The 288358-nt window shown below is 37.5% G+C and overlaps 5 protein-coding genes across 9 annotated transcripts; 3 read left to right on the top strand and 2 right to left on the bottom strand.

Annotated features, from left to right (window-relative positions):
• Positions 1-80861: 80861 nt before the first annotated feature.
• On the bottom strand, positions 80862-84918 carry MZT1 (mitotic spindle organizing protein 1). Its single transcript, XM_036393856.2, has 3 exons — positions 84806-84918; positions 82817-82962; positions 80862-81413 (listed from the first exon to the last, which is right to left on the bottom strand). The coding sequence occupies exons 1-3, from the start codon at positions 84852-84854 to the stop codon at positions 81390-81392; spliced, it is 219 nt and encodes a 72-aa protein (XP_036249749.1). The 5' UTR covers positions 84855-84918; the 3' UTR covers positions 80862-81389.
• Positions 84919-85390: 472 nt separating this feature from the next.
• BORA (BORA aurora kinase A activator) lies at positions 85391-102925 on the top strand. The gene is given in 12 exon segments (XM_036392884.2): positions 85391-85993; positions 87091-87197; positions 89493-89538; positions 90954-91035; positions 92257-92322; positions 93076-93132; positions 94684-94901; positions 96186-96293; positions 96295-96337; positions 97410-98008; positions 98384-98515; positions 99970-102925. Coding segments are annotated over 12 exon segments (1800 nt in total). The 5' UTR covers positions 85391-85837; the 3' UTR covers positions 100156-102925.
• Positions 102926-103045: 120 nt separating this feature from the next.
• DIS3 (DIS3 homolog, exosome endoribonuclease and 3'-5' exoribonuclease) lies at positions 103046-122680 on the bottom strand. Its single transcript, XM_036392399.2, has 21 exons — positions 122412-122680; positions 120144-120301; positions 119228-119421; positions 119042-119115; positions 117832-117999; positions 116742-116906; positions 115699-115812; positions 115472-115609; positions 114279-114425; positions 113409-113525; positions 112460-112561; positions 111816-111880; positions 111631-111715; positions 110818-110945; positions 110252-110338; positions 109440-109596; positions 107644-107858; positions 106425-106593; positions 105867-106025; positions 105324-105446; positions 103046-103372 (listed from the first exon to the last, which is right to left on the bottom strand). Exons 1-21 carry the CDS (start codon positions 122655-122657, stop codon positions 103283-103285), a joined length of 2901 nt encoding a protein of 966 aa, XP_036248292.1. The 5' UTR covers positions 122658-122680; the 3' UTR covers positions 103046-103282.
• On the top strand, positions 122311-234903 carry PIBF1 (progesterone immunomodulatory binding factor 1). 4 transcript variants are annotated; one of them, XM_036392688.1, is made up of 18 exons: positions 122311-122426; positions 123904-124219; positions 125047-125147; positions 126885-127083; positions 132213-132332; positions 140401-140534; positions 142545-142653; positions 145916-146097; positions 147900-148025; positions 151957-152055; positions 185547-185712; positions 188993-189143; positions 193136-193226; positions 196490-196592; positions 198358-198488; positions 207463-207547; positions 225520-225696; positions 227966-234903. In XM_036392688.1, the coding sequence occupies exons 2-18, from the start codon at positions 123968-123970 to the stop codon at positions 228020-228022; spliced, it is 2283 nt and encodes a 760-aa protein (XP_036248581.1). In that variant the 5' UTR covers positions 122311-122426; positions 123904-123967; the 3' UTR covers positions 228023-234903. The 4 variants fall into 4 exon arrangements, with proteins under 4 accessions (XP_036248581.1, XP_036248665.1, XP_036248413.1 ...); XM_036392520.1 differs by lacking the exon at positions 122311-122426 and adding an exon at positions 122819-123095; XM_036392600.1 differs by lacking the exon at positions 122311-122426 and adding an exon at positions 123116-123525.
• Positions 234904-246882: 11979 nt separating this feature from the next.
• Positions 246883-266607, top strand: KLF5 (KLF transcription factor 5). Of its 2 annotated transcripts, none has more exons than XM_036392140.2 (4): positions 246883-247204; positions 250223-251099; positions 252231-252290; positions 264668-266607. In XM_036392140.2, the coding sequence occupies exons 2-4, from the start codon at positions 250235-250237 to the stop codon at positions 264844-264846; spliced, it is 1104 nt and encodes a 367-aa protein (XP_036248033.1). In that variant the 5' UTR covers positions 246883-247204; positions 250223-250234; the 3' UTR covers positions 264847-266607. The 2 variants fall into 2 exon arrangements, with proteins under 2 accessions (XP_036248033.1, XP_036248025.1); XM_036392132.1 differs by lacking the exon at positions 246883-247204 and adding an exon at positions 247968-248364.
• Positions 266608-288358: the final 21751 nt, after the last annotated feature.

Raw genomic sequence — 288358 nt, 5'->3', positions numbered from 1 at the left:
GTCCTCTATATTCATGGATTCAGTTTCTGCTTTGAGAATCCGAAAAGTAAGTGTACCTTTGATGTTGTGCTTCTTCCATGGCACTGTGGACAGTAAAAACTGTCTGGATGGCCAGGCTCAGGGTGCTGTGAATGCAGTCACATCCAGCTGGCAATTGGTCACTGGTGGTGCTTCCCAAGGCTCAGTATTGGGGCCTGTTTAACAACTTTATCCACCATCTGGAGGAGGGGATAGAGTGCAAATTCAGTCAGTTTGCAGGCAACACCAGGTTGGGTGGGAGTGCTAATCTTCTGTGGATAGGAACCACGGTCTTCCATTGGGAAAAGCACACAAGGCAAACCACAGAGCAGACTGGTATCGACTCCCAAATGCTCTGCAAGTGTTTGATAGGAAGCCCTGATCACAAGGTGTGTGCAGTCCTCCTCAGTCTGCTGTGCTCAGCATCTCCAGACTAACTCTGGTGCCACCCTTGACTCTGTGAATCAGAAATAAGTGCATGTTGAAAATTAATGATGTGGCAGAACAGAAGTTAAAGCAATGAGATACCAGCTCCAGAATATATTTTTTTAGATTGAATTCTTTAGCATGGATGTTTATAAATCCAACATACCAACTTGCATATAAAAGCAAATATTTCAAACAATTTCATACTTAATTTATTGCCATCTATCATCCCTTGATTTCCTTGCATAATATTTGCCAAGGGCTAAGTATCAGCTGAGTTGATTAAACGGCTGAAGCTCCCACAGAATTCAGCATTCTTAGAATTTTATCTGAACTGTCTTCTTATCCGTGCATTCTAGACTATTTCTTTTTATATTACAGAATATTTTGTTTAAGATTAATTTAATTTTAGTTCCTGGTGATACTTGAACCACTATAACATTCTTTATCATCTGTATCATTCTGATTTTCACATGCCATCTCAATTCAGAATTATCTGTGAAATCTGTGCGTTTCCATGCCTTTAGAAGCATCAGAATTCAAAGGCAAAAAAAATACATTGTTGTAATAATATAATATTTGAATCTATCATATCAATAGTAAATTACAAAGGAACAACTAGACTTGTTAAAAAGTAGACTTCTAGAATGAAGCCCATTCTAGTCCACAGTGAAGTAATTTTAATTTTCAGCTGGATGTGATAGCAGGCTGAGCCTGTCACTGGAACAAGCAGGCAAATAGAATTTTGTAAGTTGAAAAATTGCTGTATGAAGAAGTTTAATACATACATCTGCTGCTGAAGCAAATGGCAGCAGCTTCTCTGAGGGCCAAGTCTAGAAAAGCTAATGTTAGCAAGATGTGCAAGACTAAATAACAGGCATCAGGGTCACGCATCTTATTAAAATCAGTATTTTAAAAACTGCTTGCTTTAAACATTTACCTTGACATTGTAGATTATGTTTAATACCAAGCCAGCTCTTCTTCAGTTGACCTCTGTTTGAAGCAGCTAAATCCCAGATATATGATTGATTTTTGGTCTTCTCTATTCAAAGAAAAATATGAAGCAAAAATAAAGCTTCAATATATTTAAAATTTATGCTTGCAGAGACAGACTCTGGTGAAATTCATCCACCTTCATTTTGTGATGAACAAGATGAGAAGATTGGACAAGATCCATTTTGAGAAGAGCTTTACCAACTGATAACCTAGTTGGTTATTTAGCCACTTCAAATATTTTTTACAATATGTTTAGTACAATTCACAGTTTCATGGCTTTTTTTTTTTTTATTTGGTGGTGCTATTTAAACTGCTGATGTTCTCTGCAATACCCACCTTTGAGATAATGCTATCTTTGTAATTGTTGTCAAAGATGACATGAAAAGGGAAACAAGATTCATGCAGAAATCTTTTGATTTAGTAATAAGAATTACATAAAGATACTTCAGTTACAGCTGATTAATTGTCCAGTACTGTAACATTTTCTTGCACGCAGAATTTGGACACAATGGGAAATGAAAGGAAAAGTGCAAACATTATATAACTCTTATAAAAGGGTGGTTGTCCAAAACATGAAGTTTCTCTAGGTATCAGGTAGCAGTACAAAAAAATTTTTACTCAAGAGATAAGCCACAATAAAAGAAAAATGGTCATCCATGAGTATATTGTCTTCCCTTTCCAGTCAGTTCAAATGATTCAAGCAGAAAAACTGCCATGAGAGCAAAAGAAAAGTGAGCAACCTAAAAATTTCTGCATAATATTTAAACAAAGTTTACTTTTTTGTCTTTTGGTTACTATTGAGCTCTTGATGCTTACTAATAAAACTTCAGTAATATCAGCACTAAAGTTTCGTTTTACCTGTCAGCAGATAAGTAATAGTTTAGTAATGCCTCAGGGTGATTGATGGCAAAGTAGCAAAAAAATAGCTAGTACTATAAACCCTATTTACAACATGTGAGAAGAACCTTGAAAAGTTAATACAATGGATTACCTTTGTGTTATTTTCTATACTTGTTATAAAATTTGTCACGGGTTCTTTAATTGTCTCATTTTCCATTTTTTATGGTCTTTGTCATGACAATAAGTTTTCACATAACTCACTGTCTGCTAGATTGCTTCAAACTATGCAGCAGAAGTCTGAATGCATTGGAGATGCTGTAGCATGATCATCCAGCTCCTCAACCCTTGTTCACCTAGTTATAAAATTTGTGAATGAAGAATGATAGAAAATTTTATGCCCTCCAAATGAGAAGCCATTGCCTACCTGTTAATGTTTTAACCTGTTAATGTTTTCACATTTTTATTCCTTCTCTTTCCCTGGACTGTCCACTCAAGGACTAGCTAATTTGACCACAGAGGAGTCAGGCATGTGCAGGCCCCTTTGTAGTGCCAGTAAAACCCACATTTTTCACTACAGCCTCCAGAACTCTGGGATTTTCTCATAAACCCATATTATCATAAGATAATACAATTCTTCACATTCTTTTGATGAAATCCAGCACCCTTTAAAAAAGCTAATGGGAGGGGACTCATGAAACAAGCTAGAAGTTCAGTAAGATCCATAAACCCCATTTCCCCCACCATGTATTATAAATTTTAAGTCCATTCCAAGTTATTTTGGGGTATGATTAATGATTTTTTAAATGCCCATGGTTGGCAGTGTAGATGATTATTGAAAAGGGTTGATGGAAGATACTAAAAGTCTTATATTCTAACAAATACCCTGATGGCTCCTAGTGCAGCCTGAGGAAAACTTCCTTAGAGCCTATCTGGCAAAGCTTATGGAAAATGCTTTCTTCCCTCTCCAGCTGGCTAAATGACTCCATTTTATCCTAGAAAATTGTAGCTTGGCCTCTATTATTCACATTGCTCGCATTTTGCCATCATGTTGCATTAAAGCAACAGGATACTTGTGCATAAAGACTTGAAAACCTAAGTCCAAAAGGTGGGTAACCACGTTACATGTTACTTACATTACACAGATAACTGCGAACACAATTTATTTTTCTGATGCTCCCTACTTTATTGTTCAGATTTAGGTATATTAAAATACCAAGCAAAGCAAAAGGATGATGATAGCTTTCTTCTTTGGCAAAACTGAACTTTCAAACTTCCTTAAACATAAGTAAAGCGCCATTTCTCAGAGGATTTTGGGCAGTTCCAGAATCATACAACTGCATCCACAGAAAGGAGAACAAGCAGAATTTCACATTCTTAAGTTGAATGTGAGGTCAGAAATCTTACACAGAAGTCAGCCTGCGCAGAAATGGCAATGGGGCAATGTAGTTATTGTTTTGGGAAATGGAGAAGATGCTGACCAAAAACATAGGCTGCCCCAGCAGGACAAAAAGCTTTACTGTCTGTGGCCAATGCAGTTATTAGCTCTTAAGAGAATTAGAGCTCCAGAACTTCCACTTGTGAGAAAAAACTGCAAAATAATACAGAAGCAGCACTTGTACCTCCAGGAAGCAAGTCCTTTTAATGGTCAGTGCACAAACATCAGCTTAAGTAGAAAATAATATAAATAATAATAAAAATAATATTATATAGAAATTGAAACCTGACCCTTGCAGCACGTTTACGCAGGAAAGCAAGGAACCAATGTCATCCCTTCCTCTCCTGTGCTGGCTATTATGATAAGTATTTAGGTCAGTAATGAGAAAGGAGGTGAGATGCAGTTGGAGTGGACGGAAATTAGACATTTAATAGCAAGTTTAACATCTCGTTGCCATTATTTTTATCAATGTAGAGCCCCATTTTAAGGGACTTACAAAAGAGCAGAATGATACTTAAACAAAAAGATCTTATGTTCTAAGTTACAATAAAAAGTGAGCTTTCCAAAGGTTCATGGATACATGAGGAAAGAGGTCCGAGAAAATGGGATTCATGTGTCATGAGTACAGGTGTACCATGGCTATCGCCTTGTGCCCACTGCCCAACACCTGGAGAGGGGCCTGTGCCAAATGGAGTGATCAAGCTGCATAGCCTGTGGCTCTGCCCAGCCCTGGAGGCAGATCCTTCTGGGGACACAATGCAGAAGAAGGTTAAGCAGCAATTTTAAAGCAGGGAAATGCTCTACCTGGGAACATCTGCAGTTGGGTTCTTTTGGCCGAATAAAGCAGAAATGTCAAGATCTTAAATCAGCTGTGCTAAAATGTAACTCTGTGAAGGAACTTAAGGGGTGGAATGGCAAATGAAAGAAAATAAATAATATTTGGGTGCCAAGAGAAGATCAGGGAATTCTTTCAAAAGGAGGAAGGAAAAGACGCTCCTTAGCTTTTACCCTTACCCTACAACTCCCAAGATTTGCACATTGAACTTGGATGTTACAAAGGAGACAGAAATCCTCAACATGACAAGCAGTAATTTACATAAATTTGATCTCCCAAGAGCTGACTTTGAGAAAATACTGCTTCATCTATTTCTCATCTATGTTCACTGTAGAAACTGCACTCAATGTTCCCAGATAAAAAGTAGCAATCCAGGACTATAATAAAGGGGTGGGGAGAAGAAAACAAAGGCCCTTAGATAATAAAGTATGCACTGATATATTTCATTCTTGAATATTCAAAAGCACATTGGGAAAAAAATATATACAGCTTTTGTTTTAATTTATATTTAGCACTGTTAGTTTTATTTGGCAGTGTATATTTGGCAAAAGTTTATCAAGGCAGTTACTCAACAAGCAAATTCCTTATCTTGAACAGAGCCTCAACTTCTTACTTCACTATTTTGTTCCCAGCAAGAAGATGGGAGTTTGGGTTTGTTGTACATTTCACATTGACCATATCCTAATAGGTCTGCTTAACAGAGGGGAAAATCCACAAGGAAAATATATTTAAAATGACACAATGAAGCATTGTTCCCTCAGTGTCATTGAACAGGGCCCAACTATACCATTCAGGGGTAAATAGAGAGCTCTGACATTTAACTCTGATATTTCAGACCAATGTTTTCCAAGAGTCACATGCTCAGTAACTGCACCACATTTGCAATTGTCTTTGAAGTTTTAATCTCAGTTCATGCTAATAAAGCACCATGAAGGTTTATTTTTAACTTGTTATATAAAATGTCTTTAAAAAAAATAATTCAAGGAAACATCACCAAGTATGAAATATGTCAAACTGAAAGCTGCTAATTGTGTAATTTCAGTATAGTGGGGGTTTTTTCAGCTGTTTTTTTTTTTAATTTTTTTTATGCAAGAGAAAATGTGCTTCTTGGTTTATAGCAGTTTTCAGATTTTATTTTAAGTTGTTGTAAGGGAAGTAGGAATTTTGAGCATATCTATAGTGAAATATAAATAAGACTAGAACAGATGATCCCACTAAGCCTAATTTTCTCAATAAAATCCTGAAAAAAAATTATAGTGAAACTATAAAGAGAAAGGATAATGTACTATTACTGAATTGCTAGCACATTCCAGTATTTCAGTATTTTGTTTCGAAAACCCATTTCGCGTAACATCATATACACATCAGACAAATGGATTTCATGTGGGTTTGCTGTGGGGTCAGGGTCTGAACAGAGCAAAGCCAGTTGCAGCCTGCTGTGACAAGAATTACTGTGTGTTGCCACCCAAACATGACCACATCTAAGGCTCCCACTAAACCTGTGTAAAGCAAAATCACCACTGCTGAAATTTCTCACACCCACTGCCTCCCACTCATCCCTGCTTGGCATTGCTCTTCCCCTTCATTTCTAACTTCACCAAACAGTGTGTTTACAGTCAGTATTGAGAATTTTCTTTCAAATCCGTGTTCAATCTCTAAAACTGCCCTCTGCTGAAACTCCTTCCCCTGTTGCCTCAATTTCCTCACTAGCAAAGTTCATATTCAATCTTTGTTTACGCCTCAAACATCTTCAAATCAAGTCTTCCCTTGATCATACAGTTTGCTGTCCAGTCCTCGTACTTTCTTGGTTGTCTTTCTGTTTCTTTATTTGTTTGGTTGGTTTTTATTGTTTGTTTGGGGAGAGTTGTGGGAGGCTTTTCGTTTGTTTTTGAGTCTCTTAACTTTTTTTTAGAGTCTCTCAATTTTTTTTAGAGTCTCTCATTCAGCCTCTAGCTTTGGGAGTGGAGAATTGTTGTAAAGGCAGATGGGTCCCTGCTACCCTAACTGTAAGGAAATCTCGCAAACACAACTGCAAGTTCAGTGATGAGGTTTATGCAGTTAAGTCCTAGCCATTGCATCTGGCAAGTAAGTCTGATGAATAAAACTGATTTTCTTCTTTTCAACATCACTCTCTAAGTTTCTAGTCAGCAGGGCTAAGACTTCTTTGTTCTTTCTTTGCTATTCCTTTTCGGATTGTCTGGACAGTACTTTAGTATATATGCCAAATATCATGCTTATCAGTCGATGGAATTTATAATTAAATTTTACACATAGATTTTCCATGTGTATCTTCTTAAAGACACAACCTTTTTTACATATTCAAACAATTGGGAATTTTTGTCCAGTGTTTCATCCTCTCAGTCTTTGATTATGGCGACATTTCATGACAAAGGCAAGCCTTCCATTTTCCTAGACTGTTGTTTAGACAATATAACTTTTTTTTAGAAATCTTTCCCCTAACTACATTGTTTACCATCCAGGCCCTTTATGGTCTAGCCCCCACACTATTTTTTTCCCTCTGTATTTCAGAGTGTCAGGTCCCAACACCAGCCAGTGAACAATGCTCATGCCCATGACTCATTGATTGCATCCTCCAACACTTTCTTTCATGCTACCCTTCATGCTTGGGAGCTCTCCATAAACATCCACCTTCAAACCCATTTGCTGCAAGGCCTCTGAAAGGCCTGGCAGCAGATAGGTTGGTACTGTTGGCAACACTTCTCATCACACTGACTTACAGTTTCCTGCTACTCCCTCATCTATCTATATCAATCTGCTCTGGTTTCATAGTTTGAAATTCAAAAGTTTATGTATCCATCACCAACTTTTTGTTCTGATTTTTTCCAGCACCTAGGACAACTGGGACATGATTCACAGCATTGGTTTATAGCAACTCAAATAATTGGGACAGAACACAGATTTTTCTCATCAGTGAGAAAAAGTTTTATTTCTTACACTGACTATGAGATTATAAGCATACTATTTTCAGGTTACAGAACACACATGCTAACATCTCCAGGCATGGAAAACAGACTAAAGCTTCTGGCTCTCAATCCAGCTTTGTATCTTGGTAAACCATCCTACTTCTTAAATTTGTTGGACTGTTTCAGAAAGTTGCAAGGTATCAAAAGGTGCTGATTGAGATGAATGAGTGTATCAGTCTTTGAGGGATGGTCTCAAAGGTGTCCATCTCTGCAGGGTTATCAAGTAACCTTGTGTGCTATGTCTATGATAAAAACTGTTGAGCAGCAGTTTGGAGGCAAAACACCTGCTACAGAAGTAAGATTTCTCTGAGATAAGCTTTGTTCAAGAGAACCACTTCAAGTGGAATCATCAGATTTTGTTTTAGAGTGGATTAGACCACATTCTCTCAATGGATATGATCATTTGCAGGTCAAGACAAAAGTTAAAGTCTTGACCTTTTCTTTCTTTTCACTATTTTGAAACACAAAAGTTCATGAAGAGGTGGGCAGCCTTCAGTACTACACAAGAGACAGAAGAGAGAGCAGCAACTAGAGTATACCAGTTATTTCTAACAAGTGCATCAGCCTACTTCCTTGTTACAAAGAGATTCAGCAAGATTAAAGTTAACTGCAGTTTCCTAAACACTTTGATCCAAGCTTCAGCATTAACTTACTTTTTTCGTCCTTTTTTCCTAAAAACTAAGAGCATTTTGCTACTTAACTATGTACATGAACAAAGTTTATTGCATTATAAAGTCTTATTAACTTGCAATTTACTCTGAAATTTGAGAATATGAAGGTTTAGCTTTACTTTTCATACTCTACAAATATGAAATAAAATGGAACATTTGTGAGGACAGGCAATTTCCATTTGTGTTTTGTATACAAGAAATACAATCAGGTAAGGAAATGGGTTAAAAAAATACTCATAGCACAGTATTTTCATTCAGGAGTTTGTATCCCTTAGAAAGGTAGACCTGAATAACCTAAATCTGATGAAAGAGTTAATTATGAGGGAAAAGGTCCAAAAAGTTAGGAGGAAAAGAAGAAATATCATAGATTTGACAACGATGGCTGCCAGAAACAGCTTGCAAATCATGGAACTAAGCAGGGATGAAAAGTTGACTCTAAATTATGGCAAGACTGGGTCTCTCTAAATCACTGGGGAGCAAAATTATTTCAGTGGACCCTTAATTTTCAGTTATTGAAAGTCAACATCGTGGCAAATAGCTACAATGTTTTACAGCAGACCATCATGAAAGTATTTTATTTTTCACTTCCCAAAAATGTATGAAATTTTCAAACACAGGTGAAAATCAATCATCTCACCAATAATACAAAAAGCAGCTCCCTTCCCAAGTGAGGTATGGATTCACAGAATAATGAAGGAGATGCTCAAAGTCAACTGCTCAGAATATCTTGCACTCATAGTGCCTTTATCCAAGGACTCCCAAGTGCTCTACCAGTCATAAAGATATTTTACTTTAGCAAAGCCAGCAGCAAAACAATAAGGAAGGAATATTCATTAAAAAGAGCAACCCCTTTCAAGCCTTACCTCCCCGTCTCCACCCCTTCCCCCCCATCCCACTCCAGTTACACTTTCTGAATAAAGAATTTTCTTCTTGGTCAGGTAACTGTGGGGTCAGGCTCCAAAATAATCGATAGGAACCTGATAAAAATTTTGCAGTACCACATGGAACAAAATTCCTGCTGCTTTTCACCTTCTCTCTCCAGCTATACAGAATCCCACCTAGAACTATGTCTCTAGACCCCAAAACAGAAATAAGAAGTGAGCATGAAGGTGAGAATAAAGTTTTGCTTTTTCCCACAGTATAGAAAAATATCTCAGGTCTGTGAGCACTGGCTGTTTGGATCCCAAAATCTTCCCTGAAAACAGAGCCCTATCTTTTGCAAAATTTCCCTTGTGTATCCAACCAGTGAAAAAGCTGAAGACAGCAATGCTGTCCACCTTCAAGATTCAGCTTTGACCCAGAGATAGGAGATTTACTCTGCTAGTGAATAAAATGGGGCCAACACAAAAGCTCAAACATTTTCCCATGATTTTGCAGATTTTCTGTTGCCATATACTCTGGTTCCTTCCAGACTCTAACTGGATTGGTCTCAAGGATAACACACAGGAATAGCATTTACAAGGAAGCATTTCCAGTATTATTTTGGCTGCGGCCACCCTTTTTTAGAGACAGAGTAGAAAGAGTATTCCAAATTACTTTAGTCTTTTGGGATGCTTGAAATGCTACTAGCAGTAAATGACAGTATTAGGAGCTGAATCTTGCATGTCTTAGTCATGTTAACCTGCCAAAATGTCCCTGGCTTTCTCTAGAACAACCTCTCAAGCCAAGCCAAAAGCTAAGCCTTTGTATTTGCTTAGTCCTTGACCAGATTGGTGGGCCAGATTGGAATGACAATGCCAACAGTGTTTTGGAGACATATACACTGTCCAGATTGAGAAAAAGTGACCTTGAGATATCTTTGACCAACTTCAATGTGGAAACAATTCCTAGTTGCTATGAGATAGGACTCAGTTTTGACTTGTAACTAGAGCTATGGAAATGATTTTAGCTCAATTGGTTCAAGCTCTAACTTTTTATCCTCTTAACACTCTTTTTTAAAATCTTCTTTCATTTTTCTTTTTTTCATAGAAACAATTCTTATCCTAAAGGTTTGATGTAAAAATGAGACATATAAAAATATCAATTTTTAAAACCTTTTTTTGGTTGTTGTTTCAGTTTCATTCACCAAATTAGGAAATAGTCGTTGTCTTTTCTCAGAGGATTTATTATTGTCCAAAATTATTCTGTTTGAATTTTGCATACTTCCAAAGATAATGTCCCCTTATTTTCCAATTCTACATTTTTTCAGAAGAGGACATGTGTTGTATTACAAAAGAAGATACAGCAAAAACAAAAGGTCTGCTGGTAATTATCAGGCACTGTCAATGCCCATGAGCATGATTTCTTTATGTTACTACACTCAGTGACACCATCTTTACATATTTATACATATATACAACCCACAAATAATCAGATACTACAGACTATTTAGACAGCAAAACAGAGAAGGAAAAGTTAAATATCTGTTTTTCAGAAAAGCAAGACTGTGTGCAAAAACTTAAGAGAGGCTCAGAAATATGCGAAAAAATTAGTATCTGAACGTAGAAATGATCATTCTTCTTCAAAATATATACTGGAACCTCAAGGCAGAACTTGTTTTCACCATCCATAATATATTTCCAGGATGGTAATGCACATTAAAGAGTACAGGAGGATCTTTTGTCCTGTTTTAACTCCAAGTTCAGTCATTATAAAGCTACTGATTTTGTGTTGGACTTTGTTTGTTTGTTTGTTGATTGATTGATTGATTGATTAATTTTTGGCATCTGGGTCTTTTTTAATGTAAGCCCAAAAAAGTGCACAAAAGAAATTTGTGAGCAGAAAGAAGACAAAAAATTACTAGGATGTCCAAAAGCAAAATAATAGGCTAATGATGGCAAAACTTATTGCCATTTACCAATATGTGTCCCTTAACTGAATCTTTACAGTGCTTTAGTTCCCTCCATACTTTATGTAAAAATAGGAAGAAGGAATAGCCCTAACTAGATCACACTCTTTGTGACTAAATCCCTCTATTGGATATAAGGACTGTTCAAAGAGGATAACCATAATGCAAAATGAGGTTATTCTGGATCCTGTTCAAGGGAATGAGCCAAGCATGATCAGCACCATAAGGCTGCATCTACAGAACATCTTGTACAAACAGTATTAGAAATATTAAGTCAGGAGGACACAATGTGTACATGAAAATACAAGCACAGTGATTTAGGGAAGCTGACATTGATGGGAATTAAGTACTACAGAACATATTGATTCAAATTTCATAACAGTGTAAAAGATATGCATAATAAAATTCCATAGGTGAAATCTACTTCCTCGGATATGGGAACACCTACAAAAGCAACAGCAACAACAACAACAAAGCCATGAGAGGAGAATTAGTGACCAATAATGCTGAAAGGACAGACGTTCTCAAACTATTTCTTCACCTCTATCTTTACCAGCCCTGTTGGGCCCTCAGCCCTCAGAACAAAAACTCAGATTGATGCAAACACAAATCCTACCTCAGTGAAGGAAGAGTTGGTTTGTGAACTGTCACAGGAGCTTGACCCCTAAAAAAAAAAGATGGAGACTCCCTATTTGCAAGGAGACACATGGAAAAGATGAGGCTTAATGGATGCCTGGGGAGATTACTTCTGGGGAGTTACTTCTGGGGAGATCCTGATTAGATATAAGGGAAAAATTTTTCACAATCTAAACAATAATTCATTGGAATAATTTCTCCAGGGAAGTGGTGGATTCACCAACATTGGACACTTAAGAGTCAGCTGAACAGGATGTGGGGTCAGCACGTCTGTGGTTTTGCCAAGAAAGTTTGGACCAGATGATCCTTGAGGTTCCTCCCAGCCTGGTGTTCTCTGAATCTATTAAAAAAAAATTAAAAGTAAAAACCCCAGAAAATATTAGATAGCATTTAACAGAAATATTGCCATTTGCCAAAAGCCATAGCTGAAGAGCTTGCCATTTGTTTTAGTACACTGTGAAGTTCCCTGTGTTTGAAGTCAGAGAACATTGCAAATCTTATCTAGTAGGAAACAGATCTTTTAACTAAAATTATTTTTAAATACTTGAGAATTAAAAACAATTCCATATAACTGGCAATAAAAACAACAATGTGGAGTTACGGACAAAAAGCAAAACTTCAAGGGAAGTCAAAGTATTATGTGCTGCATGCCAGTTACAGAAGAAGCTTGGTGTGACTTAGATATAAAAAAATAACCATCAGTGACTTGTTGATAGAGCTGACCTCCCAGGAATTGGCGGTTGGACATCCCCCTCAAAAGCAAGTGAGTAGGAATGAAGTTCTGCATCAGCATAAGACACCTACACCAATGTGTCTTTTGGGAAGGATACTTCTCACCTAGCTTCAGAAATTGGACATGTAGTGTCATCCAGTCATCAGTGTATGGAGAGAAAAATCTCCAGAGAAAAATTCATCTTCTACTCAAACACCCACAGCATATGGACAGACATTCCTCCAGAATTTCTCTCCAAGGACTGTGGAGGGAGTCAACATGACCTGCTCAGGCTGGGTAGGTCAGTCTCAGACTCTGCCAACTCTGCTTTATGGCATTTATGCCCTTCCCTTTCTGCCTTCTGGCCAGAAAGGCCACCCACACACAGCTTCCAGCCAAGCTTACCTTCCTTACCTTCCACCAGTTCTGGCCTCTACCAGTAACTGCTGTAACACAGAAGCTACCAGAGCCTCCACTTCTATGTGTCTTGCTCCATTTTGCACAAAACTATGCTATGTCAACAAATATACTTGAGTGAAGCAAACCTATTAAAAATCAACATTGTTTTATCTATTGAATGAAAATATTTCTTACATTAAATGTTTAAATAGCCAGTGAAATTAAGTTCAGCATTTATACCAAAATATTTTTAAAGCTTCAAACACAAACAATCATAATAAAAAATGTTCTTGTTTAATCTACAAAATAAGTACATTTGATTTTAATTATCTGGCTAATGACCAAGCAAGTACATCAAGCACATCTCTTCCAAGATATAATGAAAAGAACAGAGGAGAAAACAATATCCCTGAGAATAGACCAACAAACCTGACTCTAAAGATGACTCCAGTAATGAAAATCTGTTGGCTGCAAATGACTCATCTTCTGAGGACTGCACTGAAGATGTTGAAAATCAGGATGATGCATGTGAAAATAAAATTATCAATATGAAGATGAGGAACAGCAGTGCATCACTGAAGAGCTATTTGATAATAATGAAATTGAGGAAACAGCTAGAGGTACAGAAACAAATGAAAGCAGAGGAAATGTCAGTGATTATAGTGAATCGGTAACTATTTCTTTAAATGCAAGAGGAAGAGATAGAAGACTGTGAGGAAATACACTAGACAATGATGTTCCTAACTGAGTAATGAACTGGAAGGACTAAAAATGTTAAATTATAAATAAATAAATAAAAAATAAATAAAAATCCAACAAAAAAAAACTTTCTGATGAGCAAAAACTGTTAGCATACTGCATTAAGGTCTACAGGGCAATGTAGTGGCATTATTACTAAACCCAGATCCTGAGAGGGTCTGAAAAGAATGAATCAATGGGAAGTGTAGGTGCTTAGGCCCTCTTGGGATTTGACTCTTCATTTTCACTGAAATCAAGACTCATATTGACTATACAAGGAAATCATTTTCTTCTCATCTTAATTTTCACATTAGCTGATGGTACCAGCAGCAGTACTGATGAAAATGTACCTGATGTAACACCACCACAGGAAACTAATGATCATAATGAATCCCCTTCTGCTGCTGAAGTACAAAGATGCTAGAACATAAATCTATTTAAAAATAAAACCAAGCAAACAACCAAAACCTAAAAAGCAAATTTTTAAAATACAAACCAGTATTTTTATTACCAGTGTCTTCCTGCTTTATACATTTACTTCTGGTCCTTCTTTTTTCCTCTTTAAATATATTCTCCATAAATAACCTTTAAAAATATTAATCTGTTTCTATCTCTTATTTTCATACCTCCATAGAGATTTCTGAAGAATTTCTCTTTCTACTATCTCTGTCTAATTGTCATTGTGTGATGGTTGATTAATCTCTTTCTTTTTCATCTAAAGATAATCAGTGGTTAACTGGTATAAAATATCAGTTCCTGAAGCAGTTAATGCTCTGTCAAACCTATTTTTAGAAGTTTTTAACTTGACCATAGATGATCACCTTCACCTGAATTTTAGCTAGAGTCATTATTTACAACATTCTGTTAGAGAATTTTAAGAAGTAAAATTGCACAAATTATTCACTGAACTTTTAACCAAATGTGTCCTTCATCATTTCATAGCAAGTGTTATTTTTTCTTCTAGGCTTAATCACTGTTGAAGTGTTGGGCCTTATTTTATTTTTTGGACAACAGGACAAAAACAATCATGAAAGGAAGACTTCTTTCACACAACACACAACTAAATTATGCAACTCAGATGTGGCAGAAGCCACATCAAAACAAAGCCACATTAAACCGTAATTTGTTTTAAAGCAATTACATTGAAAATGGGGAAAAAAATGTTTTAGAACTTTTGAACATTAATGTTGCAGACAAAACCAGCAACCAAAGACCCAACACATTCATAGAACTCTGTGCTAATGGTATTTAACGAGATGGATTCAAAGTATGTAAATACCAAAGAGAATTTGTTCTTGTAAAGCAAGAATTTTATCTCCAGATGGAGAGAAGTAGGTTGGCTCTTTCTTTTTTTTTGATAGGAAAGAGGAGAGCTTTAGACTTTAACATGTTTTAGATATGAAAGTCGAGAAAGTTGAAGTTGTAAGTGAGGATGTAGCAGAGACTGAAGCAGCAAGGACAACTAGGAGTTGCAGACCAAGTAGACCCAACTTAGAAGCCAAACCTATGGAGACAGTCAAAAAAAAGTGGAGATGAACAAAAGTTACTGTTGTAGGTGTAAACAATGTCACTGGACATAAATGAGAGGCAGTGTGAGTAGAGGAATGGAGAGTCACAGCAACCATATAAGTGGCATTCAGCACATGGGTTTATATGGGGAGAAGGGAGATAACCTAAGAGATGGGTACAGGTAGTTGATTTCAGAAAATGTTACTTCTCCCTAGGATGAGGATATTAGAAAATAATACAAAATAATATAAAATAATACAAATGGATAGTAGAAACCACATGGAGATTTCAAGAAGATGCTGAGAATCTATGGATGATGAAAAATCCATGAGGCCAAGACTGAAGACCTTATAAACTTTATAAACTGGGAATTTTAACAGACCATAAAATGAGACAGCAAAGAGACAAGAAATGTCACCAGGAAAAAACAAGGAAAACTAACAGGAAAGGAGAGCCTGGCATGCACCTTTTTGGGTTTTTTTTGGTAGACTACTGCAGAGACAGATAGATGTGGTACCAAAAGTTCAAGGAGGAAATATCAAGCCTATGATTAACAAAACTGGTTGCTTTAATACATTTTCCCTTCCCAAATAATGAAACTATTTATAAGGTACTGCCAGCTTCTTTACACTGAGGGAGAAAACAAGTATGAATTTTGCTCTTTTCCTTAAAAATATCAAGAAGCAAAAAGATCCAGGATGAAGCTCTCATTTTCCAAAATTACATGAGAATGCAAAAATAACAGATTCTCTGGTTCTCGACAAGTCAAAAATTAGAGGGGAAAAAAAAAGGATAGAGACTTGCACATTCATGTACAGCAAAAGCATGATGCGAACTGATGCTACCTGGTTACTGTGTGGGGAAGCATATTGTATTTCAGAGTATTATCTGTATCGTAATTCAGGTCAAAGAATACATTTAAGGTATCTCTTATGATTCTTGGGCAAACTTAGATGAATAAAGAATGAGCTGAGTAGTTTTTGATACTACAGATGTGTAAAAATCAAAGGAAAAAAGCTTCCATTCACTCCTTTGAGCTTTCAGAATGCCTTTAGGTCCTTCCATTAGAAGACAGAAGTCCCTTAGAAAGATCAGAAAACAATATTCCATTGGGAGCAATTTGATATCTGTAATACAGTTGGCCTTTAAAAAAAAAACCCAAACTTTACTGATGAACAAATTTAATGCAAAAATGCTTAAGATAAAAAAGCATTTTAGATCTCTTAGCTTTGCAAAGTCAAGCATACAAGTATGTTTTATTTGAAATAATGCAAATTATCTTATATTAGCTAACCATCTTGGCTATGTAACCAAGCACTCCAAGGGCTTGTCTGACTATTACAGGCATATGAGTAGAACAGAAAAATTGCCAATGCTACCCCACAGTTTTACAGAATGCAAGCAGACAAAAAATATTCATGACACTGTTGAACACTGTATTTAAACTAAGTCCTCTTTAATATACAGAGGACTCATGCAAAGATTGCAAATCAATGCACGCTTAGTATGTGTTTAAGCATAACCAATATGTGATTCAGGAAAGAGGCATCAGTTCAGTAGTGTTGAGGCTGCTACCTGGTTTTGGGAACACAGGACTAGAAGGGACCAGGTAGATCCTAGTCCCAGGTGCTGACAGTTGTGAGCAGCAGAGGCTGGGTTCAGGGAGGTCTGCTGAACATCCACTCCAAAACCAACACACCCAAGGGGGCACAGAGCAAGTACAAAATAACCTATCTCTCCCTGGAATGTTGTTCATGGGAGGAAAAAAAAGATAAAAAACATTTTTCTTAAATCCAGCAGTAGATTTGGCCCTAAATATTTTAAAGATACACAGAATCCAAACACAGAAGATATTTTAAACACCTTATAAGAACAAGAAGACTCTGCTATACAGCTGTGATAGTTTTTAGATTGCATAAAAATTTAAATTTTAAAGTTTAAAATTTTAAAATACCCTTCTCGTAGTAAGACACTGTTATTGTTTAGCACCTGCTTTACAGGCATTAAAGAAGATTCCTGTCTTCAGGAAAAAGAAGATCCTGCTGAGGTTTCTCAGCAGGCACATCACACTGTTACTACTGTCTAAATTTTGTCTTTACTTTCCTTTGTTTCCTCCACAACAGTGGGATAGTTTTCTGTCCTGAAATGTAAAAAGGAACCTTCTGAAAGTACTCTGCTGAGAACAGCTGATTCGACATTGCAGTTTTGCCTCTTCAGGCTGGTACTGGTGAAAGGATTTATCTCAACTAACTTCAGCTATTTAAAAAATTAAACCTTTCACTGAGGTGGCTATCCAGCACCTTCTCATTAAATTTAAGGAAGAACAGCACATTCATAGGGTGAGCTACCCTAAGTAAATGCATAGGGTAGCTAAAAAAGGAAATTCTTTGAGAAAAATCTTTAGGAGGACAACATTTTTGGCCATCTGCTGAGTAGTGCTGGATGTCAGGGTCTTGCAGAGCATTTCCAAATTTGAACGGGTGGTGGGGAAGGGGAGTAATGCAGTGTCTCCCTCTGTCATATTGTTTTATTCAGACACATACACACACACACACACACACACACACACACACACGTAGATGCAAGCACAGGGTAGCTAATTGCACTCATCAAACACAAGACTGCAAATGACTTTGACCATAATTGTTCAACAATACATTACTGGTGGGAGATAAGGAGAACTGCTGTAACTGAATTTAAATGGACTTAACAGCTGACTTTTGAACACCAGTGAAACACTGAGCAGCCCTCTGAATATCGATGAGGCACCATTTACCATGAGGTGTCGCCTTCCTCTTCCCCTGCTCCTCACAGATAAAGCCCTGCTTTGTCTCCTCTCATAGCCTAAGACCAGTTGTCAGAAAAACAGGTAACCTTAGAATTTCCAGCTCCAGTAGTGAGTGTTGGAAGGGAACCAGAGTGATGGTGAGTGATGTTCTGGGATCGGTGCCTGTACAAAGCAGTTACAAACATCTTGCTCTTCCCTTTTTTTTCCCCTTTTATTTTCCTTTCTTTCCCTTTCTTTCCTGTTCTTTCTTTCTCTCTCTCTCCCCCAGTACCCTCTGGAAGTTTGGCGTCAAATGGCTGAGAAGCCAAGTCTGGAAACCTTAGGGCTGCTCCCTATTTAACTGCTGCCGTCAAGACCACTGAAGTAGAATAGGAAGGGAAACAGGAATTTCCCCTTCGAAGCCTTGCTTTAGTGATCCTGCCACGACAGAACTTCAAAGAGATGCTGTTCCTTCCCCTCCCAGGCCAGCTTCCACCCTCAGCAACTCTACAGAGCAGCTGGGCTCATTAAAGCCCTAACAGCACAGGAAACGGCACAAAGAACGAAATGAAGTTAAGCACTTAATTTATTTATTTTGATGTATGAATTAAACAACATTGCCATAAATCTCATAGCAAATCCTGGCCACATCAGAAAAAGAAGCCAGCAAACATTTCCGAGGGAAAATTGAAAGTCCCTTTAGTTCTCCAGATAAGAGTTTTTATTTGTCAGACTCCATCCCAAAATCTGCTTTACAACAGGCTGATTTAGATCAAGGCAAAACTACAAAGAGGAAAATCCCTATGGAAAAGAGCCCAGATCCTTTTTAAAACAACTGGGTTCCAAAGCCTGACAATAGGCTAACAGAAGGATGCTACCTCTTTAAATAGGAGTTTTAACTCATCCCTTTCTAATTATTCATGTAAATTAAATTCTACAAGTGAAGAAAAATTAATAAAAGTCGTACTTATTCATCTCAGAGGGAGATCTGGCATATGAATAGTGCCCATAACCTCGGAAGGTGAAATGTAGAAAATATCACAGGCAACTCCCACCTCAAGTTAACTGAACCAAAAAAAGGGAGAATCTTGATGTGAAGGAGACCTGAAGGAGATCCTCCCTAATCGCTTCTTAATAGACTCACAGTCCTGACACAGGAAACAAATCAGAAATTCTGAGGACATGTAATTGTTAATCACTAGCATTCACTATCAAATTCAGTCAGAACTTAGAAGCACAGACAATGAACATTATCAGACTGAAAAATAAGACTTACTGCTAAGTCTTATTCACAGACTTCTATAGTGTACTAAACCAAAAGCTCAAGCCATGACAATGCCATTGTACTTCCATAGTTATTTATTTGCCTCCAGTGAAGAGAGGGTGGAAAAATCATTATCAGTTGTAATCAATATATTTCATAAGCAATTTTTTCTGTAGGATTTAGCAATACTAGATTTATAGTTCTAACCTGTTCAAAATACTTATTAGACTTTCAAAAGATGAAACGGACTGAGCTTCCTTGGGAAACAAAAAAAAAATACCAGGAGAAAGAAATTGAATTAATAGCTCTTACCACACCACCACACTCTGTATTAATGAACATTGTGTCAGAGTGACATTGCAACTTGAAAAGTGAAATTCAATTTTTTTTTTTCATATTTCATCTCCCAGAAAAAGAACAGTGGGGTTTGCAAACAGGGCTTTAGAAATCAGCTAGAGTGTCCATGGAATAAGCCACATAATTTGACACAAAAATGGTTAAAAGTATGAGGGGAAAATATATTAAGGATAATTAGACGCATGTTTATTCAGCACCAAACCAACAGACCCATACATGCCTCCTTTTCATTAAACCTTCCTGTCCAGAGGCATGAAAGAATCCCAGACTGGGGTTTTCTCTGCCCAGAAAAGCTACACTAGCAGAAATGGTGTAACCCCTGCTGAGGTTTCCAGATCATGTATGGTTTGTTGTTTAATTCCATTAAGCTTTTCCAGTATAAATAGAGCTTACCCTTACAAAAGAGTACTTTACTTGCTAAAACTTCCTAAGCCAGGTCTTCAAAAAGGAACTCTATTAGTGAGTGCAGGTTTTTTTCCTTTGGTGTTGTCACTGCCTCTACTCTTCACCTTCTGTGAAAATTGAAATAACTGTGAAAAGTGAAATTCCATTCTGGACAGCAGAAAATACAAGCCAAAATTGCTAGAATAGCCCTCACCCTGGTGTGAATACAAGCAGATTATATATCCATGTGTACATGTGCACCAGCAGAGCTTCACTCTTACAGAATACAGAGATTACTCTTGTACTGAACTTTCATATCCATATCAGTATCTGTCTATCTAACTATTCCATACACATTTACATGTAGCACACACACTTATATTTGGTGGATGTGTAACTGTATCCATAGCTAAACTGAATCAGTGTAAGTATACTAACACAAAATACAGATTACCCTTCCACCAGATAACAGAACAAGACATTCTGAGTGCAAGCAGAGCCTAACACTACACCAGAATTACAACGTTAGTCAGAGATGAAAGTTCCCATAAACATCTTTCCCTTTAATTGGGCCAGTTACTGGTTCCCCTTCAGTGAGTTTCCTGACAGGAGCCCCTATCCTCAGAAGGTTTGCTGCTTAAAATTGCCTGTTTCAGCCTCTCCTTGCATCTAATTGCCAGCTTTCTTCTGTTGCAGATAGAAAGACTGATTGCCAAGTATGAGGGATGGGATGGATTTTTCCCATACCAACAAACTTCTCTGTGTATTTTGGTTTGGTTTTGTTATTGGTTTTTTGTTTTGTTTGTTTTTTTTTTCTGTTTGTTTTATTTTGTTTTGTTGGTTTTTTTTTTTTTTTTTATGTTCTAGCAGTCTGATTTTTTTGGTATTTAAACAAGCATTCCTGCAACATTGGGTAGCTCTGCTGTGTGAGGGGGCTGGAAGGGTCCAAAGGGCTCTGCATCCCGGTAAGACACTGACAGGATAATGTGAGTGCGTGTGTATCAGGACAAGCAATATGTTTCTGCACCTTGGCTGGTTCATGTCTCACTGTGTCTTCTGTCCCTGCAGAGTCCCTTGTGATGGATCAGAAGAAGTATGGCTGTTCCTAGATACCACTTTAGAAGGTATTATTCCCAAGTGAGATCCAACTTTGCCAGCAACATTGGCTGGTTTTACTCCAGGGAGATGAGCAGCTGTTAAATACAGCTACAGCATCCTCATTTAGCCAAGAGTAAGGTCTCTTACCAGGTACAGGCTCGGGCCTGGCTCTGCCCACACAAATACAGCTTCATAACACATTTCTTTTGGAATTTCAGAGGATATTGAAGTTTTTTCTGTGACACTGCTGTTCTGAACTCATTTTTGAAAGGTTTCTTTAGCACTTCTGTTCCACAGAGCAGTGAAGTATAACTCTGTACAAAGACAGGTAGGTTGTGCAGGAGAATAACCCACCCTCTGGAGTCTGGGTGCTTACTATTCTTGGAGTCTTGCAGAAACTTGTACAAAATCCTCTAAAGATTGCTAGTGAAATGTTGAAATTCCCTCCCTATGATTGATGGATTTAATAGGCTCTCCAAAAATCATTCAGAACTGGCTAAACCTATCCAACAGTAACAACATTAATGTGACATACTTTCCCAGCACAGAGATAAGCAACATTTCTGAGAGGTCAAAAAGGTAGAAAATAATTTCTAACCCTAAAATAATAGATGTTGCAACAGCCACAAAACTTCACAAATTTTTTTCCAACCATACCATATAACTTAAGTTTCTATTGCAGGGATTTATTCCAGTATAGTTAGACGAGAGATCAAAACTGGCCTTACAGCTCAAAGCTAGCTACAAACTTAACTACAACGACTCCAGTGTGCTTCCATAATTAGCCCATCAAACAGGGAATGTACTTGTCAGCCTGTGAATGCATATACAATTATTCAGCAATGTTTAAAGGAGCAGAGGAATAAACATGATCAAAGAGCATCCAAGAATTAGGGATATATCATTTTAATCTCTGAAAATTGCGCTACACATCAAATGCATGACAAATAGAATAAATAACAGGCAAATCTGATTTATGAAGTTTGAATACCACCTAGGGGTTATGGTGACATCATGCAACAAAAAAAACCCCTGAATTTAAGATTAAATTTCACCTTCAAAATTCACCAATTTTTATTTTCTATACATTGAAATGGATCTTAAAACTATGTCTTTCACACCCTCCTGGCTCCTTTGTATGTTTTCATGAACTGTTCATATCCCTCTCCCTGGGTTTCCAAGCTGTTGAAGGAAGCCATAATGCATTGTGGTAAACATAAATATTTGTTTGCCTCCACACTCTTTGATGCAAATTTTCAGTTGATCACAAAACTATAGTCACTCTTCCTTATCACTGAAACTTGCAATTTAGCAGAATTCCTTCCAGACGTTTTAGGAACATGTAAAACACGGTAAATATATGAGTGATTTCTATTCTGTTTGATCATACGGGGTAAGCAGTTCTCAAACCTCACAACACTCCTCTGCTCCAAGAGCTCATACTTCTGCACAGGTGAGATAAGCTGGCGCAGTCTCTGTGGGTCCCTTTCCTTGCAGCTACACTGGCTCCTGGCTCCTGCTACATGGTATCAGCCTCTAGTATCTACACAGATATGAAAGACTCACACAACAATTCTCCTTGTTATCGGGTGTTTGGATCTTGAGCTGTTCGATTGAATTACATCAGCCATGGTGTATTTACACCAGTCAGATACCAAGGCATTTGGGCATTTTTTTGAGTCACAGAAATGCAGAAAAAACAAAGAGGGCAATCCTCAACGCAGCCCAGTTCAAAAGTATAAACACTGGCACGCTCTTTATGTTTGTTGTTATGCATGTCAAAGTAAAACAACCAGCAGGCAAAAAGCATGTCTAGACTCTGCCTCAATTCTCTATTTCATGCTGATTAAGATGTGGCTGTCACTTGTCCCTCCTACTCTTGCTTTATGTGGGATGAACCAGCTCAAAACCTGGTCTGTACTATACATCTCCAGGTGGCAGGTGGGAAAGGAGATCCATGCAACCAGAAAGGACAGTCTAGATGAAACAAGAGGATAGGAGAGTGCAGCTTCTGTACAGTACCATTAACAGAGTTTTACACATAATGCTATTCATGGACCCAAAGTCCTGCACTTGTGAAGCTTCTGTGCAGAAAAACTGCACATAACCATTCACATAAATAAAAGTCTACAATTAAAGAAGAAAAATGCTGACATATCATTGTGTAGTGGATGTCTGCCCCTCCTAACTAATACAGCCCTGATACAGGACCCCAACTCACCCAGAGTCTTTCAGCTGAATCTTCATAAGCCCTTCACTTCCACCTAAAAAACAAAAATTAAAAATAAATTAATAAAAAATACTTCAAACTCTCTGGTTTTTTGAAATAAAACCACTGAAAATGACAGAGAATAGAAATGAAATAGTTAATAAACCACCATCCTCCTTGTCCACTGGCAAGGTGTGTTATTTTCTTCAGGCTTGTACTTTGGCCAACAGCTTTTCTATTGCAGCAAGTTCGGTGTGTCTTCCCAGATCCTTGGGAGAAGCTGGGAGGGTTTCCCCACTTCAGTGCTTGGGCTGCTTGTCAGCTTCTTGCTTTCCATGGGCAGCCCAAGCACCCCACAAGTTCCACCCCCATGGTCCTCTCACTCCCTCCCTGCCAACAGCAACACCTGGGAAAATCCTCCCAGAACTTGCTCCCAGGGATGAGCAAAGGTCTCCCTGTTCTTTAAACTGTACCCATAACTCCCGTGCACCCACCAAAATTAAGGAAAGAAATGCCTTCTTTCAGGCTGCCTTTCTTGGCTACCTCTTTAAAAGAAAGATGACATACATTGATGAAAAACTAGCCAGAAAACACATCAACCAGGTGCCATCTATCACAGGTCTCCCTATCCTCAAGTAACTGACAATTCAGCTTTATTCCCTCTCCTGCCCTGTAGCTCACTGTGTGCCTCAAAGCTCTCTGAAAACAGGTATTGATCCAAGATGCTGCAAGGATAGAGCCTTTTGAGCAGCTCTGTGCCATCATTTTTCCTGAGGATCTGAAAATACAGAAAGGCTGGGTCAGCTCAGACTGAGCCTGGACTTAACCTGGGCAGGTGCAGGAGTGGCAGTGTCTGCCCCAGATGAATACACCCAGGACTGTTTCTCTGAAGACTTACTGGCATGAAACATTTGCTCTCTGCAAAGGTGTATTTTCTATTGCTCAGCCACTCTCAACTAGATTAAGGTTTTTTTATTACCTTCATCAGCTTAGTATCTGTCACTTTCAATTTTACTGACTCATATTTAAGAATAATGTTAATTATTTTAATGTGTTTGCTGTAAATCTAGCCTATGCTGAGAGCTATAATGCAAATAATTTGCAACCTGAATCTTGAATTATAATTTTTAAAAAATGCTTTGTATTGTTTGTATTTCCATAGTGTTCACAAACCACTGAGGGTTGGGATGTGACTGCAGAAGAATTACATCAAACACATAAGAATACTGGCTTCCTATCTCTAACTAAAACAAACAAACAAAAAAAAATTAACAAATGGATTGAAACTATGGCAGGTCCTAAATTGTTGTTTCAGACATGTCTTCTATCAGACATGCAACATTAAACAAAGAAAAGGAAAAAAACATCAACATAAACCAGTTAATACAGATAATTTTCCTGGTGGTTTGGGGTTTTTTTTTTCTGAATAAATATATATAATATAAAACTAACAAGTCTTAGCATCTACTCACTTTTGGGTGCCAGGGCACAGGCAGCAGATATTTAATAAACATTTCCGAAAACAAAAAGCTCTTGAATTTAGGAAAAAAATAATTCAATTCTCCTCAGATTTTCCAGAAGTATTTAATCTAGGTTTACATTTTTCACTTTCAAAGTTTCAAATATAAAATATTACTCCTTGGGTTAAAAAGAGATAAAGTGACTAAAACATGCCTTTTAAAGAAAAAGATATTGCAGCCAATTTGTAGAGAGATTAATAGTGAGTACAGTTACACCAGATTGTCAGAATAAGGCAAACTAAGAACTAAACATATATCACTTACTTATAAGCTGGAAAGTACCAGCTTAAAAATACCAGGTTAGAATGAGACATCAGTGACCCCAAGTCACAAGACAGCCATAAGACAAAATATTTCCATGATGTTTTAGGGGCTGGGTTGTAGAAACAAGCAGTTGGAAAAACATTCTATAAAATGTTAAGCCAGCAAGAAAGAGTAGTCAAGAATACCCACAAGCAGGTAGCTGTGGGTATGATTTTGCCATCTGCTGAGGAATTCAATACAAGGAACTGATAGCATAGAAGTCCTGCTTTCCCTCCTGGTGGTGTCATCCAGAGCTCTGGTGCTTGCTGTTATCACTTTTTTCACAAATTTTGATTTAAAGACTTATTTTCAGAGATGCACAGGGAATCACAACTGGGCCCTTCTCTTTCACAGCTGTTTGTAATGTGTCAGCCTCTACCTCAAGATTATAGAGAAGTGACCTGACTTACTGTCTTGCAGTAAGTTTATGTGATAAAATAAATCAAAACAAAGACCCTGATCCTCAACATTTCTACCAGGAAAACAGGAAGTAAGTAGCACTTTGATATGTACAGCAATAAAATAGTGTTTTTCTATTTGGCACATTTACCAAGGGACATATTTTTGGGTTGGACATGCATCTGAACCACTGTATTATCATTCCCAAGCCTGTGTGATCTGTTGAGTTGGGAACCATATAACAGGGAATTTCAGGTTTTGCTGTTCTTAGAAAAGTTTTTAAAATGTTCCTCTGTACAGAGACAGTCATGTGTGTGACACCATGTTCAGATGTGCATTTCAAGAAGTTCTAATCTCTAGACTTTTATTGTCTGAAAAATACAACTAGTCTAGAAACAATCTTCTTTTGAAACTAGTGTATAGCTTAATTTTCCATCCTGTACTTACAGCCCTAAATCTGGAAGACAATTCCTACCTCAATTTTATATATCTTGGAGAAAGAAATATCAAGAAAATGTCTGTGACAGTGTTCCCAAACTGAGAGGTTCTGGGAGCTACTCACCTGATCCAGAATTTCAGACAATGGGACCTCAGAGACAAGTCCACTGCCTGAAGAGTGAAGGGGAAGCATTGGCAGGATATCCTCTTGAAATAATTTTGTGGGTTTGGTGCCAGATTTATTATATTGGTGTGGTCTAAAGTGTTTTTCCATGCCAGACTGGTAACAATGCCCATGTTCACTTTCACAAATACAGAAGTTTCAGGTGGATAGTTAGTAGAGGCTACTGCCGGTAAATCTCATTTGAATTGGGTATTGACATCAAATACTTTCTTGTAAGTCTGTTAAAGATGGGGGACACCTGAGGTACAAGCCTAAGTCTCCCCAAATGCAGGCCAACCAGCACATTACCTTGCCCTATACAGCCCTACCACACAGAAGAAGTGTTCTTGATAAGGTATCCCTAGCAAGTCTTCTATTTCTTGTGGCTAAAAACTGCAGTGACCTCAACAAATCTGCTGTCTTTTCTGACCAATCTCACACTGCAGAACAGTCAAGGTCAGTCACAGTGTCCTTGATGAAGCCTTATGAGAGAAGAAGCAATAACCTCTCTTTCCTCATTCCTTTCTCCTCTATTCCCTTTTCTGTTTTCACTCCTCAGGAGTACTGGGGTATACATGATTTGTTACTTTCACTGTACAGCAGAGTCTTCTTTTGTTTCTTTATCCCACAATCAATCAGCCAGTGAAAATAATTCTGCTTCTAGACCAACATAAAATTACTAGAGTAATTAATCTTGTTTCAAATTCTGGCCATCTGTATAAAATCTCAAAAGACAGGTGCTTAAAATTATCTTTGAGAATACCTGTGGAAAAAATACTGATCATCCAGCTATTTGCATACCTACCACATTAAACACAGAGAGGGGGAGCTTTGAAAATTCTGGCATAGATTTCAATGCTCTCTGCAATAATCTTAGATAAATTGCATTCTGCCTGTGCTTCAAAACCCCACTTCAAACACTTGTGCCAGCAAAATGCTGCCATTTTAATTCTGAGCAAACAGTGGATCACCTGCTGAGTCCAATGTTAGGTCTAAAGTTTTCTGTCATTTAAAAGCAGTCTTCTGACTTAAATATAAAATCAGTGGCTTACACAGTGAATCATTAAAAATCTCTTGCAAGCTTTTAAATCAATCAGTCAAGCTTAGAAAGCAGTGATTTGGAGAATCATAGCTCTGAGGCTTTGAGGTCTTTTTGTACAAGAGTAATAAAAGTAAACCATTTTGCAGCTTTTACAGATAGTGGTTAGTTTGTTTTTTACTTCCCAAGGACTACTCAGGTTTGACTAAGTAGGTTTCCCACAGTATTTGGGGGGAAAAATCCATTATTTAATATTTTTAAACCATAAAAGAGAGACTAACACTCAGAAAAAAATCATTTTTGTTCTCCTTAAATATAAAACATGATCTAAAATTATCTTTTATGCAGAAGATGTGTTATTTTCTGGCTGATCATTAAGATTGAGAATCCTAAATGCTTTTCAGTGCAAGGCTAGACAAATAATTGCTACATTGGTGGCAAAAGTACTGTCACCTAGAATTAAGGATGCTTAGCACTTTCCATAAATACAACACTGTTTCCAGCTGCTCTAAATTTTGGAAAAGCTGAATTGGGAAGTTGTAATTTTCTATGCCTCTGCCCCGCTATAGCATGTTTGTCAGAGAGAAGCAGAAATTCAGCAAAGGGATTTGGGAATATTTCAGAATCAGGGTAGAGAAAAATTTTTATTCATTAAAACTGTATTTGACTTCATACAGATTCCACAAATTTTCTCATTTGCCTAAGGACCATAGGACACTAATTGTGCTTTTTAGTTGCCATCATAACTCCTAAGTACTGGATGAAAAATGTATCTTTGGGATTAGAGGTACAATGTTTGATTTGCTCCGTTTATTCTTGATTTTGTGTGTGCTTAAACATATATATTTATGTGTGTCTACATTATTTAAATATATGTGTATGTATATGTATAGGCAAATATATATATAAATAATATCTATGCATGTGTGTGTATTTATTTTTCTTTCATACTGTTACAAAAGTTGTGTCTAAGCATTAGAAAGGAAGGCTGCCTGTTCATTTTTTTCTGTCATCTCCACTCTGGCAGAGGTGAACCTTCTGAAAAGAGAGGGCTATATCTTTCCTGAGAATGAGATCTCTTTCCAGGGGTAGTTTTGGAAGCAGTTAAAGGTGGGAAGACAGAGATATATGCAAGCTGGGCTGGAAGGCTAAGGAGCAAAGGAGCTGGCTGCAGTGGGGAGGGTGAGGAAAGCTATATCCAAAGTTTAGAGCTGACAGAAAGCAAGACATTTTTCATGACCAGAGGGGTGGCATGGAATCTGTGTGGCTTTATGAGTAAAACAATCTTGCCACTCTGGAAAGCCATGATGGAGAAAACTAAGAATCAACCCAGAAAGACATAACATGGAGAGTGATATTTATTTCTTTTACTTTAAATGGTGCCACTGAACATACTTACTAAGGACAGATTTATTTTGGGGGCTGTTGTTATCTATTTTAACTAAACCAAGCTTTACTGACTGGAAGCCCAAAGGAGCATCCTGGCACACTTGCTGTGCTGTGGCCTCACCACAAGGATCCAGCGGATCCAGGTCTTGTTGGCCTTCATATCCAAAGGCTGGAGATTTTGCTGGAATCTAGGACCTGCATCTGTGCTTCAGCTGCTGGCAGAGCTATAGGTTTCTCAATTTAGGTGCCCAGCTGGCTCTCTGTAATACAAAAGAAGGAAAAGAGAGACTTTAAGGATCTGTGAGTCATTTTCCTCTGCTCAGCAACACAAAGCGGCTTTGGCTGTGGACCTGGAGTTTCTGCTCTGTGCCATATCCCTCACGGATGTGTCTCAGGAGGGAAAGAGGCACCAAGAACAGAAAATCACAGATCATTGTTTGATATTTGCTGTGATTTTTCCTGATGTGGTGTTTGTGATGATGTGAGGAAGCCACTACAGTGCAGGAGAAGCCACAAACAATCAGCTCAGTATTCCATCCATTTGAGTCATCTTCCTTTGATAACATCTACCACTGGTTAAATCAAGGCATAAACTCAATAAAAGAAAGCAACAGAATTTCTTCTGGAAAAGATGGTTTTCTGCCATCTCTGAGGACTGTATGTGTTTAAACAATAAAATGGATTGGGACAGACACTCTAAAATTATTTTATCTAACTCAACAGTGCATGTAGTCATTTTGTGTAGCTATGCTTTTAAGGTATATTCTTTCAACAAATACCAGGTGTTTGGCTCCCACCTATCCTTAAGATGATGTGTTTCACATATTGATTATGCCTTGTATAAAAGAAAATTTCCTTTGATCCATTTTGCTCTTCAGCTGCACAGAGAGCTGCTTCTTCCTTGTGCAGTGCAAGGTAGAGGAGTAGCCAGCCCCTCACCTGAACTTCTGCTGGCTTCAGTGAGACTGAGAGGTGCTCAGCCCCCTTAAAAAAAGGCTAATTATGGGACTTCTTGTGATTTAGGAGCCCAAACTTACACATTCTATGTTAAAACAATTCTGCAATTAAGCATAACCCATGATTTTCTTTTGCAATGACTCAGCCCCTCCTGCTTTCACATCACAGCCAGAAGCTATTCTTGCTGTTCTTACAATATTGCTGAAGTTATGAATTAAATTTATCATGCAAGCAATAAAAAACTTTTCTTTTTTAGATAATGGCCCATAATGTGTATAAGTGATGGAAAGAATATGTCTACATTTGGTCATCTTCAGATCAGGCCTAACATGCATTTTGTTCCTAACATACACTTTGTTCAAATTTGCTTGTAATTCCCTGAGCTTTGTGCCTTTCTGCCTATGGTACTGCATTAACATACTTTTATTGAATTATATTTCTCATTCATGTTAACCGAAAAAAATTAAGAGCTTGCAGCAAAGTAAATTCAGGTAGCTATAACATCATAGGAGCAGTGTTTGAATAGAAACATGAATCAGGTAATAAATAGCTCTCTTTGATCATTGTTTTTAAAATCTCTTGAACCATACTTTGATTAGTTCTATTTAATATTTAACATCTGGTTAGTCAATTTCAATCTGCAACGAGCGCTGCTGGAAAAATTCTATGCTGACTAAATACATTTATAATACTACAAAGCTGACATGTAATTGATTTTAGTTCCCATAAAAGGATTATGTTAACATTTCTTAATCCATATATTAGGGTTTCGTGAAGTCCAGTGAATTCACACTAGGGATACTAAGTGTTTATTCCTTATCAATATTTTATGTAAAAATGATAGGACTATATTTTAGCCTAAGTACTGCTTGCTAGCTTTTCCTCTGGAAAAAAAAAAAGCTAAAATATAGAAAATTGCTGTTGTAACATTGGGGCAGTGAAGGACTATTTGGTGTTTTGTGGTTTTATATTAGCCCACACAAATCCTACTGCACAGAAATTTAGCATAGCAATAAACTACCCAAGCTTGTTTTTCTTTCTGCTAAAGGAGTATGTTGGATGTTTGGATTTTTTTAAATTTTCATAATTGAACAAAAATTATGAAATTTTACCCAGGCTTTTGACTCAGCAAACATACCATTTCAGGTCAACATGAGTTGAGGAAGCCATGAAAATTGCCAGTAGCTGCTGCTGACTGTACCCAGTTGCCCAAGTTAACTCAGGCAATTTGGTCATTGTGTTTATCTCCAGTCTAACAGAATAAGTACTATATTAATAGCAAATTTAAAGTCCTTATGTGTCTCCAAAAATGCAGAATTCTTAAATACAAAACTGAAGAGTGTTGCCTGTCTGAGGAGAGTTTATTTTATAGAAATTTCCCTCTTTATCTGATCAGGCTTATGTGCATTGGTGTTCAAAACCATAACTAGAAATATGAGATCAGGCAGTGCGAGTTGCTGACTACATCTCCTCTTTTGCCACAATAAACCCATCCCTAATCTAGAATAGTAAATAAAAAAGGCCTTAATCTGAACATTTGTTCTAAAGTGAGGACCACTTTAGGACCATCCCACTATATCCACCCCACTACATAATATTGGGTGAGGAACCAATTTTTTGCTCCAAGGCCAAGCGCCAAGGACCATGTAATGTTCACTCCTTCACAAGAAATTATCTTAAAGAAAGGTAGTTGATATGGTCTAATTTAGAGTGGGGGGCAACAGCCTGTTAATCACAGTAGCATCCACACAATTTTCAAGACTGATGGTCATTTATCATTCTCTTACATGAAATTCACATTTGCTTCCCCTGCAATACTAAATAAATCACAGCAGCTTAAAATCACTGATAAAAATTAAGAACATTTTTGCCATTTCCAAAAAAAATCAGAATTGCACACAGTGCAAAAAGTGGTTTTTGTCCTTACACCAGCTGCACTGCAATGAACCTGGATTTCCATTTCTCATAAAGTGTTCTGTTATATTTTCCTAGCTATTCCTTTAGATTAAGAGCTAGCTTACACAAAGTGTTATAAATTGTGAGGGATTTGGTGATGAGAAACTTGAAAATGTTAATTGTGAATGCCTAAGTTATGAACTGAGATCTCAGTTCAGGCAAGGAGGTAGCTTTGGCCCTCAGAAGCAAGAGTGCCTAGGTGACTTTAGTAGCATGTACACATAAACTTTCAAGCACTAGATAGTGGTCTTGTGCCCCCTTCTCTAGGATGTAAACACCTACTTTCCACCAGAGCCCTTCAAAAGGCAATAGATTTTTTTTTAATCCTGCACCTTGCCCTGTGTCTTCCTCACAGGGAAAAAACAGGCATCTGTTTGCAATCAAGAAATGAATTTCTGAGGCAGAAAATTACTAAGCAATGAGGACAATCCAGAAATTAGTGCTTTCTACAATCATAGATCCTATTTTATGTTTCCATAAATTATTTTCCTCTGTTCTTTTATCTTCGCAAGAATACAGATTTACAGCTTAATAGTAATTTTTACATGAACTAGTAGACAACTGCACTTTAAACCACTTGTTAATGTAAGTCTTCACCTCATACTAATAAAAAAGGCAATCCTTTCTCTTTGGTTTGTCCAGGGCATCCAGAAATTTCCTCTGATTAACACAAAAGCAGCAATTTGGACCATACATATAAATGAGTGCTGCACAGGAAAAAAAGACCAAAAATGTCCATTCCACAATGCCATCTGTTGGCTGTAACCCAACACAAAAGCTATTATGTATGATACACAAAATTTACATTATTTGCACTATTAAGAACTCTTGAGCAACACTGAGGCATTTGTTTTGGAACTAGGACCCTTCAGCCCTGAAAAAGGTAGTTAATAATGGAAAGAGTTTATTCCTTAGCAGCAACACCACATTGATAGCTCTGAACACTCCTTTTTTGAAGTCAGCATATGGCATATAAATGATATATGACTTCAGGGTGTATTTCCATGAAAAAAAAACCTATTCCAGCCTCTCTTCTACCTTGAAACACCATCCCATTATAAATTTAGAGAATTGAAATATAAATATATGATTAAATGTCTCTGTACATTGTTCTCTTACTAGTGTTACCCTTTCAAGTCCTTAGTATAAGGTATGGACAAATTTCTGTTGTTTTTACTGAACTTTTTCAAATAGTCAGTCTGAACAGATCCCATGTGGTTGCTGTGTAAGGTACCCAAGCCCAGTGCAGAAAGTCCTTTACCCACTTGGGCAGAAAAAGAGCCCCTGAACTGAAAGAAAACCCCTAGGAGGGATATTTAAATCCTAAGTAAGTGGTCAGGTAAGTGCCTGCAGAAGTGAGAGGACAGATAGCATATTTGGTATGCTAATAGAAACCTATTTACTGGAGGAAGTGACAAAAACATCAATCAAATCAGAAAGGGCTATTAAGAACCGTTAACTCCCTTTCATATGAGCAATGATTTCCATTGGGAAGTAAATAAATATTCATGACAGGGAGCAGTGACAGAAATTTCACCAAAATTACACTCTGGCAAGGTTTCCACACTAGACAAATCTTTAGGAGAGACAGTTGGCCTGCATGTTGGAAGGGGATTGAGTATTTAAAGAACCCCACATGTCCCAGGAAATCTATTTCTGTATTCTCTTTTCCTTCCTTGGAAATCTGCTGTAGATATTGTATTTCAATATTGCCCAGTTAAGTCATCCAAATCTGAGATTTTTTAAGGAATTAAAGTCTACTTTAAAATCATTAGAAGCCCCCACTTCCTCATACACAAGTACCTTCTCAAAAACATATTCTTCTGGTACCTTCTCCAAAATATATTTTTATTTTTCCCAATATAAAAAATCTTGCAGAAACTGATAGCAGATCCTGTTATCTCATACCATTTGAAAACAACATTTGTTCCAAAATCCATTTGAAAACAACATTTCCATCATTTCAGGAGCTTTTTATGCAGATAGTTCTGTCTACAGAGCTCTAAATTTATCAACAATACAAAGTAATAAAAGGTTATTATACATTTACAATACCCCATAACCAGACTGGAAAAAAAGCACCTGCTGGCTTTTCCTATATTTCTGTAAGAAATAAATAAATCTTTGACACTTATTTCCTCCTTTTTAAGCTGGCACATGGGAAGGCATATTCTAGCTTGGTATATCCCTTTTCCACCTGTTCAGAATAGGAATACTTTTGTCCTTTTATTTAAAAAAAAAAATCAATGCAAGTTAATAAATATAACAGCTCACATTGCATTAGTGCATTAGTAATGTAGCCTGAAATGAAATAACCTACTTACAAATATGGCAGCCTTCCATGCCAAGTTTCAGCCTGGAGCAAATTTTTATGGTTAAGTTATGAACCTCTAAAATGATGACATGTCCTTAATACACAATCTTAAATGTCTCCATCTTTACTCTTTTTTTTGGTATCAATTAAGGTACTTTTTGCAGATCTCTTTACAGATTGGTTTCTTACAGGGAGTTGGCTGGTAAGAATAAATGCTTATGCCTTGTCTCAGTGAATGGAAGAGATTTTTGCATAGAAAAGCAGAATATTTTGCCTGAGATCTTAAGTGGAAAAAAGAAAAGGATAGCCTGGCTCATTTCCTTAAAAGCCACCTCCCTTTTTATCAAGATTGCATGTCAAAGTCACAGGAGCAAAAGATTTCTTCACTTCTTTCTGCTGAGAAATATAGCAATTTGAGGAATAAAGATTTTCTTTTTTCCTGTGAAGATTCTCTGATCTTGTGAAAGGGTCTGGGGGATGTTTAATTTTGTACTTTTTTTTCCTTTTTAGATGCATTGTAGGGGTTTACATGTAAATGTCTAAGACTGGTGCCTAAAAGGTGAAAATATTTGTAAAACTCACCTGTAGAATTTCATTCCAGCTTGTTGCTGGTATATAACAAAGGTCAGGGACTCAAGGCAAAAAGAGGATTAAGGAAAAAGGTTGTGATTTTTTATAAACTAAAGGAAAAAAGGTTTAACACCAAGGGTCCAACACCATTTAGTCATTCAAGGTAGCCTTCAAAAGTCACCTGAGATGCTACTTAGAAAACTTACAGACGTAATAGGTATGACAAAAAAAAAAGGAAAGCCCAAGATGGATTTACAGTTGGAGACTAAGCAGGAAACCCAGGCTACCTCATGTGACAGCAGCCTCATGCTCAAGCAGCTAAAGTTTTGCTTACAAGGCAGGATTCAGTTGGAGATCAGATCTTCCATATGTCAGTGTCTATGTTTAGGTTCTCCTCCTAAGTGAGGACCTTGATTCAACTCAATCTAAATGTCAATATTCAGTACCTTTTGAACTGTCTCTATGCTGGAAGAACCAGAATGCTCTTCCAGAGGTGCTCATGTCTCCCTCGGGTCCCATGTCACATTTGCCAGCTCTGTGTGCATACCAAGGATGTCTTAAATGGCATGAGATGAGCTTTCTGTAGAGTCAGTATAGGTCACCCCATAGAAACTGAAGAGCTACTTGATTTACTCTAAAATAGACACGCTTGGTTTACTCTAAAATAGGTGAAATTCAGTCACTTAAGGAAAGACATGGCCATTTCAGAATTCTAATGGAACAGAGATACCTCACAGGGCTGCTAGATATGACACACAATTTTGGGAGACCTGTAGCCTCCCAGGGCAGCAACCAGAATTTGATTAAATACCTCACAGTATCTGATACAACAGTATAAACCTACTTTTAGGCATGAATCTCATCACAGGCCTTTGAGTCAGTGGCAGCCTAGAGACCATGTCCTATGGACACCACAGGCACAGCCTAGCTGCTCAACCATAGGCCCCCTTTTGAGGTGTCCTTGGCATGCTGAACATCGACATAGGGTGTCAGAAATTATACAGCACCTACAGGAAACCCATATCCTTCACAGCTGCTTGAGTCCAAGTACTCAGGTAAATGCTGGGATATCTCATGTAAATGCACACCCAGGTTTGGGCATCTGATCCTGGTCCTAAATCTCTGCAGGCTGTTAAGGGCTTCTGGAGGAGAGCTCTGGGGGTTTTGTCTGCTTGTTTCTTTATTGGTATTAGTTATTTTTTTTTTACTATCTATAAGAATAAAATCAAGGCAAGAGAAGGGGAACCAAATCTTAGTAACAAGAAACACCTGAATACTGATTCTATGCTAGGGAGTAGGCAGGCTATGTAAAGGGAGTTCAAGAAAACCTCAGCCATTCAGATATGGAGGTGAAGAGACATTAACTGCTGCACATTCAGTGAATTTGAAATTTACTATAAGTGCATCTACCCATTTTAAAACTTCAGCCTCAAGCAACTGCTTTATTTTTTGTGTTCATCCTAGGCAGCAGTTGATACTCGCATGGTGTGTATTGTCCAGCTCAACTGTGGCAGCTGCACAAAACACTGATTTGGATAACAGTCTAACACAAATCTGATTTGGATAACAGTCTAACACAGATGTGCTGTGGTTCCAACACAGCATCATCACACCTCAGTGAAAAACTGCACCATGCATGCAAGTACTTAAAGTACAAACCAAAGCACGCGAATTTGCTTTGGTATCTTCACTGGTAATCATGCAAATCATGAATTTGCAGTGGTATCATCAGTTCTGTCCCTAAATCTGGCATTATTTTTAACTTGACTCTCGATTTGCTGGTCATTAGCAGCATTACAGTCACAGTATGGTCACCAAATATATAATGTACCTGTATGTAATTACATTACTGCAGCCTATCTTACCCTAACAGGCAGATTCAAGTGCTGCCACCTGATCTCTTTTGCATCCCTTTCTGTTTTGTAAAAGGATGTTGTCTCAAACACTGTGTAACTGATAAATCATTACTTGGAGGAAGGCACCTAGTCTCATGTCTGTTTATTGTCCTTATCAATATGCACTTTTGGGCAAGGGATAGAATTTCTTGATGCCAGCTAAACATCAATACCATGTCACAAAACAGCACTTCTAATTGTGGTGCTGCATTAAACTAATATTGAAAGTTCCATGCATTTCTTTGAATAACATATTGTAAAAGATCTCAAAAATAAAGTGGTATTTTATGGGATCACCAGTCATTTCAAATTTCTTCATTCTAAACCCAGTAATATGTGGGCTTCAGGGAATGACAGCCAATGCTAATGTGTGACTCTGAAGCCTGTGCCTAATGATTGTGGTTGCCAAGTATCCCTGTTCTTTCCACAATGACAGTCTATATCAAGACAAGAGCTGATTCACTAGTCAAAGTCAGTCACATCTGCCTTTTGACCACTCTACAGCTCAGCCTTTTTTGTTATGGAAGCTGTGAGATGAGATTAGATTGTTGCTACTCATAACATAAATAAATAATGTACAGCTATCACATGTATCAGCTTCATCTTCATTCAAAGGTCTGAAAAATATTATAGTTACTGTAAGGTTTTAATAATGTAGATTTTTGGACCCTTTCTTTACAAATGCCTACCTTTGAAAATATAAATAAATGTAGACCAGCATATCAGGGTTGAAGTTTATCTCAGTTTTTACAGACATGACAATAGACATATGAATTGTAGGTACTTTTAAAGATTAGTATTCTCAGGACCTTTGGAAAGAAAGGACCTTTGAAAGAAAAGGGAGTGCCTGGAGTGAAACCATAAAAGCAGCTGCCAGAACTAAAGAGATATAATTAAATCTATAATTTTGTAACAAGATCAAAAGGGACCAATCTGGTCAGAAAATAAAACAACAAAAATTCAGTAATACTTACCTATCTGATCATATTCAAATATATTTAAAAACCAGTTTAGAAGATTCAGTTGCATAGATAAGTCAATCAATAACTAGTTCTTGCATCCCTGAGTGCTACTTGAGAATGTTATCCATGTAAAAACCATTAAGGTACACACCATATCACATGGCTGGAATCTATTTGGTTTTACAACCAAAGAGATTATTCCCTGACTGGATTTAGCCAAACCCAGGACAAGTCTAATCTTTTTAATGGTTTGGTTATCAGAAATGATGTTTCCAATATAACTTCAAACACCATTTCATGATCTTATTGTTGGCTTAGGGGAACATTTTCTATGCGAGTGTTTACTCACCAATTTTATATCTGAAAAATTAACCATGCTTTAGTCAAAACACAGGGTGAAGACAGTTTCTGCAAATTTGGAATACCTAACTGTCCAAACTGTAATGACTGCAGCCCCTTTATGAGCTTCTTAAGGATCCCAGTAGAACACTCATTGTTTAGGACACTTGGCATAGCTGTAGACTTTTGCATTCTTGTCCCCTCTGAGTTGTAGAGCCAAGACTCAGGCTCATGTTACTGAGAAGGAATGTGTGGGCACCACTGGAGCTCAGCTTTCCCACAGGTTCAACATATCTGCTCTTGCCATAAGATAAAATCAGGCTGATTTTTATTAGATTGAAATATCCTACAGGAGGGACTGGGTGACCTTCACTGCTGGAATACAAGAAATGAGCTGAAATGGATTACTCTAAAAAATGGAAGGTCACAAAACTAAGAAGTATTAACAAGAACTTGGATTCTGAGCTGGGAGCTTACAAATTAGAAATGACAAAGGAGAAAGGCTGTGTCAGTCAGTCACAGAATATTTATGTGTGCCTGTGTGTTTTATCTGCAAAAAGCCAGCTCCTAGAGTACATCACAGAATCACAGAATTTATGAAGATGTTGAAGAGCACAGGGCTGAGGGTGGAGCCCTGTGGAACCCCAGCAGTGACAGGTCCTCAGTCTGATGTCACCCCATTCACTGTAACCCTTTGTGCCCAACCTGTGAGCCAATTGCTCAAGCACCACATAATGTGTTTATCCAGCTACGTGCTGAACATTTTGTCCAGGAGGGTCCTGTGAGAGACAGTATTGAAAGTTTTACTGAAATCCAGAAAGATTACATCAGCTGGCTTCCCTTGACCAAGGAGGGTTACCCTGAAAGGGAACCAGTTTTGATAAGCAGGACTTTCCCCTCATGAAGCCATGGTGGTTGTTACCAATGATTCTGTTGCCTTTCAGGTGTTTTTCAGTATCTCCCAGAATAACCTTCTCCATAACTTTACCAGGCAATGAAGTGAGACTGAAAGGTCTGTAGTTTCTGGGGTCCTCCTTCTTGCCCTTCTTGAAAACTGGGATGTTCTCCAGATTTCAGCAGGGACCTCTCCAGATTCTCAAGACTGCTCAAAAATCATTGAGAGAAGTTTTGTGACGACATCAGTCAGTCTTTGAAGATTCCTGGATTAATCCCATCAGGCCCCACAGATATGTAGGAATCCAGCTGGAGCAGCAGATCCAGCACAATTTCATGGTTGACTGCGAGTTGATCCTTATCCTAGTCACAGTCCTGCAGCTCAGGGCACTGGGACCCCCTTGGTCTGTCATCCATGTTGAAGACACAGGAAAGGAGGCAAGGAATGTCTTAAAATCCTCTGCCTTGTGTCTCTCCCAGTTTGTGAGGTGGCCATCCTCATCCTGTAATGGGTTGATGTTATTTTTACACTGACTTTTGCAATCAATATGTCCTGGCAGCTTCAGCTCCAGTTGAGCTTTGGCAGCACCAATTTTCTGCCTACAGTGGCAAGCAGCATCTCTGTATTTTCCTCTTAACTTTGTTTCTACTGGGCATACACCTTCCTTTTTTTGCCTTAATTCCAAGAGAAGATTCCTGTTCAGCCAAGCCTGCCTTCTGCCTCACATGCTTCACTTCCAAAACTTGGGAATTGGATAAATACCAGGGAAGTTATATCCATCAAATACAGGAAAATATTAATGTCATCACACACAATTTGCATTTCACCTGGAATACAGTGTGAGGCTCTGCTTATTCAGGAAAGATGAAATCATATGGCGGGAAAAAAGTCCAGAAAAAGGCTAACAGAATATTCAGGGGAATGAGAAGGAGAGAGCAGAAAGGAGACAAAAGCTGGGGTTCCATGTCACTTCTGCCAGCAGCAACCCAGCCATGTGCTGTTCCTGATTGCACATCTCTGCCAGGGAACCTGGACCCCCAGGCCTGCCAGCTTATCTTCTTGGAATTCAGCCAGGGAAAAGAACAGTGTAAGGAACTCTAAATCTGTACATGATTTAATTTGGTGGAAGTTGAAAGATTTCTCCTGTCCCTCAGAGTACTGAGCTTTTGGAGTTGCATTCTTATAGGAGTGAGGACAAAATTTTTACTAGTTTTCAAGGCAGCCATGGTAGGATAACAATTAATATTACATGGCACAGTGCCCTTAAAAGCAAGGAGATGGACAGAGGACTGCTGCTGTGCCCTTCAGTCCCATGTTCTTTTACCAGTCCCATACTTGTTTCTATGTATATGAAAGACTTCAGAGATGTATGTCATTTTTTATCTTTACTGCATTAAAAAAATAAAAAAAGTAATAGCACAGATCTAGAAGAGAAATATTCCTCCAAAGGAAGAAGAATGGATTCATAAAGCTTGGCAAATTACAGTCATTGACAAATTAACTCTCTCACTGAGAGATCAATATCAAGATTGTGCTGTGACTTGGGCTCCATTCCATGTGTCCCACAAAAGGGTGAAACCCCTGCTAAACCATTCCTTTTTATTGTCACTTTAAATAAATGAATGACAATTTTATCATTCAGAGGACCTAGGAGAAGGTAATTGATATTTAGGTCTCTTCTTTTGTATCTCACACTGAACACATAAATGTGTGTACAAGTGGGTGTTTGGGTGTGAATAAACATGTATGAAATTGAACTAGTATTTATTGTTCCATGAGAATAATTCCCCATGGTGCACAATTACTATTCTACCAAAAAGTCAACTGCTGTGTACTAGTTTATTTAAGAAATTTCCGTGACCATATTTATGAAACCGATGTAGAAAACCCTCAACGTTTAAAGGAAAAAGTAGAAAGAGATTGAGTAATGGTGTATTGAATGTACCAGGTTTGGCCCAGTACATCCCCACTGTTTTTTCAGGTCAACCTCAATTTGCCAGATGTCACATTCTTGTCCACATCAGAGTTTCCTAGCATATATGCCTATCTATTTTTGCACCAATGTCATTCCTATCTTTCATTTTGCCAAATCTATGATTGGAATAATACCTATCATTAAACATGCAAATTTCACAGAGATCCCGCCCTCTGAAGAGAAAAATCAGTAGTCATCCTTTCAGCAAAAGGATAGAAAAGGAACAGCCATATTTGATAGCAGCCTTCAGATGATTTGGATGGTTGGTATTTTAAGTCAGTCATAAACTCAGCCTCACTGGCCTGTTAAAGAGGAATATGGCTGCTTTGCAACACCAAAGCAGTGTAAAATGGATAGAGCACATCAGTGGAAATGGTCCCAGATGTCTTAAATAATAAAATAATATACTAAATGCTTTGCAGTGCTAATGTGCCTTGTGCACACAGATCTCAAGGCACCTTACAGACATTAATGAATTAAGCCCTGTAAAGTGGGTAGGTATTATCCATATTATGCCCAAGGAAAACTGAGAAACAAAGATGTAAGATGATGGTCCAGGAATCCTGTGACAGACGTGGGAATAGAACCCAGGTCTCCTGGTCCCCACTCCAGGGCTGGAGCAACAAAATGCTCTCTAAATTCATCTGTCAGTTATTTTTTAAGTAAATTTAGTCCTTATGAAATTGACAGCCTCAAAGACCAAAGTGCTCAGTTAAACCACAGGGCAGGTACATCACCAGCACTGGCTGAGCACATCTTTCCCACACTGTCTCAATAATAAGCATTAACTGCACTTGTTTGGAGGCTGTGACTGCTCCTTTTGCATCCTGACCATCCAGCTCTCAGGTTTCTCAGTAGAGTCTATTGAACTACACACAAGGTGAAGCTTGTTCTGTGAGAGCTGGTAGTAATAACTGGTGACAAATACTATTTCTTATTCAAACTAAGGACTGAGAGTGATTCATCACCACTTTTGTACACTGTCCAGCCCATCTTTAGCAGGCTGGAATTTTGCTCAGAACTACAAAAATCATATGTCCATTGCATCAAACCTCAGTAATATTATTAAGAAACTGGACTGTGGGGTTTGCTTCTCTCATCACAGCTTTGAACTCTTGCAACCGGAATATAAATTAATGCCAGTTTTATGAGCACTTTCACAGGATCATTCACACATGAAGGCACTTCAGGGTGTCTCTAGTCCAAGCACCTGCTCAGAGCAGAGGTAGCCTCTGACCAAGTTTCTCAGGACTTTATGCAATCAAGTCTCAAAAATTTCCAAGGTTGGAGACTGGATGGCCTCTCAGAGCAACCTGATCAAATGCTTGGCTCTCCTCAGAGTGCAACTTCTTTCCTCACACCTAGATGGAATTTCCACTGCTTCAGTTTATGCCCTTTTCCCACCATATTCCTCTGTGAAGGGTCTGGCTCCATCCCTTCCAAAACCACCCATAGGCACTGATGTGCTGTTAGGTGCCCCAGCAACTGCCTCTTTCCCAGGCTGAATAAATCCTGGTCCACTAAGCTCACCTTTGCAAGGCCAAACAACCTCAGTGGCCCTCCAGGAATTCACCTCAGCTTATCAATGTCTTTCTTGTACTGGGCAGCCAAACCTGGTTGCATCATTCTGGATACAGGTTAATGATTACCAAGAAGTCAGAGATGAATAATTTCCCATCATCAGCTGTCTCCACTCCTGCTGCTACTGCTCAGGATGCTGTCAGCCTCCATCACTGCCAGGGTACAACACTAGCTCAAATTTAGCCCCCTTGCTCAGCAGAAACCTCAGCAATGTGGTAGGAGGAGATAGAAGCTCTGATCTATGGCCTTTGCCAGTTCCAAATCCATAGTGTTTCTGCACAATGTTTTTGTGTTCTCATTTGCACACTGTTCTCACAAACCTTGCCTTTATACTGCCTTTTGCACTGGAATTCAGATATGAGTTTCAAGTTCAGCCAAGCCAGTCTCCTGATACATCCACCTTCTTACCTTACCTTCTTACCAGCCATTCTTGAGCTTGAAGATGGTTTGCTTCAAAGACCTGCCAGCTGTCCTAATCTCTTTTTTCCTTAAATGCTGCTTCCCACAAGATCTCACCCATCACTTTCCTGAGGAGTCTGGCCACTCTGAGCCTGTGGGCTCTGCTCTGCTCCTTGCCTTCCTCGCTCTCTTTAGGATGTTGTAGAGCATTGTTTAACAGTAGCTACACCCAGACAGCTGCCATTGACTGGCACACCCCCAACCAGTTTGTCCAGCAGGGCAGTACCTCACTTAGCATTTGTGTTGTCTCCAAAAATGTTCTGGGTGGCTTCTTTCCTACTTGTAAGCTTCCACAAGTGAAGCGATAAGGGTTTCTGATACAGGATTTTCCAGTATGCATTTTATAGATACACTGGAGTGTCCCAGACCAGACCAACAGCACAGACCAAAGGAGGTGAGTTTGTGATTTGGGACTTGCACTTATAACCCTCCTTCTCAAAACCAATTTTAATTAGAAATATGGTATTTTTCAAAATGAGATTAATTAACAGAACCATTTCTTCAGAGATGCTGCTGACACAATATCATTTGAAAGTTTTACATTTAAATTAGCTACTTTCTGAAAAAATTATTAGCTAGCAAAAACTTGTAAGTTTGATGTAAAAGCCACTTGGAAAAAAAGAACAAACATCTATTGTGTCAGACAAACATGCTTCAAATTAGAAGTTTATGCTTATGTCTCACTGTCTGGAAAACTCACTCAACTTACACATAAACCAATGGCACTCCTAAGAAAAATTACTCTTTGCTGAGCTGGTTTGGATTAAAATCAGTGACCTATAGGCAGAAAGCTTTGTACATCATTAGTGATTCCCCAGGGCAGCCTGGTAAACACTAATGTTATGCCTTCTAGAATGAAGCTTGTTTTCTGGAAAGATAAGCTTATTAATTCCTTTTTTGACCTTTATTGAGCACTCAGGCAAGGTTGTCCACCGCTGGACACTAAGGTAATATCTGTTGCATACTTTGCTCTCAATGCCATACACATTCTGCAATTAAATATTCCAACTTCTTCCTAAAGAACCCATGCCCATTAAGTAGCAAAGAGCATTGCAGAACAATATTATCCTAGATTGCTTCCTGAATGTGTATTTCAAGTTAAGAATTCAATCAATTTTGCAAGGAACTTGTATGAATTTCTGGGGAGGTTGTACACAGGCACACCAAAACATTTTGTCAGTCATAGAAGATTTGACTTTTTTGATCTTGAGACACACTGCAACTGCATGGAGACCTAGGAAGGACAGCAGCAGTCTGCTCCGCTTTCTCAGGAGCCCTTGCTTCCTAGAAATATTCCCTGACTCTGGATCTTGGTTCTTCATGTTGCTGAACCATCAGAACAGATTTTACTGTGGTTTTGGCCCAGGCCAAACAACCTTTTTCCAGACATTCCCAGGCATTATTTAGGAGCCAGCAAAGACCAAGGACCATGATTAAGTGGTACCAATTTACATGTGGCTACCCCGGAGGGTAAGGATTTTAACAACATTGATGTCAGTCATTCCATGCCAATTAGTCTTGGTGCCGGAGAGAAGTCCTAAAAGTATTCAAAGTTTACCATTTTAGATCTGGTCTTGTGGAGACATAACACAGACCTCTCTTTTAAGGTTGCTAGAGTATTTAAAAGGCAGCAGAATGAATTTAAAAGGCAAAGACATTTCTGTTTTATTTGGGAAGCAAATTGAGGACTAGGGATTGCAGACTTAACAGGCAAGCTTGATCATCTGTAAAAATAAAACCTGAAGATTTGGATTTATAACTATAAGCATTCATGGTGTTTTTTTGCTGTACACAATGGTCTACTCTATTAATGAAAGGCTATGCAAACAGCTAGTTTCTCAGCTTGTCTAAATCCACACGTTGTTTCAAGGTCAAGGATGGAATAGGGTGAAGATCTGAAGATCTGTGGGCTGCAAAAGCACATTATTTGGTTTATTCCATTTTATAAAAATTGCAACACAGTCAATAGCATTGGGGTCTTCTATACTACAAAGCATATTCTGTTTATAGATTTAATTCAGTGACATTGTCAAACTCTTATTTTTCTTAGTTTTCAAATGTGTGAGCGAGTTACCTAGAAAGATAGCTAACAATAAAGATTATTGAGGACATAGAATTGGGTAAAATGCTCTTGGCCTGGAGCTCAGTGCAAGTTAAGGGATGAGAAAGAGGCATTTTCATCCAGAATCAATTATCACAAATGATCCCACAGTCATGGCCAAAATCACATTACTCACAATAAATTAAAAATATCTGGGGATTAGTTTTAAGTGCTTATAGTTTTAGATATAGAAAAAAAAAAGAGTTCATGTTCAATACAAGCAAGGAAGATTCCATCTTATTAAGGCCTCTATAGTGCCCTACTTTCTTTCAGTCAGAGCCTCAGCCTGCTGTGTCCACATCCCATAGCACCCTCCATGCCCATTTTGATGCCTCTGCTCCTTAAATGTTTCTTTCCTTCACTCTTCAGCACTCCTGTTTTCCCTTGCCATTTCTCTACATGCTCTTTTCTGTCAACCCTCCTCACATTTAAGTTGAAGATTCAACAACAGATCTTCATCCTATTCATTCTTTTACCTTGAAACAATGTGCATTGATTTATACAAGGCAAGAAACTAGGCTAAGAACTTTTTAAATTGCTCCTGTATTTTTTTCTCTGAAATTACATATAACACACAGCATGTAAAATTCCAGAAGTCTGGCAGGTACTGGTCAACATGAGTTGAAGCAGGCACTGCTTCAGTAGTTTCATTAGGCACTGAAACTGGTCTCAGACAGAAGGATAATTCCTGACATAGTTACCCATACTGATTGCAGTTTCATAATACATAGCTGAGTCCAGAAGCAAATGTCAGAAAAATAATTCTGTGACCATTTGCAAAATTATATATAGCATAAATAGACCTAGTAGGCACATTTACTTCTTAAATGTTCCTGGAAAGTAAACATGAGTTAAGAAGACTAATGCTGGTTTGCTTGTTCTAATGCTAGAGGAGGAAGAGGTTTAAGCCTATATTAAGGATGCAAACATCTAAAGCACACAGATTGTTCTCTACAGTTACTGTGTCAGGAGCTGTCGGCTGGGAAATGCAAAATTAGTAAACTGGTAAATGGAATACATTGATTGCTTTTATATAACATAATACAAGTTAAAATAAATGGTCAGTGTCCTCATAAATCTTTGCTAGTGCTTTTCCACAAAGACAATTAAATAATATAACAGCACCCTTCACTGCTACAGGCATGCAGTCACGAGCAATGCCTTTGTGATGAAAGAACATCACATTTTAATTCTTCACACAGACACTAATTTTTAGTGGTCTACTTTCCTGTAAAAATGACACTTTGAACAAGATAGTAGCAAGACCAAAAATGGAAAGTTTCTGAAGTTTTTAGTCCTGCATACTCGATGACAGCTTCAAAATCCTAGTGTTATTTTCAAGTCATTCTTTTGTATCTAGGACACAGGAACCAACAGAGGGAAATATTGCCACATGAGCTACATGATCAGTCTGTGCCATAAAACATCATTTGATTTTAGGCATGAACTTGCCAAAAATCTTTCCTGCTTAATTCAATAAGACCTTTCAAGCCACAAAGAATATTAAACAAGTTGAAAAATGATTCTTTGAAGAAACTGCAATGTAAATATTCCAGAAGAAAATTAAGAAATGTCCACAAATAAAATGAGTTGCTGAAAAATCGTTTGATTCATTCTAATTAACACTCTTTCTTCTAGCTCATATACAGCTGGGTGAGGAGCGAATAATATTGATGCAGACAGGAGTCCTGCTTTCAGTAAGAAAGTACTCCTGTACCATCTTGCTTAGCTAAAAATAAAAAGAGAACCTTCTTTTGTTTAGTTATTGTTATTTCTCCATAAGAAATACACTGGAGAAAGGAAAGTTGTTTTTAGAACATCACTGAGGCAGAAAGAATGGGAAAATGTAAGGCAACTGTTGTCTGATCTTCATGTACATCAATTGCATGCAATAAATTCCCTGCTGTTTGAGCACAGACAGAATCTCAAATGCACATATACTTTTGCTATTAGAAAGTATAAACCAAATAGTGATAAACAGCGACTATTTGTTGTTTAGATTTATATTCTGAGTAATATAACTGGGTGAAAAAAAAAAAGAAAAAACAACCTAGTATTGAAGGATGTATCATTTTTAATCTCAGTGCTTTGGCTACTGCCAACATCAGATAGAGTGTCGTATTGCAATAATTCAAGGATCTCTCTATTAGTTTCTCTAAGCCTTTAAAGTAAGGGAAGATGTTACAGCAGGAAATGTTAGGCACATTATCTAATTCTCCTCAGGTCTGGGACTTAAATTTATTTTAAGGAGAAATTCAAGGTAAGCTGTATTTTACTTAAATGCATTAATCATTTTAACTGTTATTGTTTGATACAATATCCAGTTGTGGGGTTGTATTTTTTTTTTCTTTTCAAAGCCTGCAATAAAAATTGCTGTTGCTCCCTTCTGCAGTTCAGCTGTATTAGCAGCAGCATATTACAGCTCTGAGCTCCTGCCTAACATCGCCAACTTTGGGAAGTGATATTCTCTAATTGCTCACACCCAGCACTTACATGTACGTGGCACTCAAAAAGGGTTAAGCAGCTGAATCCTCCGGAACAGTGTCACCTAAGGAACAATAGAAAAATCATTAGTGTGTTAACTGAAACAATGCCATACTTTTCTCTCTATTGTTTAACCTTTCGTCCACATTACAAATATCTCAGTGTAGTTCTTATCTTTGACCTTGAGGGACTGTAGCTTTATCAGTGCTTCCGTTTAGATCACAGATGACCTTCAGCTGATATCATTGAGCCCTGACCTGCCTCAGTGATCTGCTCGCACAGAATACATATGCTGAACAGTGCTGGTGTGTGCAGTAGGGGTAAGTGAATTATTTACAAAAATTTGAGTTGACACCTTTTATCAAATGTGGAAAGATGAAGACAAAACAGCTGCTATTGCTGTCGTAAGCAATCTGCTGGTGATTGAATAAAAGTGTCAAGAAAATGGCTGCTTGATGGCCTTTTGTTCTCTCTCATCCAGCTTGATGTTAGTTTGAGCTGTCAGTTAGGAATCACGGCACAGTGATTTATCAATAGGCTGAGTGACCTTCCCGTGCAGCCGGCGCTACCGCGGGCAGACAGCACCCTCTGCTGCGGGCCGGCTCCGCTTCCCGGCGGGAACAACGGGCAGCCCAAAGAGCCGCATTTTCTTCTCTTTTCCTTTTTTTCCCCTTTCCTTTCTTCTTTTTTTTTTTTTCTCCTTAATTTTCTGCCTTTGTTTTGTTTTTTATCAAATCTCGAAAGCTTAGTTGTGAATGTTAAAAAAATATACATACAAAAAGGAACGCTGTAAACTGCACTACGTATTTCCAGGCTTTCTTCCAACAAAAGGGAAAGTACCAAGTGAATCAGTCGCTGCTGCTGGGGCAAAACAAACTTGCTGCAATGATACAATGGGCCGGGAAAGGCAGCGCTGTCAGACGAGGCCCCTTTGTGACGCGGGTTTCAAACGCGCTGCTTTTCCCCTTATTCTCGCGTTTGTTCCAAAGCTCCCAGTTTTGCAGCTCGCAAATATTGCCACGCAATGAGGCACTGACTCCACGCAGTCACACTGCTTTGCTGAACTTCTGCGGCCAAAGGAGCGCCCGGGGTGTTCCACGCCGTGCGCCCCTCTGCAATAACCTGGTTCTCTTCCCTCCCAGCGCACCAGCTCAGAGCAGCTCGCTCCTCTCTCTCATCGGCTTCCCGGCGGCAGCTGATCCCGGCGGGGCTCCTGAGCTGTTCCCACGTCAGCCTGTCCCGGGGTTCCCCCTGCCTGTCCCCGCAGCCCCAGCAGGGCAGCAGAGCTTTCAGGGCAGCAGAGCTTTCAGGGCAGCCCCAGCCGCGCCGCTGCTGCTGCCCACAGAGCCCACGGCACCTGCAGCGGGCAGGCGATGCACCGCACCGGTGACTATCGGTACCTAATAGTGATTGTTAGAGGCTTTCAAAGACATTCGCATAACAAATTGCTTTCTGCACCGGTTTTCCCTTTTCGAGGTTCTTTTCACGTGTTTTTGTTAAGATTAAATTTTGCTCTTTTTTCTTTCACAGATTTACAGGCTTCCAGAATATTCTGACTTGGAAGAGATGCTCTAAATGACCTTTTTATCCCAGAGTTTATGGGACCGATATTCCTGTACAGAATAATATAATCTAAGGTCCATCTTCTGTTTGTGGAGATGTGATTTTTGCTGCAATTTTCAGGTGAAACAGCAATTGTTGATACTTTACTTTTTTTTTTTTTTTAATTAAGGCTAAAGTAATGAGTGATTTTCTTTTTGGAGGGCCCTGCTTTTCATATACACATGCCTGCATACACAACACCCAGATTGCCTTTGCTTTTTCCAAGAAGTGGATTAAAAAGGGAACTAGTGACTTGAAAGGACTAATTCATTTTCTGTATACATGCTGAGTTGAAAAGTAATTCCATGAAAAAAGTTTTCCTTAAAAACTGCTATGATAAAACAACAATTAACTATCCCAGGAGCTGTCACTTCTCAGAAACAAGTTTTTAATTTTTCTCTTTTTTGTTAGTTTTTCACAGTAGCTTCTTCTTTTATTTATTTATTTATTTATTTGCTTCCTTTTAGGACCCACTAGTTAAGCCTGCTTATAGCCAAGGTGTCAGGTTCAGCTGAAGTTTTGTGAAGCTTTGTGAGTTTTGTGCATATTCGTCCAGGCCAGTTCCTGTGGTTAAGTCCACAGCAGCAAGAAACTTCCACTGACACTAGGACCCAGATTCCAGGGCAGGCACCAAAGAAATTTGACTTGATCAAGGAGAGAAATCCTCTTGGTGGCACACAGGTGATCAGGTGGCTGGTGAGAAGAATACAATTCAGAGGATATCCTTGGAAATCCATTTAGTATCCTAAACTGATGGAGTGCGAAGAAGATAAGAAATATTTTACTTACAAAAGGACATGAATTTCCACATCTCTGTCCAAGGCAAGCGTAGTCAGTGGCTGAATTAGGTGTACACGGTCATATAATTTCTTCAATCCTCTTCTGAAAAAGAAAAAAAAAAAACAAGTCTTTTTCCCATTTATTTTTCATTGCAGTCTCACTTGTTTTCCCTGCCTTGGTTTCATGGGCATGATTTCCTTTCTGTCACTATCAAGTTAGAGCCAATGCTGTGGAATAGTACAGTTATGCCGGGGCTAATCTGACAGAGGTGAAATCAGAATAATGGCCAGCATTTTCTAGCAACAGAGTTGAAGCAGTCTTTGTGCTCACAACATGGCCACCGTGCTGAGAAGCACCTTGCTGGCTTGGATGAAGGTTACTGAACTGCAAGTTGTGCATGGGTCTTAAAAGCAAAGTTCTTTGGATCATGAGAGCCTGTAATAGGACATAAATGGACATTTCATCTATAAAATGCCTGCTCATACACTGTCCTCACACCATAGCTAATGCATCAAAATCTGAAATGGGTTCTATGTGACAATTTATTCCCCTGGTTACAGAAAATAATGTCTTGTAATATCAGTAGATTTTCTGTAGTACTTATGTGTTCTATTAAGATGTCTAGCCAGCTTGTAGTGTGAGCTTTATTATCAGTTTATATTATTTCAATAAAACCTGTTATTTTTGATTGTATTTTCCTGGGTTCAAATGTTTATTCATTTAATTTTCTTGTTGCTTAGGTGCTCACTTTATTTCTCTCAAACTTAATAGCTGAGGAAAAAAGATGTGTTGAATGCTCCTGTAGCAAAGATCAGAAAAAGTATAGAGGGCATGTCTTTGGTGTTTGGGGTCATTTTCATAGGGATAGCATTCATATTTTTAATGAAGATATTGATTATTTGCTTAAAGCATATGCGGCATCTTTCATTGAAGGATCTGAAACAATTTTGAAACCATTCAATGAGCATAACTTCCAGAGGAGATGAGGACGTTGTAGATGGCACAGTAGTACAATCTGTGAAGAAGGCTACTCAGAACTTCTCCAATCAAGACACTGTTTTGCTTGCAAGAATTTTTAGAGTGAAAATTTTGGTGCCAAGCATCTTCTCCTTACCCTTGCTGTGTTTCATCTCTCGCCTTTCAGCTCACATCTTCCACATTACAGCAGCACAGCTCTGGAGACTGTAAGGAAACTCTCCCATGTCTTTGGGACATGACATAGATGTTCTCAAAGATGTCAGAAATGCCTTTCTGCTCTGAATAGGGGAACTATGTGAAATTTATCTCTTGCAGACTGAGGCTGTTTGGGACTGTAAGACACAGCCCGGGACATGGTACAGCAGTCTTGAGGTGGGGTGAAGGGGAGGACTTTCATGCACACTCCGAACCAGACATTTCTGGGAGAATTTACAGAGCAATTAAAGTCCAATTTACCATTGGAGTGTGGATTTTCACCCTCAATAAGCCTACCTCAAATTTGAGTGTATTCCAAATCTCTGAAATGATGTAAAGTGTGCTAGTAAGTGACTAAGACACACCAGATTAATTCCTAAGAGATTCTATCCATGTCAGGCATGCCCCATCACAACTGCAAATGGCTTTTCTTGCAACTGGAACTTAAATTCAGGTTATCTAAATGTAGGTATCTACACTGCAGCTATGCCTGCATAAGTAAGTGTGTTGGAAAAGGAAACGTGGAGATATAGACTATGTGGAAAAGTATTTGGAGGGGGACTGAGTAAATCTCAGGATAGGGATGCTGGGCAGTCATTTGGGAAAAGAGTTTGGACAAGAAGCAGAAAGGTGGAAACATGGGGTTTATGCATCTGTTATTGAAAACCCTGAGGAAAGAGACTGAGCATGATTTGTGGAGAAAATGGAGAGCTGGTGTTAAAATTTTGTAGAAAAGGACAGCTTGGAGGAAATGGGTGACCTAAGTCCAAAGTGTGAAGCCATGCATGGTTTGTGCCCAGAAGGGCTGATCTCCCAGAGAATGGCAGGAAACCCAAAACTCCTAGGTCTGATAAGAGCCAATGTCTATGAAAACCCCCACATTGTCCACACACGGCATCTGCACGGTGAAACTCTCTTTATTTGTATGCCCTGCATAACTCACGATGTATTCAGTGAAAAGGATGAACCTGCTGCGCTAACAAGACAAACACAGTAATCTGGTATTCCTAGCCATTAACTCAAGTGGCTAATGTTTTTGTGATTGATGTCCACCATCCAGAAAGCGCTACCGATGGCTGTTCATGTGACATAAAGTGACAGTTCTGGGTGGGATTTTTTTCCATTTATTGTCTTAGACAGAAACCAAAATGTGGTAAAAGAGCTTCATGGGATTCTGTCAGTCAAAAACTGTGAAACATCAAAATTAAGGTGACCTCAGAGAACTTTAATTTGCTCCTGCACTGGCATTTTAAGAACTCTTAAACTGACATAATCACATTCTATCTTTTTCCCTTGCTCCATTTAATTCATCTTGAGGCAAATACTTAGTTAACAAACAGGTTTTCAGTATTGTTGCCTCCTCACTGTTCAACATATGAACCAGGTCTTGCTGCACACAATTCAAATCCTGCTCTGAACACAGAATTATTTGTTTCCCCAAGGAATTCTTTGCAAAACTTTCCTAACACCTCTGGGAGATGAGTGTCATTATTCCCATTCTACAGTTGGGAATAAGGGTACAAAAATTTGGGTCCCAAAGTATTCACCAGTTTGCAATGTTCAGTTTAAGAACAACAAAACCAAGTATTTATGAGCATGTAGCATTCTACAATAAAATTACAATTTACTTCAATTTCAGTTTCGAATGCTTATTGCTTCTGTAAATCAGACTCCAGACACCCATAACACAGGAAACACACAATTATTGACCACCTGTTCAGTGACTTGCCAAGCATCCCACAGGAATTCCCTGACAGATGCACAGATAGAGTAAAATTCCCTATGGTTGCATTCAGCTCCCTTAGCCATGACACCTTCTCTCCCTTTTTTGCAATCTCTTATGTTGCCCACTACACATGGGATTATTTCATCAAATCTGAGCTACCTAGAAGTTAGCCCCAAACTGGCCATCATGCCTCTCTCTTGACAAAAGGGAGATTGGCTGAACCACTAAACCTCTGTAAGCATAAATTGGACAGGAGAGTAGGTGCCCATCCTTACCCACTGGCTACAGAAAGATTCCAGACTAACTTAATAATTAGCACCCAACATCTAGAAGGCTAACTTATGGTAAAGTAAATCCTTCCCAGTATTACTTTATTATCTGTAAGAAAATAATAAGAAGAAAATAAGTAGACAGCATAATTTTTCACAAAAATCTGATAAACCCAGTGTTCAGGTTCACTTTTTAAAATAAATACAGCAAAATTTATGCAGGCGGAGCATATAAATAAAAATAGTCTTATAATGCATATGTCTAGTCTGGTAAATTAAACCATAATTATTACCAGCCCTAATTACTCAAACTTACATCAGTCTATGCAGCTTCTGAAGGTAGCTTAGTCACATTCTTGCAAAATTGGCTTTGCAAGTAAAACCCTGCTTAACTCAGGCAGGACATGTCCTTGTCTCAGTCCTCTTTTTCATCTCTTATGCACATTACTGCCTGTATTATCACATTTTGTGATAACAATAAAGAGCCCATGTTCCGTATCCTAACAGAGGGTGGAATTTTCAATCCATAGAGAATCAGTTCAAATTCAGAGCCTTTGCTGAAGGCTGTGTGATCAGCAACCCTTAGATAAAACAGGGTAACTGAGCTTGAAACCAAATTTTTGGGGTTCTAGCAAATCAATTCTGTCATAAGTGACTTTGTTCTCTGTCTAACTAATGGAGAGAAATAGATGGTTTTAAAGACCCTAAGAAAGTAACTTTCCCTACCTAAATCTAGGCATCTGGATCTTACCCCTGGAATCTGACTCCTGGAACAACAAAAAGCAAAGTGATCCAGTCTTGATCCACTCTTCTCCAAGTGAAAATAATGTTAAGCCTATGATCTGGACATAACACTGAAATCTGTGAATAAATTCTGATGTTTTGGAAAAGGCTGCTTTGAGATTCCATAGAATGCCAACAAAGTCAAGCAAATCAGCAGAGAAGGTAGCACAGCCTTTGTAAGAGGTTACAGCTAATGTTTGGAATGAAGGAGCTATCCAGCTTCCAACAAAAGTCAATGTATACTGCTTATTTGTCATTACCACACCTCTACGCAGACTTTGAAGCTTGGACAATTTATAGACGATTTTGTTGTATCAAGTGTCTTAGCCAACCCCATGTATTGCCTTTGTACTTTTACTGGTACAAAATGATAGGGTGCTCTCCAGCAGCAAGGTCTTGGAGCAGTGGCACAAATGCGGCAGAACAGCTGCTGGTATGAACACCTGGTGCTTCTCCAGATATCCACAAGTGACTGCACAACAGCCAGGTGCACAGTATCAGCTGTACACCTGAGGTGTATCAGTCATAGAAAGTGGTAGACTGCAGCTGCTGCTCTCTGCTGTGGCAAAGAATACATTTTCATACCCCCAAAACAAGAATAATTAAGCAGAGAGAAAAAAAAAAGGTAGGATTGCTGGTAGAGTGTTCAGAGTGGGTTCCAAGTGAGTATGTACAAACACAATGCACAGAAAAACTCATCAATTTCTCATTGATGAAATCCCCAGCCTGAGTCTTCATATATCATATCAGTGCAAAACTTCATCAAACACAGGAACAGAGACAGGTAGGTCTTGTCAGGATTTACAAAAGACACAGGAATACAGCTAATATCCAATACAGCATTGTCTCTGTGTGCTCCATTTATTTTTTCTAAGACATTGTTCAAAAAGATGCAGCCAGAGTCATCCATTTCATGGATTAAAAAAGTGAATCTTTTCCAAACTGCAATATTTTTTATTTCACATTGTCTTCAATCTCTACTCTTCAATGTGCAGGGATAGTTGTCTGCCCTAAATCTCATGTACGTATGCATCATGACTTCTTCATAAAAGGACAGTAGAATGTTGAATAATATGTAAATTTTATGTTGTAATGAATTGGGTCCTAACATCTTTAAAGGTCAGACACCTGATATAATACATCATGTTCTTTAATATCAACTACAAAATAACTGTAATAAATTTTGCCAGTACCATATCCTCACACGCTGTTACCCACAAAGAAGCACCAAAGGAAATGTGTCATTTGTCAAAACATGTAGGGAAGGTGATGTGTGTACAAGTAATTTTAAAAATATTGCTAAGGTTAGGCATAGTTATACAAGTTACAAGGTTGACTTTTCAGGGAAGTAGCACATTGTCAACAAGCCTGTTGCTTAAATTCCCTAGAAGATTCATAAAGCCACAAGGCTATTTCTTTTACAGTGAACTCACATCTAATGAAATGCCTGTGAATTAAAATTAGCTAGCAAAAGCCAGATAGATTGCAAATCGAAATTAATGCTGTTGATGTAGAGGTAACAAAACACCAGTTTTGTTTTTAACTTAAAAACCAGTTTATTTTGTCACAAATTCGATAAAGCCTATAGTACTCTTTAGGCCCAAAAGTTAAAATGTTTAAATACTTCGTTGAACAGGAAAATCATGGACATATGTTTCAATTTAAGCACATTCTTGAATGTTTAATATAAGAGGTAGTGAGCAGTTAAGTTCAATAGGCATTTCCTTAGCAGAATATCTACTGGCAATACTGATGCTAATGGGAGGAGAGATAGACAAAAATGTGAAATATACACAGATTTTGCATACTGTGATGACTGTACCCAAGATTCCTTGGGCACACCAGAGTGTAAAAAGGATAGGGCAAGCACACAAGAAAGTATGTAGCTCTCTGATAAACTTTGACAAAGATAATATGTGAGCCAATTTACTGCTTCTTCACAGTCTGCACAGGTAGGCAGCAAAGCCAAGGACAAGCAGTACACATACTCACTGCTTCCTTCTCTGGCTCAGTTTGTGCCTACTGTTCCTGTCTTTGAAATGTGAGGACAGTGAACCAGTTACAACCTATATGAGTGGCCAAATCACCAAACTGTCCTTACAGAAATAATAAAAAATATGACGTGTTCCTGACCTTCTCAAAGATAGCAAAAGGAAACTCAGGATCGCATCAGCACACAAAAAAATGCTTCCAACCATAGGTAATGCTACTGATAAAATTTTGACACTTAATTAAAAGCAGCTTCTGTCCAAGTCAATAAATGGTTTGCCATTGTACTACGTTCCCCATCATGCAGGTCTAACAATATTGCACTCAATCCTCGTCTTCCAGTATGCTCCTCCTTGTACGGCTGCTCTTTCTCCTACAGACACAGGGTAGGATTTAGATTCTGCTTCACATTCACTCACCTAGATTTAGCCACATCCCACACAGTAGCTACTTGAGAGTTAGATGTCCAAGTTCCAGTTACAGCCAATAGGAGGATCTGGGCCTTGATTCCTTAGTGTATGTGAGGCAGCTTCTGGTCCCACCTGAGTCACTCTGAAGTGTCCCAGTGAACCTCATGCTGCTGCCCCCAAAGGTCCCAGCTGACACGCAGCTGGCCATGTCTGCACAGAGCATGACTGGTGGTGCAGCTGACTGCCCTGTGAGCTTAACCACCCAGCTTCGAACAGATGTCTGCAATGCAGGCCCAGACATTTAGATAAGAGAGCTTTGAGGTGCTCCCACACTTGCTGTTCTTCTTTGATAAGACCAGCTTAGCCAAAATCAAACTGTATATATAAATAATGGCTGTAACTATAAATAATGGCCTAAAGAGAGATTGTCTGTTGCTGGGATCATCTAGAACTCTGAAGGCCAGGCAGGAGTGGTGAATGAACAGGTTTCATTTCAGCCCTAATGAACAACAGCTTTCTCATTAACTATAAAATGTAGCCCCGACAAGAAGCTCTTTAACAACTAAACCTAGGAGGAATGAATGTGGTGCTATTTTTATGCATTTCTTTGTTGCCACTCATAATGTATTGTTATAGTTCATGTTAGTTCTCTGGTTCTATGGAGTTATAGGCATGGTCAATGGCAGAAAAATAGTCCCAGAAGAGAAAGCCCCTCTGAACAGCAAGTGTAGAGGGGAGGTTCCTTTTGGCCCTCTTGCAGCAGGAACAGACCTGAACAGAAAAAGCATGAGAAACAGGGAATAATCAATGAGATTTCAGTCTGCATACTTATCAGATTATACTTACCTACCTTGCAAAAGTCTTTGGAAAATTACTGCTTAAGCCTGTGCAGCATTTTACAGGGGATAAAATGTGCAAATTGTTACTTTTATACATATTTCCTAAGATACATTCTTCCTTTGATACCAGGACATAACCATCATGTATTAAAGAAGTAAGATATTTCCTCATTAGTGTAAAACAGATGTATATTATAGGATTAGCACCTGAAGAATATAATTTTAATTTTGCCATTTCATAAAGAAGCCTTAATTCATAAATGTTAATGACACTGGGGAGTAACAGTCCTTTCCCTGGAGAAAGATTAGACCTTATATCATACTGTATATTATTGGACAGAGTTTAAACTAGAATTTTATTGTTGTGTGCATTTGATGATTTTTTCAGAGTTTATTCCATTATGTAAAATATTTTCATTTACATGAAAATTTTAGATTTGGATATACATGACATAAACATAATTTTTTAACCACTTAAACCATTTCTGTTAAGGCATCACAGTTCACTCTCAAAGAGTGTGTCTATACGAATGCATTTTTACTTACTAGTGTTGTTTACCACAATGTGTGATGCACAATCTTCTAAAACTGTTTCCTACATTTTAAATTAATTCTAATACAGGTTTATCAGTTCCTTGTTATGGTGCAGAACTTTTATTAAATTCTGTGATCCATAAAACCTTTTTTTGAATGACACATAGTTTAGTTTTTCATTTAGAGGCTATAAAAGTGTTCACAAAAGTTATGTTGGAAAAAAAATGATTGAAAGTGCTAAAACACTGTACAGAATATAAAATCCTTTCATAGACTTTTTATGACACATGAAACATGAGTCTTAAAGGTTTAATGTTACTGACTTTTATACAAGGCTTTTTAATTCTTGATTCCAGTTATGGTTCTGCAAATGAACTGTGACATTAAAAAGAATCAGGCTGGAACTGCCTTAGCTTACTCTCTAGATGAGTTTCTCCTGGCCATGAAGGGTTCACATAATCTGCCCCACCCTGCCCACGTCTGGTTAGCACTAACTCGCTATAGCAGCAGCCAAGTGTAAATCCTGCACTGCATTAAATCTGCCTAACACAACACATCCTACTCAAATTTGTCATTTAGGTTAGGTGGGCTTATAAATTGTTAAGAAGGGTGAAGTGTTACTTAATTTCCCTTTCTCTTAATATTTAATAGTGTGCTACAACAATTGGGCGCATGATTTAATTGACTGAATACAGAACCAGCACTGATATAGACTCAAATAAAGAGAGACAAAGCTAGTTAGTGCATTATTTGCATAGGGGTGAAGAAGCTCTTGCTATTGGGAGCAGTGGAGGAACAGGTTCTTACACCTTCCAACAGCTAAAGGAAGCCAAATATTCACACGTGGACCACTCTCCCAGCTCAGCAGATTTCAAGGGCTCCCCAAAGCAGTAGTGTCACACATTCTCTGGGCCCTTCTCTGGGGGGATCTATCTCTAGAAGACAACTGTACATTAAATGTTCTCAGCCAAACATAGCCATGGTGCAGCTGGAGGGCTTCCCCAGCCCCCCAAGTGACCTGCAGCACATACACCACATCAGGGACCACTCATGGGGGAAGGAACTGCGGTCTTCTTGCTCTCCTAGAAACCCAGCTGTGCACCTTGGATAATGCCATTTTCCTGAAAAGCAGATCAGCTCCATTGCCCCAAAGATTTAGGGAGACCTAAGAATGATTGAATCTGGGTTTTCTTTGACCTGGACATTTGCAGCTGCCTTCTTCAACAGGTTATCTGGAGTATTGGTATGTTTCTATACAATCAACAGAAAGGAAAAGGATGTGACTAACCCCATCTTGAAATAAATATCTTACACCATTGGAAATGCCTATTTCTCTCCACAAAAGCAGCCAGGATGACTAAGTCAGGTGTAGGTTTATATATTGGATCTTGGCCTTTGAGTCACTGACAGCAGCCAGTCAAGAGAACACTGCAGCAGCCAACTGTGCCATGCAAGGACGGTGTCTTGCAATTATTCCCTACTGTTTGCATCTATACAAGTAAAATTCCTTTATCTCCAAACACAACAGCCCTGTCTCTGCTTCTTACTGAGAAGAGCCCTCAGCTCATGCAGAATTCTGCCCTGCTGTCATTAAAGATACACATAAGAGCCCAAGTTGTTGTGGCTCCTTATTTGCCATAACTTATTTGGACAAGATGGGTGATTCTCGACCGTGCTTAAGGCCAGGCCACAAACCTGTTTAGTTAACTTGTACAGGTACAGTCAAAAGCTGCAGGTGAAGAGGGTCTTTAGCTTGCTAGCTGGTGCAAATGTAATATCAGTAGATTAAATGATTGGCTGGGACTAAGTACCAATTGACTTTGGGGCTTGATGGAATCAAAATATTTGCTATAGATTCTTGTTCATGCTTGCTTTATATTTCATTACAAAATTATTATAGCTGTAGTATGCACACTTAACGAATTTCAGAGTATGCCATATCATAAATTATTGAAGGGGAACCTCACTATTCTCTACAGGGTTCAAAAACCTCAATAAAAGTTTTCTGGCTTTCTTTTTTCTTTTTAAATCCAATTACCAAGTGGCAAAAACATTTACAGCAAAAGTTAATAGTGCATGATTGTGAAGCAACAATCTAGTTCATGTGCACTCTGTCCAGCAAATGTTATGAGCAGTGTGATTCAGCTGCTGATGAAGAAAAATTAAATGCTGTTACCACAGTACATTGATCTATTCTGAACTAATTTCAAAATTCCAGGGTTTGCTTTGGCTGCTCTTGAAGATTTGACAAGCATATTAAGAGCAGACAGAAAAAAAATTGCATATTGTACATCAACCTTAGCATCCAAACTTTTTTTTCATTTTAATTTTTAAGGTTTTTTATTTAGTTTTCATCTAGAGAACATCTTTGAGTTGCATTTGTTGGAAGACACATTACCTTTACAGTGTGAAGGAGAAGAAAAGAAAAATAAAGCTGTATAGTGCCATGAAAAGCTGTCTGCTACAAGAGCAGTATTTCTCTCCTGACAGAAAAGCTCCATTTTCTTTTTCCAAAACCCCTCACTAAACTCAGAAACATTGATCCAGACATTTCTATTGCTTCCTTGCTCCACAGGTTGATTACATACCTCACAAAAACTCAGAGCTATTGTAAATTTTCGAACAAGAGAAAGCATACCACTTATCCACCCTGCAGTAGGACGGCATTTTCACTTTCCTTACAGCTTCCCCACCCACCATTTCCATTCAATCTCAGGACAGAATAAAGTATTAAGTTATGTTAAGCTGCAATGTAATGCAAATACAAATTAGAAGTAAGGTCTTGCTCTCAAATATCTGTAAAAGCAATCCAGTAATTAGAAGAGTCCTTTTTCATGATATATCACAAAAAGTGACAAAATTGAGCTGAAAGAACCAAGGTCAAAATCTGGATTTTTTTGTTTTGTTTTGTGATGGGGTTTTTTTTGTTTGTTTTTGGGGTTTGGGGTGGTTTTTTTGGTTTTGGGTTTTTTTTTTTTCAGCAAGTGCTTGGGTAGAAGTTCCAGTGCCCAATTTCAAGTGGAGGTGTACTGGGGAAGGGGGTCATTTTCTTACAGTGAGTCATCTTACAGTCTCAGGTCTCCCTTTTCCCCTGGCTCTCTCTTCAGGGCTTCTCCACTTCTCATACAGCCTTTTGGAGCTTCTCTCTGCAAACCATACATTTAGTCAGAACAAACCCATACTCAAAGCTTCCCTTTTCCTTATTCTCAGTGTTGTCTAATGCATGACTTCTGAGGTTAGAAAATATATTTTCTCGAGTATTTTGAGGAACGGTAGCTTAGAAATGAAATAGCACTTATACAAGCATAATCTCTTGGACAAATGTTTTTACTAAAGTGACAAGGCATATTTTTTTCCTCAAAAAATCCAAAATATCAGAATCAAAACAATTTTTATCTACAGTTTAAAATGTTGAAGACATTTTCTTAAGCTATTGAATTAAGGTAGTGATAAGGGATAGGAGGAAGAGTGAAAAGATGAAGAATTACAAGATAGGAAAGAAATTTTTCTTCTAGGAAAAAGTGAATCAACGCCTTGTCAAAATTCAGTAAAGGTACCTAACCTGGATGCTGAAAATAAACACAAAAGAGTGCCACATGGATGTAAAGCAGAGCAAGAGAGAAACAACATTAAGGTAGGAATAACAGCACTAGAAAGGAAAGCAGAGCTAGCAGGAATAATACGAGTTGTTGAGTACAGTTTTCTGCTGTACCCGGCGTAGGTATTTGCTACTGGCTGCCATGGTTTCAGAATTCACTTTCATTCTGTGTTTCTTTCCTTGAAAATTTCTTTTACCTCTCATTTACATTTTCTGCTTGTCCCTAAAATTCTTTTCAATATATAACATCTTTTCTGTTACATTGGGTTGTTTTTGTAGATGTCTCCTCACTTTCTTTGCATAGAAACTCTAGTTTATGTATTTTTAACTGAAGGAAATGTCAAGTCTCCTGTAGACTTGACTAGATAAATCCACATGTAGGTACCTTACTTGAAATTATTTATTCATATTTTTTATTATTATTAAGATACCCAGCTACAGATATACTTCAGCTTTTCTTTCCATTAAATTCAGTTTGAAGCAAGTTGTGATTGCTTGATCCAAGACCAGCTCTTCTACTTTTTTTTTTTTTGAAATAAGTCCAAACTAGCCCTGTCCCTTTGTTCAGGAGGAGTTGGGGAAAGGTGTGTTGGGCATGTATCATTGCATGTACATTTCTAGGCACTTGCTGTTGTCTCTGTTGGGACTGGGCTAATGGAAATTCTGTTTGAGTGTGATAAAGTCATTCTTATATTGCTATTAGCACCACTTAATCCAGTAGAGCCTGGCTTTCCTCTACAATGAGAAAAAGACTGACTCATACTGACTGCACTTCTAAGAGTTTTCTTCTCTCTTACTGCAACAGAGGATTGCACACAACTTAAAACAGAAGAAAAACATTTATAGCTGACTCCTAGCACTAGACCAGGACATCTTTTATCTTTGTTTTTTTATGATTCTGGGACAGATTCTTTCTTTTCCCTGGAAGCAGTCTCTCCTGGGATCTGCAAAGACATATGGTTCATGTGAGAAGCTGGACCAGGAGGGTCACAGCTGTGGGAGCAGCTAACAGAGACCAATAATTTCTTTGCCTGGACTGTGTAACATTCACTCTGCCTCCTCAATATGGATATTTTTCTAGATGGTATTTTAACTTACACCTATAATTTTAAATGCTTTAAAGAACCCTGCAAATATATTATTAAATATGGAGCCTGTGAAAAGCTGCCCTTGGCTGGTAGGGCAGCTTTTCAAGCCTGAATCTTGTCCATGGTGTTGATCTATTCTGCCTGCAGAGGGAATTAAATTAATGTCAAAGTCTCCTGGCCAATACATATCTACATCCACAAAATGGAAAGCATCTTGATTCTTGCAATAGTGGCACTGAGCTGACTAAAATAATATCCTTTTCACTGCCATTATACTAACACAATATAATTGGGGAATTGCTAGTGTCCCTATATTTAATTTTAGTGCCTCAGCAAATGATCCTAATAGCCTAATGGCTAGATGCTGCTGTTTCTAATGCTGTTCAATTGACTAGGTTTCAAAGTGCATCAATGAGTCTTTTAAGTATCCACTAGAGCTGTAAGGTTTCAGATTACAGCTCTTAAACTATATGTGATCTCTAATGAAAAAAGGGGAAAAAAAGGAATTGATAAAGCAAGCTAAGGCAGCAAAGTCAGCAAAAATTGTGCAGGCGATCTAACTTCACTCTATAACCGGGTGAGCACAGAAATTACATTTGGTCACTAAATAATGCACCTGGGAAAGTAAGAAACAATGCAAATAATAATCCATTTTTTAGTAATTAAATCTTAGCAAGGTCACAATGATGATTTTTTTCATACACTATAAGTATAATCAGGGGATTTGTAAACAAAAAATATTGCCTTGTAACTTTTTATGAAAATTAACGCATATCTAGTATTGATCCTGATTTGTGCATGTTAAAACAAGTCTCCTTGGGTAAAATATTCTTGAAGTCAATAATATGCTGTAATCTCATGTGACACTAATAAAATAGCACAAATGACAATTCACTTTTGTTTACTTGTCTCCTCTTTAATGGATTGATAAATGTTGTTAAAAAAACAAACAAACTAGATCTTGCTGCATAGTAGGCATATTTCTAAAATAGTTCTGATTGATTTTTTGAGTCATTTTTGAAGAAACAATCAATCTCAAGAATTATTTCCTGAAACATATTTTAATGGCTGTTGATGTATGTTGTGCATATCACAAACACCAAAAATGCTGCACTGAAGGTCTTAATCCAGCAAACACTTCACACTTGCCTCCTCCAAACATTTGATTTCTCCAAACACACAAGCAGCTCCAGTGAGGCACAGCTGATTTCACAGATTTCAAGCTAAGCATATGTGTTTGCAGATTCTAGCCTAAAAGAAGCTGAGATGTCACAGAAAACAATTCTGTCATAATCAGAGTTTATCTGTCTGCAATGCCAGCTGTATTTATTTCAAATTACCCAAATTAAAATTGCAGCTATTACCATTCCTCAAGAAGCTGTACTTTGCAGCTTCTGGGAAAGAGAATAGGAAATGGTGAAAGTGCTGTCACAGTACTGCTAAGAACTACATGTATTCACTGAGACAAAATGAGCAAACATGAAACTATTCTTCTGCCAAAAACAATATTCCATCTCCTCGGTTACAGGAGAGAAAGAGACAAAAATTAGCTCATTTACTCCACCTGTACAAACTGCTAAAAGGAAGCAGGGCTTCGCTGCTGCGATGCTTTTAAATTTTGTAGGTATGAACAAATATTTTCACAGGAGTAATCTTAGTAGTCTCAGCTGATATTTTGATGTTCACATAACAGAGCTAAGAGCTCACTAAATGGCAGAAAAATAAAGCCTGAATGGGGAAATGCCACCAACCTATCTTTTCAGAGCGGAGGTGGATTTGGAAGAGTGTGTTCACTGGACCAGAATGCAAAGTGCTGTTGGGTCCAGTAGAAACATTCACAGATCCAATCTATGGATTAACTTGCTGCCCTTTTGCACTGACCACTCCAGATCTTTACTTTCCTATGACTGGGTATTTGGGCTGTCCTTACTCCCCATTTACACAGATTCAGGTGTGACTCAACAGTACTGAAATGAGAATGAGCTAAACAAAGCCAAACTGTTTCCTCTCTTACACAGAGCCACAGAGCCTGCTGGAATTTTTTTCTTCTCTTTTTCTTTTTTTTTTCTTTAATTCTAAGAAAAATCTCTGCCTCATAGGTTTTCTGGACCAGAAAGGATATTGTCAATGCCTGGCAACTTTTTAATAAAAAGCAGGAATTGCTGCAAATAAACAATACATTTATTACAAAATCAGAGTACTGTCATTTGTTTTAGTTTATTGCTTATGAAGTAATCTAAGAAATTATTCCTTGTCAACAAAACCAAAGAAAAAGTTTTTATATGTAAACCATATCTATTAAAAAAAATACATATCCTAAAAATTCCAGTTTAAACCAGTTGAATTCTCTGGCTAAAGAAGTTTTTCAGTGTTGCTACTCTGTTGTGTAAAGATCTGCTCCAGAGACAGGTTAACCTTTATGCTTTCTGCTATCTGTAGGTATGCACTGGCTGAAATACCTTTCTACCTCTTCCTGATTCAATTTAAGGAAACAGATTAATTGAATTACGTTACCTATTAAGTCCTTTGCTTTGTTGCTTAGGACTTCTAGTCCTAAGCTCCTAGAAATTCCATCCGGCCCCCCAGTGTTCCTTAAAACAAACACTGCCTATTTTATTATTTGCAGTCCTGCCATCTCCCTGCTGAAACAAAAGGGTAGATTGTCTGCTACAGGAGACACCTGGAAAGTGCACAAAGTACAAAGGCCAGAATTCAAAGGAGTTCCCAGTGTATTCAACAAGCAATTACTTCTGCTTCTGATGGGAGACTGTCATCTTCAAACGCGAGGCATTCTTTGGAAAGATTAGTCCAAATTACATTTTATTACATTGGCCTTCTTGGACAGCCTAAACTTCATCTCGTTCTTATTCTAATGGAATTCAATCAAGGGTATTAATATATTGTTTATGACATGTTTGGAGTTCTTGTGTTATCAGCACACATTCATGAGAGGAGCTTCAAACAGTATCAGATAACAGTGAGCTGGATGTTGGATGTTGTACAGCACAGGGGATTTTATCATCTTGTTGAACCAGTGGCAGTGATTAAATTAAACTGTCTGAACAAAGCTTTTGCATGTCAGACTGTTGAATGGCAAAATGAAAGAGTGACACACTTCAAAGATCAAGGAGAGAGAGAGCTGAAAAATCATACTTACGTAACTTCTTATTTAATATACTGATTAACTGAACCATTGGCTGCCTGAGCTTTTACTAAACAATAACCAGAGCAAAATATTTTATGCATCCAAGCATCAATACACTACATGTGAATGCCAAGGTGCACACAAAGTCTTTGTGTTTTTCTCTCATCTCTGTGAGCACCACACTGAATCTTACTGGTTTTTCCCTGCCATACCTCCAAAAAATTTCCAGAAAATATGATTTCCACTAGTTTCCATTACGGTTTACATTTCATATTTGTGAAGTCTAAAGGCAAAATTCTTACATCGTCTCTAAATGTGCAATACCAATATGCATCATTTCATGGACACAAGTAGGACTGTTTGTGGGAATAAAACTGTTCATTAAAGTAAGGGCTAAAATACCCAGACCCCAGGATCTTGAAATGCAACAAATACAACGTGGTAAATAACTTTTGTTCTCTTTTAATATCATTTAGAAGAAAAAGAAAACAAACAAACAAACAAAAAGTGCTAATATGGGAAGACTGGTGAAAGAGAAGTAAAAACAAATTAAGGACCTACTATTGTCCCAGACTAATTTCTGAAAGTAATGACTTTAGACAAATTTCATTTCTATATGTGAGAGCTTTTAATGTGTGCAGCATGATTTACAGTTTAGCATAAAGATTGCAGATATTTTTGGTATAAGCTCAGATATCTTCCTTCTGCCAAATCTTATGTAAAAAATATCCGGCTACCATTTCATCTATTACACTGCAATCTCCATAAAAAATGGCTTTCTTCTGAAATCCCAAATAAGAGAGTCCTAGATTTAAAATAAATAGGCTGAACCAAAAGGCAATTTCTGTTGCAAGGTTTAGCTGAATCTTCACCGAGGATGGATTATTGGTCAGGTATTCATTTTTTTAAATATTCATTGCTACCATAAGTCAAATTTTAAGAAACATCAGAACGATTTTCTTTCAATTATCTGAGAACCCAGAATAGGTCTTGACCTTGTGCACAGTGCTAACATAATAGGATTATCATTTCTTATCAATATTAATTTCATCTGATTACTTTACTTTGCACACTTAAAGAAGCTTTAGTATGTTTTCTGCATAAATAAATAAATTTCTTTTATTTATACAGCAAGATTAATTTGTTTTCATGGGCAAAAATGAAAGAATCCTTATTTTTGTCAGAGCTGTGGATTAAAAAACATCTTCTTCAAAACTTCCAATGTCTTTATTTGATGGTAATATTCTTCCTTCTTATAGAGCCATAGTGCAATGACATCCATTAACAATCAAAACTAGAGAACACTTTCAAATTCAAATACATTTGAGATGGTACAGTAACAGAAATGGAGCCTAAGGGAAAAAATTTTGAGAATAAACAGAGGACCAACCCATTAGAATATTCCACTGTGTATATCAGTTTTTATAACTGGTGGTACATATGTGTGCGTACATGTTTGTATTTCATTGCAGCTCTATGAATAAATCAAGATTTAATATTTATGGCAAACTAGCTAAATATTAGATGTTTCAGTGCACTACAGTGTTTATGCAATAGTACAAAGACACTTAAAAGTAAATATTACATATTAGCAACTTTTGAGGCATGGACAAACTAAAATAATTGAAATTATTTTACTAAATAGCAAGTTTATTTTACTATTTTCCCAATATTTTGGGGTTTTTTTTACAAATAATTATACTTGAAGTGCCTGTATATTTAAAAAGCCTATTAAAATGCTGGCTTTAGTATCATGCAAGTTCCTAACTTTGCTGAGATGAGCAGCATTATAGTAGAAGGAATCAAGGAAGCTCTTTTGTTTAATTTCAGTACTGCTACCAGAGAAGGCCAAAAAAATGGGTCTCATTATTCATGTGCATATTCATGTAAGACAAGGAGAGTGTGACCCAGGTTGTACACCAAGCTACTGCATCCCTGTATGCTGCAGGTTTTTTCAATCTATAGACTGGAATAAAAAATGCATAGTAGTATGTACACAGGTAACAATATGTCTTTCACTGTGTCTAAGCACCTGTACATATATATATAGTGCTTTGAGGTTTTATTCTTTTGCTTGCCTGATACAGGTGTAAATCACTAATAAGGAGGGGGAAAGCACTGAATAGCCATCAGATTATAACAATAGTTTCTCGAATAACTATTTCCTTTGATGTCTTTTAGTTATTATGTGATTTACTGAGACTTCAACTAGGACAATTTCCAGATAGTTGTAGTATAAGGCCCTCAGCATGTAGACATTTATTCATACAACCAGTTGCACTGCACTCAGCTAAAATACTATATGACTAATGGTAGTTGTGTCTCCAAGAATGAAATTCATCTGATCAATAATAAAAAGCTGTGTCTAATTTAATCTAGATAATTAGCAAATTAATATAATTTGATTTATCCACAAAACAAGTCAGACTGTGCCCCAAAATTGCATCTCTCCATCAACAAACAACGTGCCTAAGGCAAGCAGCTCAGCAGTAGACCTCATTATGGCATATGTGAAGTTAGACAAGGTGAATCTTCATGCTAAATATCTGCAAAGTCATTCCTACAGCATGTGGGAAGCAGGTCTCCATCACAAACTGTTCAAGTGCATAGGAATTCTATTGTCGATTGTAAAGGAAAAATAAATATATTCTATACAGAATTGCAACCCAAAGCAGAAACAAGATGAGTGCTTTCATGGGCTATATAGGTATGAAAGAGTACAGTAACACTCTGAGATATTTGTTCTTTGTCCTCATCTTTTCTTAAATAGGTGCACTTCAAATAACTGTAGTTTTTTAAATTATGTTCTCAGCAGCAAAATTCATACTGTGTTCTTAGATCTAAAATAGAACAGTGTTGTGCTTTGGTGGTATTATTCCCCATGGAAATGTGTCGGGAAAAATGGCATCTAATCTTCATTTCCTGTATTGCTAAAGACTTGCAAACCCTGGACAGAGTCTGGGGAAAGCTGCTTGTGAATTCCTTTCCTTACCATGCTATTCCCTACAAAGTCATACAGACACAGGCTTGAACAGTTCCATATTCCATATTGAAAATAAAACCAGGAAAGAGTGAAGTCCTGTTTGTCCAGTAAAAGCCTCATTTAGAAAAGAACTTTACAACATGACTTTCTGCAGCTGGAGAACACATTATTTCAACTAGAATGCCTGAGGAGTCCATTCCCATTCCTAATACCTAGGAATATATTAATTACTCTTAAGCATGGCTATTAGAAGCGTTAGCACATCAACATAAAGCAAAGAAAAAGGTGGTTTATAGTGTGAAAAAGGAGTAAGACAATATTTTACTGCCTAAACTGTATGGTTGCATTAATACTTGTGGTCAGAATCCATCATCACACATCAATGCATTCCAGGTCATGTAGGAAGGGAGCACTGCTCTGAGTGGCAGCCATAGCATGGATCAAAAGACCAGAGTGATATGCTAATTTGCTCTAAGACAAATAAGCATGTCAGCCACAGCACTTTATGTAAAACAGAACTTGTGAAGTTTTGTAATCAGGTAGACACCAGGGAGGAATTACAATAATCCACGTGGAGGTGACAGAAGTCCTGCATGGATTAACATAGCAAGCACATAAGTGAGTAGAAGGTGTTGTGAGGATGGCATGTAGATGGTCACGGAAGAACACAAAGAGTAAAGTGACTATGATTGTCTTTGGCAAGGTATACAGGGAAAAAATGTAAAAAATGTATCTAGAGGCAACTCAAGGAATCCATTGAAGTACTTAGATGTGTCTTTTATCCCCATAGTATGTGAAACACTTTTGTACCTTTATCTGAAGGCTCAGATAAATGCATCATCAATGTACTTAAACTGCTAATTTGAGATACATCCAGGAGAGCTGGAAAACTCCAGCCAGTGCTTAGCAAGAGAGAGGGCAACCCCTACTACATGCAGCACAGAGCTGCAAAAGGTGTTAGCTCCTGAAATACCCCTGAGAGGAGTTATCTTTTTCATTTATGGTTTAATACAGTGTTCTAATAACAGTTCTTACTTCTTTGCAGAAAGATTACCATCAACTAAAGGAGACTCAGCAAAATCACTGGTGTGCAAGATGGCTGCTACTTAGAAATGGAAAGTCACAGTGAGAGTGTGGTAAGCCAGTGAACTTGGATTGAAGAGACTATGAATAACCTTATAGAAGTGATTAAAATATTTGTTTAACATTCCACCTTAAATGTTTGTCCTCAAGGAAACACTTGTACAAGACTGGCAGCTCTGGTTAGGCCTCTCACCTTCCAGTGACAAAAATGGTACTCTATGCTGCTTAAAGGGCATTTATTTTGGGCATGGCCTTAAAACACAAAGCTTATGTTAAATTTATATACTGATGTTCCTCTGCTTCACTTTGTATGAACAAGGATTTGCTGAGTGTCAATTAATCAAATTATATTTCCCCAGGGAATTACTGTCCATGCTGGACATGGTGTGAGTCTACTTTAAAACATATAGACACACACACACACACACACACACACACACACACATATATATAAAACAAAGATTTTGCATTTTGATAAATATGGATATAATTTCTTTTTGCTTAGCTGGGATAGGTTGCATTTGGACAAGTGTTTTTTATGGGGACATTCCCCATGAAACTGGTTATCCTTATTCTATTGAATGCAATCAGGTATTTTAATTGAAAAAATTATTGCACATTCAGTGTCAAGTAGTTTAGTGGTGTTTAACCAGATGCTAAATAAGTGTCAAATATGAGACTTCACACTTTGAATACGTACATTGCAAACTAAAGATTAAACATGTACATGTACATTCACATGTACATAGCCAGGCATAATCTTTGTACTGAGAAGCAAGTAAACATATCAGGCTTAAGAAGGACCTAAAAAAGTGAGCTGGATTCAGAGCTTTACTAACAGATCAAAATAATTTTATAGGAAATATGCAATCCAAACCCATCAAAGCAGCATGTATATCTGCAATGGTATTCAATATATTCCTACAAGTTTTGTTTTTTATGAATTTACTACAATTAATATGTTGATAAGCATAAGCATAAGAGATGTATGAGCTTCATTACACACCCTCATAATTTTTTTGTTACTGTCATTGTCAGTCCTCTGTCTTGCTACTCTTCTCTGGATGTCAGATTTGAAATTGGCTTATGAAGTTTTTCAGAACTTCATCGGAAGCTGCATTACATTTAAATGAGCTTTTCATTCCCCTGTTTCTTCTTGATTTTGATAATGAAACATTATAACTGCCCCTACCATTCTGTCTGACCCAGAGAAGCAAAAAACAGAATGTTTTCCCTCACATTTTTGTGGCTTGGGACACTTTTAATCTTGCTAGGCTGTGCAGGAGCTGCTTAAGCTTCTCCCTCTCCAAAGAACAAAAAACATTTTGGACAATTGAAGAACGTCATAGTCTTGGCCACCACTTAAGCCACGTGTGAGGTTTGTAGTCTGTATTATGTTTAGCTTGTTCATAGGCAAAACCTTTGGACTATCACAAAGCCTGTGGAAAAATCTTTAGCCTGTTCTAGATTTTGTCTGGGCTACTGTAAGGGAAAAATAAACAAATAACAAGTAAGTATATCTTTCAAGGCCTATTTGTACGGAGTCTCCGCTAAGACAAAAGAATCAACAAGACGCTTGCAACAGTGCCATCTGCTGACTCCCATACAGTAAGCCCTAAAACAGGATTCATTTGCAACAGCTACAAGTTTGCAGCAAAAAGGTACCCACAGTAATCAGGAATGCCTTCATTTTCATTTCAACCAGTAAAAACGAAATGAATTTCCATAGCTGGACACTTTCTTTGGTGAGAGAAGTGTGCTATCTAATTTCTACATTTACAAACAGCAGCTAAAAGAGTAAGAGATACAAAATTGTAGAAAACAGAAATATTAAAATAATGCAACATATATTAATGTACTCATGTTTGGAGCTACAAAGGAGCTAGTTATGCACAGTTAAAGAAAATAGTGGGATTAAGAAAAAAAGCAAAGGTCTTGAGTCTAGTGTTCTGTATTTAAAACTCTGGAGAAATTAGATAATGCTTGAATTCGCACTTACATTCTACCATTCTTTTGAAAGGGAAACTGTGATGACCCAGGTAACTTAAAACCAGTAAGCATCATGAAAAAGCCAGGGAAAATTAATGGAAAAGCTAATAAGCTGATATGGGATTCAATTAATACAAAATTGAAGGAATGAATGTAATTAATGATGGTCAACATGGTTTTGTAGAAAATAGGTCTTGTTAAATAAAACTTACTTCATTCTTTGATGGGATTATTAATTTGGTTTATAATCAAGTCACTACTCTATCTGTAATTGCATGCTTTTGGACTTTCATGGGAGTTCTGACTTTAGAAAACATGACAGCCTTTTAATTTTTTAATGGCTTTCACAGTCTCAATAAAAACCCCTTTCATGGGCTTCAGAAATGGGTAAATCTTCCAAAAATCAGTATTCAAAAGCAAAGACAATGTTGAGACTTGATTTTAATAAAGAAAGGGCATATAAACAAGCACACGTTGTGGCCATATTATATAATTCAAGATCACACACAAGCAGGGGCAACCAAAGTGATTTTTGCAGGGTGCTACAAGGTTCTGTAGCTGAGCTGATGCTTTGTCATGGATAAACTGGAACTAAATGACAAAATTTTGGCTTATATGATTTGTAGTTTACAAAAAAAGCTGGCAGAGTGGTAAATGTAAAGAGAAGGCAAACAGAAAGAGGGTTTTGAACTGTTCAGTAAGGTGGACCGATTTGAACAAAAGGCATTTTAATGCAGATATATGAAAAGCTAAGGAACTGGTAACAAGTTGGGCCACCAGCTTCTGTGAAACAATGAACTCCAGAAAGGACTTAGGGGGCTGCTGAGGAAGCATTAAGAAAAAGGAATTGTGAGTGTGATCTTGCAGCAAATCAGAGCAAATCTTATCTCCACACACCATAGTTGAGATTGCTATCAGACTGAAGGGAAGGGAAAACCCCACAGGTTGCAAAAAGACCAGAGCGAGTACTAGAAAGAAAAAGAAAAATGTTTTACAGAAAGAAAAAATCCTTTCAATTTATCAGAAGGAAGATAGAGTGGTGACTTGATTATAATAGCTCCCTCAGGAGAAAATCCCACACACTAGAGGGTTCTTTAGAATGAAGAAGGAAAAAAGCATAACAAGCAGCTGTGTACTGAGCTCGAGCCAGATAAATTAAAACAAGAAATAAGGCACACAAAGTTTAACAGAGGAGATGATTAACTGTGGAACAAACCAACAAAGGAATCAGTGGATACACTATCTCTATTAATGTCTTCAACTAAAGAATAAATGTCTTGTTGGATATGCTTTATCTAAACACAAGTTATTGAACTCAATAGAGAGGTTGTTGGGTGAAATTCAAAGGCTTGTGAAATACAGGAAGTCAGAGTAGGTGATCTAATGGGAATATTTGCAAAGACTAATCTTAGCCTCAGGATACTAGTCTCCTTGGGTTACCTTTTCAGTCAATAGAGAGTTTCCTTTAGAGAGCAATTCAGAATAACTTTAGTGCTCTCTCTGCCCCTCTCCACTGAGAGCTTCCCTCTCTCCACTGACTGCAGAGAAAAACAGAAGTTAAAGGATAGTTTAAATAATCTGGGGTTTGTTTCTCTTTTCTACAAAAATACCACCATCATAAAGTATAAAATTGCAATTTCATTAAATATTTGGGAAAGGGCTTAGTGGGTGTGGGGAGTACAGGGACTGAGATGGGGACAGCTCTCTTTTCACTCATTAACCCTTGATAAACTAATCTGATTATACCTTGTTCCTGAAAGATTATCATCTATGGAGAGAGGCTGAAGATTAATATGGTACTTCTATCCTACCCTCTTAAATATCCTACTTTAGGAAATCTCCATCCTACCACCATTCCCCTCTCCTTTTGGAGAACAAAGAGAAGAAAGAGATTCAGAAACATTTGGTGGACAGAAATTACCTCCTCACCAGACGGCAGCTGGGAGTATTCATCCTGCTTCTACTTTCTATTTTCACTGCTGGAAATGGTAGGAGTTGTCTTAATTCTTATGTAAGCTACCACATCTAATAAACTTGACTGTTTATTTGGTGTTTATTTTAAACTGTGATGCTGTTATGGTATGGGTACATCCATTGGTATATTTTCAGCAGGAGAGGTATATCTTCCTACATTTGTCAGGATGTGTGGCACCCTTACCTTGAGTGTGCCTTCTTGTCTTAAACACTGCAGATTGCTGAGTAACCACCAGAAGGTATTTAAACACACAAAAAAGAGAAAAGCCAAAGTGGCTGCGAACTGCAGTGGGTGAAGTACTGCACTGAAGGAAGTACTGTCACCCACTGCAGCTTCTAAGACAGTTTGTATAAATTCTATTACTCTGAATGAAAGGGAAAAGATGCCACTACCCATTTGCCATGCTGAAAACTCTCTCTTCTGTGGCCATTCTACTACTGCTATATCCCTTAGTAAAAATTTAAATACAAAAAATACAAAATGTTACATTCTTAAACCTGTTTTCTCTTTTGTGAGCCAAAGTCATGCAATCAATACCACACTTTTTTATTCTTCTTTCTACTATTTAAAATGTTTTTAAAATAAATCAAAAGGTTAAATTGCACCAGTCCTTCATTAAACTGGAAATTGATTCTAAAATACTATTTATTAGAATCCATACAAAACTAATAGCAGGATATTTTACAATGCTGCAGCAGTGGTTGCAAATGATTGCCTGCCATCTAGTGGAATATGCAACAGTTTCTGGTAATATTTCTATTTATTCTCCTACTTTTTGTTTTACAAATATTGGAAGGGCTTAAAAATTACTGACATAAACACAAAGAACACACATGATAACTGCACCCTCTCAATAAAATTATTAAGCAGCAAACTTTAATTGTCGCACAGACAAAATAGTAATTTTTGTGGATATCAAGGTATGCAACGCAAATCAGGTTCTGTCTGCGGATCATCTCAGATGTTGGGACAGACAAAGATAAAGCCAAATAAGTTGAAATTAGGGCAAAGCAATGCCTATGTTTTTTCCCTAGAGATGTTTTGCTTAAACTAAAAACAGATGCCAAATGTTATTTGGACACATCACAGGACAGTAATAGGAAAACACAAACAAAAGGTGTATTTTAGAAGAATGAAGGATGTCTCTGATATTTATGTGATCTCTCTACAAACAACACTGGCATACATATAACAATGCATTGGATACCTACACTGCACAATATAACATTCTAGATGTATCTAGGGATACCTAAATAAAGATGTTAGTGTACCAGGACACTGAGCAGATTTGACCATGCAGGGTATTGCACAGCTCCACTTTTTCTGATAGTTGTGCACATTTGATGACCAATCAAAACAGTTTTATCAAAACCATTTCCAGCAGAAAAGTCAGTCTCCAAGAAAACTATTATTGAATAGTGCCTGATTATCTTAAGGAAATATTGTAGAAATGACTGCTGAGAAATTGGAAAACATTGAAGCCTGACCCTCTCTAATGAGAGAATTAAAATTGAGGGGAGAGGAGAGAGGAAAATAATGAATTGTGGCAGTAGTTATCAGAAAACCCAACTCACAGAAGATAAATGGAAGCACAAGACATAGAACGACAAATTATAACACTACACTGAAGGAAATCTTTGGAGTTTTAGTAAAATAATTTTCCTTATTATTTTAATTATTATTTTTTTTAATATTTAGACGAAGGAAAACAACCTATTTTAACTAGAGTGTCCTCCCAAGTGAAAACGAAAGGATTTTCCTAAACAAAATCATGTCTTTATCTCCCCCATCCAGCCACAGTTAAGATGAACAAAGTCCACATTCCCTGTTGATTCATGTGCTCTATTGCTATTTTCACTAACTTTCGTAAAGCTTCACAGAGTCAGTGCCAAATCTGGCCCAACGTGTCTAAAAAAGGAACAGCTGCTGTCAAGTCATCTAATGAGAGCAGACAGCCACTGATGGACAAAGACTGGTGGCTTTATCACTGATATCATGCTTACCATGAAAGGCATAGCCTGAAATACCATGCTAAAAATGCAGGCCACATTATCAGCCTGTGTATGCACCAGAGCTATTTTTCTGTCTTTAATGAGTGCAATCATCATGGCACATAAGAATAAATAGCTGTGCATGTACCTTGTGTTGTTCCTGTGCCTGTAACAGGTTTTACCTGAAGTGAAGCTAAACAAAACATTCCTCTTTGAATTAAAAAAGCACTTGCTCTGAAAAGAGCCTGAGTTTTTCTTCAGTCTGTATCTCTGTATATCCAGTATCTTACACAGTTCAGTGTATCCTGAATTCTGCGTAAGAGAATAGCAAGGCTCCTCTTTACATGTCCTAGGAAATGATTGCGCAGATGTTTTCGTATCTTTACTTCACAATGTGCAAGACCAGTGTACAATTCTTCTTTAAATCCCTCATTGAATCTTATATGTGCCAGAGCATTGTATTTGCAAATTTTTAATATTTTTCCTTAACACTGATTTTGCAGCACTTATGTACCATAAAGTCTCAGTATTTATGCACATATTATTTTAACATCCTGGGGTTTTCACAGATGTGAATTACAAACAGTAAATAACTACCTGCTGCTTACTATAGGCTTTGAATTCAAGACAAGTTTGCTGGTCATAGGAATGAGACTATTTCTCTGTCCTTGATTAGCTGCCCCCTCGAAAAATTACAATTAATCCTATTCACAACCCTATGCCCCTATAAACTGGCTTGGGAGGAAAACCAGGGTGTGTACCGAGCAGCTTTCCTAGGAATGCAAGATGAAATGTCAGGAGGAGCTTTTCTAGTAGCCCAGGAAAGTGGGATGGAGTGAGAGCTGATAACTCAGCTCCTTCCACTCACATCCTCACCAGCTACAGCAGGCAGCAATGCAGGAGGGGTTGGCAGCCTTACTGTCTTACCAGCTTCAAGGCCAAATGCCAAGGCAATGTGGCCATCCAAGTCTCTCTTTTCTCTATCTCCTGTCCATTAAATAGGAAAATAACTGTTGGTATCTTCAAATATACTAATTTTGGATCTGGTGTACAAATAAAATAATTAAAATTAAATTCAGGCTGGGATGTCCATCAGCTTCTTTACCCTCCTGAGGCCTCCTTCCCTCCTAAGTGTTCCTGTTCCTCCTGACTGCTTACTTGGGTAATCACAGTACAGCCTGGCATCATCTTCTTCACTCCTTCATTTTCCATCTCCTTCACTGAAAGTTAAATTTGAGCATTAAACTCCCACTCACCTACATAATGACACCACTGAGCTCTTTCAGAGATCCATTTTCATGAGCCAGTCTCTTTGTACATGTGAAAATTTGAGGTGAAAAAATAAGAATATTTATAAAGTGATAATAAAAGTACCTAGACTCAATATATTCCAGATTTCCAGTGTAGATAATTAATAGTTGTGGTGTTTGGGTTTTTTTGATCAGGGAACATTTAAATATCTTGGAAACCAGGCTTCCATTTATCTTACTGACAGAAACATCACTGATAGTCATCCTAAATATTCCTAATTTTCTTCACATTACTTAGAGCTGCTTTACACTGCCCTTCACACACTCTGCAGTCAAAAGGAACTGCTCAAGTCAGACTCTCTGACACCCTGCAGAGAGGTACTGTAGACTTCACCCCAGAAACTGGATTAAAGCATGTCCTTTGGAATTATTTTTATTTCATTTTAACAACATCAAGCAGTAGCCAGTTGTCATTTCCCTAGTATGCCATGTCAAAGTTTACTTACTTTCACTCCTAGGAAGCTGTGCCTTACTTTTAAGGTTTGACTTCTCCAATAACACCTACTGAATCTGGTTTTCTCTGTAAGGTTAAAAAGATGCACCCACAAGACTCCCTTTATGTTCAAGGGCATAACTAGAGTCATTATGTCTCTTCTCAACTTCTCTTTGAGAACCTGCACACTCCTAAATGCTTTGAGACCTCCTCAGGCTTGCTTTCCCATCCCTAGAGTTTTATGGCTTCATTTAAATTATCCTCATGCTTTCTTGGAGTATAAACAGTGGGTCTGGAAGCAGTAAATAGACAGCACTATGGTTTTACTTCGCTATTTCTACTTGATGAAGCTATTTTCTGTAAAGCCATTCTGTAATTGCCACTTCCTCTCATTCTGCCTCTTGTTACTTGACTTAATCTTTTATTCTATGCTGATACAATCCCAAATTTACCAGTTTGGATGTTTGCTGCTATGTGAGATGACTGGTCTGCAACTCTCTGTCCTTGCCCTCACTCCTTTTAAAAGTTGAAATTACTTTGACATACCCTTCATTCTTTGAAATTCTTGTTTTCAAACTTTATTAAACAGCAATATTTGTGTCTCGGAGTTGAATCTTCAAAGTAAAGTAAGCTGCCAAAGTCCCATCACACATATTAATGTAAAGCCCCTCTGTTCAGCATTAGATCTCTTTAAAGCAGGTTGTCTACAGCCATATTTTGTCATGGATCACTGCTGAGTCTTAGGTCATTGCCATTTTTTGTGCCTTTTAATTTACAGTATATTAAAATAATAAGGACTGCAGTGTTTCTGTAGCATGGAACTATGAGCATGCAAAAGCAGATGTGATTTTGAAGTGGAAAGTGTTGGGGAAGAAGAAAAGGCTCTGGTAAGCAGCCTGGTGGGAGCCTGTCCCTGGAATAAAGCGTGCCTGCAACAGGGCACAAGTTAAACTCAGAAGGAACTAATTGATTGAATCAAAAAGCAAATCTAGGATTGAACCAGTTATTTGCTCACCTAGAGAACAGCAGGTGGGGAAGAACATTGGGAATCCTGATAGTTATCAAGCATGCCATGCTCTCTGCAGGGCTAGATTCACAACTGTGCCTAAACTCCCACAGTGAGAGCTGCTGAATGTGACACTGAAGACATGTGGTGTAAGAACGATGCATTTTAATTCACAATCACTGAAAAGGAATGAAAATAAATGGTCAGCTCCTGCCCCAGGTCACCAGTTGTCCTTTGCAGTCTTTGATACATTGTGTGCTACTGACTTGCTTATAATTAACCTCAGAAAAGGAATAAAGCAACAAAGTTTCCCAATGATAAAATTAGTGATGGTAGCAAACTGAGATGATGGCAAACTGTGATGAACTGGAGTAACACATAGAAGATTGATTAGGAAAAAAGTGGCAGATGCAATTCAGCACAAACAAATAAATTAGACACATGGATATAAATAATCATAGTTTCCACATATGAAAAAATAATCTCTAAGCTTATCAGTCTGCTAAAGAGCGAGATCCTGCAGTTACCATAGATGATGCAATGAAAACAGCTCAACATTCAGATCAACTTAAAAAAGCAAGTGAAATATTAGGAAGCACTAGAAAAGGAATAAACAAGAAAGTAATCAAACAGACTAGTACTTAGGTGCATGGCTAAAGTTGTGTGCAGTTTTGGTTCCCTTCTCAGAAAATAATATATGACATCCAGAAAAGTTACAAAGAACAGTAAATACAGAAGCTATTCTATGCTTTTGGTCACTCAAATGCTAAAGCATTTCAGTTTAGAAGACGAAACTTAAAGGTGTCTTACACATCTGCAGAAACATGGCATGGTAGACAAAAGTTTACAGTGCAAAGGACATTAAACTAGTGAATATCAGGTTCAAAATGAACAAGAAGTGGCAATTCTTTATGCAACAGACATGAATTGATAAAGGCTGCTGTTATTCAGGAAACACATATAGTCCAAAGGAAACTAGACAACTGGAAAAAATAGCATTAAAAATTACTAAATAGACAAACCATATGATGTTCAGGAAAGCCTGGAATAGAAGACATTTAGAAGCCAGGAGAACACAGAAGAAAAGCAACCAAACATGCTTGCATTGTTCTTATCCTTCCTGAGGCAGCTGCCTTTGACTACAAAAGAAGCTATTGTGTTAGAAAAAACATCTTCTGTCAGGACACGTATAGATATTCCTATGTTTACCTTCTTCAGAGTTCCAAGAGCACGTAAGTAAGGAGCACAGAGGAAAAGCACGTGCAGTTTGCTCAGCTTCGTGGTTCAATGTAGTGGAAGGTGATGTGTGTTACAAATACAGCCAAGACTTCTCAGCCATCACTGCCAAGCCTCAGCACTCATGTTCACATAGTAGGGATGCTATTAAAGTGATAGACTTACTTTACACTCCCAATATTTCCAGTATGAAGCTTCCTACTAGAGAGATTTTCTTTTTTATTTCTCACCAGGAAGAAGAAAAAAAAATACTTTTTGTATTTGTTATGGACAGTATCCCAAACAAAAAGCAGTCAGGAGTTCTCTTTCACCACCTTAAGAAACAACATGTTTAGTACATTTAGTACATTAAGTACCTAAAGTACTAAATTAGTACCCTTTAGTACATTAAGTAACCAATGTTACCATTTAGTTCCATGTAATAATGAAAATAATGCACTTTTAGTTTTATAGACATCAAATTGGGGTTTTGAATGTCAAAGACATGCCCTTCTTCTGGAATTCTGCAAGACAAATGGTCTACCAGAACATGTCCAAATGCATAAAAGCTGTAAATGGTAGATGCAATTTACTGGACAGTTCAAGAATTATGTATAATTTTATAAATTATGTATAAATTGTCATTGCAGTTGTAAGCTGGTTTTAAGCATTTCAAGGACATTGAACCCAAACCAAAATCAAGTTAAAAAAACCCCTGGAAATACATAAAACTAATCAATAGAGTGACATTCAAGGGAAGTCATCAGACTTCCTGTATTACCCAAAGATTTGGCTGTTGAGAAAAGGAAATGCAGCAGCAGAAGCATATATTCTAATAAAGTTTCATTATTATTTTGGGTACATTTACAATAGTTTACAGAAAATTTTCAGAGTTTAAGTTACGCAAGGGAAATCTCAGACTGAGATGTGACTCCTGAGACCAGCGAGAATGCTCCCCAAGTCTTGTCTCATTTTTGACATGTAGTACCGAGTCTAGGGAAAATTAAGTAACTGAGCTTATTGCTCATTTGTGCTGATCTGACCAGACTTTTCAGGATATTTTACTGAATTTTCAGATTTCTAAAGATAAATTTCATTGTTGATACCTTTTCATACGTCAATATTCAGGTTATGAACATTTAAAGCCCTTTGTAAATTGCTGCTATGAATGTGCAAAATGAAACCACTTAAAAATTCCCCAGTTTGGTTATTTACAGCATCTTCCTGGAATGATGTTTTGGCCAGGCTAACTGGAAATAAAGGCAAGTGATTCAGTGCAATATAAATATTTTCCTATTCTCTTTGTCAGCAATATGAAGTATTTAGCTTTCTTGATTGCTTTTTCTAGCACTATGATCCAGAGTGTGTATGATGTATAAACTCTTCAAGTAAAAAGAAGTTTTTATCTCTGCACAAATATAACTTTTGGCTCAACTAAGATTCCAGGTTCATTCCAAATGTGCTTTGTCCTGTTAACCCTGCAGATTGCTTTAGGTCCCGTTAGTGCTATGCTTTGAAAACAGCATAACAAAAAAAAAAAACAACCAAAAAACCCCCAAACAAACAAACAAACAAACAAACAAAAAAAAAACCAAAAAAAAATCCAAAAACAAAACCAAAAAAACCCAAAAGCCTTTAAAAAAACCTCCAAAAACTTACACAGCAGCAGATGAAGAACACACAAGAAACCATCTTCTTACAAAGTAGAATTCCTGGGTGCAGAGATACTTACTGGACATTAATGGTTGTTTTGGCATCAGTGAAGGTTTCCAGTGCTAAATGAGAAGACATTCCTATACCAAGCAGCTGTTTAAGACTTACTGATACTCATCAACCAAATCAGATGCTTCTCATGTGTGCACTGACTATTGTATTGCAGCAACAATACAGCCTTAATATTTTTAGATCCTACAGTCAGAACAGATGTAACAAATGTGGCATGTGAAACATTCCATGTCATACAAAATTTAAATTTTTGACAATTTTTGACAATTTTTGTGTGACATATCTACATGGATAGCTGAAGAACTTCTGTTATCTAAGTTAAACACTTTTCCCAGCAATTTGAATTGAAATCAAAAGCACAATTCATGACGTACATTATTAAAAAAATGCTTTATTTATTACTTTCAGCTTGAGACTTAAGTTACTACCCTTGCTCTAAAATAAAGTCATTATGGGCTTCATTCCTATCTGGACCATAAAGCGAGACTAAAATTGCACATGTAGCTTTTCATCACAGCAATAGATAAAACCCGTGACACACTACCACTTCCAAAGGATGCATTAACAAAACTGCACTCATTCTAACAAGGTTTGTTGGTACACACTAATAAATTCAACAAATGTACAATATCTGGCGTGATTTTAAATGTACAGGATGCCAAAGAAAACAATTGCACTACATTCACAAACAGTTCACAAAAATACCAATAATATTACTGGTGAACTTTTTAAAAACTTTTCAAAGCTATTATATACACCATTCTTTTGAAAACTATTACAGAAATACTCTGAAACCTTCACATACACTTATTCAATTTTTTTTTCTTAATACTGGCAATCTTCAGAGCTCCTGGTAAGTTTAACTTGGCATTCTTCTCATGCAGGGATTTTCTCCCATGTCAGCCTGTCATATTTTCAGCAGCCTAGAAGCAGAAAAAAAATTAACCCAAGTCACCAAAAGAGACATCATGTAGATTAAATTTAATCTTTTCTTGTAACTTTTTAAAATTACCTAGAGAACTTAGGGGTCTAAAAAAAAAGCTACTTAGGAAATTTTTTTCTAATGAACACTACTTTTTCCTAAAAAATAATGCTCTCAGGTGCCATCACCCCTTACTAGAAGAGCCACTGCTGTTTGCTTGTCTTACATCCTGTATCTGAGCCTATCTTACATCCTTTTATCTTGTACATTTCCTCCTAATACTTCCAAGAAAGGCTCAAATGCACAAATATAGTTACCTCTGGAGTTTACTTCATATAATTTATGGTAATTATTACCTCATCCATGTAGATTAGTTATTGACACAAAACTCAGAAGAACGACACTAATCATAACTGCATAAATCACACTACCAATTATTTGATTAACAATATTAGTGTTTTTATCACTGAATAACTACAGTCAACAAAGCACAGTTATTGAAGAATGACAGTGGTAGATTTTATACCAGTTATGGGACAAAAAGGCAAAAGAGAGCAACAGGAATGCGAAACCAGTGAAAGCAATGGAAGAAGTAAAACAGCCCTCAATTGTTTGTAAACACAGTTAAATGCATATGTAAGACACATTTAAGTACAGACACAAATACAAAATATGCACGAGCATAGAAAAATGTTAAGTTAAAAATAAAGTCTGAAATCTTCCAGAATAGAAGCAAGATATAGGTTTCCCCTTTCACCTGTCAAAAATAGCCAAATATAAGATGCAGTAGTAAAAAATCCTGTCTGTGATGTTTAGGTAGACAGTAAAGAATGAAAATCCTTTAAAATGCAAGCGAGGTTTTTTTTTTAACCATCTACTAGTTAAACAGGTAAATACACATAGACAAAAAGCCCTATATATACACACATCACGAAATCCCCGCTTTCTGGTCTTTGGAAAGGTTCAAAACACAGGCTAAGGAGGTAAAAGCAATATGTTAAGATGATGTTAACAAGCTGCATGTACCTGTTTACAAGTACTGCTGCATACTCTTAAATCTGAGGTTTTAGTAATGAGGTGATACTCGTTAAAGGAGAAATCTATTTTTGATATTATGCAGGTAAGGGGACAATTGGTGACTATAATAAAAAATTGTGAGTTTTGGTTGTGGTCTTTTTCTTCAGAAGTGTTAGTTTAATTATTTTATTTCTACAAAACAGGTTATTTCTAACATTTCTTGTTTCAAGTCCAGTTGTATTCATTGTCTCCTCTATTGAACAGCTAATTTCCTTGACTTAAAAATTAGTTATAACAAAGTACAATCTACAAACTGAAGTATAGCAAGTTGCACGTGCATCTGACTCTTAAAAACAAATTTATAAGCTTTTTAAACTAAAGCATTACCTTTAAAGCTTCTGTAGCCTTGCGCAGCTCTTTAATAACAGAAGATAAGGCTTCTGGATTTATCCCTTGTTCGCAAAGTCGCACACAAATAGACAACGTCTCCATATCCAAGCCAGTGTTTAATATTCTTGAAATCTCAAACAGAACTGCAACAGAAAAAAAACGAAAGGACTTTAGTTCCTACAGACTATGAAATTTCAATGATCAAGATTGTTCTTCATCAACATTTAGATACTACAGCACTTCTACAGTGTGAACATGGCAGATGTCCATTGCTGTTTGCAACAATAATTATGCTCAACCTTCTCTTAAGCTAAAAGCTACAGCTTCTAACATAAACACCATGCTTCCCTGGTTCCGGAAATTTAATACTGGATAACAGGTTTTAAAAAATTAAAAAAAAAAAAGAAACTGAAAAATTCAACAATTAATATGCCTGTCAATTAGGTAAAAGATAGGCTATAAGAACACTCTGTGCTTTTGGACTCCAGACACTGATGAAGTCTTTTCTAGTCTTTATGTGTTGAGGTAGTCTTTGGCAGAGAGATGTAGCAGTTTCTCCACAACAATTCTGAGCTCTTAACAACTTTGCAGACAACAACTGCTAAATGTCTGTATCTATCTTAAATAAAATATATACATAGTTACACAGAAAGTCTGGGCTCCTAAATCTGAAGATTAGTGAACTGTCCTTATCTGTCCTCAAAAGCCTTACTTTGTCTTTAAATCTGCCTGTTGTCCCTCCTGTCTAAAGCATTCCTGCAGAAGAGGAAAGAGGGAAGTTGTCAAGTACAGTTACTAGAACTTTTATTCTTTGTCCTTCCCAAAGAAGTCACTCTCTATCTGCACAAAATGGTTTTACCCTCTTGCAGCATCAGAGGAGCCATAGTGATCCTGCTAGTCCTACCTTGCCTCCAGCAGCAGGTCAGAACATGAAGATCACTGGCTGAAATGCTAATTTTTACACCAGCTCAACTCAAGAAGTTCTGTACTAAAAAACCCTTTTGTAACAGCAGCTATAACTTCAAGAGGGAAGATGCTGAGAAAATAACAAATTCATAGCACTATCCCTTGAACATTCTCCCGTGCCTCTACTCCCTCATTAGGGCGTTTTCAGAGAAAGGCTCCACATTTAACAACCCTCAACAGACTGCCTGGCTGCTTTCCACCCTGCATATAAGCTTTTGGTATAGGCATTTTGTGGAATTCCAGAGTCTCACACTACACTGAGAAACAAAAGATGCCAGCTTTGATTCCTCACAGTCAGGCTGAAAGTGAGGACCCCAGCTTCACCCACCTGCTCACATTTCTCACGGCTTATCAATCTCTAAAGTATTTCCCAGTACCCCTTCTCTCACATTCCCCATCCCACAACAGTACCTGAGTTCAGGGTTTGTTTTTTTTCCATATCAAATCTATTTTAGTTCTGCACCACTGACTACTTTTCCTCAAAGCTTTCACACTATATTGTAGTTCGGGTTGTTCTGAGGGCTTTTTTTTGCACTGTACTTTGGTTTTACGACATGAGCCTCGAACAAGAGCCAAACGTGGGGGTTCAGGTCAGTTCAGGCGCTGCCGCTGACACCGGCCCAGGGCCCCTCCCTCCTCTCTCTCTCAGGTCACGTCATTTACATCAACCGTTACACATAACGAGAAACAACAGCAAATATATACGTACACACACACACACATATATAAATATATACAGACACCAAAAAACCCCTAGTATTCCATGCTAGCTACCTAGCTAAATTTAAAAAAGAAACAAAACCATGAAAAGGAAAAGCCACGTCAGGTCCAAAGACACTCGCTCGGCGGGGGCTGAGCTGTCTCACGAAGTAAAACAAAACCTGCCGCGCGCTGCATCTTTGGGCAGTCGCAGTCCGCGCCCCTTCCCCCAAGAGAGGTGCCCGTGCGCGCGGCCCGCGGCGGGGCCAGGCGCTGCCTCTCCTCGGGTCCCGCCCGTCGCTATCCGGGACTGTCACGCACCGTCCATGGTCTCCCTCACGGCGTTCAGGCTCGCGGCGTTGCTCGCCATGGCGACCCCGCCGCGCCCGGAAGCGGAACGCCGCGCGCACGCCCGGGCCCGCCAGCCGCACGTGACGGCCCGGCGCAGCGCGAGCGCGGCGGAGGCGGGCTTTCTTTGAATTCGTGCGGCGGCGGCGCTGCCGATTGGCCCGTTCGAGAGAGGGGGAGTCCTGCCATTGGCCCGACGGTGCACACCGCGCTCCGTGATTGGTCAGAGCCCGAAAAACAGGGCGGGGCTGGTTAAAGGGCCGCCCGGCGCGGCGGGGCGGGAGCGGCGGCAGCGGCGGCGGCCGGATAACGGCGGCAGGTGGCTGTGCCCGCATATTCGGCATTCTCGGCTCTCCCAGCTCACCCGGCATCGCCTCCTCGGCGGCGGGGTTTGGGAGAGCGGCGAGAGGCTCGGCGCGGTGGCACCGTCCCGGGGAGAAGCGTGAGGAGGGGCTCAGCGGGGCCGCTTCCCCCGGGGTTCCCGTTCCCTTCGCGGCCGGGGCCCGGGAGGTGCCTTCTGCCGGGGCCCCGCGAGGCCCGGGGCTGCCCCGGCCCGTTGAGGCGGAGGGCGGGCGGTTTTAGCGCCCGGGACCCGCCCGGGGCGTTATTGCTGCCCTGGCCGCTGGGGCTGTTCGGTCACTTCTGGTGTTAGCTGGGTTTTTTTTTTGTTTGTTTGTTTGTTTTTGGATTTTTGTCTTGTTTGCTTGTTGTTTTGCCCTTGTTTGGGTGTTTGCTTGGCCTTTCTTAATCCCTCTTTTCGTGTTCTTTCTTAACTCGTTTTCGTAGTTTCTGTTTGCTTGCAGTTGTTCGTACCAGCCTTATTTATTAACTTTATGCCATTAGGTCCAATCCATAGCTAACTTCGTTTTTGAAGTGTTGCTTGTTCCTTAAAATGATTAATTCTCTCTGCCCAAGGCCTTCAGGGTGGCCCTAAAATGTCAAAAGTGTGATTTCGTTGTTATCCCTAATTTTGCTCTCCCTGTTTTTCAGGTATAGCTTAGTGTTATGGGTGATACAGAAGAAGCTAAAATGCAGATAACGCCAGAAACTCCAGGACGAGTCGCAATTCTGAACCCTTTTGAAAGTCCCAGTGATTATTACACTCTTCAGGAGCAGATTGTTTCCAGTCCTTCAGTCTTTAAGTCAACGAAATCCTCATCTGTAAGATCTAGTCGTTAGTTGTGTAACTATACAGATGTAGTGCTAATATTTTCAAATGTATTAAAAGGGGTATTTTGTTTAGTGTACTTCAACATACGTACTAAATTAAAGAGCTTTGGTGACATTTGGAGTTCCTTCTCTTCACAGAACTGTGCTGCTTTTAAATACTAATATTGCCACTTAGTCTTCCTCCCTGCCTAAATTTATTTTGTCTTTAGATATTAGTGATTGAGTGCTAAAACCAGTAGAAAGTAGATAAGACTAGTTGTTGGATGTGGTACTCTGGTCCTACTTACAGTGCAGAAAACCAGTTTCTACTTAGATGCTGAGTAGGCCGGTTGCAAAAAAAAAAAACTTATGCAAATTGCACTTATGTTGTGAGCTGTTTGTGTACTCAAGTCAATGATTTTGTGTATCTGTGACTGGTTTTTTCATTGCAAATCACATACTAGTTTGCAGTTGAAATTATTTTCTGATAAGCAGTTGAGGTGAATCTACTAATGAAACTAAAAAGACTCACTTGGTAGTTACTTCTCCAAATATATTTGAACAGTACTTTGTTAAATAAAGGCATGAAGCTTCTTATTTCTGAATTGGATTTTGCTGTGCCCTGTGTATGGCATTTATGAGGGAAGCGTTGCAGAATGTGCAGGCATTTGCAGCTCTGGTCTTAGAAATGGGAACTGAAAGGAAGACTGCTCTATTACTTGGATAACTTGGGTTAGGATACTGAGTTTCTGTGGAGCCACAGTTTGGATTGAAGAAGCAATTTAAGTTCATCTCAAATTATATATCTTTAGTAGACCTGTCCATAGGAATTGAGAAGAAACTGACACCTTGGTTTGTGAGTACCAGCTGTAATCTTCCACTTCAATATTACTACCAGCAGGATAAGAAGCCTGACTGACTTACTTTTTTTAGAGTAGATCATTTAAATAGGATTTAAATGATTAAAACATTTAAACATTTAACATTTTGATTGGTTTTGACAGAAACTACATGGAAGCTGTGATTGTATTGTTCCATTGAGATTTGTCCTGTGGTTTTATTTTTCTCTTTAGAATAGCAAGCATTAAGATGCCTGTTTCTTTCTTTAGACACCAGGAAAATTCAGATGGTCTATTGATCAGCTTGCTCTAATAAATCCTGTGGAAATAGACTCGGAAGACATTCGACGCCAAGGAATGTATTTGAGCCGTGCTAGGTAACTTACAATTTATTTTTATGCAGCTAACTTACCTTTAATACTAGTATACTTGTTCTTATGCTTTATTAACATTTCAGCATAGCATTAAAGACTTTTTAATAAAATCTTACACAATTTTTTACATGATGATGATATAATATTTAGATGAGGCTACCTCTGTGTTGCTTCCTTTTAGTGTTAAGAGCTGCTGATTCACTCTGATTGCAGTTTGGAAGACAGCCAGATAAAAGCAGCTAGTGGAAGCAAGAAAATGTCTTGCCAGTGATCATTACCAGGCTACCTCTTCTGCTCCTTGTTACAACACAGTTTATCTTCTCAGAGTGCTCCATAGTGAGGTTTCTTTGGTCCTGGGGCTCCTGCAGAAGGGTAGACGTGCTGGGGAAGCTAGCTGGGGAAGCCCCAGCAGTCTCTTTCAAAGGTATAGATTAATGTGAAGGAGGGGGCTCCAGTGCTAGTTACTTGAAGTAGTTTGGGAACCTTACCTCAACTTTTTTTCCTTCTCTGAAATAACTTGCATGAGAAAAATGGGTGGGTAAAATGTCTTGGTATTTGGAACTTATCTTGAGGGATAACTTGACATGCAAGTGGTAGAGGGTGCCAAGTGAAAGTAGCCAGGGAGAACCTTAATGGTGAACCCTGTAGACTGTCCTGTACATTTCTCAGATACAAACCTGCAGAAGGAACTGCTCCTCAAGGCATGAAGCACTGCAGGAATAGAGGAATGAACCTGTCCTGTCTAGATCAGATTGCTCAGTCGCATCCGCCTTGATCTTGAATGTTTCCAGGGATTCCAAGCAACCTTTTCCAGTGTTTCAACACCCTCATCACAAAAACTTACTGGTTTTAGTGTCTGACTGAACCTACAGCTCTCTTTTTGAATAATAAAAACTGTAGGACTATTACTGTCCCCAGCTGTATCTGAATCACCAGGTCTTAATGTTTCCTGTCCTTTCTCTAGCAGTCAGTAGGTTTCAGACTAATGCTTTTTATATGTTTTAAAGCCTTAAGCCTAATGTTTTTAGGGAGTTAATTACATTGTTTCTGGAACCTTACTCAGATAAACTAGCTTTAATGGAGAAGACTTGGGTGACAGTTCCAGTGATGATGAGTGACATGGCCTATAGATATAAACATGCATTGTCTCAGTGGGTCCTTTCAGTCTGTCCCACTGTTTCATAATCACTGTGGTTCATTTTTTTTAAACTATCTGCTGTGACTAGAAAGAGGCTAGTTTGACTGTGTGTAGATTTGCTGTGTCCATGCCTGCATACACATACATGAATCCACAGGGATTGTATGCTTGTTTTTTGGTATAATAATCTGCAAGAGCCTTCATAGATCTGTCACTTCAGCATCATCTAGGCAGATGTAGTTGAAGGTGGCATGTCCAAACATTGCAGATATATTTGAAGTCTGATAGGTATAAAAGAGAGAGCTGTGAGAGTTTATGTATTTGTCACATCTGTGTGTGCTTGTGTATCTAATAATATCTTGTTATCTGACTGATTTCTAAAATTATTCAAGGGTAATTCAGGTATATGAACTGTGAATGAAAGTATTAGGTGGTTCAGCTAAGAAAATGATGAACGTTTATAAGCTTCAAAAAATTTTACAGTAAATTACACTGTAGTAACTGAAAGTCAGGCTTGAAGGTGACCCTTAGAGGAAATATAAATACAGAATCTCACACATCATGAAGTAACTACAATATTTTTTTAAAAACAAGTTAAAGGCTGCATAAGGAAATATTGTCATTGTTAGAAACTGAAACTGAAGAAGCTGTGGCAGACTGGGTATTTCACTAGAGAGAACTCTGTGCTGGGAAAGTGGGCTGTGTCAGGAATTTGAGTGTGCAAATTCCAGGAGTGTTTTCAGTTGCCTTTTAATTCCTTACAGCTCAGTTTTTTAGTCTGCTTGGTTTTATAGTGCAAGTCTAATCTCATGTGAATTTTAATAGTAAAATATGTTCATATAAAATTATTCTGGAAGATCAGTTATGATTGAGTTTTTGTCCAGACATGCTGAGTAAGCAGAATATTTGCTATTATGTACTTTTAAATGGTACAAATATTTTTCAAATCAACTGAATTGAGAAGTGCATTTATGTTTCTAAATTTATGTATGAGATCATTGCATGTAAGAGTAAAAACATCATCAGATTTAGGGTTTAGTGCAATTTAATTTATTAAGTTCCTCTTGAGCATCTATAAATTATTATATGGCTGGACTTTACATCTTTTCCAACTTATGTGATGGTTTTGATAATTGAGTTGTTTTTCATTTGTTACTTAGAATTGATAAGGAGACAGAAGACAGAAGGCAAAAAGCTATTGAGGAGGTAATAAAACTTCATGCTATCAAGTATTGATTTGTCTACAGAAAAGATTCACGTCTTTTACAGGATTTCAAAACCCAGAAGCCTATTATATTTCAGTAAGAAAGTAATTTTGTGCCCTCATCCTTTGCAGTTGTAGCTGGGAATCCACACGCTCCTTTTCTTCCCCTCTTCTTTCAGAACACATGTAGGTCAAAACAAGAGATTTTTTTCTTTTGTTTTTCTTGACTAGTGGTAATGTGGCTGTAATAGAACTCTTACTAACTTCAGGTTAGAAACAATGATTGAGAATTTGGGAGTTTACAGTAACAGCTGGAGTGATACTGCATTTTTTGAAATATTGGAGAATTTGTGTGGGTTTGTTGTTTTTTGTTTTGTTTTGTTTTTTCATTCTTCCAAAGTCTGCTTTGTTGGATGGAAGACTTGATTCTGGTAGCTTGTATTTTCCCATCCATTTTTCATTTTGTTTTTCACTATTCATTTGGCTAGCAGAGAAGGAAAAATGAAATGTTAAAAATATTCACTGCAGAAATCTCCAATGTTGTTTTCAATAAAAAAAAGTCTCTGATAGGCAGGTCTATCAGTTTCTGTCTCTACAAACAAAAAATGTTTTATGGTTCCATAAAAGAGCTGTGTAGTTGACCTGCAGCTAAGATGCTCTGTTCTAAATTTGCATTAAAAGGGGTGTTTCCTCTTTGTGAGGTATAACCTAATGGATTATGCAGCTGAACAGCTTGAAACCCTGTCTCTGATAAAAGTTATACCTTTAATAGCTGCATGCTTCAAGCTAAGTTTTTTTCATTTACTTTGAGTCGTGCATTTTTTTGAGAACAGGATTTGCCATGTGTTTCTTGAAGCTTTGTAATAGTGGTTGTCTCCTTAGCATCAGGGTGTTTCTCAGTGCAGCTGTGATGGTAGACAGTTTCTGGTTCACAGAAAAAGACTGAACTGCCAGTATTCAAAAGTGTTTTACCACTAACCAGTTTAGCTAAATACGCTGGCACTAATAATGTTGCCAAAAAGCTTTGGTTTATCACTTTTACTGTTACTGCAGTGTCTGTCACTTCTATGAAATTCTTAATTGTCAAAACAAAACATAACAAACTGAAATTTTAAAACTAATTATTTTTAAACTACTATGCTAGAAGCATGGTAGTGACAATTCAATTTTTAAAATGATTAATTACTGCTAAGTGAAACTTGTGTGTAGTTTTCACTCTGCAAACTTGAAAGATCTGAGGTGCTGTGGGTCATAAAGAGCATAGGGGTCTTCAAATCAAATTGTTTTTTCTTTAACCTCTTTGGGCCTCCAATAATGGAATGTTCTACATTTTCTTTTCTTGTTCAGGGTACTAGTCTAAATTTAAAGTTGAAAATTTTAAAAAGTGCTGAGATGATTTGTTTTTATTCTACTCCAGTTTTTCACAAAAAAACTCATCGTTCCTTCTCCTTGGACTGAACATGAAGGCAAACAAGTTTCTCAGTTTAATTCAACTAAATGTAAGTTGCTTTTTTGTGTCCACCCAAAATAATATAGCTTTTGGAGAGTTTATCAAGCATATTTTTTTTTTCAACCTCAATTTAAATGTTAAGAACCAGGGATAAAATATGGTACAACTGATTGATTTTCAGCTGTTGTTGCCAAGTGCTTTCTTTGTTTAAAAATTATTTATTAATTGAAAGTCTTGTATAATTTTCCTTTTACTTATTCTTGGTCTTTGTTCTTAAATTTTTCTCCATTAATTATCTGTCTGCAAGCATTTTAATTTACGCACATAACTTTGTATCTGTAACTATCAACTGTGTTGATACCAGTAATAGCCAAGTCTTCTACTTCACTTTTTTTCTTCAGCTAGTTGCATGTCCTCTTATTCCAGCTGCTTTCCTCACCATAAAGCATATTGGAAATAGAATTCTGTATTCTTTTACTAGCAGCATAAATTCCTGTTGTCATCCTGCTAGCTCACTGTCACTAGTGGTGGTAGGTTTTCTAAATTTGTTTCATTTATGCCACTGTTGGATTTTGTTCTTAATGCTTTTATTGAAGTTTATATATAACCAGCAGAATACAAAACAAATTGATTACAAGATGGAAAATGTGAGCTATAAAGTACTGTTTGCATGCCCTGTTGTTTGATATGAAAGTCTGAAGTAAGTGGAGACTCTTGGAAGATTTGGAAAAGGCTAAGCTGTTAAATTTTTTATCAAGGAAATGCAGCTTGTGGATAGTTCTTCAATTGTCAGTTGTAATATGGTCACTTTAAGGGCAGAAAACATAAGGCATAATCTGAAAGCTGGTAAAGTGAATGGAGGAAGAAAATAGTCTCATGTGTTCTTCAGCTGCATAAAAAAAAAGTTGAAGTGTATCTTCACTTTTCTCCAGTCCAGACTGAATGATTTTCTGGAAATGTGCTTTACTTGAACACAGCCTGTTTAGCTAAGCATGAACTAATTTGTTTTAAATCTGTGTCATCTAGAGACAGGAGGAGACAAAGTTTTGGGCAATGTTGATGCTACTTCGCTAAGCTTTTTTTGGATAGAAACATGCTGAAATTCTCTTGATAGCTATAATGGTAATTTTTTTCTCAGTACTCCTTTCTAATCTCTTCCAAACATTGATGCAAAAGTTTTGTTTGGTTGTATTATGTATTTTAACTTAATGTTGCTACATTTCAAAACTATGTACAGTGCATGTTTAAATTTAAGTTCTATGTTTTCCAGCCATAGATATAAATAACATTTCCCCGATTGGAAGACAGCTGAGCTTGCAGCCTGGGAAAAGCAATGGTGAGTAAAAGGCAATGCCTAAAATTACAGGCTTTCTGTGAACAAAAATAATGCATTTTTGATGGATATTTAATTTCAAAAGGAAATTATTTGTTTGTTAGTGTTACTGTAGAAATAGTTTTTCTTGAACTGTATGGTACTGTTAATTTTAATATCCATTTCTCATAGGAATTTAATTCTATTTTACTCCCTTGTATTTTTTCAAGTAAAAAAATAAGTCCTCTGTAGACTGTGGAGTGCATTTTTTCCAACTCAGTGTCTACTTTTTCTGGATTAAAAAGTGAATGTGAGCTTCAGATTTATAAGTAAATTATAAGTTTTGAAAAACCTTTAATATGCTGGATTGTTTTGTGTTAGAAAATCATGATTATTTTCTATGCCAAATAAATATCAGAAATCCTAATACATATTTTAAACTGTATTGTTTTAGATAAATAGTTACTGTTTTTCCCCAAGGTATTTTGATTTTTCTGCAACTTCATTTTGAATCCTTACTTTCTTCAGAGACCTCTCTTCTCAGTTAACATAAAAGCCTCTAGAGAGGCATTCCTAAACCTCTTGGGTTTTTATCTCTGAGCCTAGTGTGCTGCATGCGGTGTTGTTAAATCAGAATCGTACTTCAAACACTTTTCCTTATTGCAACTGTAATTTAAATACCTCAATTGCAGTGCAATTTGTAAGTGAATTTTTGTTTCTACAGCTTTAGCAAAAGGTCTCACTGTAAGCTAATTTTGTTGGTTTTATTCGTTGCAGCTGCTTGTCAGACAGTACTGTCCTTGCCAGTGGATTTTAATTTAGAGAAAATACTAGGTATGTAATGTAATACCTAAATTTAATTATGAATGTCTAAATAGAAAACTTGGTTTTGTAATGTTGGCTGGGTTTGTCTTATGAAATACTGAAAACTAAATGTACGAATGAAAGTTTTATGTATTCTAAATAGGCAGTTACTGCATGACTGGAAATTGTTCTGCCTGCAGGTGGTTGAGGGGAGACCTCATTGCCTTCTACAGTTTCATCATGAGGGGAAGAGAAGGGGCAGGCATTTGTCTCTTTTCTCTGGTGACCACTGACAGGACCTGTGGGAATGGCCTGAAGTTTTGTCAGGGGCTGTTTAGGTTGGATATCAGAGGGTGGTTGGGCACTGGAACAGGCTCCCCAGGGAAGTGGTCACAGCACCAGCTTGACAGAGTTAAAGAAGCATTTGGCCAATGCTCCCAGGGACATGGTGTAGCTCTTGGGAAGTCCTGTGCAGGGCCAGGAGTTGGACTTCAATGATCCCTTTGTGTCCCTTCCAGCTCAGGATGCTCTGTAATTCTAGATAGCCTGTTCCTCTCCCAAACACACAAACAGAGCAGTAATTTGTCTTACCAGAGCTGTTTGTACAGATGCCAGCCAGGAGTCTCAAAGCTCAACCTTGCCTTGAGTAAAGCTGAGCTGTAACTCTGGCTTTACTGTACCTGAAACCATGGTGGGTACTAGAAGTTGTGTGGTAGCAAAAAAGCCATGACTGCAGAGTGAGGAGGCAGGAGTCCAAATTAACTGTCTGATTATAGATGCTGCATCAAGCAATTGCTGCCACTTTCTCAGGCAAGGGGGCAGGAAGGGGCTGATCTTACAGCTCATAGGTAGAAACAGTGGGTACAGCCAGCTCAGAGCATTTTGGCTGCATGCTCCTATCCCAGTGCTGAAATTCAGAACCATGACTGTGGGCCAGCAAAACATATTTATTGCCTTTGTTTTTTGTCTTAACAAATGCTTCCATCAATACGTAGTTTGGGAGTTGATGAAAAAATTCTCCTACAGGGAATATCTAACTAGAATAGAACAAGAGATAAAAAACCTAAAATAATCTGGTAAACCTGAGCATATTTTAATGGGTCTTAGTTTATGCTTTCCTACTGTAAACAGCTAACTACTTGTACTTTTTTAAGTCTAATCTGGTTTGCCTCTGGATGTATCATGAAGACCATCAAAGCATATGGGAGACCTAAAAAGAGTCTAGGTTTTCTTGGGTAGTAAAATAATCCCTGTTTGACAGCTCAGATGTGAGCAATAATACAGTTCTGGAGAAAGATCAATAAGTATATAGAAGCCAATGTTTTTATTTTTTTAAGTTCAGACTTCAGTACTAAGGGATGAGAGGCAGAAGTGGAACTACCCTTAGTAGACAGAGGTGACATTTGTCGGGATGACAAGCAGTCCTTTGGGATAGGTGCCTAAATAAATTAATTAGTTGCTGTATTGGTAAATTAGATTAAGTGTTTTAATTTAATTAGGTTAAATGTTTTAATTCCTGTAATGGAATGTATTTTTTTTTCTACATTCGTATTGGAAACAATTTTCCCCCCACATTTCCAGGTGAATATTTTAGAACTGATGAATTTGCAGATCAGTCTCAGGAAAATCTGAGCTCTTCATCACTCAGAAGAAAGCTGTTTTTAGAAGAGAATGGGAATGTATCTGCATGTTTGTCCCCTTCTTTGCATAGTCCATGTGGTAGTCAGCCACTTGGAGTGCTTTGTTCCATAGAATTATCTCCAGTTCGGTGCAGAAGCCCTCTGGACACATCTAGTTCAGTAAGTAGCCCGTTTTGTAGGCTGGGTCAGATGTACTTTATGGGGGAGTAGGAGTTAGACTAAAACTTGGCTTTGTTTTTTTTTTTTTCCAAATTCTGAAAAAAAAAAGTGAACAAAAGTCCTGAAAGAATATATTTCTGACTTCTTATTATTTCAAATTATTTCGTTGTGCTGCTCTTCTTTTGTATTGGGAATCATGTTTTAATTTTGTTATGAAAAGGGAATAGGAATTAAAACATACAAAAGACATGCTGAAAGCATGTTAAAACCTTTTTTTGCCCATAAAATGTGTCTACAAAATGTCCTGTTTAAATTCATGAATTGCTGCCTACAATAACAGTTGATATGAACATGTGATATAATTATATTTCCTTTAAATCTCATAAGCTCATTTATAGTGGAAGAAATGATTTGTGGATCTTTGAAGTGCAGTGCTAAATATGCCTTTTTCTTTCCCATTGGCCAGAGTTTTCAGATGAATAGACATTTATTAGAACACAAAACAAAATGTCCATTTTTTAAATTAAACAAGATGAACCTTATCCCCATGTGGACATAGCTAAAGTGGTTTAGGTGATGTATTTTCATCTGTGGGGTGGTTTGAAGTGCATGGAAAAAACCTACCTACACTAGGATAGTGTAGCTTAAAAAAAAAAGATAACCTAGTAAAGAATTCCTACAATATATTTATAGGGCCAGAAGTGATGGGTGGGTGAGGGAGTGGCTCTCGGGTTTTTGTTGTTGTTTATTTGGAGGGGGTTTTTTTGTTTTGGTTTTTTTTTTTTGTTTAGTTGCATGATAGTCTTAAGTAAGGTCATTCTCTTTTCTTAAAGAGAAACACTTTTGTATCTACTGCTGAATTAAGTACATTGGATTACATTAAAATATAAATAGTGTCTGACTTTTATCTGCAGTGATATAAGTAAGAAATTTAGATTAAACACTTGACTAGATACATAGCATTTATTCCCTATTTACATTTCTCATAGTTCTTAAGTATAGTGGATAAAATAGTCCTAGCTGGTATTAGGTGACAGTTTCTGTCCATTGCTCTTTTCCCCTATGTGGAGGCATAAGGTCCAGGTGAAGAGCTGCAATTGGAATATTTAAGCTAAACTAGAGATTGTCATTGTAAAGGATTAGTCCTTCCCAGTGCTGCCATATTAAGCATTTGAGTTAAAACAATTTTATATATACATGTTAGCCATAGTTTGCATTATAAAAATAATGCTCTGTGGGTTTGATTTTTTTAAATTTATTTTTTCCCCTTTCTCCTTTCTGAAGGGTCAGTTTTCATCAAGTCCTATTCAGGGAGGAACAAGAGCTTATAGTCTAGGAAGTATAACCAGTCCCCCATTTTCAGAGGGGTCTCCTGCACCTAATGGTTCTCTGCTTTTCACCAATTGCTTTTCACATAAGAAAAACACCACTCTCAGGTATGGTTTAATTGTATATGTATTACTCTATGTTGAGTAATAGATTTTTACTATACAAACTTCAAAATTCTTACTGGAACGTTTTGCTTTTGGAGAGGCATTTCTGTGCTTGGCAGACCAGCAGTTTCCTGTATAACACATCTGCTGTTCAGCAGTGAAATATGTGAAACAATGAAGTGTATATGCTTGCAACTCATCAACTAGGGAAAATATTTCAGAAGAAGGCACTGAGACCCAACAAGAATGAAGAAAAGATAAAAGGGTTAATTTAATCTATTGTAGGAGGGGTTTTAAAACCACATGCCTGAATTTAGTCAGGTTACAATTCTGATTTGGCCCAGCCTGAAGCATTTTAATATCAGTGGGCAAAGACTGTTTAGCTTGAGCTTTCAAATCATGCCATCATGAAGATTATTTGAAATGAAATGACTAATGAAGAAATCACAAACACTTTATGTCCTCATTGCTCTAGGAAATGTCACTGTTTCATGCTGTGTCTGTACCTGGTAAGGCTTAATGCCTTGTTTATACATGATTTGTACAGCTTTGGCATGATTACACATATTTATACATGACTTTTACACATTTTGATTAATGGTATTTTACACCATTATATATGGATGATGTTGCACAGGTGTTTTCTCACTTGTTTGATCTTTAAAATTCATTGCTGCCAAAAAATTTAAATGCCTATAGATTGTGTATTGACATTTGTTTAGGAAAAAATGAATGGGGGACTAATGGACTATACTAAACCAGCCTTCACCCATTTCCCTTTGAATACTGTATAGTAATGACATTTAAAAATACAAGGTCTCCAATACAGCAAATGATGTCATAGAAAAGAAATTTGGTGGGATAAAAACTTGCCTTTACCATATTCCATGGTAAAATGTATGTATGGGTGATGGGTTTGGTTTTGGGTTTGCTTGTTTGGTTGGGTTGGGAGGCAACAGTCAGTGAAATACTCTGTAGTTTGCTATAAATTATTCAGTGGACTGCAGGGCCTTGAGAATGATGAGTTTTTTCTATCAGATATCAGGTGAAGTTAAACTTTGCTCATTTTTTTCAGACCAAAGAAAATTTACATTTCGTTCTCCAGATATTCCTTCTTCCTCAAGTAGGATGACACCCCCAAGTACCAGAAGTCCTTACATAGATGGTTGTTCTCCAATTAAAAATTGCTCTCCTATGAGACTTGGAGCCCGTAGAGGAACTGCCCAATATCAGACTTCTGTCATTAGAATACCAATTGCAGTTGAGAATCATGAGGATGAGGAGGACAAGGAAAACGCTTCTCCAGCAGAAGCTCGCTTCCCAGAAATGGATAATGGAATAAAGGTACATCAGGAAGACAGTGATACTTTTGGACATGGTACACATCTCGTGGTGGCAACTGTGTCTATTGCACCAGATCGCTCAGAAGGTTGTCATCAAAGGTTGTCATCATTTCAGGACATAGAAGGCTTAAAGGAAAATAATACTGTAGACATGGCTGATGCAGCTGAAGTGTCGGAGGAAAACACTTGGATGAAAGAAACAATTGGCAGTAGCAATACACCAATGACCAGCTTTATGACAGGCATTACTTTCAGTATTGAAAGCTCTCGCATGTGCATGTCACCTCTTGCAGAAAGCAGCGCAATTCCTTGTGACAACAGTAGTATTCAGGTAAAAATACAATTTTTGGTTTCTCTGTAAAACTGAGCTCAACATAACTTGGAATACGTATACTAATCTGGAAGTAATTGTTATTTTCTCTTACTGGATATGGCATCCAGGCAGTATTGTGACTTTTATCCATCCCTTCCCTTCATCCCCTCTTTGGGTGGAGTTAGCCTAGCAATTATTTTTGTGTTGCTATGTACATTAGTATATTTAACTTGATCCAAACTCATGCTGTTAACAATTTGCTTTTGTTATTAACTGGTCATAGTTGGTTTGTTGGATTAAGTTCAGTTAATCAAATGCAAATCATACCAGGTATATGAGGGATTTATTTGTGTTAAATGACTACATTTTTCAAGCCCAGCTTTTTGATTTCAGGTGGACAGTGGTTACAATACACAGACTTGTGGAAACAGCATTATGGATACTGCAGGGGCTGAGAACAGTTGCAGAGAAAATGATGTGAACACTATCGTGTTTCAGAATAAATCTCAGCTGCTTAGAACAAAGGTAGGATTTCTGGTTAAAAAGTGATAGGCTTCCCATCTAAAGCATCCCATTTTATTTGGTTTCAGGGACCCTGAGAGGAGAGAGTGTCAGATGATGATAAAGATGTTGATGTAGTGTCAGTTCAGAGACTATATTGAATAAATGCAGGACAAATATCTTAAACTGGCAAAAAAAATTAATGTTTAATGATAAAGCAAAGGCTGTTTTGGAGGATACTGAGGTATATGCATGAATAGTAGTAGTGAGGCTGTTCATGACTATTGTAGTCAGTCTATAATTTTTGTTTCTTCTTGCTGCTTCATTTATTGCTAAGTTTTAAGCATGTGCCTATGGAGAAGGACATTTCTGGAGAAAAATTGTCTGCTGCTAATTTTTATAAACTTAGTGTTGAGTCCTAGACCATACCTGGCATGCTGACTTGGTGGGGAACTTTCTGCATAGGTTACAGTCTTTTTACAAGCCCTTTGAGGACCTATCTGAAAAACACATTACAAATGATAATACATATCTAGCAAAGCTCCCAACCCCTTAATCTTGTGACTGATAGGAAAGAGTTCTACTTCTTCCAGAGACTTGGAAGCAAGGCTAGTTTCTTTGGAGAAGAGAGCAAAGACCATCTCCTCTCAGTAATTATGGTCACATGATGCTACAAACTTGGTCGTTTATGGTCTGCTATGTCTTGAAAGCCCTTCAAGGGGAGACAGTACTGACCATTAGTACCAGATTATTAAAAAAACCTCAAGTAAACCCATTCAGCCCTGACTTCATTTCTGGATGTGACATGCTAAAAGCCACTTCGCTGCTAGGGGAAGTGCTGACTGATGGTGTCTTACAGACCACTGATACCATATTTTAAGTTCATTTAAGACCAGGACAAATATGCTCTTACAAGAACAATAGATATTTTGTCATTAACTTCTAAAAATTCTCATCTAAGTTCCTGCCCCAGTCACTCTGTTGGACATGGATTTTATGTGTGCATGTACTTGCCAGAATCATTTGTCTGGTATCAAACCCATCCTAGACAGACTTGCCAATGTCACTCAGTTCCCACTGTTAGTCCTTGAATTACTGGGTCCCGACTAAGCCAAATTTTGCTTTTTAGATTAGGAGTAAAGTGTGAAGGCATTAAGTGCTTCATTCAGATCTTACAACTGAGAACCCCAGGGAATAAAAAGAAAAAAGCACAGACATTGCTGGCTGAAATATTCAAGTCAGGCTCATTCAGACATTCATGTGAGCCCTTGAAATGCGGTAGTTTTTGCAGACAGCATGTTTCAAATATCTGTGTAGAGAAAACGTTTTACTTCATTTCTTTCTCATTTCAGAAGGGTTGAGTTGGTACTTAAGTACTTACTATACTTGAAATTTGCAGTTAGTAATCTTGGATCTTGTTTCTTTGGGAGAATTTCTGTTAAAATGGTTTTAAAACTAACTTTTTCTTATTCACCTAGGAGTGTTCTGTTTTAAGCCATAAGGACAATCAGTTGCTGGGAACAAAATCTCCTGAGAAGCAATCCTGTTTTCAAAAAGCCAAAACACATAACACAGTATTTGGTCAAAATGCAACTTGCAACATTTCTGCTTGGAAACATAAAAATGAAAATCAGGTTCGGGGATTTCACAAAAGTGGTATGTAGTTTTCTGATGGAGAAGTTAATCTGTGGTTTCTAATAAATTTTTATACATATGACCTCAATTACCTGGATTATATATACTATTTTGCTTTTCTAATGCAAATGTAATCAACTGTTTGGTATATATTAAGGGAGTTTTTAAATAATGTGGGATTTTTCAGGTCTTATTGAGAATTTCTAAGTGTCATTAAATGATCCTTTTTGAAAATTAAAGTGTCTAGATTTGGTGCAGAGAAACAACAGGGTTTTTTTCAGAATTGTATTCCTTCTATGACTAGGGTGGATTCCATGAGCAGCCTAGGATAACTTGCATAGGAACCAGTATAACTGCAAAATCACTTACATTTTAAGATTTGTCCCTCCTAAAGGCACGAGAGACATTCTTCTTTGTGGGAAAGAAAAGTGGAAGGGGTATTAGTCTGGTTTTGGATTGCTTTTCTCCAGCCAGATATATTGTGTGGCTTCATAAATACTACCACTAGTACCAAGAGTAAGTCACTGGACAGAAGTGAACTGTTGGGGTGTGATGAGAGCAAATGCCAAGTTTAGTTCTCTTAGAAATATAAAATGAGCTTTATGTCAAAAGAAGTTGTTTAGTAATTCTCTAAACAGCTTTTTCCTTGGCTTGACAGAGATCTGTGATGTTAGTTAGGTTTAAGTAAAATGTATTATTGGTTACCTTAAAATTAAAAGCTAGTGTTGTGGCTTTGGTAATTGTTTTAGTACGAAACTTGATCACCTGACACTACCAGTGTCTCTGAAGAACAACTATGTCCAAATTGATGTTCTGGTACTCTTTGGAAGGAACCTAAGAGGGTGCCATAAGATTCATTGGTCTCAGTACTATCACTAAGAAAATGGTGCAGCCTTTCTTAATTCCTAGTGTTATTATGTTGCTTACAGAAATTACCAAGATACTTAGTAAATCCTTAAAAAAATAATTAACTTTTGCGTGCCATTTATTACCAAAAGTATTAATACAAGCAAACCTTTGATCCTTTCAAGAAAACCATCAGTTAATTAAAATGATGGATTGAAGGGGGGCGTCAGAAGCCCAGAACTCCCTTTGTGTAATCAAATCAGATTTAGTTGAATTTGCTTGTATTTGTTTAAAAGAACCTTCTGGAATTTATAAATGTGAATTGGGGGAAAAAATCCATATGGCAATCTTGTGGCCCTAGTGACCAAGAGGGAAAGAAGAACTATGGGATACACTGGTATTTTTGGGCTCTGGTATGTAGAGCTCTGGTAAACTTCATTAATGTAAAAGAGAAGTCCATTCTAACAAGTGTTCCAGGTGAAGCAGTCATCATCTCTTTTCATGGCAAGGATGTCCCAGGATACTGGATGGAAGTTCTGCTTTCTGTTCTATTCCACAACTCACAGAAAAGCTTGTACCAAAGTGACAGACAGTGGCTGATGAGCAGCTATTGGCACACTAGGCCTGAAACCTACTGGTCATATTGGTCAGATCTAAATTGGAAGGCAAGACAGTATTTAAAAAAAAATCTCAAAAGGGGAGGTGTGAACAGAATGTCTTGGCATTAAAATCAAGTCTCTTGGCATTAAAATCAATGTGTTAGACCTGAGAGTTGTGTGTTGTTTGACTAGAACAGTTCTTGAAATACTTCCATTAATAATTTCCTAGTGAAGGCTTTCGGAAAAGTGCATTTAAGAAAAAGGAAAACGTCTGTCCACATCACTTGATTGTAGATCTCACATTGCAAAAATAAATATAAAAAAGTTTACTTTAGAAATCTAATGAGCAAACATGATGTGTACTATTTTTACTTCTGTAAAAACACAGAAGTATTTAATCACTTTCTGTAATGCATGTGGGATTGGCAGTAATGGAATCTAGTGTCCTATATTAGCTGTTTCATTGTCTTCACACAGTGGTCTACTAGAAGCTGGAAATACACTGAATTGGTAACTGTTAAGGAATTAATTTTGTTAAAAGTAGGAGATGAACTCAGACTTCTGGAAAACAAATTTTATAGAATAGGGCCTTCAAAATGTTCTTAGCTTTAGCTTCTGAGTTTTGTCACTCAGAAGCAGATACAACTTATCTGAGATTTAAAGGTTTTGTATGACCTTGTGTCATTTCTGTTTCTCATGATAATTTTAACAACAATCAATTAAAAGGACTATAGAAAGGATTTATTTTTGCAATTGTGATTACTAAAACAGTAATGTAAATTTAGTGAACGTTAAGCAGGGTAGCCTAAATTATGTGTTTATGAATTTTTCTGAGTTACATGTATAATTTAAAATTGGGTTTTACTTTTTAACAAAGTTTTTTAATTATTTTCTCAATATGTTAAATGATTGGAGGCTTCTGAACTATTCACAAGTAAAAAAGCAATCCCTAAAGTATTTAATTTTAACCTGTATTAGTATTTTCTTCAAGCTAAGAAAAGAGTAGAAATGGATGAATGTGAGAAGTGATTAAAGATGCTCCCACCTCTATTGTCTGTATTTTTTGTCCTGTTTTGTAGTCTTCAGTTAGATGGGAAATATTTATTTTATGGAAACATGCCTATTTTTTATGATGTTTGTACAACTGATTTGTAGAAGAAACCTGCTGTGCAAATTACCATGGAAATCACTTGACCATTCTGTTTCTGTAATTGTTCTTAATGCATTGGTTGGCACACATTGCACAAACGGTCATTGTTTACATTAAATTAATATAAGTAGTTTTAACGAGAGTCCTTTAACATGTCTAATTGTAAATTGAGTAGTGAAACAGAATAAAGACATTTCTTTAATACCTATGTTGTTCAATTACTTCTTTCAGTTCTGAGGTGCTAAAGAGAATGCACAGAAGTGCTGACTTCTATCAAACTCTCAAACCTCCCTTAAAGGCTATTAACAAGAAAGTCTACAATCATTTCTTCACTGTGCAGAAATATTTATTTTCACCCACAGGACAAAGGTGTAGATATACATGATTTTAAAATTTGTTCTGCATTCATAGTCATAAAAAGTAGCTTTAAAAAAATTCTTTACAGATTATTAAAATGTGTATTTAAAAAGTAAACAAAACCTGCTTCTAGCATTTTTTTGCCCATAGGGAAAAATATGTAAATGCAAGCATTTGTGATTTCTTCTTAACTTTTACATCCAGCTATTTTTGTAGTTTCTTTTTCTTTTTCTCTGGTTCGTCCTTGCTGCTTGCCTCTGCAGAGAGACTTGCACATGTATCATTTCCTAATATCTACAGTAAGAAAAAGACAGAAGTCAGAACATTTCAATTCAATTTTTGCTATCCTAGTATCCTAACTTGACCTTACTTGTACAGACCTTTTACAAACACTGTATCAACATCAGAAACTTCTGATTTAGATAATCATCTAGAAGAGGGTCTACCACCTTAGAACAATCAGAGGTAGAATACTCACCTGAAATAAAAGCTGGAGAAGGCAAAGAGAAGCAACAAGACCCCTCCTGACAAAGCCAACAGGTTGTTAGCACCCCAACCATCAGCTTGCATTAGCCTTACTTTGTGTCTGTTTTTAAAGTATCCCTCAGACTGGAGTCATGGCCTCAACAGAAGCTCTTGACAAGCCAGAGTTGGTGAGCACAAGCGAGGGCAGCTCAGTGTGTGAATGCACAACAGAACACACGGACTCCTCTCCGCCACAATTTTTATTGTCTAGTCCCCATTTTTGAGATCACAGGGATTCACCTCAACCCAGGCTGAGGGATGGACAGATCAGAGCAGACCTGCTGTGGATGCCCAGCCATGGGCACTCACAGCCCAGAGAGCCAAATATGTCCTGGGTGGCATCCAAAGCTGCGTGAGCAGCAGGGACAGGGAGGGGATTCTGACCCCACCTGCAGTGCTGCAAGCAGCTCTGGGGTTCCAGCAGAGGAAGGACATGGACCTGTTGGAGCAAGTCCACAGGAGGGCCACAAAAATGATCAGAGGGCTGAAAGCAGCAGCTCTCCTGTGAGGAAAAGCTGATAGAGTTGGGGTTGTTCAGCCTGGAGAAGAGATTCTAGGGAGACCTTTGAGCAGTCTTCCAGGACCCAAAAGAGGAGCCTACAAGAAGGCAGAAAGGGCACTTTTCACAAGGGCATCATCCAGTGACAGGAAAGGGGGGAATGGCTTCCCCCTCCCCCCACTTGAAAGAGTGGGTTGGTTTAGTTTACTATTTAGGAAAAAATGGTTTATTCTGAATGATGAGGCACTGGAACAGGTTTCACAGAGAAGATGTGGATGCTCCATCCCTGGAAGTCTCCAAGGCCAGGCTGGATGGGGTTTTGAGTAACCTGATGTCATGAAAGGTGTCCCTGCCTCTGGCAGGGGAATTGGAACTAGATGATTGTTAAAGGTCCTTGCAACCCAAGCCATTCTATGATTCAAGCTCATACAACAGCTTGAAGACCAGAATATATTTACATGTGTTTGGAACATGATATATTTACATGATTTCTCAAGGGAATAAAGTAATCATGTTTGACTGTATAAACAGAAAGAAGCTCTTGCTTATTTTGGGTTCTCTTTTTCCTCTGTGATTAGGGCTATTCAATTGCTGCAACCATCTGTTTACCAAGAAAGTTACATGTACCTTACCCTAGGAGCATAATTTTGTAATGTCATGCAAAATACTTTTTAGGCCTAATGTGGGAGAGCAGGTGAAACTCCCTGTGTCCCAAATGCAGAAAGAAGCTAGAACTGAAAAGTTTTGAGACCAGAGACAGTTATTAGGACATTACAGTTCTTACAACATTATCAAGAGAGAACGTTTATATTGTGGGAGTTGTAAGACACAACTGCCATTGACACTCAGAATTATACAGAGCTGAGCCACCCATCATAGTTCACTGGAATAAAGAGAACATCCTATTGAATTTTGGCAGATTTTCAGAGGGACATTTGATTACAGAACTGTGAAATGCAATACATTACTGCAGCAAATCATCATAATTCCCAACAGTGGAAATACCCTGATGGGCCCAGAACAGAAGTTTAATTTAGAGGGCGCTATTATTTTCAACAGCCAGTGAAGGCAATCCTGTGTTTTACTGAGAGTGGATATGAAGCAATCATTACAAGCTGCTGCTAAATTATGTTTTTTCTTCTGGGTTAAATTTCAATTTTACCATGATGATTTTTTAACATTACTGAAGGATAATACGGTTCTAAGAATTTTGTGTCTTACCTTGGGTTCTACCAAGACCATCCGCATTTTCTGATGTTGGATGTTGGAATCATCTAACATGATGTTCACTTTAACTTTATCAAATACATGTAATGTTGTGTCTTCCACGGTAAGTGATGGCACCTGAAAGTTCAAATTTTGTATAAATACTCACTATTTGCAACAGCTTATGTTTTTATATAAATAAATACCTTTGTATGAAAATAGCACTGTTAGATGTAAATAAAATAAACCAAAAATTACTATAGTGAATATTCAGTCTTGTAATATGTGATACATGCATTTTCTGCAGTAACTAATCAGATAATTAGGTATCAGTACTATCTATTACAGAAACAAATTCCTGTCAGAACCGACTTATTTAGACTTACAAAGACTAAAGTGGCATTCATTACTACTAGAGATTAATGAACTTGCATTTAGAAAAGCCTCTCTTACCCTTCTATATCCAGCTAGAATAGAGTTTAGTCATTCTGCTTGCTTACCAGATCAAAAAATAAAGGTGTTTAAGAATAAACCTTAAGAATAATAGCAAGAACATACCTCACTGTTGTACTCCAGTTTTGGTGTTGGTTTATCTTTTTCTTCAAAGAAGACTGTTCCTTCTAACCCATACTTGGGAATCAGAACCACAACTGCATTTTTTCTTACAAATAATATATATGCATCTTCATTTACTACTCCCTTGGTTTTGAAGAACAGCTGTAACAAAAACAGAACACACAAATAAGAAAAAAAGCACTAGAACATTCCTTCTGAATTACAAATATCTCAGAAAAAAAAAACATCCAAATACACATCTATACTTGATTACTTACTCAGCATATCCTGAAAGCAGATTTTAAAAAATCTCATAAACCTCGTAACATTACTGTAGGATTAAGTATTCATATTTATAAAAGCACAAAACTAAAAGAATTTAGTTGATTTTAGTAGAATTTAGTTGGCATCAAGATGCCATTTTGAGTTTTTCAGAATGAGCAAAATAATGTTTTAAGCTTTTTGTCAGAAGCATCCCTCAGCCTTTATCATTTCTGTACTCTTGCTTGGTTTTGCCTTTGCAGTGTCCATAGTTCAAGACAACATCTCAGAACTACTTACCTGTGTATGGAATGCCACAGAGGCTCTTTGTGCATATTGTGCCATTTTATGTCGGTAATTGAGATTTTTACACATATCTGCCAGTTTGTGTTTATCTGTGAGTTCTGGGTAAGTACTGTCTGCTCCTATGGCCACTGCCAAAAGCCGATGCACTATGATATCAGCATACCTGCAAAGATGAGGTTAAAATCATCAGTGATGTAGTAAGATAGTTTTTCCAAATTAATAAAAAAGTTTCTGAACATATGTTTCTTTCTGTGAATCTTAGATTCAAGTTTTTGTAATAATGACCATCTGCAGGCCCTCTATTAATTCAGCATCCATCTCTCTCCTGACCACAGATGCACTGCAAAGCCAGAATACTGTTATAATGTTTGCTAAGATAAATTTTCATTGTGCCAGAAAAATAAGTTGTATTTTTAGACTAAAGAATGATCTTTCACCATGGCCTTTTAAGCCAATCCTTCCCTTTCACATGAAATTAGACAAATTTAGTGTAGAATAGTATTTAAGTGCCATAGATCTGCAAAGCATAATCACATTTGAACTTCTTGTTATGTAACTTATTAGAATTTCATCAGGGAACATTTTCATACATCTGGTACTTCAGTGAGGAACTTTTTAATATATCTGGTAAGAACTAAAATTTACCATTTGGACTTCTAGAAATTCTACAAATTATCCATAAAAATGCATAGGAATTTTAATCCATCTCCAAGAGATTTCACTTTAAATGTTTCTAAGGAGCACAATAACAGTTATTTTCTTCAAAACTCAGTGACTTCTTGGTCAGATGAAAAAACTAACAAACTTTTCCAAGAAGTATTATTTCATTGCATGCAACTGCTGCCAATAGCAAGTTCCCAGTGTTTTCATATAGAAAATTCAGTCTCCTAAAAATTTAAACACAGTTTCTATCTCAAAAATGACTGAGCAAACTCTGCCTCAGTCTCTGGCTAAGACTACTGCTGACTGACACCAGACGTGCATTAGAGATATATTCCTATTGTATATTTTTTTGTAATGTTACTAAACCCTAGGAGTTGTGGACAGTAAACCTGGGAGTGTACAGGAAGATGGACTGCCACTAAGCCACTGCTGTTTCAACTGAAATCTAATGATGAATAAAAACTTTTTTTTTTAAATGCACAACAGTGCCATTTCTTCACAAATAAATCACTTATTTCTTTTCTCTGAAACTTTTGTAAAACACAAGTACCTTCTAATAGGTGAGGTAAAGTGAGTATAAATAGGTGAGGCTAAACCATAGTGATGAAAATCATTATCCATTCCTGAGCAGAAATAAACAGCTTGCATCATGCAGCGAGTGGTCAAAATTCGCAGCAGTGTATTTAGGTAGGGGAACGTAGGAGATTCAGCTTTGTCTAATGATTCAGCTAAAGCTTTTGCTGAATCTGTCTTAATTTCCAAATTCTGAAAGAGAAAAAAAGAAACAAAAAAGGTCAAGCATTACTAGCAAATATATGAATATAAGCAGAAAGGTAACAGCCACATCTATGATAATCTTAGCAACTGGCACAGGTATAGCATCTAATAACAGGATGGAATGCCACTACTACAAAAGCAAACAAAAAAATCCATCCATGCACAGGTCCCATCCTCATTATTACTAGTGTATTATGTAAAAAATGAAATGCTGAGTCAGTAGCCTAGAATTCAGAAAAGACACTCATTCTAAACTAAGAAATACTTTATGCCAATAATTAACAATGTACCTTTGGTTTGATTTTTCTATCTCTTTATTAAATCAGAAAGAATGTAAAAAAAAACCCGCACGTATTTATGCCACACAGAGTTCTCATCCAAGCACAAGGTAAGTAATTGACTTTATGGTATTTCCTGTGCGAAATTATTATAATGTATACCTGGAAAAGTGAAATGTAAAACTAGTACTGTGTATGACATTATTTTCCCTGTTTGCAAGTGCTCTCTGATAAAAATTCAGGTAGTGTGAACATAATGCATTTTTAACTTCCAGAAACACAAGGTAAATTTCATGACACGATCAAGTTGAATGCTCTTTCTGTCACATACAGCACTGACAATAAAGTATGATGAAGACATCAAATGATGCCTGTATTATGGTAAGATAATTGCATTTTCATTAAAACAGTATAAATAAAGCATATTAATACCTAATTGTGATGGTTGTGTCAAAAGTAGTAAAAAAGCCACTTTAGTTTATTTAAAAGAATGTTTACCTATGCAGAGAAATTTAGCTTTCCAAATAAAACAGTACTTAAAAAATAATTTTCAGAATTAAATAATTTCAAATTAAATCATTATCATTATTCCAGTTTTACAGCAGTGGAAAATTAAATGGGCTAGGATTAGGCTTGTCTATTGTCACACTGAGAGAATCTGGAAGTTTCTCTCCAGACCTTAAAAAAAAAAAAAGGGGGAGGTGGGAAAAAGCTGAAGGGAAAGAAAATGTGAATGTACATCACAGTAACAACAAAATTACAAGTTAACTCAAATAAAAGATCCTGAAACTGGAAAACTAATTTTCTCTGTTCAGACACCTTAATTAAATTAGACTTGTTTCAGGCTAAATAAACCTCTAGCTGATCTATGGAGAAGACGGAAACTTTAAACACATTTTCTTACTTCCTGACTCCAAGAGAAACATGTTATTTGATGTGACTGATCAATTTTTGAGTACATCAATAATGTATGTGATCCAAAGCCAAAAACTATCTCAAAAATCACATGTGACTTGGCGAGGAGAAACATTCACTGCTCACAAGTGCTACAATGTAAGACTTAAGAGAGTGGTACGTTTCCTTTACCTAAGAAAGGAAGAATCTTGTGCTTTTTAAGACCTTTCAGCCTAGAGGTACAATTATCCTGCTACAAATACCAGGGATTTCAAGGTGTAGCTGATACACTTTTAAAATACTGCTTTCCAGCCCTTATTGCTAGGTAAGAGGCCAACCAGAGATAAAATACAGCTTTTCATATTTAATTCACTTAATTAGCATGATAAAAACTTGCCTTGGACTTCGCAGCCTTTACAAGGATGTCGTAATTTGATGGGGGAGGAGCAGGATGTTTCCGGAGCAGGGCAAACTCTGGGAACTCATCATAAATTTTTTGTGCTACAGAAATATTGGCAAGCAACATGAACTCTTCAACCATGGAATTTGTCTCTCTATCAAGATAAATATATTATATTGTTAGAAAAGCATTAGACATTTACTTTGAGTGCCTAATGAAGAAACATTCCACCATCCTAATGATGTTATATAATATTAACTAGTGGTTTTGAACATTTATACAAGTAGGCAAGCAATTTTAAGATTAAAAACAATGCTTATAAGCTCCAAATACTAAGTCAGAAGAAAAAAAAAATCCTGAAATATTCTAAAACATTAAATCAAGAAACATGCTCATTAAAATGCCTCGAGAAAACAACAGATAAACCTCTTGACTTCTTCCTACTAATTTCACATATGAAGCATACAGTTCAAGACTAGCTAAATAAATACTGCAGTAAAATAGAAGAATTCTCTTACTGAGGATCATCTTGACTAAAGAGGTTGTGGATGCTCTATCATTGGAAGCATTCAAGCACAGGTTGGGTGGGGCTTTAAGCAACCTCATCTAGTGGGAACTATCTGGGCCCATGGCAGGGGGGTTAGATCTAGGTAGGCTTCCAAGGTCCCTTCCACCTCAAACCATCCTCTAATTCTATGAGTGTCCTGCACTATTACAGGAACTTTGTACACTATTAACTAAATGTTGCTACTTAACCATGTCTTTAATTCCATCCCTACCCTGAATTAACTAACAAATAAAATGCATACTTAAGCTCCTTAGTCTGCAGATCAATAGGATCATGAGTTTCACTGTCCATGTGGAAACGAACTTCTGGTGATGCAAGTGTCAAGGCTCTGCAACACAGTAAGTGGTATTAAAAAATTACAGTCAAGCAGACACAGCAGCTGAGCTGCAAACCTGTAACATCATCTGGGGTTACCATGATACTGTAATTTAAAATTGGCAGAAATTAAAAATAAAAATAATATTTTAAATAAATTAAATTGTGGCATTAATGTTCAAATTTACAGGAAATGTCATCGAATACACACCGTAGAAGCTTCTAAAATTTCAAATGCTACCCTCTAGTTGTGCTTTTATGACTCTGTGAGATCCATATTGATTGATTTTGTGAAGAAAAAGTTAATACCCCAAATTTATGTATTTTGGGAAATATAGATAAGCATTCTTATGGAAATCAAAATGGAAAAATACTTCTTTTTCATAAGATTTTCACCAGAAAAATGGACAAAAAACCATAATATATTTTGACAGCAAGAACAGTCAGAAAAAAAGGTGGGGGAAAAGGTAATAGGTACACTGCCTAGCTTACCCTTTATCAATTCTTTTCTTCTTCAGGATTTTTGCTAATTTGTTTAGTCCACGTAAGCTGGTAGTAATATCATCATTCATAGTTGCTGAATCGATTCTCATCTGTGCTTCAGCATATGTAAGAGAAGCCTTGAAGAGGTTTAAAAAACAAGACGTCATGATACATAATTGAACACACTAAAAAAAACCCTATAGTTCTTTCTGTCTTGCAGAACGTGCAGCTTGCTGTCATAACTTGGCTCACAATAATACAAAGCTTTAGAGTCAATACCTAAATGCTGGTTATTCACAAAGAATAACGGACAAATGAGGACAGAGCTATGCAAGATATTAAGATACACCAGGCATTTGCCGTGGGTTTGTTTTTGGGTTTTTTTTGCTGATCATATGTGTTTTATACATTGGAAGTCTAATGCACAGGGATATTCAGGAACTGTCACACTTTGCACTGAAGGGGAAGGCACAGTAATTACTACAATAATTTACAAATTATTTTAGACATGTATGGAACATCTTGAACATCCACAGAATCCACTGAATTTAACTGATTAGTTGGTACTTATCAACCATGTCCTATATGCATCATACACACAGTAACTGCACATATAAACACTTCAGCCTTAGAGGCTGAGAAGAACACTGAAGAATCAAACATTCTCTTTACTTTTAGTATTTCAATACCATTTTCTAATTCTAAAAAAATATAAATCATTAATCAGAAAGAAAACTTTATATGAAGTCTTCTGATCATTGTTTTCATAATACAGTGTACAGCTTTTTATTTCAGAATTATAGTAATATTTACATGACTTACCTTGGAATTAATAACACTCTTTGTAAATCTGGTTTTTAGAATTTCAGCCTTATGGTTCATTTCCCATATGCATGAAAATGCAAGCCTATGAGGGAAAGAGAGAAGGAGGGGAAAATCTGTTAAAATCCCTACATAAACAACAGCAGTTTCTTGCCAGGATCAAAGTATGGGTCATGTACATATACCTGTCCACATTAGATCTCAGAGAGCACAAGTTGGAACTAAGTAGCTCTGGAACCATATCAATTCTCTGTAAAGTAAAGAATAAAATAAGTTAGTATTTTAACTTCCTGATTTTTAATGTAAAAAAAGCTTAAAGATATTTTTCTTTGGCCAAAAAAGCTCAGATTACTGAAAGAAAAGTAAGCTACTTTAAGAAAATTCATTCCAAGATTTATTTTAGTTATCATCTTTTTAGTACCAGTGATTTCTGAAAAGAAATCATGGTCTGGAAGAAATAACCAGGACTAAATCTACAGTGTTAGTGAATGCAAATCATAGGAACCTTCAGAGATTTAGCAATCACAAAAAACAAAAACCAATGGAAAAGGCAAAACCAAGCCACTTCTTCAATTTCAGACTGGACTTAAAATAGTATTCCAGTTTCAGAACCACAAGCTAATAAATGCTTCAAACCAGAATTGAATGGGATATTATCCAGATAGTGGTTTTTAAAAGATAAAACAGAAAATAAAATTGTCTTAGACAAATTGTCTATTTTTTTTTTCTCCTTAGTTTGGAGAGAATGTCTCCACTCCCAAGAATTAAAAGAGGAAAGCAATGAAAATCCAACCACTTAATCATGCAAGAAGCTGTAGAAAAGAATTACTTTTTCACACAGATACACTGTTGTTCCTCTTTTGACTGACTCCTCATCCAAAGCATTTCCTGGCCGAATAAAATGACTGACATCTGCAATATGTACACCGACCTAAAAAACAAGCATCACGTTATGCACCTCATGAAAGAGAAACAGTTTTCAGAGTGAAAGAAACTTTCCCACATTTTTACAAACCAGTATATCCATCCCCAGTTCCTTTCAGCAGCTCCTGTATTTCGTAATAAGAATAGTTTAAACCTATCATACTCATATTAAAAAAGTGAACTGTTGCAGCAATTATTCAAAAAAAGGGCATTTGTACATTTAGGAGAAAGTTATATTCATGACCAATGCAGCTTTTCTTTGAGGGCCCAAATAACCTCTTTCATGTTCTTCAAGACTCACTGCAAATTTGTTTTTGCTTTTCTGTTTGCTGGACTTTCTAGTCTGGCACATCCTACTATTACAAATTCAAATGAACTTCTAAAGAAGACAATTTGACTGAACCACATATAAGGGAGTAGAGAGGATGGTTAAGCCTGTAGCTTTGTACTGCCTTTTTTAAAATAAAACAGTAACTCCACAGGTGTTACAGCAGTAGCTGAACTTTTTCTTTTTTCATAGTTCCTTATCCAAGCTGTAAATAAAACAGTTGTAATAAAACCCTGTAATAAAACCCTTGTTTATAATACTTAGCTAAAGCAGTAAATAAATTTTATGTTAAATTCTCATGCCAAATGAGATAAAGCAGGGTGAATTTAGAAGACACTAAATTCCCACTTTTGACACTGATCTGATGCAAATCAACTCCCTTTATTATTACCACCCTGCAGCTGTGCAAACACCATTAATTTATTTATAACAGATCTAGAGCTTTGCATGTGTCATTTACCACTACTGTGCTGTTTGTAAAATAAAGGAAGAAGTAAGTAAATAAATGACTAGATTGATACAATACCTCTAGATTTCCATTTCCTATTTCTCTACAATGTAATGCATCATCAATATCTGTACAACCAGGAGGATCAACACTACAAACATTCAGATGCCTTAAGTCCTCCCTGTGTTTCATATCCTGAAATTTAAAAGAAACAAAAGGCTGTTTTCAAGAACATCTTCATTTTCCAAGTAAAAATGATCATTTGAGAAAGGCACATTATATCAGATTTTCCCCAGCAACCAAGTATTTTCAAAATGTTTATTTTGTTTTGGGCAGTTTGTTTGTTTGTTTTATGAAAAGATCAAAACAGGTATGCAGAAACTACAATGATAGAAAAAACAACACAGAAGTACCTTTTTTTTTTGTTTTACAGAAATGAGTAAGAGAATCAGAACACGACCATAGTTTCATCACAATCTCAGAATTAGCAGGATGAGGAATTGAGATTTTTTGAAGTGAAATTTTGACTGATGTCCAGATGGATGACTTGTCTTGGATATGACTGCTCCTAAGTCTAGCTTTCTAAGGCTCAGATGTCTAGATAATTGAAAGGAACTGCACACATTGGAAGTATCTATCCTTGCAAAATAGCTATCTCTCTTCTTTGCAAAAAAAACTTCTTTTATCTTTATATTCTTTAACAAAGACATGTAGTATCATCTTTATCTTAAAATACTTATCCCCAACAAATGCAGTTTTAGCCAAAATGCAAAAACTTGAAGAGGTCATGTTTCCATAGGAAATCCAGCTGAAAGTTCCCACTAAGATAGAACAGCCCTGGACAACAGTTCTCGTCTATTTCTGGTGCACAGGGCTATTCAGGAACTGTCACAGTTTGCACTGAAGGGGAAGGCACAGTAATTACTACAATAATTTACAAATTATTACCTCTTCTGTAATGCTCCATGGCATTTTTGGTAGGAAACTAAGGACAGCCTGGGAAAAAGCCTGGTGAGGGACATCATGTTCAAGCAGAAGAACTTCTGTCTCTGTCTCTTTATCTCCAGCACTTCCCAAATTCTTTACAAAATGACCCTGAGGAATAATACAGGTACATATATACACACACAAATCAAGCAATACCATTTGTCCAAATGTAAGTATTTAAGAACATTAACCCTTAGGTTATTCTTGTATTAAACTACACAGGAGAAGCAATATTTTTTAATTTGGTTAACTTTCTCATCTTTAAGAGAAATCCAATTTTAAACATTTATTTAATGTAGTCAATCTGAACCGAGTCCATCCAGACTCTTTTCTCAGAATGGGTCTAAATTCTCCACAATTAAGATTCCAAAACTTATAAATGTGAAATCATTTTTGCAGGAAGGAAAACCACTGCTGCAAAAGCAGCAGAACTAATACACTCTCATTTCTCTATGGGTCTGCCTTGTGCCACACATCTCACACCCTAATACCACATCAGCTCTGCCTTCTTCCTCACTTCTCTGCAGTATGCCATCTTTGTCTTAATGCTACTTCTATATATTCCATGTTCCCTTCATTTCTCTGAACTAGTGGGAGACACCTGTGTGCTGCTTCAATAAAAGCTGTGCAGTCCCACAGGAGCTACTGGAAGACTCTTCAAAACCTGGCTTAGTGTTCAATACAAATGGAAGGCAATGTCCTCAGTTTCTCATACAGGCTCCATTATTTATGCTGAACTTTTAACTACTTTAACCCTACTGGCAATTTGATTGCATTGGGTGCATTTGTCAAATTTCTGCTAGAGCAGTGATTGGTATGTGTGAATGAGCAAAATTAGAGTGAAATATTTGCACTTCTAGGAACCCAGACCAAAGTCCCTGGTTAATCTATATATAAAGGACCTTAAGTTGCACATATATGTTCACTGCAGAACTAGATGAGTAAACTTCTTAAGTATGATAACCCCATACCTGGTTGTAAGTGCAAAGTAAATAATTTAAGGACTTCATTAATTACACCATCAAATGGCACTCAAAGAATTTAAACCTCAACACTGTTTGCAGTTACTTACTCGGTGTTGCAGATAAATGTTTTATCTAAGAAACACAAAAAATCAGGTAGTTAAAAGTTCAGAAGAAAATGCCTAAACTTACATTAGGATACCTGGAATTCCTGGGCCAACCATCAATAGCAACAATTATTCTTTGCCCTTCCAACGTATCTGCCTGTCTGGTTTCTATTCGAATGCGTGGAATTCTGCGATCAGCTGGTGTAAACAAATGGCGCCTTGCCTATGAACAACCAGAAAAAGGAACAATTAATTTCCAAACAAAGAAGAAAAACCAACCCTGCACTTAGAGTGAGTGGATTATTTCCTCACCTCTTTGATCTGTGACTTGGAAAGCATCCCACAATACGGCCGCCAGTTTCGTTTTATAATGCCCACTACTCTTCCCGTAGGCCTCAGCATGTCCTTGTTAACGGATGTCTTCAGCTGGGAGAACACAGGTTAAAAATACAAAACTGTCTGAAGTCATGTTCAACTACAGTAGGTAACTTAAAACTTAATAGCAACATTTTGTAATCCATTATAAGGACATAAATTCTATTATAACTTTATAAATAGAACCTCCTGTGCCTCCCTGTGCTTTGCATGACTTTTAATATTTTCAGTATGTGACATTACTGAAAATCACATCAGTATGTGATGTGACTTAGCAGAGACAGTGGGAGAAGACAGCATTCTGCAGCCTTTTTCTGCTGTTCTCCATTTTTCTGAAAGGATTAAGGATTTTCTGAAAGGTCCATTAAGAAAACCAAACAAATAACATTTTCCATGTTATTTTACAATCTGTTATTTTAATTTTTGGAGTCCTTTTACACTACCTGAAAATTCTCCAGTAATTCTCCACATAATTATTAAAAAACATTCCCATGAAATTCGGTGGAAAGATCGTAAGGATTTTAAAAGAAGTTATCTTCTTGTACATAGCATGCATGTGCAGGCATGCACATTATGTGGAATTACTGCAAGACCCAAAAATATTTTACAACAGGTTCCAAATGTATGTATTGCCTATAAAAGGTGACAGTCAGCATGATACAACACCTACTCTAACAAATCCTAATCTGCATATCAGTAAATACAGATTTACATTATTACATTACTATCACTCAGTACTTTTGGATTCATTATGCTTAATAAAGTAATGTGGGAATTTCTAGCAAAGACTAATTGAAAATGATCCATTTTATCCACCATCATGTATTTAACACAACTGTACAACTCCAATTAAGTTTTATGATTTCTGTATTCACATTTTATAAAGAGGATATATAAAGCTAAAGCCTAACACTGTCAGGGTACCACAGATTTCAACTCTTCCATAACACCACAGTTTAGAAAAACTATTTCTTTCATACAATGTTTTCTTTCTCCTCTTCATTTTCAATGTTCTCTTCATTCTGGTTGTCGTCCTGCAGAACCACTGAGGATGGTGCCACCCATTCATCTTTTGCCAACACCTCCACAGCTACAACATCTTCATGAATTGCTCGGTTTAAATGTTTCAGGCCCTGTACAATTATCTGGATTTTTTTAGAAAACAAAATGGAAATGCAAATATTCATGATGATGAAAACAGAAGATCCAAATCTAGAGCAGTGTAACAGAAGAGTAAACGTGTATGACAGGCTTTACATTCCAAAGAACATTTTAAAAGTATGGTTGTCTTGCACTTTTTTCCTCTGCCAAGGTTTCTTACAGTACAGATGATCTTATTTCAAGATTCCAATTGCTTCTATAAGAAATACGTTTTCCCCCATTTTTGTTTTTTTCTTTTTAAATCTTTTTATTAAGTCAGACAATCTTATTTTTGCAGGATAGGGGATTCCACATACTACTGAGAAAGAGGAATAAAAGAGATAAAAGTACCTCCAGCTGCCACAGATAGGGAGGGACGAGACAACTGCCACTGCTTGGAAACAGTGTCTGTGCAACTGCACTAACTGGGAATCCAGCGGGCAGACAGATGGATTAACTGCTGGGTGGGAAACAGCCCATCTTCCCTCACCAGGCACGAAAACAGCAGGGGGAAATACAGCAGGAGAACCCCACAAGGGCTCATGACTGTTTATTTCACTGAAAATCCTCCTATACACTTGTTCCTTTGTCTTTCAGCATATATTTCAAACTGATTGTAAAAACTGTTAAGAGGTCAATTGAAAAACTATTAACAACCAAGATTCATCTTTATTTTACCAATTACTTTATCAAACTGTAATTTTAAATACATTATACTTTCTTCCAAAAAGAGCACAGTCAGCATTTCAGCAGTCTATATCCATACAAATAAAAAATTAAAACATCAGCACAAACATCAGAAAAAAACCAGAAGGGTAAAAAATTACTAATATGCTCCATTTTAACACATGCCACCATGAAATAATTAAATTTTAAGTCATTACTAAGGCTAGTTAAAGTTTACTGCATGGAAGTAAAATTAAAACTCACCTCTTTGTTTTCTTCAGCATCTCCATGAACCCAAACAGTAGCTTCAAGATAATTCTCTCTGTTTGCCCTGTAAGTTCCTTGGAGGTAAATACCAGATTTTATTCCTTGCTGCAGTTTGCTAAGAGGAATATGTTCTGGGAATATTATTTTTCCACCTTCTATTTCCTTCTTTAGGAAAAAAATAAAAAGAGGAGAGGATATTTTCAGTATTTTATATTCATGTTAATTTCAATACCAAGCTCTGGAACACAACACACTCAAGCTAACAAACTCCCTAATTGTAACTATGAATATGCACAACAATAAAAAACTATTATTAAGCAGTACTTTTTCTAATGAAGCATCAAAAGCATAAAAATGTGGCAATTCTAGGAACATTTCTTGTTTTCCTGCAGTTACCTAAAAACATACTGCACAATTTTATGTTGATTTGGATATAGGGACTAAAAAGATACTTAACAAAGAAAATATCAGCATAATAAAGAGTATGGCACATAGTGTATGTACTGTAATCTATAGGAAACATTATGAAAATACATGACTGTGACCAAAGTTTGGAGCAGTTAGACAATTGCTTACACCTGAATGATCTACAGTTAACTGCTGAGAATACCTGAGCCCTCTTTCTTCCCACTCTTGCATAGAGCTCTGTTCTGTTAAAACTAACTCTGAGGAAATCAACTTTCCTACTTTTGTGGTGAGTGTTCAGCTCTATCAGTTGTATGTGAACATATGAGTCTTGGTTCTGATAAACACAAAGCACAAGGGAGTAGAAGAGGATGTAGCTCATATCTGAGCTGCAGCCTGCTTTTATGTCAACTTAACTAATAACCAAATGAAAATGCTTTTGATCAGTAACTTAACATAGATTTTCCAGCAGACACAAAACAAAGATCTAAATGCTTTGCAATATATATTATTTTCATTTTGTTCTTTCTGTTAATGTTCTCATCTTCACAACAGTTATCTAAAGCAACTGGATTTTCAGATAACAAGAAACATACTAACAGGCATATAATCAGAACTGAAAATGGCTACAGTATTTCCTTTTTACTTTTCAGTTGTCAAAAAGTTAAATTGCCAAAATAGTAATAAAGTCCAAACTCCTTGTATTCTAAACAGATGCCAGTATCCTGACATACAGTATGCAATATTATAGAACAAGCCATTTGTGATCAATTTATTTTATAAAAAGAAAATAAAAACATACCCCTTCATCAGATACACAAGCAAGACGATCTACGAGCTCAGGATTAGCTGTCAAGCTTTTTATATACTCCTCACCTACAAAAGCACATATGTAAATATTTATGCAAGAGATGCATGGGATTTAGGTATCAAGTGACTGCTCAGTTTATTTGAGCAATAAATTAAACATACATACTAGTTCACTTACATGTATAAGCAGTTATTCCTTCCTCCAGAGCTTTCTCTTTATTAATTCTGTCATTTGTTAACAAGATAACTTGAATCTTTTCCTCATCCTCTATTTTCTTCAAGTGTTCATTGTACCATTTCACTGCTACCCGAATGGCTCTGTCATTGCGGTCATTAGCAGTTTCTCCCCGATTCTGCTCTATGTACGTTTCTCTAAATAAATTTCAAAAACAAAGGGGGGTGTTTGACAAACCAAAACAAATCCCAGCATCCATCCTTAAAATTTTCAGACAAACAAGATCAAGGCTGTTACACCAAAAGTGTCATTATTGTAGTCATCGTTATGTGTAACACTCATTAGGCCACTGAAGGGTCAGGAGACATGGGTAAAGGAAAATAGGAAGGAAGGGTTAATTTCTAACACAACTTTCTCACAGACAATTGAAGAGGTTTGCATTCAAGCTGTTAGAACTATGGATTCAAGATTCCTTGAGCTATGATACTGCACTCGTATTGAAAACTAACTGTGAGCACAAATAAAGGCAAATTAATTGCATCTCCATATCTTAGAGCTTTCTGTCACTTAACTTAGTGGATTTTTTAATTCTGCTACAGACTAAGCTAACGATATTGGTAAAGCATTGGAATGTGTTTAAAAGGGACACTAAAATGGAAAATCAGTACCTTATTACTCAAGATAATAGTACTAACTATTCAATATTCTAACCCCCTTTACATAATATATATGGATTTATACCAACTATAGACAGAAAAGCTCCTGGAAAACCAACTACTTCCCAAAAGGATTCCTTAGAAATATATAGTTCTATGACACCAGCATAATTTTTCTTCCAGTACTCATGTTCCAGTTTTGTTTCCCATTTTCTTTTACTGCATATCAGCACAATTTTGTTATACCCTACTGCAGCCCTTACCTGTGATGCTCATTGGTGAAAGAATAGAAATGTTTTTCTTTGTTTTGAATCACGTCCCTAATTCGCTTGTACACTGGCGCACTCCGATTCCTGACTTCTTGTAGGACTGTCTGCAGCACAATGACATTCTTAATAACAGGATCTTCAAGGATATCAATCTGAGGAACAAAATGGAAATGAATTAAAATTGTTGTTTAATTCTATCCAATAACAGGACTCGAAATATTTCCTTGGCTAGTACATGAAAAGCTAACACGAGTAATGAGTGACTCCCCTTCTCTGCCTTATTCCCTCACCACTGGGAAACTGGACAGTGTATGAAGTTGCTTTCTCCTCCTTGTGGGAAAAAAAAAGTCAAATAGGATTTTCCAGCCTCTCTGTGACCTGAAGTGAAGATAAGGATTCTGACTTCCAACAAATTCGCCCCCAGTGTGTGCAGGATTCCAGACAAATGTAAGGCCGAGTGTACACTACAAATTTTGCTTACATAAAATGGGGTCCTATAAAATTTACCCTTAGTAAACAAAATGCAACTATGCACAATCTGAGGGAAATCTGATGGAATTTACAGGCTGCCTGCCTCTGTGAGGAATGCAAGCCATAAAATGGTACCCGACTACTCTTACACAGCTGATGTGCCTATGCATGTGTAGGTTTGAGTTCTCCAGAAACAATCCCACTGTTAAACTGAAATTTTAACTTCCATGGAGTAAAATCAATGGGCATTCTGCAAGCTGCTCTCTTTTTCTGAAAGACCTTTTTCTTTTTTAAGAGTTTTGTTAAAATTTTCAGTACTTTTCTTTGCCAACTCCTGACATCAAGACAGAGAAATAAATATACACTAAAAATCCATGTAATCTGTTGGGGAAAAAGATGGGAGCTAACTTCCTAACCTCATAGCGAGAAACTGTGCAAAGCCACTTGCAAAACGAGACAGCCATAAGGCTCTAGAGGGCACAGCTAAAAGAATAAAAAGCAATACCAGACCAAGCTCCTATAAACCTGATGTTTACACAACCTGAAAGATTTAGAGCCATATTCATAGGGGAAGAAATCCAGCATTATTATATGCATAAGCTGAAGCACCAGGCCAAGTCTTACTGTGACAAAAGTGTTTCAGTTTCTAGGCGAAACCTTTCCCTATCCTTACTAAGGCTTCCTAATGCCCACCTCTACAGTTCACCTCAGCACACCCTGGTACATTCTCAGAGCATTCTATAGGACTCACATACAAATTTCACCAACAAGACACCAAGAAATCCTCTTGTGAGAAGCTGAAAACATCCCTTGACCTGCTGTTTTGTGATGAAAATCCTTACAACTTTTGGGATCTCTGCTAAAATACACAAGTGTTGTTCCCCTCTCCAGAGTACTCCATGTTAGAATTTATGGATTAGTTACAGTCTCCCATGTGTGCACAGGGCTGTTCTACCTTGTACACAGGTATTCAAAAACAATGAAAGGAAAGAGTAGGAATTCCTCCCAGCCTCAAAGTGTACTGTCTGCCCTGCTCAGGCCCAATTCTCTGCACAGCTATGGATGGGCTGCAGAGTGAAGTTGCTCCCGTGCTTCCAGAGTTGTACACGGGATGATTTAGCACTCTCTATTCATTACATAAAATCAACATGACAGTATGAAGAACCTAAACCTACACTCTGAAAAGCAGAAGAGGAATTTAGAAAAATTCAGCAACCACAGAAGATCCAAAAATTCAGTGACGACATGAAGGTCCCAACTGCTACTTGAGACTCCACCAACTTTCTCTGTTTGAATTTTCATACCCATATCAGACCACAACGAACTAAATAAATAAATAAGTACTGTTCTTTATTCCTACAATTCGGGCAGAAAAAAAAAAAAAACAAACACAAAAAGCAAACAAAACAACAACAAAAACACAAAACAAACAAAAAATCACACATACACTATTCCCCCTATAAAACTGGAACAGAGTCTAAGACAGACCAGACCAGGTTCGCTGATGCTGCAGCCTTCTCCTCAGGAGCTGGCAGGGAAAGACAAGACTGCGCAGTCAGGGATCAAGCAGCCACAGGAAACACGGGAGGAGGCAGGTCTACAGCGCGACGCCGGAACGCACACGGGAGCTTACAGCCACAGGGATTTAACAAGGCCGGTGCAGGAAGGCTGGAGCTTCCACATGGAGCCCGGCCGGGCCCAGAGGAAGGCAGCGGCGGGCCCTCCCCAGCGCTGAGGCGGCCACACCATCCATCCGTCCGTCCGTCCGTCCCTCCCTCCGGAGGCGCTCACCTGGTGCAGGAGCAGGTTGGTGTCGGGCAGGAGGAAGTGCGGCCCGGGGCAGAGGCTGCTGGCGGGGCCGCTGGGCCGCGCCTCCAGCCCGGGCGCGCTCCCGGTGCCGGGCGCGGGCGCGGCGGGGAGGCAGAGGCGGCACGCGGCGGCGCCGCACGCGATGTCGTCGCGCAGGTAATGCTCGCGCACCACCTTCACCACCGCGCCCGCCCGCGTGCGCTTCACGAACGTCCGCGAGGTCAGCATGGCGCGCGCGGCCGGCGGGAAGCGGCGCGGGAAGCGGGAATGGCGCGGGAACGGCGGCGGAAGCGGCGCCCCGGTCGCCGCGGTGATGGCGTGGCGCGCGGCCCCGCCCCCGCCGCGCTGAGGGGAGGCGGAAGCGCGCGCGCGCCTGCCGTGCCGCCGCTGCCCGGGGTGTGTGGGACCGACCCCAGGAGCGGCCCAGCCGGGCTGCTGCTCCCCAACCCCGCCGCTGCCGAGTTATCGCTGGGGCACCTGCCCGCTGCCTTCCACAGCTCCGCGCATCCTGCGGGACCAACACTATTCCCTCTTCCCGAGCTGCCCCCGGCTGCCGTGGGGAAGGAAGGCGGTGGTGGCGCCCCCGGGAGGGCAGCCCGGCTGTCGCTGGCCCGGGCTCCGAGCGCGGCGTCTCCTCTCCCTGCTGGGCTCTGAGCAGCGCCGTCTGTAAGTAGCGCCGTGGTCTGTGCCAGGTGGTTGTAAAAGCCCGGGCGGCTGCTGGCTCAAGGAGCCTGGGAAGCGCAGTGCTGCTGCTGCTGAGAAGGCGAAGGCCGGCGAGGTTTGGAAGGAGCTCGTAGCTAGGTCGGGCCCGGGCTCTCCTCCCAGGCACCCAGCCGTAGGATAAGAGGACAAAGCCTCAAGCTGCTCCAGGGGAGTGTAAGGCTGGACATTTGGTGGATTTTCTAGACAGGGTGATTAGGCATTGGAATGCGCTGCCAAGGGAGGTGGTGGAGTCACCATCGCTGGAAGTGCTTAAGGAAAGACTGAACGTGGCACTGAGTACCATGGTGGAGTTGAGGGGATTGTACCTACACGTCATAGGTTGGACACGATGATCTCGGAGGTCGTTTCCAACCTATAGGATTCTGTGATCAAGGTATTCCTTTATCATTTTCTCCAGTAAGTCGTGTGATGCCTCTTATAGGGCACTGTATATGCCTAATAGGCTCCGGGAGTTTCAGTGCATGTGGTTTTGACAACGTGCATATCTATCTTTAACTATAGCAGCATGCTAGTAAGCTAGATTCACACTGGTATTTACACTGATATTCGGGTTATTGCAGTCAAAACGCTTGATAATGATTGTTCATGAAGAGGGTCCTCAGGCAGCAGCCCTCCAGAGCTTCTCAAAGTGTTTTTCTTGGGTGAAAAAAAGAAGTTCATGTGCTACTGAGAAGCATTGCTTGCTTAGTGGTCTAATGTGGTGGTTAGTTTTTCATAATGACACTTCATTTAATTGTTTTGTTTCCTGCAGTTGATTCTTCAGGAGGCTCATCTCAAAGTATAGCTTAAAAAAGCTTTGTAAATAGTGGGAGAAAATGTCACATAAAAGCTCTAAGGTAATCAAGAAAGTAAACATTTCTAGCTCCTTGGAATCTGAGGATATCAGCTTGGAAACCACAGTACCAACCGATGATGTTTCTTCCTCTGAGGAGAGAGTAGGTACTGTAAAAATCACTAAGCAGCTGATTGAACGGAAGGAGTTGCTCCATAATCTTCAGCTGCTTAAAATAGAATTGTCACAAAAAAACCTGATGATTGACAACTTGAAAGTTGAATATCTGACCAAGGTAAGTAGTCTTTCTCCTTTCATTATATAATCTTTTTTTTTATTATTTTGGTGCTTTTAGAGTATGATAGAAACTTCTGAAAAGAATTTATTTGAATGAAATGATGGAGATCTACTTAGTTGGTTTGGGGATTTTCTTGGTGTGTTCTGGGTTCTTTCATGAGAAGAAGGGGAAACAAAGATATAGAAAGCTTCACTGACTAAGTCATTTTACTTATAAGTAAGGGAGGATTTAATTAGTTTTACCTTTCCTAAACAGAAAGGAAAAACACCTGTTTTCTTTCAGAAATGATGAACTTTGTCACTCCTGTTAGTAGCATAGCAGGGCTTTGAACCTGAACTTGTGGAGTACTAGAAAAGGTGATCTGAATACTCTTCAGGGCTTTGTTAATGAAGATAGGGATGGAGTATACCAACATGCTAACAGTAGATTCTGTTGTGTACAGCTTGCACGAAGATGCATGAAATTCAGAAAGGTGTAAAAACATTGCCACATTTGTGTGCAGTTCATTTTTACATCATACTATATGCCAACTGCTTTTTATTGGCTTTCTACTCAGAGTTTAAGCCTAACTTGAAATTAGTTGAACAAATAGCCATTTAGGAACTAAGCCCTTTTTTTATTTTTAGATCACTGGGACAAAGTCCATATCATATCCTGAAGCCCTAGTGTATTTAGAGGTCTTGTTAGACTGCCATTATTGCACTGCCCACAGCATTGGGATCTTCATATTTTTATTTCAACTTGTTCTTTTTGCAAAATAATTTTTAAAAAATTATTATGGTAACTTATTTTGTTTTATACTCACTCACATTCTTTATATTTAGATTGAGGAGCTAGAGGAGAAGCTTAATGATGCAATCCATCAAAAGCAGCTGTTGTCTTTACGACTGGATAGTCAGTTGGCATTACAGCAAGAAGATGCCAGGTATGGGGGAAGTACAATTAAGAACTTCATCTTTAACAAATTTGTGAATTAATTTGAGTCTGTGTAAATAAGTTAGAAACAGATAATTACTAGTTGCAGGAATAGGATTTCTTTTGCAGATTACATTAGTATTTTAATTCTAAAATTGAATGTACATATTTAATTTAGATATAAGTAAATTAGAAATCAATTCTCACTAGCTGAAGTTTGTAGGCTTGGTTTTATTTTACCTAAATTCAAAATTTAGTAGGAAGAGGTAGTAAAAGTGTTCTTAAAACCAATAAAGAGCAAAACGACTAGGCAGAGGTGACAGACTTTCCATCAGTTTAAACAGAATTTTTAATAAATGTAGCATAGAAGACTTGGGAAAGGTAAGTGTGTAATGTTTAGCTTTTCCCATTAGTACTTCCTATTTGTCAGAAATGCTTTCAGCTGATGATGTAGAAACTCACTTTCCATGTTGTTCTGAAATGTTTGGAGTTAACCTGAAAAATAGACTGGCTATCAGGCTTCTCAAACCACTTTGTCAGTTACGCGTGAAGTGTGAATTTCCACACCTGTGAAAGAAGAGCATTACTTACATGGTCTCATGTTAAAGCAGAGCTTACAGGATGTGACTACTTCCAAATCCTATTCTGTAGTGAGGCTAGAACAGATATAGAGATGTGGAGCCAGACCTGAGATTAGTTCCAGCAAAGTCTTTCAACTGAGAGCAGCTTATGGTCAGAAAAACATTTGTCACTCTGTATGCTTAGATGCACCAGAGGGGAATATTTTTATGCTGGCCATACCTGAGTTATCTAAGGAGTGCTCAGTAAAAAGGTACTGATGTGCAAACTGTTATTAATAGGCATAAAAAAGTTAAACTACTTTTCCCAATCTTTTCATTAGTTTTCTTGTCAGTCTTTTACTTAACTTTTCATCCTCACGTAATAGAATTGTACTCACCATGGAGTGTGTCCTTGCGTGATTCCTTTGATGACCTCAGACTTTCTGTTACCTGTACCCTGCCAGTGGGATAGATGTTGCCTTGTAGTACTAGCTGATATTTTTCTATTCCTTTTTAAATAATGCAGAAATGACCATGTTTTCAAGAGTTGTAGCTAAAAATAAAAAAAAGTTGCCTTTGATTTAAAGAAAATAAACACGTCTAAACATCATGAACTGATAAGCAGTTTCTCTTGCTGTATAAAACCTTATCACTGATGATAATAGAAGTACAGTGTTGTAAGGTTGCTTGTTCTATTTTAGTAGTGGTTGTTTTGTTGCTGTTTGGTTGTTTTTTTTTTTAATAAAGGACTCCAACTTTGTATATTACAGTGGTTAGAAAATTAAGGGATGGTATGACTGTGCCTGTGCTGAAACTTGGTAAGACCCGAGTTCAAGTGATTTCCCAACTCCTTCGGGTTTGTGTGGAAAAAGATTCTACTTTTTCATGGTTTTAACCTTTTAATTCGTAAATTAAGTTTAGTTTGTAAATTCAAGTCAGCATATGTGGAGATTGTCTATCCTCAGACTCAGCTTTGTGTTTTCAATGACTATAAATTTCCTGGATTTTTATGTATACTGTATCTGATATGACTGTTTAACCACGGTGATATACATTCTGGCACTACTTACTCAATCTTTGTAAATTTTTCCCTCTACAAAATGAGCAGAACTCCCTTCTTTGCCAGGGTCTTGTGAAGCTTTGTCACTTGTGTTACTCATTACTTGGTATCTTCTGTTTTCTTGAAGGAAACATCAGGCTCTAATGAAGCAAGAAATGGAAACTATTCTATTGAGACAGAAGCAACTGGAGGAAACAAATTATCAGTTGAGAGAGAGGGCAGGAGATATCCGTCGTAGCTTGCGAGACTTGGAATTAACAGATGAATGCTATGAGAAGCTAAAGTCTCTTCCTGAAGATCAGCTTTCTATCCCTGAATATGTTTCAGTAAGTATTGGGTTTTGCACTGCTTTAAAATATAACCTGTATCTTGGATCTGGCTGGGACAGAGTTGACTTTCTTCTTAGCAGTCTGAATCTTGCTGTGCTTTGCACTGGGGGCTGAAACAGTGTTTTGGCTATTGCTGGATGTGCTTGCACCACATCAAGGTTTTCCTTTTTCCCCATTCTGTCCCCCCCTGCCCCAGCAAGCTATGAATGGTCAGGAGATTGATAGGGGACACAGCTGGACAGCTGACTCAAATTGGCCAAGGTAATATTCCATACCATAAAATGTCATAGCAGCATAAATAGGAGGTATAGGAACAAAGAGAATGTGGGGGGAGTGGGGTGGTTATTACTCAGGGACTGGCTGGTTATCAGTTTTGATCAGTTTCCCCAGTTTCTGTGAGGTGATGAGTTCTTTTCTTTTTTCTTTATTTTTTACTTTTTAAGCTCATCTCTCTCTCCTTCAGTAATTGTTTAGAAAACTTGACACCTGAGTTTTCTTGCTTTTGTTTCATTCTTCTCACTTTCTCCTCTCTATATATAGGCTGCTGGGCAGGCTCAACCCATCCCAAGCTGTAAATTATGGTGGGTTGTGGTTTTTTAATCTCCAACTAGAAATAAAGGACCTTCAGAGGGAGATGTGTTTCTGGATCAGTCTGTTAGGACTGGGTTCCAGTAAAGAGAGGAACCTTTTAATCCCTGAGTCTGTTGTCTTGAAAGAGAGTAGAACTGCTGACATATTTTAAGGAGTTTAAGTAGATGGCATGTTGCACTTAAAATGTGAGCACACATTAATGATATGAAATACAGCAGGCTGAAAAAAGGAATTTGATACTTGGTTTGCCAGAACCACAAGCTGGGATTGCACTTGCAAATATACCTTACTTTTCTCTTACGCTTTCCATATGTCCCTTTCCTATTTGACTAAATGCAGGAGACAAAGTGTACCTTAAAGTACGCTTTAGGATTCATTTTCTTGATTTAATATGTTAATTATGGCTTGTGAGTATGTGAAGAGGCCACAGTGTACTCTTGTTTGCAATACAAAGCCTGTGGGATATATCCAGAGCATCCCAGCTGACTTATGAGAATGAAGAAGATTTAGACATATAAGCCTTAATTCATCAAAATATTAGCATGATACTTATCTGTAGAGCTTGTTATTAAGGAAGCTGTAAATGTTAAAAACCTTAGTACATTTGTTGAGGTATAAATGCTACATGAATGAATTCTCCAGATCAAAGTCATACTTTACTGTGCTCTAGATATGTACAGAGAAGTAAAAATTCTCACCAGCTTTTTAAAAAGCTGGGCTTTTGAAAGTGCTAGGAAAATCATAAGGCTTTGTGGGATAAACAAGAACATATAGCTTGGTTACTGTTAGATTATCAGCACCTAGCTGTCTGCTGTACCCACTGCCCTCTGCAAAAGTATTTGACAGGGTGTTGCTGATTCCTGTATCACCATGGTTGAATAAACCAGACTTTTAACAGAAACTGAAATCCATGTCAGTGGAGCTATTGAAATTGGTGTGCAGGAGGTTCAGGACTCCAGGAATTGATTGACAGTCAGTACAAAAGACTCTGTAGCCAGGCAGGATAGCTACCAGGAGTTAGTAACCTTGTCAACTGCTTTAAGTGAAGCTGTCACAGCACAATTTAGATTTAATTTGTGAGTAGAAAATGGCTGTCAGAAAGATGTGAAGTAAGAGAGATGAATAGCAGCCACCTTCTACCTTTAACCTTCTGTTCTTTAACTCTTGTGTTCAACCAGTTAATGTTATTTTTATCTGTGACAAAAATTCCTTTACTTAAATGCTACGTGAAGCTCCTCTCTTCTTAACACATTACTTTTTCTTTTGAAGAAGTAATTTTTAAATCTTTTCTTTTTCTGGATAAGGCATTCTAAAGATGTATTGTAGTAAATTGCTATTTTCTGCTTTTTTCAACTACTTTTAGCAGAGGATTAGTGTGAACCTAAAAGTATCAGTTAAGCTTGGTGGTTGTTTATCTTTACTTCAAGTTATGTTGATGCTGGGAGGCTACAGAACTGTTTTGCACATCCTGTCTGTGCATCCATTTGGCTCCCAAAGGCTGGGGAAAGGAGTTGGAAGGGAATACTGTTTCCTGCTTTGCTTGCCTAAGGAGAAGTTGGGCATTTATAGGCAGTTAAAATTTCTGACTCCTGTTGTTCTTCTATTATTTCTCTAGAGTCTCAGAATGATAATCTCAGACTTCTAAAGTCCATACCTCTTTGGTGTATTTTCATGGCTGCAGATCTTCACTGACTCCTTCTGCTGCATGCTGTCCTCTCTCAGGTCAGGGCTCCTCCAAGGCTCTCCCTGATTGGCTATCCCACCCCCTTTTATCCCAGTTATCTTCATTGGTCACAGCTGCAGCCCATCAAGGACAACCGGGACCTCTGGGGCAAAGCCTCTATACAGATATTCAAATACAATGCATTTCCTCTACTATAGACTCCAGATCTGTGTGCAGACTAATAATATAGCCCAGTGATATAAGGGTAGAATTTTCCTTATTGAGAAAGGGTCCTGCTTAGACAAGTTGAGCAGGAAATTTTCAGACTTGTTTTTTCTTTTTATCAGTTCTAAAGTAAACATGTATATAATGCTTAGACTTTATTTGACACCAGGTCTACTGGACAAACAGGAGGAAGAACTTAAATGCAGACTTTGTATATAGAGATACTGTTAAAGCAAATGTGAGATGTTTTTCACTGTTCTTCCACAAAGGGGTGCAATAGTGACATGGTAGAACAAAACCTAAGTAATGTTTAATGCTAATGATGACAACTGAAAAACTGTACTTTGCACATCTTTCTTTTAAAATCATAGTTTTTTTGTTTTGAACTTAGTGTAAAAATTCAGATTTTTGTTTTGTCATTCCTGGGATGTTTTTAGAAATGGTATGTGTGAAATTGAAAGTACTTCAGGCTGTTAAATAGTTTAGCTGCCAAGGACCAGTTCAGTTTGTTCAGTAAAGTGAACCTCTTGTGTATTCCACTGTAAAAAATTTTCAGCAAATTTTTTAAAAAAGGTTTCTGCAAGTTCTGTTTAACTGATTTTAATTGCCATGTCTTTCAGGTATATAATTTTGCTAACTGCAGCTCAGTTGTTGTTTGTTTAAGAAGGCAGTTAACTGATGCAACTGTTTTCACAGAACTTCAATTAACAGGAGCCAACTTTTTCAACCTCCGTACCCACCCATTTTTACTTTATTCTGATTGTCCATAAAAAGTGGTGGGCACAGGCTGAGAGTTTTTTAAAAATTGCCTAGAAAGTGGTAATTGTTGACAGCACACCAATATAAATTTCTGATTTTTAAGATGCACAGTTGTTTCTAAAATCCCTTTTAGAGTAAGTTTAGTTTCTGCTGTATTGAATTGGCAACAGGCAGTGTGTGCTCTGACTGCTGGGTTGCATGAATGTTTATTGGCTATCAAACCAGCTAAATAGCAGCAACAGTTGAACTGCTAAAACCTCAGCCTCATCTGCTGCATTCATTTCCACTTATTACCGTGCAATGATCTTTTCTTGGGAAGGCTGTGTAAATACATTTATCCTTGATACCTGTATCCCATGTAATCTTGGTTTCTACTGGGAAATCTGTTTTAGGGTTATTGTGTTTTGGGAAATAGTTGTGGTGTGATAGCCCAAGTCTCCTAGGTTTCTAGGGATATTGCAGTAAAAATAAAAGAACTTACTGGAAAAGAAGGTGTGTTTTTTAAAAAAAAACCACGATGCTTTAAATGATTATAAATTAGTGATAATCAAGGTTACTTTTTTCTTAAGAAATAACCAATTGAATCATCAGATGTTACAGTTAAAAATACTAATCTTTCAGTCATGTTGCACACTTGCCTTATTATATAAAGCATACTACACCTGTGTTTACATTGCAAATTTCTATGGCTTCTGGGTTTTTAGAATTGTATGCTGTCAATTATATGAAATATACCTGGAACTTTTCTTTGTCTTCTGCTGTTTACAGGTAGCAAAACAGAGATCTGTCTTCCTTTTGCATGGAAGTGCAATACAGCTTGCTTTTGAATGCTTACTTAAACTGTGCTTTCTTGTCTGTATTTCTTTAATCATATATCAAAGAAAGCATTAGGGATGGAGGGCATGCAATAGCTTTTGCATGAAAGCGGTGCCTACTTTTTAATTCTTTTCACACACACCCCCAAATGCAACATTTTAAGGTATCGAGTTAATCTGGGAATAATAACCTCTGTGTACGTGCGTGTGGGCGTATATCAAAAAAGCTCCTTCTTCTTTGTTTTGTCTCTTTTTGTTTTTTAATACTGGCTTTGTGGTTTTACTACTCTATTTTCTAGTCTTTTTTCTTGATCAGAAGAGAAGTTCTGAAAAGGTTTTATGGATGTGAGACTTGCTTGCCTGAGACAGGCCTATGACTAGTGTGGGGGAAGAGAGAGAGGAGTATGCGTTACAGACTTTAAAATTTTTTTAGTTCTGTTAGAAGGTTGGATGTTTTTGGTGTTAATTTAGCAGAGTCAAGTCTTTCAGAGCCTTAGTTTCCTGATGCAATTGAATCCCTATACCATCAACTTATTGCTGGAGGTGTGTGTGGAGGGGGTGTCATGGTTCTTCCTGGTTATGTGCTGTTCCTGCTCCATGCTTGCTTACTCTTGCATTTTTCTTGGTGCAAACTCAGCACGCTGAGCTGGCAGAAAACAAAACAAATCAAATCTCTCAATTTCTACCCACCCCATAAAAAATTATATTGTCTTGAGGGAAATTAGCAAGTAAAGTTGGTTACTACTGAATAGATTTTGGGTTTGTTTGGGGTTTTGGTTGGTTTTGTGTTTTTTTGGGGTTTTTTTTTGACTGTTAATCAAATAGGCTCTTGGTTTGGCACAAGGAGGTGCATGAGGCCATGTGTGCATTAGAAACTGTATTTTTTTGGTTGATCTGCCTGAGTGTAAGCTGCCTTAATTGTACAGCAATATAACCTTTACTTTATGGCATGCCCTAGAAATATTATTTAGTCATTATTGTCATAAGGTGTTGAGCTGATGTGTTTTCAGGTTTGTAGTTTTGCAGTTGCAATTTGCTAGTTTCAACTTTGAATATCTGTCTTGTTCTTCTAGGTGCAGTTCTATGAAGTAGTCCATTCCTTAAGAAGAGAGCTGAGTGATCTACAGATGAAAAAGGAGAGTCTGATAGAAGAACTAAGTGGGTACAGATCCCAACTGAAGTGTCTGACAGAGGTCTGTGCTCCTTAGTTATGTTATCTCAGTTCAGAAACTGTGAATACATACATTGTGAAAATCTCATTCTCCAAATCATTCTTTGTGTATAAGATAAAAAGCTTTTATGCTGTGTAAAAATTACTGCAAGGGAAAAAGGAAATAACCTATATGCATCCTTGTATAACAGCTAAGCTGATGCTATGGCTACCCTGCAGGATTTGCTCATGAGACTGTTCAGGCAGTCTCTTACCAGCTGTGTTGTGCTTTCTGAGGGCAAGATTTCAGGGTGGGGATGCTGGACAGGGGATCTGCCCAGCAGCAGCTGAAGACACTGTGGTGGTTCAGTGTATGGTCTTTGAGATGGGGATGTCTTGGTAGTACTTTGTATTTTTTAAAGTTCTTTGGAGTTGCATCTTCTCTGTTATGCTTTCCAATTCTTTGTATTTTAATTTTTGTATTTGTTTCTATACTAAAGAAAACGATAATTCGATTTCATGTAAGATACAAACACCAGAAGTAGAGAAATAAAGTATATAAATATTTTAAATTTTTATTTTTAAAGAGCTAAGGAATTGAAATAGTATAAGAAGTATGGTTTTTCTGATGTGTTTATCAATATTTATATTATGCTTGGTATGCATATAGCTAGGGTGATTTGTATTATAACTTAGTTCTGCATGAGTCTGGAGTTGGGACAACAGTTTCAGGGACTCAGAGTATATTTATCCAGGTCATGGCTAGCAGAGACTTAAATGACACTGTCATTTTACTACTTCTCAGAATATGTTTTAGTTACTACCTTTTTTTCCCTGTGAAATTTGCTTATGGAATAATCAGGTGTAAGGGGAAATTCTTTATATAAGTTTATCTTGTGAAATTCATTTACTTTCATTTCTCATTCTGATTGACTTAGAGAAAGTAGTCAATAAAATTTATGCATTTATGTGCTTCAGCATTATTCTGTGTCACCATCTCTGGTCATAATTGAGATTAAACTAATCCTGTTAATTTTTGTCTTGCATAAGCTTTTTCCTTCACTGTACATTTAATGTGCTTTGATTTAATAAAATTGTATAGGAGGATTGCAGCCTTTGAGATTTGACGGACATCTATTACTTCTGCTGAAGCAAATTAACAAGACAGTCGATAACAATAATTAAAGTTGTGCTAGAAACAATTTTCTTGGGACATTGATCTTTCTTTGATATAGGCTTGTAATTTTGCTCTTTTTGCACCACATGGTGGCAGTATCCACCTTTCCCACTGATGCATTTCTCTAAGTTCGAAGTGCGCTGTGCTTTTCTTTTATGGAGAGGCTTGAGAGTCTCTCTTCTGATTCTGGCAGGTTCAAGTTTTACCCGAGAGTCACTGCAACAAGGTACCTCAGAATATAAGGTAAGAGGAGCATCATCAGGGTGTAAGGGTATTTTAGAATTTCTGATGTGCTTGCTGCACAGGAGCTAACGTACCTATACATCTCTTGCAGTTTATGAAAAAGTGATTTGAAGGTGTACTGCTGGGGTAACTTTTTTGAGGTCTTCACTAAGGTCAAGCTTTTTTGCAAGGAATTTTATCACTAGGAAATAAAGTTTTGTTCAGAGCCTTCTGTAAGCTCTTACACTCTTTTACTGGATTTTTTTTTTTTCCAGTAGTTCTTGTTTTCCCAGGTACATGAAATATAGTTGCTGAAGTTTCTTGCCTGTTATTTAATAATTTATACTGTGCAAATCCTCTTCTGGGTTTCCATACAGTATTCTGTAAATTTTAAGTTTTCTCTAATCATTGGAATATTTCTATTTTTTGTGTAATTTATCAACAAAGTCTGTTCTGAGTTTAAAACTTCTTTAGGAAACCAGTAGTACAGAAGTTTGAAATACAGTCATCACTGAAGATAAGACAATTGTTTTTTGGGTTTTTTCTTGAGTGAGAATAACCTACTTCCTACAGTAAGAATTCCTTCTTTTTTTCTACTCTTTCAAGATAAATTAAGACTCTTCTTCATGAGTTTCAACACAGGTTTCTTCCCTTTATTGGGACATAGAAAGGAGCAAAAAAATATGCTTAGGCCAGAACTTGGGGGAGGAGGATTATGCTGGCTTTTCTGGTTGTTTGTGGCTGACAGACCAGGTTAGAGCAGGTTTTATACATTCACCCTGAAATGAAGTAATAAGAAATGTGAGATGGTTTGTTCTAGATTCATAGGAAAGATTATCTAGCCAACCAAGAACTGAAAAAGTTTTAAGGAAAATTTGAACTTAAGAGGTGAAGTCAACTTTAGGAGAATTTAAGTGTGAAATGAATTCATCATATAAGACAACCATGCTGACCCTATAACTTCATAAACTTTGCTTGGTGTGCTGCTGCTCTTAGCCCTTAAGGGCTGTTGAATCTGTAACACAGGCCCAGTAGGGCAGGGAGCTGTTTCTGACAACAGGTAGCAGAAAATGGCCTGTGAAGACTGATTCCTAGCACTGGAACGTGGTGTGATAAAGGATGTTTGTTATTCTGCTTTCTGTTTGTAAAGCGATCAGTGTAAGTGATTGTGCTGTACAGCTAAATTAGTGGCTCTCTGCACACAATTGGTGCATCTGTGATTTAGATCAGTGCATTTCCTCTGCTTCCAGGTACAGCAGCCACAGCCTAGGGGGAGGCAGTGGAACTGGTGAAAGCCATGTTCTTCTACTGCTGACTGACTTGTTACTAAATGTAGGGTACAGGCTTGTTTTAGTCCTCCTTTCACAGTCCTGCTCAGTACTTCACGTATAAATAATGTTGGCACCACCAGCGTTGGAGGTAAAGATAGAGGAGGAAGTCCAACTATAGTGGTGTATTAGCAGGAGCTTCCCAGAAATAAAACCAGCTTCTGATGTGTGCATTCCCATGCTGAACATCAGTTTACTATTTTCAGAGCTGTTTGTTTCCAAAGTGGTTAGAACCTTCCCTCAAACAGATGTAATTTACTACTAGTGGGTATCTCTTAAGGCTGGGAGAGTGTCTGGGAAGGAAATCTTGCTTTCCTTTGTACCTCCAGAAGATTAAGTACTGCTTTCTTCTTCTGGCTGGGAGTTTCTTGGCAATGTTTTCCTGGAATTTGGTATTGATACAGTTTTATCAGGGCTCCCTTTTCTTCAGTTATTTTTTATATAAAGTTGCCTTCAGGATTTGCAATAAAATTTATAGCATGAGAGTATCTGAAAGCTGTGGTTATCCTAAAGACAAAGCTGGTTATGTGTAGGACAAAGATCTTTTCTAAGACTTCATCTCTGAATCAGGATTAGTAGCTGTCAGGTTTTGCTAGACATAACTAACAGTTTTCTCTGTGATAATGTTTTCCAGCTGGAGGGAAAACATATCTATAGTCTTCAAAGAATAAACTAAGCTTTTGTACTCAAAGGATCACTTGGCACTAGATGTGTCTGAATATTAGAAAACTGAGCTGTTGTTGCTACTCCAAAAGGACTGGGATCCCTAAGGTTTCTCCTAAAGTTTGCAAATCTGTAAATCTGCACTCTAGAACTCTTCCCCAGCCCCCTGACACCACTTCTTTCAAGCAGTGCATAGATCATTTGGTCTCCACAACTCTCTTGAGGCAGATGAGGTCTTGGTCTTCGGTGAAATGCGTGCCTATTTTTTTTTTTTTTTTTTGCTATTGTTAATATTGTTCAGGAGAACAGCTGCAAGGACGATTCTCTACCAGTAACTGTGAGCTTGAGGCAGCAGTTTAATATTTCCAACACTTAAGGAAGTTTCATATCTGTGAAAGTTTCCTTTTCTACCCAATACCTTTCTACTCTTTCCTTACATAGCTATGGCTTGCTTTGACTGCTAGCTGTGGCTCAGAGGTACGAGATGGTTTAGTTATACTGCTCTGTAATGATCTCAAGGATCCTTTTCACCTGAGAATATTTCACTGAAAATTCTAGTAAGCTCCAATCCAGAGAAATAAACTTTTTATTCCTCCAATTTCTTTTGCTATAGAAGAACTTATTCCAAAGCTATTCTTTTCATATGCTCCTTGCAGAGTATCTCTACTTTGGAGTAGCTCAACATTTTTGTTTATAATTTTTAGTGGTAAATAGTGACCTGTCTACAATCAGATTACCAATTTTCCATCTACAAGCAGAGTACCAATATCATAGCAAGTTACTAAAGAGATGTTTAATTAATTATGTATAGCTTCTTCATGACATTTGGGCAGTTGCATTCCAATTCCATAAATAATGTATTGACCAGTAATTTTTGAATGCAGAGTATGTAAACAATTGAAGCAAAATGTCATCTTTACAAAGAAGCAGCACCTCATCCAAATAACTGGAGGGAATTGTTTTCACATCACAATAGTACAGTAGCTTTACATTTGTCTAGGGCCTTTAGGATACGAACAAAGTGCTGGCTTTTTTAAATGATTCTTCAAAGATGCAGATGTTTGAAAAAAAAGGTTTTTAAAAGCAGGATCACTTTCTTTTACAGGCTTCTCTGTAGATGGTGTAAGGAAGTCTGTGCTGCTTCTGCTTGATTGGCTGATTAATCTATTCCCTGCATTTCTATTTATCTTGTTATCTCCAAAGGCTTTCTGAAACATCAGTTAATCCCTATCATGTATTATGTGTCACTAACTTAGTTCAAAAAGTATGTCACCTGGATTTCACACTTAAAATTCAGATAGGTGTTTATTTCAGTGACTGCTGTAAACTGCTGCTCATTGCATACTGAAGATAGCAGTGAAGATTAATATCATTAAACTGAGGTTAGCCGCTAGATCTTTAGTTTCTCTATGAGTTTGGGGTTTTAAGTGGTGCAGATCAGCAAGCTGAGAATCTTCTTGCTTGAAACATCATCAGTGGACAGTGTTTGTAAACCAAATGAAAGCACTTCTTAGCAGACTTATGCCTTGTAGAAACCACCACCACTGGGTTTCTTAGGCAGCTCTGTCAAGAATTTCTTTAGGCAGTGGTTGCCTATCTGTCTCACACAGGAAAAGTTTGGTATTTCATTTGTTTTAACCATCTCATCAGTCTGAGTTTCTGCTCTCTGCAGAAGCAAAAATTATTAAGAGGCTGAAGAAAAGCCATGAGGTGTTTGGAGTATTATGGCCATCACATTCAGTGTAAGGAAGTTCTGCTTGTCCTTTAATTATTTTAAGGTTTGTGGGCTTACTTAATATTATTTATTGGTATTATTTTCAGTACCTCCTTTCTATCCTTGAAAGAGCTCTGTATCTTGATTCTTCTAAAAGCCCCTTTTTTGCTGCAGCAGGACAAAGCTGTTCATCAAGATGTTCAACCTATCTTTTGAAGATAAAGCTGTTCCATTGCAGAGATCTTAAAATCAGTGTATATGGACAGCGTCAGAAACTAATTTAATTTCATCACATAAAAAGCAAGGCTTCTTCTGCTTAAGCACAGGCAGCTTGGTTGTATGTCTTTAAGATGGATTGCTATGGAGTGCAGAAGCTTGGGTATGTGCTACCTGGAGATGCACATACCACACAGAGGGTCTTGTGTGTTAGCTTATTACAGCCTAGACTGGGTATCAGCTTGCTTTGTCATGTTTCTTCATGTGTTTGAAATAGTACTTTGACACCTTAAGAATAGGTAGATAAAAAGCAGTGTCCTGTGCAATACTTAGTGTTTCTTCAGGAATTATATTAAATCTTAAAAAAAAAACAAACATGACAAACCAGTCTAATTTAGGTAGGTCTTAGAATCACTTTTGCAAAGCAGAATTTAACTCTCCTTCCCTGGAATTACCATACTGTTACACGACATTAACATAACTGTTACATGACATTAATAACTGATTTATTAAATACAATTCAAAAGTAAATTTAGGTGTCAAGTATTAGAAGGAGCTGTTTTTGCAGATATTTAGATATTCTGTTAATTGTGGCTTTAAAGCTGTCTATGACAACTTTTTCCAGAGGTTAACCAACTTAATTTTATACTTTTGGTAGTTGTCTTCTAGCTCTCAGCTAGATAATACTGTAGGAGCCTCAGTAGCCCACTCAGTGAAGGGTGTGTGAATTGCAGCATGGCAGAATGGCATGGAATATCCACAGAAGAATTGAAGAATTTAATCTTTCAATTTGCACTTAAAAGTTAAGTGGCATTACCAACATTTCCTGTTGCAAGATGAATTATGTTTGCACTGGATAACAGGGTACTTGCACCATTATGGTACATATTTGAAACTTTAGCTAGCTTGTGCACACCTTTTAAAAATATCTGACAGAGACTACCATTATAATAATGCCATCTTTATAAATAATGACATGTAAACTGATTAAAGAGAGTGTTTCATAGTTTTAGTTGGCTTAATGTATATTCATTGATTAGGGTAAACATAAATTATATATATCCGTATGTGTTAGGATGAATAACAATCAAGTCTTTACATGATGTATTTTTAATGGTAGACCATGCAGAATCCTCATAAAAACTTTCTGGATGTTGTGATTTTTGTGATTTGTGGCCTGAAGTGATTTTAGTAATAGTGAAGATAAGTAGGTATGTGAAATATAAAACAAAATATTCTTTTTTTTTATCAACAGAATAGGTAAAATATGGCTAGTAGATTAGGGAGCTTTTCTGTAGTGTCTTAGAAATATTTAGGTGTGTTTTTTTCAAGAAGGCATTCTGTCAGTGTTTCAGCTAATGATGTCTGTGAAGTTTATCAGTGTCCTTCTGTCAATACTCCTTATATGCTGTTGCCCTAAACTTCCCTTGTCTATTGAAAATTAGCTATACAGTTATCCTCCTATAACTGTGTAAAGCATAGCTTTCAGCAATGTTGAAAAATTATGTACTCATACAGTGTCTTTTACTGCAAAATAAATGTAATATTATGTAATTGCTAAATGCTTGGTTTAGTAATGACATCTTAAGGGTGTGCTCACCTTCAGTTAATAATATTGTGATATCTATTCATAATAACCAGATAGCATGATTGTTAATCAAGCATCCATTATTGACCTTGCTATCAATCACAGTAGTAAAAAACTGAACTCAACAGTTTTCTGGACATGGAAAAAATATAAATGCCCAGGAGTATTCTCAAATTTTTAACAAGCAAATCTTTTTGTAGTCCATCAGCTTTATCTTGTATAAGTGAATGAGCATTATTATTTTGTTTGTTCTTGTGAATATATTGCTAAGTAGTACAGTATTTAGGACAAGTAAGAAAGATAAGTTTGTGAAAAAAGTACCTATGTAGTAGAAAACTGAAAAATGGAATCTAGATTGGGCATTAAGGTATAAATTCCTGTGGAGAGTTGGAGGGAATGAGTGTGATTAGGAAATCTGTTGATCTTCAAAAGGAATACCTAGTATTTTAAAGGATGCATACTCTCTTCCTTTGCTTTTGTTGTTTTGGTTTTCAGAATAATCTGTAAAAGTATGTGAGGACGAAAAAGAGGGGGAAATGGAAATTAATGCTGATGGACCATTAAGTAAACAATTTTATTTTATTTTATTTTTTCTTCCACGAAAGCTTTCCATGATATTCTTCAGCAAACATTGGTTACCAGATACAATAGCTACAATTTGGGAGTAACTGGCTGAAATCTTTCAGATAATGACAGATGTTGCTAAACTTGCTGAACAAACCATCCTATCTCTTTTTTTTTTCAAATTAACTAGCAAGTATCTTCACAAGACTCTTGACTTGTTTGAAACTGTTGTAAAGGTAGTTTACTTTTCAGTTTACTTTCATGCTCCTAGTATGGGTTTGCAGACCACCAGCTGGTTATGGTGGTCTGCAAATCTAAGCTAGGAGCACAAAAGTCACACCACCTTTACAACATCATATACCTGGTGGTATAAGATGGTTACTGGTCTTGGAAGTTGTGCTAATGGACAAATGCATTGGAAAAAATAGGTGCATTTAATCAAGTATTTGTAATAAGATAAAAATAAGTTGAGTATTGATATAGCTGGTTACTTTGTGATGTGCTAAATTTCCAAATACTCAGACAAATGAAGGCATTACCACTGAATATTCATAAGAGGTTTTAATGAAATTTAGTTGGTGATTACTTCAAGTAAATATCAGTGCATTTGTGATAATTTCAAAATGTCTCACTTCCTAGAGCTATGAAGACGAGAGGAGGAGTCGGTCAGAGCTTGAGGTCAGATGCCAGCGTTTAACACTGGAACTGGCTGATACCAAGCAGTTGATTCAGCAAGGTGATTACAGACAACAGAACTATGATAAAGTAAAATCGTAAGTATCTCTCTAATTCGAGTGTTTAACTAACATACAAATGTTAATAAAGATCAGCCTTGATTGACCAGACTTCTTAGTTTTGTTTTTGACTACACACACATATTTTTTCTTACTTCATACACTAATGGTTCAATTACCACTTTTAGTATATTGCAGACCTAAAATGAACAACATTCTGAAAACCAGTGCATCGAATTATCTTCCTAAAGGTTATATTTTCAGATTTATTGTGTTTTCAAGAGAGCCTAGCAGTCTCATTGCAGCTAAGGAAGTGGAGCTGTTGATAGCAAGCATCTTGGAACAAGTACTCTTTTTTTATTCTTAGTTTAAAAGCAATGATCTAACAAAAGGCCCTATGCTCTACTCTGTGCTGCTTACTGAGTGAGTTAGGAGGGCAGGACCTTGGGAATTAATATTTACAACTTGAGATATCTTTGAAACGATAAAATTTGAAAGGGCTGTTTTGAGAACTCTGGCGGATAATCTTAGGATTACCTTAGTGAATTTGTTTAACTGCAGGAAGTTCCAGTGTCTAGCTTTTTTAAAATACAGATTGTACTGTTATAGCCAATGTTTTGAATATCCATCTTGCAAAAAGCAATTGCAAAATAGTGAAAATAGACTTCTTGTAAATATACTCATAGATGTATACCTCACAGTACAGCTTCCAGACAGCTTTTTCAGTGTGCTTGCAAGTACAAGAAATCTGGTCTTTGGCACATTTGTGGAGAAGTGTATTCAAAAATAGGGATTATGAATAGAAAGACCCTGTCAGCTCCTTAGTTGCTCATATGGAATGAACTCAGGCATAGTTGCTGACACAAATGACTTTGCCCACTAAGTCATTTGAAGGGGAATCTGTCTTCTGGATTCACAGCATTTTTGGTTCACAGCAGTATGTACAAAAACAACCCTGGAATCTTTCTGGCATCTTGTTGGAAATAGGATGGATTGGTGCTGTGATTTGCTTCCTATATGCAACTGCATCTTAATAAGTGGATTGTAATAACTTTCATGTGAATGGCTCCAGTGTTTAACAGTGTGCATTTAGAATAGCCTTGAGTTGAGAAAAGCATGAATGAACGTGCCAAAACTGTATTTGAGAGAGTAGGTTGTATTCAGCTGGGTAGGCACACATGAAGAGGAGGGGAGAGCTCTGTTGGCATAACTGCATGAGGATATTTGGGAGCGCTGCAGGAGTAAATCACTTCCAGACTTGTTTCTGCTTTTAAAAAACACTATGTCAAATCTAGTTCTGCTGTACTGCAAGTTATCTCAGTTTTAAAGCAATGCTATGCTTAATATAATATTGGTTAGCTTTTTCCTAAACTGCAAGCTCATACTGGCTCATTCATTTCACTGTTCTAACAGGGTGAGAGTGGAGACATAGTGATGCTTCTTTGTGCATGGAGAAAGCTCTTTTGCTCAGGACACCAGCACAATTTTTGCAGCTGTGTCATGTATATTTTAAACATGACAACCCACTCTGGTATCAAGGCTGTATACAGGGGAGAGTACCTACTGAGAACAAGTATACATTGCTTTCTGCTCTGTTAAGAAGATGGTAATGAAGTTGTTTCACTTTTTCATTCGACTTCCATATCTGCAAAAGATTGAAGAGAATGTCATGGGAAATAGCATCAGAAGCTTGATAAAGCTAAAACAATGGGTACTTACCAATCATTGCTAAGAGAAGAAATGCATAGCCCAAAGTTACACTAAAGAAGAATAATCAGAGGAGAATGAGTACTGTAGAATTTGAGTTTGAGTACTGTAGAATTTTCTTTGTTTCTTAGTATTTAAATAATACTCAGTTGTTTCATGTAAAATGATACTGTTCCCGGTGTTAGTAACTATTAAAGGTTAAGATTATCACCAGTTGTTCTGTGAGTGACTGATTGGAAGAAGTCAGTGTCTTGAACTGGAAGAAGGCTGAGAAATTAAAAAGGCACAGGAATTTTGTTCATTGCACTTTATGCATCTAATAGTTTAACTTTGCTTTCACAGTGAACGTGATGTATTTGAGCATGAACTATCAGAACTCAGAAGAAACTATGAAATACTGGAGGTGTCATACAAAACACAGACTAAAGAGAGAAATGACTTAGCAAAAGAGGTAAACATAAATTTCTTACCTTAGTAATCGTGTATTTCATCATCTCAGGAATTTGATTCTTTGTCTAATCAAGGTTGTTAGGATCGTGGAATAATTTAATTCTAATGGTCTCAAGAGACTTAGCTGCTCCAACCCGCCCATGCAGTACAGAGCAAGATTAGGTCAAGTTGCTTAGGGCTTTGTCAAGTTTTTAAAGTCTCCAATGATGGAGATTCCACAGCCTTTTGGACAATCTGTTCCAGTGTTTGTTTGCTCTCTTGTGAAAATGCATTTGTAAAAACTAATCAGTTGGTACAGCTTTTTTTCTGTCGCATCTTGTCCTGTAAGTATCTACGGCCAAGACTCTGGCTATTTTTATGTGTTCCACTTGGATAGCTGAAGTGAGCAATAATATTTTCCCCAACCAGATTTCTCTTCTGAAGGCTGAAAAAAGTTCCAAGTATTTCTCTTAACCCCTTGTACATCATATGCTGTAGTTCATGACCATCCTGGTAGAGCTCTTCTGGTCCTGTTTCAGTATGTTAATGTATGTCTTTAGGACATGCATGTCATGGGATATAGCACTCCAAATATAGTCTCACAAGTGTGGAACACTGGATAATAATTTTCTTTAACCCACTGTCTGCATTGTATAGCCTTGTAGCCACTTGGCCTTCTTTGCTGTCAGGGCACATTTCTGTCCCATGTTCAGTTAGTTCAACAGATGTTTGCTTATCCAATCCGTATTTTGCTAGCTTTTCCATAGAGCTGTTACAGGAGGTGGCTGAAAGCCATGCAAAAGTAAATGACATGGACAGTGATCCCCCCATTCACAGAGCTAACATTTTTGTCAGGTTTGATAGGTTTGGCCTTGGTAAATTCCTGCTAGTTTTTCTGTCACCTTCTCGTTCATATTCATGGATATAGCTTCCAGGGGAATTTACTTCATAATCCTTGCAGGGACTGAAATTACATTTGCCAGCCCAACTAAGTGCTCCTACTTGAAGGAAGATTGTGGTAATCAGAAGCCTTGATTACTTGCTATGATCCTTCAAATGGCTGGTCAGCCTCACAGCAACATAGGCTATCTCCCTCAACACTGGTCGAGTGCTTCCCATTTTTTCCTAGGCATTATATGCATGCCGTTTTCCTAGGTATGTGACTTAGAAGGCTGAAGCAAAGACAGGCTGAACTCTGCCAGTAAGCTCAGGAACCTGGGAGGCCCCAGGGGAAAATTTACCATTGGAAGATGAATGCTGTGAGTATGCTTGATATGGTTTAACTCCAGCTGGCAACTAAGCCCCACACAGCTGTTTGCCCATCCCAGTGGGATGGGGGAGAGAATCAGAAGAGTAAAAGTCAATAAAACTCATGGGTTGAGATAAAGACCATTTAATAGGCAAAGCAAAAGCTACACACACAAGCAAAGCAAGTCAAGGAATTCATTCCCCACTTCCAGTGGGCAGGCAAGGGTTCAGGCAGGGAAGCAGAGCCCTGCAGGAATAGTGTGGAAGATCTTTGTGTGTTAACACTTTAGCAGCTGAATAAATGAGACAGACTACTCCTGAGAGTATTCAGGGGACATGTGTTCCTTAGTGTCTCTGTGTAAATAACAGTATTACAGATAGAACAGAGGCTAAAACTGCCACTTTAAAGATAGCACTGCTCTGCCTAATTTTACAGGTAGCTGTAGAGATTGTCAGAAACATTAAGGAAAAAAACTGAGTTTCTATTAGAAAGTACCCCTTTGGTGTCAGGCTTTGTTAGTCTATTTATTCCTCAGTCTAGCATTGTAAGAAGACACCAAAAGTCAGGTTTGTTCTCAGCGTACAAGAATGGCCAAAAAAGTACTGTCCTGTACATCAAGTTTGTACATACATGTGGAGTACTGCAGAATAGCAGCAACAATGGCTTTTTTTCATTAACTTTGTACTGAATTAATCAGAGTGAACAAAACTAGCACTACTTTAAACTAAAATATCACTTCAAACTGTGTATTACTTAAATCTTCTGAAAGGTTTGTGCTGATTTTTGTGTCTGCTGATACAGTATCAAGTCCTGGATTGGAAGAACATCCAATTGGAAGTTTTTACACAGTACTTGTTCCAGAGGAGGAGTAACTGCTTGCTTTTCTTTGTGTAGTAGTCTGTGATGTCTGTTCACTGTGGATATATATATAACATATTACTTGGAGAGAGACCATGTTTACTTTTCTTTTCTTAAATCAGGCGTAGAACAGGCATTTATACCTCACCCTGAGTGTGGTGCTCAGCAAGTGGGCTGATAGAGAAGAGCATGCCTCTAAGAGCACTGTTTGTGTATAAATTGTCATCTCTTTAACTTCTTGCTCCATGTCTTTGACTCCAGTATCTTTCCTAAGTAACCTTTAGTCCTTCTATGACTTAGAAAAGGTGAATTCTGTCTAAACCATGTGCATTATGTCTTTATAGCTGTAGGAGACATGTTTCTGATAAGTTATTAATTTATCATTCTTTGAACTTGGTATGTGAAATCCTCAGGTGCTTAAATGGCAAAATTCTTTAGGAGGATGAAACTGTTTTGTTATCATGATTATGAAGTTGGGCCACCTTGCAACAGTGTCCTTTATGCTCTTTGCCTGTTCTCTAACTGTGTTCACCTTGAATGGATGGAGACTGCTCTCCCTCACACTGCTTCTTGGTGTAGGAAACATTGGTTGTTCTGATGACAAAGGTGGCTGTTCTCAACATACTCTTGTTCCTACTTGGGCATCAGTTTAGCCTTCTGTAGCAACACCAGCTCTTTGCCCTTGTCCACAACAATTGTGCCTTACATCAGCCCCAGAACTATCAGTTTTACCATTTCTTTATGGAGCAGTAATCACCCTGGTGCCCTTAAACATTTCACTGCTGTTCCTGAGAATGTCATAGTCAGCATGACAGGTTGGCACCAAGATTCTCCATCAGTGTTTCTGACACAGCACTATGCAGTACTGCTGCTATTCTTCTATTCAGTACTTCAGCACTGTTTAGATACTGATGTAGATGAAAGGACCTCTTTTTTCAGGTGCTAACTACTGGAAATAAATAATGTAAAAATAACAATACCATAAAATGGTATTGTTATTAAAGTCTTTTTTTCAACTTAAAGCTTCATCAACTTGTTAAAATCAAGTGTAAATAGAGTCTTTTGGTTCAGGTGATTTCACAGAAGAGAGTTAAAATTAAATTGCAAATATGTGTACATAGGTTAAATACTTATCTTGAAATTTGTGTTAAAGTGTTCTTTTTAATACCTTTTATAGCTGGCAACCATACAACAATCCCTCAGCTTGTTGCAAAAAGATAAAGATTATCTGAATCGCCAGAACATGGAGCTTAGTGTTCGCTGTGCACATGAAGAAGATCGTCTTGAAAGACTACAGATTCAGCTAGAGGATGCCAAAAAAGCTAGGGAAGAAATGTATGAAAAATATGTTGCATCCAGGCAAGTTATTGTCTGCTCACTTCTATCAGTAGACAGATTCTTTAACTGTTTTCTCTTGTTTCTTGCACAAATCCCATTTAATTAATTATATTTTTCAGAAAGCTAACTCATATTTTTTTAACTAGAAGCAGGACACTTTTCTTGGGTCAAAGTATGTATCACAAACATTTTTTAAACCTTTATAAGACCATAGCAGTGGAAGTAAACTTTCAGCATAAACTTGGGCGTTAATGACAATTATTCTTGTAGGTTTGCTCAGTTAATTATAAAACTAACTTCTTGTTTTTAATGTATATTCATAAATCTTGTGTCCTATATAACCAAGAGGAAGTGTGCTAATATGATTCTCCTGATAGACAACTAAAACAAAAATTGTTACTTAAATGAAAATAGAAGGGCATTCTTGAAATAATGAGTTATGGAGCTCCAGCCCATATCAGAAGAGTTTTAAATATTATTTTTCCTTTCAATGCAGTCACTCAAAGTTTTTTAAATTTGTTTTGCTTGTTTATATGTCAGAACTATGTATTTCATTTATATTCACCCAGAACTTTTGTATTTTAAATAAAAAATTAAGTCTTACTTTTGAAAATTTAAGAAATCACTCTTTTTAGGTTGTTTATGATAAACCTCTTTATTGTGTAAAAGGTCTTCATAGAGTATTTGCTATAGTGTGGCACAGTTGAAGAAGGAGAAGAAATAAGTTTACTGTTGTCTTGAAGGGTCAACTGAAATGCAATGTTTCAACAAAAAGAAAACCTGGGAAGTTTACTTTTACAAAAGGAAAAGGAAATAAAATAAAAGGAAAACCTGGCAGCAAGCATTCTCCATTTTAATAATTTGGGGCGTCTAGTTAATGTGAGGGAGTTTTTGACCAGCTCAAGTACTCATTTCTAGGAATTGTGGGCTAACACATGTTTTGAAATTAAATTAAGTCTAAAACCTTTTACACTTGCAAATGCACATATCTTCATAATATGCTTTTGTTTCCAAACCTGTGATTTTTGTCAGTTGCTTAATTATTGATTAATTATTCTTGAACATTAACTAGATGCTATAAAATTCTGACATTCCTTAACTGTTAAGTGCTTACAACATAACCCTGTTTTTGTCAGAGAGATTCTTTATGAGATTCCTTACAATCTGTCATGAGCTTCCAAAGTTACAAAAAAAGTCAATGTTTCTCTGAAATGAAATTCTTTTATCCTGATATCTTCTGATACTTGTTGCTTAAAAACTTTGTTTTTTAAATAATTCATATGTTACATTGACAGGATAAATTCCCAGATATTGGGGGCTTTTGCCTTCACAAATGTCCACTCTGTTTAATTTTGAATTGAACCTGTGATGTTTTTTTCCCCTAATATGAGGTGCAGATAGTACACAAAGAAGTCTTGTAGTGGCATGGCAGCATTGCAAGTCAATAAGTTAATCAATCCTTACCCAGGAATGAAGAAGAAAGTAAGGAGTTAAATGGTTACTTAATATAAGCACTTGTTTAGAGGCTGACAAAGAAGTTCTGAAGAATGTTAATGTTATGTGGTTAATCAATATTAAATAACTTTAAAAATTTAAATCTGTGTGCAAAAGACTTCTGTTTATTCACAGTTAAATATTATTTATTCCTGGTTGATTTTCATTTAATTTATATAGCAACATAGGCTGATAAGTATTTCATGTCATTGAGAGGTAAATGAATAAAGATTGAAATAAAATGTAAAATCAAGAAGAAGTCTGCTCTTGTAAAGCTGCACCTCAAGTTTTGATATTTTGACTAGTGCAATATGTTTGTTTATTTACAGAGACCACTATAAAGCAGAATATGAAAAGAGACTACATGAAGAGTTGGAACAAATAAGGTTGAAAACAAATCAAGAAATTGATCAACTTAGAAGCACCTCAAAAGAGATGTATGAACGTGAAAACAGGTAGGTAAGGTGTAGGCAATAACCTAATTGAGAAAGAAATGACCAAGCACTGTTTTGTGCTTAGATATAGTCCTAGCTGACTAAGTCTTTGAGAGGTACTAAAAATGTAAAAACTAAAATGAAATTATACTTGTACAGTAAGTCTATATTGTTATATTTATTATTAAATGATGGACAGCCAACATTATCACTTGAAAAGGAATATTAGAATTCGTGTTCTGCATTAAATCTGGTGGTTTGAGGTTTGTTCAGAGGTATAGTATTAGTTAATTGACATGGGATGACAGTTTACATGTCATGCTCTAGGGGCAATCTTGAAACTCGGCTGGGAATCCAGAAGAGAAAATGTTGATGCGGAAAATAAGGCAGGAAAAACCCAAAAGAGATAAGATTTAAGCCTGTATGAAGTAAATCTAATTGAGTTTGTTAAGAGCATCATGATTCAAAAAAAAAAACATTGATTTCCTGTAAATTATTGTAAAATTCTCTTTTGAGGAAGATTCTAGTCCTACAAAGACCTGCATGATGAGTTTGTATGTGTACCATCTAGTTGAATACCATGGAATTATGTGCACATGCCTAAGCCTTTTAGGGACTTAAAGATTTGGACCTTTGGCACGAAATTTCTTTTTCAGCTTGTTTTTTGTCCATTTGATTGCTTTAAAATAGGAGGAGTGCTTAATAACTTTACTGTAGATGTCCTGAAAGTGTCGTGTGGAGAAGGAAATGACAATAGTAAAAAGATATTTGTAGCATTAACATCTGTTCCTCTAATAGGTACTTTTGTTACTGCTGGGAAGAGTGGAAAAAGAACATGGCTTCTGCTGTATTTCAGTCAACAGAAAGTTCTAATTAAAAAACAATTACATCATTGTGTAGTTTTGCTAGTGTGAGTAAAATATACATATACATCCACACCACTTCCTGTATGCAAATCTATTTTGAATTACAAAGTATGAATTTAAGCATGCATTACTTTGGAGATTTGACAAGTGTCTGTATATCATTGAGAAAGCTACTGAAAGATATTTCATTTGTATCTGGAACTGCTTTACAGAAGTTTTTTTCCTCATTTTGAAATAATTACTTCTGAAATGCAAATCCCTTAGATTTGCCTACATGTTTAGCAAAATAAAAAAAAAAATTAAAAGAAAGCTTTCTAGCATATGTTCTTTCTAGAAAATACTAAAAAATCCACCGTATGGCAGTCTGCCTCAATGGTAAGACAAAGGGAACCTCAAATTGTGAGCAAAACAATTTGCAGTGAATTTGTGTAATGTGATGAGATGCTGTTTGTGGCTGAAAATGAAGTTAAGATGCTGGTTTCATCCTCCTGCTCAAAGCATGGAATGGTATTACAGCTAAGCTAATCCAATATTCAGTTGCTCATATTGTTTGCCAAGCCTGATGTGCCTGATAGTTCCTTTGAATTTGTTGGCACGTATTTTACACTAGGATGGATCAGTTCAAGAAACTAAAATGGGAGGGGGCCGCTAATAAAGAGGTGATGCATTCATGCCTAATTTTTTTGGCATCAGTTTCACTTGTATGGTTGTTGTAAGCATGGGCTGTGTTTGCATTAGCAAGCATGAGTGAATTTGCAGGGCATGTGAATGTCTGCAAGAGGTTTGACACTGGATTACCTGTAGTCTATTCCCATAGCTCAAACACAATTTAGTAGTTGAGCATGTGAGATGCTTTCCCTAAGCACATTTTCTGATGTGGTCAAATATGACTATAATATATATATAAGTTTGTGCATTCTAGACCAGTTTAGGGATGCGATATTTATTGCATTTATATGCAATAAATGATGGTTGTGAAGAGGTTTGTGTGAAAACCTAATAAAGATGCCCATGAGCTGCTGCCTCCCATGTCTTCATCTCACCTTTTTTTCCCCCCATGCCCATCCTTGATCCTCTAGATAGTATTTATGTCCCATTTACTTTCATTGTGTTATAGGCTGGCTAAATGCCTTGTAAGGCCCCAGTGCAGCCATTTGGGTAGGTGCTTCACCTCCTGTGAAGTGGCAGTCACACAGCTGACAACTGGCAGCATCACTGGTGTGTCTCCCGGCTCTCTAGAGAGTATTTCAACAGAAGTTACATCACATCTGTGATTGTGGTCTTGTTGGTTGAATAGTCCCTCACTTGTGTCCTTTTCCCTCCTATTGCATTTTCAATTGATTAGTTGTTCAACTAAGCAAAAGAGTTTATTCTCTAAATGAGGCTCTGTATCTCTCCTACTGTTTCATTTTTATCCCACCTCCACTACTCTAGTCTTAAGAATACAGCTCTGGACTCCTACTCTGAAACATAATATGCTTGATCTTAATGCTGTTAACAAAATATATTGCCATATTGCCATATTTTGGTATGAGTCACTTTTAAAGAATCTAATCTTAAGGTCAGTCCCTGAACATCTGCACTAAATTCTATAGCCTAGTAACTCAATTTTTAAAGAAAATTTTGTTACCTTTCTCTAGTAGCCAGTTAGCTGCTACATAATTCAGATGTTAATTTTTTCTAAGTAACTGCTGTTCGTATGAATTACTTTGAATTCAGAAGAGTGCCACTGATAACATTTATTCTAGAAAATAGTCTTTAAACCAGAAATTATATACCTTTAGTGTGATACAATGACGTAGGTTAACATTTACATGAGCGTAATAATTTTCCATTTTCCTTTGTATCCTGACTTTTCTCCAAAACTTGCCTGAGGCTTTAATTTCTCTTTGCCTTAACTCAGAAAGCTGTAAGGAGAGGGAAAAAACAAAACTTCAGTAGGAAGATCTTGGTTGCATCCACATTAGCAGTTCAGTTCAGATGAAGAATGTGGTGTTGAAGTGAAATCCCCTAGTCATAGCTGCTAGCCATGGTTGTAGGTTGCCTTGCAGCTGTCCTTGGATTTGCTTGTATTTGTAACATATAAATAAGATTCCTTTTAGATAAAACAAAATCGAAAGGAATCTTTAAGATCATCTAATATGTTTCAAGTGCTGGTGAATGTTCATCATAGAAGCAAACAAGCAGTAGAGTAACATCCTTAAAAACAGTCATGACAGAGATGTCTGATCCTCAACAACCACTGTTAGCTCTGGCAAATTGGCTGGTGCTCTGTTACACTGAATATTGGACATTGAGTTTATATACAGTATCTAAGCAGTGCTTCCCCTCCTTACAGTCTAGTGCGGTGTTAATTTATAGCCTGCTTGCAGCATAACAGACTATGAATAACTAATTCCAATTTTTAAACACAATTACTATATATTTTATTCTTAGTATCATGCTGTTCTCATTTGTGTTGGTCAAATAATAATTGAGGTCGTTTGAACATCTTGACTGATCCCTGGTTATAAAAAAAGGGTATCAATTGATTGTAATAAAATGTTATTTTATGGTTCTTTGCAGATCAAAAATGTTGCCTGCCATAAAACCCAGGAGAGTCCGATGATATGCAATAACATATACATCACAGTACCTAGACAATTGGTAGTAGGATTTCTATGCTTACCTGAACTTTTCTTGCTCTGTCAAAAGTTGTGAATCCTCTCATCTAGGCAGACAACATTCCTGCAGTTATTCTCAAAGCACCAAGGAAAATCATTGGAATTTATTTAATTCCTGAAAAAAAAAAAATAGTTCTAGTATTCTAGAATAATTAGAGTTATGTGTTTCCACATGTAAATAGGTGATTTGATAATTGTTTTTTACAATTTTTTTACAATTACAACTGGAAGCTTTGCTGGTATACATGAAAACAACCTGAAGTAAAGCCTCTGTAATAAATAGGTGAATAGATAGACCCTTCTGTCATTCTATGAGAGTTGAAGAAGGTAGCATTGAAATTTGTATCAGAAAGCAGTAATTAATGAAGCAAAGTAGTCTTGTTTCTAACAGATTCTTAACAGAATAATTTTTGTTTCCTTCAGGAATTTGAGAGAAGCACGAGATAATGCTGTTGCAGAAAAAGAGAGAGCAGTTACTGCTGAAAAGGAATCTTTAAGAAAATACGATCAACTCTTAGAACAGTGAGTGTTTTAAAATACATATAAAAATCTAAAGGTATAACAGTGTTTATATCTAGGAGATCTGAGTAGAAGGAATGACTTACTTTCTGCTTACAAAGAACAAACTGAATTACAGACTCTTCATTTAAATGAAGCTGCAGACTTAATTCTTGCAGTAAATTCTTTCCATTATCACTGCAGTAATAAGATCAAAATTTGGTATTTCTCCTACAATACTGTAGAGACAAGCAAACATAATTATTCATTTCATTGCAAGAATGTCAATTTTATACTGTAGAGTAGCAGTGGTCAAACCCTGAACCTGTTTGTGGGGTTTTTTCTTTAGTTGAGATTAGAAAATAATTTTGTAAGATGACTTCAATTAATAGTTTTTATAAAGTTTGGATAGAGGGCAGTAGTCATAAACAATTATGTTTGCTACATGTTTCTCTTCTTACTAGTCTCTTCTCAGTCTCTCATACTCCATGTGTAGAATATATTGTCTATACCAATGTACAGTTCCATTCCATAGAGAAAGAAACTATAGTTGATTTTTTTGCCTGTTTACAAGCACTCTATGCTCTGCAACTCCTTTTCCTTACTTTTTGTAAATTTAGAATGTACGCTGTGGTTAAACTATGAGCTCTAATGTAAAACTATGGACAGTAATCAAAGTTGTTCACGTTAAGTTTGTCATGTGTCTTTAGTTTTGGATTTAATTCATTGTTTAATATAATTTTTTTTTCTATAATGAAGTGATCAGTTCATTAAGTGATTGTGTTCCTAGTCATCTACTCAAAGGAAGTACTAGATGAGCCTTCTTTGCTCTGAATAATTTTTAATTACAGTGAAAATGTTGTTAACTTAAGCATAGGAACAAATTTATTAAAGCTTTTAATTTTTATGTATAACTTCTAAATTGCAGTGGTGATACTATTGAAGAAATAGCATTGCCTAAAGATTGAAAAAATGTGATTTCTATCTGATGATGTCAAACAATAGGGGTAGGTCCAGAGCAAATGAGATGGGTCAGAGGATTTGATATCCACAGTGAGTTTAAGGGCTTGACTTCTGATTAATTCTAGTTCAGCTGAATGGGCCCAAGGGTGCAGAATGCCTTTTAGTGGTTAGAGCACATTGGAGGGGTTGTTGGGTTCTCAAAAGTAATTCAGTCTGCAAACTCTGAGGTGATGGCTCCACAATGTGGAAATCAAAGCCATTTGAACAGGGAGGGCCAGGAAACTTGGTTCAAAACTGATCCCCTGAGTTAAAATAAAATTCTAATGTGAGTGAACACAGGTTTCTTTCTAATGAGACTCCTACCTTCCACTGTGGTAAGATTTACTAAGACATGGCAATTTCATATATAACTGGAAACTCCTCTTGAAAGTCAGTCTGGCATATCATAATTTGAGTTTGCACTTTTGCTTAATAAAAATACTAACTTTGCAATTCTTCTATATTTATTTTTAAACTTAAGAACTGTGGAGAAAGTGCTTTTCTGTCTAGCTGTATTCCCATGCATCTAATGTGTCCTTTTTTCATACTTTATTTTTGTTGCTTTTTAAATTTATGTTGCTTCATTTTGAGGAAGTATGTCCCACTGCAATTAGAAACAGGAATCTTACTTGTTACACTTATGCTTCTTTGTTCTTATACCTTTTTCTAGTGATAAGCCCTCCAGTTAAGTAAAACTCTCATTTCCTTGTGTTAAATAAATTAATAAGTTGATTAATGCTGGGTTTTGGAGTTCTAAGAAGTAGATAACTCCTCAGAAGATTATTTTCTGCTTGGGAACATGGAAAACCCATACTAGCCTTTTTTGAAATGTTGGTGTCTCTCTTTAAAAGTACCTCACTTCTAACCACATAACAGGTGTCAAGACCATGACTTTCTCCACATTCCAAATCATCTACCTAAGTGAACTGCAAAATAAATAACTGGCATATTGAGATAGTAGACTTGAAAGACCCCCAAATTCTGAATTTACTGTGGACTCACATGTGACAGTTCTGTGGAACAAAGAAATTTTCTAATATCACCAGAAACCCCTAAGACAAAAAAGGAATACCTGTGTTGTCCAGTTCTGTATTTAAGTGATTATAACAGCTTGTTCTACTTTAGTAAAGACAAGGTGACTCATCGTAGTTACCACTGGTATCATAATCTGTATAAACAAACATGTTTGAAAGCTTCAGAAGTATGTGGAATGTTGACTGGCCTGAATGGTGGTTAAATAAAGCCCCTGGCAAATCTTGTGATCAGAAGTGTAACTAATACCCAATTTTCTAGTCAAGTGCAGTTATTTTCATTTTTTTCACTCATGTTTGTGATAGTTTTCTGTGAACAGCTATTTACAAATGCTAAGAAAATACCAAAGTGATAATATTCATGAAAGAGTTATATTGAGAAAGGATCTGCTGTTTCAACCTTTAAGTAGACCACTGTGATGTCAGGATGTAAGCTTTGTTGCTCTCTTTGCCATTATACATCTGTAATTTCTGTGTTAGAATCCGTGTTTCATTTACCTATGACAACAACAACAACCTTAAATTATTTGGTATTTTTGGATTTGAGTCTTGTTGATGTCACGCATGTTCTGAAAAAAATATGACCAAAGGGAAACATTTTTACTTGTTGTTGGTAATGTGACTTAAGACTTTTTTCTAATTTCAAAGCTGTATTACCTCAGTTGAAATTGTCTAGGGGTAGAATAAGCAGAGCAATTCTGTAACAGCTCTGTCATCTACATGGTTAAGTGCAGGTGCTAAATATGTTCCAGCTTTTCCTTCTTTAAAACACTGTTAGTGTTATTTTCAAACTGTTGACTGTTAATCTGTTACTTCTCCTTGCCAAAAGAAAAAACATCCAACCCACCAAAACACCAAAAGCAAAAAAAAAACCAACACCAAAAAAGTAGAAGTGCACTGTGGTTTGCTGTTGGGCTTTTTCCTGATAAGGTGCCTAGTCTCCTCTAAGGTGCAACATAAAACTTATATGGTTTCTTTTCTTAAAGTGGACTCAGAGGTCTAATATGGTGTGAACTCACACTTGAGCACTTCATCTACAAGTACCATCTCTTGCCTTTGATAGTTGACTTCATTTAAAGTCAAATTCCTTAAATTTCTTCTAAAAGGAGTATAATATCTTTTTCCAGAACTCAGCTATATCAGTGGAAACTGGTTTAAAAATTCTAGAATTATTGGGAGCACAAGGGAAATTCATACAAAACCTTTTTTTTCTTAGCGAGAATAAAAAAATGCTGCTCACATCATCTAATCGTACTTTTCCTATTTTTGTAATGATAAAGTGAGAAGTGTAGAATAGTGAACAAAATAGGTATGCAATGAACAGAATATGAGTATTCAAGGAAATTGTGTTACAGCAGTGCTGTTCCTTCAACTTTGCAGTGGACACTATTCATAAAAACCCTTGGTTTTGTAAAAGCTAGTTTAACTTCCTGCCTCTGTGCATTAGGTAATAGGATATCTTTAATTATGTTTTTTTCTTTCTTATTTGCATATACACAGATACACAGATGATGAATTTTAAACCATATTTCTGTAGTTGTGTTAAGTCAGGGTGATGACTACAGAAATTGTTTAGAGCCTTCGGTTTGTTCTATAAAGATTAAAAGTATTTTGTAGTATTTTTATTATTTAAACATTTCTGGGTTGATGTACATAGCTCAGTTTGTAAAAATTACTGAATTTATAATTGATGATCTGCTACATGGAGTATTTTTGGAGTATTTCTGTTGTTTCTGTTTGGAAATTATTTTCTCAAATGAAAACCAAAATAGAATAAAGATTATTGACATTTCTTGACAGCATTTGTCTCTGCCACATAGGTTCAGAAAAGTATGCAAAAAGTTGTCTGCATATTTGTGTTTACAGATTTATTGCTTTTCTTTCCAGTCAGCTGCAAGCTGACTATGCAACTTAGAGACTTATTTTAGTCTCTCCATGGTCTCTTTCATTTGAATCTCTTTTATCCCTATTTTTTTTTGTTCTTCATAATTGTGGTATATTTTAGAATTTATCAGATGCTATCTGATGCTAGTCATCTGTCTTAAACTTTTTAGTTGATGGAGAGGGGATCAATTCTGTTCATCAAATGGGTTTTTAATTAAGATGAAATTAAGATCCCTATATCTGCTTATTAATTGCACACAAGCCTAGAGGACTATCTTAGGTGAGAAGATAATTGGATAAATTTCCTGAATAAATAAATGTTAGAATACATTTAGAATCTCTGTGGAGCATGCAGGAATCTCATCCTTTCATTTATTACATAATACTTTCATTGTTAACAGAAACATTAAAACTGAATACTTTCCCCACCTGATAACATATTTTTTATAATCTGGATGTTGCTGACTGCAGTGACAGGATTCTAATATTAAAATTACTAACTCAATGTCTATATGTGCTGGAGTTACTGCTAATATTTAAATAGGGGCGTGTTATCTCTTCAAGAATATTTATATCAAATGAAGATTTCAGTAATGAATTTTAAAAAATCCATACTGAAGACTGCTGGCCAGAATAGTTCTTGGGCAAAGCTGCCATCGCTCTGTGATAAAAACTGCTATCAGATCTTCCTACACATGGCTGCTGGGTTTCTATATGATGTGTTTTGCAATCCCTTGAATTAAAGAGCTATGGTCTTGAAAATCACTACCACTTTAAATCTACAGTTTCAAATAATTTTGTTTATGTTTTCCAAAATGCTTTTTTGGTAATAATAATTTGCTGCTGCTGTATTCATTTATGACTTCTATCGTATGATGTGTACACATAATTTTTTAACACTTAGAATTTCTGTCAGAATAAGCCAAGCCCTCCAATGGCATTATTAGACCTTGTTTAGAGTTCAGCCCTAGCCAAAGTAGCTATTCCACATTTCCCATAAAATGACCTTCAGCTTGTTCTCCTGATGATGAGAAAATTAAATACGAGGTACAACTAAAAGGGTAACATTCATGAATGTAATGAAAATGGCTGAAAGACACCCTCTCAGAAATTGTGAATCAATGCAGAGAAGTCTGTGAAAGAGCCAAGAGCAATAACATGACGGAGAAGCAAAGAAAAAGTCAATTTCCCAGGTGACTAAGTCTAGCTTGTTTCCAAGCTGTAGAAGCAGCACTGAAATTCATAACAGAAAAAGTATGTATCCTGTATTTCTACTGAAATGGCTAGTGAGGCTCCTACTTTCTTCCTTTTCTTCTGAGGATATGTTTATTTGAACTTTGCATCTTAATGCATGTAAAGTTCAAATAGCATGCATTTTAATAAACAGAAGGAGAAAACCTACTTAACTTATTTGATGAAATAGATGAATAATAGTGTTGGGAAAACTGCACACTTGCTAAAGCATGCCTAATTGTTTTTTGTTCTTAGATTCCTAATCGGGATCTTAAAATTTTACATTCTTAGCTAAGATAGTGTTCTTGCAGAATGAATGTTTTGAGCCCTGTAACCAGTCACTTCATAACTGTAACTGTCTTGATGTTGAAGAATTATCTGCATCAAGACTCATAGGAATGCTAAATTAGTCTGATGTCTGACCTTTCTGAGCTTCATTACATCTGGAACACAGGCTTTGAAGTTTGTTCTCTTACTGTGCAAGGAATGATTAATGATTATATTTATAGCTCTAAAAATCTTTTATTTCAGTTGCTCTTGCCCCAGCTCATAAGAAACAGTTCTCACAAAATATTTTCAGCCTCTGAGGGGTGCTTTGGAAAAGTTGTAATACCAACAATATTGTCATATCATAAAGATTTTCTATAAGCCTTGTTGTTCTCATTTTATTTTTTATTTCCTGCTAGCCAAAATGTTTTAATCTTAAAATATTACGATTAGTAGAGGCAAATTGTTAAAATGGTACAATGGCTATTCTGAGTACCTAAGAAACTATTTATTTACTCACTCTTTAAAGTCCTTAGGGTATTTTTGCTAGCCTGGAAAGGTTGAAATATATAATGTCCTTTGAAAACAAATTCAAAAGCACTTGCAAATTCCTTCAAAGAGGGATTCTGCATTATAAGGATGCTGCTGCTGTTTATATATATTTCTTCAATTACTGGGTTGAAAGATCCACTGCAGTCCATGATTTTTCTATGGTTGTTCGTATTCCTCAGGTACACACCCATTTTTGTGACTCACTGCACCCAGCTTCTCATTAATGGTGAGCACTGCCAGGAAGAACAAGTAGGGGTCCTTTGTAACTCCTTACCCAATCATGTTTCAGGTAGTAAATTTTACGTGGGTTCAAAATGAGACTGGAAAAGCCCAAGATAAATTTGAGAATCCCTTTACAGGTAGAAAGCACATCGCCATTCAGGAAATGCTCGAGTGAGAAGCAGTTGAACACTAGTGGCAGAGAATTAGGGAGAAATACAGAATATGCAGAAGTTTTTCTTGCTTTTCTCAAAACACACTTTTGGCTGCAGTTGGAGCCAGCTTTATCAGGCTACATATGCCTTTTGTGTGATACACTACAGCCACTCTATGTAGAACAGGAGCTATGAAACACAGGGGAACTTCCCAGCCTTTTTAATACATGTGCTTTGGGTCCCTTTGGAAAGGGGACATTACACTGGATGTAATGACAAAAGATACAGATGAAGGCTTTTACCTGAAGAAATTGTTAATCTGGGTTATTTTGAATTTTTTCAAAGATTGTTATATATATCAGGTTATCTATGCAAATAATGTGTTTCTGGAGTGTTTCTAACCATCTGGGCTTGAAGGACTAAATGCATGTGTGAAGTCCCTACCAGCACTAAGTAGCCCAAAGCATTAACACTTCAATGGCACATGAGAAAAGGACCTGTTTATAGGAAACCCCCAAATATGTGTTTCTTAGAATACAGAAGAAAAGCAGGTCACAAATAACACCATGACCATAAATACAACCAGGGAATGTTAATTGTATATGTTTACTAAAACAGTGTGTTATAATGCCAATTCAAAGGCTAAATTCTTCAAAGAAGGAATACTGTATTTTCTGTGTGTCTGTACAAAAATTTTGATCTTCAAATTATGGCTATTTGTGTGATATTGTATTTAATAATACCAACAGCATTTTACTAGTAATTTTCTTCTATAGTTACTTTCTCTGTCTGTGGTTACTCCCTGGAAAAGGATTCCAATTACCTTGTGGAAAAGGATGTTATGCTATACTCATTTCCAGATAGCAAACTTTGGAAGAACAGTGTCCAATAGATGCTTGTGTGGTGTGAGAAGGAAGTTATAGCTTTGTGATGTTAAAACCTCATCATAAATTCAGAAATGTTGGACAGGAAGACTTAGCATTGATGAGTGAGAGCTTTGAGCTAAGTGTTGGCTAGACTTTGTCTTCTGCAGAATCACATTGGAATTGTTGAGAAAATGTTAGATATAACTGAAGAAAACATTAGGCTGGTCCTCATTTCCATGGTGGTGACACACATTTCATGTGAGTAATTCTTACAAATAGGAAAAATGGTGGTATGTGCTTCTGGAATAGAGAGTAGGTAAATAATTTGTAAACGAACAAATTAAAAACTGTGAGTAAATGAAGGACCATCCTAGTATGTTCATTCACAGGCACCCAGAATAGTGTACATCAGTAAGCCAAGGTACTTTCCTGCCATAAACCACAAGAAGCTGTTTGCCTTGGACATTAGTTCATCCAGCATTGAATATGCCTAATTAATCACATCAAGGACTTCCCAAAAGAGAGTGGTGTATGATATATATGTGTAATGCTCACAGCTGGTGCGTCCAGTGTTCACAGCTGATGGAACAACCATGCAAGTCCTTGGCAGCTGTTTTGTTGCTTTCTCTCTTCATGAGATTGGCATGTCTGGTGACCAGTGCCTTGATGAGGAAAAAATGGAAAGTCCGGGATTGGAGGGCTGATTTCCCTTTAGTATGTTCTTGTTTCCTGATAAGATTGCCTCAAGAATGTATCCCGGACTTTGTCACAGTTGACTCAGAGTTGTTTACATTCAGGACACCAGTAAATTGTATGTGTTCAGTGTTGAAGTATTGCATCCCATATTGGATAGTGGGAAGGCCTCGTTCTTCAGTTTACTCAGTGCAAAGCTACTTAGATAAGTTTTACAGCTGTTTATGTTTCTGGCTGAATGATCTAAAGGCACAGTTGTGTCTACTTATATGACTGTATGGGTAACTGTGAGTGTATTCTGTGAAACCAGCAAAATGCATGTGCAATTAATGTTCAAAGCATTGTAAGCCAGAGTTCATGAGCTTCCTAAGGAATAACTTGATCTGGGTAACTGTAGGGTGGTGGTGTGAAAGATCAGAAATCAGAACATTTTTACCAAACATCATTTAGCCATAGTAACACTTTGCTGTGACATGACATTTGAATCATGGGGTACCAAGAGGGTGGTACTACTTCGAGCTGTTTATGATATCAGTGAGGGGAACCTGGTTTAGATTAAAAAAAAAAAATAAAAGTAACTTGGAACCTTAGCAAGACCAATAGGCTCTTCAGTAGGAGGTGGAGGGAACATTTGTTCTGGATGGGCCTCCAAGGGGAGCACAGTGTGAAAACAGAAGTGCTGGTCTCCTCCATAGGGTGGCTGCTGATGAGTAGGGGGAGGATTTGTAATTCTGTGGGAGGAGTGTGGTCAGAGGCAGTAAGTACACTTGTACAGAACCTGAGCACTGAATAAACCAAATGAAGATGGAATGGAGGGGTGCATATGAAACACTAAATCAAGGGGCTTTGCAACGCACAGTAAAGGGCTCTTTTAGTTCTTACCACTGGGCACAATCCATACAGCTCCTCTTCATGTGTCTATACTGCCAAACCTTTCTTGTGAGCCCTCTTTAATACTAGGTTTTTGTATTAGCAAAGAAAAAATATTGCCACATCAAGACATGGCTGCACAGACCACCCTGCTGACTCATCAAGTGTGAAGAAGGTACAGAGTCTGTGTGTGTGTCCCTTTGAGGTACTCCAGCAGCAAAAAAATTGCCATGGTTTATGCAACTTCATACCCATGAAATAAACAAAATTGAGAAATTTTCTCTTAAGAAGAAGTCAAATTTTTCCATCAAGTGGCAGTATAGTTGTAGGAATAGCTGTCACTATTCCTACAAAGAAATGGGTTCCTTTGAGATGAAGCTTGGGCACAACATAAAACGCTTATACCTGTCAGGCGCTTAGTCTTTATATGAAATGTTGGATTTCATAATAGACATGTAAAGTGTACATACTTGTACTTACAAGCCTATTTGTACATCTCTTGTAAAATTTAAACATTGGATATGTTGTCAAAATGCTGCAGCTCTTGGCTAACATTTTAATATAAATACTACTGCGTGTGTATGTATATAATCTAGTGTAAGCTTTGATGTGGAACTTGTCATCTGGAATTGTTTTCAGAGATATTTTAATTGTTCCATGGAAAGTGTTGCCATGGATAAATTGATATGGAAGTGCACTGATTCATCCCTTCTGAAATTTAGCTTAATGTTTGCTCTGATTTTTCTAAGATCTTTAGTGTTTCCATTCCAGAAATATGATCAAGATCATAAGTTTCAAAATGCTTCAAAAAGCTAAATCTTCCCATTTTACCTTGGATACATTGCTGAGGTCACTAGAACTGGTTGTGGGTTATAGAGAGTGAAAGAATTTGTCCCACTCAAAACACTGTGGGGAGGAGAAAAGGTTTTATTTGTGCAAAATGGTACTGTAAGTAGATGAAAATAACTAGAAACCATAGTCCTTCCCTTGTCTTTATAAGCTGCTCGCTTCAGGTAATGAACTGACTCTTGAATCTCTTGAGTACACTCATGATAGAGGGTTTCTCTGAACAGTAAAGGGCAACCAAAGTGTGATTAATGATTATCCTGTGACCCTGTGAAATGCCCAGTATTAGGTGGAATGGAGGCTTTATTAATAACTAATTTTGAAGATTTTTTTACCTAAAGCCAGGTGAGGAAATACTGTGTTTTTATTGTCTGTTGCATGATCCTCTAGAACATTGTTGTTTTCACAGACTGTTACTTTACAGAAGCTAGTGAGGCTGGGTTTTTTGATTTTAGGTTTGTCCTTTATGACACTGTTTCCAGTCACAAGTTATGAAATCTGGGTCTAATTTTCTGTGTCAGAGTTCTTTCTTTCTGTTTTCAAAGTATTCTATATGCGTAGATAAATGGAGTACATTTCAGGTTTATTTTCTCCATGCCAGATGCCTTCTTCTTTTAAAAGTAAAGAAACTTTTTAAAGTAGTGCATTTGGTGAAGATAGTTGTATTACTAAAATGTGCACATCTACAAAAGTAGTTGACATGTTCTAAGTTACAAGAGCTACCTTATGGTAATTTGTTTGCTTGCCAGGGCTGTCCCCCCTCCCTGCATTTTCTTACCTCGTAAAATAATCAAATCTTCCTTTGTCTCAAATGGTTATCTATTTAGACTGTACAACTGTATTAAACAGTTTTAGTTTAACCATTAGAGTTAGAAAAAAAATAGAATCTTTTTTTTTTTGCTAAATTGATATCTTTTGGCAGAATTACTAATTGTTTTTGAAGACAGTTTTACATTTATCTTTGTAAGTCTCTTTTGTTATGCCAGCTGTCTAAATCTTTTCATAAACTTCAGTTAAAAGAACATATTTTCCGTGATTATTTTAAAATATAATGTTTACTGGAAGGGAAGTCTAGTGAATTCCCACAGATGAAGTGTGAGTGTATTTCTCCCACTTGTAAATGAGTTCTTATTTCCTACAGTATGTATTCTGGTACCACAATGAGTCATTTTCAAGATGTTTTAGTTTAGCTTCTAAAACATTTAAAAACTTGGCAGATACATATAAATGAATGTTACATCTAGTTTTAGAAACTGCTTCCAAAGAGTATTTTGCTAAAATGAAGACTGTGAATAGACCTTTCAGAATGCAAAAGTGTCTTTTGTGATAAATCTGAAGTCATTTGCAGAGGTCTTCTGGTTTGGCTTGTTCATGATTGGGGATTTTTTCCTCACCTTTAGCAGGTTTTGTTTTAACCATCCTGTAAAATAAGGAGAATACTTTCGTGGAAAAGCCTTAAATTTTACACATAATATGTTGTTAATTGGATATTTTAGCCAGGCAAGTAATACCTTTCTTCAGTATGTTAACTAAATTTTGCAAATTTTCATACTATTTTATTTTAAAATCTTTCAATTTTATAACTTTTTCAGAATGAATGTAGTGCCACCTCTGCTTTAATGTGATTTTTACTATGTTTAAAATTATATGTGCCACGCCCTACTTAAATGTATTTCCTGATGCTACCTTGACAGCTTAACTGTTGGAAAAAAAACTCAAGACTAGATAGTTTGTATGATTAAAAGGGACTGAGGAGTTACGGGACTGGAGTGCGAGTTGGAGGAAAATGGGGGAGACCAACCCTGTTTAGATTCATAAGGAAAAAAAAACAACCAAAACAACCACCCCAAACAAAAAAAATCCCCAATGCAAAATGGCCAGTGTTCCGTGTCTGAGAAAGTCATGCGTATTGTTTAAAGAATATTTTATATTTTAACTTTGTTGTCCTGGTTTCCTGGCATCTGGAACATTTAATATAAGGAGACCTTAGATACTTTGCTCACATGTGAGACCTATGCTGAGATAGACGCAAATTTCTGCAGTCTGGATTTGAATACCACCCTAAATATTTTCCAATTGTTGGCAACATCTGTATTGTCAGTTATGAGTTATGGTACAGATAACTTTGCAACCCCCTGATTATTCTGTTCCAACTTTAACGTCTGTATATTGTCCATGATGCAACACCATGTTATCAGTAAGGTCTTACTGTAATTATCACCCTTAAAAATTTCTGTAGCTTTTTATTAGACTCAGAAGGAGATGCAGAAAACATATAAAACTTGGATCAGTAAGTTCTTCCTGAAAAGATTTCTTGGAATCCATTTTTGCTTAGTTATGTGATATAAAATATAAAGGAAACCTGTTTCAAAACCCATCTCCATCTGCTCCCCCCCCCCACCACCCACCCAGACTGGTCCTAAATATGTTAAATTTTCATCAAGGAAAAAATCAGAAAAAGGAGGAGAAGAAGCTAGTTTAGAGGATTAGAGGATTGAGAATCTTAATTGTTTTGTCAGACAAAAGCATTTTTCTCCTTACATTATATCTACATTGGGAACCTTGCAGAGGATTGATGATAGGCAGATGATAGGCAAAAGACTAAGGATGAGAGGTGGGGAAGGGAATAGTGTAAATAAAAGAGGAGATAAAACAAAAAAATAGTAGCCATGAAAGCTTCATTGAGTGTGATTCATCTGAGTGTAAAATAAATGGTGCAGCTTCCCAGTCTTTCTCTTTGGAAGAGTAGTCTAAGGCAAAGACAAAACAGTTGCATGAAGGGATTGGGTAAGTGGAAGTCAGTGTGTTGGGATTCATGGCAGACTCCACTTCTTTGTTTCTGCCCTCCAGTCACCTTTGTACAGCTGTTTGTAGAGATGGAAACTGTGAATCTAATTCATGGTAACTTCAATATGAATTTTGTTCAGTACAAGGTGAACATGTCTTTGCCATTCTAACACTGAAAACCTTTGAACATCATATTCAGAGATCTCAATTTTGTTCATACCACTGTTTCGGAATTTTATGATTTTTTGAAGTATTTTTAAAATATAATATACTGTTGGACTTTGGATGAGTTCAAACATTAGTTTCTGAGCAAAGTAAATAAAATGTAGCATGGGTTTTAGTACAGTGTTTACTGTGGCTGTCACCAGTTTTGTCTAGTTTTAAATGCCTGTGCTGGGATGGAATCATGTCTGTAAGGTACCTGTTTCTTTCCATTGACTCATAAAGGGAGTCTGCACAATAGGCCCAGGTGTAGGTAACCACATCATAAACAGCAGAAGCTACACGACTCAAGTTCCACATGGCTTTTCTGAGTAAAAGGACTTCAGAATAGACTCTTCGCAGAAATTAATGGGCTTTGGAGCTTTTATATTTTACCATCAATCTTACTCAGTCCTCCTCCAATGCAGAATTGTGAAGCCTTTAAGCATTTCTCAAAGGCCGGTCAAAAAATGGAATGTTTTCATTATGAAATGGTATATGCCTTACATGCTGCTTTTTTGGGCCTTTTTTTAATGAACTCTGCTGTCTTCCATGATTGGAAGTATTTTGATTGGCAGAAATTAAATCAATGTAGGTCTAGATATGTGATTATACAAAAGATTGGACCTGATTAATGAAGCTACCAAAGGTAGAAAGATATCATACTCCTTCAAAATCTTCAGTCTTAGCTACCTTGCAGTAACTCAAAAAGAGTTGCCAAACCCAAATGAAGAGGAAATTTGCATTTGTTTTTTTTTTAGAGAAAAGGGTAGAAAGGACAGAAAAGATCTGTGATGGAGCAGAGATCCACTTGTTGCCCATGGGAAAGGTGGTGATTGCCCTAAGGAAGCTGTGACCCTGTGGGAAGCCCATGGTGGAGCAGGTTTGCTGTCAGGACTTGTGGCCTCACAGGGACTCATGCTGGAGCAGTCTGTTCCTGAAGGAGTGAACCCGTAGGAAGGACCCACACTTGAGAAGTTTGTGGAGGGTTGTCTGCCATAGGAGGGACCCCCATGCTGGAGGAGAGGAAGTATGAAGAGTCCTCCGCTGAGGAGGAAGGATTGGCAGGAATGTGGAATGAACTGACCACAGCCCCCATTTCCTGTATTTCTGCACTACAGGGAGGATGGGTGTAGAGAAAATTTGGAGTAAAGTTAAATTCAAGAAGAAGGGAGGGATAGGGGAATGTGGTTCATTTTAGGATGTAGTTTTGTTTTTCATTACCCTTTTCTGATTTGGTTGGTAATAAATTAATTTTCCCCAAGTCGAGTCTGTTTCGCCCAAGATGGTAACTGGGGACTCATCTCTGCCTGTCCTTATCTTGACCCATGAGTCTTTCATTATATTTCTTCTGCTCTGTCCAGATGCAGAGAGATAGAGTGGCTTTGGTGGGCACCTGGGATCCAGCTGGGCCAATCCACCAAACTTTACTCAAAATGTTGGTTGATAAGTATAGGTTTTTGCATACATTAATGACTTTCCAACAGGTTGTGATAGTGATATCTGGGGGTAGATTTTCCCTGACTAGATTCTAGTGAAGTCTTACCAATACCTCCTGTTCTCAAGCACCACCTAACCTCAGAGGCACTTAAAATCATTCCAAGTTGGAGCACATTTAGGTAGAGGCCCTTGTGCATGCTCGGAAGTCTCCTGGTTTGGAAAGCTTAGTGCTTATTTTGATATGGATAGGAGGTGCTTGAACTCTGTTCAAGTCCCTGAAGGGCCTGTTTTTATTAGAACACAGCTAACTCATTCAACATCATTGAGTTCACTCCAGAGCACTGTTAGAAGAAGAGGTAATGGCTAAGCTTTGCCCCTTTTATAACATGATTCAAGCACTCCCCCAGAAAGTTTAAGACCCTTGTCCTTTCCCTCTCAGTCTCCCTAATTATTTAAACAGGTTTTGGTGTTACCTGGAAGTTTGTCCAGAACTATTGGCAACGTGTCTTGATATATGTGATGCATGAGTTTAGCAAAATGCCGCAAGAGGAAAAATGAACAAATTTGGGGTGTTTTTTGGTGAAAGTCAAGCAAACAAATTCTCAAAATATTATATAAATGCAATTAAAATACAACTTTCAGAATCTTCTGGCTATTTCATTGTCTTTCTTGTACTTCTTTTTCCATTATTAAATGAAAAACCCCGAAAACTCTACAAATGTGGATATTGGCAATAAAGTAGCTACCTTTAAGGTTTATAAACATCATTTTTAGAACAAACCTTTTGGATCATTGATTATTTTGTTATTTCATGTAACCGTCTTTTCAGAAATTAAACTCTGAACTGTACTATTCCTAGTGGAAGACATTCTAGTTGTTATGTTCAGATGGGGTTTTAATTTCCATTTCAAGATTATTTTCTCCTGGTTTATATCACAGCGTTCCGATGATAGCATTAGTCAAATTTATCTGTTGTTTTCTCCTCTTAACATCTTAGTCAGACTTTGTTTTTCTAGATTGTAGCTTATTTGATTTCTCATGGGATAGATTCCTTGTTCTCTTGGACATCTGAGTACCATTTCTCTTAATCCTGACCTCACTTTAACACAGATAACTGGAATTCTGAATAAAGTGTCAGATAATTTCCTGCTCTATCTCATATGATAGCATAATTTCCACTAGATGTACCTGAGTGATTCCTGGAACTTTGTGGCTTTTGCATAGCTGGGTCATGTTAGCAGTTTAGTTATCCTAGTCCCATGTAACAAATCTAGATCCTTCTCCTCAGTCTGCTCTGTCTTGTAGGAGCCTGGATGAACAGTTAAGTTTCCTAGCCCTGCTCTAGGTCTTCCATCCATATATACATTGCTTCTAGTTTTGTGATTATGCTACATTATTTTTCTGTGAGAAACACACTCTGTCATTTCAGAGAAGCAAGCACATCACTAGAAGATGTGCGGTCATTTTTGCTGTAAATACTTAACATGAGATACAACTCACCTAAATGAACCTGTGCTGAGTACACTTACAAAGAAGCTGCAAATGTCTGAATTATTATCATTCTTCAAATATGTTTTTAATCTACATTGCTGCAAATGTCTGAATTATTATCATTCTTCAAATATGTTTTTAATCTACATTTCAGATCTTTAGCTGTTCCATGTTGTGTCAATAGGATAAAAAAATGGAATTGCTGAAAAAGGAAAGGAAGTAGGTTTCAAAAGTTGTAATTTTAGCTCTGGTGTATCATGCTAATCCATTTGAACTTGCATGGCTGAGTTGTGAGGGGACAATAACATTTGTGAAAAGTGAAAATAGTTGCAAGTTGTTTCTTTGTTCTTATCATTTAACAGTTTAACCATACAAATCTGTCACGGCAATTTTTTTCCCTGTATTAGTTATGAAAAATCATATAACAAATTACACTGATTTCTCTGTAATTTTTTTACTTTCTTCTTGTTTTAACTTATCTGTACACTTTATTTAGCAGATACCAGATTAAAATGTTATGGAATGTTAAGTGATATTCTTTTTTTTGTCTTTTAGAAATACATAGATTTTAGGCACACTTGTTTTGCTAATTACTAGTCATATGGACTATCTTTTTTTGTCCTCTTAAACAGAAAATGTTTGATCTGTAAGAATGCCTTTTTACTCCACTCTGGATTTAAGGAAGAGAATAGTATAAATTATGTTGCAGTTCAAGTAATGTCCTTAGCTTTCACTTGCCTGCTGTGCTTTAGGATTTTATTTATGTGTTGTAGCTCATGTGTGAAGTGAATAGACATGCTTAAGCATCACTTAAATACTGAAATTCTCTCATCATATTAGTACTTGTTATCATTCTATCATGTTTGCAATTCAAGCAGCTTTTATACTTACTTGTATTGGCCTTCCTACTCCAGTTTCCAGCCTGCAAAATAAATCCTTGTATATTCAAATTGATGCCAAGATGCCAGCAGTACAAACTGTAATGCATGATTCATAATGCAAACTCTCAGAGCATTTACTCATGTACAAGTATATTCCTACAAAATGACAGACAGATAACTTTATATATGTAAATGTGTGATCACTGAAAAGAGATTCTTTGTTGATCTTGCATGTGTGCATATTTCATATCAATTCAGTGATCTTAAAGATGGTTAGAAAGTAGCAATTTTCTGTTACTCCCATTTTAATGCTAAAATAGTAAATGAACCATTTAAAAACAGAAAAAAAATTCTAAACTGGTTTTGTTAGAAAAATAGAAACGTATTTTCCAAAATTAAAAATAAGTTTGTGTATCATTTTGTGGAGGGAATATAATGAAGGAGAATCTCCTAAAATAAGGAAATAAAAAGATTACTGAAATGTTATTGTTTCCAATGAAAGAAAAATAGCTTTTCCAGTACAACATTGATGGATATTAATAGTTTTCTAGGTCTTCAGAAAAATGTAAGTTCTCTCCCTACCAAATGAATTGTGCTCAAGACCTCTTCTTTTTCAATTTTTGTTCAAATTACAATTTCAGAAATTGCATACTAATAATGATAATATCTTGAGAAATAATAATACTTACAGAAATAACAATATTTGTAAAAAAGATACTTTTAAACACAGTATATTTGGCAAACATAGAAAGTTTTGCTCTTGAAACTCCGTAGCAAAACTCTCGAACACAAAGCGTGAAAGAAACATATTTTAATATAAAGGTTTCTTTTCTCTTCTTGAGACCCTTCAATGTCAAATGGTCTGTCTTCTTCCTTTTTTTCTTTTTTTAACTTTATTTTGCTGTTTAGTATTCTTTTGAACAGTCCCAAGCTGTGCATTTCTTTTTTTTTTTTTGAAGCTGCATAAACTAATTTGAAGTCAGTGAGAAATGCAAAATAAGAACTGTAAATGCCACTAGAGCTGGAGAAATGGAAATTCATCGCAGAATAATACCAAAAAACTATTGTTGCTTTTGTTATTGCAATTTAAAGTATAAAATCTGACCAAAGTACTTGCAGTAGCAATAGACTATGCTTTCTTAAATACAAAAAAATAAGTGAATATGCAAGTTATAATTCTCCTTCTAGTATATTTTTTGATTACTTTTCTATCCACAAATTTTATGGTCCTATTTTATGTCTTTGTAAGAGTACAAGTACTTCAGTCTGCTGTTTATTTTATTAATTGTATTGCATGCTGTATTTGATCATGATCTGAGAGATGCATTGAATTACTTAAAACACATGCTTTAGATTCTATAGATCCATAGTACAGTTGTTGAACATACCCTGCATTTCTAAAGAAGCAAAAAAAAGATTGCTCACATTCATACAAGAGCTTGCTTCCATGCCAAGAATGACAGATGCTGTTACAGCTGAGAAATGTAGTGTTTTAGGAAAACACTCACACAGTAGTTATCTTAGGCCAAAGTTTAAAAAAATCCATTTAAGGTGCCTTAAACTAAACTTGAGTTAAAGGTACTTGCAGTGTAGATGTTGGTTGTACAAACTGTCAAGGATTATGTTCTAATTCAGTAAATCTGCAATATCTGAATGAACAAAATAGTTTTCTTTTCTGCCTTTAATAATTTCACATGTGCCTAATTATTGTGTTTCTCATTTTGAGTAAATCTATTTGCAGGATTTTTTATTATTATTTGTATTTTATGCTGTAGAGTGTGTGTAAACGATAGCATACCAAGGAATGGTGAAGAGGGGAGTTGCCTGTGCATAATCTAAACTTTTGTGGCCTGTATCTGACTTCACTGTGCCAAAGCAACATATTTGTCCTATTTTAATGTTCACATGATCAGCCAGAGTCTTTAAATTCATTCCATGTGCTACAGAGAATAATTCACATGAGAGATTGATTGTCATGTTTAGAAAGAATATAAGATAACAGAGTAAATGGAAATGTGGAAAGTAACAGGAAAGTATCAATAAAACAGAAGTACCAAATTATATAGCATTCTATATAATGATGCCACAATTCTAGAAACACAGAGTGGTAATGACACAGATACAACGGTGTAGCATTTAATGGACTAAAAGTCCTGACACACATTATTGCACTTGTGTGGTAACACTTTTGCTTCCTACAATGCTAAAAATGCATATGACTTTGCCTAAATAAGAAAAATAATTGTTCTGAATTTTTTAAAACCCGTAAGGTGGCATAGAAGTAATAACTTCTGAATTCTGTCAAAGTCATTAACTTCACAAACCTACAAGTAATTCTTTACAGTCCAGCAAGGAAATTCAGAAGAGGTGCTTCCTGTCACTGACAAAAAAAAAAAGGATAGCTGCAGTTGTAAAAAGTTTTATTCTTTCATTAATTTATAATGATGTATGTCATGGTAAGTGGCTAATAACCAATACTTCATTTGCTTTCAGAAAGAGATTATATTTTATATAAACAGGCAAGTTCTGTTGACCTGTGTTACATTCTGTGGCTAGGGAACAGAGATTCATAAAGAACATTTTCTTCCATTTCGAAGAAGCAATTTTAAAATGAGATAAAATGCTAAATATTTTGGGTCTTCCCAGTGTTGGTGTTACAGGCAGAATTGAATTAGCTTGATACTTTTTTATTATTGTGAAAGGGAGAATATCCCTTGAAAGTTCAAAGAAAATTGTTTAAACAGTTGAAGCCACAGGTCACATCAGAATAATCCCTGGTTAGAATTTGACATGTATCTAAAATACTGTCTCTCAAAGCAGATACTCTTTACTCCTACCAATATATTTGAATTCAAACAAGAATTCAAAAAAGTAATTTACATTGTGTTGCTCAAACAAGCTAATCTCTCTGGTCCCTTTTGGCTATACCTAAGTCTATGTATCCAGTTTATTATATTTTTGCATTAATCTGATCTAGCTTTGTACTAGTCTGCACAGACACCTTTATTGACTTGATCACAAAACTAAGTGAAGACTAACTTACTGTTCTCCTTACCTTACGTATTGAGTGGAGCCTTGGAAAATGCCCTTCATTGTTGAAAGCCCAGACATCTGTTAGAAAACCTGCTGTGGCCAATTGCATTTCAAATCTTAGCACTATTCATCTAGAAGTAACATCTTTTTAGTATCCCTTAGGTATTGTCTCCTCATCTGAACATTCATACACTCAAGTCTAATGACAATTTCCCATCTTTATCAATATTCATGCATGTCACCTACAATCCACAGTCCTACATTATCATACTTAGTCTTTTTCAACATGAAGCAGAGAATAGAGCACAAGGTCCAGAACTATACTGTGATTTCTGCTTTATCTTCACTTCTCCAAGGTGTCACCTCCACTTTCTCCCTGATGGTAATTCTCAAATTTGACCATAATGTTTTTTGTTTACTCTGCTTTAAAAAGGACCAAAACATTGACAAGAAAAGCTAGTATTAAAAATTCCAGAAAAACTCTCATCTGAAAGAGTCTGTGAACTCCTTGACAAAAACAGGAAGCTTGGGTGGAGGTCCTATTTTGAGTAAAAGTGTTTTTGATCTTAACTTCCTAAAAACTTCATTCCCATGACAGAGACCTTTTACCTCATCTAAGGACTTAATTCCAGTAATCTGCTGATGTAAGGCTTAAGCTTCACTCTGGAGGATAGTTTACACTTCCATATCCCTGGAACTTAAGAAGAAGAAAATGTATTCTGTCCTCTTGCCTGAAAGTTCAGAATCATTATATGAATAATGATGGGCTGACACGATTTTCATATCATTTGCTAAAAATAGGCAAAATGAGTTCTCCTCACTTAGGAAAAACTGATCAAATGCATCATGTGATAGGAGTGTTGAGTAAATCAGTACCTACCATCAGTAGGATGGTTTGTTCCCAGCTGAAAAATAACTGAAGTGAAAAGTCATGATTTAAGACCTATTTTCAAGTAACTTGGAGATAACACAAGATTATACATCAACAGGAAGTAAATGTAGTTCTTTCTCTTCAAATTCTAGCAAATCAGAGATGAATTTGAGAAGGTTTTTTAAATTTCTAGCTGGGAAAGCTGCAGAATGTTTTTCCTATGTTGCTTTTGCCAACCAGAATCATCTGTACAGTAAATCCCCAACATCCTGTAACAATGGAGATTCAGCAAATGGAAATATAGCTAATAATTTTCTTAGTAGTGTTCTCCCTCTCAGGAGTACTGCTGAATTATCAGTTTACCTACTCAGCATAGTCACTGGATATCTGATATGAGGACGTCTTTTACAATGTGTCTGACACATTAGGTCCCTGACATTTTTTGAGGTAATGTGGCTACTGCTTCATTACATATTGCACTTTGAAGTGTTTGGCCCTTTAATTCTATCAGGCAGCAAGAAGAATTTTTTTCCATGTATCCTTCAGCAGGGAAGTTCTGCACGTGCTTTCATTTGATATTAATAGACTTCAAATGTTTAAATACTTTTTAGCATGTGCCAGAGTGATCCTAGGGAGCCTCAATGCCTCAAGAGCTTCTTCACTGGATGAAAAAGCTCTAATACTTGTAATCATAATGTAGTAGAGCCTGTGTCACTGTGATGGTTCCCAGCACAAGTTCACCCCTGAGATTTGCCCTTCAAATCACAAGCTTTAACTCCTGAAACCCTTATGCTTTATGTTGCTTTCAGGATGGTAATTCTGCAGGTTTTATTGAAGATTCCTAACCCATACTCATGGTGTTTTTGTGGGGAATACATATGGAGTAACTAACAGTCTGGATGTCCTGAAGCAATTTACCTGTAACTGTTCTTTAAAGTATGATTTCTATAGGCACATTTGCAGTGTACGCTGTTTATTGCTTGCCTTTGAATGTCTGTTTATGATTACCAGGAATTCTGAGATTAGAAAGAAGTGAAAATATGGGCCAAACTCAAGCCCACTTAGATAACAGTAGTGAAAGTATTAGACTGTGTATCCCATTAGTATTGCTAAGACAAGCATGCTCTAGTGTCATGTACATAAAAACACTGCATCTCCAAGAACAGCTGACAGTGTGCAGATTTTCTTGTTTTCTGACAGATGACTCCATTTTGAATTAAGGCAAATTGAGGTATTACCCTATTAAGGAGTTTCAGATTAAGCCTTAAGTCTGGTTCTAGCCTGGTTCAGACTTTAACAGCAGAAGAATGGAATGCTAAGAATGGAGCTCAGAGTGGAATACAGTTTAAATTACTTCGGAAAAATATTAAACACCTTCGCCTACTGAAACACTCTTGTAATAAACAAAGTATTGCAGATCACACAAAATAAGGTTAGCTGAAGTGCAGTGGTAACTAGACTGTTTTTCAGTCATGACCTAAATATTCACACAGAACTGGTAAATAGCATGGCCAGACTGAAGTTCAACAGTTCATTCTTCCAATTTTAAAAGGAAATTAACTTTTTCTATAGTATTTAGGTCCCCATTCAGTGGAAGTCTTGTAAACCCTAAGAATACAAAGGGTTAAAGCCATATTTTAACATACTGTTCAGTGAATGGGTTCCTTTATCGAAGGAATTATGTTAACAATATGAGATGTCAGAAGAAACTTACCATTTGCTCTTCAGTGAGTACAAGAATTGCATCTGCAGTTGCTTTCTTAGTGGGATGATAGATGAGCCACATTCTAGAGCTCCTAGAAAGAATGGATAATGACAGGGATGAAATGTTAAAAGCACTGGACACACAGAGTAGTAGGAGTTTTCTCTTTCTTCCGCAATAAAAAGATGCTGACTTTGATATGCTACTCAGCTGGGACAGGGTATACTTGGAAATCAGGAGTGTCTTTGTCCACAAGTCCCATTAGGGGAAAAGAACCAAAAGAACAAACATTTGTTTTCAAGTCCTCTACAAGAAAAAGGAAAATTATACTTCTTAGCTGTGGTTATTGCAGGGAGTGTGATAGTTCAGCTAAAGAAGGAATTGTTGAAATGGTGAGAGAGAACAGAGCAAATGGGAGGAAAATAGAAAAAATAGGACAAAGACATGTAGGAAGAAGGAGGAGAACTGGGCATAATCAGAGGAAGCAGAGAAACAGAAAATTTGATTATGAATGAGAATGATATACACTAAAATAAATTAATTTCAGTGCTTTTTGCTTTTGTGCCTTAGGAGAAAAGTGGTTCTAGCACATCTAAGACTCTTCTTAGAATGTATGCATGAAACTTGTATTGCAAAGCCTGTAGTATCCCAATAGTTCATGAATCCTGACTTCCTCTTCTTCTGTTCAGTCCTAGATTTTGTTTTCTTTATTTTCTACTGCTTTTCACAGTACTGCTCTTCTCAAATTAATAACTTAAGTTGTAAAGGCAAAGTTAGGTCTTTCTATAAAAATTTTGTTAAAATTGTCAGATGACAGATAAAATACAGAAAAGTATGTTTTGAAAGCAAATATGCTCAAGAATGGAGACAGCTTGGAGTTAACTGATTATTTTTCACAATAGTTACTGCATTTTTTAAGTATTTTCATTTCTCACATGCCTCAGCAGGTAATATAGGATAATTTGATAACTGAAGAATTTATTAGGATAGCCTGCTTTATAGAAAGCTTAGATTCACTTGACCTTTTTCATGTTTACAGATGAAAAGAAATGAGATTGTTTTATTAGTGTCATAAGCAGTTTGGTGATGTATCTGTTCAGGATTCATGCTCTTATAAGCATGGATATGGTGAGTGTAGCTCGTTCCTTTTGTTTTGGGCTGTAAAAATGTCTTCCATATTCTCTTGTGCTATTGATACCATTGTCTGTCTGTTTACTGTTCCTACAAAGACTGTTTGATTTGAAAGATTTGTACAGTTCAGGAAAATAATTTTTAGAACCAATATATGTTTCATTTCTGGATAATGACGCACAAAAATATCTACACTTTAGGACTTGTAATAAACCAGCCAGTAACACTTTATTATTTGATAGTTGTCTCTAGAGCTGAAATGCAGTTGATGAACTTTTTTTGTTTTTAAGTCATGCTTATGAAGAGAGGTCTTCACACTGTTTTCTTTGTTTTCCTGTTAATGGTAATGTGGTTCCAATTACTGTGACTGCTTGGGAAAGGACATTTTACATATCTCAGATTTGAAAGAAGACAGATCCAGTTGTGCTCCCCTACTCACTGCTTGTCTGTCAGTCATTTTAGTGTCCTTTGATGCCCATCTCTGCTGTTGCCATTACTGTGTCTTTCCATCCTTTGCTTTTCTAACAAAAGCTCCCCTGAGCTGCCCAGTTGCACTGAAGCATGCCTGATGGCCTGCAGGCAGCTTAATGGAAGCTCCTTTAAGTTCTGTAAAACAGATGGAAAGCCATGTATTTTTCTAGTATCATACTTAGTTTAAAACAACTGCTGGAAATACATTTATAGCAGTCTTTGGTATGTGAATTTTAATATATTAATAGTTTTTATGTAGCATTTATTTGCCTATAAGAAAATGCAGATTATCTTGTGTGGGTTCATCCTTCTTGTCTTTGAAGGGAACAAATGTTTTTTTGTAAACAGCAAGCTCAGTATTAGCCAACAGTATACTCTTACAAAATCCTGGGCTGTATTATCAGGACAATAGTCAAGACATCAAGAAAAGTCCAGTTTCAGGATATCCAATGCAAGCAAAGTAGTGATAAACTGGAGTGACTGTAGAGGAGAGCCACCAGAATGGTCAGGGCTGGAGCACTTGCCCCAGGAGAGGGGCTGGGGGATGTGTTCAGCCTGATCTCTGAGGTTCCTGACAGCAGTATCCCCAGTGCCTCTGGACAGGTCACTGGGAAGATGGAGCCAGGCCCTTCACAGCAGGGCATGGAAGAGGTATGAGAGACTGTCAGTTAAAACAGAAGATTCTGACTTGGTCTAAAGAAAATCTTTTTCACTCACAGCATTACTGTGAGCAGTCTCCATCCTTGAGTTTTCAAGACCCCAGAAGCTAAAGCTTTGAAAAACCTGGTCTGATTTCATGGATGACCTGGTTCTGAACAGGATGTTGGACTAGATACCCCCTGAAATCCCATCCAATCTCAATTATTTAATAATTGGTTTGTATTTGTATTATTGAGATCTTATTTTTAAGGAGTAATTTCACTGAAGAATAAATGGAATATTGCACAGCAATATGCTGACCTCTTATAAATGATTGCAAGCACCAAGACCATCCATTACGTAAATTATCAGGGGAAAAGGTAGTTTGCTGTCCCTCATTGCTAACTGTAGCACTTTTAGGAACATGTCCTTGAAAGATAACAAGGTATGCCTGTACCTTGAACTCTGCTTATCAGGAAATCAAACCTGTTGTGTGTGATATAAAGGACATACCAATCCTTTGCTAAATTATGGCAGTTTGTACCCTAACCTTCTCACCTATTCTGCTCAGCTCTCAGTAGGGAAAACGGAGGGGGAGGAAGCAGTCTCTCTGGTGGCACAGCAGTTACCAGCTCTGTCTGGTGGTCTCCAGTTAGCCCCACCTCAAAAGATTTGTCCCTACCTTCTCATTTCTCACCCTATCCTTTTCCAGGAAGCTGCAGTGATAATGCTTCCTTTTCTAATTTTTTCCTTGCTGATCATCCATTTTTTTTATCACTGAGTAAAACAGAATTTTAGTTTTTATATTATTGACTTCATAAAAGTTACATTTACAGAATTAAGAACTTAAATATTTGTATGTTTATTTCTGACTGTTTTAAGGAGGTATATGGCATTCCAAACATTTTTTCTTCTTCTTGTAGTTGGTAGTTGCAATGCCCTTTAGATTTTATTTCTTAAAAGGAGAGGGACATTTAGTTGCTGCTCTTGTCATTTATGTTACTGCTGTTCTGTCAATCATTTGACATTGACTTTTTCCCTCTTTGCATTATTTGAATTAAAAATCATACAGTAATTATCTTTTGTTAAGTACATATATACACATAAAGTATCTTAATGAATTTTCTATTTAATCAGAGGAACAGGAGCATATACCTCCAGAAATAATTAATTCTATTTAGACTAGCAAGTAATAACCACTCCATGTGGAATCACAAGAAATACGAGAAAGCATTTATATTGATTTAACTGTATATTTGATTAAATATAACCTCTCTGGCTAGTGGGAGGGAAGAATTTAAAGAGACAAATTTTTGTACGTTTTATCCAAGAGGAAAAAACAATTCAGACAACAGATTCAGAGTCTTTCTGTAACTGTTGACTCCAATCTCTTAATTTTCTTGAGCACCAAAAAACAATGTTTGTAATGTTTGTAGTGCAGTAATCATAATGTAATGAAAAATTTCTGTAGCTTCCAATATCAGATCTGTTCAAGTCTGTTTTATCTGCTACAATAGCAATTAATTGCAATTATTTTCCAGAATCACAAGTACTATAATAGTAAAATAGTAGAATCTTTGGAAAAGCTAATACTTGGTTTAAGGAGGTAAATTGTGGAATCATTATCAAAATTGTACAGTATCTTGAAAAAATTATTATGAATAGCACAAAAAAATTATCAAGTCAGGCAATTCCAAATGTATGCTACAAACTTGGAACTTAGTGTAGAGAAATATTAAAAGTTGATGCTTTCATTTCTTAATGTTAAATATCAAGAAACTTGCTGGCCTTTTCTTCATTCAGATCTGTTTTATATTTCTCATATCAAAACCGCTCACAGTTACAATTTCAAGTAATTATTTTCCCATTAATCAATATACATTACTGGGGGATAAGTCTCTGTACTATTCCTTGACTTTTTGTTGATTTAGTACAAAATTCAGCTTTTATTAGCATGGCATTTTTTTTTGCAAGGAATGAAGTAAACCAAGAAATGAAAATGAAAATAATGGTTTAATAAATTAAATGGTTTGGGATGCCATGATAAATCAAATAGAGAAAAGTATACATAGAAAATATGACTAAAGATTTAATGAGATTTTAATAAATGTACTTTGGGTTCTTTCTCTTGGATTAAAATATGTACCATAGACAAAGTCATATTGCATTGCAGGGATCCTTTTCAATCTGTCACTTCAAAGTGATGGTTTTTTTAAATGAAGTTTTTATTTGTTTGAGCAAAGATGTTGATTAGGCAATGGGAAATTTAATCATGCTTGTTCTGCTGCTCATCCAGATGTATGGTCCACCTCAGTTCAGCATGTTTCTCATTCTTCCAAGATCCACAACTTCTGCCATTTTATGTGCTAGTGCACACAGATGCAAAAGATAATTTTGTGCAGTGTATTGAGGCTGTGCCAGAAACAATAGAACTCTTCAGCTTCTTCTGACTTACTTTGGCTTGAGGTGCTGATGCCTGCACCCTTTAGCTTGGCTATGTTTCCCTTTTGAATTGTTGTCCTGAACTTAGGATACATTTATGAAACTCTTTCCTCTGGTATCTCTTCACTAGGCTTCAGAGAACTCATTTCATAGCCTTCCTGTTTGAAAAAGATGGATCTTTAATCTTTCTTTGGGCTATTTTGAAGCTTCATTCAAGGGATTTTGTGAGGTGGTAATTTCCATTTTTGGATTCCCAAATTAGGTATTGCTGTGCCTACATCTCCTGAAATACCTGATCTGGTAGGTATTCTCAGACCAGCCATGTGTTTCATGCTTCTATATTTTTAAGCACTAAAAACATAAATGAGAACACAAGGTTATGAATCTTGACTAATTTGTATAGGCAAAGAGAAAAGCAACTACCATTAGACTCCTAAAAATTCCTGAGGTGACTGTTCTCCTATTTATGTATCTAACAAAACAAGTTTTGAGGAGGAAACAGTGAAATTATATCACATCCTTTATTATATGCTCACTCTTTTCTTCAAGCCCTTTCTTTTTGTTAACAATGCTGTCATCCTTAATAAATGAATGTATACTGGTAAAGTTCAGTTAGGTTATTTGAATATCTTTTGCATTTATTTCATTGCATCTTTTGCATTTTATTCAATTTATTTCATCTCAAATAACAGAAGAGTCAATTAATATGCTGCTTATTTAAACCAAAAAACCTACAGTCTAAGTGAGCAGACTAAGTATACAGAGGCAGCACTGTGTTATTGCAGAGTAGCAATTGCACCCTGCTTCATTTTTTGTAAGAAAGGCATGACAGGAGCTGCTCTTCAGTTTTTTACAGTTGCCCAAAATAAAGAATTCACTTTTAGTAAGTGAAAGGCTATATTTGATGCCCATCAGAGCTCCAGGATTGAGAGGAAACTCCCTGGTGAAGTTTAATATTATTAGGAAATTCTCATGACTGGGGCATGACTCCCAAGCACAGGCTTGGCAGAAGTGGTCTCTGCCCAGTAGTCTTGAAGCTGTGTCTTTGTGCAGGGGAGAATCTTACATTTCACAGAGTGAGAGTCAAATAAAAGAAAGCACAGTTGCATAGTCCAGAGACAGAGAAACAAAGATGGATTTCTGTCCCTGTCAGTCAGCATCATTCAGCAGATACATTTAAGGCTTTCATTCTTGTAGTGTAGTGTACACTGGGCATTAGTCTACTTAGGGTACAAAGGGTCCTACATTTTGAAGAACTCCTATTTATTGCATAAGTGATTTTGGGTTTAGGTGTCCCAAAGCTACAAGGAGTGGAAACCAACTGTGTATCTTGCTGAGTGTGGATGTTTGAAACTAGCATTTCCTATAAACTGCAAAGTAGAATGGGGAAGTTTTTTTTGACAGAATGAGGATCAGAGGCCAATACAAAATAAATGCTTAGAATGCTGCAAAACACAAAAATCTGCTTTGAAGCAAGCAGCTTTAAACAAAGCTTCTAAGCTTTCTCTCTCAGATTTTACTGAACCACATGCAAAAGTACTGTATGCTTAATTACTTGATACGAAGCAAATGTAACATCTGGTAAGAACTTGAATGTTAAATCAAGTTTACCCTTTAGTGTCTAAGCTATATGTTTCTGGATTTATTTTTTTTTTAATTACTACCTGAACCAGGAATATTGTACTGAAAAAAAATCTCAGCATGTTGTTTGGGAAAAACAAATTTTAAGTGAAAATTATTTCAACAAATTTTTCATTGCTTAAACAGTTTGTAAATGACATGTTTCATCTTGTGTTTAATCATTATACTCAGAGCTTTTGGTGTTATTAGAAGTATTTAAATTTGTTGTTACAAAGTGCATTGTTATTTTAGACCAGCTTAGAAATAGTTTAATGTATTTCATAGACATGAATGAAGTAATAAATACTACAAAAAACTGAAAATGCCTATAAAGTTGGTATAAAAACTTCATAAAATATGTATTTTTAAATGAATGACAGATTTCTTACCCATTTTCCAGTAAATATTGAAACAGACTTTCATTTTGTGAAATCAGCCAGATACATGACTAATCAGACTTAATCTGAGTGCTGCAAAAGCTGAACAATGAAAGCATTTGAAAACTAAAGATCTGAGTTCTTAGATTTTTAATTATTTAGTGAGTAGCATGTGAACAGAAATCACGGGAAATTTTTGATTGTTCAGAAATAACGCAACCAGTTTTTAGTACCAAGGATCAAAAAGAGAGCCAGTGGAATCAAGATCCTTTGTGTAGCCTTGTTTGAACTGGGGTCTGGCAGTTTGCTGCATGTATGGACAGGATTTGTGCAGTCTGTGACACACTGAATTTAATTGAGGTCTTTCTAGACCACTGTTATTCCTTCTGTGACTCCAGTTAGCACAAAGGAGAGTAAGGAAAATTAATTTGTGTACTTTTATACTTAGGTTGGGGCACTTTGGAAGTGAGGAGGCCTGAACAGGCAGACTCAGTTGCAGAAGGTGAGAAAGTTAAACTGGGATTTGAACCTCAAATTGCAAGAGGTATGGATGGGTAGGATTTGAGGAAGGATGCCAATTAATGCATTAATGGGTAGGATTTGTGAAAGGATGCCAAACTACAAGAGTGATAGAGGAGTAGAGAGAAATCCAGAATGCAGAGAGTAGGGCTATAAGATAGGAATGGAGGCTGAAGAGGCTATGAACATAGAAAAGAAAAAAAACAGATGTCCTGGGAATAAAGAATGAAAATAGGATTGGAATTCAAGAGATATCTGGGCTGGTGCTGGGACAGAGAAGGAGAAGGTGAGGAGCACGAGGGGGCATGTTGGGGCTGGAAGTAGGAGGTTTGCAAGAGGACAGGTTAGGGAGGAAATGTCTTTAAGTTTCTTTGCAAATTTGGCACTGAACCAAAGCACAGACATTTGTACAAATATGAGAGTATATTCTAATTGCCTTAAAGATCTTAGATCTGGAACTGACCCAACTGTGGACTCAGGGTGATTTCACAACATACAGGAGTTTTTTTCCATTTTTAAACTTGAAAATAATTCTGAAATATATCCCACAAAGCTTTAGGTTGGTATAATCTGGTTTACAAAATTATAAAATTGTAAAATTAGATTTTCATGTTATATCATTTTGGTAGGACTTTCTTTGTAAGATGCATTATTTTTATTTACTTGCTTGGCATTCTTTCTTATCAACAAGTTTAGTACTAGGATTTGTCATTTCTTAAAAGAGTAATTTTACAAATTTATTGTCTTCTAATGTACAATTGTTCAATTACCTTTTTAAGGAGTACCGCTGTACATCTCAGGTTCTGTAGGTGGGCAGTTTATAGTTCCTCCATTCAAAAAGACTTGGTTGCCATATTTTCTTCAGTATCCGAACTACATGATTTTACCATTAAATCTTTCTGTTTGCTCTCTGGTATGCATATTTTGACATATTATTATATCATTATCCACTACTTGAAAAACAAGCTTATCTGATTAAAAAATCTTTCAAACCTAACAAAAGAGACTTCAAGTCCCTCTCTGAGTATTCCCTCTTCTCCTTTACTCTAGTAATAATTTTTTTTATAAACATTATATCACTGCATTAGCAAGCTTCAGGCATCGACTGGTCAACCTAATGTCAGAGAGACATAAAGGAATGAAGAACTCATTCTAGATGATTCTTACATGTGAAATTTTTTTCATTGGCTCAATCTGTTATTTCTCTTTGATTCCCAGCCCTCATTCTTCTGTGAGACTAAAAACTCTACTCTTTCATTATATCAAGTTTGCTAAAATTTCTTGATGGAGAAAAATCCTGCAGACCCGCATTCCACTGTTTGTTTTTTTCCATAATAGTAGTATTAAAGCATAGGGTGGTTTTGGTTTGGTTTTTTTTTTTTTTTCTGTTTTCCCTCAGAGACCATCTAGGCAGATAAAGGAATGTATTTCAGCACATTGTGTTACATGACTCTGTACACACATGCACACACACTTGGGCTGAAATAGTAGCCAAGAAAGCAGAGATATTATCTGGCCAAGTAAAAGCAGATATGACAAAGAAACTCTGAATGGTGCTGTGGTGAAGGAGTTACTGGTGAGATCAACAGTGTAGTAAGGTTAAAGGAAAACTGACCCATCATAACCTTGTCAGTGCAAAACTGGTAAGATCATGCTCATGTAAGCTACTTCAAATTTCCAAAACAAAGGATAAAACTTCTTTCTGAAGTTACTGCTCATAATTGGGTAGAGAAGCATGCTCTGAAAGCACTCAGTTGATTGAATCATCAGAGAACTACAGACTTCTCCAGCAAGTACTAATCCAGAGCAGTATGGATTGCCTCTGTTCATGCGTATTTCCAGTGTGCCAGCTCAGTACAGTACAGGTCATTGAAGCTCAGTGGTTGAAGGTCTGAGGCTGTGTACAGGAAGGCATTGCTGTTTGTTTTGTGTTGAAGGTGTGAATTTGTTGTTGGAAGTCAATAAATTTAACTAATAATTAAATTAAATTTGTGTGTTTCATTGCATTGTTGGCTGAATTACATGTATCTTCATTAAGACTTAACTATTTTGGACCAAAGCATTCTTCCCAGGATTATAAACAATGTGTACACTGGGACAGATTTAGTGTCATGTCTGCAGCCACTTGTGTGCAAAGTGTGGAGAATTCTAGAGTGCTGAAATTTTTTTGTGTGGTAAAATGGAAACAGGAAAATGTAGTTAGAAAACAGTGATGAAAGTATCAGCACTGGAAAAGCATCCCTAAGCAAAAATGACTGAAGTACTCGATAGGTAACTGGCATTTAGCAGCTAGAGTGCCGTAACTCTGTTTGAGAACAAATGTCATGCTATTAAAAAAAAAAATTGTTTTTAAAAGAAAAACTTTAGATGAGCTCAGTATGCAGAACTTCCAAGCTCTGCTCATGCAGTGAGGAAACAATCTTATTCATGCATTGGACTATTTATACATAGATGGCTGTCTACAGAGCGATTATCAGGGACATCATAGTGGCACCTGTTTGTTCTGTTCAAATTAATTCCAGTGAAAATTGTTCCCTCTGTGCCTTAGAAACATTCCTACATCTGAAATCCTCAGGGAAAATATTTGAAGTAATCCCCTTGGTTTTGTTAAACACTCTCCATCCCACCTAAAGGTTAGGTGCTAAATAGGGTGGAATTGTGTTGCAACTGTTATTTGACAGATGACAGCTAACACAACAGCCATGCTGGGTTAGAGTAAAGGTTTATCTGGCAATCCTGCAATTTGTTGGGAAGTGGCTTCAGGGTGAGAAGTACCATCTTGCATTTAATGGTTCTCAAAGGACTTCTCTGCTGCAAGTTGTTCAGTATTCTCTCAAATAAGTGTTATTTTTGAGCATCCACAGCATCTTATGGTAAGGAATTCCACAGCTTTCATGCATGACAAGCAATTTATATTTGTTCTCATTCTGCATCATTAGATGACTTCTCATTCATCTGTTGGAAAGTACAGTTGATTCCTATCTCCATTCTCCTGATGTGACAAGCCCCTTATTCCTTCCTTTTCCTTATACCATCTCTTTTCCAAGCTGTAGGGTCCTAGCTTGCTTAGGTGCTTTATTCCACACAGTGCAATTGTGTGGTGTGTGATGTTGCTGCATGTCAGAGGTAACCCTTCCTACCCTTCTCTGATGCTTTGACACTTCTGTTCCTTGTGAGGTGAAGTGCTAGAATGGTTGTCAGCATTCAGTAATGCAGGCAACAACATGGAATTGCCAAGCTACACAGTGAGTTCTGTATTATTTATTTCTTCCACAGCAGTTTCCAAAATGTTTGTTTTTACCATTATTTAAAACTGAACCAAAGTTTTAATGGTTTTTTCAAGTACAATAAATCCCAAGATCTCACTTATGAATGAAAACAGTCAGCTAGGTGTTCATCATTTTATGTATATGGTAAGGAGCTTTTTTAAAACCTGTGATTTACTTTGCATATATCTCTTTTGAATTTCATATGTTATTTAATGCAAAGATTCATTAGATTTTCTCCTGTTGTTCACATCACCTATATTTTCATCTATCTAATGTTATAGTATTCTATCAGCAACTTTTGAGAAATCTTATTTTTGAGATTGCCTGTTAAGTAGAATGAATGAAGAAAAATAGATGAAGTCTGCTTCTAAGTGGAATACTATTTTTCCTTTTAAATACCTTATAGTTATTTTCTAAAAATTATACTTCATTTCTGTTTTTTGAGAAGGATCTCTGATTCTGAGTGACTGTGGAAATAATTACACCATTGTGTTCTGACTTTTCTTTATATCTTTGGGTATGGAAAAAGCAGTGTAGCTGATACCCATATGTCTCAAAGGGTGCACCACTGATATCACTGATGTCTAATGCCACTTCTCCCTATCACATGTAACACATGGTGGTAAAGAGGGAGGACAAAATTTCATTAGTGTCTCTCCAATGAAAACACTTCAGTGCATGCATTTGTCTACCAAGTAGATTCACATTGATCTAACTCCTTAAGAATAAGGAAAATAAGATATGCTGTAAAGTCATTGTCATTTGATTCTGCATTAACAACGTATTTAGAAAAGCCATTGACAGAGTTTTCCACCTACTGTGTTGTATTGCCATTATAATAATGAATTTTCCTAATGCTGTGTCAAATACAGGTTACAGTAGTTACATACTAATACTTATTAAGGTCTACAAAATACTGTATTAGTTTTTGAAATTTATATTTGTGGTGAACAGAACTAGGATATATTCCAACTTTGCTTATTTTTGAATTTTCAAAGCTTTTTTTTTTAATTTTTCTTTTAGGTATAGACAAATGCAGCTTGGCACAGAAAGCAAAGTTGCTGAACTTCTTCACCAAAGTAAGTTAAAGTCCTTTGAAACTGAACATGTTCAACTCATGCAACAAGAAACAGCTAAGAATCTTTCACAGTGCCAAATGGAATGTGAGAAATACCAGAGAAAGTTGGAGGTATGTTATATAAAGAGACACTTTACAGGTTATTACATAGTTGTTTTCAATTTGAATGTAAAGTGGAAAAACTTGGAGAAAAAGTAACAACATGGCATGGCTGAATTAGTATCTCCACCAAATAGTGGTCAAATGACACAGAAGCAGAGTCAAATGACAAAGCTTACTATGTTTGATCAGTTTAATGGAACACAAGATCACAGGGAGAGGAAAAAGCAAAACAATCTCTCATGGAAAGATATTAAAGACAGAACCTCATTCATGTGGGGTTTATTTATCTGCTTGTATCACAGAGCTGCTTATGTCAGTCTGTGTAAGAATTGTAGGGAGAGAAGACAGTTTCACCAAAAAAAAGTATGGTGAATTCAGTGTCATTATTTGCAACTAGGATCTGTAATAGAATTGTTATGTAATAAAATAATATTTTTTTATTGATATACAATTTCTGGAATAAATTTTTCACAGCTAAAAAAGTCAAGGTGAGCATGGTGTATACAACATTGAAAAGACCTAACCTTGCTAGTCCTAGCATGATGGGTTACCTTGGTGGGATGCCAGACACCCACCCAGTCACTCTTTCCTCCTCCTGAAGAGGATGGAAGTGGGGTGAATAAGCTTATAAAGAGCATGGGTTGATATAAAGATAGGGACATCACTTGCCAATTATCATCATGGGCAAAACACACTTGACCTGGGGAAAACTAATTTCACTTATTACCCATTCACACAGGTTGGATGGTGAGAAACAAAGACAAAAAGTAAAACATCTTTGCCCACCCTGTTCTCTTTTATTTTTATTTCCCTCCCTCATTTCTGACTCTTGTACCTCCCCCTTCCAGTGCAGTGCAGGGAGGGATGGGAAATAGGGGCTCAAGTCAGTCCATAACAGCTCCTCTCAGGAGGAGTTTCTTCCTTACACTTTTTTATCCTGCTCCTGTGGATCCTCTATGTCCTGCAGCTTCCTTCAGGAGAAACTCTTCCTCCTATCTGGGCTCTCCGCAGGTTGCAGTGCCTTCTGGGGATGTCCACCTGCTCCAGTATGGGGTCTTCTATGGGCTGCAGTGTGGCCATCTGCTTTGGTATGGTCTTTCATGGTCTGCAGGCAAGCAACCTGCTCCACCATGGGCTGCAGAGCTCCATGCTGTGGCAGCTGGAGCACCTCCTCCCCTCCTCATGTCACCTCAGTGTCAGCAACATGGCGCTCTCTTACTTTTTTCCCCTCACTCCTCACTGCCATGCACCATTTTTGTGCTTTATTAAATACAGTTTCCTTGAGGTGCAGCACCTTTGGCTGAGGGACACAGCCTGGGCACCTGCAGCCAATGCACCTGTTTATGTGGGCTTTAACCACTTGGGCCTCTTCATCTCTACAATTCTCTAGAATTTATCATCTTTAAAACATACTGTTCACTTATTTTAATCTTGGAAATGTGAGTATTCCACAGAGAACAATTACTTTAAAACCACATTTCTTCACCTGTCCAAATTTAGTCCCAAAAAATATCACAGAGTCCTATTTATGAGATTAAATGAGATTGGTAGTGTATGTTTCAAACAAATGTCAGGATACAAACTGGAAAGGACAGAAGAAAATTATTTGTATGGCAGCCTTTGTTTTTTGGGGAAAGGATGCCAATCTTCAGATCCCCACATTTCTAGTGCTAAACCTGGCTAAGTTGTTTATGAAAAGGAACTATAGAGTGGCAACAGAATTAGAGAGCTTCAGATAGACGGTAATTTCTTGTTTTGTCCGTATTGGGACATTCAGATCCTGGCTGATGGGGTTAGTTGTGGTCACAAGCACTGGGAGTGCCAGTTTTGCTAAACTTAGAGGTTGCTAAATAAATTCTTAATTGCACAGACATGTCTAAACTTGGAGAATGTAGTTCAATTTGAGTTATATTTTCATTTTCTTTGTGGAAATTTTTTGATCTGACAATAACTCAAATATTTGGCATTCAATTCTACTGACGCTTTTGGCACTTGTTTTTCTCTTTAGAGAGACACTTTTAAATTCTTTCATTTAGAAATATGCACTTAAGTGCTCTTTCATTAAGAAATATTCTTGCAGAATTTAAATATTTGATGTCTGAAGCTTTTATTTTTTGTTCCTTTTGACTGAATTCTTGGGTATTTTTAATTTTCTCTCTTATATATAGCATTAATGTACTAAGGTTTTTTCCTTACCATTACAGGACATTAGTCTTTATTAATAGCGTAGACACTGGTATCTTGTGGCTCAACTACAGCTTTCTGGACTGAACTCTTGCTTTTATTTAGGGCATAGAGTAGTTTCTCTTGCTAACCTAGGAAACAGATGGTTTTTATGTTGCCCAGTTTTAACATACACATTTATTTCTTCTGTGACACTGGACTGAACTTTTCATATTCAAGTGGCTTGTGTCTCTAAGCACTGTGAATTCTTTCGTGGTTTCGACAGTGACTCTGGTATTACTGCTCTGCACACTGTGCATATATTTCTGTACCTGCAAACCTATATTCACTTGTCATTCTGAATGTTTGTGATTTTTACTTGGAAGTTAGTATGAAATTTCACAGCAGTACCACTTGGTTATTACTTTACCTGTTTTGGTGGGATTTTTTCTGCAAAGTATGTAGATTGCTACTTTACATATCAAGGACTTTCTTATTCCAGTTCGGTGTGTTTATTTGGTCCATGTTTTTTCCTATGTTCAAGCACTTTATTAAACTTAAATTATTATACAGGCCTTCATAGCTTTTAATTTTGAATATGAGAGTCTTTTGTTTAAGCTTACTGGATTAAGTATTTACATAAGTCTTGAATGTTGATAGCATATTACCTTTTATTAATAAGTAAGTGATAAGACTGGTATGGCTTTAATGGCAAAGTTTTGAATTTGTATTCTGCAAAGGAATCTTCATAAATTGATGACTGAAATCAGAATCCAATTAAAGCAACAAAAATTATTGCATTTATGCTATTTTGACTGCTGTGTGTAAATTTTTTTAGATGTTACCTGGCTTTTCCTAAGTTTCCTTTAAAATTCTTGTAGCTTTTTCAGACAGCTTCTTAGAATTAATAAAGCCTCAGCAGATAGGCCTGAGATCTGAGAGTTTAATCTTTGCAGGATAATATTATTGAAAGAATAACTGCTTTTTAAATTACTTAAATCTTTGCTGTGCAAAACTTACATCAAATATTTACTATCATACCAGTACACATTTTACATGTATTTTGCCTCTTTCAAAAATCACTGTAATGCTGAATCCCTGATCTTTCCATTATTCATTCTCACAGGTGCTTACAAAGGAGTTTTACAGTCTTCAGTCTTCTAGTGAAACCCGCATTATTGAACTTCAAACACAGAATTCTGAGTTTCAAGCGAGACTAGATACTTACGAAAAACTTGAAAAAGAGCTTGATGAGATAATACTGCAGACAGCAGAAAGTAAGTTCTGTTACAAGTTGTTTTATCTGTAGGTGTTTCTGGCATTACAATATCATTTTTCTCATGACTTGGAAAGAATTGCAGTGCCTGTCATTCTTCTTTGTTATGCCTGACAAGTAAAATGCAGTAATTATTTTGATAGAAAATATTAATGGCAGGTTTCTAAGTGTACCTGTAAATATGTATCAAACATCCATATGTTTAAGTTTGTGCTTATTGAAAATCAGCTCAATATTCAGTCATTTCTCTTTTCCTTATTCTAATTATCCATTATAGTTAGATACATTCTTTAGCATTTGTCCATTATTTTAGTATATTTTAAATGTCAGAGAGCCCTCTTTGTTGACAGGCAAATACAGGTTTTATATTTCATTACAGTGATTAATGTGAATTTTTTAACTAATTGGAAGGAGGAAAAAACCTCTTCCTTCTGTTGAATTAATAACAATTAGACATTAAGTAGTTGCTTGTGGCAGCTCAGTCTGTTCCAAGTACTAAACCATGGATTAAATTCTTACCTGATTACTCTTGAAAATTTTTGTCTCTCATTTGCAAAAATTAAAATTTTCCCAAACACAGCAAAATTTGTGTAAAATCTCTTTTTGGTTCTTAGCCTAAATCAATCCACAAAGCAATTAATTTCTAATTTGAAACTCTGACTCTAATCTTGAAATCTTTTAGCCAGTGTGTAGACAGAGTAGGATATTCTAAAATTTCAGACTAATTCAGCTGTCATCTTCTCCTTTTCTCCTTCTTCCTCCTTCAAAAAATAGTCACAATTTATAAAGTATAGAAGATTATTGCATAAGCTTTATATATAAACAGTAGTGTCTGGTAAAGTGTGCATTATCAAGATGTAGTAGTGTTAGTGACCAGACTGCCCATGCTTTATTCATTTTGTGCACTGCAGCCTGTACTTAGAATGGCCTGAGTACCCAAAAGTTCCAGTCTGACCATAAGCATGTTTGCTGTATACACGCTTCTGTTTTAGTCAGTAATACATTTTTTGAAGTGTGTGTGTGTGTGTATATATATATATATATACCTGCCTAAGGAGTATTTATGTATTAACACAGAATTTTTGGACCTTACCTTCATTTTCTTCAAGGAGAAAGTAGAGTTCAGAACACTGGTTTTTGTTTACATTGGTTTACGTTTTCTTATGCATCTTGGGACAGCAGTTAAGTTTTTTGCCAGATCATTCTTAACTTCTTCTTAAATATCTATTTAAATTACAACTTACATTCTATGCTGCAGAATGCTAAAGAAAGGAAAGTTTCCAAATGAACTGTTATTTTAAAATATAGTGACTTTATTTTCTGATTTCCTTGGAGAAAAAAAGGAGTTATAGCTTAATATTATTTCAATATACTTTCTCTTTAATACTGAACTTGCTATTTCAGTGTATTTGATGTAGGAAGTTAAGACTAATACTAGTTAAGTCTAGTATATTAGGGAAAACAGAAGAAAAAAAAGTAATTTTTTAAATAAACACTTTGAAGGAGAAGATAGATATACTTCCTCCTCTGTCTCAAATTATGCCCTGATATTCATCAATAGGTAAAGGTAGAAAAATAACTGAAAGGAAGTATAACTATTTTTCAAATCAAGTGTTTTATGGAAATACTTCAGTCCATCTTTCTTGGAACATAATTTAGACTGAAGTATTGTGTGGAAGACAATTAGAGTTTTCTACAGACTTTAGTGATAATAAGGATTATTCTTCATTCCTGTGGTCACCTCTTTATATTTAAATAGCATATAATGCTTTTTACTTCATCCTGAGTCATGAAGCCTCTGCTGTTTTACACTATTTGGGGATGTCAGTGAGGGTTGGGTTCTCTGGACTTTTTAATGAACTGTGTATTTATTTACACATGTGAGATGGCTTTTGTCATATTATATATATATATATATATATATATATATATATATATATGCACTTTTTTTTCCCTTTGGAAAATATGCATGTGGAAGAGATCACTGAATTTTTACTGTTACTCCCTGATCATTTTGCCTCACTTTATTAATATTGAAATTACATGAAACAGCTTATTCAGGAAGCTATCAACAATTTATATAGCCACTTCTTACAGTGCCTAAGAGGTTTCCAGATGAATAGCAGTAGTAAATTTCCTTGGCATTTGTCTATTCTTCCTTTCCAGGGTACAATCTTCATGCTAGGGTATTTTTGTTGCAGACTAGTTGTTTGCTTTTTCTTGTTTCCATTGCTTAGTATCTTTCTAAGAAAAAGACTGAACCCATCTATATCCTCACAGTGGCACATCCTTGCTGAGTAGCATAAGAAACTGTCATTAAGAAGTGTCCCCTAGCTTATAAAATGTAAATTTACACCACAAAGTCAGGTGAAGAGTCTGGAATGTTGTAAGAGAAGAGAAGCACACACTGATACAGAATATTATTTTGATACCTACTACATTTCCAATTTCTTTTGTGTTTGTCTTCCTGATGTGACATTCACCGGGCACTAGAGACAGATCTGAATTTACAGGACAGGATCTTACTGACGTTTTCCTGAGACATTTGACACTGAGTATGTAACCAAAAAGAAGGGTATTAACAAAGGCAGGATAAATTATTCTTTATGTTTTTCTGAACCAGAGGTGTTTACAGCACCTAAGAAATCTCTGTCATATTTAAGACAGCTCTGAAGTGCTGGTGTCTTTGTAGTGCCAAATTAGTAAACACTGTCTGTCATACTTACTGAAATTTCTATATTGTTTTTAATGTACTAGATATGTGACTTACCACAGGTGCTCTTCTAGAGGCTTTTCTCTTCCTAAATGTGTTTTAAGAATCCTTGTTTAAAATAGCATTACAAGGGTATTAGACAAGCGAGAAAAGAAGTTACAGCATTTTGCAAGTTGTTGAGAAATTGAGGTATTTCTGATTTTGAGGCACTTGAGCATTAAGAAAGATGAGTCAGATAGGACTCACATAATTTCCTACATTTGTTTCTCCTGTGCCCAACTATTTGATTCATCAGAGCTTTTGTGTGGTGCCTGGGCTGGTGTTTATTGTTCTCCCTCCTTCTCTCACACCCCTGCCGCTCCCATTTTTCTCATTGTCCCCCTTTACACCTCCTCTCTGTCCCACTCTCTCTGCTTCTTTCTATTTCACACATACACTTACTCTTTTTCTTTTCTTTTTTCTTTCCCTGGCCCACTTCATCTTACAGGAGAGTGGAAACCTGAATTCCAGAACTTGAAATATGAACATAGACATTTTAATCTTGCTGCTATTGGGATTTCCTTTCAAAGCAATTATAATCTGTTTAAAACCCTTAGAAATGTGTTTTCAGAAATCAATCACCTATGGAAGCAGAGATTTTTTTAATTTTTTTTATTTTGCATGTACTTAAGAATCTCTCTTTTGCCCTTCTCTGAAGAAATGGATGGCATTTGTTTTCATCAAGTGTGCTGAAATTTCTGATCACCACAGCCTTTCAAAAACCATAGTGAGCAGCTTCGCTGTGACATCAGCTCCCTTTGCAACATCAGATGTGTCCCTTCTGGTCCCATGGACTTTGTTATGTCCTGTCACCTTAAACACTTCAAATTTTGTCTTCCTCTACCTTCTCATGTATGCACTGAAAATTAATTATTTAGGTTAAAAACTTAAGCAGCCTAACTTTCTACTGCTGAAGTAAACTTATGCAAGTAGTATGTATTTTGTGACCATACCAGCAGTATGAATATTCAAGATAACTGAACTATTTTCCTTTACTTTTGTATTCCATAAGTCTTACGTTAATCATAAAAATGAGAAGTGTTGTAAGTAATTAAAGTGTGGCACTGAATTTGATGTTAATGGTGAAAAAAACGGTTCCACTCAAGCCCAGAAGGTTACACCCACTGAAAATTTAGCTTCTAGAAAAATGTTTTTGCATGTTGAGTTGTAAACAGAATTGCTTAGAAGTTTATAAGTTCTGGCACTGTTCTTCAACAGCACCTTTCTGCATTTTTTTGCAGTGGAAGATGAAGTTGAAGCTGAAAGGGTTCTCTTCTCATATGGATATGGTGCTAATGTTCCTACAACAGCCAAAAGACGACTAAAGCAAAGGTAAAAAAAGAGTACCTCATGAATTCAGTTGTTCGAGATAAACTAAATGAAGATTATGTGCATTATGTTTTTTATTAGAATCCAGCCAGTTTGATTAACATGAAGAGGTTTTTTAATGGCTTAAATTTACAGGAATAGATTGAGGACTAGGACCTGTTAATGTAGTTGATACATATGAATGAGCATATTTTGTAGGTCATTTTAAAATCTCTTCTCATTGACTTTTAGAAAGATTATTGTAATTGTATAAAATTAAGCAGCTGTAAAAACAGATTAGTTCCATTGTTTACATTTATATAATAGCATATGCATTATTAATACCCTAAAATCATTGTATTTAATAGTAAGAAAAACATATCTGTCAGGATATTAAGAAGGACAGTGGTTCAGAGCATAACTATTTTATCTTCACTAATACAAGATCGTATTCCACTTGCATTTTTTTTTAGTTTACTCTGATTTGGTCAATTTGAAAATTTGATCAATAGACTAAAATGATGCATAGGTGAAAAACATGCCTCTTGATCATAGTCATTTTGAACTAATAAATTTATATTATGCATTGTCTTTAAGAAATAATAGTGACATTTGAATGGCTCATTGTGAGCTTGTGTGTAGTGGCTGTGACTCACTTCTCCCACACAACTAACAACAGGGTAAAAGGAAATGACCTCAGGCTTGCCAGGGGAGGTTCAGGTTGGACAAGTTCTTCACAGAAGTGGTTGTCAAGCATTGGAATAGGCTACCCAGGAAGGTGGTGGAGTCACCATCCCTGGAAGGTGAAGAGTGTGCAAAAAACTTCCATGACCCTGTTGCACATCTGGTTTAGAAAACTGTTGAGAGCTCTATAGCACCATTTCCTAAAGCTTCAGTTTATTCCTCTTTTGTCAATAGTTTGGGCACTTCTCTGAGTTTCCACTTTGATCCTTCTTTTTCCTCACTTTATTAGATTGAGTTTAGATTATTTACACATATGACGACTCTGTTGAATTTCCTTTGAATGCTGAATCTGATGATCAGGCCAGGATTTCAGATATGCTTGGAAGACACTTTCTGAGCTTAGAAGCAGCTCTATTGGAATGACTCATATACTCCACTTTTGTTCCAAAAGGCATTGACTAATAAACTGACTTAATCCTTCATAATAGTGTTGGAGACTTCATAGAATTTCTTTATCTTTTAGAATTAAAAAGATTTAAAAAGCCATAAAAGACTGTGTATGGTTTACCTGTTGTTTTGATTCAAGGAAAACTGCCAGGCCGATAATGTGTGTGATGCCTTTAGCTGCCAAAGTTTTTAAAAGCAAAGACTCTGACACCATTCTCTATTTAGCACCATTAAAGAAACACAGATAAATTTTCTGCTCTCTAGATTGCTTAAGGAAAGACAATCTATTACAAATGGGAATAATCTTCTTTCTGGAGTCCACTACCTGCTCTTTAATCCCAGACATATGGGATCCTAAATGAAAAGCTCCTTCAAGTTCACATCATGCACTTCAGTCTCTCAAAGTTTGTACAAAATGGACCTTTTCAGGTAGTGTGGGATCTATACTTCTTTGGCCACTTGCCAGAAACAGCTCCTTCATTACTTCAAACATAGGCATTGTACATCCTTAGTACTAAATTGAGCCTGCCTGGGAGCGCTCTGAAGCATCAAGACCAAATGGCCTGTAGAAACCTGTTGCCATAAAACAGTTCTCAGTGTAGGATAAACTACATGTGAACAACATATTGGCAGTAATTTGCTTGCCCATGCTGACTTCTCAGCTATGTCTAGGAACTGCTTGGGAAGTGTTAATGAAAGAATACAAATCACTACCAGGATGACTTTGGTGGTTTGCTAACAAGGAATTACCACATTTTTGAGCACTGCATAATTTTCTTGTATAGTTGGAATCAAATCTTTCCAGCATAAGATGCCCTTGCACATCAGTCCCTTTGTCTCTTTGCTTTCAATTCAAACTAGTTAAAAAACATACTGAAAAGTATGCCTGAAAGGTGTACTTGTGTTATCCTTAAATATTTGCAAATTCAGGTGAAGTTCACTGAGTAGTTGAAGCCTGGAAAATTACAATGGGCTGCATTCCTAAATTTGCCATGGGAAGGTATCCAAGTTTTCACTTACACTCTAATAGCTACTAGTCAAAGAAGTGGTTCCTTTCTCTTTTGTACTAGATGAGATTAGTGCATGAAAGAGTATGTTTATAACACAGATAAAGATTATTAAGACTTCTGCCAAATCCAGAAGTCTATTCCATTTTACTGAGGAAGAGATGGATGTTATGACTGGTCAAATTTTCAGATAAACTTCGTACACTCATCTAGATTTATGCACACTTAAGCCTGAGCTTCAAGTCAGTCAATCTGCTTTAGACCACTCTACCCTCTCATAGATTCTGTATCATAGTCAGGAAATGGTTGTGGTGTTACTCAAGAACCACCTGGATGCAGTCCTGCACAACGGGCTCTGGAGGTTGGACAGGATGACCACTGTGGTCCCTTCCAAATTTGCCCATTCTGTGATTCATAAGAGTTTGGAGGACTAGGTTAGATGTCTGCTAGTAGGCTCTGCAGTGCATATTGAATCTTCCCTTTCCTGACCATGGACCTGTGCTCTTGAATAGATTCAAAACTCTTTGATTCTGGACATAAAGCTTGCAAGAGGTTGAGGATTTAATTTTTTAACTAGGTTGTTTAAGTAGGTCAATAATCCTTTGTCTTCAAAGTTAATCTGTGACTCCACATAAGAGTTTATTTAAAACAAAATTGGCAATAATATTAAATTATTTAGCATATTAAATGTCAGACAAAACAATTTTGCCTCTCCTTTGAAAGTGATAAAATACTACATTTTAAGTGTTTTGCTGCAAAACATATATTAATGAGCATCTTTAAACCATTATTTAAGTTAGAATTAAAATGAGTTTGTAAAATTGCTAAAAAGTAAATAATCATAATTAGATGAAGGATTTTGACAGTATTTCTACAGTTGTGTAGTATTGGACAAATTGTAATTACTATGCATAAAATATTACAATAGCATAACTTTGGGAATGTTATTTTAGTGCTGTTACATTTTGTAATATTTTCACTGTTCTTCTAACTTTGACTATGCAGCATGTTTAACTATATAGTTTATATATGTTAATATTTAAGCATTGGTGAAAAATTAAGGCAATCAAATCCTGAAGTATAAATGTTAGAATTTCTTTTGCCTATCTTGGAAAAAATTCAAGTTGAGCTTGCTTTTTACTGGCACAGTGTTCACTTGGCAAGAAGATTGCTGCAGCTAGAAAAGCAAAACTCGTTGCTTGTGAAAGATCTGGAACATCAGAAGGAACAAGTAATACAGATTTCACAAGAGGTAAATCATTATTACACAAAAATTCAAATATGTAGAAACATTGCAGAACAGCAGTTCATAAAATGAAATCTTTTCTAAATAGTGTTTTTTATCTATTTGATGTTAAAAAAATGGCCTCATAATTACCCAAAACTCCATGATAGAAGTTTTCAAAGAAGTTTATATTGTGTTTTGCAACTAATATTGAAAGGAGAATTACTTTACAGGCTAAACAAGAATGTAAGCCAGACAGACAACGTTTTGATTTCTGAACAGAAGAACAGCCAGCCAAGCTAGTTTGTTCTGTTTGATACTTAATTGTTCAATGAATGCATCACTACTTCTTACGCAGCTCTTCTGTTAAATCACTTTTGAAGATATGTACCAAACCTCAGCTTGAAAGGTCCCAGAATTAGGGCAAAGTAATTTTTTTAAAAAATCTTTAAATCATCTTTTAATGTTTCTCATAGGAACGAAAGGACAACTAGGTTTTCTATTAGATGATGCCACCATATGTAATTTGTAGGCTTACTATTTCAGGAGTAGTAACAGCTTAACAGTTTGATTTTTAAAGCTACAGTATTTACAAATTAGAATTACTACACCCAAGTACTTCACAGAGTGAAAATACTGAAATTTCTGCATATTTTTAAATTACTTGAATTTTATAAATTGTATGTGTATATATATGTTTATATAGATTATTTCAGTGAAAGATACATGAACAGTGAAGTTTGGGGATTTTTTAACCAATACTTTAATTTGTTATGTATTCTTAGGTATATCATGGTAATTTCTATTTGACTAAAACATATTCTTTCAGGTTCTTACTTGGAAGAAAGGAAATTGGTGAATCCATTGTTATCCTTGGTATTCCTCCATATCACTATTCTTTGTCTTAAATTGTTCTGTGTTTCACTTCAATACATTTCTTTACCCACAGTAGTTTTTTACTTGCTTCACTGATGAAAGATTCAGTATCACTGACCTTAGTTCAAATTCCTGCAGCTTTCCACAGGAGCATCTTCAGCTCATTTTTATCCTGTCATTACGTTTTTGATCTTTTACCATATAATTGTATAGATTAAATCATAATACAATCCAGTACAAAGTTAAACATTGTTTTTTTTGTGTAAAGTTCTAAAACATCTCTTTGCTGTCTTTACATGATTTTTACTCCCAGCTATTGTTTTTCTTGATTTTTTTTTAGAACAAACCAGGGATCCTGTAGACTACAGCATGCTTAAGTAGCCCATTATTTTTCTTTCCACTGACAGTTTGTTCAGTCACCTAGATAAAGTCTAGAACATGGATAAAAAGCTGATGCAAAAGTGATTTTTTCAGCTTTTGGTTTGAGCTTGCCTCAAATACTGCTACTTAAGTGCAGTATTTATTGTACAACCTCTTCAGCTTTTTAAAGGAGGGAAGAAAAGACCACAGTAAGTCAATAAGACCATAAACAGAGGCACTGACTCTACTTTTTTTTAATCAATGGAAACTGTTGCATTGAAACCCTTGAAAATGCAGATTAGGGGAGGGTAGAGAGTGGTATCATTATTGCATTGAAAATAGCACACAATTAGAACAGAAGAGTGTGAAGATAGTGTACTAGTAATCAATTTGAAGGAGGTATATTTCCTTATTTGTATATGTAATAAAAGGTTAGGAGTTTATATTAATATGCAATTGGTAAAAAACAATAATATCCAATAATAATTCAGTAATAATCAAGTAATTGTGCTTTATAAGTTAAAAAATTTATGGTAGTTATGCCTTTTTTTTGCAGCTTGACAGAGCAAATTCTTTGTTGAACCAAGCACAACAGCCATACAAATACCTCATTGAAACTGTGCAACAGAGAGATTCTCAAATAAGTCTACAGAAAGAACATATTACACAACTTGAAAAAGATTTCAGGTAATTAAAATCACTGATTCTTGTTTTACTTTCTCTTAAACTGAAGGTAAAAGCACTTATATTTTTATCATTAGAAAAAAATTGTGCTATTGTCCACAAAGTTGAGATGTTAACACTCCATCACTGACCAGCTCTAGTCCTCATGCTGGAATTGTAGCACTTGTTATTTGCCTCACAATGTCAGAAAAGGGTACTTTAGTTTTGGAAAAGTAGCTGTGACAGTTTTAAAGTGAGTTTGGAGTTGAGAAGAGCTCACATGAAGTAGAGAAGAGTTCAGAAAACTAAAAAGAAAGAATGACACACCAGTTGTACAACAGTAAAAATCAGGAAAAAAGTTGGAGAAAAATTATAATAGAGTGGTCCACCAGTAAAGGGTATTTCAGCCAAAATTAGAGCATATGCTCTCATGGAGACTCTGATTTGCTGCTGAATCGATCTGTCAGAGCTCTCTAACCACTGAGCAACTTCCCTAACATCTGATTCCCAGGTAAGCTGTTACAAAATAGTATTCCTTTCAAGGAAATTGATAGCTGAGTCCCACTGCTCTACAGAAGAATTAGAATTTTAAATATTAGGTGTTTATGTGGTGTCTTGGTTTAGGAAAAGCAAACAGTAACTATTAGGAGACATTAATGTGATTCTGTTATGAAGCAATTACATGAAAAATACAGGATTTTCCACTAATCTACTGAAGCAATTAAAATAAAACAGGATTCACCCTAGCTAATACTTAATCTTACATACTGTCATACATATGTATCTATTCAGAGTGTTTTGATGGTTTAGGATGGTATTTGTTATCCCTTTAGGATAACAAAAAATGCTAAAAAATGCTAAAAAATGCCTAAAAATGCTTATTATCCAAGCAAATCTATATATGAATCAGTAAGTTTATAAATAAACTGAAATATTAATTCATAGTTCCTGACAACATATTTTTCACTGAGCTTAATTTTGATTCAATAAGAATAGACCTTTTTTAATTCCAGAATCAAGTATTTTTAATATTTTCCTAGACTTGTTACATTATAAGAAACACCTCAAAGATAAATTATATTTTTCCAGAAAATGAAAAATTCCAGTGTTCTCTATATACAGTGTATTACTTTCCATTTGTGAAAATTATCAAAGAATTGGTCACAAATTTTTAGATTATGGAAATAATAATGGAATGGTTTTGTTATTCACAAAGTAGTTTAAAAGTCTCTCAAAAGGAAGATAGAAGGGGAATACATAGGTGAGGTCATTTCTGAAAGTATATGTTTCATGCTTTAAAATCTAAAAGAACTTAAATGTGTTGTTAACATTGATTTTCTTGAGTTAAATGGCTCATTGCCAATAATCTGTATGCTTAGATGTTCTTCTTAAATTTACCCTACAAACTAAGGTACCTAAATTAAAGACTTAGGTCAACTTTCCTTAATAGTTCATGGAGGAAGTGACATCTCCAAAAAGTAATTCAGATTTTGGGTGGAGTGAGTTATTTCTTAGAGCTGCCTATTACTCTCCTTTAACTGTAAAGGAAATTTTTTTCATTTTAAAGGGACTCAGGTTAAGAAAGAAAATGGATCTGCCCTAGAGTGTGAGCATTCATGGTAAACATACCAGCAGTACTCCACTGTGGGGAGCTGGGGTGTGTTCAGCATTAGTCTATGCTTCTGCAAATGAAAGTGTGACCTGACAAAAAAAATATTATAGCAAAAAAAAAGTAACACATATTTTGCCCATCAGTTATTTTGGTAATTTTTTTTTCTGGTAGTTTCCAGTATTCCTTGTAAACTGAAAATAGCTTTTACTCCACTATCACAAGTTTGCCCAATTTCATAGGCCAGAGAAATTCTTGGGAACAGCCTAATGTTTTAGGGCTTTTGGTGCATATTAGTGGTGTAGTCCTTAATTTGGCTATTCATAACTCTGTATTTAAAACAAAGATCCTACATTGTTGCCTGGTATTCCCTGGCATAGATGAGAAATCATAATCTGGGATGAAATTGATAATGTTGGTCCTTTGCTTTCCGATAAGTGAGAGGAATGTTAGAGGTAGGGATTTCTAGAGAACCATTACATTCAAGAAATTTCTTGTCATGAGGATAACCTTTTGGAATCTGCTGATGACAGTTTTAAATTAAAATATCCCTTAGGTGATTTCAGATTACTCTCAGCTATTCCAGAAGTGAATCAGAATGGGATTTAAGTAAATTAATGATAATCCTACCAAATATATGCCAAGTGAAGCTCTGCTGGATCAAAAGATTTAGCCCACTATTCCTATCCCTCTTAGTTTATTAAACAGCATTTTGTTGGTTTGTGCATGGAATATTTTTGAGAGGATGAGTTCAGAGAATTAATGCTCCTCAAGGAGAGCCCTAAATTCTGCAGATAATATTGGTGCTATTAGAAGAGTATTAGTGCAAACACTAAACATGGTTTATGAAGCCTGGTCTCTCTGTATCTCAGAGCTGAAGGAAAATTTTAATATTTGTAAAACCATTTCAAAATGAAATTATTCTTTCAACCATTACCTATGATTAATAGTTAATAATACTGCAATTCTGCAGCAACCTCTAATCTGAGGTTTAATTTGTGCTACAGGTACACAGGTACATTGTTTTTTAAAGTTTTAAGTACAATAATGCATTTTTTTTTCTAAACAGCAATTTCACAAGAACCAGCTAAAGGAAAAATAGTGCTTGAATTCTTGTTTTCAGACGGACTTTCAAAAATACTAGTGACTTTCTGGGTGCATAGTATTTAATCTCATATTTGAGTACCAGGTTGGAGACAAATTAATGTTGTGTTGATAATGCCTGCACCCTGAGAATCAAGACCTAATTTATCCTTACAGTTGCTCCATGCTTGATCATAACTTTCCTTCCTTCTTATTTAGTGTGCAGATTCAATGGTGAGGGGTGTTCTTTCATGTTGTGTTTTTATCTCATCTGCTTATCAAAAGAGAACATTCTGTAAATCATGGATTCCCCAAGCAGAACAGACACATCTGTGTTATCAGTGCCAGTGTTCTCTATCACTTCCCACTTAACTTGAGTGTGGAGGGATCAGCAAGGACTTATTTGCAAGTGAATTTACTTTTTTAGTCTTAATCCATAATTGCCTCCTATATGCAGTGATCATGGCCAATAGTCCTTTTAGAACATACTCCTGGGGTGATTAGGTTCCAGCAGATTTCCCAGGATGATGAGTCAGTACTTTATTGCAACCTATAAATGTTTTGCAACCTGCAGCACTTTGTACTTCCATGTCTATTGAGAAGTTTGTTGGTTGTACTGGATGTGGGTTTGATTCTGTGATGAAACAGAATGTTGTTCAACAGCAGATGTTGTTGAATCAGCACAAGAGGAAGACAAGCACAAGGAAGGCTATCTATGACAGAAATCTCATTTTGGATGTTCTTGGGCCATATCTTTATCAATTTTTCACAAAATAACCTAAATTCACTTATATAATGGTCCCTTAACAGGCAACAGATGTGTTCAGTATTCTCCACACTCATAATTCTATTAAAGTGTCATTTTTTACAGCAGTTATTTCTGCAAGAGGAATGGGAAAGATGGGAAAAGGCAGATCATTTTGATATAGTATTTTTGACAAGTTCTGCAGACCCATCTAAGTCTCTTTTCAGCATGGTCTTCAAAGCTCACTTCAACTAGAGCAGCTAACCTGCCTTCATCCCTAATTGTCACAACTGTAGAGCCAAGGCTGTCTTTCAGATCCTACATATCAAAATATCTTCCTCACTTGAAAGGACTGTTCAAGTGCTGGTCAAGGTTCCCTGTGTCAGTAGCTGTCAGACTGAATCACAAAGTGGTTTGGATTGGAAGGAACCTTTAAAGATCATCTAGTTCTACCTTCTTGCCATGGATAAGGATGTCTTCCACTAGATCAGGTTGCTCAAAGCACCATTCAACTTCTCACTGGAAGGAGAGAAATAACCAGAATACTTATCAGACAGAATTAAAGTAGTATATCCAGCAGACCTGGGATACTTTGATGGTTCGCTGAGAAGTGTGTCTGTTCTGGACATGTAGATCTTAAGCGTACCTTCCTAAGAGCTGCAAGAGCTGTTGTGGTTGGGGTAAATGCTCAGCTGGGCTGCTGCCATTGCTGGGATTTGCATGAACAACTTAGGGACCCACTGCCAGGTTATTAAAGGTGTGTGATACCACTGCTGAGGTTCAGGAGCGAAGGCACAAGCATATTACCACTCAAGGAGAAGGAGAGGTTGTTTAGGATAATGAGGCTCTGTCAGGTGTTGCCCACATACAGTGTTCACTCTCACTCTCATTCCTGTCCATTTAGGATTCTTCCAGGCAGGCCATGGGCTGTGCTGGCACTTGGCCTCAAACAGAACTTGGCTCTGGGAGCAGAGAGCACTTCATGTCCTTCTGAACTGAGCCATGCACCTGCAGATATATTCCAGATACAAAACCTTGGGCTTGAGTGACAGGGCATCTGCAGGATGCATTTATAGGTGGTCTGCATATCTCAAAATACTCTGTTAAGTAACTTCTTATTTATATTAGACCACATAGCACTCTCGTTAATAAAAGTAAATAGTGATGCTTAATAAGAGCAGTGCTGTGTGTGAGGATGACTCCTTGCTGCTATAAAGAAATGTCTCTAGCATACAGTTCTTTAGCCAGAAATTAAAACATCACATTTAGCACTCCTTTTGAAAAGAAATGCTTGTAACTATGTCATGCTGTGGGAAAACAAATCTCTGAGTTTCATTCTTATGTATGTAGTGAAGTAATTGTAGTTTTAGTACATAATTTTCTGCTAAAAACATCTAGGTTTATAAATAACTGGAGATGTTAAAAGGACTTCATTCATAAAGAGAGGGTATTTATTTTAAATGCAGTTACTCAAATTTCTCAGTACCAATGGCTGGTTTTAAAAGAGGTTCACTTACGCAAAAGCAATACTCAAAAGCCTTAACTGTGTGGAAAATCCAGAAGCCGTATAAGGATTTTGCTCACTAAGAAGCTTTGTACTGAAATGTTCCTTACCTAAACATTTTGGGTTCTCTAATTGCCATCCAAACATAAAGCTCAACATAGAGTGTTAGATGAGTTTTTCCCGTCAAAGAATGGGCAATGAGCTTTTTATGAGAACATTACCATTCTGTGAAATATGCACCATCTATTCCAATAGTACTGCAGCTTACCAGAGAAATGCTCCAAGCAAAATTTGTAGAAATATGTCCTTTTTTTATACATTTTCTGACCTGTAATACAACTTTTAAAAAGTTGTTTGGGTTGGTTGTTTTTTTTACAGTTTGAAAAATTAATTTTAATTTGGACACTTCATGGATAGGTTTTTAAGCCTCCTGAAACATTTCAATTAAAATCATTAAGCAATACTCTCCTAAATCTGTTTAAAAATCTGAGCTGTGATTATTTAGCTGCACAACGAGAGATCACTGAATTGTCATGCATTCTCTCTTGTAAGGAACTTTTGTTTGGAAAACGTCTTATACCTCCCTTTCTAACTATGTGACTTAAGAACAGCATTTGACCTTAACTAATAATTAGCTGCTTACTTTGAGCTATTCATCTGTAATTTGCAGACAAGGGATAGCTTCACTACATGGCTATATTATATATTCAGTTATATGTACAAAACCTTTACATATACTATTTGCATTTCATTTTTTTCAATGGCAATACTATATCTGAATATAAAATGAAAAAAAAATCAGTATTGGACTATTCAACTTCATGCTGTAAGGGCAAATTAACAGAAAGGCACAATCTATTTCTTACAGCATCTGGAGTACACAGTTCACTGAAAAAGAAACATAATTTTTTTTTTCCAATATGAGTAGAAGTAATAAAAAATCCACTACTATATAAAACCCATGTTTATTTTGTGTGTCCAGCATAAACATATTATTCAGAATATCTAATTATAGAACCCTCTGAACAGGATAGTAAATAATATATTTATACTTCAGCATTAAAAATGGTTTAGTTGCCCAAATTGAAAAGAGTTTATAAGGCTGAAACTGGGAAATGTTAGTATCTATTCTCCAGAAAAATCATGTTGCCTAAAAATGTCTTACATACGATATCCAGGCTACCATGGCTTTAGATTCTGAGTGAAGCAAGACAAAACAAGCCAGTAGTTGCTATGAGCAATGTGTATGCATATGACAAGTGTATTTTATGGTGAGCCTGCATCCCTGGTACCTGGATTCATACCTGGCTAGGCTTTAAAAGCATGATGGAATGAAACTAGATGTCCTCCCAGACAATTTGGTTTCTTCTGGAAAGTACACAGAAAAAGCAGGATTTGCAATGCTTTTCAGTTAGTTCTCTAACCTGGACTTTTCAGGCCATAGTTCTATCATATCTCACAACAGGCACCTTCTCCACATTGAGGATGAGGCCATCAGTGAAGAGCACTGTGGAGCACATCATGGTCCCATCTTTTTAGATGGAAGTTACAACCCTTGAGCTCTAGTGTTGGAAGTTAGTTTGCCTAGACTCATAGATGGTGGCTTCAGAATCATAGCAAGACACTTGAGGCACTCCATCACCAAATGGAGCAGCTCATCCTTGCCTTCAGCTGTAGGTCTCCACTGTACATGGCAAATCAAGTTATTTTGGTGATCCATGTGAAAGATAACCTTTAAAAAGACACCAGTGTCCATCCAGATCAATGAGGGACCTTCTTATGTGATGACAAAGTGTCTAGTACCAACAGAAAGAGTAGGTTACCAGGATGTGGCAAGGGAAGGATGATCCTTCAACAGTTCTCACTTAGGTCAGCTAAAACAAATTATAAAGCTGCTCTCTGATTTGTAACACTGCCAGTTAAACGTGGACTAGGTTAAACTACTCTTCACTGGGAGCGTAAGGTATGTTAAACCTAGAATCTCTTTGCTGCTATCCAAGATGTTGGTTCAGAGCTTTTTAAACCAGAAACTGAAATGGTCAGTCTTCTTCCCAAGATGCCTTTTTTGAAGGTATTTCTGTTTAACCTTGTCATATGTTATCATTCTGTCTGTTAACTATTTTCCCACTCTGTTTAATGTGTATATGCCTCTTGCAGTATTCTTTCATGAGCACATGAATTATTCCCTTCTATCTGCAATGATGAAAAAGCACAAGTATTGCAAAACTACAAAATTCAAAGTCTGCATATGCTTTGGTAATTCTATATCAATGTGTATGACAGAAAACACATGAAGTGCTACTGAATGATATAGTAGTTTATGTCCTATATTTTACTATAAACAAAGAAAATTAGAACTGCTCTACATTGATCACTTATGTCATATTATTTCAGAAGGTATAAGCAGTATAAGTAGAATAGGTTCTATTCTGTAAATGAAACTGAACCTCAAACATGAACTTCTGGTTCAGTCTGAACACCAATGATTATGCTTATTCAGTACACTAAAGTCTTAGAGAAACTTGTATTATTGCTTCTCTAATAAGTTTTTGAGCTTCTAGAAGGATTAGTTTATGTTCTTAGGAAATACAGAAATCCAAGAAAAAGTGATATGAAAGTAACAACACATGAACCCAAGAAAAAGAAGGTATAGCAATTTCATCGTGATTAAAAATGTGACAGAAAATAAAACTTTTGAAAATATTAAAATATTTTTATAATTTTTTAAAATGTTATTACTTTTCTTTTAAACAGTTGAAACAACTGAGCAATTTGGCAAAAGGATACTTTTTTTTTTTCTGAGAATTAATGAATGTCTAGAAGGAATTGACAGTCATAATTTACAATACAGAGCTTGTAAGGAACTGCCAGAAAATCTCTGGGGCAAAGGATGATGTTGCTTATTTGAAATGAGCGGATGATACACAGCCAATTAAAGATTGATTTATTTTGTTGATCATTTCTGGATCAAATATTGGAGATATTAAATAATTGGTGTTTGCAACATATGTAATTGCTCCATTTATAAAATTTTAATATATTTGCTTTTGAACTCCTGACCTGTTTGCAGTATTACATATTTGCATTCCATATGCAGAATTGCATTTTTCATAGTTCTTGATTTATGTTACAGTTTATATTGTACAGCGTATTTTGTTAAGTCATGTTAATGGCATATATAACATGTCTTCCAAGAAAATCTCTGTGGCTGTTTTAACAAAATAGATTATATACTGGTATTATGCATGCATTAGTCTAAAATTTAATGTTAGAAACTGATTCTGGGGCTAAATAGGAAATACATTTAATTATTATAGAACTGCTGCCTGGAATCACAATGTGTATGCTAAACATTTCAAATGTTCATGTGCTATAACTATGAAGACAAAGAATGATTAAAGTTAAACATTACATTCTGCTATAAAGGTATGCCTTCATGCTAAATCAGTTTTCATACTTGCTTCATAGGACAAACTTGATCTCATACATTAGCCTGGAATAAAAATATTAAACATAACAAAAATACCTTTACAATTTTTGCAGAAACTACACAGCTAAAGGGAGAAGAGATGTATGTTTTTCTTCCTTGTATTTGCTATTTTCAGAATTCTAAATTCAGTAGTATAAAGAGTTCATATGGTGTGCTACTACTAGTGACTAATACAACAAAGAAATCCACATTTTGATACAGAAGTGTAGGTATGAGGAGACTTACTTTGCTTATAAAATAATCTACTTTTGCCTAGAAGAAACCAAGAAATGATAATAGAAGATTCTAATCATTTAAATTACCCTTCAGAGGGAAAAAAAAAGGCATTTTATGAAGGCTCTGAATAGTGTTTCCATTTGACTAAAATAAGAAGTTGTGCATACATTTGGGCATATTTATAAAAATTTCAGTGCTTGAATATAGAGAAGGATCATTTGATACAATTACTTGAGCAGATTTTTATTGTTGCCAGTATTTAGCTTTAGAAAATGCATGTTTCAGCCAGAACACAAGATTAAAAGAGATTATCTGTTGCTATTACTGCATTTCCTATCCTCTTTTTACCAGTCGTTTAAATAAAGAAAAGACAGCTTTGCTGCGTGTCAAGAATCAAATGGCAGCAGATTTGGAGAGACTTCTAAATGACCGTGAGGTAATCTTCCTTTTTTAGCATTACTACTGTAAGTGCACTTTTTTGCTACTGGGTCTTAAACCGTAGAGAAAAAAATGGTTTCCTTGGATTTGATTTGTTGGGGTTTTCTTGTCTGTTGTTATCAGCAGCACAGGTGACCGTGTCTGTTGGCTACTGGGGAGGGTCTCAGTTGTACTCTCAGTTGTTAAATTCTCTCTGATGATTTATTGTGTCTGTTCTTTCATTTTTTTTTTGCCTTGAACAGTGTATGGTGATTGCAAGCATTTAACAAGAATCTAGATAAATACAGTGAAATTGATACACACGTATTCTGCAAGGTCTGCTTTTGCCACAGTATACCTCAGGGATCCCTCTGTGCTCCCCAGTCCTTGCAGCCAAGCATTGGACCAGAGCACTGTTCAATTCATTTCCCATACACTCTCTTGAATCCCTTTTCAACTCCAAAATAGGGGTTAGGGAGAGAAAACAAAACCATAGTTACACAGGTTTCCAAGAGGAGTCGAGGTACTTTTTTGTATACTTACCTGAGTTTGATCTGAGCAAGAATCAGGGTGCTACTGGACTGGATTATACTCTCAGATCTAAAAGTCTGCAAAATTGTGCCCTTTAGGGAACCCTAAAGGCTCTTGTCAAGATTTTTATCTGAACAATCTTAAGAGATTAATATATGGCATAGGAGAGAAAAGCTGCAGATTAAATGTCTGAAACAAAGGAGGAAAATAAATGAAGTTTACTGCAGGGATCTGAGAATGTGAATAATACCACAGAATTTTCTGAAGCTAAAGAGTACTAAAGATATAAAACCAAAAGCTGACCTAAGCAACTATTAAATCTTCTCCCAGAGGTGCTGAATAATTTGGCAAGTATTTGCAGAAAAAAAATACAACATTAACAAATCAGGAATGAGGAAAAACAGTGTAAATTATAGATACAGAGTGATGCGACCTCACTACCCACTTACCTGTTCAGAAACTTGTTGTAGAGGCATATCAATAGTTCTCTGACAACATCTTTCTTTTCTCTTACTGGTAAGAGAAAAGATGAAGAGATTCCTTTCAAAGCTACAACTTCCCTAAGTTATCCTGTCAGAGTTTGGATTATCACTCATTTTAAAATATTATTTTCATGGAAAGCTGACCATCCAACTCCTGAAGTTTCATTCCACCTCCAAAATTGTTTTCCTTCATCTCCTTTTCGTACTATTCGTCACATTCCCTTCTTAGATCACTAAACCAAAATCCATGTCATTAATTGGTCCAAACTAGTTTGTCTCTCCCAAGCACTTAAAAAACTCCTTTTTGTTAGAACCAAAACAAAAGAATTTCACTGGCAGCTGAGTCCAAGTGAACCTCAACTTAAATTAAAACTACTAATTCTGTTTGCTGAGTTCCAAACCAAACTAATCTATGATTTAAGCATTTCTAGATAGTTTATAAACCTTACCAAACATATTCATGCTTTATCATATCCTTACATTAATGATATGAAAAATACTCTGAGGAAACATGATGTAATTGTATAAACATGTAGTGTTTTTTCCAATATTATAGGCCCTTGACCTAATTTCAAATTAATTTCTTTCAAAATTTCCTGTTCCTACTCTTTCTTTCCCAACCAAGGGTGCTGCCAACTAGTTATGCTCACAAAGCAATCACACTTGAGTGCCTAGTTTTAGTAGTGTCATATCAATGAGCATGCATTGCAGCTGATTAAAAGCAGTAGAAAGTGATAAAAGAAAAAATTTGCCATGTTTTCTAAGAAAACTATAACATTTCTAACTTAAAGCTATGCAACATTTTTACATCCAAACTACATTAGCCCCTGTAAGTACCCTCATAAACTATTCCTCATATGCAGCAGTTTGCTTCTTTGTGTCATTTCACCATTCCAAATTTTAAACTCTGTCAAACAATCAAGGGAGGCTGGCAGAGGAAGGCTTGATTGGAAAAGAAAGGCAAATACTTGAGTCTAAAACAGACTTCTTTGATGTTTCTCATACCCTGAATGATAAGAAATTGATCAAATATTTCCAAAATTAGTACTGTTTTCTGAAATTTCTTTTTACATCTGTTAAAAATAGGACATATTAGTCAAACAGTGATAATGTTTTTTAAAGATACCTCTGCAGAAAAGGATATGAATAAAAAATATGAAAAAGAAACATTAGAAGTTGCATGTTTGAGGGAAGAAAACTATGAAATGCCAGTACAATGCACAAAAAAAGTCTTCTGAGAAACAAAATATTAGCTAAAATTGTTTCATGAAAATGTTTGAAAAGAACAGGTAGCTTTTGTGTTTATATGTAACTTAAACTTTTGTCAATTCTGTTTATTCCTAATGCAGCCTTTTGTTTTTTACTTCTAATGCAAACTTCTTCCAGTAGTTTTACACTTCATGAATTTCTCTAAAAGGCAGTTATCTCATGTATTGAAATCTTTGTACGGGATAGTGAGTTAGTCTTTGACTATACTTCTTTGCCATTTTAATAAAAGATTTAAATTTGCAGTAACATCACAATTTTCCAGTAATTATCCTTGCTGACAGAAATAAAGAATACAAATTTTCTCTCATCAGGTTAGTAAAGGGTTAACTGCATTTAAACAGATTGCAATTTTAAATAAAACTGACAGGCAACCTGTAAATACAGATCCATACACTTTGAAAAAAAAAGATGAATTATGGGTTTATGTGTTTGGTACGTGCTATCATGTAACAGGGTTACTATCAGCCTTGTTCAGTCATTGCACATACTAAACTGTCATGTCTTGTTAGGAATTACTTTGTTGCTCTCATGTTTGCAAGTAGAAACATTAGAATTCTTGAATAGATAAACCTAAGATATTCATAGTTAAGATAAAATGAAGTTTAGGTATATTAAAAGTAACTGCTAAAAGTACAAGCAAAATGCCAAAACAATATTCATGCTGTCTTCCAGCAACGTGTTTCAATAGGTGCACAGCTTTGACTTCAGGTATTCCAGCCTGTGTGGTCTCAGACTGTATTAACTCTTTTTAATGGAATGTTATACTTTCAAGGGTTGGAAGGTTGTTTAATTTTTATCTCTTTGTGATATCAGCTACATTCATAATGCTGCTTTGGAGACTATTATAGCATTTTATACACTTTTTAAATAAAGAACTTCCATTCATGAATAATCTTCTCTTTTCACAGATTTTAATTTTAGAAGAAGAAAGTTGAAAGTTATACTTTGAATCTTGGAAGAATTTCTGTAGGATTCTTACATGAGCTCTTTTATTACAGGAAAAATTACACTAAATGTTAATGTCATAAAATAGTTCATTATTTCAAATTATATAGACATCTAATTTGATGATGAATCTTATATTTTGCTGTGGGACATCAAAGTGAAAAATAGTTATTTGATTATGTAAAGCCTTAAAAGCTTCTGTACAGCAATGAAGGAGACAAAAGGAAGGTTGGGGTTTTATTCAGACTCTGTTCTTGGCCTAAATTCTGAATTGTTTCTTGGTCCGCTTCTTCCTTTTCTGTCTGAATTAATTAGTAAATTAATGTGGAAAACAGTTTAATCTAGTTTTTCATTTAGATCACTGAGAATCAGCTGGTAAGATAAAATTTTTTGCATTCTTCATGTTGTTAAATGCAAACTTCCCTATTAGAGGGAGTTCAATGGCATTATCATGAATGAGCAATATCTAGGATGATGTTTAGATCATGTTGGAGATTCATAATAAAGCCTTCCCAGTGCCCCTTGTCTTCTCTGAGCTTTCAGAAGGGTCTGGGGTGCATGTATTCTGATGCCATTTGTACACCCCTTAGTGCAAGACAGCAAATTAATGCAGCCAGATTTTTCAGTTGTTTTTAAATAAGATATGTTCTATGTTTTGTCAATGTATTATTATTTAATTGTTTTTCTAGATCCATCAGAAAACATAAAACATTGGAGGAACAATGTGGTCTCCCATTAATAATCTTCCAGTAAATAGTGTGGGATTTTTTTTTAAAAGGGATATTTCAGATCTCCAGTTTAATTTTTTTTGGCATTATTATTTGTAGATTCTGTTCTCATTTTAATCAGCTGAACTTCACACCGTTGACACTCTTAACTCGAATAACCGAACCACACCAACACCAACTTGTAGTTTTAATTCTTCCCACTAACTAATGAACTGCGTGACCTGGCCCCATCTTTGGAACTTATTGCCCATGTGTCTTTGTATAGTCAGGGAAGAATGAGTAAGAAAGGTGTTCCTTCAAAGAATAAATCCAGGTAAAATTATACATCATGCCTGAGTTGACCCAGTAGCTATAACATTACCTTACCCCTTTGCTCCTGATTCTCCTCCTCCCTCCTCCTGTTCCACCAGCTGACACACTTCTAATGCTGCAGTAGGACACTACTGCAAATCACTAAAGAGATTTGCAGATTTAAAGAAAAAAAAAAACCTACAAAGGTCTATTGCTGTCTGTTAAGTTAGCAGTTTGAATGATCTTTGGAAAGAGTCCAGCAAAGAAAAAAAACAAGTAAAAATATTTATATGTTAGTATTACTTACCTATGATAAAGAGCGCATTTTGTGTCCAAAATTGTGTAGAACGCCAGCTTCTGTGCCATCCTTTATCTGCATCCAAACATTATTCCTTTGTGCATATAATGGGCATCCATAACTTAAAGGCACTGAAAATGCAGTTCTCTGTTGGGTGCTAAAGCGGGATGAATCCCCTAAATCTTTTCAGTGAAGCTCTTGATGCATGATTCCTTTTATCTAGTTTGTTGGTTTGTTTTTTTTTTCTTTCCAACAGTCGGCCTTTGACTAAAAGAAATATTTACCATGATCTCTGTGATCCTGGCAATTCCATGCTTGATGCAGTTGTTAGCATTTTGTAACATCAGAAGTGCAATTCTAGACTTCATCCACTGGCTTTCAAACTTCAGATGAAAACTTGGAAGGGCAGTCTGTCAGCACTCAGATGTTTGGCAAGAAGTTTTAGTAATAATTTCCTGAGGTTACATTTAAGAGGTTATAAATTTGCTGTGCTTTGATGTATAGCATTGTACTATTTCTTCAGAAATTTAAGATGCAGATGTGTTATAATAAAGAAAACTAATAATGTGCACAATTAAATCTATTTTAGCTTTTCCAATTCAAACAGTGTAGAAACTGAGTTCTAAAATCTTGAAAATTAACTAGCTGGGGTTTATATTTTTAATGTGAAGTTCATAATCCACTGGGGTTTGGTGGGGGGGAAAAAAGCAGAGCAAGTAGAATGAATGGAGTTCTTTTTAGGTTTCAAATAGAAATACTGTAGGAGATCTTAAAACAAAAAAAGAGACAGTGGTATAAGATACACCAATAGAAGACTTTAATAGGTGTTCCTTCAAGTCCTAAGATCAGTTTTTGTTTGTATGAATATAAAGGACTTCATTTACACTATTTTTTAACTGCTTGAAATCACCAGTATATGACTCAGTCTGGCAATGCAGTAATTTTTAACCTAAAAAAGTAAAACTAATACTATGAAATCATTGTCAAAAGAAATAGAAGGGTAACATTTATTACATAAATGCTGCAAATTCAGGCTATTCACAATAACCATTTATTTCCTGCAATGCAATTGTTTATGCGGACATGATTCATTATCAGCCCATGAATATTATACACCAGGTAAGAACATATGACAACCTGCAGATATTTTGTCTGCTTTACACATCTGTGCACTCACCCTACATTAGCAGCTGTGCATACAAGTGATAGAATGTAAACTTGCTGAACTAGTCACCTGCCTTATTGACACATTCATGTGTTACTGTGTCAGAGCTCTTCAAGTGAAGTTAGCAACCAAAAACCAGGTTCTGGCTGGCTGCTAGGGGACAAAGTAGGAAACATGTAGTAGTTTAAATAAACCTGGTTGATATCAATCAGTTAAATGGCTACAGACACATGGAGTTTGATTGCTATTTGTTTACTTAAATCCATTTAGCTTATGTCAGGAAATTGTTGTGTCACTCAAATTGAGTGTTAAATCTGTCTAAATATGTGTACCTGAATTGGTAGGAATCTTCAGCTAGACTGGGTTAAAATTTGTATTGGTTAACCATTGCAAGTTCTTATTCTATTTAAAACATATTAAAAAATAAAAAAAATCTTAGTGAGCTGTTCTTGCTGAAAATAGTCTACCAGGTTAATATTAAAATGCTAATTGCCTGAGCGCCTGTTATGTTGAACTTACTTTCCAATTGGCAGGTGAGGAGCATTCCATGTGTGATGTGTAACTCGACATTTATGAGTAAACCTAATGCTTTTCCTTTAAAACCATGTTACTCTTTCTCCTTCCCAGGCTTTCACAGTTTCTTATCAATATGTCAGAATAATCCCATTTATTAACTGAATATTTCTGTGGCCTTCACCACTGTAGCTGAAAACCTGTCTCACAAATATTATACCCTCAAGTTAAGCAGAAAACTATTACTATCCCTGTTTTGCAGAAGCAATAACTGAAATAAAAGAAATGGTGTTTTGTCCAAAACTCCCCCATTTGTGGAAGAGGTTAAGAGTTCATGTGTCCTAATGTAGTATCTTACTCACAGCCAGCTTTTGTTTCTTACATGTCTCAGTTCAAAAGCCTGAAAAGAAAATCTCCTTAGCGTTTATTTTTCCTAACTAGACACAAATTAACTCTTTTCACTAAGTCATCTTCTTATATAGGAACTGATTGCATTTTGGAAGCAGTTTCACAAACAATTACATTTTCTCTTCATATCATTCTGAGAATTTACATTCATTTTTTAATCAATGTCTCCTGAAAAAGGCCACTTTCCAATGTCCTGCCAGTCTCTTAAAGATTAAATCTTGAAAACTAAAAATGTGAATTTAAAAAAGTTTTTATTTAATCTGTAGGATGGATATTTTGTATTTTTTATATAATATTTTCTGGGAGGAAAAAAAAAGATAAATTTCACAACAGGCCAGAGATCTTATGTGAGTGAGATTAAAGGTCTAGCTTATTTTGTTCTAGGAAACAGAGGATGTGGTGGGATGCAAGAAAAGGAGATAAGCATAAGGCAATATTGTGTAGCATAAGTTAAGAACAGAAAATAGTTATTTCATTATCTTTAAAATGTTAAAATCTGATTTTTTTTTTTAGTTTTTGATAAATGGTTGCCAAATGCATTTTCCAAGTTTGTTTAAGGTTGGAGAGAGTCCATGTGACCAAGAGGAGAAACAGTTACTAATTAGTTCTATTAGGATATGCATAGTTTGTGAAGGGCTCCAAGTGTTTTTTAAGAGCATCTATAAATGATCAGGCTATGGTTTCCAAGGATTTACATAAATGCTTACGAATGTTAGATTTGAAACATGGCCAGATGAATTCAGAATTCCATTACATTGTTCCAAAATGTTAATGTTGACAGTGTTTGAGAATCCAGTAGCCCCTGTTCTTGCATTCATCTTATCTCAGTATCCTGCACAAAATCCTGGTACTTCTCAATAGTTATCCTGGGTTTTTGCCCACAAGAGTAAAAGAAAAGTCAGATTTTTTTTTTTTTCCTCTTTTGTGGAAATGTGAGGGGTCCTGAAGTATCTCTGCTTTACCTCACTTTGACCATTCCACTCTATATTACCAGTTTGTCCTTCTTACTTTTGTGTTGCCTTTGCAGACTACCCCTCACTGCTAAATTCTCTGTGCCCAGATTTTAATTCCATCTCAGCAGTGACCTTGAGAATTCCAGATGAGTTTTCAGCATTTCATTATTAGTCATACTTTAAAGTCTGGCTAATACTATCCTTAGCTGTAATTAAGTTATGCTGAAGAAGATTGACTAGGAATAACCTAGGACAGAAAGCCAATATGTTGGATTTAGGAACCTGGAGAGTAGCAACAGCTGCCATCTGCAAAAAAACAGAGGTAGAGAGAAGTTCAGACGCTCATAAAAAGCTTTGGAGTCATAAGGGGGAGGGCAGTACGTGTTTAATCAGGGATGGAAGCTTAGTGGATAAAAGGAGAAAACTGCTTTGTTGGGGAGAGGGGAAGGAAGGGGTATCTGCAGGGGTTGGGAAGACACGAATGAAAAGATGTGATTGGTAACAGGTGCCTTCAAACAATCTCAATCTCTGCCTCTTCCCCCTCCTTTCTGTGTAAAAAGATTGTACACGATAATGTCAAAATTATTTGTGTTTCTAAAGTGAGCGACTTCCTGCTCATCTATGTGCTGCAACTTGTTTTATATTAAAAAAAATGCTGATGTACAATGCTTAGCTCTCTTTTTAAATGTTAAGCCACAGAGTAATTATCATTTTTCTTATGCTACGTTTATGTTCCAAGATTCTAGTTTCTATTAATGTTCTGCATGTTTTCTAAGTAGATTACAGGAACATTTCTGCATCACAAGTAAGCCCCGGAGCTATTCTCAGCTTTAAGCTTGGAGAAACAAAGTGACATTTACATAGCTAAACGAGTGTAGAGAAGCTTCTGGCTCATTTTTTACAAAGAAAAATATGCTCCTAAGCAGTAGTTCTCATCTTTTTGTTATCTATTTTGTTGCTGTCAAGCTTTATTAAACAGTGAATTCCAAATAGCAGTGAATTTAGGAAGAGGAAGGACTTAACAGCACCGATTCTTTTCTTTGAGCTGTATTATTCAGAATGTGTTGCTATCTTTAATATATATTCTTGCAAGAATTGTCTTTCTATTCACAGTGGTATACAGTTAGCAGTTGTGTACTAAATAGGAGGTTTCATAGGAAAAATGCAACATATATAAGGATTATGGGACGGAATCGGCATGTGTATTTTTAATTATATGGTTTTGAGAGAGCTAGAATCAATTAAAGGGATAAACTTTTAAACAAGAAATTGTTTGATTGTTGATTAATCTGAAATTGGTCAGATTTTCTCAACATGTATTATATTTTTTTTTTCCCTGGATTGACAATGTATATTTCTGTCTCATTCTACTGCATGTCCAGTTGTGTAAAAATTTTACTTTTGTACATTTCATGGTAGCATTTGACTATTACCAAGTGGAAAGTGAATTTAAATACTGTAAGAAATAGCAAAGACAGGGAGAATTAAACTAGAATATTACCATTTCAGAAAATACAGTAGCTTCTACATAATAATGTATGAAAATAAGGCTGTTTTAGCACATTAGCATGTTCACATCCCTTTCCTGTTAGGTGAACTTAAGAAAGCATACTTTTTATTAAATATTGAGTAAATGAATGTCACAATGGATCAGCTAAAAAAAAAAGTACTTGGAGAACTAGTTCTAGTTACAATTACAAATATATTTCTGATCCACAATGCAAAAGTGAAAAAAACTTTACAATTTGACGTTAGTTCTGAATTATGAGACAAATTATTTCCTATTTTTGTTAATAAGTTAGAAATATTAAACTGTTTAGAACAAATTTAAGATACAGCTGAAATAGGCAAAGATTTTTATGTACCTAAAAAGACAGAAGCTGTTCTCTGCAGTGACTGGGACATTTTACTGTTGCCACAGCTCTAATGCGTTCACCTTATAAAACTGGAAGTAGTTTGTAGAACCATATAGTCACAGATCTGTCAGTTCATTTTAAGGTTTTTATATGCACTGGGATATAGAGAACTAGTGAATTAAGTGTAGTGCAGAGAAGTTATCAACATCCTGCATATGGTCTGGCATCTTTCCACCACCCAGTTATCAGCTTCATTTGTTTGATCAGGACATTTCATACTGTCTTCCAGTTTCCAGCTTTACAGTGTGTATCCATATGCCTTAGATGACCATATGTGCAATTCTCACACTGAAATTCTTGCTGACTTCTTGTATTTCCAGTACAGCTGCAATTAGGATGCAACTATGTCAAATACACTCTGCCTTACTTGAAGGATTGAACAATGACTTGTGATGTTTTCTTGATTTCATAGGTGGTTTGTTAAAATTTTCTTTGAGCTGTTTTATGGATGTAGGTTCTACTCCTGATAGGCACAAGCTTCACTGTTGAAGCTGAGTTTGCACCAGTTGTGCCACTGCTTCCTATCCATCTGCAGTCTTAAGTAAGGGAATGGACTGGCTGACCATTTGCTTCATTTTACTGTCATGTCAAAATGGCACTTCTGCAATGTCTTTCTCCTGTTATACAACTTGTCATTATTAATGTTACTGTCCAGTGTTGTGAATTTGTGCTAATGGTGTTGGTCTTTTTCCCACTTCCAGCCAAAAAAGGAAACTGATAATTCATTCCAGGCTATAGCCTGTCTTCTGTAGTATGTCTCTAGCAGAAATAAAACCCCTGAAGGATAGTTAAAAAATAGTTCTTTGTGTGAATTGTCAGCACTTCTGAAGAGGAGATGTTGTAGGTACTACTTGTGTTTGAGAGTCTCATTCCTTGATAATGACACCCACGTCTCCTTTCTCTAGTGCACTCCAAAGTTTGAGTACCGTACTCAAACTTCAAAGTGCGATATGCAAGTCGTTGCATATGTTGAAAGGTTTAAGCAGGTTTTGTTTCAGGTTTTGTTGTTGTGCAGAAATATGTTTATGCCAAGAATCCATACAATGAGCTTTGTTTGTTTACCTCCATTTTAACTGGTGAATTCCAGTGCTGTCAAAGGTACTGCCACTGTAAAGATGACTTGAGAAGTTATTTGTCAAGTGACAGTGACAGAAATGGATCTTGCCTAATATAAAAAATATATCATGTAGGTATCTACACCTGAAAATCTAGGGATTTGCAGTTAGGAAAAAGAAACAGATACTCTTGTGGCGTTATTTACCATAATCTCACTTAAAATATGCAAAATTAATATTATTTTTGAATTTCTCACCAACAGCAATATAAAGGGATCAGACAAGCTAGTTTGCCTAGGTTTAAACATTATTACTGAAGATATCTAAAGATGCATGTGAGGAAATCCAACCATGTATCCAATCACATGTTCCAAAGCCAAACTTTAGTCAGAGTTGTCACATGTTCCAAAGCCACATTGCAATCAGAGTTCTCACAAGATCCCTGTCCACCTTAGTATTAGCAATTAAATGATACAACTTTATTTCAATGTACCTTTACTTTCACAAAAGTTTCAGTAGAAGTCTAAGAGGGATCCAAGTGAGGAACTGCACAGGACTTCATAGAGGGAAATATCCTTAGTATTTTCTCTACCATCACCTGATGTGCCCATTAATCTTGATCCTAGTGAACACCTTGAGACAGTCAACTGTGAAGATGGTTCCTTCTGAACCACCCTGCCCTGACTTTTTCCAGATTAGGATAATTTTCCCTCAAGAAGAAGATAGAGGAAGTATAAAACTTTCATTTTTTCTCTGAATCCTCTCTTGAACATTTGTATACTGAACATGAACTTTTCATTCTTCAGAGATTGAGTAATCATTCCAGAATATGCTCTTTACAGAACACTACCAAATGACTATAACATTCTTAAATGCTGGTTTAAGTTTCTCAAATCAAGGTTCTTTAACAAACCTGTAGCTTCAATTTCTGAACTCTGTTTTTCCCTGTGCAGACTTGTTTGAAGACTACAATAGCTGAGTAACTAAGAGGAAACATGCAGGTGAAGACAGATTGTGCTGACTTGCCATGAACATGTTTTTCATGCCAGTATGGCTATCTTCCCTCACTTGTATGTTCTAATATATTTATTGTTTTTATTGTTAATATTATTTTAGAAGTTAATGAAGCCATAATAGTCACCAGGCTGCTACATTCCAAGCTACTGTTTGGCTTCCAGATTGAGAAGAGTCCAGTCTCTGGTCTCAAGTTGTAGTGCACTAAAAGTCTTTTTGTGAAGCAGTTTTTTGTTCAATTCCTTCCATGCATGGGGGGTGTACAGTCAAACTCCAGACGATACATATTTTATTTTGAGTTATAGTTTAACCACATGGGGACCATATGGCAGTTAAACTGAAAAATATCAGCTTTCCAAAGGAGGTCCTGACCATACATACATTGCTCTCACAGTACAGGAGACTTAAGGATTGGGAGTGAGAATACACATCTAAAATTGTCACGTTAGTGCTTGGCTCACAAATTTTGAAAGACCTTTACTTTTGATCAGCATCCCTGAGGAAGGAGACCTCAAGTTTTATCCCTCTTTCATCTGATTTTTCTGATTTTGACAGTGAAATTGGTTTTCTGTGCTATTCTTTTATGCTGTGTTCTTCTCTGGGAACACTTGTCAGTCATCAAAATTCAGTGGTTCTGCCAGAACCTGATACATTTTGTAGGGCAGAAATCTCTTGTTCAGCTTCCACAGTACAAGTTCTCTGCTTCAAAATGAAGTTATAATCTAAGGTGAAGTTTGCAATTGTAAATTCTTAAATATATGCAATTGTAAATTGCATATAGAATTCCTAAATTCTATATGCAGAGCTTGAAGTAGAATGCCACTTGCCATGATAAATGTTCAGTTAACTGGACATTCTATTATCAGGGCCACTTTTGCTTTAGAGGACGTTTACCTGAGTGCAGTAACCATGAGCTTTACTGCATGAGGAAAGAGTCAGATGGATCTTACACCCACTGGTTGCTGCTATGATTTTAGGCATATGAAAAAGCCATTCAATTTACCATTAGAATGAGCTACCTTGAGACCACACAGTATATATCTCTTCCTACTGAGGAGTTCCAACTGTTTGGTTTGATCTACGTAACACTTCTTTTCAGGATCATTGTATGGAGATTATTTGAGGTGCAAGACTTCCCTGCCATAAGAACCTAAGAATTGACATGTATGACATTGATTCCTGTTAGCCAGTTATTTTTTCTTGAGACTGTTATTTTGTATCTGCTTCCAGAGTATCATAGATAGATAAATAGATAGATAGATAGACAGATAGATATGTCTCATTAACTGCTTATATAAATTTACATAGTTATTATAACTATATATACACATATATAATGTTAAGTGCTATTGCAACCTTTTGAGTGCACACAGAGGATTCTTTCTTCCTTTGATTATAGTTACATGACAGATACAGGAAGAAAAAAAATTATGCTGTTGACAATTCACTGAAAAAAATTAAATTACTATCTTGATACTATACTTGATTACAATGTTTAATGTAGGTATTTCTTTCACATAATTCATCAGTTACATGATAAATGAGCACCTTTTTATGCCTCAGTCATTTCCCACAAGACAGTTCTTTTTCATTTTGCTTTGATGATGTAAGTCGTGATTTTGTTACAATACCTAATATTCTGTTAATTTTGAATTAGGAAGACATAAGCTGCTCTTTTGGTACATGTATGTTTGAGCCTGTATCAAGGACATCAAAACCAATGTTAATAGAATTCCCTTTATAGTATCTGTAACTCAAAATACACTTATATTTTATATGGCTCCATGCCTTATTTTTGCACTTCCTTATCTTATAGTTGCATTGCTAGTTGAAGGAATCAAATTTTATCCTTTGTATTCCAAAACTGATCCATTTTTCTCGGTCCTATTTTAATTATCCACAATAGACAGGTAAAATCTATTTTAAATAAACTACAGCTTATTTTTACTTTTAATTTAAGCTCAAACATCATTAGAAAGTCCCTGAATTTTCTGAAGTATGAGTAGGTAATACCCTTTTTTACTTTACCTTTTAAAAATTACTTACACTTCTTCAGTTTGGTTCTTTTAACACTGTTTTAAAGGCTGATGATTTCCAGTTAGTTCCTCAACACCACTATTTAGCCTAATAAATTAGCAAGGTAGAATTTGGGAAATATTCCAAACTAGAAGACATTTTAATTAATGGACACTGTGGAAAAGACTGCTGTCTATCCCTTTTCTGTACCTTAATAAAGAGTCATAGAAACACTTAAGTTGGACAAGACCTCTAAGATCGAGTCCAACCTTTATATCTCCTTCTCCGCTTGTATATTGGCACACAAAATTGCTTTTACTATTTTTAACTAAGGTTGTTGGACATAACTTACCAAAAATAAATGGAAATGAGCAAGTAGTTTCTTCTGATACTATTTACAATGCAATACATGTTACCTTACTTCACCTCCTGCTACATCACTCCCAGTATTCTCAGTCCATTCATTCTAATCAGTTACTTTGAATTCCAACTCCTTTTCTGGTTATGTATGCAGAATTTTCAAGTATTCTTTTATAGTTCAAGTAATCTTTACTAAATATGAATTAATATCAGTAAGTAGAATACAGGATGTTAGATTGTCCTAAAGTATAAATCTATGTATGTTTTAGAAAACCTACCAAGTAGATAATCTGTGGTGTGAAAACTTGTTCTAAAAACACAGGTTGGTTCCTTTTAAGAAAATAATTTGATACTTCAAATCTGTGTTCAAGTGGAAATATGATTGCACACTGGCTATTCAGGATGAAAGTTGTTTTAGGCAAAGTAGAAGCCTGAGAAAAGTAAATTATAAGGAGAGTGAGGTGAGAAATGGATCCAGCTTATCACAACTAAATTTAGGTATCAAAATGAAGGTGTCTGTGGTGAGGTATCTTTCTGTGCTTTATAGTTAAGAGCAGCCTAATCAGCAAGACTAATGTTACAACACCAATAATGTCCCACTTCTGAATGGAGTCACTTTCCAATCTGCATTGTCTGTAATAGAAAATTAGATTCTTATCTCATGGTTAGATACTTATGTTTAGATACAGCAGTTTAGGTGTTCCAAGTTCAAGTGAAATCCCAATTAATGTGTCACATGGCTCATTACTTTGATTTTTTGGACTTGTGCTGGTACACAGAACAACATCCTTAACAAAAATTCATCAGGTAGCTGTGGGCAGACTTTCAAAATATTTAATAATATAGTCCTGATACTTGTTTATATGGGTGACACTAATTGTATGTAAGCACTGTTTTTGTGCCAGCTGCCCAGGTTACTTTTTTCCTTGTGTCATCTTAACCCACTGGTTTTTGCCAACTGCATTGTTTTCCATGTGTCTGCACTGCCACGTCCCCACAGAATGTTGCGTAAGCGCTGAGTGGGTGCTTGTGTTCCCGTGGTTTGTGACAGTGAGGCCAGAGGTGTAAAGCTAACCCAGGGAGGAGCTGGGTGAATCCACTCAGAGGTGTTGGTACTCATAATCCTCCCAAGAAGGATTTCTGTCTGGCTGTCCAAAGCCAAAGCCCTCAACCCTGGAAGCCTCAAAACAGTGACACGTATCTTGCATAGCATGGCTTATATGTCCAGGAGCCAGCGTGGCAAAGACCAGATACTTCCCCAGAGAAATTGGGAAATGCAGAGCTTTAGCAACACTGTTTTCTACAGTGCACTGAGTAACTGAAGGGGATATTGTAAGTAAATTTGCACAGCTCTGCCTGGGCATAGAAACATGGACTTCACACATTAAAAGAATTTTAATCATCCGTTTCTCTTCACATCTTCTTTTACTTAGCTTATCCTGAAGCTAGTACATGTCCTTCTCCACAAAAGATTCTTACCTTCTCCTTTGAACCCTCTACCTGTTTTTCCCTTCTTTCAGAAGGTCTTGTTCCCACTGGAACAAGTTCACATATTTCTGCTAAGTACAATCTCCAGAGCTGCTTTTTCCTTGCTAGCTTTCTAGATCAACTTGCTGGATTTTAGGATTGGAAAATAATACTTATAGAATCAAGATAGCATGCCAGCAGTAGCAGGTACTCATGACTGTTTGAAACTTAAAAGTGAAGGTAAGAATTAAGATTGTGTTCAGGAGCACAGAAATCTGAAGAGATGGTTAAAATTACTGCAGTTCAAGACAGAGTTTTGTTTTCAGTTTTTCCTTTGTTGACTACAGCAAATCTCTTGCAAATATGTTGTGGCAATTTTCTTTTCTTCTTTAGCAGTACACATACCAGTAATTCTGTTGGATTCAGTGTTTCTTGTGCTATTTATTTTGCCAAGTGTCTTAAGGTCTTTCTTACTAAATGAGGAGGGGGTTTAGAACAAATATTAAGACAACCTTAGCTAAATGCTTATGATAAATTTGGCTGTGATGCCAAAATAGCTTCTTCGTTGTGGACTAATTTTTCATCCCCACTCCCTGTCATTCTTTCCTATAGCTTCACATTAGAGAATCCTCCTGTCACAAGGGAAGCTTGTGTGAGAGCTGACTCTCCAGAGCCTATTCCAAGTCTGAAAACAGACAGTGCTGTCAAGTGCAGGACAGATTCTATTAAGTAGAGAAGACTTTAAACTGCCAAGTGGATCTTGACACAAGAGAATTTGACCCTACACATTCAAGTTGCAACTCTGTTTCTGAAATAAATCTGTGTGACAGTTTTTGTGTTTTGCCTTGTTCAAACGTGCAACTATTTGGTCCACAGAATAACACAGTTTAAGTATAGGAACACCATTTGCTAATGTCAAAACATTGTTTATGAACAATTTAATCTCCTGTGATGGTGTATTTATTTGCTGTGTACTTGCTTGAGTTATTTTCATCGAGAAATTCTGTCTATGTGTTGCTTTGGCAACATCTTTGCAGAGTTTACAACTTTGAAAAACATGTTGGCATCAGCTATGCAGTCCTTTTAAACAGCTGCTCTGCAGTCATGCTGTTTCAACATGCCACCACACATGGCTGAATTATGCAAATAGTTAATATTAAATGACTGAGATACAAGAACAATTTGTACACTCAATAAAGCTGGTCTGTGGAGTGTAACTTTCATTCATGTAACTCAGTTAGTATTCGACAGTTTAAAGGCTTCAGCATGTTTCTTTTGACTTTGTTTCTTGTATTAAATGCAGCAGTGGACAGAGAGAAGGTATATGGCAGGAGTATTTTAAAAGGCTGATTTTTTTTTTTAACTCATTACAAATAATTCAATGAAAATAGAATGTACATCAATGTCATTTTCTAGCAGGTATTAAATAGGTAAGATTTAACAAATATTTGTCATTCAGCTATAAACACAAATTACCCTTTTCTGATTGAGAGATGAGACAGAATGTTAATTATATATAAGGCTAATACAGTAACAGTGTTGCTTATTGAAAACAACACCATTTGTAAAAAGCAACCAGACAAAAACATTAATGTTTTAAAACATGTACAATTGTCTTAAAATTTACATTGAAAGGCTTTTCTACTGATCTTGCTGTTCTAATTATACACTAATGAATGCTCTAAATAATACTACTAATAGTAATAATAATAATAATTAATTTACATTAATTATTTCTCCTTCTCTTTACATTCTGTAGCTTATTTTATAGTAATCATAACCATTAGATGGGGGGGAGAGGGAACATTAGGATGTAGATGTGGTGAAACATGACAAAAGAAGATGTGCAGTTAAAGTCAGAAAATGCTATGTTTTTTCCTTTATCACTCTAGTGTACATTTTGAATAACCTAGTTTGTTCAGATTAAATATTAAGGAAAGATTACATTTTTAATTCAAATTGTTTTTATAGGATATCCAAAAAAAAGGCTGCATTTCTATATATCCTCATTCCTTTTTCCACACTGCAACTTTAATTTTTTCACAAAACTTATTTTCCATTCCGATCCTATTTTTACTGTACATCCTCTAAAGGTTCTTCATTGATTTTTCTTTTCTAATCTCGATATAAAGAAATATATCCAGATTATAAAGAAATAGTGATGTATTTATAATTTTCTGTGCAAGACCTAGTGCTCAAAAGTACAAGTTGCCACAGTCATTCAAATTAGATTTGTACAGTCCCTCAGCCTGAAAAAATAAATGCAAAAGAATTATTTTAAGTGGAATGGAAGTCGAAGTTAAAAGAGATAATGTGCTTCTTACTACACAGTAAATGTTCTCTTTTACAGCCTTTAAGCAAGACAAAATTTGAGTTGTATAAATCCTCTGTGCCTATTTTATTTTCTTACTTCGCTAGGGTTTAAGTAGTAATCTTATTAATTATAGCAAGTATATATTCTTTTTTACATTTACGAATCTATGTTTGGTGAATATAAATTTATTCTTAACAAATAAATATTTTGAGGTTCAAATGGAATTTAACTTAATAACTTAACATTGTTCTTTTGTGGTTTTATAGGAATTAGCCACAATGAAGCAGATTATTTTTACTCTACATGGTAAAGGCTGTGAACAAAATCTACCTCAGTCTCATATTGGTGTAAAAAGTGCAACTGGAAAACAATCAATCCCTTTGGTAAAACTGCTGCCAGAACATGAAGAAGAAAATATATTTACACCTAAGCCAACATTATTTGTAAGTACTGTGATAAGAGTAAGTGCCAAAACTTCTGATGGTTCTCCTCACTTTAAAAAAAAAAAAAAGTGGATTCATCCTTCAGGGAGATGTGTAATTAATTCAGCTCTTTATGGAAACAGTCAGTGTCAAGGAGAAAATTAGAGTTTTTGATGGTTTTTAATGATTTGGTTACTTTTTATATCTTAAGTTCACAGCAAACCAGGTCTTTTTTAAAAAAAGTACCATTGTTATATTACAACACTGAGGGGCTAGCAAGATTTTAATAGTTGTAGGGATTCACAGACCATGTATACTAATTTAAATGTACTATGATTGTGTGTAAGTGGAGTTTGTACATATCTATATTAAGAAGCAGGTGTGAGGAAATAGGTGTATTTCTGCATGCTTAAATTGATATATATTAATATGTATGTGCTTATGTATCTAAATATATATAAAAAGCAGAACACCAGTATTGATATCACTTCTGTTGCTATGGAAGCCTGATGTTATAAAATCAGTATAAAACCCTGTTTTATTCCTTCACAAACTAAAAACTTGGCTTTTAATATTTGAATTGGCCCACTTCAGATTTAGTGCCTCTGGTATTGGAAAGTTTCCTGAAAATAGTTTAGAAGTTTCTGCCTATGACTGTGTCTGAACTAATAGATTCAAGACAGCCAAGTTGAAATGCTGAATCACAAAGCAAGTCATTACTCTTATTTACAAACTTCATAATGCTACCTTTCTCTGGGGTGAACTGGGTGTATCCACACTGCATAACATATGTGCTGATTTGGTCCAAAGAGAACTCTTTTTCTTTTTGTTTTTCTTTTTTTTTTTTTTTCTTATTTTGTTAGTTTTTTGTTGTTGTTTCTTTTTTTCCTGGTAGAGACTTTAACATACAGTGTCTTAAATAATATGAGATTTGTAGTGTAGCACACCCATGTATTGGGTGTATAATACAAAAAGTAGGAAACAGTAGCATCTCTGAGACATGACATGAGGACATTTAGGAGTTCAAATTTTGCTTGAATAGCATTATTAGACTAAACACAGGCTTATCCAGTGCTGTTTCATCCATAGTCCTTTTGGTAGTGCTAAATCATACTGCCCAAACTTTGTTTTTGATGGAGTTATTCAGTGATCTGAAACATAAGCAAACAGTTTGTGAAAATGATCTGGGGCTTCCTTGCATAATCTGTCCTGTCTTACCTAGGGATATAGAAATTGTGTAGGAATACAGGAAAACATTACATTAAGAAATTGTAACCAATTTCTCTGTGAAAAACTCTAGCCTTTGCAGACTTAGGAGTAGAGAACTGAAAATGGGCAGATGTCACAGGTTTTCTTCTTAGAGAGGAAAAGAAATCAATAGTCCTGTGAAAATCCTGCCAGTTTAGGTCAATTTCCGGAATTCTAAAAGCTTGCACAAATAGACCAGATTTGTTTTTGTAACTGGAGTCTTCAAAAATAATAAAGCAGACTTTTAAATTAAATTATGTTTATGTTTTGGAAGGAAGAAAGAATGAATAGAGAGCAGTCAGAAAAGGGAACTAGAAAGGAATAAGTTTAGGGACAACAGACTGAGACAGTGCTCACTAACTAAAGAAATTATACCCAACCCTGGAAGCAGAATAGTCCTTACCTTGTTCCACCTCCGATTGATTTGTTCTATTTCTATTAAAACTTAAACTATTTTATTTTATACAAACCACCACTGAATTTGCCACAAGCAATCCTGACTGTGTAACAGTAACCCATAGGATTATGAAGGCAAGGAAAAGTTGCTCACAGATAATTCTCTGCAACTAAAATACCTTGTACAGAGTTGGAAAACTTCTGTATTCTTTTATTTTCAATTAAATATTTTTAAGAACTATATTTCTGCATAAAATGTTGGTCAGTTTTGGCACACCTAAGATCTCTTTTCTAAGATCTATTCCTTTCTTAGCTGGAAAACACAGATGATGTTATTTCAAATGAAACCTATTTATGGCACAGTTGATGCTGTCACAATTTGTGACAGGTATTTTTTTAAAAATTAGTTTGTTTTCACCATAAAATCTGCTTTTTATAACCTGGAAATGGGGAGGTTTTAATACTGGTATGTTGTAATAGTAACTTTAAATGTGTAGTTTTGGTTTTGATATTTGCATTTAAGCAAAGAACTCAACTTTGAACTACATAGGAAGGACAGAGACTTGTGTAGATTGTTTAAATTGTGTAGATTGCATGTTTTTCTTCTTTGTTCACTGTCTCACAAATAAATGTTCTTTCTTTACAGACGAATAAAGAGGTACCTGTGTGGTACAAGAAACTGAAGAAGAAAACATCAGCATAGCATTTTTCAAAAATTATTCAAAATAATCCTTTGGGGAGCTTTTCTTTAAAGAAAGTTATTTTCACCATAGTGAATGCTCATTTTACTGTAAAAGCAAACAACTGGTTTGGTTTTAACTGTTTCTTTTTTGACTGTCAAATACTCTTATGCTTCATAAAATAATTTCTAGATCTCTCATGTGAATAAAATGTGTGAAAATGATACATGCAATAATTTTGCTAACATTTATTTGAATTTTAAAAGATAAATAAACACTAGTGCGTTCTACAAGTTATAATCTGGGCAGTTAAAGGATGTGTTATTCAGGGTGTTCAAATTAATGCATGTTTCAGCCTTTTTATATTGTTTTTCCTGGACCCTGTGTTTCATGCCACATTCTGACTATTCTGACTAATGGAAATTTTCAAAATATACATTCATTAGTATTGTATTTTCTATAAAGGAAATTCATGTCAGCTGGAAACAAAATTTCTTACTGGCCTTAATTTGTAGTTCATCACTTGACATCATTTGTATAACTAAACAGGCATTAAAAATACTTTAAAGAAGCAATAAAATACATCCTAATTATCAGCACTGATACTTAATGGGCTAGACAGTACTGCAGTTACATCAATGTAATAATAAAAATAGAACCATGATGTGTGAGGACTGTAGTGTGCAGTAGGGAAATAGATAACTTACCATATTTAATTGTATGAAAATAAGCTCTAAGGTCCAAGAACACATTCTACTTGTTTATTCCACTCCACCATCTATTCTAATTATACAAAAGTTCTCTAATTTTTCAAAGCATTCTTGACTGCATAGGGTACGTTTCTATGCATAACATAAATACAGCTCTTTTAAGTACTGCATACTGAAAATATTGCTCAGATTTAATTTAAGAGAAAGCTCCTTCTTCTTAGTGCCTTTTTCCTTGACAATATCTCTTAAATTGGTAATGTTTTCTAACCTGGACATGAACAATAATTATTTACTATATAATACTGAGCTATATCAAGTTATGATTCCCAGATACACTTTCCTTCATTTTCCAAACAGTTGAAGCACAGTAATACTTCCTCTGCTCCAGGAAAGCTTCAGTTTCCTTTTTTTTTCATTTTCTTGTTCTGAGAGACCAAGGTAAAAATGCTGGCAATTGCACATCACAGGTTTAAAATTATCATTCTGTGAGTGAGGGTAGGCCAAGTGTGTAGAGAGAGGAGATAATCTTTTATTAGACTAACTGCTGCTCCCTGGGGAAAAATCACAAAAACTTTTGGGCTCACAAACATTCAGTACAGTCATTTCTGAATAAAGTTTCCGGAAGTCTAGGTTTTATCTAACATATATTTTTATGTGACTAGAATCCTTAACTTTTATTTCCTATAAAACAGTTCCCATATGCAGATACTACTTTGTAGATTGTAATAGATACTTTATATGATTCAGTCCCTAAATGAACTTCCCATACTATTCTGTTTGTCTGTCATCAATGAATAATTAATAAATTGTATTATCTAGAAGGACTGTGAGCTATTTTAGGCAAGATACTAGTTGGAATCTTAAGTATTTCCAATTTGTTTTCCTATGGTGTGTTTATAGACAAATTGGTGAGATACAGATTGTAAGATGGGTGACACACCTACCTAAAGAAAACATGATCAACAATGCCATGTCCTGCTGGAATAGTGTCATCCCTTGGCAAGTTCACAGGCAATACCAGATTTGAGGGAGTAGTAGAAGGAAAGCTCTCAGAGCATCTCAAGAGGCTGGAATTTGGGTCAACAAGAAATGTATGAAGTTCAACAAAAGCAGTTGCAGCCCCACATCCAGGATGTAATAACCCCATATGCCAACACTGCTGCAAAGCAGCTTGACAGAAACAGACCTGCAGGTCCCAGTGGACAACAAATGGAATGTGAGTCAGTAATGTGCCAGCCAGCCACATCCCAGGTGGTTATTACCAACAGGATAGTCAGCAGAGGCAGGGAAGTGATCCTTCCCTTCAGTTTGGCACATGGGAGGTCACATCTGGAGTCTTGCATCCAGTTTTGGGCTTGTTCAAGAAAGGCATTGACATATTGCAGTGAGTCCAGCAGAGGTGCACCAGGATGGCCAGGGGCTGAAGCACCTGATGTAGAAGGAGAGGTGGAAAGAACTGGACTTGTACAGGCGTTAATATTAGAGGGCTTACAGGAGGAACATGTAGTCTCCAGCTACCAAATGGGATGGCACAGAGACAAGAGAGCCTGACTCTGAGCTCAGAGATGCACAGCAAGAGCGAGAGACAATGGACACCAGATGGAGCACTAGAAAACTCAATTAGCTATTATGAAAAATGCTTTTACTGTGAGAATGGTCAAATACTGAAACAGTTGCCTAGAGAGGTGGTGGAATCTTCATCCTTGGAGATGTTCAGAACCCAGTAAACTCCTGAGCAAACTGGTATAATTGGACTTGACTTTGAGATGGACTAGATGACTGATTATCAGAATTCCAATTAAATTACTCTGTGCTATTATTCCTCAATTATCTGATATCAGATAGTGACATTAATTTACTTAATACCATCCAAAAGGCAAAGTTCTGTTTCATTCTTCCATGGAAGTGCAATACCCAGGAACATTTTTACTCTTAGAGAGTAACTGCGCATTGTAAATTTCTGTGTCCTCCAGGCAGCCTGATTTTCTAAGAAGGCTGACAGAAAATTAGGCTGATTTTGTGGTTAAATTTTATTGATATTTAACCAGTTCTTCAGATGACAAAGTGACTTACTCTGTCAAAGGGTTGCGATTTTTAGGGTTTTTATGTAATTATTAACAAGGTCCATCTTTAAATGTGCAGAAATAAAAGTAGTTCATTAGAATATACTGATAACACACAATGCTGTTGATAGGTTCTTGTAATACATGTGGTCCTTGTGTAAATCTCCTCAATACGTTGGGGTTTTTTAGTTGAAGACTGTATTTTTCCTGTGATTCTTCACTAGACTGCAAGGCTGTAATTAATTATCTAGGAGGAGACCTTCTAAGCTTCTCATGAGAAAGCTAGAATGTCGCTTAAATATAACTATTCAAACGTGAGATGCCCCACAGCAAAAATTAATAAAGCTTTTTGCTCTCCATGTAATGAAAAGGCTCAGTTGCAGTACCTGTACAGCACTTTTACTGATGTTCTTTCCCACAAACATAGTTGTCAAATGAATTATTCCATAATTCTTCTTCATGGTCTTTGCAGTCTCCTATTGTCACAGGCCTTGTATCAATGATGTGTGAGTCAAAAATAATGAAGTAAAGAGAAATTTTGAAGGGTAGTCATGCATGTAAGCAACTTGTGACTGAAGTGCCCAACCCACATAATCATCTTCAGTTCTTCTTTTTCAAACCAAAGTGAGCAAAGCCAAAAAAATCTCTATCTGCTATTACATTTCTTGGTACATTAAGTAGGTGTTACTTAAGTGATAAGTTTCGTAAATACCTGGGTTGAACAGGAAAGAAAGACAATGCCTTAGAACAGGTTAGGATTTTCAGGGTTCTTTAACACTGTAATTGCTTTTTCACCTTTCTGTCCTTGTCTGAAGCCAAGAAGCTGAAGTGCATGAAGGCAATCAAGGTAATCAAGGTAATCAATCAAAATAAATTTTTTTGAGGAAAAAATTTAAAACATAATTGCTTTTTAAAATAAGGCCTAAACTTTTAAGGCTTACTGCTGAGTCCTGTGGTATTAATTCACTGGCATTGTAATTTCTAAATATTTCCTGTACAAAGAGATAATATACCTTCTGCATTAATAGTCTTCATTCCCTTCAAGATTTTCTGCACAAAACAGCAATGAAACCTTTTAAAAGAGGAACCTCTATGAATTCAGAAATCAATTGAGAATTTGCCAGTATCACTGCTACACAATTTCCTATCTCTTACACATTACCTGTTATTTTCTTTTTCTTCAGTTACACTTTTTTATGATATCTAGTTCCAGCAAAAAAAAGAGGAACACTTAAATCTATTAAACCTCTGACATCTGCAAGATGGTCAAGCAGAATTCTTTTACTCCTGGTAGGCATTCATTAACTTCCATGTCTTTGAAAGACGTGACTCAGAGAGCATGACATTGTAGAAACAAATTACTACCTTTTGAAGAAGTATTTATGTTATTATGTATATGTGTCTCAATCAATTGTCAGTCTGTAGCACATTTACATGAAAACAGATTTATACACAACAGTTTGCGTCTGTAACATCCTGTCATCTTTCAGGGTTATGCTTATTAGGGAGGTCTACTGAGGAAAGCATTTCTCTCCCTGTTAACATTACATTTAATAGATCATATGGCAGACTTCTTACTGAGTCAAAGAAATGTATCCCTGGTATTTTCTTATACCAAAGAATATCGAGAATCTGTATTCATTCTCGACCTTTGAAAATGAAACAAGTATCTCTAGAAGATCAAGTTTTGCTTAGTGTCTTTGGGCAATATTATCCCCTTCTTAAATTCCTAGGATTGATTGGGAACTCTTGACCTTTAAAGCACATACTTCCGCAGCTTCATTAAGGCAGTTATGCTTTGGGTATTTCAGACTGGGGCTGGGCAGCAAGCAGCAGCAGCAGAGGGTGCCAGCTCCCGGGGGATGGCATCATGAGCGGAAATGGACAGCACTTGGGAATTGTGGAACAGTGAGTGAGAAGCTTTTAGCAGCAGAAGAAGTAGGTACGGCTCTTCATAGGTGTTAGACCCTCTGCAGCTCTTTTAAGCCCTCTGCTGACAACACAAGAACCACAAACTTTCTTCCACAGAGGTCATTTTGTGGAGTTCCCTGGGTTTCTTTCCTCACTGATAAGTTTTCCATAACAGAAAATACCTGTGGTTTTTGTTTCTTGGTTTTTCTTTTAAAAGAGAGAAAGACTTTTTTTTCTCAGGATGTTTGACCTAGGTTTAAAAAAATTAATATTTCAATCAGCTTACCCTTTAAAGGACGAAGAGGACAAAAACTCCCAGCAAATTTCATCCTCATGAAAGGAGCAAAAGGCAGAAGTATTAAATGCAAGAAGTTAGGATTGATCATGAAAATAGCTTTTACTCAAAAACTTACATGTTTTCACAGACTATGTGCCCTTTTTGAAGATACTACAGAAATAACCACAGTAAAAGAGAATGCCGCTTTGACTGTAGCAATAGAATCAACTTTGTTTGACCATGAATAATTGAAGTCTTTGTGTTAATGCTCCTTTTAAGGGAGTAGTGGATCAGTAAATGTAACTTAATTGCAGGAAAAGTCTTATGGATGGAATTTATGACTGTATTTCAATGAAAGTCTTTTCATTTTTCCTTTTGGTTCAATAGAAAAAGGATTACTTAGATTATTCAGTGTTGCAGCTGGAACTGTTAGCAATTCCCAGTGGTCCTGTTTTTTGTGATTTTAGAGATTCATATTGTGGCATGCAAGTCTTGCTTTCTTATTCAGTTCTCTGGAAGAATTTGTTTCTTTGTGCATTATTGTTAGGTAATGCTTGACTTCTACAAGGGAATTTACATATGCACTGTATATGTGGGTTTTAAACGAGGTTGTTACCTAAGTGCAGTGGTCCTTTTTAGAAAAAAGAGTTGAAAATATTGCCACTGAGTTCTCTCTGAGACCTTGAGAGAGGGTTGATTCTGTGCTCAAGCTTTCTCGCGCTCCCCACTGCCGGTACAGGGCTGCAGATAGAGGAGACCTGTCACTCTGTTTCACAGGACTCTGGTTTCCAAGCAGTGTAAACACAGATTCACACGTTGTCATCTGCAGCTACATGTAAGATGTTCACAAAGAAATCAATATCACTCATCTCCTTCATGGTACTGTGGGAAGTCTCAGCAGAGGAAAAATACAATATTTTGGTGCAGCCTATTCACTTGCCACCTCTTCCTTCCTGGTTTGCATATAAATAACATTTAGCAAGTCTCCATTTTCGAACACTGGAAATGATGCCAGGATGGCTAACTGCAAGGATGGCTAACTTCATCAGACATGTTCTGTGCTCAGGTACTGACCAGAGAGCTTCTAAAAGACTATTGGGCACCACTTTTTTCACATTAATCTTTGTTTTACTAATTTATTATTTAAATACTAAGTCCCCAGAATCCACTCAGTATTTATGAGTAAAAGAGTACGTGCCAGAAAGTAACAACAAGCAATAAAAGGACTAATATGTCAATGACTTGAGTCTTACTGAATTAGCACATTCCTTGTCATTTTGTGTCATTTCTTTCATTATTGCAGTAATTAAGGTTGCAGAATTGCATTTGTGCCATTCAGCAAGGAATGGAGAACAATAACAGTGTTTACCAGCAGCAGGAGGGAGCTTACCTTTCTTTCTCAACCCCATGAAATCTCTGCAGGCTAATCTCAGTGCACAGCCAGGGTGCCCTCCTACACAATGGAGACTGAAACCTCCCTTAGGGAAACCTGAGTGAGCTGATTAGATCTCTTGTCCAAGAAAGCCAAATACCCAATCCTATGAAATATAGTGGTTTTCATTCTGACGCACCATTCCACATCTGGGCAGGCTGAAACCTTTGTCAAATAGATTTACACCATGATAGTAACTCTGAGAGAGCTGAGTGATTTAAAAACAAGTAAAGAGTATTTTCAATCCATTAAACTATGTGAAATTACAAAGAAACAAACTATATAAAGTTATGTTTCCGGCTGCAGCAATATCAAGAAATTTACATAATACACTATTATTATTTTGTAACTGTAAACTGAAATATTGTATATAAATACATATACATTTTTAACATTAAATGTTTTGGGTTTGATTATTTTTAATACAAAGCAAAATATTTTTCTGTGAACATCCATGTTTTAAGGTGCTTCTGGTAATGAGTTACATTCCAATAAAGTATATTGAAATTAATTTTATTTTAAAATATATTTCTTTATAATTTATATAATATAATGTAATGTAATCTAATATAATTATAATAATATAATATGTTTTACTTAAATTTTATTATATTTCTTTATATTTTAAATATATATACTTTATTACATCATCTTCATGGACTTGTCTAATCTACTGTACTGGCTCCAAGAATTGTCAGATTCATGACAGGCACGACATTTACTTATTTAAATGACAGTCCTGATTTTCATAAAAATATACAGTATCTCTGATAAGCACTGGATGTTTCTGGAAACAGGGTTACCTGATCCACCTTCTCAGCTTTGTTTGCTGTTATCCTTTCATGTAAGAAGTTTTCTGTGTTCTTATCAGTTCTATGTAATTTCTGAAAATATAAAGCTGTAACTATAAGGTTTTCCTGCTTGGGTACCCCTGAGCCATGGAGGTACCAAAAGCAGGGATGTGCTGGGATTCTCAGGAATCACCTTGTCTTGTCCTAGTCATGACACCACAAAGACCTGCTCTACACAAAAGGATGACAGCTCTAACATTGCTTCACTCTTAAGAAATACCAGTTGTTGGGTTTGGAATAGGAGCAAGTGTGATCCTGAACATGGATTTATTGGAGCAAAAATTGGAACTGCATCTGAATAAACCTGGGAAGGTTATTGGCTTAACAGCTTTATAGCTTTATAACTGATATACTGCTTCCATAGGAAACTGAGTATGTACCATTTTCCTCAGGTGATGGATAGGATTTAATGTGTTCATCCCTGCTGAGTGTTCACAGAAGTTCCTTTTGGGTAAGATGATAATGGGGGAATTCTGAAGAAAGGAGTGACCTTCAGCTTTGGAAAGAAACTGCTGAGACAACATTCAGAGTTTCCAGTCTCTTGGCTTGAGACACCTTCTACAGACTGCATAAAGCTCCTCAGTACAGTTACAATACTGAACTTAATATACACCTCTTCCTTCTTCATTTTCTGATGTCTACTTTAAAAATACAAGTTTTCTAGTTTTTATTTATCCCGTTCTTTAGCACCTGACTCTGTGAAATAGTAAGAAACTTTTGGCAAATAGAGTATGAATACTGTGACTACTTGAACACTTGACTTTGCCAAGCATAGAACTTTTCAGCTGTATGCTGCCAGTTAGGTGCATTTAGTCCAATAACACAAATAAGGGCCATAGCATTTGATGGAGGGTGGATATTTAAAAAAGACAATGTTTTAATGTTCAACTAATTGTAAAGGGGAATTCCTTAAGTTGTATAATTCAGTGTGGCTTCTTTGGCTGTTTGGATATTACTTAGCTTTAGTACTGTGAGCACTGTTTTCACTCCTGTATTCAGAGCAGAGGGAAGTGGGCATTGCATCACCTTGTGTCTCAGTGTGATTTTTTTGAGAAAACACTAACATGAGACTGGTTTAATAGTACCACAATGTCCTTGGGATAAAGAACATAGAGCTGGTTTTGATATTCCTAAATTAGAAACCAGGAAAGTTTATTGCCACTGCTACATACTATAAATAACATCACCTGGATTGGAAGTGCTGCAATGGATCATTGCTAAATGCTTCTGTTGATAGAACATAGTGGACCAAGCTGGTCTAACTACTATGATTAATTATCTCATAGGTGAATTTCACTATCTTCAAATAGTTGTTTTAACCTAAGATTTAAAACAGCTGTGATGGATGCAGATGGTATTGATGAAAGAAAGTTTGTGCATTTGCAACCTGCTCTATTCACATGGTTTGGCTTGTGAAGCAAAAGGAAACCATGAACATGAAGCAAAAGGAAAAGAGGTAATTTCTTTGTCCCTTCCACTTTTACTTCTTTCATTTGTCAGTGAAGTCTGAATGGATAACTTAGAATTTGAAAAACTGTAATACTGCATGGGAAAACACTTTAAAACACACAGAACAAGATGTTTATCCTGATCCTGACAAAATGCTTGTTTTAATACTAGTTTGTTTCTCCTATCCACTAAAATACAGATATTTTTTCCACATTAGATGTAGTTATGTCATATCTTACGGTGATTTGTACCCAATACCATGTGCCAGATTTATGAATCATTAGGCTCTACCTTGAAGGGCACAGAAACAAAGTTTTTCTAATCACTAGAAGAAGCTTTGTTACTCTACGGAGTTATCAATATGCAATCTAGAGAGAAAGAAGCCTTGTTTTGTCAAAAGATTGAATCAACTTTTCCTCTCCTTTACCGTATTTATATCTTGCAGGCAGCACAGGGATTAGGACATCTTGTTAAAGTCTTGCCTCATCCCACTTGCCCCATTAGCCCGAGCTCGTGCGTAAGCAGGCTCTGTAGCCTAACTAAGCATGTTGGGAACCGGTCAGGTAAACGCGTCCGAGATGAGCTGTACCTCCATGAACAGCAGCTTTCCACACCACAACACAACAGGCATACACCAAACTTCCATTAAGTCACCCAGCGAGAGTACTGCTTACGGGTCAAATGTGAACATCCGAAAACTTTTTTTTTTTTTAAAATCTAGAGCTGTTCTAGTTAAAAAAAGAAAAATTAACAAAGCATCATTAAAATTGAGAAAGGTTTTTATATTGGTCTCTTGTTCTGAAAACATTTCTTTTTTATTTATTTTCTTTTTTAATAATTCAAAAAGCATTTTCAAAAACAAATTATGAAAAAAACTTTTAGAGAGATATTAGTGGAAATTAGCTAAGGTGGTTGTAACATATGATTAAATAAAGTTAATTAAATGACTCATTTTGAAAAACATCCTTTATCACCTAAATAAATTCATATCCTTATTCTAGGTGCAGAATAATTCTGTATTGAATATTGTATATTTTGTTTGCATGCTTTTCCAGCATGTAGAAAATAATCTGACACTTGAAGCTGAAGCTATGAGTACCAATACGTTAACAAACTGTTTCATGTTTTTCACCCTAAAAAATTATTTATTTCTGTTAATCAGGTTCTAAATATTTTCAAAAAGACAAGAAATAATGAGGGGGGGAAAGTAACATTGTATTAACTAACTGTTTAACTATGTTGAATAGTATTTACCATAATCTATTACTTAATATATGTCTGAGAAATTAAAAACATTCTAAAGGACTTTGAATGCATCTGCAGCTCCTGGGAATAGTATAGGTAGCAAAACTAGAGTAAGATAGGTAATACTCTCCTGTGTCTTTGGTATTTCCTCTTCTGTAACATTTGATTTGACTTTTTTAATGGACATCTTATGTGACTTATTTGAGAAGACAGATATTTCTGTATGCCAGCATTCTGATAGATGTATGTCACTTCTAAGTCCCTATTGTGAGCAGACATTTAAGCTATCACCGATAGCCACTGTCATTTTTCACCTATCATCTTATTTCTAGATTGTTGCAGTGTTGGCAAATCTGTCATTTTCTGGCTATGCCTTACCTAGAGTAAATGAAACTAAACAAAACTGTGTGGAGGCAGTTGCTTCCTTGATGGAGTGAGTTCCTCATGAGGCAAATGGAAACCTTGAAAGAGGACACAGCTGTGCCTTTCATTACACTGTGCAGTTAGAAATACAGACATTTCCTCATCCAGCAGGATGAGCGTTGTCACTAATTCTGTAAACTCCCAAGTGAACAGGAGACAGAACTCATGCGCAGCCACATTTTATCAAGGCTGATCAGCTTCCTCATACGGGAGGACGGAAGTGTCTCAGGTTGGCAGCCTTTGATTCATTAATATTTCTTATTGGTCAGCTTGTGATGGCCACTAAACAAAACATATATTCTGATGAGTTTTTAGATTCAGTAGTAAGTTCAGATACATTCTCTGATTTCCGGAGTTTTGATGATCACAATTTTAAACATTTTCATCACAAAATGTTAAGTGTGTACTGTAAATCCTCTTCTATGGAGTGAGTGGGATGAAAAATCAAGCACACCTTTGTAAGTTTTCTTGGGAAGCACCTTTCCAGCTCCTGACTCACCCTTGTACTGCAGCCTGAGGTATATTTTTGTAATCTCTACTTTGCTATTATCCCTCCTGAAAAGTGACATCCAGTTAGCCAGCTCAGTTATGGAAAGATGTTTCATGTGTCTTCACACATTAAGTGAGGTCAAACTCACTTACTGAGGCAGATGCATAGAAAATCAATCAGTACTTGCTATTGACAGCTTTTGAAATTACTTGTTTGTTCCTAAACTTCTATTCAAAACATGTCAATTGAGTTACCAGGGTATTTTGAAAAACGGTAATGGTCACCTGAGTTATTACCCTTATTATTGAGCAGGTGAGAATCCTGTGGTAATATTAATATCCTCTGACTGGCTGAAAATCCAGCTTTTGCTGCTGAAGCAGCTGTTTCTGATTGCAGAAAGGCTGGTTCCTCCAATTGTTGGAGGTTTTCCTCCCCAAGGGCAGACTGTTTGGATAGACAGGAGATACCACCTAATTCTTTCTGCTCCTTTGAGCTTGGGTGGCTTCTTTGCACAGATCATGGAAATGAAGCAACAAAACTGCATTACCTGGTTACTTTAATTGGGAATTCCTGAGCTGTGCTGCACATGCCATCAGTGCTCTGTAAGCTGCATCTGAATGATTCACAAATACTAACAAGAAAGATCCATCAGACCACAAACAATGATAGTGAAGCAACTTCACCATGGGAGTCTGATCAAAATTGAAATTGTCTAGATTTAACTCCAGTCACTCAACCTCCAGCCTCAGCAGATCTTTATATGATAGCTCAAAGAATCCATTTTCAGTTTCTGCTCTGTGTAGGCATCCATACTGCACAGAAGTGTGTGCTGTAAAAGTCCTTTTAAACAGCTGTCAGTCTGTGAGCTTGTGCTCTTGAACTACTAGGACTCCTCAAAATGTAACCAAAAAAACCAAATTTGCTGGTGCCAAGTTTAAATTAATTATACAAGCTTTTGTCTGTTTTGTTTTTTGGGATTTTTTAAACAAAAATAAAAGGAGGCATAAGGAAGAGGGTCATAAGTTGGAAAGACTGAAAACTGCATTCTTAAAATGAGCACCTCAGTTTGCTGAATGGTCTATGCAGAATTCAGGTGTTCCAAAGGAAGCAGTGTCTGCCTCCATCTTGAGGTGCAGCTCTCTCCTCTGGCTACACAATCAATATTCCAATAGACACTGCAAGTGCATGCAGGCTCACAGCTGAACTGTGAGGGACTGATTGCACCCCAACTTGAGCTGTGGATGCTGAAAAAGACAGAGCACTTCAGTGAAAGAACCCTGTGAGTATAAAAGCTCTGCAAGGTTCACCTTAGATATTTGGACGCCTAAGATTCACATCTTTCTTGGCCATCAGAGGAATCTAGCTAACTGGACATAATTAAGCCATGAACCTTTTCATGAACTTCTTCATTTGGATCTCTACTGAAAGATGTATAGTTCAGAAGCATCCCACATACCAAGGAATCTAGAGAATTGTTGTTTCAGTAGACAGATTTCCCACCTTCATTATTTATTTCTCCCTCACACTTAATAAAATTGATCAACTATTATGTTTTCTTTTAGAAAGGCAAACAGCTTGTTGTTAAAAACCAATCAGTGCGCCCACATGAGACCTTATACACCAGCCTGGCCATATTTCATTTGAAAAAAAGTTGAGACTTGTCAGTTAGGAATTTCAGTCAAAAAGTGTTGAGATGAATCTGGTAATATGTTTTGCAAAATGTGTTCTTCATAAACTCTGTTATATTTTGTGACCAACTTTATCCAAAGGCAATTCAGAAAAATCTTCTTTTTCATTAGTGTATTCTGAGTGGCATAAATAATACTATTTATTTTAATAGATTCACATACTGACTGTTCACATTAAGCTGCTCAAATTAATGTCACAGCGGTGCAAGTTCATAATTAGCTCTATCATTTAATTTACATTTTCTAGGTATTGGTTCTAACTCTAGCTTTCTTAACAGAATTCTGGAACATGTCTAATCAAACAATTACTGAATATCAATCCTGAAAGCTTGCTGACCATCTCTTTTAAAATTCCTGGTGTGAAGTTTTCCAGACATGCTCATCTAAGACCATTAAGAGTAGCTGGTTTAATATGCTCTTGAATTACTGTTGAAATGTAAAGTATTTTGTCATTATATGATACAAATATCTTTCCTTCTCTTTCTCCACATGCAGCACAGAAATATCTAGCATGTTTTTTTTCTCTTTGCTTATCAACAATTCTGTATCATTTATCTAAAAACAGACAATTGTTAGAGTTCTTAATACATTTCATGGACCTTTTTTAAATGTTGTTTGTTTTTTTTTTCTACACAGGTCATTGACTTCTTAAGCATCTTTCTTTCTCCATGTTATTTTTCCATAATAACTGCCATCAAAGTTATATTTGCTGTTACTAGTTCTTCTCCCAGCTGTTGTGTCTATAATTATAACTGCTTTACAAAATGCCCTCTAAAGAGGCAGAAGGCAAGGGGTTGTTCTTTTGAGGAAGAGGTGTTTTGACTGCCATGGGATTGTAGACTTTCAGGACTGCATTCAACTCACTCAGTCTACTGTTTATTTCAGCTTTGTCTAATGAAAAATTTGCCCACCCTAGATGCAGGACTGTTTGAGTACAGATATGGTTTAGTTTCAGGAATTATGCAGACATTGGCACTAATAGCATGAACTCTCCTGCCACACGCCTAAGGGTAGAGCTCCATGGCACACTGAAATTTAGGTTTCTACTCTCCTCTGAATGGGGCAGTTCAGGTCCCACAGGGAACATAACCACACAGGCTCTGGATAGCCAAAGCTCTCTCTGAGGGCCTCTGTGCTTCTCCAGGACCACAGTCAGCAGCACCCTGCAGATACTGGTCTCTAAGGGCTCCAGAATCTTCTTTGAGCACCTCACAGGCAGTTGATTTAGGAGCTTATCCTTTCTTCCCCTACTTGAAAGGACAATGCATAAGAAGTGAAGGAATTTTTTTCTGACCATATCCCTTAATTATTTTTTTCTCTCAACATCATGATTTAGTTCCAAATGAGCATTCATTGCCCGACTCATTATGCTCCTAGGGATTGTTAGCCTAGCAGCTCATTGCTTTAATGCCCTCCTAGCTTGTCCAGCCAGACCATCCCCTCTGCCATGTCCAAGCCTGTATAGTCTCCATCTCCCACCTGGCAGACCAGGATTTCACAAGACCCAAACCACTCTCTACTATGTTATTTCTCTAATCAGGAGATTTCAGCCAAAATACGCAATTACAGCAGCTTTACAGTTAGCGTTTGTTAACAGATCCTCAGCATAAACATTCTGAAGCCAAAAAGTGCTTTTTTTAGCAGTAAAAAATGTGGGTTTGTCTCGCATATTCAAGCAGTTAAAACACCACATAAGACCACCTATTGCTAACAAGCATTGCCAACACCATTTGCTCTTTCAAAGCAGGCAGCCTCTGCATTGGACAGGGGAGGTGGAAGTAAAGAATGGTGACGGCTCCCACTAAACTTCCAAGTAATGGACAAACCACCTTGCCAAAAACTGTGAATGTTATTTTTGAAGTACATTAGCATTTCAATTAATCTTGTCTCATTACCCGGCATGTACAGATTTCCATCTGCTCTAATAGTGCATAAATAATTAAATGACATGCTGAAGGAGCGTGTCGTTGTCATTTCGAGCCCTTCTGTGCAACAAGTCAGAGCCAAGCAGCTGTATGACAATGGATGAAAATACAGGAAAGACTCATCTCCTAAAGCTGAGTCAGTGACCTGTTGTTCTCAAAAAGACCTGTTGTAATAAACAGATTCCAGTTCAGACATACACTGAACATACAGAGGTAAAAAAACCACCAAAACTCGTAACAGTAAATTATTTTTCTGTATTTTTTCTCATCAGATGGGCTGAAAATATTTGAACTGTACCTGAAACCTAAGTAATATGAGGTAGTTTACCTGAAGTTAAGGCTTCTTAAAATCCGACTAAAGATTGGGTTCAGCTACTGAGTAAGATGTCTTGTTCCCTCCAGACAGGTTGATGATTCTTAATCCAAGAATTCAAGTAATGAGCAGTTGAAGTTTCCATCTTGAAACATCTGTTCCGCCAAGTCAGCACTGGCCTTGATAAATAGCAAATCAGACTGATGCATGCAAGTGTATACACACATGCTCAAGTTAAACTTGAGGGAAAATACTTGAACAAACCTCTGCATAGACAGATTTATATAATTAATCAGTAATTAGGCTTTGTACAATGCAGACTGACTCAGGTCAAAACACAGAAAATGCAGACATGTTAGGATCTTTACCTGTTGCTGCAAAAAGTTTTTTCAAAGGTTGTTTGTGGGTAAGTTTACATACCTTTATTTAGTTGTCACAAACCTTCACTGCTATTTTAATTTACTCATCTTGCAGTGGAAGAAAAATATGTTTAGCTAAAGGATGAAAACAAACCACAAGTACAACTGCATCTACGTGCTTTTAGTAATCTCAGCAAACTTTAAACAACTATAAAAGTTTGCTAAATTTTTAACTGTGCAAAATAAAACCTTGCATACACCTCTCATTTCATGAAGTCTGTACCAAGATTTGCAATGGTGACTCTCCGTGAGCTTGCAGAATAAAGGAATATTTTCTTTTTGCAGGTTTGTTATAGTCTTTATATCCTAAAAAACTGTCAAATCCAGTTCTGGAGTCACTCTGTTGAGCAGGTTTCTACCTGATGTGGTGCGCCAATTCAATTCCATTAACAAAATGCCAAGCTAGTTCAGGAAGGTACACACTTCGCTCCCAGCAGAACAGCAAAGAAAGCCTGAAGAACTCCACTGGAAATGGGAAGGTTTGACACAACTGTCCTCTGGAGTATACAGGGAGGTTGGAAAAACAAAATCTCACTTGCTGAACATCCTTAAAAACAAAGCCTTCTCCAAAGGGAACTAGAGGTATTTTCCTGATTGTAAGGCTTTGCACACTAGAGCAGGGGTGGAATGAGATGACTACTGAAATGTCAAGAGGGGAAAGAAGTCAAGATGAAATGTGGTTTTACTCAAGTGCCAGGCTGAAATAATTAAGGAGTGCCATTTGTTATTTCAGCAGGAATATCCCTCTCTCCATATGCTCCATCACAGTATTTCTGGTACAGTGAAATGAAAAACGGGAACAGGGCTTGCCTTTCATAAGCCAAGGGAACACCTCCGTAAGTGAATCCTGAACCAACAGGAGATAAAGGTGCACAGGAATAGACTGTCATTTCATGATTTCCCACATTGGCTTCAACAGAAAGTCACCCTGCTGCATTCCTTGGTGTGGTGCTGCTGGATTATATAGCGCGAGTGGCATTCGCAAAGCCTGTCATGAGTTAAGATGGCACCTCGTAGCTGGTGCAATCCTGTCTTCAGAGGAAAGTTAGCACGAGAAAAATAATGACTTTCTTAAAGTAAAAGGATTGTGCAGGCTCTTTGGAAAGTTAGAAGTAAAAAGAGAAACCATTTCTTCCCTTGGGGAGATGGAGTCTAATGAGTGGCCAAAAGTACAGACAGCTACTGTTTTGTAAGTAGCAAAATTCATGCCCACTTCTCTAGTAAATTTACGTGAAAAAATGAGGTGGGTATTTGCTGAATCAGAACAGGCCTCTCGATGTGTTTAAAGCTCCTGAAATTATAATCAGACATCTTCCTGTGGCTTCCAAGCCTATCTTAGTCAGCTGAGGTCCTTGGTTTTCCCTCACCTCACCATTATGAAACAACTTGTCCACGTCTTTCCAGTCCTTCCCTATGCCTCCAAACAACACGTGCAGGTCCCTGTAACTCTGGCCCTACTCCTCCCAGTGGGACAGTGGGACACAAGTACCCTTCCTAAGAGGTATGTCTTATGGAGCAATGAGTTAGGAAACCAGAGAGTCTGTCTCCATCCTGGCCCCCCTGCTGAACTCCCTTGCTCCCAGCCCCACTCCCAGAAGGCAGTGCTCTGCTCCTCCACTGCCAAGCTCCCAACTGCCTGGGACTTGACATTTGTTCTTGTTTTCTCCTGTCTCCCCTAATGGGCATAGCACTACTAAGCGAATAGGAATGTACAGAACAAGAGAGTTCAAAGTAATTGAGTCTACATTCATTCAGAAAGCCTGGATCCTTGCCCGCTCAGAACCTGCAGCATCGACATAGTTTCAGAAGGTTTAACCCTTTTCCCCTGAACCCGGCAACGCTCTCTCGAGTGCAGAGTGTTGCTCTTCTCTTGCCCCTGACTGTGGACACTGAAAAGTGTCTTTCACATACCTAGCTCTAGGAGTTTACCAATCAATGCTTTATTCTTCCTTTTCTTTGCTCTGCGGGACAATAACTACAGACCTTGAACTGTCATTTTTAGAAGATGCAACTTGTGTTGCAGAGGAATGATCATTTAGCAAAACTACTAAACATATCTGCCTGAAGTCTTACTTACACAAACAGGGCTGTGCTGGGTTGAAAACAGCTTACTTGGTTTTCTGCTGCAAATTCATCTGTTAAGGTGTAAGCTGACTTCTAACTCAGTCTGAAAAATCAGTGAAGAATTAGAAACGTTCCAAAATTATTACAGCTGTAAACTCCTTTTTATTATGATGATGAATTATTTCATTATGAATTTTTTCATTATGATTAAATTAAAAACAAATTCTCATTTCAATTTCATTTAGGAGATCACATTAGTTGGCAGCTTATTATTGACTTTAAATTTCTAAATAAAAATTATTTGTATAAAGAAGTTTAAAATCTAATAACAACGGGAATTCTTGAAATGACCTATCAAATAATTTTTCTGTCTGGATCTAAAAGTGCATTTATACAATCTGTAAAACAAGTAGTGCAGCAATATGTAGGTCAGATGAGCAGTGAATCTGAGCAGGAACAAGAGCCTATCAGACTTTCCTGTTTAATTGTTAGTTTTAGTAGAAAAGTCAAAATAAAAAATTGCTCTTTAAAATTACATAGTCTTTAGTCATCTTCCACTGATTGTTGCTTGACAAAAGACTGTAGGACATAGACCATCAGTAGCACAAAAAACATGGTGATGAGATTGGATTTATTCATCTGCAGTTCAGACCTAATTACATCCTTTCTAAAAAATTTAAAACACATTCAGAGATGCTTCTGAAAATGTTTATACACAGAGCTTTACTCTGTGATACCATTCTAATTAACCTGCCACATCTTCTGCCAGGGCAGGGCCTTTATAAATGCATACATATAAAACAAAGCAAAACAAACAAAAATAATACAAACAAACAAAACTTTTGAAATTACCTGTTTATCATTCACTTAATCAGACCGAGAGAAAACATGCAAATTAGGTATGCAAGTCTTAGAAACACTTCATTTACTACAACCACAGGATTAATATAAATGTCTGAAAGTTACCAGGAGATGCACAACGTCAGACGCTGCCTAGTCCTACGTTGTGCCTGATCTGTAAGAATTTGTTTCCAGACAGCAAAGTGTAGTATTGCTAGTTTTGCACTCTTAAAGCTGTTAGAGAGCAGTTTATATTAAACTTGTCCTTTCAGATGGTCAAAAACATAGTTTGAAGCCTAACAGGGTTGGCATAAGGGACATGTCAGGTATTCAAAAAGCATAGTTTGAAGTTTAACCTTAAACTAGGGTTATGTGAAGGGCATTCACAAAAAACAAGACATGATTTTAAAATCTGATGGTTGAAACACGTGTTCCTAGGCTTGAGTGGGGAACGAAATGCCAGCCATGAGTCTTCAGTAAAGGACACTGAAGTTGCATATTGCCTAAACGGGAATACGTGTTGGTGTCGGATGGAAATGAGCCTGCACGGCTTTAAATGCGGCGCTGACGGGAGTAGCCGGATCTACGTTAGTAATAACAAGCATCAAGAGGCTACATATTGCTAAACAGACAGTTCGTGAAAAGAAATGTTATGCTGAGCTCTTCCCTGGTTCTGTAATTAGCTCTCTGCATGCAGGCTCTGAGACATCCTACTCGCTGTGGACTGGGCGGCAAAGGGGAGGAGTGCCAGGCTGACCAGAAAGAAAATGCTTTTTTTACGTTTTAAAAAAGAACCTTGTCGGTAAATGATGGGGGATAAATACGGGGAGGGGGAGGTTGCCAACATTTCTGTAGATTCTCAGACTCTCTCCCTGCAAACCGAAGGCGCAGAGCTGACAGGGCTGGGAGAAAGGTGGAAAGTTTGTGCTTTTTTCCAAAGCTCCACTACATGCTGTACTTTTCCCATACGACGTGAGCCGGTCGGTGTCGCACGAAAGGACAGCGTCCCTCCTTTTTCTGCTTCAGCGAAACATACAGCAGCTTAGCTCACCGTCCTGTGTCTACGGGGAAATATGCTTTGCGCCGAAACCACACCTCAAAACAAGTAAATAGAAACTTGCCTCATTTCGGTGGGGGGGAGGAGGGGGGAAAGAGAAGGTTCAATCGCCTCTACCTCTTTTCCTCTACCCGCCTTCCTTGTCCTCTGCGCTATTTCTCTAAAATGCTGGAAAGCTTCATTTTCACAGTGTACGGGGTGGGGAGGGGGCGGGTGGATGTGTACTGCCGGGCTGATAATTATTAGCAGCAGGTTTCGAGTACGAGTTGCCTTCAGGACAAAAAATAATAAATCTGAACGACTGCCTTTAAAACCCTTTTGAAGATGAAAGGTAGGACAAGACAGTTGTTTTAAAGTGCCCACATTAGCAGTGCTTCTTTACAAGACTATAAATAATAGTACAAGCACGAGAAAAGCCCCGGCGGAGCGCCGCACTTGCTGAAAATCCGCTTCCACTCCGGGACGAGCGCCGCGCCGGCCGCTCCTTGCCAGGGACTGCGCCGGGCACCGCTCCCCGGCTGCTGCCCGGGCGGTACCGCCCTGCCGGAGCCGGCACCGGGATCGGCTCCGGCACCGGGATCGGCACCGCTCCGCCATCACCGCCGCAGCAGGGCAGGGCAGGGCAGGGCCGAGGCGGGCCAGGCCGGGCCGAGCCGAGCCGGACCGGGCGGCGGGGAGGAGCTGCCCGCGCTCCCCGTAGGCAGGGCGGGCGGCAGGGCCGGCCCCCTCTCCGGGCTGGGTGGGGTATAGGGGGGGCCGGGGGTGGAGTAGGGTGAAATAGAGGCGGGCGTGTGTTACCGGGTAGATACCCGCGGCCAGGTACAGGCGGAGGCACTGACGATAGCGGAGTGGATGCGCTCTGGGCTGGTGCTCCTGGGCAGTGAGCGCACGAGCAGCCACCGCCCGCCCGCCCGCCCGGAGCCGCCCGCGGGTCACTCGCCCTGCGCCGGGGCGGGCAGCCCGTCCGCGCCGCGCCCGCCGCCAGCCCCATGGCCACCAGGGTGCTGACCATGACCGCCCGCCTGGGGCCCGTGCAGCAGCCCGAGGAGCCGGTGTTCGCGCAGCTGAAGCCCGTGCTGGGGGCCCGGGAGGCAGCGATCTTCCCTGGAGAGGACCTGAAGCAGCAGCAGCAGCCGCCGCCGCCGCAGCAGCAGCAGCAGCACCCGGGGGGCGGCGGCGCGAACCTGCCGGCGGAGGAGATGGTGCAGGTAGGCAGCGAGCAGCGCTCACAGCCGCCGGTGGGCACTCGGTGCTGCCCGCGCAGCGCCGGAGCCGCGCCTCGCCCCGGCCGGAGCGGCCGCTGCGGGGCGGGCGGGACTGGGTGGGGCCGGGCTGCGGGGCGAGGGCGGCGGACACCGAACTGCGGGGCTGTGGCAGCAGCGGCAGGGTGCGTGTGTGTATGTATGTACGTGTATGGGTTCGTGTGTATGTGCGGGGGAGCGGCCACGCCGCCCATCCTGCCCGTGCGGAGCGGGAGCGCTCCCGTGTTCCCGCCGGCGGAGCGCGGAGAGGCAGCCGGGGCCGTCCCGGCGAGGCGGGGGGAGCCGGGCTGCCCCCGCTAGTGTGTTGAAAGCTACAGCTGCTGCCTTCGCACTTGCCCGGCGGCAGAATTAGAGCGGCCGCCTGTCCTCCTCGCCCACGCAAGGAGTCATGTTCGGGGGGCGGGGGGGGAGAGCACACGACTCGCTGGTAACGGGGGACTTCCCAGGACTTTGTGCCTGTCCCAAGAGGCTGTTTGGGAGCGGATCCGCAGGCAAACAGCTGGAGGAGCTAAAAGCGGGAAGGTGCTGACCGCAGCCGGGCTCCAGCCCGCGGACGGTGCCCGCTCCAGGGGCGGTTCCCCGCGCCCTACGAGGCACCGGCGTTGCCCGGGTCGGCGGAGAGGGAACCCCGGTGCCGGGCAGCGCTCTGTCGGGCGCTGCCTTTCGGTGGTGTCTTCCCTAAGGAGTAAATAAGTCCCTGTCTTCAAAGCGAGCTGCCCTCGACTCGTAAACAAGAGCTGGAAAAAGTAGCCTGGCATGTCGGGGCAGATCCAGATCAAAGGGAGACGGGAAGGCGGCTGTGTTTGTTTGTGGTGTTTACCGGGGGTCTTTGAAGAAAGGTCCTAAAATCCACTTTCGGGCGGAGTTGCTGTTTGTCAGCTGCTTTCGCTTGCGGGGTGCTAAACGGGTCTGGTATGAGCACTCTCTTGACAGGGCAGGGGGGAATGTAGCATTTGCCCACTGAAGACTGCATGGTAAATGTTTTGCCGATGACTGTACAGCAGTAATGTATAGGGCTCCAGCCACCCACGGATTCCCTCGCACTACCGTGCTAAGAGGGTGATTTTCCAGTAATTAAAGAGCTCTCCGGGAACCGAGGCATGGATAGGGACATGGTTATCACGCTATTAGACAATTACACACTGCATAGATTATTATTGGCTCAAGTGTAGTCCTGGAGACACTTTACACAAAGAATACTCTGATGTAGTCAACCCGTCTCCTTTTTATTCGATATTATTAGTAACTTTACACTTCGGTGTTCTATTTCTAATTAAATCCCGTTCTTCTAGGGATGAAAAATCATGGAAGTATGTTATATATATATATAAACATTATTTGAAGTATTAGTATTCAGATAGTCAGCTGAGGATGTGGCTTTTACAGTTAGCATTTCAAAGAGAAGCGGGTGAAAGAGATAGGCAGTCACCCTGCTCCAGCAGTGAATTCCAGAGCAGGAGATCTGCAGATTAGGCACAGCGCCTGTCACTTCTGCGCCTTGCACTGTCTTTTAGGCATAAAAGATGAAAAGTTTGTGTATGCTGAAACATCAGATCTGTCTTAATGTGTGAACGCTTTGTACTGTGACTTTATCTCCTTGTCCTTGATGATGTTGATCAGCGTGCTGATTGTAAAATCAAGCAGGTTTTCATTAGTGTGAGCATTCATAACTTCCTCTGTAGGTGTCTTGCAGCTGGATGAACAGTATTGCCTTTTATTTGTAAAGCCTCACATGACTTGGATGCCACCATCTTTCTTAGCTGGTAACAAATCATGTGGATTATGGTCTGTTTTGTCTTTGTAGACGAGATGTGAAATGGAGAAATACCTGGCACCTCAGCTCCCGCCCGTTCCCGTCATTCCTGAACATAAGAAATACAGAAGAGACAGTGCCTCGGTTGTAGACCAGTTTTTCACCGACAGCGAAGGGTTGCCTTACAGCATCAACATGAACGTCTTCCTGCCTGACATCAGCCACCTGAGAACTGGCTTGTACAAATCTCAGCGACCCTGTGTAACCCACATCAAGACAGAACCATCTTCAGTCACCATCTTCAGTCACCAGAACGAAACTACTGCCCCTGCCCCTGCTCCCACTCAGGCCCTCCCAGAATTTACCAGCATCTTCAGCTCCCACCAAACCCCTGACGTGAACAACATTTTCATCAAGCAGGAGCTTCCTACTCCAGATGTCCATCTTTCCATCACACCCCAGCAAGGCCAGTTGTATCAGCTCTTGAGCTCGCCGGATTTAGACATGCCCAGCACCACTCCCCAGGCGGCCGTGATGGACTCCCTCAGCAATGTCTCCATGCCCTCAGCCATGGCGGGCCTTAACACGCTCTCCTCGGCTGTTCCACAGACTGCAATGAAACAGTTCCAGGGCATCCCCCCCTGCACCTACACCATGCCAAACCAGTTTCTGCAGCAGCAGGCCACTTACTTCCCTCCTTCACCCCCAAGCTCAGAGCCTGGAAGTCCAGACAGACAAGCAGAGATGCTGCAGAATTTAACCCCTCCTCCATCATACGCTGCAACTATAGCTTCCAAACTGGCGATTCACAACCCGAATCTACCAGCAACTCTGCCCATAACCCCCCAGAACATCCAACCTGTCAGATACAACAGGAGAAGTAACCCAGATTTGGAGAAAAGACGTATCCACTACTGTGACTACCCAGGTAAGCAATCTGTGCCAGAAAATCCCAGCTCTTGCAATAAAAAAAAAAAAAAAAACAAAAAACAAAAACAAGTGTGAATAATAATGGATGAAGTATAAGTGGTTTTCTTTAGCTGTGGTCTACACCTAAGGAGAACCAAATAGTTCTTTGTCCAAGTAGAATTTGTCTTTGTCATTGTTTTGAGTGGAAGACTCTCACATTCGTTAAATAATTGGTATTCTTCATGTCATTTGTCATTCTCTTGAGCTCATTTTACTATGTTACAAAATTAGAGACTCCGTAGAAAATAAAAAAATAAAAAATTTGGGCTTTGCTAGTGTCAATCATTGTGACTGTCCAGTATTCATGATAGAGCAGAGGCTCAGTTTGTCCAGTGTAGTACAGCTCTGTTTGAATTTTCTGGCACTGCAAGAGTAATTTCAGCTCCCAGTAGCCAAGGCCACAGCCATTCTTCCCTGTTATGAACAGGAGATTCAACTGCCCTCATAAATCCATTAAAACTATCTCTGAAAATTGTCTGCAGATGGATTGCCTTCTGCGCTGGAGGGGAAGAGGGATCTGACTGGAAAGTGTGCTGCCATGTACGTGATCCCAGACACAGGGCGTGCACACCCGCTGTAAGCGCAGAGGGAAATTGCAGCTCCCCCTTTGCCAGCTCTGGGTGCCATGTCACCCATTCGGTGTGCCTTACAGTAAATGCCCAGTGAAAGAGTTGTGTTGAGCCCTGGGTGACAATGACCCGAGTCTGGCTTGATTAGGTCCTCTTGGAAATTTAAAAAAAAACAATCACATAACCCCCTCCACCCCCCCCAAGTTGTTGACTTATGTAGCAGGTGTTACTGTACATAGATTGTAGCAGCCATTGGCCTATATACTACATTACAAAGCAGTAAGTCGACCAGAAACATACATGTTTTTCTCTTTTCTTTGTCAAGCAACATATCTCTAGGAGCATTCTATAGAGAATTTTGCTTCTAAATGGCAAAAATTATGCCAAAAAAGTAGTAAACTTAAATGTGTCCAGATAGTAGTCCAGCACTGAATGAGGAAGTTTAAACATAGTGTGGAGTGTTTTCTATTCTCCCTACTGAAGCCTCTTTGCTTTTTTTGGTTTTGTTTTTTTTTGTTTAGGCTGCACAAAAGTTTATACAAAGTCTTCTCACTTAAAAGCGCACCTGAGAACTCACACAGGTATGTATGCACTCGCTCTCTCGCTGTCTCTCGTCCGTGGCTGACGCGGTTTCTGACAAAGCAGGAACGCTGGGTCTGCCAGCTTCTCCCTGTTTTCTCTAGGGTGGTGTGGACAGACTGGCAGGTCAGCTACAAAATACTTGAGGATTGGTCAGTGAGAAGTAAAATTTGTTTTATTAATGCACTTTTGTTAAACCTCAGTGGAATTCAAAATAGCTGACAACGAGGTAGATGGAAACTTTCCTTTTCAGTCTAAAATGCCATTGAAGTGTTAAAAAAAAATATCTTTTTTTCCTCCCCGACTAGTGAATTAAACATAGTAAAGACGTTCTACTTTTGAAGATGTATCTGAGTAGATAGAATTTTCTGGCTTCGGCTTTCTTTCTGAACTTTTAGGATTATTTAATCTTAGAATTTTTCACAAATGTCATGAAAACTCCCAAGATATGTCTATTTACTTTCTACTTGGCATTAAGTGGGCTTTATTATTTTTATGAAAGACAAGTGGTTCTCCATGTTTATTTTTTTTAAAAAGGACATAACTTCGATTTTTTAAATTTTTTATTTTGTCAGGAAAAGACATCAAAATGAAGAAAATTAAGAGTGTCAGTGTGTCACAGTTGTTTTTTTGTACCCTGATCAAACTCTGCTTGCAGCTACAGAGGCCGCCCCTGTTCCTGGACCCGCGAGGAGCGGAGCTGGGGATGGTGTTGGTTGTGTGGGCGCAGGAGCTGAGAATGCTGAGGACAGTGGCTGGGAGGTGGAACTGTCCCAGATGCTCTTCCCAAGTGTTCACCTGCTGAGGCAGGGGGGAGAAGGAGAGAGGGAGGGAAGGAAAAACACATAGCTCACCACCAGCACGCTTGACACTGTTAAGGACAGTTCTTTGCTGGGATCTTGATACAGAACCACTCATGCTAAATTGGTGAAAAGCACATGACTGCTTTTGTAAAAAAATTAAATGAAAGGACTGTGACTCCTGTTTTTAGAAGTGAGTGTGAACCTTGGTTCTTTTATGCATGGGTTTAGAATCAGAGCAAAACACGAGTCACAGTTCAAGCAACTTTGTTATTGAAGCGGACTGTGCCATTCAAGGAGTGAGTTTTCACCTAAGCTTAAATCAAAACTTGTCCAGAGCTATCGTCTAACAAAATGTTTCACTATCTCTATGGAAACAAGGCCTTCTGTTCAGCAGCTATTATAAATGGATTGTTAGATTGTTGTAAAGAAGTTGAGTATGTCCATGCTAAGTGTTACTAAGGAAATCTTGTTTTCAGAAATGAAAGTTACCTGTGTTGTACAGTGAAAAATTAAAAGCAAGTGTAGAAAATTATTGTTTTGCATTAGTGACAGGCTAAGCACCAACGCTGTTAAAAGTATTCTTAATATATAATCACTTGCTAGTAGTAAGTTTAGTAGGAAAGGAATATTTTCATGAGGCTGTAAATCTGAGTAGTATCATAGAATCCCAGTTTAATAAATAATCTGTAAATTTAAGTGTATGATTTCCACTTGCGCACTTCAGCCAGGAACTAAATACCAGTTTTAAATATCTTGATTGCTATTATAAAATAACTAGGAAGAGAGATAAAAGCAAAGCTTTAGTCTAAACATTAACAATACATAGTCAGCATTTGAAATGAATGCTTTTCCTTTTTTAATCCATTTCTATCTTTTTCTGTGCCTTGAGTGGTAATGACTTCAGGGTTTACAAAGTTAGTTCTTGTATGCATAGAAATACATACCTCATGGCTAGCATATATTGCCTAGGGTCACTAATGTTTATTGTTGCCTTCACTTTTTTACCTAGAAATGTGGATAAAACGTGCAAAGGTCAGAGGAGCTGATGTATTCATGGAAACAAGAATGTTGTTTTAGATAAAAATCTAGTGAACTTAAGCAGGTCTGTAATACAAAGGGTCTTCTGGGGAGGTGAATGAAGGGATAAACTGTCTAAAGCGTGCATTACATGCAAGAATGTGAGTCCGTATCCTGTTACCTGCAGTATTTCAGAGTTTGGATTAGTTTAACTCTCCTGAATATTCACTTCATACTTGAAGATTTCCAGCAGCGATTCTGATCTCTGCCTTAACATACGATTGAAGTGTGTTTCAAGAGCCAGATCTCTGACTTAATGTTTGATCGATTAAGGAATGTTAAAGTAAAGGGGTGCAAACTCAGGGAAATCTGTGGAGTTGCTCAGCCTTCCCCAAGACTGCAGGGGAATCTTGCTATTGATCTCCGCAGGGATCGATGCCGAGGGCTAAATTAGGGGATGTGTATCCCATCCCCCTGGAACTGTGAATTCATACAGCACTAATAAGTTTTGAGTTTTCAGTTTTAAAACATTTTTAAAGGACTTTGTGTGAAGCTTTTACCTTCAAAGTCTAAAGCAAATGTCACGTAAGCCGTTTTAATAAAGTTGTGTGTGATATTCTTTCAAATCCCTTCAGGGATAGCAGACCTGTTTATCTGGCTAAACCCGTTCTTTAGTAATCATGGACCACTGAAGTTGTTCTCTCCTTATTCTTAGTTTCTTAACAATACCTTTTAAAATTGGCTGCAGTCTCTCTCTCATCCCAACCAGTCCCTGCCCTTCTCAGTAATCTGTCATCTTAAAATAAAAGAGCCTGCAGCAAAGTTTGTCTGCCATTAAAAGTCAAGACAGACCTCATGGTTTTCCTTTTGTATTGGAAAATCTCAGCCTTTTCACAGTATTTATTTAGCAGCCTTTCTCTTCTGAAAGGCTTTCCCTGGGTTTACTAGATGATCTTTGAGAGCAAACCTAAGGGAAATGTTACTTTTGATAGATGGAATGTAGGCTGTAGTATATTTTTTCTTAGTTCAGATATGAGCATACTGTCAGATTTTATAAATTACAGCTAAAAAAACTATAGGGAATGGGCAAGAGGAAAATCCCATATCTTTTTCTTCTTAGGTGTTCCCAAGCTGTTTACCTTAGACCAAGTCAGGTGGTATAAAGTGATATAGTTATGCTGATTTAGTGTAGTTACACTGGACTCTTGCTGTTGATCAGGAATCCAGTATTCCTGCTGAGAGCTGAGATAGGGTTATGTATTTGTACTGGTTGCTGAAGCAGACACACATTTTTCTTTCCCAATGTAATGCTTTACCATTTGTTCACGATGAAATAAATTTTAGTTGGTAAACTGGCAACCCCAAAACAGAATATGAACAAAAGTTTGAGTGTTGAAAAGATACAGAACATTGTTCGTCCATTTCCATGAAGTTCTGGAGCAGGTGTGTGGTACATTTTAATACTTTAAAAAACTTCAATATGATACCTAAATTTGATGTTTGTTACTTCTGAAACAGGTTAAATGGTACTTGGTATTTTAAAGTACTTATTAGAACAGCTTTCAAAACAGGTGGAATTTTTTGACCTTTTGAGGCAGATGGTTTCTTTTAAAATAATGTTACCTGTTCGTCATGCAACAAGTTTTGTTTCGTACCCGGCGTTGTGCAACTGCGGTATCTAATGTGTGAGGGGGTTGTGCATTTATCACAGGCTGTTCAGCAGCAAAGGCACCTGAAAGCTCTGGCATAACAGCTCTATGTCCAAACTGAAACGCGTGCAAATCTCTGGGAAAAGTAGTTATTTGCTTATTGCAGATAAACTTCATTCAGTTCTTCTGCCATCCAAGTATATACACATATCCATATCACATAATCATTTGGAAACAGTGGTCCTATAACGTATCCTTTTAGATTTCTTTATATGCCAAACGTTTGGATTGTGGATGTGTTGACTGTTGGCTGTGCAGGCACCTGGAGTACCATGCCTGTACACTACCTGTAGTGCTGCAGAACAGCTGGCTACGGGGAGTTAGTGGGGAGGTTAATTATTTCTGTGAGCAGCTGCACACTTCAGAATTGTGTATGTTTTTAAGAGGAAAATCTGTGATTGTTTTGAACACATCAAGGCACGCGCATTGAGGACATTTTCCAGCTGCATACTGGTTTTCCGTATACAGAGTCTTTGTACAGGCATGTTCTCTGGTCACATGGTGGGCTTGCCATTAATAGTTTCTAGCATTAACTGCAGAACTATTTCATCTCTATCTATAGATCTAGCTTGTATTTGGTGATGGGAAGTGGAAGCCGAGATAACTCAAGAGAAATGGCATTTCCCTAATGAGATGCACTCAAAATACTTCCACTGTCCCTGGTTATTTCAAATGTTTATATAGGCACAGAACAGCTGCTGACTTGTGCGGTTTGTCAAGGTGTTAAACATTTTATTTTATTTTAGATCTCTGCCTCAATAGATCCAGAATTAGACCGATGGTGCATCAGGATTAGAACCAGTTGTAAGCAGTAGACTTCAGCAGTCCCTGGGACTTGATGCTCTCAGCTCACCATACCTGTAGAGGGACACTTGTTCAGGGTGCTGTCATTAGCCCAGGAATTCAGGAAGGAAGCCTGGTTTGGAAGGGAAGACAAGTAGTAGTTGGGCTCCTGCTGGAAGAAAAGCACAAATGAATTCAAATAATACTGAGACTTGGGTGCGGGATTTTGCTCATGGTGTGCAAATGAGGAATGGAGGCCCCAAAAGACTCTGCCTTGCACATGGTTGCAGCCATAGCAATTCTTACCCTGAAATCGTGAAAACAGCAATTAAGTAATACTTCTGTGCAGATCCAGCTTCTTTGACCTGTTAAATGGGTGAGTTGCATAGATTACGTTTTAAGGAGCTGTCAGTAAATGCCATCATTGATAGAGACCATAAGGATAAGTGGAAGAGAGTTAAAGAAAACTGTTGACAAAGTGCATTAAAGTGCAGTGTTGCTAGACACTGCTGAAGGCTATGTTAGTATCTTTTATTTATGAATTCTGCTAAATCCATTAGTTGCCTGTGTGAGAAATGGAAGTACATTATTTTCCTCTGCAAACCACAGTTTAAGGGAAAATAATGCATTTTTTTCAAACACTTCATGAATGATCGCAGGCCTTGGGAATAATTGATCTGGTTCTTTATCTGCAGTCATAAGCAGAATGGGAAGTGTTTGAATGTGTTGCTCAAAAGAGGTTGAAATGTTAGCAGCATAAACCTGAATTTTATTTAAACATTACTGATCACTCTCACCAGTATCCACCATAAAACTTCTATGAAGTAGGAATTAAATTCTGAGGTGTCAGGTGAGGGTATTCCAGTTAGATTTTAGATACTGGAAAGAAAAGCCTAATATTTTCTTTTTGATTAAAAGCCTAGAAAGTCCCTCTAAGCATGACAGCTTAAAAAAAACTGTTGTTTCTGTCAATTGCTCCCTGAGAGGATTAAACTTCAGTTCCAGGATATTTGATTCTTGATAAGGAAACTGTTGACCTAAGAGACCAGCTTTAAATATAGTTCAGTTTGAGACCGCCCTACATAGGCTAATAGTCCCAAGATTCACAGCAATTGCCAGTGATTAAAACTTTCCATTATTTGATCAGACATTCCTTATTGTAATTAATTTCTGAGGCTTACTGGGACGACTGACTCCCAGTTCCAGGCAGGGTAGTGTGTTGCTTGTTGTTTGTTAGATGACCTGCACCTCCCATTGGTGAAAGATTAGAAACATTTAAGTAATGTCCTAGTTTAGTCTGAGTATCTTGGTAGCAGCATTCCTGTCCTGTCAGGGTGCATTATTTATATTCAGAGATCTCTTAACAACTCTGATTAGGGACATATTAAAACCTTTGATTTTGGTGAGTGTACAGTGCTTTGCTTTGAGTTAAAATACCTTTAATGTGTTGCCTTTTTTTTCTTTTGCTGTATGTGTGCATATAGTAGATGGAGATCTGGAAGTTTAGAGTATGCGTTTAATAAATTCCATTTTAAGAGCGCGTCTTATCTGACTGTACAAAAGCCAGTGTTATTGGTGAAAGAGCAGTTCTTGTACCACAGGCATAGGTGTGGAAATGTGTTCTTCAGCACAGGATGTGTAGACACAGCCATGCACCCTAAATGGCATGGATTTCTTATAAACCTACTTAAAAAAATTCCTTTTCTCTGTTTGCATATCTCCTTGAAGAGAGACCACCTCTGTTAAGACAGAATGTTAAACCAGAAAGAAAATAAACCATTGCACAGAGCAGTCAAGATTCCCCACTAATCCTTGAACAGCATAAGACAACACTTAACAAAATAAGTGTGCTTCTAGCACTGGTGGGAGTGCTGAGAAGGTAATGCCTTCTGCACCTCTGCAGTCAGACAGTGAATTCCTTTGGCTGTCCTCTTTGATCACCAGTGAGTTATCTTTTATTCCTGTTCATGCTTCATTTATCAGTGACCGGACTTTGTGCTGAGCTCAAAGCTCTCTGTTACAAAATTCCATAAAATGCTGTTTCATGGTGAAGGAGTATTTAATAGTACCCCTTTAGCCACTGCTAAAGTAGGCACAGACCTTATTGCATTTAGAAGCGTGCTGCATATGCTGCTCATTCATACCATTTGTGGATGGTTGTTTCAAGGACTATGTTTGTTTTGTCACACACAGAATAAGCTGGATGTACTTCGCTTGCTATCAGTCCTCTCATCCATCTCCATCTTGGACAACTAAGAATTTTAGTGCACTAAAGATCTTTTAAACATCTGAGGGATTACTTATTTTGAAAATCCAGCTTTTTGTTCTTTTTCAAAAAAAAAAAACCCAAAACCAAACCTAGAAGCTGCTTTTAATGATGACTACAGCACTTAGCACTTAGTCAATAAAAGAAAGAAGATCTGATTTTAGGAAAGTGTGTAGAGCAAAAAACTTCTGACTGCTCGCAGACATACACCCCAGTAACCCAGTCAGAATTTAAAACTATGGTGCTGTTAGCTAGGGAAACACTATTTCAAGCAAACCAAAACAGAAAAAACATTTCATTTGTTCTTAATATTTTTAAAATTTGAGGCTATAGCATCTCAGGAAATTACGAGAACTGATGTTAACATGAAAAATTTGAAAACAAATGTGCCAGAAATCTTTGAGACAATATAAATCTTTCTAATAATCTGTTTTAAAGCTGAACATGATAAAGGTTATGCACATAACTGGTGCAGTTTTGGTACAGAAACTTCTGCTTTGCCACAATTTTACCACACCTGCCCAAATATTTTTTAAGGCCAACCACTTGCTGCTAGAAATAGTTCCGTAATAAGCACAAGTAATATTAAAATGATTGCAAGACTGGAGGCAGGAGGGGGGGTGCGGCGCGGCTGTCTTTATACTTTTATACCCTTATGAGCTGTAATCAGGTGTTGTGATTTTGGAGTCTCTGAAAAGTGTACTATTTGTTATTCCTTAAGGGAGCTCCAAACTCGCTGTTCTGACAGAAATCTCTGATAGGAAACAAGTGAAGTTGCAGGCATTGGCTGGTGTAATATCTGTATTTGGATTTCTGCATACCAATAGAGTTACCTAACTTTAGGTTTGAAAATCCAGCCCTTGCTGTTTACAACTTTTTTTTAAAGAAAGCCGTCCTGGCAGTGAATTGCAGAAATAAAAGAAGTAAAGTCATACGACTCTTTGATGAAATAAGGAAGCTTATTTTCTTATTAAGGGGGAGATTCATCAAAAACGGAGTCTGTCAGTGACTTGTTTTTTCCAAACAGTTTTAAACAGAAACATGTTCTTGAGCAGAGGCTGTGTGTTGAAGATAGTGGGTGTCTTCAAAATGACCGTCTCCCCCGACACGGGTGGCACTGTGCCTTACCCAAGTGAGCATGGCCGCAAGGGTCACTGCCAGCGACTAGAATTAAATGTTAGGAAAGCCATTGGTGCGTTTTGACACAACTGAATCAGAAGATAAATTAAAGGGAGAAGAGGCAACACAGTGTGTGTACTTTACTGATCCAGACCACTCTCCTGTGGTATTGATAAGAAACCCGAACCATGGGATCTGCTGGGGGAGATTTTATCTGTTGAGGTGGCTGGCTAGTGTAGCACGTTATATGTGGACATCTAAACGTCTTTTTGACGTCCTGGTAATCTCACAGCATTATGAATAATTTTTTTTATAACAAATAGACACTTTGGAAGCAAAATAGTCTCCTTTCAGATTAAACTCCCTTATCTCTTGGTGCGTGCTTTCTTTAAAAGACCTTCCAATCTAAACATTAGGGCTTAAAATTTCTGTGCTCAAATACAAGTCTCATTCTCATGCTCCACAAATGTATTTCTTTAAAACAGGAGAATGGATGCATATTAAGAGCTCAAGAACTTAAAAATATATTTTGTGATGTATAAGCCTAGCAAAATATTTTAAACCATTGATACTGGAAGGAGGTTGTGCAGAAATCCAATTAAACTTATGAAATCCCTATCCTGTTGAAGTATAATTTAAAGGAAAGCAGTTCTGTTTCCCAGAAGTGCTGTGTATAATATTTCTGGCTTGGGAAGAAAGGGTTGGAGTGTGCTATTTGGCTGGAAATCGGTACCAGCTTCCTCCATGGTGTTTTAGTTGAACAGTGTTGACATTCTAACAAATCCCGTGGAAGCTCCCCTGAAGTGGAGGAGTTAGCTGTTTTCTTGCTTTTACAGTGAAATACCTGTTTGATACCATGGTTGTGTTCCAGTTACTGAGCTGTACTGCTCTCATGTTTGATGACCAGTGGCATTCTTGGTTTAACACCCTATAGAAGCCCTAAATTGCTGGAGGAAAACCAAATACTTCTGAAACTTTACAGCTCCTGTATTTTGCACAATCATTAAAGTAAACAAATCTTACATTACTATGTAGCCAACGAAAACAGTGGATAAAGAGTTCAGTGTCCCTTGTTGTGTATACCTGCATTTTTTAAAAATAAGTCTTCAACCGAGATTTCTCTGACCTTCAAAGTCAGCACAGTAAAGAAGTAGGATCACTTCAGAAAAATATGTGAGACTCTTTTCCCCTTGCTTGCAGGAACTTAAAACCAAATTCTTATTTCTGCTAAATGACAAAAAGCATGTGTATAGGTTGAGAGAGAGAAAACAGTACCAGCTAGTTGTTCTCTGCTTGCTCTAAATGAGTGAAAATTAATCTCCACCTACTTTTTTTTTACCCCCCCCTTCCTCCTTGCCCAAAAGGAAAACATTTGAAATTGATTCAGTTCTTAAATAAAACTTTCCAACGGAAACTAGCATTACAAACATAGATATTCAGTATTTTACCCCTAGGATTTATTCAAAATAATCCGGGCCTCTACACTGGCACTAAAAATATATTTTCCAGTTCTCACTGTTGGCCAAAGCAGGGGTTAAAAGCAGCGTTCTGGCTTTAATTTCCAGTACATAAAAGTAACACTATTAAAACAATCTGAGTAAGGCACCAGCTTGTTCCTGTGCTCATCCCCTTAGCAGTGCTTGGTTTAGCTCAGGTCTGCAGCAGTCTGCCAGCAAGGAGGAGTGGTGCTGTTCTGCATGGCACTGCCTGAGCTTTTCCTGGAGCAACGCTGTTGTCCAGGATGATTTGTGGCTGTGGCAGGCAGTGGTGTGACCATGACCAGTGTGGTGAGCTGCTAAACAGTGTCTCTGCAAAGTTGAGTGCCCTGGGCTTTGATGGGGGTCCTGGCCGTGGGACTCAGCACTGCCTGGGAGGCTGTGGCACCCAGCAGGGCACAGGGATCACTGCTGCCCAGACTGCCGGCACGCCGGCACTTCCTCTGCCAGGAGCCCTCACAGCACCTGCTGACACTGCTCGCGTGTTAGGAAAGGTTTTAACAGGGGACAGCTTTTTTTGTTGCTGTTTGGACTCTGACAGGGTCAGGTGTCACCTACACAGGACAGCTTTGAGGCTGCTTTTACAGTGCAGCATAGCCTCACACTCAGTGAAAGTTGTGTATTTCATACCTCCTCAGTGCCAGACTTGGAAACAGATCTTAATCTCCGGGTCCCCATTCCAGTCTGGTCTGGATACTCCTAGGCTTTTGTTAACTAGTGCTGTTTTCCTGCCCTCTTTACCTTCTCTGCCATTCCTTGTATAATCCTGCAAAACACAAGAAGCATTTGGAGTAGATGGAGGCCTGACTGTATATGCTCTTCCTGGCCAGCGAGGGGGTGTCAGGCTCACAGCACTGTGAGCATCAAGTATAATGTGGCAGCTTTGAGTGAAAACTTTTAAGGAAGAATTTAAGGGAAACAGGGAGAAAAGGAGAAAGAAAGGAGGAAAATAAATAAATACACTGTCCCTAAATTAAGACATTTCAAATACAGGAATAATTATTTTGTGTAACTTCTGTGTGTGCACATGTGCCTTAACACAAAGTGTTCAGTGATTATCTCCCTGGTGCTGTGCCTTTGGATCAGCAACACAGGCTTTTACAGCCTCTATTGTTAACCCAATTAAAATACATTGAGGATCATCTGTATAGTGCAAAAGATCCCTCACTGAATAGGGACCTTTCCTGTCATTCTACTGTGAAGATCAAATGTGTTCTCAGCAGGATTCATTGGTGTTAGAAAAGCTTACACACCATGTTTGAATGAAATTTGTATTTTAGCCTACAGTATGTGTTTCATGGAGCAAAAAAGAACCCTATATGATAGATCATTCCTATCTTCAATCAGCATCAGAATTTACTCTGAGTAAATTCAGAGTTTACTCACAGTTAATTCAGCTGTGACAGAAATCTGTGTTGATTTCTGTTCTGATTTGTGATCCACCAGATAATTACAAATTCTGTGAGAGGTGATGCCGGGCCCTCGTCTTTCCTAAGGAATGTTAGGTTTCCACCATGACTTCAATAAATCCCAGTTGCTGTTGATGCAAAGAGATTGTTGGGTGGGTGAGTGGTTAGTTTTTCCTGAAAAGGTCTAGTTCTGGTTGTGACAACACCTGGCAGTACAAAGTTACATCCCCATTATGAGCAAAGGGCTAGTTCTGCACTCAGTAGTAGATGAAAACTTTTTAGCTGATCAGACAAAGCAGTAGAAACTCCCAGACAAAAGCAGTTTCATAATTTCATCTGCATGATAAATAAGTGCCTTTGAAGTAATGGTTTGGAGCTTCTCAGGTGGTGTTACCTGCATAACTGATGCAGAATAAGCACTCTGATTGCAGGATACTGACCCCCTCTCTTTCTTCCATGTGCGTGTGTGATAGTGAAACAGGGAAAAGTAGGAGGCACTTCACTCTGCAGTAGGATTGAGCTGTCAGTGCAAAGGTTTGGGACCAGTGGGGGTGTAGAAGATCTGTAAGAGGGATTAGAAAGAAATGTTTGAAAAGCTCAGCTTTGGTCAGTTTCTGTTCCAAATGAAGCTACTGCCAAGTGCTTTGATATGCTCGGTTTTCTTTATCTTCATGACAAACAAGTCAAATTAATACAAAATAATATAGATAGCAATTCACTCTCCCAACTCCAAGGTGTTTTTGTCAAACAACATCAAACATTAACCTCTTTATTTATATGAAGAACATTAACCTCTTTATTTATATGAAGCTTGCTTGTGCGGTGACATCATGCCCACACAAGCTCCTAGGCAGGTGTACATACCCGTGTAAAATTCTGATTTCACACAGAAGTCATCATGGCTTTGTGACTCCATATTTCCCCCATTTCAACAAACACCTGTAAATTGTAGGAATGCTTAAAACACTGTTTTTCCAGTTCTAAAATGGGTGAACATGAACATTTCAGGTGCCTGGGCCGGTTGCTGCTGTAACACAGCAAGTTTTGAGGTGCCATGTTCCTCCTGTGTCAGTATAGACTGCTGAAGACAGCAAGAACTTGCCATCTTAAAATATGGCTATTTAAGCACCTGATTAAAGACATTTTATTCTGAAAATGGGTGCTTTGAACTTGGAGGTGCTTTTCTCCTATTTATAGCTAGCCCCAGGCAGGTTACCACAAGTTTTTATTGCTTGTGACATTTTAGGAAATACTATCCCCGTTGTGTTTGTAGCACACTGTGCCCCTTTCTTCACACATCAGAAGCTCTTGAACAGATCTGCACACTGCAAAGAATCCTTATAGAAATCTTTTTTGCCATTTCAGACCTCTTAAAAAGGCACTGTGTAACTTGCCCATTTTTGAAAGGTGCAAGTTAAGTTACAAACCAGTCTTGATTGTCACACGAGACTGCTTTTTTTTCCCCCTACTCCCTCCCATACTGTGGTGAGTGTAAAGGAGCAGGTTTTGGTCTCATGCAGGCTTTTTAACTCTGCATTCCTGTACCATAGCTCTCTCCAATTTGCATGTTTGAAAGTTTTGTACGCTTTAGTGAGGAATTAAATCCCATTTTCAAGAGCTGAAAAAACAAAGAGGCTGTTAGTTTGGGGCCTGATGCATAGAGCTGTGAATAATGAGGATATGTAATGGAAGAGCAGTGCCATTCAGTGCAGACTTATGTCAGTTTTCTGCTGAGGAGTGGCAGCTGACGGTTCCATTTTTGCCTGCTCTGTTCCAGGTGAGAAGCCCTACAAGTGCACATGGGAAGGCTGCGACTGGAGGTTCGCGCGCTCCGACGAGCTGACGCGCCACTACAGGAAGCACACGGGGGCAAAGCCCTTCCAGTGCGCCGTCTGCAACCGCAGCTTCTCCCGCTCCGACCACCTGGCGCTCCACATGAAGAGGCATCAGAACTAGGAGCTGGACTGGTCACGGAGGCTCTTCTGTATCTATGCAATTTCCTATTGACTCTCGATGTACAACTGAAATTAGTTGAATTTTTGAGTGTATCCACTTCAAAAGAGATCTCAAAAGGAACTGGAAATGTATATTTTGTATATTTATGCTGAAAAAGGGAAGACACTGTATCACAATTATCGGAGTGTTCAGTCATTTGTTTGCTTTCATGATGTATATGGCTTTAGTCAGCAGGTTTCATCTCTTTACAAGTATTATATCTCAACACATTGCAGCTTTATACTTTTTTTTTTCCTCTTGCAGTGTTTTGACCAAAGCACTGTCATTATTGTGACAATGTTTAGTAAACAAATTAACGAGAGGATGCAGATGAATGCACACAGTGGAAAAGCCATGAACTGTAATCTGTCAGATTTTTACTGGACATACTTAAGTACATGTGGGGGTTTTTTTTAATGTTAAGCCTGTTCTGTGGATATAAAATACATAGGAAAATTCATAAACAGCCATAGAACAAAGCATTTTGTTCTGTGTGTTGCATGTTTGCTATGACAAAGATTTTGTAAATATGCAAATCAGCTTTTTAGGTTTAATACAAAAGTTTTCTAAGAAACATCTGAAATAAGCAGTTGTTTTACATTTGATAACTTGGCACATTTATTAAAAAAAATACTTAAATACCTCTCAAAATAGTACCAATTTAGTCAGATGTTCTGTACCTGTTAACTCAATGGTGTGCACTGAATATTCAAAGCAGGAGTTTGTTTTCAAATTGCGTAAAAGGGCAAAACACGGAGAATGAACTATAAAGTCAATTGGAAGAAGTCAATTTTGGAAGCTGAAATAGCGGGGATAGTTAAAATGAACACAGAATGTTAAACCTCTTACCATAAGCTAAACTTAGTATCACTTTAAAAAGAAGGATTTAGGATGCAGTTTTCATACATAGACATATTAAGCTGGTTCAGCACCAGTATGATCTAGTTTCATGTGGATATTGGATGTAATTTACTAGAAGGTAAAAGATACAGTAATTTTTTTTAAATTACAGTGCAGTTTAGTTAATCCACTGTTCAGACTGACACACGCAGGGAAAAATGTACTGCTTACCGAAGTAGCTGAAACTCCACGGAAGTCAATGAAATGCTGCCCTTTTATGCTAACAATGACTTTGATCCACCGTGCTCAGCCTTGAAATCATAGATGGAGGGCCAAAGATGAGGTTAGACCAGGTAGGATTTGGCCAGACAACAGGAGAAAACCAAACAAACCTAAGAAGTGTCTGAACTTCACAAGCCGTAATATTAAGCTGTCAACCAAAGGCTAAAATAGACAATCAAAATACCAAAAAAAAAAGGGTCTTGCAGGAAAACCTAGCTTTGTTAAAACTGTTGTTTGTCTTTATTTATTTGTGGTATATGATAGACTCTTCTTTTTTCAAGACAATTTTACGTATACTTGATAAATTATAGTTTTGTTTGTTATAGTTAGAAATGTTGCTCTCAATGTAAATAGTTGACAAACGATGTAAATAATTTTGTAAGGCTTCAAATGTTTATACGTGGAAACACATGCAGAAATTGGTTGCTGTTTTGCTTCTTTTGCCTCCCCCCTACCTTATTTTTGTATTGTGGTATTTCATATGCAAATGATGGAGCAAACAGCTGTATAGTTGTAGAATGTTTTGAGAGAGAATGAAATCGTTTATATATAAAGACTTTTTTTTTTTTTTTTGCAAAATAAAACAAAGTGCCTAAAGTGTGTGTGCGTGCATGTGCTTTCTCTAGCTCCTGACAAGGAAAGTTCTGTGTTTTGCAGTAGAAGCTGGAAATCATGACAGTATTAAGCAAAGAATGTCTATTCTACATAGAGACTGCCTCTTTGGAAAGTACCTGGCACTTCTACACCCTGCCCTGATGAAAATTATACATGTGAAGGGATAAGGGTTGGTGCTTTTCTGCTATCTGAGCTTAAAAGGAAGTGACTGGTTGCCTGAAAACGGTTGTAGTTGTGCATCCACAGAAGCGTGATTGGAAATGAAAGGTACCTGTTGGGTGTATAGAAGTATACAAATTCCTTCACATTTTCAAAATGGTTAAAATCTATTCATACTCATTGACAGTGTTGCCCAAAAGAAATTTCTCTCCAAAAGGTCCTTTCATGCCCTAGAAAGGCAGGAAGATCCCACAGCAGCACTATGCAATATCAGCACTATGCCTGCCATATCAGTGTCTTCAGTATTTCTCCCTTGGAAGTGGAAGTACAGTTCACATGAAAAATTCAAGTGATTGTGTTTGTTCATCTCTGGGGGTACATCTCTCTTGTTTCCTCCAGGCCTCAATGGAGAAGGCATGATGGGCTTTTTAAAATAAATTTATCTTAAAACCAAAGAAAGAGTAAGTTTAAATATAGGTTTTTAGCAAATGTCAATATTCAAACCAATCCTTTATTCAAAATACCATTATTATCTCATAAGCTCTGATTCCTAAAACCTTTCTTGAAATTCTATGCTCTTTCCTTACAATCAAACTTTGATTTTTCTTCAATTGATTTTTCTCTCTTAATTATTGTCTTTCACATGTCATCTAATCCCTCCTTTTACAAAATAGTTAGGATGGCATTAACCAAGTTAGTGAAGACCCAGTTAACTGCTAAGAAATTCTCCTTGCATCTCACCTAACTGCACAACTACAACAGTAAGCAGAACAATGTTTTGGAGCATAGGGAGAGAGAGCTCCCAAAAGTGTTGCTGTGCCATTACCCTTTCCTGGTCCAGCCATTAAAAAAACACCCAAGTTTCTTTGAGGCATTTCTGCTTGGAGAAGAAGCTGGGAATGAATTGGGCAATTGTCCACGTCACTGGGAAAGAGCTTCTAGAGCTTGTTTTGCTGAGTGCCAGCGGAGATGGGGGCATTGGGATTGGCAAGCTCTCCTGTTTGGCTCAGCCCCTGGTCTGAGCTGGACTGCTGGTGGGTTTGGTAGCCCCTGTCTCCTCTTTGCTGAGTTTTGTCTCAAGTCAGTGGATGAAGCACTCACTCCTCTGTTTCCCAAGCCTTTTCACAATGAAAGCCCGCTGATTGCATGGTTTCAGCCTCCAACATTGCCTCATACTTCTTTTAGATGTTTCTATTGCTCAGCTACCTGGTTGCATAAACCAGCCTAATGGCTTCATATTAATCTTGAATGAAAGGCCATAATTAGGCCTGTCTACTTCAGCAGCATTTAACCTAATGCAAACAGAGAGAGAGAACAGACCCATGAACAAGAATGTTACAAAACCTAAAGTAGAGGGGCTTTCTTTTCTGGCAAGCACTACAGCTGCAGAGCACAGTATTAATACAAGAGTTCAACAGCTGCCTGGTCTGAAAACCTGCAAGGAAAAGCACTGTTACCATAGCCCCTGCTCGGTTCCTTTGCAGCAGTTGGCACAGAGTCCCCCAAGGTACAGAGGGCACCCTCAAGTTCAACTCTCCAGTTGCCCTTCAGAACCCAAATTATCATTCCATGCGAAGAGAGAAAATTCAGTGGGCCTACTGGTTTTTCTGGTGGCCACATGAACAACTCGTCCTCCACCTGACTGGGTGCTGAGTCCCTTCCCATGGTTTTCCATGTGACTTGACAGCCTGATCAGAAGTGCCTCTGCCCACTCAGGAACCTCGTTACCTTCATCCCCCAGGATCCTTCCACGGATCCTTGTTTTAATCTGGTGGGTAATGAGGCTCTGTCACGCTCTGCAGCTACCATAGTGGTGTTGCTATTGACCTTCATGAAGAGTCCAGCTCAACAACTTACTATTAGCCAAAAGAATGTGGTTGATTACTCATGTATTGAATAATGTATCCTGGCACTTTGAGTGGGTTAGGACAGAGGGAATTTATTGGCCACTGTAAGTAGCAGAAGCAGCCCAATGGATATGCTTTTAATAAAGCGACTGGCATACTTTGCTTGTGTTTACTTACTCCTCTTCTCCTGCACTGCTAACTGTAAGGTTGTTGTTGTCATCTAAATGTATCCAGCACCCTCACCAATGCTGCTTGTTTGGGATTTGGGATTTGAGCAGACTCAGGCCGCTGGAAAACCCATGGAGACCAGGCAGAGCCCAGTCTGTCTACAACAAAGGCCAGTCCGTGGCAAATGGAGAGCACCTTTGTTGACCAGATTCCTTTGATGTTGTTACTGTCCTTGCTAAAAGTACTTGCTGTTTACATATAAATATGAATATAAATATATATTGGGGTGTGTGTGTGCATGTTCATTTGCACATTCATTTCAGTTCTGAATCCTGGAAAGTACTTGCTTTTGGTGACTTGTCACAGCAGCAAGCTCCACAGGTTAGCTGAGGACAAAATGGGTTCTCCGTGTCCACTCCAAATATCCAAGCAGCTGGGGAAATTTAAAACTCTGTGTTCCCTGTTATGTGTACTGCATTGAGAAAGAAATGTAATTATGAATTTCTGTTTCCAAGGAGTAGATAATTTCTTTATTTTGGAGTCTCCTAAATGAGGGGGGGAAGGGGGGGAAGGGAGGGAGATATAGGGAGAGGGAAGGGTGGTTATATTACAGACACAAAGTGAATTCACACTGAAAAAGAAAGTAACTTCAGATAGGCAGGTTAGAAATGTGAGTTATTTCTGCACAAGGAGACAGGTCTACTGTGGCAGTAGACAGCATTCTGAAATGAGGTCTCAAGGATGTCTTGTTAAAATAGGCTTCCTTTCTCCACTTTTCCTTTTCAGTCTCTGCCCTATTCTGTTTCTGCTGCCCATCAGTCTTGGGCTTAATTTGTATTTCCAATTGCTCCTATAGCTCCAGCTCCTGTTGTTGTTCGTTCCCACCCAACTGGGGAGCTGTGGTGAGGGTCTTGGGCCAGTGCTGCCCCACCCTGCTCTGCCTGCCTGTGGCCCAGTGCTGCACTGGTGCTGGCTGGGGCACCCTTCTCACCTGCCTCAGGTTTGAATTCATGGCATAAACAATAACAATATGCCTTGTTTGTGTTCTGCCAGTCTCCCTGTGCTGTAAAACAGGGGCAAACTTTCTCCTGTATGTGCGGTGCTTGTGCCAATACACAGGACTTTTACACTTAGTGCGATCTTTATCCCACACAGGGCTCAGGAACCTGATTAGACCCTTCTCCTTCCCATGGGATCAAGCAAAGATATGTGGTGCCAAAGGAGATTCTCTGCTTTTGAGGCAGCACCTTAGAAAGGCTTCAGAGTGGAGTCATGGGATATCCAACCTTTGTTTTTGTACTGACCTCCCCATTTTCCCATTTCACTCTTTTTTACTGTAGCAGAGTCAGTTCAACAGCTTTGGCTACAGGAAGATTTTGAAAAATGTGGTTTGTCTCTTTCTCAAGAAACAAGGAGTCATACTGGCTGATTTGCCATCTCCTCTGCCTGGGAAATCAAAGTCTCAAGTCTCTTCAAAATAATATCCCCAAAGGCCATTTCTCTTCCCAGCCTCAGTTGTTGTTTCTGTTTATACTTGTTTTGTTTAGCTGGCTATTGTTATTGTGGTTTGTCATTATTTCCAACCCATTGGGGTGGATCACTAGACCAAAAAAAGGACATAGACCCCTCAGAGGGACCAGAGTCCCAGTCTCCCAGGTCAGTACCCACGCTGAGAGGATGCAGACTCATCATTCTCTTTTCAGTCCCATGAATCCTCCTGGCTGCTTGAGGAGGGTGAATGCAAATGCAGTGAGCTCTCACTGTGCCCCTGAGTAGTCCATGGCCTGCTGGACATCCTGGGAAGTTGTGGACATGTGCTTTTGGCTTTCTCAGGGCCAGGAGGAGCCAGTACTGCGTCTCCAGCCACTGGAGCACTATCCTGCTTCATAGCTTACTCCATCAGAGAAGGGAACCATCACCAAATTCCTTCAAGCCAGTGGCTTAGCAAAGAAAAACAGCAGCAGCTTGTGAGAAACTTCATGCTGTGGACATGTAGAAAGTGAGTCAGAAGTGTGCCTTTGACATTAAGATCTCAGGAGGATTTTGGCAGGGTAACACCTTGCTGAAAGGTGTTCTGGATCCTGAATGGGGATGAACATTTAGTCCTTAACAGTGTGAAGCCTGAGGCTCTGCTACGAATCTACAAAAGCACAGCTCTAGGACCCCATAAGGAACTTCAAACTAATAATTTTATCAGTATTTAAGCTGTAGGGCCAGACATTAGCAGTATGAACATTTTCTGGATTGTGTGCTTACATTACACCCCACCATAGGTGCTAAATCCCTTTTAGGTGGATCAGATGTTTTGCTTCTGTGAGAAGAAATGTGCAGCTTCAGTAACTCACATGACTGGAGCAGGCTTGAGAAATCTGTTTCTGCAGGCTGCGTTGGCACCAGAGACGGCTCTGAGGTCTGGGTCTGTGGGAGCAGCCTTTTTCCTTGGTGTGTTGGTGCAGAGCTGGCACCACTGCCACCACCTTGTACTCTGGGCACCTTGCACACTTTGGGCCTGGCTGGGCAACCACCATCACTGATTGAAATAATATGCTGAAATAGGTTCCATTTGAAAAATCGGCTGTATTTAAGTATGACAGAAAAGAAGACCTAAAGTCTTAGTGTATTGCTCTTGGGGAGTTTTCACAACAAATTTCTGGATGCCAGTCTTTTAATCTGCTGTGTCTCCTGGGGCCGGATACAGATTTGATCCTTTAAAAGATATTTGTCTTCCAGTTTCATTTGAATACAGCGAGATTTCTGCTGTGGAAGATGGCAAGAATTCTTGCCTGATCAACACCATTTCCTCTGCTGCCGATTATCAGTCAGTAAGAGCCTTACATGATCCAAACCTTTCCCCTTAGCCCATCTGTGATGAATCCCTTGAATGAACACTCAAATTCATAAAGTGTGGGTATGAAAAAGCAATAGAAACATGTTCAGATACACTTGAAGTCGAAATTGGTTTGGCTTGTTTTTTTGTTCTCTGTGTTCTCATGTAAGTAATGAAATACCAGTAGTTTTCTTATACAAATATTTATATGCTATTACAAAATTTACCTGTGGTTTCCCCTCCATCCCAAAAAATTAATAAATCGCTGTTTTCCTAATACTGTGTTTGGTTTTTCTCCTGTGCTGTTATCAGGCCAGAACTAAGAGTCATTCCTCCTTTGAAGAAGCTCAGACAAGTGGGTAAGCCAGGCTCAATGTCCCCGGGGGAAAACTTACTTCATTTCTGAAACATTAACAACAGCAATCAAATGAAATGTGAGTATTTTCAGAGTACATTCTGTGCCTTAGGACATTTAAGATAATTTCTTGAATAAAGGAACTTTTCAGTAACCTTAAAGAAGCGTGCCCTGAAAAGACAGCCCTGAATGCCAGCTATTTCTGACATGTACCATCTGCAGACAAATTAGTCTCAGGGAACCCACATATTCCTGTTTAATCATCTTCAGGAGATTATTTTGTGTATTTATATTGTGTAGCTTGCATATAGTAGGCTGGTAGATGATCCTTCATTTGCTTGTGTCTGGGATTGCTGTTTTGTGATGGTCCCTTAGAGAAAACTTCTGCTGTTTCTTCTGCCTGTTGTTCCCTTTGTCGCCCCAAAGTGGGGAACAGGGTTTTTTATCTGGGGTCTGGTGACTCAAAAGAAGATGATCACCTGATCCATTTTCAACTTGTTTCCAAGCAAGTATTCTTCCCATGCAAATACCACCAGCCACTGCTGCCATAAGGTGTGTGGTTGGTGCACCTTACCATGCCTGGAGAAACATCTGGGACTGCCACATTTGGAGATAAAACCAAATTACTTTGAACTGTACGCTATTTGCACAACTGTGGTTGGGGATGGTTTGGCCTGTGCCTGACAGACACCTGATTTGAATTGTTTTCCAGCACCCCATGTAAGTGCAGAAAGTTTCTATCTGCTCCATCTCAGACTTCTAATCCTTAATGCCATCGGAGATTTGGCAAAATTAGCAGATATTTTTGGGATTTATTTTCCCTGAGTGTCTCATCCTTGCATTTAAGCCTGAACATCTGAAAAACCCCACACTTAGCAATTAATGGAAACAAATCAGTCTTACAGCCAAGGCAATGCATACAGTCGGTCTACAAGCAAATATGTATGTTTGTGCCCGCAAGATGGGTAAGCAGCCTTCTCCTTGCAACAGCACAATTGTACAAGCCTTGTTTGAGCAACCAGAGCTGTGTCTGTACTCGTAAATCAAACATGGCTAGGACCGTTCCCTGGTGCTGAGGCCAGGGGAGATGGAAGCGGTGCATCCACATTCCTGACCTCCTCTCTCCTCCTTGCTCTGCACACAAGCTGCCTGTTGAGAGTGGCCCCAGCCCATGCCAGCTGTTGGCATGCGCTTGGGAATTGTTTGGGAAAGTTGGCCCTGGCTCTGCAGTGCCAGGCACTGCGCTAACAATTAAGCAGCACAGACAATTGCCTTCCAGTGCCTGGAAACACTCCCCAGAGCTGCTTCATTTACCACTATGGGCATTAGCTTTGGATTCAAGCTTTGGCAGATCCAGCTTGGCTTCCCCCGACTTTAAAAGGAGGGAAGCAAACAAACAAAACCTCATGGCATTCAGGGGAGCAGTTCTGCTGCATGTGGTCCTTCTTAGAGCCTGAGAAATATGCAAATACACAGGCTTTATTGATTTGCTTCAAATTGCTCTGCATTGACAATAGAATAAAGACAAAAAGCAGAAATTACCCAGAAAATTGCCTCAATAAAATGGAAAGGGAGAAAAGCAGTTTATGATTTTATTTTATTTTATTTTATTTTATTTTATTTTATTTTATTTTATTTTATTTTATTTTATTTTATGTTAGTTTGGTTTCGTTTGGTGGGTGACAGAGCTTGAGCAAGAAGCCTAGTTTCAGGGTTCAATGGAGAGGCTGTGCAGAGCGCTATGTAGAAAAAAGGGGAGGAAATATTCAGAAATGTGCCTTTTAAAAAGGGAGACAGAGACAGAGAGGAGAGAAAAGAAGAGGTCTAATCCCTTTGAAGCTTGCAGTTTTATGAGAGCTATGTCCTTGGGAACTGTGCACCAAAGATGACTAGAGCCGCTTCAGGCTTTGCAAAATTACTACAAACATAAGGTAAGTGGCTTTATCATAAAATTGGAGTGGCCATTAAAACTTCAAAGGAGAGGTATGACCTGAATTTTACCTGTCACAGTCTGGAGTATTTATTAGAAGAAGATTTGATTCCTTTCTTTAGTTAACAACCTGATACTCACGTGAGGTCATGAGCCAGATTATAGTTTTCATTGGTGGGATGACAGATTAGATGTTAATACTTTATTGCTCCTGACCTTGGGAATCCATGAACTATTGGACAGGTGAGAGGTGAAGAAAACTCAACCTGGCTCCTTTAGGAATGAGAGCATATTTCTAATACCTGAGTGTGGTTGTAGTGGCAGCTATCCATTGACCAGCTCCCAACCTGCCTGGCTTTGACAGTACACGTACCTTGGAGGATGTTAGGGAATGTAGTGCTTGCTTTAGGAGCCTTTCCAAGCAGTGAGCCTTGCCAAGCAGTGCCCCTTTACTGAAAAAACTTGAAATTAGAATACCTTAAAGGAGGGGCAGATTCAGCAATCAAAATGGTAGTGAAAGACGCTGTGATAAAGCCACTCTTGTCCAGGAACACCCATGTGTTTTTCAAACCTTGGTTCTTCCTCCTAAATCTACTGCTGGCTGGCTTTACTTGAGCCAGAGCATTTCAACATCTTGTCATCTTAGAGGCACAGGTGACTCCTTCCTTTCATTCTTGGTGGTGCTGCCAAGTTGGTCACCTCTTCTACTGCCTTGGTTCTTTCTCATTTTCAACCTTCTCTTTTCCATGCTTTGAAACTCTTCCCCTAGAGACAGGCCTGCCTGGCGCTTCCCACCTTCCCTTCCAGTATTTTCTGTTATTCTTCTGTTCACCCCCAATAGGTGCTTTTAATGTCCCTTTTAAATGAGCAATTGCCACACAGACCTTTGGCATCCCACTCTGCTTGCATTGCACCCTAGCACGCACTTGTGGGAATGTTCTTGCCTGCAGCTGTGCTTGTAAACGACCAGAATAGTTTTACTAATATTTGCATTAGACTGAGATGTCTATTGTTTTAAGAGAACACAGTAACAGCATTTTAACAGTACACACGTCGATCCTCTGTAAAACTGTTAATCTGTACATTTCAAAGTTAGTGAAGTAACTTCTGCAATGTCCTGTCTGAGGAAACAGAAGCATTATGAGCTACCTTGGCTGAGGCCAGTTGAGAGCAGAACCTGTGGGTGTGCGTTCTGAAACAAATATTGGCCCTTGTAACCATTTCCAAATAGTTTCCTAGATACTGATTTTAAATTGAGATTCCAGTGGTCTCTAGGTGCCTAATCCTGGACAACTGTCAAGATGGCAAGCTTGATAATACTTCTAAAGGTATCTCTATGATCAGCTTAAGAACTGTGGTCCTTTTGCTTACTAGGAGTAATGATGGTGATAGCCAGCTTTTGCATCAAAGACTTATTACAGGACTACTTTTCCAAGGACTGAGAGGTCTGCAAATATTTTACATTATCCTCCTGTTGTGGTGTCACTAGCATGGCATCTCTGGTAGCCTAGTTGTGGCAGACAAGGAAAGGTGAGGAACTCCTTGAAAAGGAAGACTGCATTTGTGTCAATTTCTAAGCCAGGGATTGCTATGGTACGTAGAAGTAAAGTAGATACATACAATCTAGAAGTTATTATTTTAAATGCAAAATTGTCTACAGACAGCCCTATGACAGGACTGGCTCAGACCTCTTCCAACAGCGTGATTAAACTTGCAGATAAGGTTGCAATCTTTGAAATAAAATAAAAACAAACTACAACAACAAAGGAAAATGACAACAAAACAAACCCAACCCAATCCAAAAGAAAAATCAGCAATCTGGAGATGAAAGCCTGTTTCCCTACATGAAGACTAGATTCCAAACCATCCACACATTAGCACTGAAGTGACTGAGAACTGCAGCTTTCCTGAGTCTTCAACCTCTCAAGATGTCTTTATTCAGTCTCATCACCTCCTCTTTAGTGACCCAAAAAACATCACCTCATGTCCCTTGCTCTGAATCATCCTCTTTCCTTCATCTTCCCTCTCAGGTTATCTCCCACTCCTAGCACCAGGTTATCATGACCATTCATGGCCTGTCTTTTCTTCCTTCCTTTCTCTCCCCGTTGGAGCTGTGGTCGCTCTGGCTGGTGGCATGGCTGGATGTCCACCCCAGCTGAGATCATCTCACCATGTTGCTACCAGGAAGATCATTCCTCTTCCAAGATTGCAAGAGAGTGACTTATCTTATTCCTTACCACAGCAGGCTCATTGCATTCCCCCTGCTTTCCCCTGCCACACCAGTACCCCAATCCCCTCACATAAGGAAAACCTGGGATTAAATTGTTCCACCACAGCTATAAGCCACAGAAAAACTGGCCTAACTGGTTGGAGACCAGCCAAATAGCAATACAGTGGATCATATGTCATGGGTACTTATAGAAATGAAATGTCACAGCACTCACAGAGGGAAGGAAGACTTGGTCCCAGGCCATGAGGTGTAAAAAAGCTTTGATGGAATTTTTGCCAGTTGAAACTGATCATAAACTACTTATTGCTATTGCTAAAAGAGGCCTGGCAAGCATGTTGCTGGGAAACAATTTTTTTTCGGTTACGAATATGAGTTGCAAACTGAATGCAATCCTGAGCAAGATTTGTGAATCAAATAGACTCTTTTGAGCACCTTAGAAAAAAAATGCCACAGAATTATGTCCAGAGGTGGGTTATTTATGTTGGAGTTTTATTAAAAATCCTGTCTGAGACAAAATACGCAGTGTGGCTGTCATCTATAAGGATGTAATCCCCAAAAAAGGAGATGAAACTTTCAGCATGTTTCTGGGAAGGCCTATTTTCAGTTTCTATCATCAGTGTTAAAAGAAGCTCTTAAGACTAGTAGGATTTTCATTTAAGTGGTCAGGAGAAAGAGCCTCTAAGTGTTATAATAAAGATGAGTGTTTTAAAGAATAATGTGAGTAGCACAAAAGCAATCTAAGACCAGAGACTGGCTTTAGGCAAACAGAGAAATCTGTAAAGGCTTGACCTGTGCTTTTGATAGGTGACAAAGAATTCATTTTTATTTAGCAAAAAAGTTCTACTTGCAAGTCCACAATCAGACAGAGCATGTCAAGTATCTTTTTGCTGGACAGGGTGCATCATAGTCTGATTGTGTGTCACAAGTCAGGCAAGAGCTAAGTAACAGGATGAAATGGGCAGCAGATAGTGTCTGAAGTAGGCACCAGTTGCATCCAGACTCTCTCCTGGTGTCTGATTCCCTGCAGAGCTGGTACCAGCCCACTGTGAGGACTTGCTACAAGTCAGCCTGGTCACACTATGGTAGTGTCTTAGCTTTGTCAGGCCAAGTCCACTTGTTTTTTTCGTGCCACTACACCATGTGCACTCCATTCCTGTGCTTCCCCAGCCCTGCTTCTCATTGCCAGGGTTTTGTCTGAACAGTCCTCTGTTCCAACACAATTGTCTTTTCATATCCTGACCAGTCTTTCCTCATGGCCAAAATGCTCGTTTCCATTAGTAAACCATGGTCACGTAGTTGTTGTCTTCCTCTTTCTCAAGATTCTTATCTGGACTTGCTGTCTGTGTTTACACCATTGGACCCAAGAGTGCTTCCCAGTTCCCATGTCTGGATGTGTGGTTAGTCATGCCCCAGCTCTGTGTTGAGATGGAAACCTGGACATGTGTGCTGGATGGGAGCTGCAGCGTGTCTCAACAGGCCGAGCCATTCGGATGACCAGGAAATGAGGGCCCCAAGACATGCTGCAGAGCAAGTAAGTACAGATGCAGCCACTGTTTCTCAGCTATCTGGCTCTTCAGTCCCAGGTCTCAGTCCAATTTTCCATACTCAGTCATCACTCCCATCTCCACACCCAGCCAGCATAGATTTCTGTTCCCTGCTTTGGGACAAACTCTCAAAACTTATCCTCCCAGTGGATCCAACTCTGATCCCCTGGTCTGACTTTGATGTCTCACCCTTCAAACCACATCTCTGCTTCCTCCTCCCACTGCCTTGTTTCTTGCTCTTGGTTCTTGAGCATGATCCCTTCCCACTCCCAACCATTGTCAACAGCCACTAAGCCATGAGGAAAGGCTGCTTTGCTTCAGCCCAGCTGCTTGGTGGGGGCACTCAGGGCATGGTTCCACAGGGGTCCATGCTTCCCCCTCTGGCCTGTAAGGGATCCTGTAGTCATTAAAGGTTTGATGCCAATTGCCTTGGACATAGTGCTGACCACAGTGTGAGCAAAGACCTTGGTTCTTCATGCACAGTGAGACCAGAGTCCTGCATGGGAGATTTAGAGAGAGATACCTGCCCAGACTTGCGTGTCCTGCCTGGGACCATGTTTGTGCAGTGAGGTCACATGTAGGAACTTGTGAGAAATGTAGAGTTCAGTGATGCTGAAGCAATTTAACCTGAGCTGGTTAAAACACCTGTCCAGATGAAGGCTGAGCAGGTGCAGACCTCAAATTTTAAAATTTTTCAACTTCCTGAGTTTGTGTAGATTTTCATAGGGGTGGGAAAAGACACAGAACTAGATCTCCCACTATTGTTGGACTTCTGAGATCTGACCAGAAAACATGGGAACCCAGGGCTGTTTAACAGAAAAGCCCAAGAATTACTTTGCAGGCCAAAATGCCAAAAATTATTTCAGAAATAGCACGGAAACAAAAAGAAAACCCTTCAGGAGATAGACAGATACCTGCAAAATTTTGGGCTATATTGTTACAATTGACAGATGACATGCAATCTTACCTCAGCTGGGAAGTGCCTACATTTGTACTCTAAAGGGCTCTAGATGGGTGGGAGAAGAAGACCAGAGGCAAAGAACAGGGTGTGTGAAGTCCAGAGATCCCAAAAGGGCAGTGCTCTGTGGGACTTGTACTGTCCTGCACTCCAACTGGAGGCCAGTTCATAAAATCATTGAATGGTTGGAGTTGGAAAGGGTATGAAAAGTCATCTAGTTCCAACCACCCCCCTGCCATGGGCAAGGGCACCTTCCCCAAGTGCAGGGTGCCCAGGGCACTTTCCAGCCTGGCCTTGAACACTTCCAGGGATGGAGCATTAGTAAGGTCACTGGAGTCTCAACATTTAACTCTGCCTGCTTGGGCAGTCTTGGGCTGTGATGTCTCACACTGAGCTCTGCTGGGGCACTGCTGGGGCTGCCCAAGCAGCCAGAAAGAAACCAGTGTGCATCCCTATTTTACCCCTTTCTGGAATCATGACGTATACCCAGACCTAGGAGCTCAGAGGGCCTCCTCACATCCACACCTCTCAGGGACCTGCCAAATGGCTGATGTTTTCTGAGGGTCAGCTGCTGTCTCATTCCCTTGGTGCAGTGTTACTGTTCCCTGTGCAGTGTTTTCCTTTCCCCCAACCCACCGCTTCACTAGGTCCTTCATTCAGTCTTCTTACACTTCATATTCCCTTGACGGTTCCTCGCCTCCTTTGAGGCATGCATGGGAGTTGAAGGAGGCGTTGAAGTCTCCCAGCTGACTGACACAAAACACCATGAAAGAGCCCAGGTCACATACCACATCCAAGTCAGCCTAACCCTAACAATCCACAATCCTTCATACTCCTTTATCTACTACAGCCAAGAAGAGCTGTGACTTTCGGGTAGACCTGTCATACCAAACTCAAGCAATTTGCAGCCTCTTTGTTCCACAGCTGTGTCAGGTTCTAGTCTGACTTGAATGGGAGAGGTATTCTAAAAACTGCTTTTGTTTATTTATTTTCAAATGTGCATACCACAAAAATTAGATTACGGTTTGGATTTTGTCACAGCTGTCTCCTGCAAGACTGATTCTGTTTGTAGCAAGTATTTTCTGGAGGGTTTCTTCTATTAATTATATGCTGCCACCCACTTATTTCCTTAAGGCAGATTTTGCATCTGTGATTTCTATATGAAGTTTCCTTTCTTTAAGGTAGCACATCTCTAAGGTGGGCAGACCGACAGTGTAGAATAGACTTTTACAGTCCAGGGGTCAAATATGTTTCTTCTGTCACATCAAGGGATAAAAAGTGCAGAGACTGTGTGACAGACAGCTTTAATTTGTGCTAATGTGGTAAGCAATTGCAAACTAAGGACACAGTGGAGAATCCAGCATTGCCTTGATCTTGCAGTCCCACATATGCTTGGCATTTGTAAACAAGGAGAAACATAAGATAAAAACAAAACAGTAAGGAGATTATAATTTGGAAATTTGTTAACATAATTTGGTTTTTCTTTACAGTTAAATGGCAGAGTGGTTGAGGCATCTTGCTGTGTATGGAGACCCAGCCATTTGGGCTGGAAACTCGAGATTGAGGCTGACTACCAAAATAGCTGAATTGTATAAACCTCACAGGCCAGCCACACACAGAGGCATCTCTAATATCACTGTAAGTGTGCTGCAGCATCTCTGTCGTGATGTAGTGAACGGTGCCTGACACACAGAAGAACTTCCAGCATACTGTTACTCTATGTCTCCATAGGAAAATCTGGAAACTATGGTTCTGTGATAACTGGAGGTGGTCATAGACTCTGATGAGTTTGTCACTGCTCTTTTATGACAGATTCGCTGATACAGGAAATTTTGTGGCATCCATTTCTCTCTCCTGCTTGGCAGCCCTTGGTTGCCATAGCTCTGTGTTTTGTTTCTGTTTGTCTTTCTGTCCCTGAGTTAGGGAATATTTATTTATTCTGTTCAACATGGGGCCATTTCTGAGGGAAGGATCAGAGAGCCCATCTGCATACCATGGGTATCCCTGGCTGATGGCAGGGATGCCAGGGAGAAGGTGTAAGATCTATATCCTCCCTCCTCTTCCTCTGTCTCACAAAGGGATGGAAGCAGCCTCTTTGATCTTGAGCAAGGGCTTTAAATGTGAGGTGCTGGGTATGGAAGGATTTGCTACTGTGTCCTTTCTCAGCAAGTCAGGTGTTCTTGGTCTTACCTCCTTTGTGTGCCCAGAGCACTGCAGGTAAACCATGGATGGCGTGTGTACATCCTGCAAGGGCTTTACTGCCAAGTTGCTTCACACAGTCCTGCCTGAGGCCATCACCACCTGGGGTGCAAACACATCACTTACAGGTTCTGTCTCGTGAGCATCTCATACCTCCAAAACCACCTGAAAACTATCTTTTCCTTCTCCCTTTCAGGTACTCTCAGTGTGAACTGGAGTGGAAGCTCAGCCCTTTCACTCTTTGTAGGATGTTGATAGAAAAAGCAGAAAAATTTTAGCTTTCAGATTGGTATTTTCACTTAAGTTCTCTGTCCCTGCTCTCATCTGCCCTTTGGTTGTGACAAAGGTTTGTTTGGGGTAGTTGTGGTTTAATACTGGAGAAGGAAATAGTCTGCTTTGGCAAAACTTGCAGCAGAAAGTCTCCTGCAACTTGGTTGTCAGATTATGTTTTGTGACTTTATTTGCAAATACAGCTCAAGGCGTAGAAACTGAGTAGTGCACAGTTTGACAAATACGTTAACCAACCCCCCTTTGAGAGAGCTGATTTGGAATTTTCCAGAGCCCTTTTCCAAAACCAAGAACTTATGAGCTCAGTTTTTTTTTATTTTCTGGGTAAGTTGTACTTCTTCCCATATACTGACTTCACAAATCATACCAGATCACACTGCCCATCACCTGGAGTAATAAGGGGTGGAGAATAACATTGTTACATTTCTAAGGTACTCAAAGCATGTGAGTTTTCTTCAGACTATTGATACAGGAGACCTCATGATGTTGGTAAAACTATAGGAAGCTATATCTCCAACACCTGCCTTTCCTTTATTTTTTTTTAAGGTCCTCAGGTTGCACAGCTGGCCTTCGCTGATAGAAACCCTCTTCTCAATAGCACAAATAAATCTACAAATCCCCAAATCCCCACATGAGAATTTGAGCCTGACATTTACACACTTAAAAATATTCACCCATTTAGAGTAATTTCAAGTTTTTTGATAGATGAAAGTAAGAATATGCTTGAGTATAACTCACAGTTCTCCACTTTCTAAATCTACACTGATGCAAGTTATCAATGAACAAGATTTTTAGCTCTCCTAAGCACACTAACATGACAACTGCATTTGCTAAGAAAGCCCAAATGCTCCTTAAATAAAACTGAAAGGAAGCTGTGGCACCCCTGCTTAACAATAGCAAACAGAAAACAGTGAGAGAGCATTTGATGTTGAAAATCTAATTTTCGTCACCATGTATTTATCAGAGCTTAGTTCCCATTCTTGGCTGATAAGGAATAACTAATCATGATTTAAGCATTTCTTCAAAACTAGCAACCTGTTGAACAGCTTCTTAATGTGCCTATCAATCATTTGGAGATAAGGATAGTTTGCACTCATAATAGCTAGTTGTAAAAATAAACAGAAGTTACTATAACTAGTTCAATCAACAATGGGATCTTTGAGGTCAGAGTGGAAATAATCAAACAGTAAGTATGAATAGGCTGTAATTTTTCTGATTAACAAATGTTTTGCTTGTCATGTGATCTTGAGAGCTGCTCTTAGCTCTTTAGAGGACTAAAATACATTTCAGAATGTATGTATTTACATTAGGGGGTTAAACAAATGTATGCACATACCAGTTGTTTTCTAAAGCTATTTGTTCATGTGAAGTTTTTTTTTTTCTTTTTAATTTTAAAAAGTATCTTTGTCCTAAAGTTAAATTCTCAACTGGCCACTGTACAAAGCATCTTGGATAAAAAACGGAAACCTAGTAGCACACAAAAAGTACCGTGGAATGCAAACTATAAATTACTGACATACAAAATAAACATATTACTCACATCTCTTCAACACAGCTGAAAATATAGCAGCCAACAGGAACATATTACATCTCAGTACCAGTTGCTGATCAAAATAACAGTGTCCATATATAGCTACTAGTTGTGTGAAAGGAGTCAAAGAGCTGTGTCTGTATCTGTATGCGCATCCAAATCAATGCCATTTACAACCTGGAGACTGATGGGACATTGATCACAGTTATATGAATCCAAAATAGATGTTCTGATCACCTTCTGGAGGCACCTATCTTTGTCAAGATTATTCAAAGATCACAAACCCCTCTCTTTATTTCAAATTGCACCTGTGGTGCATACCTAAAATGTAAATGTAGAAGACGTGGATATAGCTTTCTTCTGTCCTCACATTGCCTGTACAAAAATACAACCTTCGTCTCTACCCTGGGGTAATCATTGCAGTGAGTTCAGACAAAGGTAGATAACTCTGCAGCTCATAGACTGTACTGGTATGTGCAGACAAGGTGGAAATGTGTCCTCTGAAAAGATACAAATCACAGAATCACTCAGACAGGAAGAGACCTCGGGAGGCCTCTCATCCTACCTCCTGCTCAAGGCAGGGTATGACAAAAACTCAAACCAAGTTGTTAGGGCTTTAATCTAGTTATGTCTTGAAAACATCCAAGGAGCTGTTATCTTCATAGTGATTTTTTTTTTTTTTTTTAATTTATAGCCACTCTGAACCTCCCCCCTTTTCAATTTAAGGTCACTACCTCTTGTTTTCCTGCCACGTTGCACTGTGAAGGACCTGGCTCCATCTCCTTGCTGGCCTCCCTGTGGTTTCTGGGGGCTGCTGTTGGGTGCCTGAGCAGCTGCCTCTTCTCCAGGCTGAACAGCCCACCCCCCTCCTCACCATACGAGGGCTCCAAGTGGAATTAAATTACGGATGAAAATACCTGTGTTGTCAAGAAACCACAGCATAGCTGTTCTATCAGTGTGTTACTTCTAAACTTATTCATTCAATCATGAAAGGAGTGACAGACAGCACGCTCTCTGGGATCTTACACAGTAAAGTCATGTCAGCCTTTTCTAGAACACAAAGTTTGCCCTTATTTTGAAAGGCAATGAGCACTCAAAACTTCTGTATGTCTAACACCTCCCAGCAGTCAGTACTCTGTAAAATACAGCAAGGGTGTTGGCAATTTGGTTATTTTGGTATTCAAAAGGAAAAACCAGTCAGGAGGGAAGAAACTACAAAGGAGCATTCTAAAGGAAAATTTGTTTAAAGACCACAGAAAGGATGAGATTCACTGATGTCTAGGAGGAAGAAGCTTCAAATACCATGGAGTTATTCTGAAAAAAAACACCTTTCTGGAACACCTGATGGTGTGGAACTCAATGTAGCATATGAGATCTGAATCGGTTTTATTTGAGGAAAAAAGATGTTCTAAATGAGATGCTGTGACTGCTTATCCTTCAGCTACTTTGATCTCTTTTGAGTCATCTCTTTTAATTTGAACACAACATAAGAATACAGCAATAGCAGCCTCTTCAGGACTTGATTAAAGAAAACAGACTATAACAAAGAGATGAGCAAATCTCCAGCATTGCAGAGAGTTTAGCTCCCATGTGTCTTTTCAAAGAAAGATCTAATTTTTATTTAGGGGTCTCAGGTGGAGAATTCTTTTGACCCCTTTGTAGATTGTTCCACTGGTGTGTCTATTCTCTGAATACAGGGGTTAGTGCAAATGTGTTCCTTCAAAGGGTCCAAACCAGATATTTAGATGAATTTTTGAAGTTATTGGGGGAGTCTGTGGATGTGTGTTTGATTTAAGCCCAAGTCTAGCACTGTACACTTTGGGTTTATTTCATAAACTTAATTAGACCTATAAGTAAATTGAGTGGGAAATAATGAATAATCTACTGAGGACATCTATATCTGTGAGTCATTGGCTTTAAATAATGATACCTTTGGAAACTGTGCTGAGCAAACTTATGTAAGTCACTCAGGTCCCCAGTAACAGAATTCTAAAAAATGTCTTCCCACAAGTAAATGGCCTAATGAGAAATCCTGCATTATTCTGACTTGATAAAAATTCATTTTTATTTGTTACTGAGACTGCAGTAAGGGCTTATTTGTGGTGCCAGCAATGGCTGTAGAGCAACAGTTCTTATTTTAGTGTGACAAGCATCTGTGATGTTTGCAATAGTATCAATTGCAAGTTTAAAAGTTAAAAGCTTTCTCATAAATCCTGGCCATAAGGAAATGGATTAAAGAAAAAAAAATAGAACTCGTTGAACTTGTATCTATTTTAAACGGTAAGGATTATACCCGAGAAAGCCTTTTGTTTTAAAGCAGCCATCTCAACATCAGCTAGAACAAGATTGGGTTACTTAAAGGGCCACTGACAACTCTCTTGAAAACAACCCCTGTGACTTAAAACAAGATCCTTCAGTGCCTGCACTCTGTGATGGGTTTCTGCTGCTTTTGTTCATTCCTCACTCTCTCATCCCATTGCCTTTACAAGTCTGTGATTCAATCAAAGAAAGCATGGAATAAGAAGGAGGGAGAAATCCCCTTCCTATCATTTTCACCCTCGGGAGTGAGCTCCCCACCAGAGAACAGAGTGTGGCTGCCTGGGGAGTGGTGCTGTGCTGCTGGGGAGGCACACAGCTGGGGCATGGAGACCTTCTGCACCACTGGCTGAAAACATGGGGGGACAATTCAAGAAATCAAACTACAGTTAAACTAATTTTAAAAAATATTTTGAAGGTGAAAAAGTGGGTGGTAAAGACCACAAAACTGAGACAGTATCAGCTAATGAAGAAGATTATGCAGTCTGACTGGTTATTTCCCCTTTCAAACATCTCCTCCAGCTAAGAGAGTGCTTCACTGTTGTAGGCTGTGTCAATGGAAACTGAGAGCTCAAGTCAGGTGTGTGAGCTTAGGTGTTTGATGAGCATTTCATGTTTGGTGACATTAGATCTCTTGGGACAGACATGGCTGGCTGCTGGGACAGGGGTAGGGCAGATATTTTGGAGACCATGTGAGATACTCTGGAAGTATCTTGTGGAAGTGCAAAGACCAGAATCCAGGCAACTGAACTGAGGCCTACAGTCTACAGGGGTGGGATTCATCTCCACGTTGTAGACACCAAAGCTTAGGTCTCATTGCAGGCACAATATGGCAACCAAGTGCCTGAGAACCCAGCAGGGTCAGTGGAGTTCTAGCCAACACAGTAAGTGGGGTCCAGAGCTTTGTGGTAGGTTTTCCAATGTGACAGATAGGTCATTCTTGCTTTGAGCTGAATAGCTTTCTAAACCCCAGCCAACAGACTGTACACTCCAGTTTTTATAGATGAGTGGTTATACAGTTTTGAATGAACTGCCTGGGATGACACTGAATATAAGGAAAAAAAATGTAATGAGCCAAGACTTACCTACAATTATCTGTGCAGGGAACTGAGCAAATCTGAGGCAATCTCTGTTTTTTAATGAGCTGAAACTAAACTATTAATTTCATGTTTTTGTGAAATGTAGATGGCACCTGAAGAAAGTATCTCCTTTTTTTTCTTTTTAACTAAAATCTCATAGTAAGGACCCATTCAGCATGCAAGTCCTGCATAGCAGCTGGGAGTCCTATCCCCTTGTTTTCCTCCACAGGACTCACCATGGTGTGCATCCAGCCCAAGTTCTCACTGCTGGACAGTAGCACTGATTTATTGGGGAGGGAAAGAAATGTCCAAGTCCTGGTCTTCTGTTTCTCTGCTGGTTGCCCAAAATGTCTGTGGAACAGAAAAACACATCTTTTTGCTGGTCCCTTTCCTTATATGAAAGGAAATAGTTCGGTTTGCCAGGTAATGGATTGGTCTGACAGTTGAAATCAAACGGAAAAACAAAAAGCCTTTAACTTCTGTCTTCAGAATCTTGGGCCTTATTGATACTTTCCCCCTTGTTGAAAGCCAGTCTTCCTATGCAGGAGGCCATGCAGTTAGTAGAATTTTTATTTTGGTAACAAAAATTGTCTTTATCCTTGGAAAAGAAAGAAAAAAGGAAAGCTTTCAAACCATATTATTACTTAATTAATAAACAGTGAATCTGCAGGGCACAGATATCAACAGCATGTGCAAAGCCAAGTTTTCCTATGATTTCAAATACCAGAAAACTGATGTCTAGTTTTTTACATCTCTGTGCTTGATGAAGATGTGTCTGAACCCTTTTCAGGAATGAGCACAAGAAATGCAACACCTTGACCAATTTCATATTTTAGTTTCACTTTAAGGACTAGAAGTTTATAGTCTTATACAGCATTGTGTTACTGTGGTGACAGGCTCCTTAAAATATTTATAAAATAGGAAACTGCTTGTCCGATTACAATAAGGAGATGACAGTTTGTCTTTTACAAACCATGAAACACAAACTAACATTTTCCTACTATCTTTTTACTTTTTCTAGGTTTGTGGTTGCACACAGAGGTAGAAAAAGGGCTTGTGCTGTTATGTAGATCCTAAGCAAATTCAATGTAAAAAAGATTATATGTAAAACTTTATATGTAGATTTGACAGGAATAACAGCATATTCTAGTAAAACCCAGGCACTCTGTGTTGTTAGAAGAGGGTACTAATAATTTTATCCTACATAAAGAATACGGATATGCTCAAGGAGTACCCAAGGGTTTCCTGATTTTTTAAAGAAGTGCTGACATCCTCTGCTTTAAGAATAAAGTGTGCGTGTGTGCATCCCTGCAAAGACACTAAATTCTCTCAATAACACAATAGTTTCCATACATTCTGGTCATATTGGTCCCAAGGAACAGAAACACCCCCACATCTGCATGAGCTGCAGAAGACCTTGTTTAGGCAGCTGATTGCTCAGGAGGCTGTGGCATATCCACAACTGGGGCCAGCTACTCCTCTGCTCTAGGAGACTGATGAGTATGGGTGGCACATCAGCAGTAGCATCTAATGACAGATTGGCTTTTCTGGAGTAATGGCTTAGGACAGGTTATGGCTGTTATTCTCAATTTTTTCTGTTGCTTTGTGGTCTACAGCTGCAGGTTCTCTATTAATGAACACTGTGTTTTGACAAAATGTCCCAGCAGAAATCAATTACTTGGGATCTGTGTATGAATCCACACATCTTTCTTTTGATAAGATCAATTTTGGAAACAATTTTCTCTCAGGCTTTAATTGCAGATGTACCAAAAATCTTACAGCAGCCCACACAGTTCAGTGAAAAGAGCTGCATTATAACCAACATAACTGTTATCCTGGCTTCCCTCAGTCTTATTTAGATAAAGAGAGATGTGAAAAATGTGCAAAATGCATGAAGTTAGAGTCAAAAATCTGCCTTTATGCTAAACCTCCCCACTTCTAAATTTAAATTAATATTTCCAAAATACATTTCTGAATATATTTCTTATTTAAAGTAAAGAAAAAGCCCCTGTATGGATAGGCTTCAAAACTCTCTAATTATTCCTTAGTCTTGTTATAGTCTGTCAGATAGTTGTTTGATCTTCCACTCTTTTAAGTCAATGTCAAAACTCTTACTGAGTTTAATGGGTTTAGAACTCAGACTGAAGTAGGGAATTTTAAAAATACAGACTCTTGGCACCAGGTACCATAACATTTTTGAAGGTGTATAATGTTAAAAAGGTTTTTTAGCAAGCAGCAAAATTAATTTCTTTGAAGTTTTACAGCCTATTGGGCATATGAAAGTGCAACAAGCACGCGGGATGTT

Source organism: Molothrus ater, chromosome 2 (assembly GCF_012460135.2).
Source record: "Molothrus ater isolate BHLD 08-10-18 breed brown headed cowbird chromosome 2, BPBGC_Mater_1.1, whole genome shotgun sequence".
NCBI classification, from domain to species: Eukaryota; Metazoa; Chordata; class Aves; order Passeriformes; family Icteridae; genus Molothrus; species Molothrus ater.
Note: the sequence above shows the minus strand (reverse complement) of the source record. Positions and strands in the feature narration are given on the sequence as shown.

Coding starts and splice junctions, on each gene's coding strand:
- DIS3 (XM_036392399.2), bottom strand. CDS start 122,657: ATGCTGACCTCGCGGACGTTCGTGAAGCGCACGCGGGCGGGCGCGGTG. Junction 116,907..117,831: donor ATGCTGAAGAAAACAAAGAG/GTGAGTTTTAAT, acceptor AAAAAAATCCAG/ATAATTGTACAGGGCCTGAA. Junction 110,339..110,817: donor AAGAAAAGAATTGATAAAGG/GTAAGCTAGGCA, acceptor ACTGTGTTGCAG/AGCCTTGACACTTGCATCAC.
- PIBF1 (XM_036392688.1), top strand. CDS start 123,968: ATGTCACATAAAAGCTCTAAGGTAATCAAGAAAGTAAACATTTCTAGC. Junction 140,535..142,544: donor AACTATGATAAAGTAAAATC/GTAAGTATCTCT, acceptor TTGCTTTCACAG/TGAACGTGATGTATTTGAGC. Junction 146,098..147,899: donor GAAAAATATGTTGCATCCAG/GCAAGTTATTGT, acceptor GTTTATTTACAG/AGACCACTATAAAGCAGAAT.
- KLF5 (XM_036392132.1), top strand. CDS start 248,146: ATGGCCACCAGGGTGCTGACCATGACCGCCCGCCTGGGGCCCGTGCAG. Junction 248,365..250,222: donor CGGCGGAGGAGATGGTGCAG/GTAGGCAGCGAG, acceptor TTGTCTTTGTAG/ACGAGATGTGAAATGGAGAA. Junction 252,291..264,667: donor GCACCTGAGAACTCACACAG/GTATGTATGCAC, acceptor GCTCTGTTCCAG/GTGAGAAGCCCTACAAGTGC.
- MZT1 (XM_036393856.2), bottom strand. CDS start 84,854: ATGGCGAGCAACGCCGCGAGCCTGAACGCCGTGAGGGAGACCATGGAC. Junction 82,963..84,805: donor CGTGAGGGAGACCATGGACG/GTGCGTGACAGT, acceptor TTTCTGTTGCAG/TTCTGTTTGAGATTTCAAGA. Junction 81,414..82,816: donor AGGCTACAGAAGCTTTAAAG/GTAATGCTTTAG, acceptor TTCTGCTTCTAG/GCTGCTGAAAATATGACAGG.